The sequence below is a fragment of the Chenopodium album genome, chromosome 27, assembly GCF_948465745.1.
Source record: "Chenopodium album chromosome 27, dcCheAlbu1.1, whole genome shotgun sequence".
NCBI lineage: Eukaryota > Viridiplantae > Streptophyta > Magnoliopsida > Caryophyllales > Amaranthaceae > Chenopodium > Chenopodium album.
The window spans coordinates 31,537,848-31,816,534 of record NC_137860.1 but is presented as its reverse complement, the minus strand read 5'-3'; the positions used below and the strand labels follow the sequence as shown (position 1 = coordinate 31,816,534).

Sequence of the window (278,687 nt, the reverse complement as noted above, 5' to 3'; positions counted from 1 at the left end):
AAAATAAAATAAAAAACATAAGGGACACACCAGGAAATGACACGTGTCATTGCTGGTGTGTCTTTTAGTATATAGTATTGATCTTTTATCCTTAAAATAATTGATAAAAAGGTCAAAGGACAAAAAAATTTACTAATTCAATTATGATTAAATTGTCTACACATGTTTTATAAGAGTTAAGCATAAGGTTGGTGATTATGTTTTATAATTTTTCACCGTTTGGTGATTATGTTATTTTTTTTCACCGTTTGGTGATTGGAGGGGGTAATTCTGGAAAAAAAAATAAAAAGGAAGCAAAAACTTAATCACTTGTCAGATACATTGGGTTAAAAACTTAGTCACTTGTGGTTAACCAATAAGAAAAAAGCAAGTATTTAACTTTTTTTTATTCACACGAGGCACGTCAAATGTGAAAATGACGGCTCTCTCTTATGAACTTTTCCCAAAATTTCCCCTTTTGGTGCACTTCTTCCCCTTCCCCATAGGGGTGAGCATGGGACGGGTACCCGTACCGTTAGTACTAACGGTTCGGGTACCCGATAACCAAAATCACTAAAAGTGATACCCATAACCGGAACCGATAAGTTCGGGTACCCGGACTTCGGGTACCCGGAATTTCGGATCGGTTATCGGGTACCCAATAAGATATCCAATAATTATGATTAAACTTAATTATGTAGTTATTATGATATAATTTACAACTAATTAACAACAATACCATATGATCTTGACCAAATTATTAATAATATTACTAATCATTGATATTATAAAGTGATTATGAAGTAAAGTAAAAGTTTAGATTTATATTAATAGATTTAAGTAGGGAAAAAAAGCAAAAAAAATGTTTATCGGATCGGATCGGGTAACCGTTAATTTTATAATGATACCCATAACCATACCCGATAACAAATTATCGGAACGGGTACCCGAACCGTTATGGTTATCGTATCGGGTACCCTAATTTTCAAAACGGTTACGGATCGGTTTTTCGGGTTTTCGGTTTTTCGGGTTCTTTTGCTCAGCCCTACTTCCCCACGTTTCCCTTTTTTTTTTGTTTTTATTTTCTTTACTACTTCTTCAAACTTCACTCTTAATGAGTTAATGGTGATTTGCTCTTTTGGAAAGCTTGATTAAAGGCGTTCGACACTTCGAAAGGTAAATTTCTACTTCATGTCTTAGGTTTAGTTGTTCATAATTGCCTTAATTGTTGTGTACTAATTAGAGTCGAAAAAAGTAGGGTTTAAATTTTGTCAAAAATTGTGGAATTCTTCCTGAATTTAGGGTCGAATTTGGTGTTTGATGATAAAATTTCGTATTTTTACCTTTAGATTATTGTTGTAAGACTCTTGATTTGCTAATGCATGGTTATAATTGGGTGGGTATCTTGACTCTTAGTGTAATTGGAAGGAGTAGTGTGAAACAGAGTAATTATACTTGATTGAAAGAATTTAGTATTTAATGTCGAGTAAAGTGTATTTATGTGTTAATTTGTTTGTGAATTATATGGAAGTTTTTTTTTTTTCAATATGTGTTGATGTTAAACAATAGCTAGAGTAGTTTTTAATTGAATGACAATTATTATATGTTGTAGATGGAGATGATCCCAATGGCACTTGTTGTTCGATTGGTGGGGTGTGGAAACATACTCCTGATTTAGAGTATGTTGGTGGTGAAATGAAAATGTTTGATGAACTCCCTACTAATTTTAATGTGGATGGTATGAGGAAGATCATAGGTAGTTTAGGGTATAAAGACATTATTAAGATGCATTATATTATTGTGAACATAACTACAACACAAGGTACCTTGCTGAATCAAAATTACTAAAGTTAAAAAAAAAATATTAAAAACAGAATTACAACACTCTGAATATTTATTCCCGTTCTCTTTAATTTCTTCCTGCAATTCCACATTTTTTAATGAACATAACCATGTCAATTTAATTTGTTCTTTTTTTTTTTTTTTACAGGAAGTTTTGACCGCTTAAGCTCTTGTTGCAATGATGATAGCAATGGAGAAATTTTTTGGGTAGCCTTTTGGAATAGATATCTGTTGGAATTATTTTGTATTTATACTTTTGTAATTTATTCCAAAGGCTAGTATTATATATTCAGCTTTTAAACTCATTTCAAGATTTCATATTGATAAGTGATTATGTTTTTGGGAAGGTGATTAAGTTTATGTTGGGAGACTAAGTTTTTTATGCTGAATTCAAAACAGGTTAAAAGGTTTTCCGGTGAGTTAAGTGCTCGGTTTTTCTAACTCAATCACCAAAGGGTGAAAAAAAAAACTTGATCACCAAAGGTGAAAAAAACAAAAACTTGATCACCATTTGTATACTTAACTCTGTTTTATAATCTCTTCTTTAAAGTTTATGTCATATCGAAACATATATTAAATGCTTGTTTAGTTGACTGTAGAATTTTATGGACAATATATTTAGATATATAGTCAATACGGAGTACTCCCTCCGTTCCACAATGATCTTCCTGTTTTGAATCTTTGACTTTTTTAAGAAAGAGAGAATTTTCTAAATTTCTCTTAATCTATAAGAGCAAATATAGTCATGTGGGATCTAGTTTGATTCGTCTTGGTGAGTAGATTATTAATATCTAACTTTTATAATTTTTGGTAGTGTGAGATTAAAGATATTTGCGGTCAAAAATGGGTAAAATTTTGCATCGATTTGCGAAACAGGAACATCATTATGAAACGGAGGGAGTACTAGTTTGTTACTTGTAACACTAAAAGAAAGAAGGAAAATGCTATACATAGCCCTAAGGGCTACATATAAGCATTTAATTTACTCTTGAAAATTGTTTAAATTTAGAAAATCATGACAAAAACACACTAATTACACCGATTTGCGTGTGTTTTTGTCATGAATTCCTAACTTTATATATTTTCCAAGAGTAAATTCAATGCTTATATATAGCCCTAAGGGCTATGTATAGCATTACCCAAGAAAGAAATGGGTAAAGTAGAACTTTATGAGAAATATGACTTCTCACAATGCATTGGATCGATACTAATTTTAATACTCATATAATTATGTTAACCAAACAAACGCATTCCTTTCTTCTATTCTTTTCCCCTTTTGGTTTGAGAAAAAGACACTACATAAATCGTAATGCAATACTATATCACATGTTCTCATGTTAAAAAGTAATATAGCCCATGAATTTATTTTACCAGTTTTCACAAGAACGACCGGAACACTTTAGCCTACTAGTCCAAGTTGAAATTTTGGGCTCATTATCTCCCAAGTATATATTATTTCCTCTCTCTAAACCCATCAACTACCACATTTTTATTTCCTCTCTCTAAACCCATCAACACTTTCTATGTTGGTCTATAATCCTTTTAGACCATAATACTTTTTCATTTTTGTCAAGAAGCGATTTTGAGCCTTTACTTGTACTACCTCCATTACTTTTTAGCAATATCTCACACAAAATACCCCTTTATTACAACTAAAAAATAACTGACATAGTAGTAAATTACATTATAAAAATGAGAATGTAGTGGAATAATTTTTTAAAAAATGTTGGTTCAATTTTTTTCAGTAGATTTGGTAAAACCCAACCAAATGACTTCTTACCTAAATACAATCCCTATCAGTCTACCACGATACCATGTAAATTCACAAAAAGGCAACCCATTTGCCCAAAAACAACCCGTTAGTAAACAAATTCAAAATATCCACGGATCTTCATTATTATCAACCTTCACATCATTTGTTGCTTATGATTCCTTTTTTTTAAAAGCAAGTCATTATTATTTGATGTAAAATTATCCTAAATTTGATTAGTATTTAAAGTTGTATAACTTCCAAGGAAAGTTGCTTATATATACATGCAACTAATTTTGATTCTAAAGCTTCAACTACTCCTCAATAATTAACCTATAAAGTCACAAATAAGGGAATGATATACACTCAAGCTCAGTAATACACACTTCACCTAATTGTACCATCAACTTAATTAGTAAATTGAGTATATTTTAATTTAATTAAAGCTAATACTCATTTGTTAATTGATTGATGACAAAAATCACAAAACTATCCTAATAGAGCAAAATTCATCTCTTTTCTTTCTCTAACTAAAACAAAATAAAATTTTTGTTTTCACATTTTTGTACTTTAATAGTACCTACAATTCTACAAAAGTGGAAGATAACCCTAGAAAAAGTAAAAAAGGCTACCAACACTTTTTACCATGAAAATATTTATCAAATTTATTAATTCAGACTATTGTCGCATCTTTTTCAATCTCATATCCTTTTTATAAAAAATAAAATTTAAAAAATATTTATTATCCCAAGATAGAGTATATTTGAATCAAATTAGTTAATTCAAAGGACAAAATCGTACTTTCAGTAACTGATTTGAAACTGAATATGTACGGAACACTTGACTAAAAAAATCAAACAAAAACTGTATTGAAAATAAAAATTAAAAATGATAATTCTCATTAATTCTTTCTAAAATAGTCGAATAACAAGAAAATTCCAACTCGGGATGACTCGTTCTTGCCATCGCTCCCTGAGTCAAACTCACTAAAAAAAAACTCACCTAAAATAAAACTCAATAACTCGTTTAATCCTTCTGAATAAAACTAAAGGATTTAAACCCAGTTAGAAAAAACGCCCATTAATTCACATTTTTTCTGGCGTGTTAATATTCAGCTGCCTTAATAAAAAAAAATAAAAAAAGCTGAAAATTCCCAAATTAAAAATATAAAAAAAAAAAAACAAAAAGAAAACCTAAACTCGAACGAGTTGACTCAGCAGATCGATTTCTCGGGAATGCCGCGAAGCAAGGGTACATGCGAGTGAGACTCATTGACTCGGCAACGACTCAGGAGATTTTCAGACCGAGTTACGACTCGGATTGCATCTTCGAACGCGAGCTCGTCGCAAGGAATGTAGAGTGGGCCGTCGGTATTATCGAACCCGAACTCTTCTTCTGCTTTCCGAAGAAGGTTCTGGAAGATTGGGTGGTTGAGGTGGGCTGCTTTTACGATGAATCGACGACCGTTGATTCCGACGGAAACTGCCACGTGTCCGGGTGGTACATCGGACGGTACGGATGCAATCGATGCCTTTCTTCGCCACCGTTTCAACATTTGGGTTAGTCGTACAATGTGCCGTATACGGTTACTCCTCCACATAAAAAACCCAGAAAAATTGAAGTTGGGAGGAGAGAGAAAGAGGAGAGAGAAAATGGGGAATTTGGGAGTTTACTGTGTGTGGGAGTTGGAATATTTGTAGGGTTAACGGTTTTTAAGGGTTTATAAAGGAGTAAGTGGAGTGGAGTGGAAATGCCCTTGTTTTTTGAGATATTTACGGGATTAACATCAGTTTTCTTTTAACTGATTTCAAATTATCAACAGATTTTTGGATGATTTTGGGATTTTTATATGATTCTGATTTTAGCTTTGATTTTTTACTTTTAACGGTTGATTATGGTGGAGTGGACGAGTGGTGGATTCACTGGATTGTGCTTTTTTGTTTTTTTAAAGTGTCCGAGTTTGGCTTTAAGGCTAATTTATCCTCTCTCCTTGGTTTTTTAAGTGTTACCCTTCTTATTTTCGGCCGTGTTATTTTAAGTGTTATATTTCCTTTTTTTGACAAAAAGCTACAAAAAAAACAAAAGTAAGTATTATTATTTTGTTCCTATGCTTAAATTATGTAAAGCAGGTCGGGCCCTACGCGCGGGCATCCCCCGCAACGCCACGACCCGGTGACCAAATTCTTGGTGGAACACTGTGCTAACCATATAACTAACTGCTATGACATTAACGAAGTAACCGTTAGAATATGTGTTTTTTTGGTAATCAATGAAAAAATAAAATTAGGTATAATAAACATAAGTATCGTTTTGAAAATTTAAATTATTTATATACGAACTATATCAAGTTTTTTTATCAAATCAAGTTTGTTATTATGAATTTAAAAATGGAATGAAGATGTAATATTAATTTTAATTTTATTGATATCTAAAACAATAATATTTGAATCAATTTTTAAAATTAAATTCCTATATCCTAATAGTATTTGTGAATGCACGGACTTTATTCACTTAAATTCAAATAAATATATATGAAATATGTCATAAAATATACATTATAATCAATATTGCTGTTTTTATTTAATATAGTTTTATTTTAATAAAAATCTATGAATTAGCAATCACCCATGTTTAATAGAAATCTATGAATTAGCAATCACGCATGTTTGTGATAATTGAGAATAAACGATAAATTTTATATTAGAAGAGAGTACTGTGTAGGATACTAATGTATTAGTGTTGCTCAATCGATGGGATACTAATGTATTAGTGGAGCTTGTTTGCTATCTTTTCTCTAATCTCTAATAACTTTAGTGAAAATTAATTTATACTGACACATTTCTGTTTGCTTTTTATATGTTAGAAGTAACCATAATAGTACAATAAGAATCACTTTTTCACGTATAATATTGATGATCATAAATATTATTTCTATAAAGATAAGTGTATTATTGTATTAATAATGATTGGGGGTGCGTGGGTTGTTTAAACTTTGATTATGTATAATGATTAATAAAAAATTATCAATTAGTTTATTTTTTATTTATTTTTTCATGTTTGAGATAACCCATTAGTTTGTTATTAGATTTGTGATAATGTATATATTCAAATAAGTAATTTTCATAATTTTTTCATGAAAAAATTTAAAATATATACGTAGTATATTTTTTTTTTTTTGTAACAAAATTAAAATATATTTAACAATATAATATCACACACAAACTATGGTATGTTCAGAATATTGTTTTTTTTTTTCGTTTGAAATGCTATGTAATTAACAAGTTTAAAAAAGTAAGGTGAACTAACAAAATCTAAATAGAGAATAAATTTATGAAAATAGTTAACCCTAATCCGATGAAGATACTCATCATCTTGATTGTGTATATATAGATAAAGAATTGGTTGGAAAATTTACAATTGGCTCAATCGAAGACTTTAATCCTAAGAGTTTAGTTTTAACAATGAAGATATTTTGTGCTAAATAATTATACTGATAATGGATCGGATTATGTAATTATACAATTTATAAATTTTTTTGTGAATAATTTGCAAATTGAATTTTCTAGCTATTGGCCCAGCCCATGTAATATTCCAAATTTGCCATTGCCAATTAAATAATTGAATCATTCTTAAGAATTAAGATGCATAATCGGTTGTGAGTTGTGACATGTTAAGTACTTATTTAAGAGTTTTCGTATCATTTGTTACCTTTAATTGTGTTCATACCTTTAATGTATGGGCTACTCCCTATTAGTGAAGACTGTAGTGTGAAGTGGGAGAATTTTCAATAGTTCTAGATGAAGCATACATTCATGTAAACTATAAACAGTCAATAGAGTATTTAACGGGAAGGGAAGAATGTAGTATTTAATTTGATTTGATAGTGACAAAATTCGTGTTAAAAATATTTACTACCAAAGACCTATTTTAATGCCAAAGTTCATTAATTTAAAAGTTTCGTCCTATAGTAATCTGTAATGCACTCTTTGTAATTAATTTAAACACAAATCATGGAAAAAAATGGTTCTCTTGTCTAGAATCGTTGACCAGGGAAGTAGGGTTAATCTAAGAACTTATACTGTACAATATGACTTAAGTTGGGCTTGCTTTTAGACTTTTAGTGGATTTTAATCGCTATTCATCATTGAACCATGTGGGTTAGCTGACTGACTTGACTTGACTCACCTTCACTTGCCAATTGCCATATTAAGGGCCTGTTCTCTTGCGTTGAAATTTAGTTCAGTTCAGTTCAGTTCAACTAGTTCAGTTCAGTTTAGTTCAGTTCAGTTCAGCTCCTAATTTCCTTCTCTTATAAAATATTCATTTCAGTTCAGTTCAGTTCAGCTGAGTTCAGTTCAGTTCAGTTCACTTCAGCTGAGTTTAGTCAATGAGAACAGGCCCTAAGTTATTAACCCCTTTTAATTTTATTTTTTATTTTTATTTTTTTTAACACTAGTACATTAGCCTTGGACGATAACTTAGTTGAGTGGACTGGGACTGACGGACTATTAAGAGCAGATTGTATTGAAAAAAAGAGCCCAAAGCTAGTTAGGTTAGTGGGTCGATAGTAAATACTACCTTTGTTTCATATTATTTATCATAATTAGATATTTTCTATTCACAGTCTTATGTCCAATTGTTGCAAATATTTTGAAACGGATCTAATACTTCATAGTTCGATAAGCTAAAGAAGATAGAGAGAAAAGAGACAAAATTAAATACAATTGAATACAAGTATAAAAGATAAAGTTGTTGCTAGTATTCACTAGAGTATATGTATAATTGTATATCAGTTGCAACTCCTTTTCTACGAAGTACTATTGATCATCATAATATTTGTAGTAACAAAATATTAATTGTACATGAAGAAATATTAAAGCATAACAAACTATGAATAGGTACAAAGTCTATAAACAACTAAATTAGTAAATACATTGGGTATAATTATGAAAAAATAGTGGGAATATCAAATATAAGTTACAACAAATTATTTTGACCTTATCCATTCAGAGCTACGTTGTATTCCTATATAAATTTACTCCATTCATTTTTACATTAACTCTAATCCTATATTAATTGGATTATTTTGTTTAATAACAACTCTTACTAAGGGCCTGTTCACATTTATTGAATTGAACTGAACTGAACTGATTAGAGCTGAACTTAACTAAAGTGAACTGATTAGAGTTGAATTGAACTAAACTGAATAGAACTGAAATGAATATTTTAGGAGAGAAGGAAATCGGGAGCTGAACTAAACTGAACTGAAGTTCAGCTGAAGTGAACAGGCCCTAAATTACAACGAACATATAATATTTTCTCTAATTCTTATACTTCGAGCAATAAATCATTCTTTGAGGTAAAAAAAAAAAAAAATCATTCTTTGAGAAAAAAATCTTTGTGCAAAAAAAATATTTTCATCTCAATACAGATTGATAAGACCTTTGACCAATTAGCAAAACCTAAGTTTTTGGGCCCAAGTATTTTGTCTTACTTGGAAGTAAATACTAAATAGGTGCCAAAACTGAAATTACTTGGAAGTATTTTGTCTTAATTGTTGACTACTATGAGTCTATGACTAGTAGTTGTTAAAAATTCTAAAACTTATTGTATCATTGAAGGCATTTTCCTCCCTAAGATGACCTTCATGATGTGACTAAGAATTCACAATAACGTCAATAATAGACAATTCCAATTCCAATAAATTACTTGTCAAAAAAAAAAAAAAAAAAAAAAATCCAATAAACTAACTGAAAATAGAGGATGGAGAAAACTTTGGGCTTCCACTCTTTAGTGGGCCAAAACAAGTATGAAGTTACTAAAACATTCTTGATAGAAATAGAGTTTAGCGGTCCAGAGTAATTAGAGGCCATTAAAAGCAGCTTACAATCCGTGGTAAAGCTTTCAACAGTTTCAAGTATTGGTTCCACTCGACCAAATCGAAGTCCAATAATAACCGAAGTGATCCAAAATAAATTATACATTTGACCCGTGTGGATACACTTGCGCTACATAAACCATTATCCGGTATTTAGACTCGATCAGAAGCCGACCATAGACCCAATTCGACAACTCTTCTTTTATAATAAAAGTATAATAACCGAAATAAAGTTAGACTTGGGCAGTGCCTTGTGTGAAGTTTGGATCTTCACATTTGTATTTACCATCAGGTCCAATTCCGAATCCCTTTGGATCCGCAAACACATTCTCAAGAAGTTGGCTTCGAAGTGGAGCAGGGCTTTGATCTGCAAAGTCAACAGCTTCCTCAACTAGTTCATCTATCTTCTTCTCAATTGCCTTGAGGTCAGCTTCACAGGCTAACTTGCTCTCAATTAAGTACTTTTTCAAACAAGCTATTGGATCTCTAACACTGTATCGAGCCTTCTCAGCTGCCAACAAAAGTGAATCATGTATGTTGTCAATTGCAAAATTATTTGATAAAACATATATACAAAACTACTCCTTCCGTTTTTAAATAATTGCTCCATTTCTCCACACACGGAGTTTTAGGAGAAATTGGAGAAAGTATTAAAATATGGAGGTAGTGGGGTTGGTGGAAGAATAAAAAATTGTAAAAAGCAAAAGTAGTGGAAGAATTTAAAGGAGAGAGAATATGAAATTAATAAAATGTGATATTTTTTGGGTCCACTAGGTGAGAGAAATGAGTTAAATATTGTAAAAACTTTCCAAATAAGAAAATGGAGCAATTATTTAAAAACGGCCAAAAAAAAAAAAAAAAAAGGAAAGTGGAGCAACTATTTAAAAACGAAGGGACTATTAATGTAATCCTGCAAGTTAAAAAAAAAAAACAATGAAGAACTTACCAGGGTCACGAATGTCATCAGAGTCTGCCAAAGAGTGTCCTCTAAACCTGTAAGTTTCACATTCGACGAGGGTAGGACCTTCTCCTCTCCTAGCCCGGTTAACAGCCTCCTTTGCCACTTCCCTAACCTTCAAAACATCCATTCCATCAACATGGTATCCTGGCATCCCGAAAGCAGGTCCCTTCTTCCAAATCGCGGGATCAGAAGTTGCCCTTACATGGGACATTCCGATAGCCCACAAATTGTTCTCCACTACAAAAATAATGGGGAGTTTCCACAATGCAGCCATGTTCAAACACTCAAAGAATTGCCCATTGTTACAAGCCCCATCTCCAAAGAACGCAACTGTCACATCATCACACTTCTCCTTAAGCACTTCTCTCTTATACTTGCTCGTAAATGCAGCTCCCGTGGCAATAGGAATTCCTTCCCCAATGAAGGCAAAACCGCCTAGAAAGTTATGCTCCTTGGAGAACAGGTGCATAGACCCTCCTTGCCCGCGACAGCAACCAGTGGCTTTACCAAAAAGTTCACTCATGACAGCACGAGCAGGGACACCCTTGCTAAGGGCATGAACGTGATCACGGTAAGTACTAACTACAGAATCTTTTCGTGATAATAATTTGATAAAACCAGTTGAAATAGCCTCATGCCCATTGTATAAATGGACAAATCCAAACACTTTTCCCCTGTAATACATTTGGGCACACGTATCCTCAAACATTCTGCCCAAAGTCATGTCCTCATAAAGCACCAAACCTTCCTCTTTAGTTATCAACTACAAACAATAATCACCAACAAATACAAATTCAACCATCAAAACTCTTTCCTTTATAAATTGTAACAGTAACATGATCATATATCAAGTTAAACAAATTCTGATCACAGTTAACAAAAAATATAATATATACACAATGACATAACATAAATGCCGTTCATAATATCAAATCATGACATTAATCAAAACAAACACTCAAATTAGCTAACAACTGGTCATAGTCACAACTTTCACGAATCACATTATTTTGTTTTCGAAAAAAAATGAAAACTGAAAACAAAAAACGATAACGATAACGAACAGGCTGTAGATTACCTGATTTGAAGGAGAAGCAGCAGATTTGGACTTCCTTTCCTTAACAACCTCAGAAAAGGCAACAAAAGTACTGGAAACAAAAGAGGATGAAAAGGGCATTTTCGAAGAAATGCAAAGTTTTTTAACAGAAGCAAGAAAAGATGGTTGGAAAGATTTAACTGGATCAAAGAGGGGTTTGTCATTGGACCTATTGTAAGTATAATTATAATTAATGGAGTGTAAGATTTTGGGAACAGCCAAAGCTGAAGACATGATGATTGACATTTGATTGAATGTTAAAAGGAAATTGAAAATGTAGGATTTAATGGGTGAATGAACAAATCAGAAAGAAAATGGGGAAGGAACAAGAAAAGGGTGGAAATTTAAGGGAGAATTAAAAGGGTGGGAATGTTGTTCACCCGCAAAAATTTAAACAAGTAGGCGAGGTAGTACAAGTTTTGATTTGACTCAGGAAGAATTTATCACCATAACAAGTTATGGTCCAAGGATTTTAGTAGTACGAATAGTCGAATACTTGTGTTTGGGCCTTTTGGACTTTTCCGATTCAAGTTTGATTATCAGTTAGGAATTTATTTTCGCGTAAACACACTTTTGTTAACGCTACACCTTATTTAAAACTTTCAACTCCGTACTTTCTTATTTAGGGCTTGTTTATTATAATTTTTTATTTTCCATTTTTTTTATTGGAAATTCTCTTTGGTTTAATCTATGATAAATGGTAAAAAAAGGTTATATCCAAAATAACCGAAGTGAAATCCAACTCGATTGAAATCCGATAATAACCGAAGTGATCCAAAATAAATTATACTTTTGACCCGTGTGGATACACTTACACTACATAAACCATTATCCGGTATTTAGACCCGATCAGAAGCCTCCAACTCGAATGAAATCCGATAATAACCGAAGTGATCCAAAATAAATTATGCTTTTAACCCGTGTGGATACACTTACACTACATAAACCATTATCCGGTATTTAGACCCGATCAGAAGCCGGCCATAGACCCAGTTGGACAACTCTTCTTTTGTAACAGGTATAATCTATAGGAATAAGGTAGACAAGTGAAAGCCTAAATGAGTTTCAATTTTGTAACATGGGCTTGTCATAGAGAATCCTAACAAAATTTGGTCCATGAAAAAACAACATTCAATTAAAAACCCAAATCTTTAAAATTCTATCTCTTTACTTCAAACACCAAAAAAAAATGGCTAACAGATGAAACAACAGCAGAATCAGCAGCAAAGAAAAAAAAAACAACAACTGAAAAGAAGAAGAAGAGTAAGAGAGAGAAAATGACTCATCTTCTTCTCCTACACCATCTCCCTTACTTCCCACCATTATCATCATCATCAAAGTTGTTTTCAATGGGGAAATCAACGGTTGGATTGTGCAGCAACAGGAACAGTTTTCGTGTACCTGAGCAACAGAGAATGAAAACCATAAAATGTATGGCAAATCCAAGAAGAGTAGCAATGGTTGCTAAACAGATAAGAAGGGAACTTTCAGATATGTTGCTGACCGACACCAATTTGCAATACGCTGTTCTGCCCGAAGCTGCCCTTGGTGCTGACCGTTATCTCTCTTCTGTTACTACCATTAGTGATGTTGAAGTTTCCGCAGATTTGCAGGTCTTTTTCTGTTCTTTGCAATTTGTTTTTGCCTTTAATTTTGCCCCTTTTTGGTTGATTTTTGTTTTGAATTTCTGGGTTTATTTTTATTATGCCTGTGTTTTGTGGAATGTTTATGATTTGGTTAATAGTGTTTTGTGATTATTGGGTGTGGGTTTGAGGGAATTAGAGTTGATATTTAAGTTAAAAAGTATATGCATTTTGTTGATATATGCTTTGGATTGATGAAGAACAAGGGTTAGAGGAAAATAATGCTAGATACTTTCTTCAAGCATTGTACTAAATTTGTGATGTATTAGTGAAAATTGGAAAGTGACATATGGAGCTGAAACTTGGTTACTCTTATTGGGAGTGGGTGCTTGAGCAGACGTATTGCGCGCGGCCGTGTTGTGTGAATTTTGCAAGTTTGGGTCCGAAAAGGGGTATTAATGTCAATGCCTATGTTGGAATGATGATTATTGAAAAGGGGTAATTTGAGTAAATTGAAGTGTTGAGTAATGTGTTTTGATGATGATAACCTCTACGCTATGGGATCCTAGTTTCTGCAGCATGTTTGTGGTATTTGCGCGCGTTGGATGTAATAGTCCAATAATTATGAAAATTGATCATAGCAAGAAAGAAATGTTGGTAGAAATTAGCTCATATGGACACATGGTAAACATCTGCACAGCCGCACTGAGCCTTGGGACGTTATCTACTCTGCATGGGTTCCTAAGATCCTAACCTACATCAACTTCTGTATGCTAGAAACTTGATAGGAATTTTCTGTGTGAGCTTGATTTCCAAGGAACTCATAGTTCTTTTACCTTAACTTGGATAGACTTTTACCTTCTTGCTTCTGCATTGATAAACTTTAGAGCTGAAGCCATTGCAGTATTGGTTAATCCTTTTTAATTAATTGCGTCAAAGATGTATGAGATTTTGTACACTCTGTTGCTAGATTCTTAATTTGAATTGGTCACTGCAAATTTTGTATGCGAAAATCTTTGATCACCCATGAGCTTTACCTAAATTATTTGTGCTATCTGCCAAAAAGTTTCCAGTTAAAAGCTATTGATCTTCTGATGTTTGAGCTTTATCATAAAATCCATTGATTAGTTTGTCACTTGCATATCGGATTTTTCATCAGATTCAGTCGCTAATCTTCCTTGGCCTTGTTATATAGACTAAGGAACCTTCCTTTATTGTTTGTTCCGCTCCTTGTACAGTTTATTAGGTCAGGCTTTTGGTTTAAAGTAATCTCCTTGTTGTATTGACAACTTTCATGCTAATCATAAGCATGGAAACTTTGAGCTGTTACAATAATGTTTACTGTAATTTGATGTAGTTTCTTTACATTCTAGGTTGTCAAAGTTTATGTGTCGATTTTTGGTGATGAAAGAGGACGAGAAGTTGCCCTTGCTGGCCTAAAAGCTAAGGCAAAATATGTGCGAGGTAAACTTGGAAAGCGTATGAAGTTGAGGCTGACTCCTGAAATTCGCTTTCTAGAGGATGAATCTTTAGAACGAGGAAGTAGGGTAAGAGCTCAAATTTAGTTATGTTCTTACGTATTATCCGCCGAACTGATGAATAATTTTTTAGTGCCTTCAAACCTGGTCTTTCTTTACTCCTGTTTAACTTCATAATAGTGATAATACCCTTTCGATGGTGATATTCCTTGTAAGTCTAAATGTGAGCTGAGTATCTCTTTATATTATTTCTTCAGACTATTATGTATTTATGTATACAAAGATAAGGTTGATAAATGAAGCTCTTCTGAACTGAAATATACGAAGTAGATAAGTTGCTGTATCTTGATAGACTGTTTCATTCTCAGAGTTTAATTGGTGAGAATCTTGCAATTACATCTTATAGAGCCTAGAGAAAAATGTGAATAAGTTTTGTGGATGGATCTATGAGGTCATGCACATGGTATATTCACATAATCATGTCTCCCTACCTTTCTGGATGTTTATACCTTTTGTCTTTAATTAAGCATAGTTTTACCTCCACCCTTTGGTGTTGGTCATTTTGGCAGACAACACAAGCATATAAATGTTCTAATCTTGAATTTGACTTTTCAGGTTATTGCGATATTGGATAAGTTAAAGAATGAGAATGAGCAGAAGGATGCCACAAGTCCTGAAGAAGAGGAAGATCCGCCTTCTGATGATGATAACTGGGAGGACGACAATGATGAAGGCATCATCTATGTCAGATAGATATTTCTTGAGATGTGGTGTTGCTTCAACTTTGCTCCATTGCCCTCAGGTTAGGTCTCTCATTGCGTTTGTGTCCATTACTGCTTCAGTTGGACTGAACAAGGTTTCCGTTATTTTCAAAACAATCTTTAGTGGTTAGTGCTACAAAGATCTTCAAATTGATTGCATCTAGTATTACAAATTTACAATGTGATGATATTCTGACCAAAATTAAACTTTAACTGTAATCTAATTCTAAATACTACTCTCAGAGGAAAACAGGGTTGCCTTGATATCAAGGATTTAGAGGGTTGCATTTGGTTGGGACTTGGGAGAAAAATCATTTTCAACTTCAAGTTTTCTATTTTCCTTGGTTTAGTTTGTAAAGGGATACTTATTGGAGCTATTTTTATTTTCTTCAAGGGTGGCCAATATTTATCTTTTATAAAAAACTTTTCTCTTTATCTTTCACCTTTATCCTCTCCTCCCTTCTAAATTGTGTATGTGGACCCAAACAAAGAAAAATGACGTTGAATCTGATTTCTGTGGAAAATAATGAAAATTCAGTTTAAGATATATTCCTCTGTACTGAACACACCCCTTAATTGCAATTTTGTACCAATTATTGCCCCCCGACTCTTTTGGTTTATAGGGGCGAGAGAGGGGCAAAGAGAATTAGAGACCAAACAAACAAAAAGCTCATTCAATTAGAGCTTCATGATTAACTCTGAGGTTGCTTGAAAGTCCGGACAGCCCAGGTCAGGTCTCTTAGTGAGAGCTAACTTGAACTCCAACCAACCAGGTCAGGTTTCTTTGTGAGAGGTATATTGAACTCCAGACCAGTAGACAACCCATGTCAGGTTTCTTGTTTTAACAGTTATTGAGTAAATGATAAAGAGAGCACCAGAGGAGTTTTGTAATAAACCTACTTTTGTTGTGTTAAGTGGTAGCCTCAAGCTCTCAAGTGACTTGTATAGTTGTATTTGGGATAAGAAAATGAGGCAAATTAATGAGTTATCCGGAAAGCAACAGAGGAAGTTCTGCAAAATGTCTCTGTATTTTGTCATGGTTAGAAGTTAGTCTCATAATTTGAAATAGAAAATGAAACAGATTTAGCGTGGAAGGTTTTCATTTTTGTTTGAGCAAAACATGCTCTACCGAAGCACTTGATTTTTTTGGATAATACAGCATTGACAATTGTTTCCAAATATCCGTTTCATTATGTTTTCATTCCTTCATTACCTCTTCACTTTTCCATCACTACTTCCTGAATTTCTTGCTGTGCCATACATGTCGCAGGGCCACAGAGAAATAGTTCCTGCGATAGGGGCTTTCCAAAAAAGTCTTGTGGCTAAGAGGCTTCTTGCATAAAGTCGTGCTTGCACCAGTGAGCGAAGTTAGACAGAAGTTTGATTATAGCATAATCTCAGTATGTAATTCCTAGCAGAGTTGGTTCAAAGGTGTGGCACTGATTTTGCTAACAACTTCCAAAGGAAATGCCCCTGTAAATATATAGAGCCTATAATGAGTGTTAAATATGCTCTGTATGTATTATGCTTCTGCATCTCTGATTCTGATGAAATAATGATTAGTTTCTCTTGTTCAACTAGAAAGTTTTGTTCAATTTTGTTTTTTTTTTTGGTTTTTAAAAATTTGCATTTACAAGTCTCACAGATTTGCCACTGATCAGTCATATCTATGTTGTTTGAAGATGACAACTTTGTACAAAATTATAGGTTTTCAGTAAGCAATATGATACCACTCTTTTTCTCAGGGCAAAAGTAGAGTTATTAATTGATAAGATGGCACCATTGCACATTCGCACCAACCTTCGCATTACATTAGCCCTAAAAACCCCTAAAAAATATGCCGCACTTAAAAAATTAGTAGTCATTATGCTAGATGCCTATAATTACTCCATCATAACAGTAAGAAACGGGACAAGCAGATCTTGCAGACGCAAGAGTAATAAGCTCTGATTTTCTGAACAAAATTATTTATTCGACAAAACAATCAGACAGTAAAATATGCATCACTCTACTCTTCATTGTCAAAATAACAAGGGCAAGCAAAAAGCTCAGGCAAAGCAAGAGTCAACAGCCAAGTACATCTGAGAACAAAGCAAAACAATTTATTAATCAAAATTTAGTGAAAATAAAATCATCTCAAGATGATGTTTTCATTTGAGCAACTAAAATCAATTTGTTGTCATTATGTTGATGGTCATTGAGCCACAAAAATTTGTAAATAAGAACATGCACAACTACGAGTATCAAGGTCTACAAAAGCCTCTTGGTGAAGTGATAAATCGACGAACTTGTTTATGCATCCTTCCCCTCAGCATTTATCCCATACACTACCTATCAGTGATGGGCCTCTGCCTGGGCTCCAGCCTTAGCTTCAGCTTTCTTATGTGACTTGGCCTTCATCTGATGAACCAAAGACAATATGTTCAGTAATTTGGTAAATCCTATAACCACACAGACAAATAAAAGGAACATACTTTTGCAATGATCAGCGTCAAATACTAGTGTCATATACTATAATCCAAACTCCAAACCCAAAATACAGAGCCAACATAAAATTCTATAGAATGCAAGAGTGGAACGTAGGGAAGTATTAGCAAGCTATGTGGATAGAATGCAGCTCCTCATTTGAATGGCCATAATTATCAACGAGGCGGTCTGTCCATGCTTTGCTTGAAAACAGGGGAGAATTCTTCGGGACAATTTTTTCTTTCCCCCAGTTTGGTATAGGGACTGGAGCGAACACTTAATTCCCTAACTCAAAAGCAGGAATGCCACATATCCAACAACTGCCTTAATTCTTTTTACCCTTCCCTCCATTCCTTTTTGCCTTCTTCTTTCACTCTTTCCTCCTAAACATTTCTAGCAAGTAAAGTGAACATTAAAAGTTGATTTCTATTGAAATTTATTTCTATACAAGATAGCAATCCATTCAAAATAATACCCTTCAAGCCAACTACAGTCTAAAACCAAATACAAACTGCCCTCCACAACAAAATGAAATCCTAAAAGTAAAGTATTCCCTCTGATAAAATAGAAGCAAAGACTACACATGGCCATGTCATGCAAGTTATCATGCTCGTAAAAAATTCATTGACCATGAAGTTCATCAATTTAATACACAACAAAATACCACAGTAAAAGTGAAAAATTTAAAATACAATACAGAAATCAGATACTTATGTAAGAAACTAAGAACACTCTACAAATATGAAGGTCACTAGAAGGGCAGCAGTTTATCTTAATATTCGCAACAGATGGAGTGTGGGTCAAGGAAAAGAAAAAGAGGAGTCAATCAAGGGCAACATAGCTTCACAAATTGCCCCATTATCAGATACATAATCTTAAAAATAGCAAAGTGATATAGTTGTGAGTCTTGTGACCTCAAATGAAGCACATTACTTCCCAGGAAACTTTGAAATGGTTACTAAATTTGAGTCATATTATCAATTCAACAAAACAAACCCTCATAGTTTGCCATTCGAGATACGAGCAAAGTTCATACTCCGTATTATATCTTCCACAACAAGCAGGAAGAAAACAGAATAGCAAAACACAGATCACACAGGCATTCAACAGCTGATTAATACAAACATAATTCTTAAACCCCCTTTAACTGAGACAATCACACAATCACCAATTTCAGGGAAGAGTAATAGCATTAACACAATTCAATCACAATAATTATTTTTTTTTTTTTAAAAAAAGATCAATTTTGAAATTAAGTCATCAAACATACATAAACCTAAATCAGATCTCTCCACATTCTAGCAAATGAATAGTGTATATCATCACGCCAACAAATCAATTAAAATAACAATTAATTTACAGAAAAATGAAACAAAATGACCTTGAGAACTTTGAGCTTCATGTTTCCGTAGACCAATCCAGCGGTGAAAGCTGATGCACGAGCTACCTAAAAAACCCCAAAATTATACCAAAAAAACCCCATAAATTCCTCTTCAAAACCCTAAATTAAGATGAACAACAACAACAAAATGAGTGAGAAGAAATTGAGTAGATTTACCAATGCGAGAGTGCTGGTGCCACTGTAGAACTGAGGAAGTGAAGGTGCCATTGATCTTCCTTCGATCTGAAAGAGAAAGACTGAGAAAGAGGGAAGATCTTCGAGAAATTGAGGAGAGAGAATTTGCAGAAAAACCCTAAATTGTTTTGGGAGAGGAGAGAGAAAGAAGAAGGGTGTGACCGTGTGAGTGGGTGAAAGAGAGGTTTGTTGCGGTGAGTTGCTTACGTCAGAGTTGACTTTATTGGGCCTGACTACTATATTTTTGGAGCTTGGGTTTATAAAAATGGTTTGTTTCATCAAATCGGGTTTATGGGTTGACCCGAATTATATGACCCGAACAATATTCAAAATTTTAAAGTCCGAAGAATTCTGACACGACCTGAATATAATCCACAATTTATTTGAATGTTCGTGTTTTTGTTTTTGCGGAAAAAAACTAGCTGATTTAGAAAAAGTGCGGGTTTGAACAGGCAGAACATGCATTTTTAAAATTAAAAATGAACTAGACTAGTTGACCTAAAATGTTTATAATCAAAACTAGAAATGATGTTTGATCAATTTGAAGAAAAAACTTACTTTTGAATTATAATTTTCGTGACTTTGCCATTTGATCTTAGTTAGTAATTTGACTAGTAAAAGATTACTATGCCTAGGCTACTTGGAAATCTTAGGGAAGCCATTGAGGATTTGAGGAATTGAGGTTAAAGAAGTTACCTTCAACTAAAAAATATTCGTGAACTAAGTTTATTAAGAGTTAAGACCCAATTAGTAAAGACTTAAAGACATGTTTTCCTATACACAATTTAGTACAAAATACAAAAATACTTCAAATAAAGCTATATACTTCATAAGTTCATAGTGAATACGGAGTATAGTTATATAACCGATTCAAGTTTCAACACAATTGTGACAATTTGCCTTCCCTTGGCCAGTTGGCCCTAAATTAAGAACCTCAGTCCGAACTCCACTTCTACAACACAAGCTAACAAATACTAATAAAGAACAAAAGGGGCTTCAAGATTCAAAACCTAAATATCCACTGAAAGAATCTCCTGAATCCCGATTCACACAGTTTGTTCCAACATATGTAGCTTGAATGAATGAGTGAACAATATATACAAGGATTTGTAGAGAGTACCTCAGCACAAAACGCTGAACATTACCTGGAACCAGACTAAAAGAAACTCGAAGATAACAAAAGCTACAAGTACTTGTTTTAGCTTCATAACAGCACTTATGCAAAATAAGCAAAGAGCTAACCAAGGAGGGCAAAGGAACATGTAACTAGCAACATAAGCAAGGAACAGTTGCACAAGGTCTCGTAAACTGGTTTAAATTAAGCTCTATTATTCTGACTGTAATGGTAAAACAGAATAATAGTGTAGTATACATCAATAAAATAATGTAGCTGCAACATTTGTTGCTATTTTAATTATGTAAACAACATGATGAGCTATAAATCTTGATGTACAAGTAGTTGAGCATAACCTGCTAGAGTGCTATAATATCAGCCGTTTTCGGTACTGTCATAGGCATTAGATTTATGTTTTGGTGCAAACTTGAAGTCAGGAGGAACCTTGCCAAGCAACATTTCAGAGATTCGAATCTGCAACAAAATGACCATCAAAAAGAACACATCAAGATCCATACACTGTTTTATCAAATCAGCAAATAGCTAAAAACACTGACCCAATCAGCTGCAGATTCAGAGGCCATCAGTGTCTCCAGGTCATTCCGACCATAGTACGAAGGTGGACGCCAATTAATTTTTTGTGGAATGACATCAAGCAAACCAACAGGGATGTATCTAAAAGTATAGCTAAGCCATTGCAACAAGAAGAACCTTGTAGTCTCCACTCCTACACAAAATATCACAAGAATTTAGTAGACAGAATATAATAAAGGCAGAATGCCAAATTCCTTGTGATAGCCTACAGAGTTTCTAATCGTACCAAGCACAATATCTGTTATGAAGATTTACTTGAATATTGTCAAAAAGTAATAACATTTAAGGTTTCTCTTCGTACATTTTGCTTCCCCTCTTCGTAATGAAGCTAGCTTTTAATTACTTACATTTAGCGGTTGTTTTCAGAATCAATGGGAATCTCAAAGAGAAGAACAATCTGGCTCCATATAGTTTAAAAAGTAATGCTTGAGAGAGCACCAATTTAGCAGAGGGAAAGTGAAAGATAAACATGGATTGTCTAAACAGCCTACTCTTGTTGGAGCATGCTTTTATAGCATCTGCTGCCTTCTTAATATTAGTCATGCACATATGATCGGTACATATATGTATGAATATAATTCATACAAGACCCAGGCTATGATAACAGCTTATACCAACCTTTTGAATCAGAACCCCAGTGCTCAAGGCCAAAACGTACATAGTCTCTTAGTATATCTAATCGTTCACCAGAACTGATATCCCAATGTCTTTGTTCTTTAATCTCAGTGAATAACCAAGGCTGCAATGCACAGAGAAAGGTTTGAGGTTCATAGAGCCAAAAAAAAAAGTACCAACTTTCACGTATCAATTACATGGGAGGAGCAAAATGAATGTTTACACAAACCTTAACCAAAGCTCCTCGAGCGATCATGCATGAGGACAGCTCAGGGCAGTCAGAAAAATGTTTATTCCAGTCTGTATATGAAAAGACATCTCCATTTCCTAGCACTTGAAATGTGCTAGGAGCTTTACTGACACAGGTGTTTATGTAATCCCAATCAGCAGCTTTGCTATATCGCTGCTGTCTAGATCTCCCATGTATTGTTAGAGCAGAAGCCCCCCACTCATAAATTTGAGATATTAAAGAGTCAGCACGATTCCTTCCTTCAACGTATCCTGTTCTAACCTGAAGTGTTGATTTAAATAAGAACATAAGATAGATTTGGGGAACACTATAAAAGGCAAACACAAGGCAAATAGAAAAAGCAACCAAGAAGAATTAAGTCAAGAACCAAAATTACAATAAAAGAAGTGCCAACTGAACACACATAGCATTAAATACCAAAATAAAAAGGAGAATTAACAGAGACAAACTCCATCAGGAAACTGGAGCCAAACAAGATGTTTCAATAGTAAAGAGTTTCTCTTCTCTTTATCCAATAGACAACCATAACAGAAGCAACTTGAACATGTATACAGGGCTGAAGAAGAGATATCAAGAGAGTACCTTAACAGTTATAGGTCTCTCTGCAGAAGCACAAGCTGCTTGTATAACATTTTTCATCCGCAATGGTTTTGTTAGAAGAGCAGAACCGGCTCCCTTATTAACGACTAAATCAATTGGACATCCCATATTGATATCAATAAAATCCAGTGAGCATTCTTGGTCAATAAGCTCAACAGCACGTGCTACGGTATCTGGATAAGCCCCACAAATTTGTACACCAAACAAATCCTCGGATTTATGTCGCCTAAGCAACGCCCATTCAGAAGCTTGCCCCTTCATAAATTTATTAAAAAAATTTTTAAAAAAAATCAAGGGTTGCAGAGCAAAGCACCACTTTGTGTAAACAACTACCTTTATACTTGAAATTTATTGCATGGCAAAAAATAAAATTGAGCAGCATCAATGTTGTTTTTTGTATACGAAATAAAAAAATGTATCATGGAATACCAGCACTGACCTCAAGAAGATTTGTGCACATTGCCATTTCACCACATGTCACGTCTGCACCAAAATCCTTGCAAACTCTGCGAAATGGAAGATTCCCAACAGTGGTTAGGGGTGCTAAATATAGTTTCCCACGGAAATCTATAAGTTTCCTTTCACGTGGCAGTAACTTTAAGCTGACATCAGTTTCAGGAGGCAGGCAATTATTTGTACTTGGTGGTTTATCTTCAGTAGAGTCCTTCACTAACCCTTCACCTGAAATGCTTGAACCTGTAGTTACAAAAGCATAGTCAGCCATGCAAATTTAAACAAGATTTATAAAATATAAGAATCAACCAGTATCATTCTCCAGTTACAACCATTATTTAAGTCATTGGAAGAATCTCTCTCATCATCACCAGATTTTGATTTCTTTAAGGGCCTTTTATCATCACTGCCTAATATGCCATCGGCCAATGGCTCTTCAGGAAGCACAGCAGATGGATCTTGTGTATTAGCAGAATCATACTTCTCACAGCCTTTATCCTCTGAACAATGGGATCCATTGGAAACTTTGGGAGCAATACTTTCTTCCTCTTCAGAATCTTTTACTCTTGTGTGGCCCCTCCCCTGTAAAAGTAACAGCAGTGGGTTAAGTGGAGCAAAAGCACATGAAATAGCATGGTATCGCTATTTTCTAGCACCCTACTACTGTCTGTATATCATCAGCTTCTGCCTAAAAGAAAGTAGATTGTGTGCTTGCATAGCTGAAACATGTTTGTTTTCAGGTCTGAATAAAAATGTATGCTTGCATGTCTCTGAGCAAGAGGATATAGATACCCATCCAAACACTTACCCCGAAGGGGCTCCTGGCAAGTCACATGACACCAAGAGACAGTATCATATCAGCCAAACCTTGGGAGGAAATATGAGGTGTACATTCACAAAGAATGAAGATTCTACAATCATATTGAAGGCAATCACGCGCATGCTCAAAGATGTATTAATGTATCCAATAATAAAGCTGATGATCAAGCATAGCTTTAACAGCAAGATTCAAATGAGCATTTGGCCAGTGTCCCAAGGTTTAAATACGTGACAAAATTGACAGTTGATTCCCAAGAAGCCAAACCACAAATAAGAGCTCCAAATTTCTTTTTCTCTCTTCAAAGACCATAGAGTATATGAGATAGGGTAAAATTTGTGGTGGAAGCCGCTACTTAATCTCTAAATTACTAACAACTACAAAAGTAATACTGATTCAAGATTTAGCTCATACCTCTACCCCAAGCTGCTTGAGAGCAACATTGGACTTTGGGAACTTCATCTTATTTTTCCAAAGAAGCTTCTGGACATCTTTCTTCAACATATTCACTTCAGAGTCTTCCTTCAAAGCATCCAAATTATCATTAAGAACATCTTTATGGGTACCATAAAATCGGCAAGTCACCCCATAAGGACATGGCTTTTGAGCATAGATGAAGGGACATTCTCCCTCTAAGTCAGCTGGTCTCTGCGCCAAAGGGGAAAAGCCATAGTTAGCACTAAGCATCATTCCTTCATATAAACATCCATATGAATACCCATACAAGATTATCATGGAAAGATTGTAAAAAGATATCCCACTTTGCACTACCTGAGTTTTGTAAGCTTCCAAGTCATGGCTAAAACGACATTTATCTCCATAATTACATGAACTAATATCTCCGGTCCTCGCAATAGCTGGGCAAAGATTCAGAGCAGACTTGAGTTTCTGTCCATATATGAAAACATCAACATTGTTTAGTAAAGCATATTTACTTAATCAGCACATAACATATTTTCTGATTCATAACATTGTTCATTAAGATAAAAAGCAGCCTCAATCAGAGTCACATTTGCTAAACCACTTAACCAGTGCATAAAATATATTCCAATTCATAACATTATTCAGTAAGATAAAATGCAATCTCATTCAGAGTCACATTTGCTACTAAAACTCGAATAACCAATAACAAACCACTTAATCTGTACTTACTCCGATTAATGACACTGTCCATTAAGATAAAATGCAACCTCAATCAGAGTCACATTTGCTACCGAAACTCAAATAACCGATAACAAATCACATAATCAGTACATAATATATATTCCAATTCATGACATTGTTCATTAACATAAATTGCAACTTCAGTCAGTCACATTTGCTACCGAAACTCGAATAATCGATAACAAACCAGTTCAACAAGGCCACAACGTGGAGGTAATATACAATAATCAATAATTCAATACTTCCGGCATTATTGTTGATTACAAATTGTAATTTCATACAGAACGTCCACATTTGACTAACAAACATTAAAACCACAAAGATTATTCATTATTTCACCACTAAAATGCAAATATAATATGCATTCTCTAACAATTATTATCAAATGTAACACAATCAAACTTGCATAATCAAGAAAGAGAAAGAACCTCATGACGTTCACGCTTGAGCTGACGCTTGGACTTCTTTTCCACAACAACTCCACTACTTCTAGACTTATTATCAGATTTACCATTTTCATCTCTATCATCTGAAGCTACGCAACGGCTAGCAGGCGGTGGTCGGAGAAATTCCTTCTTCACCGGAGCAACACCTTTTGCCATCAACTCCTCCGACGACGGTTGCGAACCGTTTGCTACTTCCGGTTCAGATGTCGGTTCAGTGTTCTCAGTGGTTGTAACTTCGGGTTCAGACTCGTCCATGGCTGAGTGAGTTAACTCGGTAGTGGCAGGTTTGGTTAGTGAGTCGTCCATGGATGACGGAGATAGCTCGAGAGGCTGCGTGGTTTGACTGTTGGGAGGTTCAGTTTGTGAGTCATCCATGGCTGACTGAGTTAACTCGGGAGGCTCAGGCTCTCCTATTTCAGAGGTTTATTTTTTCCTATTTTCGAGTTAGGGTTTTGCGTAAACAATTTCAGAGTTTTTTTTTTCCCAAAATTGATGGAGGAGAGGCTTCGAAACGCGCCGTTTTGTAATATTTACATTACTGGTATTTCCTTTATTACTTCCTCCATCCCCGATTGATAGTCACTTTTGAAAAATTACGGGAATTAAGGAGAATTAAAGAAAGTAAATTGAAAAAAGTAAATTTACGGGCCTGTTCACATTTACTGAACTGATTAGAGCTGAACTGAACTGAATTGAGCTGAAATGAATATTTTATGTGAGAGGAAAATTAAGAGCTGAACTGAACTGAACTGAACAGAAATTAAGTAAATGTGATCAGGCCCTACATCGGATCTACAACCCTTACAAAAGCCAAAACATGTGTTACTATTTGAAAGTAATAGTGTAGTGACGGTTTTGCCCTTCTTTTTTTGGTAAATTACTTTTAAGGTTACCCTTGTATATAAAGAAAGGGAAAAAAAAACTTTTTAAAATGTGTGGTACCGTTTTTACCCCTCCCGTTTAATGAGGTTAATTTCTTTAATCTTTAATTTGTGAAAATAAAAAAGGAAAGTTCCCAACTTTGGTCTAAAAGTCTCCTTAATTTGTGAAAATGAGCCATCACGGAAATATTCATTAAATATTTACATTGTCCCTTTTTTGTGTTGATGACTCTTTAAAACATTTTTTTTGTTTGTTACGTTTTTCACGGGACATTGGAAAAATGGCAGAAATATTTAACGTTGAAGCGAATTGATTATTTAGGGTTAAAAAAATGGCAGAAATATTTAGCATTGAAACGAATTGATTATTTAAGGTTAATGAGGGTTCCATATGTGGACTTAATTGTAGGCATTCTGATTAGGGTTTGCTAATTTTATTTCTGTTGATTTCTGTTGATTCACATGTCAATGTATTTAGAGGTGATTAATTTGGTGTGTGGGATGTTGGTTTCTATTATTTTTTACATATAATTAGGACACCTAATTTTTAAAGTAAGTGTTGTTAGCTCTTTGATTTTTAAAAAATGTCCCGTAAAAAGTGTAACAAACAAAAAAAAAAAAAAAAAAAAAAAACGATTAGAGGAGGGGCTAATGGCAGTGGTAATTTTATTTCTCTTGATTCACATGTGAATGTATTTAGAGGTGATTAATTTGGTGTGTGAGATGTTAGTTTCTATTATTTTTAATTACATATAATTAGGACACCTTATTTTTAAGGTAAGTTTTGTTATTCATTTGATTTTTAAAAAATGTCCCGTGAAAAACGTAACAAACAAAAAAAAAAAAATTCGATTAGAGGGGGAGCTAATGGTAGTGGTGAGGGTCAGTGAGTTTGCTTAGTTGTGCTTGGGTGAGTTGGTGAGGTTGCTTGCTCTTGATGCTATATGGTCTTCCTTGTTTTGGGGAGTCAAGTTAAGTGTTACTATTTTGGTCATTTGACCATCCATACATATCTTTGAATATGTACTATAGTCTTTGCCATTGTTATTGTTATGAGTGTTACTTATTAGTATAGCTTAGTGTGTAGGAGTTTAGCTAGCTTTTTTTTCCCTTTTTTTCTTTATTTATTATTTTTGTTTTTGTGATGGTTATTTTTTTTATTATATATAAAAAAAAAACATTGTGATCAAGTTATTTTGGGTGCGTGTATATATATGTGTGTAGGACATCCTTTTTTCTGTTGCAGGAAAGAATGTGCTCTGCATTCTAATATTTAGTGGCTTGTGTTTTGCTTTTGCTCAGGACTGATAGAAAGGGTATACAGCAGATCTTTAGTTCTAGCCAAGAAATATTCAGGTAACTTACCTACTGCTCCATATTTACGAGCTATATGTTCTTCCTGGTGTAGTATTTGCCTAGCCACCAGCATTGTATGGACCCTGTCATACTAGAACTTCCAGTTATTTGCTATGCCAGAGAATTGAACAGCCATGACATTTGATGTTCCTATGCGTTGCAGGAGTATGACAAGGACATAGTAGAATTTATGGTCTTTTTGGTTATAAGTATATTGTGTTTGCTGTTGTTGCTTGCTTGTGCTTGGTGGTGTTTGGACGGTGTTGATATATGCTTTGTTTGGTGCTGTGTTAGTCTAATGGTGGCTTGTATTGATGGTGTCTTTTTTGGATGTGCTTTGTATGTCTGTCTGTGATGCTTTTATAGCTTCATCGAAATAGGCTTATGTGGTTTTTGGATGCATGCATTGTGATGTGTTTGCTTTTTCTGCTGTTTAGTTTGCTTTGGTGGCATGTTCTGTTGTATATCATGCTATGTAGGATAGATGGTTATTATATATAGCCTTTTTGTGTGCCTTTATGGCTGCTTTTTTTTGCTGTTTTTTGGTTGCTTTATTTGTCTATATAGTTGAAAGGATGTGTGTGCTGTGGTGTAGGACCATCTGTTAGGTGATGATTGATGTGAATAGTGTGGTGCTTTTTTGAGGGCTTTAGGGGGGGGGGGGAGGGAGGAAGGGGCATGAGATAGAGGAGTAGAAAATTGTATTGAGAGTGTAGGAATCATAGTGTAGTGGGCTTGGTATATTCCCTTGGCTATGGTCTAAGATTGTAGGTGTTTGTATGGTCATGTATGGTAAGTTTGGCTGGTATGCAATTTTCAACAAAAAGTCTATGTTAAAGTGTGTGGTTTAGGAGGTTATTGCTGCTGTTAGGACAATGATTATCCTTATTTGCACGTATGCTTCGTATTGTAATGTTTGTTGTTACACGCTTGAATTAAGAGTCTCCCCCTATTTACAGGTGATGGATTTACCACCCACACAAGTAGTGATGCCTTTCCGTCCTCTCTTGAAGCAGATTACCAGTTATTTGAATTTCCCTGATCCAGATTACCAATTTGTTGATGAACCTGGAAGCATTGCTTGTGTGGTTGTTAAGACAGACTGTGGTCCCATCGCTTCTGTTTACATTGGTGGGTATACTAAGAGTATAGAAGAGTCTTGTGAGGTGGCTGCTAGAAAGGCTGTGTATGATCTCATGAAGAGATATGAAATAGTTATTGAGGATGTGACTTACCTAAGGAAGCAAATGTATGAGCGCTGTGGTCAGTTATTTTGGTTTAAGAAAGAAGAGCTTGAGCGAATTGAGAGGGAAGAGCCCAAAATGAACATGTATGAAGACATTCCTACTGATCTTGGAAACAAACACAAGAAGATAGTTGTTGATTTTGTGGTCATCTTAAGGGCTATCTTTAGAGCAGTTGATATAAGGTGTACTCCGATTGAGACTATTGAGCATTCTGCTAAGCAATACACTTCATGGTTTACTATCATGCCTCATCGAGATGGCATAGGATTTCGATGCCTGTTTAGTGACTATGGTTCAACTGTGGCTGAAGCTAAGCAGAGCCTTGCTAGAAAGGCTGTTGATTACCTCACCGATGTCTTTAATCTTGTGATAGTGGATGCTAACTATAAAGTGACAACGGCTAGGTTTGATGCTGTTTTGTGTACCTTGGAAAGGGAAAGCTATCTGAGTGTGAAGGAGCGTGTATTGGGAATTAAAGAGCAGCTTGAACCCTCTACAGTGCTCATTGAGCAGGATTGTCTTACTCCTCTTGGACAGGAGTTTCAGGTGCCCGTGTCTATTCCACCTGTTCTGCCTCCTAAGAAGCGTCTCCTGCGCCACATTTATGCAGAGACAACTCCTGTTGCTGATGTTGGCTGTGAAATGCACTCAGTATTTCCGATGTCAGAGGATTTCAGTGGCTGTTTCAAGCGTGCAAGGGTGCTGAGGGACTAGATAGGCTAGGTCTAGGAATGAAAATAGAATGTGGTGCATGTATTTTGTTTTGCTTCTTTTGCTGGGGTATTAGGCTATGTTGCTTTGGCAGACTATGGTGTCGGGTATGTGTAAGAACTAATCATGTATCACTTTTTGTTCGGGATAATAGCTAGGACTTTAGCTTTAAGTATATAAACAGTTATGTAATGTAGTGACTTTGGTGATTCCTTCGCCTGTATGGATTATGCATCTGAATTTCTCTATATATTGAATTATATAATGCAGTTGAGATTATTTTTGTATGGATTTGGTAGCTGGTTTGCCTTTACATGTTATTGTAGTTTGCTGCTTTATAGCATCTGTTTTGATATAAATTTGGCAAATGATTTGCCTTTATAGATTATTATATCATGTTAGATTATAGTATGCTCAGAATATTTTGTTGGTTAGTATTGCTTTTCTATTCATTTCTTTAGTAAACTGATTGTCTTATTGCAGCAATCTGTTTCATGGGACTTCTTAGAAGTAGTTACTCTTAAAGGCCATGGTTTTGAGTAGATAGAATCGACGTATAAGCTCAGATATGAGTAAGTGCTCTTATATGTTTTCAGGTTGCTAGAATAGTGTTGTAGTGTTTTTTGTGGCCTTTATGTGACACCTGATTGTAGATCGGCTTTTAAGAGAACCATCATCTTCGGGTGGATACAACACCAAACGCCTAAGGAATTTACAGACAGAAGCTCAGAGTGAAATAGAAAGGTATATCATAGATGTACACTTGGAATAAACTTTTTTTTGTCTGCATTTTAGGGTTGTTGGCTGTTTAGGTAGCAATGCTTTTACCTTGGAGTTGAATCATTCTCTATAGGTTCTATATTCATCAGGAATCATGTGGACAGGATATGCAGCATCATAAGTAGCTTTATTTAGTTTATGAATTGTGTGGACTGGCTGATCGAGGCCATTGTTAAGGGAAAAAAAATGATTCTCATCATAGGAAGTACTTTTTGTAGGATTCAAACACAGCCTGCTGCTAAGAGTGCAAAGATACAGCATACAAGACATCCTGTCATGAGTAATTACACTTTATCTCAAATTTACAGTCTTTGTTCTGTATTGTCCTTTTGAATTCAAAATTGGTCTATATGTAAATGTTTTGAAATACGCTATGGTGAGCAGAGGTCCCTGATGCTGTGATTGGCCAGAAACTACCGGCAGAGGCCTGTAAACTTCCCCAGCCAACTCGATGCTGCAAATGTAGGGCGCTTAAATTTGCTTTTGAGACGCTCCATTTCTGCTGTTGTGATGGTGAAGTTAAGATTGCATCAAATGAACATCCTCCTGAACTGACGAGGCTGTTCACTTCTATGGAGGAGGATGCAAAACATTTCAGAAGATATATACGGTTGTATAACAACATGTTTGCTTTCACGTCATTGGGTGGCAAAACTGATGCCAAGAAAAAAAAGGGAATCTATGTGTTTAAGTTGCATGGACAAATCTATCATAACCTTTCTGGTTTGATTCCTGGAGATGAGGGACCAAAATACATGCAGCTTTATTTCTACGATGGTCAGGTTGAAGCTGAAAAGCGTCTGCGTTGTTTTCCAAACCTAAGGCAGGATGTCTTGGCTATTCTTATGAAAGTTATGGAACTAAATCCCTATGCTAGGTTTTTTCGATCACTAAAAGATATTTCAATTACTGAGTCTACAGAAATTATGCTTAATAAGACTACGGTGCTCGATCAGCGCGTTTACAATGCTCCATCCACTGATGAAGTTGTTGTCATCTGGCCAGAGAACACTTCTTCAAGTGAATCAGAGAGTCTTCACATTTTAGTTACAGGGAAAAAAGATTCATCTCATAGGATCATGCATTATTATGGATGCTACGATCCATTGCAGTATCCACTGCTTTTTCCCTATGGTGACTGTGGTTGGACTCAGGGTCTTAAAAAAATGTCTAAGGGTGGAGAACAACAGCTGCAGACTCAACCAGATCCTGTTTCTTCATGTATTGTGCATTCTACTGAAGATTTGTTGGAAGAGGAGGCTAGACGTAAGTATCTTTAGTTGTTGATGTATTGTATAGGAATGCTAGATATTTGCTTTTTTTAAGAAATTATAATATACTAGGAAAGAGATGAATAAGTTGAAAGACTGAAAATCTGTTGGAAAAAATGCAGCACCTGAATAGAGTATAGATGAAGCTGTGATACTTTGAGAGGTATATAATATAATCTATGTGTTGCTTAGCTTATCTGTTGTTGTTTTGTATGTAGGTGCCAATGGAGGTTCATCAAGATCTGATAGACAAATTTCAGCTAGGGAATATTATGCCTACAAACTTCAGTGTCGCCCCAATAATATGCTACTTAGAGCAGGGAGATGCTTCCAGCAATATATTGTCGATATGTATGTGAAGGTGGAGAATACACGCTTGGATTTTTTCCGTAGGAATCAGCAAACTATAAGAGCTGATCTTTATCAAGGAATCCTTGATACCATTGAAACTGGAGAAAACTGTGCAGCAAATGTTGGGCGCAGAGTGATCTTACCTCCAACTTTTATTGGTGGCCCTCGAGATTTAAAGAAGAGATATCTAAATGCTATGTCATTAGTTCAGAGATTTGGGAAGCCAGATTTATTTGTGACAATGACCTGTAATGCAAATTGGCCTGAAATCAAAGAACAGCTTGCTGTTGGAGAAGAGGCACAGAATAGACCAGATATAGTTGCAAGAGTGTTTAGAGCAAAAGTGCTTGCTTTGAAACACTTGATTAAAAAAAAAAACGTGTTTGGGGAGGTCGCAGCAATGATCTATGTTATTGAGTTTCAAAAAAGAGGCTTACCACATGCCCACTTTCTCATCATTTTAAAGTCAAGCTATAAGATTTAATGTCCTGCTGACTATGACAAATTTGTGTGTGCTGAGATACCTCCAGCTAGCAATGGCTATCTAAGGAAAACTGTACTTAAACATATGATGCACGGTCCATGTGGTCACCTTAATCCAGAGTGTCCTTGCATGAAGCACAAAGAGAGCCTAGGTCATTGCAAGTATGGTTATCCTAAGAAATATTCTGATGAGACAAGAAACAACTCAGATGGCTATCCACTGTATCGAAGACAGAATTCAGGGGAGATAGTCACTGTTCGAAAAACTCCCATGGATAATAGATGGGTGATTCCCTATAACCCCTATTTATTATCTTATTTTGATTGTCATTTAAATGTTGAGGTTTGTTCTACAATATCAGCAGTTAAGTATTTATATAAGTATGTTTATAAGGGGCATGATAAGATATCTTTTAATGTTGTGCAATCTGAAGGCGACATACCTGCTCATGATGAAATACAGCAATATCAGTCTGGTAGATGGGTTTCACCCTGTGAAGCTGCTTGGAGATTATTTGGCTTTGATCTTTATGAGATGCACCCTCCAGTTATGCCTCTTGCTGTGCATTTACCAAATTCACAGACTATTAATGTTAGGCCTTATGAACGACTAACATCAGTGGTGTCAGATGATAAACGTTCAAGAACTTGTCTAACAGAATTTTTTAGTATGAATGCTAGGTTAGGTTCTGGAGCAGCATGGTTGTATAATGAGTTCTGCGAGCACTATACATGGAATGCATCAACTAAGCGTTGGAACAAAAGGCAGAACAAAAAGATTAGCATTGGAAGATTGGCTTTTGTTGGACCATCCGAAGGTGAGAGGTATTTTCTGAGGTTGTTGCTGCACAATGTTAGAGGTCCTACGTCATTTGAAGCATTGAGAACAGTTAATGGTCATCTATGCAGTACATTTCAGCAGGCTGCATTGAAGCTTGGGCTATTGGAGGAAGACAATTCGGTAGATTTATGTTTACAGGAAGGTTGTGCTGTTCAAATGCCCCATGCAATTCGCAAGCTTTTTGCTACCATACTTATTTTTTGTCAGCCTAGCGACCCTCTTTCTCTGTGGATGAAATATTATGACTTCTTGTCTGAAGATTTTAGACATAAGCATGCTTCTAATCCAGCTAAAGTAAAACATCTTACTGTAAGATCACTTGAATGGTTAGTTGAGTCTATGGGGAGTTCTCTTGCTGTATTTGGACTAGACCATTTAGTAGACGCGGATGATGATGAGATACAAAGGACAAAGGATATTGAAGATGCACTAAATGCTCCAATACCGCAGCAATGCTTAGAATGCAGAGCAAAATTAAACCATGCTCAGTTAGAGGCATTTGATGTCATAATGGATTATGTTACCAAACAGAAGCATGGGGCATTCTTTATTGATGGACCTGGTGGAACGGGAAAAACTTTTTTATATAATGCATTGTATGCAGAAATAAGGCTTATGAATAAAATTGTCCTGCCAACAGCAACATCGGGTATAGCTGCTGCTAACATTCCCTCAGGCAGGACTGCACATTCTCGTTTTAAAATTCCCTTGGATACTAATGAATCTCTTGCATGTAATGTGCCTAAGCAAGGAAGTCTTGCCGCATTACTTAGAGAAACAACACTCATTATTTGGGATGAAGCCTCAATGGCAAAAAAAGAAAATGTTGAGTCTCTTGATGTCTTGCTTAGGGATATATGCAACCCAGAGCTGCTGTTTGGTGGAAAAATTGTTGTATTTGGAGGGGATTTCAGGCAAGTCTTACCTGTTGTGCCACGAAAAACCCAACGAGAAGCAGTCGCTGCAAGCTTAGTTTGTTCTGATTTGTGGCCAAAGCTAATAAAATTCAAGTTAACAGAGAACATCCGAGCTAGGCATGATCCAACATATGCTTCGTTTTTATTGGCTCTTGGAAATGGTCAGCTGCAGGAAAGTGAAAATGCATATATTGAATTGCCATCAAAAATTGTCAACCCCTGTGATGCTGCTGTGCCACAGAATGTGCATTTGACTTCAGCAGCATTTCCTGAAATGGATATGCCTCCATTTAGTGAGGATATCTTTACAACAAGAGCTATACTAACCCCAATGAACGAAGATGTAGATGTTATAAATGCAGTATTGATTGATAAATATCCTGGTGAGGCAATCACATATAGAAGTTATGATTCAGTGATAGATGACAACTGCTCTATTTATCCTGTTGAGTTCATAAATAAGCTCTGTCCTGGAGGCATGAGCCCTCATGAGCTTGTGCTGAAGATAAATAGCCCAGTGATTTTGCTGCGAAACCTTTTACCATCATCAGGCCTGTGCAATGGAACACGACTTCTATGCAAGCGCTTCTTTCCTAATCTTATTGAGTGTGTGATTGCTGTTGGACAGAATAAGGGAGAGCATGTGTTAATACCAAGGATAAACCTAAGACCTTCTGCGTCTTCAGAATATCCTTTTCAGTTTCAACGGAAGCAGTTCCCTTTGAAACTAAGTTTTGCAATGACAATCAATAAGGCACAAGGACAGACACTTAGTAGGGTTGCAATCTATCTCCCACGATCGTGCTTTTCACATGGACAGCTATATGTTGCACTTTCGCGGGCTCAAAAGGCAGCTAATGTCAGTGTGATTGCTGAATCTCAGGATGATCAGGAACATTCTGGTCAAGTCAGAAATGTCATATCTTATGACATTCTCAAAATGGCTGGAATTGTATAGCCACATAAGCAGGTAATACAAAATATAGCTTCCTGCTGTTTTTCAATTACAGTATTTATGCCTTCTATTATACTGTGTGGTGTGTAGATGTAGCAGTTTATGGTAGAATATTTGCTGATGTAACAGCACAGTCATGCAGGGCTGTTTATTTTTTGTTGTAATAAGACACTATTCTTTGCTATATAGAAAGTAACCTTCACATGTCACATGATTTTCACATGTGAATAGGTCATTTATATAAAGGATCCAACAGAATTTTTCTCACTTATTCTGTTTTGCACTTTCTGCTTCCATTATAATGACATTCTCAAGTTGCTTGCAATTAATCAGCTATATGATCAGAGCATAAGACACCAACTGCTTCTGTTTTACTGTGCTTCTGGTGTTTATTCCTTTTGTCAATAGTCTTTCTGTTATGAATCTTTTTTAAAGAAAAAAATTATAAAAATTCTAATTTTGTTCTGTATTGAGATTTACTCTTGCACTATCATGTTTCTAAGACTGGAATTGTATCCAATGTGCAGGCTTACATCAAGGAGGCAATGATTCTAAAGCTGCTCAAATTGGAATATCTATCTAATCTGCAATTGCATAGGATGCAATCTATAGTTCTGGAAGTGCAGAGCAGGATAATTTTTTGTTTCTATGTAATAGAGACTAATAGCCAGCTTAAGAAATTAATAAACAGTGCCTCTGTGAAATAAATGTATATGCATATGTATATGTTTTTAGGCTTTTCTTTAGGTGCATGGCTCTCCGTTTAATATAATTAAGGCAATGTTACTTTGCTCCAGGCATGTTGCATGTGTTACCTGATAGTTTTATGACAGCCTTTCTAAATGGTATGATCAAACAAGGGCACATGATTTTGAAAGAAGCTAAAAAAAAAAAAGAAAAAAAAATAAAAAAAAAGAAAGAGAAAAATGAAATGAAGCAGAAAAATAAATTAGATTAGGTTGGAGTTAACTGACAAATATCTATAAGATTTTGTTAAAAGACAGAATAAGTGAATGGGAGGAAATTAAGGAAAACCATTTGACCATGAACTTTTAAAGTTTCCTTGAAAAAATTATAGTACAATTTGATTTTGTTGCAATGAAATTTATAAAAATAAACTTATTACATTAACATAGCTAAAAATTTCCGGTCATGTTTCGGTCCTCCATTTAAGTGGCATCGTATCGTCCAATGAAATATTGCAAGAAATATGAATAAATGACTAGCATAAAATCTTAAAATTTAATCATAATCAATTCTATGTTAAGGGTCAGTTTTTGATGGCTTTTTTGAAAAGATTAGGATATAGTTTGATTTTGTTACAATGAAACTTAATACAAATGAGTTAATTAGGTTAGCATAATTTAGAATTCCCGGTTGCATAGTTGTTGTTGTGTGGTCCGATTAGATGGTCTTCTATTTTTCGATGAAATATAGCTAGAAATATAATTAGATGATAAGCACAAATTTGATAAACTTAATAATGATCAATTATATATTAAAAGGTAATTACAATAATAAACTGTGATTAGCTAATTAGCATATACTCTTGACGAGTCATCTATTTTAACGATAATTCGTAGACAACATGAATTAAATGTAACTTACTCTAAAATGCATAAGTGCAATTTTACACTCAACTAATCTACAGAAAGTATGCAACCACATGATAAAATAATTTAGCTAAAGTACAGCCTACACATCACAAGAAATCATTTTAGGCAGAGTAGGAGCATTGAATGCTGGTTTTAAGCAAAAAAAAACAACAGACCACTATTTACACAAACAGTAACTTTGAATAGAGTACTCTTTGCTAAACTTCCAGTGAATTGAGGTCCCTATAAATTCATTGCTACAATTGAGTTCAAATTAACATCATAAGCTAGACTATTAACCTACAGAAGCAAAAAGAAGGAGCTCAGTAAAAATAATTAATTCTTCAACACCAACGTTGCTGTCATATTCTTTGGCTCAGTCCACTGTCAGGTATGAAGAGACCATATACCTTTGAGTTTCTTTATTTGAAGTTTATAGTCAAATTTATACCCAATAATATGCTAGCTTATTGTCAATTTATGCATATACCAACATTATAGCATTTATTGTAAATCATTGGATATTATATATGTAGAAAAAAGGTTTTTTTTGTCGGAATGCTAGCTGTTCATGTGATATGGTAATTGTTACTGTGTGTGTTATTAATACAAATGTGTTAGCATGTATTTAGATAGTAATTAGATCATTGCAGGACCTTAACGTTCTAACATTTGCAATGTGAGATTTGTTTGTGTTAATACAGAAAACGATCCTTGTTATACTCCGCAACTATAAATTGGTCACTATGTTAGAATAAAAAACGATCCAATTCATTTACGAGCATTTTATATCTATGTTGTCCAGTTCTTTTATAATTCTGCTTAAATTAAATTGAATTTGAGGCTTTACAAAATAATTTTATCTAATTGTTGTGATAATCAGTCATATGCCTCCCATGATTTATTAGCTTAATTGTTATTTTTATGCTTACCAAATTCAGTTGAATTAGTAATTATTTAGGTACAAATGGTCATTGTGTTGAGAAAATGCTGCCTATGAAATATATTAATACAAATCTGTTCGCCATTTATATGTTACTTTTAGAATAAATAATGCTAGGTTCCTCTTTATTATTGTTAAAAAATAAAAATAAAATTCAATATTAAATTATTTTACTGAAGTAGGTGTTAGGCTTTTCAATTAGTCAGTTCGAATTATATTACTTATCAGCAATATCATAGCAAAGTAGCTTACTGTGTTATATAGAGCAAATGCAATAACTCAAAAAAAAAAAAAAAAAAAAAGAGGAATATTTACAAATAATTATTATAAACAAAACGCCTTCTGAGTCAAATATGTGTACCATTATCATGGTTAATAATCCTAATATAGTAACTTTTGAAATGAAATTTGCTTTTAATGATAAGTGCCAATTGTAAGGTGTAAAGTAGTTGTGATTTTGTAGCAGATTTTCTAACACAATATGTGTGTTTCAATAATAGGTAATTCTGTGATGGCACCTCAACGACGGTTTCTTAATGAGCTTAATGCATCAAGCAAATCATTTAGGGTGAAGGTCTTTATTGCTGAAAAAGGTCGGCCACAAAAATCTGAAAAGAAGATCATATACCAGTACATAATAGTGCAGGATGACAAGGTATATTGTAAATAGTCCATATGCAAATACACACTATCCTTTCTGTAGATCATTATGTGCAGATGTGTGATTACATGTTCTTGCTGTGTTTTGTATACTAGAAAAATCGCATGAAGCTCACACTCTTTGGTGATCAAGTAGAAGCGTATAAGCATGTGATTCTGTTTAGAGGCAATTATGACATTGCAAATGCCTTAGTTAGACCACTTGATCCCCAGTATAGACAGAAGGAATCAGATCTTCCATTTCAGATGGTATTAGGAAGTAGGACTGTCATTCAATCCTTGGATCCCGAAGGAGAAATAATCTTTCCAAAATACCAATCCCTTGCTTCTATTCCAAGAGTTGCTGATGATGATGCTAGACATGGTATATAATAAATCTGAGCTTCTTTTCCAATCCATTTATGCTTTTATATATATATGTGCATGTATATGTTTTGCTTATCATCTAGAGACTAGAGACTATTTACACTTTTCTCTATCTCTCTTTCTATATATATATATATATATATATATATATATATATATATATATATATATATATATATATATATATGTATGTATGTATGTATGTATGTATGTATGTATGTATATATTTTGCTTATCACTTAAAGACTATTTACACTTTTCTCTTTGATATAGATATACTTGTTGTTGTGCTGTATGTTGCAAAAGAAGCAAGAAAGATTGTGACAACTCTAAATAAGGAGTCTTTTGTGCGCGACTTAATGGTGATAGATCATAGGTAATCGCATCTACTACTTAAATAGATAAGCATAGATGTCACACAATCACTTATCCTAAAAATGAAATACTTATGTATCTATATCTATATATTTTCAGCACTGATCAACCAGTAAAGGTTTGCACTTGGAATGATTTGTCTGGACCAGAATGTGAGACTCTCGTATCGGACAGTGACCTGTTTAGAGTTATAGGAATAACAGCCCTACGTCCTATCACACGTAAAGGTAGCTCATGATACAGCATGAAACATATTTGCTTAGCCTCACAGCATTAATAACATGATATACACTTAATATTGTCCTAAAATTACAGGCTTCCAGATTGAATCAACCATGTCCACTGAGATAATCAGAGAACCTGAAGGTGAAAAGGCAGCAGCACTAGCTGAGTGGTATGCTAATGCAGACTTTCTTAGTTAGATTCATAACTACATTTAAACTCTTATAATAGTACTCCAAATAATAACCAGCACATGCTTTGATAACAGGGCAAGAAAACATCGGTGTGTGTTGATTGATCAACAAAACAGAGTTACTGCTGCCTGGAATCCACCTACTGAGAGGATTTTAACCAGCATAGAGCGCATCAGAACAAAAAAGGTATATATACTATCATTGTTCTACATTATCATGAAAATCATCAAATCAGACTGTCAGTCCAGTGAGAACTTTAACCACGCAATCATCAAAGGTATATATATGCTATGGCTAATCTTGAGGTAGATTGTCTAGATCACACACTAACAATTGAAACATAACAACCATGTATTGGAATAACAACCATGTATTAAAGGAATTCATTTTCACTCAATGATTAGCAAATCTTTGTATGCACCAATATTTCAATCATGTAGACATTTCCTGTATTTAGACAAATGCTTTCAGTTATATAATAACCTAACATCTACCCACACAATAATACTATCAATTAATTATAATATAGGCAACAACAACACTTCCACAAGAATTCTACTGGTTAAGGGTTGTGGCACCAGATCTTGCATTTGAAAAGCTAAGGGCATACATCGGATGTTCTCACTGTGGTAAGCGCACATACTTGAATGTTGGGGAAAGCTTTAACTGCATAGCTTGTGGAAGAAACGAAGTATCTGCTACATACAGGTAAAAAAAAAAAAAAAAAAAAAAAAGGGAAGAGCTTCATCGTAAACTGTTATATTCTTCAAAATTCTATATATATCTGCAACAAGCATACACTAACTTATAAGTCCTTGCAGAGCAACAATCACCTTCAATGTCTCGGATGGAACTGGAACATTACAGTTAACTGCATTTACTGAAAATTGCATTCCGTTACTTGGATTGTCAGCTGAAGATCTCTACCAAATGAAAATATTGGTAAATGTTTAACTGCTCTTAGATCATGCTAGCAACTGCACTTCTTTTTGTGACTGAGGCAATTTTACCTATAATTATAATATTGCAGGAACAAACTGATAGATTCAACGAAATTGCTCTCAAATTAGAAAGCACATACTTTCTTATCAAGATTGGCCCTACTACTGCCTTGGAACAAAATAAGGTTCTCCAATGGGGTCTAAAAGCTGTAGTAATGGAAGACCTCGACACAGGTGCTGGAGCAGGTAGTAGCACTGCAGCCAGTCGTTCTGTGCCTACAACCAATGCTGCTGCACCTACAACCAATGCTGCTGGTCCAACAAGTGATGCTGCACATGCATGCACTGGCACAAATGATGGCAAAAAACCAATTGATGCAGAAGTTTTGAGCAAGACAATCAAGAAGGAAACTGTTGAGGCTATCGATTCAGCAGTCTGGAGTCAGGAAGAGGAAGATGCATGCATCTTAGCGGAGACAATGGCTGCAGCAGATCAGGCTGCTCAATCTCAGACTGGAGATTCTGGACAAAAGAGGAAGCGATCTAATGAAGATGATGAGATTGCTGTTACTACGCCAGCAAAAGATGTCCTTGAAGCAGTAACACAGACAACTGAAAAGATTTCTGACCCCATCAAGGCAAAAGAAGCAGAACAAATTGCTCGTGCTGTTCTCAAAGGAAAAGCTGTTAGCATCGATGGAGAAGAAAGTACTGCAGGGAAAGCAGAAGGCATTAAGCAGGAAAAGCAGACCATGCGTCGAGCCCTCGTCTTTCAAGATGATGAGTCTGATGAAGACATATAAAAACAAATAAACCAGATAATGCAGATCAGTTGGGTAACAGCTTCATCTATAAATGTTTCCTAATATATCTACTTATTATAGCTAGACTACAAGCTTAAATTTTTTGCATCCTGTTAATTGCATCTTAGATCGGCTATGCTTTAGTGTATGTAGCTTTTGCATCCAATGGCTTACATAAGAGGTAGATATACTTAGACTACTTCTTATGAGATAATGCAGCCTCAACTAAATGAATATGCATTATCATTTTGCCTTTTGGAATATGTGGCTTTGAATAGGAACAAGTTCTACTGCAGTGCATGTTCCTATATAACACCACTTTTTAAAGTGCTAGACTAGAAAAGTTATTGTAATTAATTAGCTTTTGCAGCCTGATTAGTAGCAAAACTTTAGATCATCAGGCATCAGGCATTATGTACTCTTGAAAGAACAAGCTTATTATGTAAATATGATGTGAAATATTATTATCAGTATTATGGTTAATTGGGTGTTTTGGATGGTTTAATTCCTTCCCTATCAAATTCACTAGAGAAGTAAACACATAAATGCAATAAATTACCAGATGTAATCTACTATAACAAACAAAAAATTAAAAGCAGCTACATAGATACTATCAACACTTCAAAATGCACCATACTTCATTTTTCATTAGATAGTCAATATGTACACCCTACTAATATGTTTGCCTAAATAATTTACAAGGCATTCACCTTAGACAAACTAACTGTAATCTACCACTGAAAAAAGCCCTTGACAGACTTTAAATCTGCTAACATTTCTGAATCTAGCCAAAAAACACTACACCATCAGCAAACAAAAAACAACAATGGTGTCTAATTTTTTGCAACTAACTTTTAATCAGGAATTTTCATGGCAAACATCGAAGAGTCTTCGCTTGTCTCTTCATTTGCTCCCTGGTAATTCCCCGAATCAGACTTTGCACTACCATCATCATCATCATCATCATCGTCATCCTCATGACTCTCTGATTCAAATGATACATCAGACTCTGCAACAGCTTTTTCCTCGTTCTGAGTTTCGGACTCGGAATTCATATCACTTTCAACACTCTCATCGGTCTCATCATCTTCCTCGGAGTCCTCTTCTTCTTCAGTATCTTCCCCTTCTTCTGATTCACCTCCTTCTTTCTTCCCATCTTCCTCGACCGTATTTTTCCCTTTAGCTTCCTCCTCATTCCCTTCTGCCTTATCTCCTTCGTTAGGATCATTTAGAGCTTTATTGCTTTGTGACTCAATAATTATCACAGGCCAGTCTCCACAGCCATCTCTCTCAATTTCTCTTTTTCTCTTCTTACTGGATTCCCCTTTTTCCTTTTTGCCTTTCCCTGCCCTAGAAATTTCTTGTTCTAGAAATTCCAGGTGACTGTTCATCTTCTCTGTCATATCTGTCACATACGCGCGAAAGCTTGCAGCATTCTCTTCCTTTGATCTCGATTCATTTGGTCTCCAAATCGGTGGCGTAAACACCTTCCCAGAAGTAGCAGTACTGTCAGTACTGGCCATTGTTGCACGAAGAAAGCTTAGTTTTTTAGGACAAAAAGAAATAGAAAAGGAAGACTGAAGTGCAGACAGTAAAAGCAGAGAGAAATTTATGGACCACGCAATCCAAGTATATCAATTGACCAATCAAGTAGTAAATTCAACAATCATGACAACATCTAAGAGAATATAGACCTTAAGACTTCCAAAGTACTACTTTGATGTACTTGCTCTTAAAAGATCTAAAATAGAAAATAGCTTTTCATAGCTTTCCTTACATGCACAACATTTGTGCAAACGTGTCAATCGAGTCTTCAACTTTATAGATACGCCGAGCTATCACTCCAAAGACCTGTCTTACAAAAATGTTAAAAAAATTTAAAGGACAATGCCTAATCGGCACAATAAAAATTTATTCAGTATTTATATATATAACGCAAAAAAAATTTTAACAAACGGACATAATGTAGCCTGATATCCTTAATTCATTTCCTTTAAAACTGTCGGTTTATTTCAATCCAATGCGTGTGAATTGAGATGCAAAGGCATTAGAAAAATTTTAAAGAAAATATTTAATCGGCACAATAAAAAAATATTCAACATTAAATAACGTCAAAAGATAAAAACGAACATAATGTAGCTCGATATCCACTAGACCGATGATTGCATAGCATGTTGTTTCTAATCATTATCTTCTCAAAAGCATTCCCATAGTTTAAAACAACTATTTTAAGTAACAACAACCCAACAATTCATACCACCAAACACACCAGATTCTTAATTCGTTTCCTTTAAAACCTTCGATTTATTTCGATCCAATACGTGTGAATTGGGCTATCGCGCGCATCGCGCGCGATGGCACAACTAGTATGCAAAAAAAGTAGAGGGAGAAAGTAACTAAAGTACATGGAATTATGAGAAAGTAAAATTTATATGGAAAAGTTAAATTTGCACAATTATTTTTGCAAATGTTAGATGATTTTGGTAAAAAAAATAATATTAATGGTACTTGAAAAAAATAAATGTGACTAAGATTTTGAGTCACTAAAAATGATTAAAGGTACTATCATTCGGGGACGGAGGGAGTACTTTATAACTTAAAACAAGCTATTATAATTATTCAACAGTCAGGATGGCCGAGTGGTCTAAGGCGCCAGACTCAAGTTCTGGTCTTCGAAAGAGGGCGTGGGTTCAAATCCCACTTCTGACAATAAATCCTTTTTCTTTTTTTTTTTATTGGTATTTTACTGGTACCTTCCAGGCTTCCACTTTGCTGTTATCTCTAGTTTTAATGTCCTCCACTGCCTTGATCTCTTCTCTTATTTACTTCAAAGTTTACGATCAAATCCGATAAAAGAGTTTCCAGAACTGGTGCCACCACTGGCCAGTGTCCACGGGTGAGGTGTTGGCCTATATCTTACAATTTTACGTATTAATACGAACTTGCATTGGTACTTCTGTAATGCTACCTTATCAGTTGGTCCTAATATCAATTACCACGGAGCCTTGCACTTGAGTTTTGGGCAGAGCAAGGCTTGTAATCCAAAGAAATTTGTGTATGTTTTAAGAATGTTGCTCCTTAAGGAGCATTTGTACATCACCAGTATATATTGTTCATTTAGGTCCTATTATCATACTTCTTACTCAGCAAGTCAGCATCGCCATAATCCTCCAAAAGACGAAAACACATACAATCATTTCATGAATTATGACTTATGAGTAGTTAGTACTTCGATATTTTGAAGACAAATCATCATATTTTACATCATCACCGTTTAAGTAGGCTTAGTAGCAGTCTTAATACTTAGAAATAATCTCATGTTATACAAGGAGAGATTCCATATCTATTTTAGGACTTACCAAGTTGGTACCTAAAAAGTGTTCATCACTTTTGTTTTTCAAACATTAAGTAATGTCCAAAGATTTCTATTTCAAATGATTTTGGATAGATTAGTGCCCATAATTCATATATTAGAGATAGATTTGTTAGCATTTCATTTCACTTTCATTTTTGGGCATTTAGACAGTGTATGTGACTAATGTGAGTTTGGATGAAACATTTGGGCTTGATTATTCAAGCCCCAACCAAGTTAATGAAAAAGACAAGCCAATAAATAGGAATCAAGGCTTGTGAAACTGTAATACTTTTGACTCTTCCTATTCCAAACATGTCAACACCTCACAACCTCACTTGAGTCACGCACTTCATAATTTTTGCAATGTATTTGAAAGACGGTCTAACAATTTGTTGTAATAACCAAAAGGATGATTCATTTGATACTCAAATCTGACATGATATAGTCATCATAATAACTAAGATATCTAAGGGTAAAAGATTAGTGATCATAATACGGAGTAACTAAGATAGTAGGGCTAAAATGTAAGTCATGCTAATATAGCAAGATTAAGTATCGATTCCTTTGACCATCCACTAATTTCAAAGAAAAGACATCAAGCTTAATACCTGTAAATTAAAAAACTATTATAATACAAATTTTATTATTTTATTTTTTAGGTGTATAAAAAGTCGCAAAGACAAATAATTTAGGCAAAATTCAACACTTATTTTTAATTGCAACCCTTATGTTTTGCCAATTAAGTTAACTCACACAAAACGTGTTCACATACCTAAATATGTATTCCGTGTTACGCAAGTATTGTAGAAACATAAAAGCCATAAGAAACAAGCTAACAAAAGAAAAGGTAAAGAAGACAATTTCTTTAAGACTTTTAAGAGAAAGTAAACACTATCAAGATAACATCCAATTATATGTAAAAATGTTCACATATAATAGACCTCCCTTTAAGTAGATAAGATCTAAGACATACACATAACTAGCTTTATTTGTAGCTAATAATAAAGAAATAAGGGTGTTTTTCTTAGTCATGATCTCGTGACACAAATTAAAGAGACCATGTTATGCTATGTTATGTTACACGAAACAAACTAATAATTGAGGCCATTGCACCATAATATTTCACCACCTCAACATTTTGATGTAGACTTTTCTTGTTGCAGAGGTTGAAAAATATTGATGGAATATAATTATTTTTAAAGAAATATAAATAAAATATAAAATATCTTTTGTGGAGTATTTTCAAGAAATGTGGGCCCTTAATTTAGACAAAGACTTCATTGTGTTTCTTCTCGTCCAAAGTCTCATAATAATGTGTCATCACCTTCCACCCCTGCAAATTGGTCCTACTTACATAAATCTGCAATAATAATTATAATATCTTGCTCATCTATAATTTCTAATCAAACTAATATTCACATACAAGTTTGATAATTCATTACCTACTACCATTAAACATCCTAAAATCTTGCATATCTCTATCACATATATATTGCCACGTGGTTTTCGAGATAAAAGAATCAATATGATCTCCGTAGTAAAGATCAAGGTCGAGTGGAAACAACCTCTCTATTGTCGGGGAGATATACTGCCATGTTGGGGTAAAAGCGTAATGATTTATCAATTAAACCAAGAAAGTATAGCATATTAGTAGGCTAATTTAGCAAGATGAACATGTTTTCGATCCATTTCATACACAAAATAAATTTGAGTTTAACTGCAAAATAATAAGAACTGGAAAATCCCACATTATGGCACCCGATTGCAACCAAAGCACCCGTACATTCAAAAACTACTCTATTGTACAGATAGTTGTGTAGCTACTTATGTCTAAAAACAAATTCTTTGCTTTGACATGCATGTTCCTAAATACGGTAAATAGAATGTATGGTTTAGTAACTCTATGCAAAATGAATCTACAGCTAATTTACTTTGAAGTTTACGTTTCTATGTTGATGTGAAATAGATAAATAAACGCAGAAAGAGCAAACTACAGATCAATGATTGAGCCAATGTTGGCTAAAGGTAGCTAGCGAGGCACTGAACACAAACCTATCTCGAGGTTAACCATTATTGCTTTGATTCACTCTTTGAATTTCCACCATTGTTCGAGTCTTGTGCTTTTGGCTGCTCCTGTAGTGAATTGGGCTGTAACTTATTAGGGTTGTTTTGGTTGGATTGCTGTTGCTGCTGCTGGTACATTTGAGGATTGACAAAAAGCTGCTGCCCAAAGCTCTTGGATATAGACTCGGCGCTCAGCTCTCCTGTGGCTACCTTTAGGCGTTGGATTTCTGCTGTTAATGCTTCATTTAGAGCTGCCAAATATATCAAAACCACATTAGATTGATGCATACATACAAATAAGAGCAGATAAATCATTTAAATATCAACGAAAAATTGATTTAACTACTAATGATGCAAAGTTATCAAGAATATGAGCATATTTAAAAGTATTAACGCCGAGCTGTGATTCAGTCTCTTTCTTTTCAATTTCTTACCTTTTTGATCATTTAGTTATGAAAAAGGAAGGAGGGGGATTTGTTCATATTAACATAGATTAGAAGATTAGAAACAATTCCTAGACCAAAGACATTACAGGAATAGCTTAAAATCATATTGATGCAAATATAGACTAACAAATAACAATCCCAATAACTTATAGAGCACACTGCTTCAGAAACAGCCATTAACTCACTGCTAACATTTCAAAATTGGAAATCATACCCTCACGAAGCTGAGCTTGTTGCTCCATCGCTTGTAGACGAAACTTCAGCTCATTGTTTTGGCTGGAAAGTCCAGAAGAATCCCTCTGTTCACAAAACAAAATTTCAATTAAGGCCACACGAACCATATGCAAATGAGTGCACATTTCTAAACCAGTAATCTCAGTACCTGCAATAATGTAAGCTGTGCAGACAAAGTTGTGGCTTCATTTTGTAAAGTTTGAACTTTGTGTTCCAATTCTGATATATATCTCATCTTCCGCTCCTTTGAACGAGCAGCTGACTGACGATTCGCCAAAATCCTGAAACGGCACATAAACACAAATCTGAATAAGCAATGATCTCAAATCATCACGCCTTGAAACAAAACCATACATGATCACAGTAGAGGATACCTTTTGGCACGTTTAGGGTCCGTTAAAGCAATCTCAGCTAACTTCTCGTTTGCCATTATCTTCTTCAGTTCTGCCCCAGTAAACTCTCCGTTACCAAATTCCAAACTGAAGGCACCCGAATTTCCATTTTCAGGATCCTTAAGAGAAAGCTGGGCAACACCAGTACTCGGAGAAGGAGGTAGCTTTGGAGATTCATCACCGAAATTCATATTCCCAATGAAACTGTCCATCGAAATACTCCTGTAGTGTCTAGATGGTGCAGCCTCACCTACAGAACCCCTCTTTCGTTCACCAATCATTGGTCTTTGTCCACTGCTTCCACTCTCATTCACACTGCTTTCAGCTTCATTATCACTACTTTCACATCCATTCGTCTTGGAACCACTAGCACGACTATCCAAATCATCTCGATTTTCATTACAATACTTATCATCAGTCCCGGAAGAATTCATAGTATCAATGTTGTCCAGATCCATATACGCGGAAAGGATATCATCCACAACTTCCCCTTCTACATTACCATCTCGCGTCTTATCCCAACTACACTCCTTCTTAACTAACTGTGCCGGCTTGGTTGATCCCACAAACTCTCCACCAGACAAAGTCCTCTCCAATCCACCATGACCACCCCTTAGATTAGGAGAAACCATTGGTGATGGTGGCGGAGACGATTGAAATATACTATCAAAACCAAACGGAATATCACTTATAGACCGCCTATGCAATTTCCGGGGTGGCAGTCCCTCAGTGATATGAGCCGAATTACCCCTACCAGACGGTGGCAACAACGAATTGCCACCGCCATCTCGATTCTCCAACGAACCATTGGACAAATTAGTATTATCAGGAGCACTAGTAGGGGAAGAAGAGTTTTGGTATGGGGACGGACTCAAAGGGGGCAATGAATCATTCATAAAAAAGGCCGGTTGCGACAACGATCGCGAATGAGACGGTCCACGACTGAAATTCTGTGAGCCTGAGTGCTGAGACCCTGTTCTAGTCACTGGGATTTGTGAATAGGGTGACAGGGGTGGCATAGGAGGGTGAGATGGTGGTATCCCTGATCTTTTACCATTTTCGGACCCAAAATTTTGCAAATTCTGGGAATTTTGAGGTAAAGGAGGTCGGATTTGGGATATATTCAACTGAGCTACATCAAGATGATTACTTGTTCTTGATAAAGCCCCAAATGGATTTTGAAGTCTATGCATCATATCAATATTACCCCTTTCTGTATCACCCATTTTGGATTATTAAACCCTAATAACACAAATTAAAACCTTAAAAAATCAATCAATTTATCAGCTTTAAATTTCAACCCACAAAACCCCAAAACATCAGCTGAACCTCACTATCACACATAAACCTAAACCAAAAAAAATACCCAACAAAATTTATTCAATTTTCTACCAAATAATCAAATACCCAAATGAAAAGAACAATCAATCAAGTAACCCAGATGATAAAAATCCAATCTTTTTTCAGAAAACAAAGAAAAGAGAGTGAAAATGGTGGTAAGAGTAACAGTACCTAGCAGCAAAATGAGGCATAAAAGGGAGAGAGAAACAAAACTTAATGCTGCAAAACCAGCGTAAGTTAGCAAAGAAGCGTCACTCTAGACTAATTTGCGCCTGATCGGAAAAAAAACCTTAAAAGAAGGCGGAAGAAGGGGTTAACTTTCTCTCACTAAACTTTCTCTCTCTTAAACTCTTGTTGTCTTAATGAAGGAGAAGATATCACTAAAAAATTATACTGCAACACGGATTTTCTGGTGACTAACGCGTGAATTTAATTAAAATATGAAAAAGTTTTCAATTTTTTTTAATTTGATTTAGTTTCTCGCTCTAAATACAGTGTTTTTAGAAAGAAGGAGAGAAATTTGATTTGAATTTGGGTTTCATTCCGACCGCATTTGGACCTCATATACTCGTATTGATATCTATCAATCAATCAATCGAACTTATTCAATTCTCTAGTTTTCTATCCCCTCCATCTCCGCAGTACATAATGGGTTTTAAATGGTTACTGTAGTGTACATACAATCCTACAAAACTTGGCCATAACATATTACGTAGTATGAAATACGGAGTATAAAGAATTTTCTTTGGGAAAAATACAAATCTTGATAAATAAAAATGGTAAAATTGTAGATAAGTTATTACGGAATACAAAGTTGGAGGGATTGCTATATACATTATACACCCGAATGCACAATACACATACATCCTATGAGCATTTTGTTCTCATTTTGAAGATTGTTTTTCATTTAATCATCAAATGAAGAGTAAAAATTAACTTTATGTTATCCTATAAAATAAAAACTTTGAGTTAATTGGGTGCTACTCGGATATGTTTCAAATATTTCAACTAAATTGTTATGTTGATGATATAATTATTTGATTTATTTGCCATTAAGTTATAGAAAAAAAAAAAAAAAAAAAAAAAAATTGTTTGAGTGACTTTCTCTTTTTCTTAATTCCTCTGTGTTTTTTTTACTCGTGTTTATTAGATTTGTCTCAGTGTCACTTATTAAAATCTACGAAGTATTTGAAGTGCGGGGGAGGGGGGCATAAAAATTCTAATGATACCCAATTTAAAAGTTTAAGGATAGTAATACGGCTCAACAGTGTTACAATCTAATTCGATCCGTTTTTCATCTATTTTCTCCCCTTTTTCCCGCACAATTTTCCCATAGTCCCCTTAATAATATCCCCAATTAACCTTTTTCTTTCATCGTCAAAATAAATTAGGCATGGGGTATAAGATGGTTTCTTACAACTTTTTTTTTTTTAATTTATTTTTTACTCTTAATATGGTAGTTTTTGACCATTTACTCCCATATTTTGGATTTAGGAATAGTAATTAGTAGGGGTGAGCAAAAATTCAAGGTACCCTGATCTGGAACCGGAACCTGTTCGGAACCGCAGGTTCCAAACTCGGAACCTGTTGAACAGGTTCCAGTTCCGGGTAATAAAATTAGTAACCTGTCGCAACAGGTTCCGGTTCCGGGTAATAAAATTTTGGACCCAGAACCTGTAGGGTACCCTGTTAGTACATGTTCCCTATAGGATACATGAAACCGAAACCTATATGGTATTGAATATTCTAGACAATTAGTGTTGGTTTGTTATATTTGAAGCAGTTTACTAAAGTTGTAAGCTTTAATTGTGAACATCCATTTTTAAAAATATAGAATTGTCACAATTATCAAGTAACTATTAAGCTTACTTTGAAAAACAGGGTATCCTGTTTAGGAACCGGAACCTGCAGGTTCCGGTTCTGGTTCCCAATTCTTAGGAACCTGTTGCAACAGGTTCCGGTTCCTATTTTTAGGAACCTGTTGCAACAAGTTCCGGTTCCGGGTACCGATATTTTTACAGGGTACCCTACTACGCTCACCCCTAGTAATTAGCTCCAACGAGTCCAACCCCTTCAATATATGTGATCCTCAATATATATATACCAGTAAAAACCACATTACCACTACTTTTTCTTTTTTTTTTTTTTTTTTTTTTTGAGGAGAGTGGCAAGCCCCAAAGAACCGCATTACCAGTGTCATTATGTGATTTATGTCATACTACGTTACCTTGCCTCCGTACAATTGCGTCCATTCTTCTTAATTATTCTTAGTTTTCTACAAGTACTTTTCTTACCTACGGTACAAACTAACTCCAGTTTCCTCATAAACCTAACTTTTTGAATGGATAAATTATAAATTTTTGATAAGATTTTGCTATACACGTCACAAAACATAAATTTTCTCCAATTAATACAGTTACTTGATTTACAATAATAATGCTTTGTGTATTGAGAAGTTCATCAATTTTGTAAACTTTAATTTCACAGCTTAATACAAGAAAACTCTTTTCCTACCAAAATATACATGCTTTGTCTGTAGATAAGCTTTAATTCTGCCAGATGACATGATGTGATTCTTAGTATGATTTGATATGTATAACAATTATAATAATAAAAAGCCAAAATTTAAAAAAAAATTAAAAAAAAAAACATCTCACATTCTTAGAAAAACCAACATCTAATAAAATAGAATAAACTCACATAATTAGTAGGGTAATTAAATAACCCCACAAAGGAATAAATCAGCCTCTAATTAGTTGATTTGGAATTAATTAATTCAAAACTAATTATTGCTTAGCTATAAATATCCCCCCCCCCTTTTTTTTTTTAAAAAAAAAAAAAATATCCCTTTCTACTAAAAAAAAACACCATACTTAATCTCCCACACCAAATGTATTAAGTCATCCGCGTTTTAACTAAAAATCTACCAAAGTAACTCGAGTTCACTTATCATAGTTCTGAATGAGGTCTTGACTTACTAGTTATATTTGAGGGCATGTGTACGCTAGATTACAGGTTCAAATCCCTCATCTCATTTGTAATTTGTGATATAAATCCCGTATTGTACTGTTCTTATTGAAGATACCTCAATCATATTGCATGCATATCACTATATCAGTATATGTGTTACATATTAGGATGGAGTTTATAGGAGCAAGGAGATATTACTAAAGATCGGATACAAATTAATTAAAATGCATGAAATAACAATTCAATTCACATCAATGGAAAGCCTTAACATTTGATTCAAATGATATACATTGTATTTATTCTTTTAGTACCCTAGTAACATAGGTGACAAATGAAAACTTTAGGATAGATATAATTTGTGTATAGCATGATCCCGACCAAGCTAGCAATGGGAAACAATGTAACGGCCAGTGTTGCTAGTTCTTGGCCTAACAATAGTGGACCGACCTTTAATTGAATTTTATTTATCCTATTTATTTAATTTGTGAAGGGTATTAATACAATTTTATACGTACGACAAAGTGTTATGTTTTATGTTTGACTTGATATTGTAAAGATTAAGAAATCATTACTGTACTAATGAATGTAAACACATGTGCTTAAGTACTCCGTATAAAATAAAGGTTCCTTCAAAAAAAAAGGGTGGCTTGTGAGGCCTAGAGAGTGGGCCGAGTGGCCTATAACTTTGATATGCTCACCGTAATTAACGATAGATGCTAGCTCTACGCTACATGTAATTGTATATATATATATAATTGTAATCATGCTACGTGTCATCATTTTTGCCACATGTCGTCATGAATTGATAAATGATGTGAGGTTATGTGATTCATGTTATATTAAAACTAATCATCAATTTCCCCTCACAAAAAATTAATGCTCATAAATGCTAATTTTTTAATCCTCATTCTTTTGGTTGCTCATCTATACTTTGAAGAAATTTATAATGGTAGATAAAAATTCATTTAACAGATAAAACAAACTAATATGAAGTATAAAAGTTAGGTTACTACATATTTCATAATGAATTTTGTTAATGTTCAATAAATTTTATAAAAAAATGTATTTTTAAAAAAAAAATTTAATTATAAAACCATAAATAGATTTCCCTTTAATTTATTAAAGTTATTTTTAAAAACAATTTACTACTGTTTTTTATATATAAAAAAATCACCCGGGGCATTGCCCGGGCATCAAATTAGTTAGAGTATTAATCTAGTTTACTATAATTAATTTTCATAAGGACGAAGCTAGAATTTTTTTATTAGGGTTGTGAAAGTGAAATAATAAATTTAAACAGCTTGGTGAAAATTCAATCGATCAACACAATTATGGGTACCCTTAGAAATTAGAATTACATACGGAGTATTAGTGTTATAATACTTATAATTGCCCCCCCCCCCCCCCACCCCCAAAAAAAAAAAAAAAAAAATAAATCCCTCTTTATAGTGGACTATGTATATCATTTTTGCAAAATTATATATTGAATAGAATTGAATCCATATTAATCGACTTTCAATTTTTTTCTACTATCATGGAAAGTAATTAGATTATAACAGCTATTTTATTCTTGGGGGAAATTGGGAAAGTAATGAACTTACTTGGCCATCTACGTACAATAGGTTGGTATCTTCAATAAGAAATTATTCCTTAATCCCATATTATGATTTGATGTACTTAGATAATAGCTTAACGTACTATTAACAAGAGTACAAGACATAGACTAACATGTGCAACTAATAGGTGTATGGAAGTCATTGGCACACTAATATCGTTTACAATCAACTTCATTACGTTTACATTAATAATTAGAAAAAAAAGGTCCAAGTTACAACATCACAATTAATTTGTGGCATTAATTTTAAGAATATGTTCATTGTGATTGTAAATTCGTGAGTTTAGAGTCTTCAAATCAAAATCAACTTTCTAGAAATTTGTAGTTATGTGAAGTACAAAGCTTGATTTTTAAATCCAAAATGTAAAACCTAAGATATTAAAAATACCATAAAGATATCGAAAATCTATAATTTGATTCGGAATATTCGAGCTCATACAATGAACATATATGTGTTTCGCCTACCCAAAGTATTGGAATTGAATACCTAGATTAGGTAGTATGATAATACATCAAAGATTTATCTATTAATCTATTATTATTATGCCGTTTGTGTATATTACGGAGTAACAAACTCTCCCTAATTTTCCCCACGGGCCTACAATAGTCACATTACAGTCTTTAGGTCTTGCCAAGTAGTCTTAGTCCACTGCATAATCATGATTAATTTGATAATTAAAAAACAAATTAAGGTCGGACCCACAATCCCAAAAACAAAATTATCTAAACCTAACACAACTACATGCAGAACGTGCGATGTCGTTTTTGACTGAATTCGGCCAACACAATCGTGCGTTTGTCTCAATTAGGAAACCTTTGCAACATTGTAACTTTGTAAGTGTTATTTCTCCGGCCCAAAAAAAAAAAAAAAAAAAAAAAAAAAAAAAAAAATTAGATTAAGGGAAAAAAATAGAGAACAAATACATGTGTGATTACCATATTATTGGTGTTGTCAACGTGTGGTCTGATTAACTTCATTTGGGACCCACATTGTTTGTTGAGGCATGGGTTTGGTAGAACTTCTTGGACTCTAGGAATGTGATTAAATACAAAATGATTACCATCTAAGAAAAATTTAGGTTTTTTTTTTTAGCTTTATTAGGCTTTTAGGAATAATTTTGCACTAGTTACATTTTACTAGTGACTCACGGTACTAGAGGTTGAGAATCGTGAAAAAATTGTTAGGCTAAAATGTTTTTTTTGGGGGTTTAAACTCAAGGTTAGAAATATTTGATTTATACCATATCGTCCATATGACATAATAGTAATGCACTCCAACATGAGAACTTAAACATAGTTGTTTCATTTTTAATTTGTACACTTCATAACATAAATTATCTCCACTTGTTTGTTTATATTACTAGTATATGACAATTGACAAGGATAATTGTTTAACTTACAATTTTACACATGCTTGGCAATGTATTAAACTAACAATCAAGTGTTTTTTTATTTTTTTTTATTTTTATTAACAAGTAAAAAATGTATTTAAAGTTATTAAGAAATGTAAGTTGGAAAAAGGTCGTAATTAAGATCAATCAGTAGGCTCAGTTTTCTTCTTCTATCATGTAAAAGTGTAAAACCCAAAGTCAATCAGTATGGCTTGTTTGTCATCGTTTTTTATTTTTATTTTTTAGTTTTTTTTTAAAAAAGAGTAAATAAATAAATAAATAAAAATAAAATAAAAACATGAAATAAAAAAAGGAGTTTCACTTTTTGGTTGTTAGTTTTCAAAAAAGGCCTAATAATTCTGTTTTTTTTTTAAAAAAAAAGGGGCCAAATAATAGGTAAACAATGTTGGATCAGGTCATAACTCATAAGGCCAGATACTAACATGGTCTGAAAATTTGCTAATTGGGTTGAGAGAAAGCCACCCAACCCAAGCTTAAAATGGGTTGGGTCGGAATATCAGCCCAAGTGAATGAGTATTGTTCGGTTGGGATTTTGTGCGCACTTTTTGTGATCACTACTCACAACTCACAACTAGTTGGTGACTTGGTGAGCAGTGAGCTAATCAACAACTCTGAGTATGGAAAAATCCACATCCAAACAATTATATTGTCATGACTCACGAGTTATAGAGTATGGCCTATAAGCTCCCTTGTGACAAAATGATTTTTTATTACGAGATTGTTATAAGTAAAAGCTCATAATGTTGTTTGGCTAACCAAAAAATTGCAAAATGAAAAACATATACGGAAATAAAAAAATCATTGTTAGAAAAATTGATAAGACACATTAGGTTTTCTCAATTTGGTACCGTTGAAGAATAAACCTCTCAAGTGTCACCACATGTAAGTGTTCCACATTGGTTGAAGAAAAGAGAATTTAATACTTTATAAGGCTAAGGGGTTACTCCTCCTATTGCCATATGGTTTTGGGATGGAACCTCTTTGGACTTGTAAAGTGGACTCTCTCTCTTGATTTGCGGGTGTGGCCCAGGCCCACGTTTAACAGGTACTTATACTAGTTTGAAGATGGAAAGGGGTACAAAATACATGCAATGATGGAATTGAGCTGGTGTAGCTTAAGACACAACATTCACAACACGTAATTGGGCATGCCAAACCATGGACCTTGTGCAAACCAAATTTTTATATATAGTAAAAGCACGACAATGATATTATAACATATAATGAAAATGTTATGTAAACAGGTAAGCATGACATGATACGATTGAGATGTTGGCTTGGTTCTTCATTCTTGAAAGTTGAAATACCCATTTGAAAATTGTGGCAAGAAAATGCATGAAGATACGTCGCTATGTAGCTAGTGATCGAGCCAAGAGCCTAGTCAATCCCAAAACATATGGATTCAACACTAGCTACATGGCCAAGGCCATCAATCCTATTCAACTATCCATTTGAAGAGCCTATTCCAACTATCCATGCCCGAGCCGATAGTTGGATATTTATTTGGCTTCTCCCGATATTTGTAATTGTTTGCATGTACTATTTCTTCATTTTATTTGGAGTCATATAGTCCATATATCGTGCAAGTTAACTTTTGCTACAGATTATATGCATTTTCATAAAGGTCACACTCTAATGGTAACGATTTTCTTCTTAGAATTTTGTGCTTTGAAGGTTCTACCACAAATACGTGAAAAAATCGTGACTATAGTAAAACACTTAATTATGAGATTTGAACATGAAAAGTCTATCGTGTTGGACCTCAATAATGACAATTAGCCAAACAGTAGGAAAAGTCTATTGTATTCAACATGCTTGAATTGATATAGAATGCATATTTTGCATAAATTTGTCGGAAATCAGGACTTACACTGGCTACATATATAATATTATACTCCGTATAAGCATTCCATGAACATCCTAGACGACTTTCATAATTCATATTGCCAAATTTAAGCGTTTCACTTGAAAGAAACACATTCTATCTCATGGAAGCTAACTAATACTTCGTATAATGGAACAAAATGATGAATGGTATCATATGGTAATAGGAGGAGAATCTCCTTAGCTTTATAAAGTGTTTAACTCTCTCTTATTCAACTAATGTGGGACACCTACATGTAGTGATACTTAATTGGAAGGTTTATTATTCAACGGGTTTTAAAATTTTTTTATGAAATACAAAGTAAATACCTTGAGAAAAGTCAAATGATTATCAGACTAGTTGATGAATCTCATGCAATCCGTCCTTGATAAACGCAGGCCTGGGCCGCACCCGCAAACCAAGAGAGAGAGTCCACTTCACAAGTCCAAGGAGGTTCCATCCCAAAACCATATGGCTATAGGATGGAGGAGTAGCCCCTTAGCCTTATAAAGTGTTTAATTCTCTTTTCTTCAACCAATGTGGTGACACTTATATGTGGTGACACTTGAGAGGTTTATTCTTCAACAGTCCTTTTCAGGCTCTCACCTTCATCGTCGATTTTGAGGTGGGGCCCAAATTCAACACGATTATGTTTATCAGGAGTGAAATCAACGGCAGTGGTGAAACAGATGAACCATGAGAGCTTGTAGAGGGACTTTAATCACAAATCACAATAGATGCCTGCATAATATAGCACTATAGCAGTCTTTTGTTGACCGTCCAATCATATTAACCATAGTTTACTTGTGACTGTTGACCTACAAAAATAAAACATGCATACTGTACACTCAATATTAAATTATATGGAATTGAAAGTGCTAAGAAAAATGTGGAATTGTTATATAGAAATTCTTGTGGCTTTTTTTGTTGAAAATGCTTTGAATTTTCAAAATACAACTAGTAGTGTGACTTTATATTTTTAGATTAGTCTACTCAAGTCAAAATATATATATGGTAGATGATCATGCAAGTTGTTTGGTAGAAATATTTGTTTGAAAGGAGAGGTTATTAATTTAGATAGAATGATAGATATATATATAAATATGCTTTTAACTTAGTGATTTTAGTCAAAGTAATTTAACATGCATGTATCTCAGCTTAATTGATGTATATATTTGTCATACTAAATTTTTCCACATCTTATAAAGTGTCCCTCTTAAGATGTCAATCCATGTATAGACTAACTCCATTTCCTATGAAGACAAATTTCATATATGACATTGTAGATGTAACTTTCTCGGCGTGTAATCAATGATGTCGAATAAATAAACACTTAATTAAAATTGTAGACATGTATGTACTTGATTTCGACTTAACAGAAACACCATTAAAATTGTTAACGTGTACTTGATTGTGATTGTACAAACACTCACGTCGGTTTAGATTGTTGATGAGAATCATGCTTTTAGCTAGTACAATGCATGCACATAAATGTTAAACATCACACCAACACACTAAAACCGATCAGTGTTTGTGCTCTATTTTCTATTGTACTTATTATCAATAGACAATTTTCTTTTCCTGAAAATAAAACAGCAATTCACACCATGTTTTTTTTATATATAATTCAAAATTTCTTTCCACACATTTTATTAAATTACAAAAAGTGCACACTAGCAGAAATCAAACTACAGGAATGAGCCAAGACGTATTGTACATAATTTATAATCGTTATACCACTACATTTGAACCCACCTCTCACAAAGAAGAAGGAATAAAAGTGGATGATCCAGAACGAGCAATCGGATGCTCCGGATTATCACTCAACAACCCGTTTAACTCCTTAACAAAAATCTCCATAGCATTACTAGGCAAACAAAGTGGTACCACAATTCCTTTTTCTCCTTTCTTATTTTTAAATGGGATATAAAAACTAGCAACTCCAGGTATAGCCCCAACCCCACCTTTAGCGGGTCCACCATAAGCGGGTGGGCCCCACCCGTAGTCAAGTTCCGAAAACCCGGCCCGTGTAACATCTGAAACCACGAAAGTTCTGACCACGGTGAAGTGGGGCCTACCCTTGAGGACCATAAGGTCAGCAAGTGATTGCATGTACTCATGTGAGACTGCAGCCTTGGTCTTCTTAACAAGCTCTAAGGCGTACCCTATTGGGTTGTTGGATAGGTTGCTTGCGGAGGAGACGGCTACCGGGAACGCGAATGCATTCCCGTAGAAACCTGAGGGGAGAGGTGGGTTGAGTAAGGGACGGGAGTTGAAGATGCACATTATTCGGACTAATTCTTCCGGGTCGGGTTGTAGGGCTATGGTACGACATCTCCATAAACATGCAGTGAGAATTTCGAATGTTGATGATTTTAAATGTGGTGGCACGAAACGCTTTAGAGCGGCTATCTCCGTGGGCCCTGATTAATGAAATAATTTAGAAATGTTAATCACGTAAAGAAAAATAACATATAAGTAAGGCGAATTATGGTTGAAATTTAAAAGATCTAATATGACCTAGTTCGATGTTATGAGTTTGATATGAAAGTAGGCATTATTTGTACGATTGTTTATTAATCTACTTTTATAGACATTCATAAGTTATTGTTCTTTTTCCTACACATCCCTTTATGTGTAAAGCTAGTTAAGCACTTAGACCTATACAAATGATGTACGGAATAATTGATACAAAGTATACTACTCTAATCCCTATGTCCCTAATTTTTGGCCCCATTACAATTAGGTGGTAGGATGCTAATTGAGTAATTGGTAAACATGATAGTGATTAGGGGTACAATGAATGACAACTATACTTGTTGAGCTTTCAATTGAAAAAAATAAAATTTTGATATTAATTGTAATTATTATTGTGGTAGGAGCATCTTATTATATATGTTCAACTACTAGTCTACGACTATTGGACTAATAAAAGGAGGAAAGTATAAAACATACCAAAGAAAAAGGACTTGTGAACCATATCATCAAGTGGGATAATGGTACCCTTAGTGTCGGCTATCTCTTCATACTCGCGGTGCTCACAGGTTACTCGTGGTGGATCACGAGCGCAGAGACGGTGGCGTTCCCATGCAGGCTTAATCGACGGGGATTGGGCCCCACGGGCGAGCTCGGCCACTGCATTCATGAATTGAACTAGGCCCGGAGCATCAGCCATTGTGTGGTTCAATCGTAGTGCTAGTATGAACCCACCACATTTGAGTCTTGTCACCTATTTAAAAAGAAAGTGATGTCTCATATGGATATTGATTGCTGATATATAATTGCTAGTTTGCTACAACTATTTTCAATGATTCAAAAAAATTACTAAGACTTCCTTTTTTTGATACGGAGTTACGTAATTTACCAACATTTGGCCTATTATTGATCATCAGATCAGTTCATCACTTTTTTCATTTGTATAAATCACATGAGATACTTTGTCGTTATTCTTGTACAAAAAGTAATGTAACATGCAATTATAGAGTACTTAATTAAGTGTTGCAATTTTAGTAAATGAGAGGAAGTAAGGTGCATTAATATTGATTATTGACGCCTGCCTAATTCACAAACTTAATTAACACCAAATTCTTGTTAATAGTCTAAGCTTTGTACGATTATGTCTACTAAGTTCATGTATAGAGTAGCACTTTGTTTTGGTTCACACTGAATTTGCAGTTGGCCACATTAAAAGTATTGGTAAATAACGTTAATATCTACGAGTATATATGCAAGAGCCATAAATTCATTACTACTCCAATCCAAGCTATATGATTCGTACTAATCAGACAAGTAGATATGCAATTACTCCGTATATATTATTGTTACCTTCGATAAATGCACAAAATTTATTAATGTTGCAGTCAATCTATGCATGGTCAATAATTTATTACCTCTTTCAGGACCACTGCGTTGTTAATGTTGCAGTAACACTGTAACACTATGTGCAATTCAATTGATCCAATCAGATTTAAATTGAACCTTTTTTTTTTTTTTTTTTTATTTTAATTGACTAAAATCTGACCTTATTTGTACAATTGTACACTAATTTTTCTGATAAAAAATTATCAAATGAAAAGCTGATAGATTTATATTAATGGAGATAAAAATACTACTAGTATATTGTAATGAGTAAACACACAATTAAAGATCTGATTTGCTCTGTTCTGATTTGATCATTTTAAAAATACCTTTAATTAAGTACTCGATATTTGCATAAATAATAAGTCAAAGTGAACATTTAAGATAATGAGAATTAAGAAGCTCGCTGTAAATTGCAAAAAAAAAAAAAAAAAAAAAAAAAAAAAAAAAAAAAAAAAAAAAAAAATCACATGTGCAATCTTTAAGTAGAGATGAAGGGAGTATAATTAGACTTCTTGTTTACTCTGCATTTAATTAAAATATTTTAACAACATCACATACATCTTTTCAAGTAACCATTTTCTTAAAATACAAATTAAACAGGGAGTATATAATTATATATGCTAGGAAATTAAACACTCCATCTGTACGAATTACTTCAGACTTCTAGTAATAAGTTAATTGGACCTTATTAGATCAGATTAGTTTAATAATCTCATTACTTTTACTTAAATAACACAAGTTTTAATTATAAATTATTCAACTTTTACATTAAATATGTAAAAAGAAAAGTGCATCAACTAAAAAAAACAGTAATATATCAAGCTCATGATCATAATAATAAACCAACAAATTATATTAATACTTTGAAAAGTATACACCATACAAAAAACGATCGAAATGTTGAAGTAAATTACCTGGATGAGAAGCAAAGGAGTACCTAAGACATCAGTAGAACCAGGAACATCAAAAACTAACTCTTCCAAACGAGGAAAAGGCGGTTGAAGTGCATCACCAAAATCCTCAAGACTAACATCAGCATCAGCCTCAATAAACATGATCCCTTCTCCATTACATTCTACTACCAATTTCCTCCCGCCTTTCTCCCTAAGCCGCCCCGCAAACGGGTAATACCACACTAACGCCTTTGCCACGGCCTCCTTGATCACTCTGACCGGGTCCCGGCCAGAGTGTTTTTCCTCATTCCGGTAAAATTGAATTACCGGAATTTGGAACCGGAGGCCGTCTTGGTCATCGATATCCGAGAGTTCCTTGAACTCGTACGGGGTGGGCCTAGCCGGAGCTATTAGCTCCGGGGTCCGCCTCGTTACGTTAAACATTAAGGTTGTTTTTGTACCACCTATGGAATGAGCCATATTGTTATAATGTGGAGTGTTGCTAGAGAGTACTAGAGTAGTACAAGTAGGAGAGTGGAAAAGAGATGAATAATAATGTAGTTTGAGTTGGGTTTGTGAAATAATATGAGGATATTTATAGAAAATGTGGATGGAAAAAAGGTGAATGATTAAAATAATGAAGGGTTTTAAATTGGAAGGAGTGAAAAATACAAGCGAAATTGTCCATGTATTTGCAAGGAAATGGTACCAACACTCTTATGATGCAACTAACGTCACATAGTTACATATACATACCAACCCTACTTTTGTTTTTTACTTTAATTAATAATTTGATCGAAGACTTGGAATTAAAGTAGTACGTAACTATTGTTTGAAAAGGACGTAGTCTACTTAATTAGTCCTAATAAGTAATAATAATCTTAATATGTATCTAGTGAATGAAGCTTGAGACAATATTATTTTTCTTTATTTTTTGTCAAGTAAGGAAACTTTTAGTAATTGTTTATATATGAAACAAAAATTTCTTTAAGGTTTGAAAATGAGAAAAAAAAAAAATGAAAGAAAAAAAAACTCATTCGAAATTATTGATGAATTGAGGTACAATAAGAGAACATGTCTATAATACGGAACAATAAGAGAACATGTCTATAATACTTATTTGAGTTATTTGTAATTACTACGGAACATAAAATCAATGGAAACCTCACTTCATTGTATTGGAAACATAAAGTCACTAAATACTTGTATTATCTTTTGTTTTGAATCATTATACAATGATGTTGTATTAATAATAGCTAAGTTAGATTTAAAATTGAACTACTTCATTGTATTTATAGGTTTTCTGTCCTTTGTTTGATTATACTTAGAGATATTTTATTAAACGTTAAACTTTTACTCCGTATTAGAAAATGTGATAAAGAAATGTGTCAATTAAAAAAGAATGGGGTAAATATATTTTGTCGGAAATATCGGTTTTGTGATTTCGGTATAATATTTAATACGGAGTACGGAGTAGTGTAATTAATACGGAGCAGTGTATACTTCGTACAAAGTATCTAAGAGGCAAATAAAGACTTTTCAAATAATGAATTTTATTTTCCTTTTAGTAGGAAATTAAAAAAGAGTATTTAATCAAAAAAGAATGAAGAAGGGAAAACGAGTAGAATTTCCTTCAATTCGTTCCTTCCCCACAAGCTAGTAGCTAGAAGTGTCTTTTTTTTCTTGAAAAAGATTTGAAAAAAGATACAAGTATCATGGTTTCTATTGCTAAGATAATATGTCTTTAAAAAAAAAAAAGAAATTCCTAAGATAATAACTTCTTGTATCTTTCCTTATATTGAAAAAAAAATACTCCGTAGTGATTATTCTTTGTGACCACCTTTTCTCATGTTTATTTATGCAAAGGGTTTGGTGATTATATTCCTTAAAAGGTGTAATTAAAATTACTCCATCCGTCTCGTAATAATTGGGGCATTTGATTTTTTTGTTTTTTTTTAAAATCAACTTTGACCATCTTTTATTGCTACTCTGTATTATATAAAATAAAATTTTAATTAAAAGATTGATATTCCAATAATATTACATGAACATAAATCCAACAACTTATTTCTCTCAAAATTTTATTTTATATAATAATAAAAAAAAGATTGTCAGAAATGATTTTTTCAAAATAAAGGGTAAAAAAGTATCCTAAATTCCTAATTATTCTAAGATGAAGCCGGAAAGTGTAACATTTTTCATATATTGAATACATACTCTAAACGGAAGGAAGAGAGTATACAATGTAGTTGTTAGTTTTTTTTTTTTAAAATTTTATTTTGTCTTTATTGTGATTAAGTAAAGTATGAATGTGTTTTATTATTATTTTCTTGAAAAAAAAAAGTAAGTGTGAAAAAAGAAAGAAAAGAGACCAACAATTGCAAGGAAACATCCGCCACATTCACAATGATAACGACCGATACGCAAGTCTATAAGAGGAGGAACTTTGTTTGGCATATTTAGTTATAAATAGTTACTTCGTATTAGATTTATATATAAAATACTTGTAACAGTTATTGGAGTAGTTGTTAAGTGTTAACTACTTTTATTTAGTGTTATGCTACGTAACGAACTTGTATAATAAAATCAGTTGTTGGTTGACTAATGACTTTAACAAGACTTGAAAGTCTATTCTCTATAGTCTTACAAGTTTGCTTTCCAGCATGTTGAATTCTAACCTATAGCAAACCTTTCTAATAAAAAATCAAATTGAAAAATATTGTTTATAACTATCAACCTAAAAATTTAAGAAATCATAATTAAGTCACAGTCTCATAAAAATATGTTCCAAAATTTTCCTTTGTAATAATATTCATTGAGTATGGAGTAGTTGGTAATATTACTTACAAGAAAAATAATAATTGTAATTCTTTATGTTGTGCAAGGTTTTGAGTTCAAATAAATGCATTAGCACACCAAAGGTTTTGAGTACTTTGTAAGAAGTACTCCGTATAAAATATTATTCAAAGGCAAATGTTAACGAATATACTTCGTATAAAATAATTAAAAGTGAAAATATCAAATAAAAATGAACATTAATTACACCGATCGACGCGTGGTCTTGACAAGCATTTTCCAAATTAATACCCGTTAGGAAAGGTTAAATGCTTATCCAACACCTCGGGGCATTCATTAACAAGATCCTATTTCAAAAATAAGTTAATTATCACAAATTCACGATGAAGAATTACGTAAAATATGTGGCTTGATCTACCGTTGCCAAAAAATAAAAATAAAAAAAAAAAAAAAAAAAAAAAAAAAAAATCAAAACTATTAACCTAATTTATACAGCTACTTACTTCGTATTACAATATATAAATCTTAACTATATGCAAGTAACTAGTATACTGTATAGTGTATACTCGATTGCAAGTTGATAATGCATGAAATTTTATACTTCGTATGAATAAGGACATATTTTCTTTTAATGTGCACTACATCCTCTATTGTGGATTTGTGGAAATATATGGGTCTATGGGCTTAAATGAAGAGGAGATTGTTACAGTTGGGGCAACGCCAGGAAGTAATTGTGGGCCGTGATGGACCAGCCCACCAATAGCAATCATTCTTTAATTTGTCATTAATATTGAGATTGTGAACCTGGCCTAATGGTGCATATGTTTAGCTAGGTGAATTCAATTTGCCATACATGCTATTTTCTGTTGTCATGTTGTGTGAATTCAATTTCTTCACACCGGCTTGCGATACATCATGGTAGGGAAACACTTCAACCCCGTCGATATCCTACCTATTGTCACTTAATTAACTCGTTGATTAGGAAATTTTGTTGAGAACCAACATTATAGTGAAGTTAATCGTGCGACTATTTTTGGCTAGCTCAAATCACGTGAAATAGATTAAGTGCTTGTTCACATTAACTGAATTGAGCTGAATTGATTGGAACTAAACTGAACTGGGCTGAAATGAATATTTTATGAGAGAATTTTGAACTGAACTGAACTGAACTATATCAAGTTATAACAATTTTGACGATATTCACACAAAGGTCACTATATGTAGAAACAAGGTTACAATATCAATTTTGATAAACTTACATAGAGGTCAATATTTAAAGATAAAGTAATTTTGAGAAAGGTAATCCAAAAGTCACTATATATAAAAAAATAAGGTAACTATATTAATTTTGAGAACGTTTACACGAAGCCTATCAAAGCTATCACTCAAGTAGCTCCACCTCCAATCGCGCAACTAGCTGAATAATCACATAAAATAAAATTTAATCGAATTACTCACATGATAATAGATGTAGAGTTGAGAAATTGATGAAGAATCACAGTTATTGAAAGGAGTATGGATTTTGCAGAAGAATTGAGAAAGTAAGAGAGAGAAAATATGAGGAAAGAGAATAGAACGTGGAAATGAAGGAGGAGAGAGAGAGAGAGATAGAAAAAAATAGAGGAGAAAATCTCAACCGTTAGATTTGCTGAGTTGGGGTAGATTGTAATCTAATAGTCTTGATGACATCGGTATGATTAATTTTTTTTTGTTGGTGTTTAGAGAGCCATAAGGGCGGGGTGAGAATCGATCTCAGGATCTCCTTAAACTGGGAGTGAGCTCTAACCACTTAAGCTAGCCCTCACTCTCTCGATACGATAAGTTTGCTTAAGAGAGCATTAAATGTAGTTGTAAAATAGTGAAAAGTGGCGTATGTATGTGAAAGTAAGGGAGTGGTTTACAGTTAAAGATAGATAAACAAACTAAGCCAAAACTAAAAATCAAGCAAAATGTCATTAAGACTCATTATAATATAAATTAAAGTTGTAGTGTTGCAATTCCACTTCCATACTTAGATCCAAATCTGACCCTTTCAATTTCCATTTCTAGTTCCAGATAACAAATCACAACCTAACTCACCGACATTCCTTCTCATTTGTCCCTCTTCTATTTTTACTCTCTCTTCTTCCTTTTATTACCAATTTTTTTTTTTCATACTTCAAATTTGAATCATACTTTCAAATATTTGCAAAGAGAAGAAACCACCCAGTTGCATTTTCAGGTCAGTTTTTCCTTTTTATTTCTTTTTTTTACATTTAATATATAGATCTTTCCTTTTTCATGGGGTTTAATATAATGTTTCATATTTGATCGTTTCTTGGTATGTCTTATAATTTAGTTGTCAGTTCAAATGTTACTATATTCTAATAGAGTGAGAATAGTTTTTTTTTTTCTTAACATATTAAATTGAATTGGGAATATAGAGTGATTTTTCCAGATTAATATTGTTTATTATATTATTCAATTGTTGTCCAATTTAGGAGTTACAGTATTTTTATGTTTGTGTTCTTGCAATATTATGTTTCAGGTGCTGATCTCAAATCATATTGATTTCTCGATTTTTATCTTAATTAGTACCAAGTATATATATTTGTACAATTTGTTTGTTTTAGGGAGATTTTAATTTTTGGGTGGCAACATTTTTAAATTTTTAATTGAATGAAGATAAGGTTTTACAGTAATTGCTACTTGTATTAATTCCAATTTGTAATTGCTTTGAAGTTGGGTGATCGACATATAATTTATGTTTTTTTGCATCTGATTGTACCAACAGAAACATTTGGGTATTTGACAAGGTTTTGATACTTGAGAAGTATGTTTAAGTTGTCGCCTCGTAGTAGGGGTTCGAGGTCGAACAAGGGGATCAAGGTAAAGCATGCTGTGCAATTGATTTTGTTGTTGGGTGTTGGTATTTGGTTAGTGTATCAAATTCAACGTTCTTATGGTAAGGAGAAAACATTCGGAGAAGCGAATAAGGTTTCGGAAAAGGTGCAAGAGGGGATTGAGAGGTTAAAGTTGGGAAGGAGGGATCCACCTGAGTTGGAGGAAGATGAGAGGAATAGTGTGGAAGAGGGTGAGGAGAAGAAAGTTGGGAGTGAGGATGTAAAGCCGGAAGAGAATGAGGATGGAGGGGGCGGGCAAGTGAATGAAAAACCCGAAGAGGAAGTTAAGGATGAAAGCGTGGAGAAACAAAATGAGGAGGGACGAAGTGAAGAAAGAGGAGGAGAAAGTGAGGGGGAAAGTGAGAAGAGGGATAATGAAGAGTTGAAGGAGGAGGATAAGAGAAATGAAGAGGCGGAGCAAGAAGGAAACAAAAACAAGGAAAATGAGGTGAAGGATGATGGAGATAACAAAAGTGAGGAGGAGCAACAGGTTGAGAACAAAGAAAAGGAAAATGAAACGAAGGAAGAGAACAAAGCAGAGGAAAATGAAGTTAAGGAAGAGAACAAGGAGAATGAAAATGAAGCTAAGGAAGATAACAAAGTGGAGGAAAATGAAGCTAAGGAAGAGAACAAAGCTGAGGAGAAGGAGAAAGAAGCGAGCAAAGAAAATGAAAGTGGAGAGCAAAAATCTGATGAGAACAAGACTGATGAAATTAGCGAAGAGAGCAAAGAAAGTGGAAATGAAGAAGAGAAGAAAATGAACGAGAAAGAAGCTGAGAAAGAGAATGGAGAAGCCAAAGAGGAAAGCCAAGAGAGCAAAGAGAATGACACTTCACAGAATGAAGGTCAAGAAAAGGAAGAAGGCAACAACGATAGTAAGAATGAAGAAACAAGTACGGAACTAATGGAAGATAAGGACTCTAAGATAGAGAAATCAGGTTCATCAGATGCTCAGGTTCAAGATGGAATTAACAAGGATGACAAAGCTGTTACTGAGAAACAAAACAAGGAAAATGATTCTTCCACTTTAGAGCTGAATGCATCTGAACATAAAGAGAATAATGAAGAAGCCGTGGAAAATAAGACTGTTGAAAAGGAGTCTTCTGATGCAGTAACTGCTGGAGAAAAACATGATGTTACTACACAAGATATCGCTGATGGCTCTCACTCTCTCCCTTCTGAAACTGTAGAGTCTGGCGAAGACAAGCAAGCTAATGCCACTACATTCACTGATGAAACATTTGTCACGCTGAATCAAAATGATGCAACAGATAACACAAGCACTAAAGAGGATAATAATTCCGTTCTACGGGAAGTTGTATCAGAGAAACCTGAGAAAACTGAAGCAGGCGCAAGTGAAAACCAATCGGATGCAAATTCTGATTCTGGCTCAAAGACTGAGGACACCAACAATGTTGAAGGTGGAGGAGGCTCTTCAGCAGATGGCCATACATCTTATTCCGATACATCAGGTCACGAGGGTGCAAATGGGGAGAATCCAGAGCAAAAAACAAATGGAACAAATGAATTAATTAACCATGATTCAAACTCTAAGGTACATATAGAGGAGGAAGCATCAAAAGTGAATAAAAGCGAAGATGCAAAGAAACCAGTGGAGCAAAATGAGGATGCGTCAAAAGAAAGTGATGGCCAAGATACAGAGAAGCTTGTGGAGAAGAAAGAGGATTCATCAAAAGTAAATTATGGCCAAGAAGTAGAGAAGCCAGTGGAGAAAAGAGAGGAAGCAACAAAAGCAAATGATGACCAAGGTGCTGAGAAATATGAACAAGTCGATGATTCCAAACAGCAGCAGCATTTGGAGGAGGAGTCATTGAATTATAATAAGAAAATAAATTTGGAGGAGCATGAGCATGAGCATGAGCAAGCTGAGTCTACGAACAACTCAGAGTCAGAAGGCCAAAAAGAGGACTCAACAGATACTTCAGTCACTGAAGAAGTTAAAGATCGAACTGATTTAGATACTCTCCCAGACAACAGTAATGAAGATGGCAACAATAGAGATGCGGTTGCCAAGTGAGCTTTCCAGTTAGGTGCTTAAATTGCAGTTTATCTTTATTACCACTTGAAGGCAAGATTGAGTTTTAGTTTCCCCTTTCTTGCAAATGTAGGGGCTGAGTACAACCCTCTTGTAACATGGTCTTTCTCTGTCCTTATTACGATATTAGTGTATAAAAGATGTTTAATTGATGAGTTGATAGGCTGACTGTTAGTGTTGTTCTTATGTTGCTCCATAAGAGTTCAAGACGCCTTATAATTTTTTATTTTTGTTACGTAGTATGCATTTAAGCTGCTGCACTGAGGCATTCATCCTTGATTGCCTTGAAATTTGATTATTCTATTGATGTTATAGAATTAAATTCAGTATTCTAATTCATTATGCTACTGCACTCTGTTCTTATGTGGCTCCGCCGAATCGCCGCACTCCTTTGTGTACCATTTGGAAAGCGAGAATTCGTTAAGGATCCGTGGATCATCGCGATGAAATACTTCAAATATACTTATAATCGACTTTTTTGCCTCCTTACCTTTGCCGCAGGTAATTTTCTGATTTTCCATCAATTTCATTTGCGTATTCTTGAATTTTAATTTTTAGCTTTTAATTGTTCTGAATTGAAACCGTATTGTTGGGATTATAACTGCTGGGAATATTAAGATTTGAGGGGGGGAATAGAGGTCAGTAACCTAGTATGTATAATTGCATTGTATTGCTAGAAGTTTTGCTGCGCTCGGAGTGAAAGGCACAATTGTAATAGATGAAATGATTAATTTTTCTTTGATTTTCACTTATGAATCTATTGAATTATTTTTTTTTTTTTTGAAAGAAAAAAAAAAAAAAATTAATAATTCAATAGAATCAATAGATGCAATAAGGTAGTAATTCTTAAGTAATTTTAGTCTCTTTTCTTTTTCTTCAAATGAATCTGATTTTCGATATGAAATTCGCCTGTATTTGTTTGTTTTTTTAATTGCTTTTGCAAATTGCTAACTTCAATTGGGTATATTTTCGTTATTTACTACTAAACACTAATCTGGGGTGTTAGTGTTAGTTCATATACGCTGCATGTTTTTATGGTTTAATCTGTCGTGGTTTTAAATGATAGATATTATAAGATTATTATAATATTTGTCGCAGAGTAGGACAAATATTATAATAATCTTATAATATCTATCATTAAATTTTTTCAATAATGAAGGCATGGTAATCTTCTGGGTCTGTTTTTATTTTATTTTTTATTGTTTTATTTGAAATCTCTTCTAGGTCTGTTTGTTTAGGGGTTTTTTGACATCATTTTTGGTTTTCAGTTTCCTTTTTTTTTGAAAACTAAAAACCAAAAACAGGAAACAAGAAAAAGGTGTTCACTTTTTTGTTGTCAGTTTTCAAAATTATCATGATTTTTGATTTTAATAAGTCTAAATATTTTTTGATCCATTATGTAGCATATGTAATTTACTTTTAAAAAACAAAAAACCAAAAAACAGAAAACCACAGCGATGCCAAACGAACCCTTAGTGTTTCATTTGTCTCTTTGTTCTATAGTTATGAAATTGTGTAATCAATCTTAATGTTTTAAGTTGGTCAATTTTAGTGTGAAATTAAAGGGTTATATAAACTAGGAAAATTTGTCAGAAACAACCTTTTAAAGTGTCTACTTTATTTAAAACAACCTTTTAAATTTTTTTTTGCAATTTCAGACCACATTATAAAATTTTTTTATCAAAAACAACCAAATGTTACTTTCCGGCGTCGACTCTATTTTTCCCTATGTTGACCACGAGTGTGCGAGTCACGTGACCTGGCCTCCTATATTGCTTAATACACCCCTTTTCCCTCCAACTAACTCCTATCAAAACCCCTGCTTCTCTTTCATCCCTCTCTTTAGTACGAGTGAATTGGAGGAAAAATTGGTGTATTAAGCAATACATGAGGTCATGTGCGTTGCACACTAGTGGTCAACATCGGGGAAAATAGAATCAAGGCCGGAAAGTAGCATTTGGTTGTCTTTAATAAAAAAATTTTATAATGTGGTCTGAAGTTGCAAAAAAGATTTTAAAAGGTTGTTTTAAATAAAGTAGACACTTTAAAAGATTGTTTCTGACAAATTTTCCTATAAACTAAAGTCTGCAACACATCATCAAAGTTGAATTCTTTTGAGTATCCATGCTCAATAGTTCAAATAATCCACCTTGGAAGCTTAAATGTATTTGTCTTTGTAAGCGTGTTCACTCTGTATCTATCTAATTTGGATGCATCTTTAATTTCTTACCCTTAAATGTTTTTTTTTTTCCCCAAGATATGCTGCCATTATTATCTTGGACATTGAAAAGGTTCTTGGAACATTTGGGATATTTGAGAAAAATCAAGTTGGCCATGAGAGGTTCAATATTTTCAGTGGATGTCCTTACAGCCACCATTGTTCTTCGTGGTTTAGCTAATCATGTGAGTGGTGGACTGGCCTAGTATGCATGCTTTTTAATTTTGCTATGTTGCCTTATTTGTGTTGATATTAATTTCTTGCGTCATTTCAGTTCTATGCATGATATAATAACGATCATTGGATAATTTGATTTCAAGTGGTACAATTATATTACTTTAAAAGACAGCCGTGTTAGTTAATGTTAATGGAGCTCACTTATTTAGTAGGAGGGAGCGGTTCTATGATAAGAGATTTTGTAATTAATTATTTTTTGAACAAAATATATTAATTTTAGGAATGTTGAGTGATTGAAATTTCAGTTTGTGCATGTAAATTCTGCTGGACTTAGTTGTGTTAATTGCTTTATATACGTGTGTTTATTGCTATTTGGGTGTTGGTCTCATGAGTTCTGTAGTAATGAGTAATGACATTATATATATTAAGATCTGTGGCTTGAATAAATATGCAGGAAAATAGACGATGAAAGAAGTACTTCAACTTTTACAATGTAAGTATAATTGGTACAAGTAAGTATTGCAAAGTAAAATAAAAAATGAAAGTGTATGGGGTAGGTTTCGAACTTGGGGTGGAGATTGGAGGATAGATCTCACTACCAACTAAAACCAACTGAGCTGAGTAAAAGCAAAATAATACTATGCAACATTTAATAGATAATGTCAACCAAGGGGGAGGCCGTGGCCCACCCCAGCCCCCCCTTGGTTCCGCCACTGAACTGAACTTAATATTTTATAAGAGAAGCAAATTAAGAACTGAACTGAAAATATTATGAAGAGAACAGACCCTTAGATATATGAGATATGCAAAGAGACATGGCTGCAAATGTTTGTTTTTTTTTTTTTAAAAAAATGAAGGCGATTGCAACTCGATCGACTTCAACAAAGTGAAGAAATTCCAATCGCAACGTTCATGTTACTGCCATTACAATTGTGGGAGGGTGTTAGAGATATGCAATATTAGAATATATATGTGTGATATTTTCCGTATTGATCTTATTAGTAAAATAAGGAAAATGCTATACATAGCCCTAAGGGCTACATATAAGCATTTAATTTACTCTTGAAAATTGTTTAAATTTAAAAAATCATGACAAAAACACACTAATTACACCGATTTGCGCGTGTTTTTGTCATGAATTCCCAACTTTATACATTTTTCAAGAGTAAATTCAATACTTACATATAGCCCTAAGGGCTATGTATAGCATTACCCGTAAAATAATATATTTAAGTTTATTTGAGTTAAGATAATATTTGGTGATTATATCTTTAAGATATATGTTAGAGTAGTATATCTTTTGGAAATATTGTATCCTATCTAATGAGCATATATAAATACTCTCTACCTTTGATGAGAGATAAATTAATGTCGAATGCAATTGTTGCAGTGGTTGTTGTGGCCGTGTGGGCTATGTGATCGGAGGCGCAATGTGAGTTGTACGAATTAGTTGGTGCGGGTTGGTAGTATATGTTAATCTGATGCAGAAATGAATGTCGAGTGGTAGATAGATGATTAACCTCAGTTAAAGAATCTCTTTTCATTTTTCAATAAATGTATTTTTAAAATTGAAAGAGAAAAACTTACAAAACGTGTTGGCAAGTTGGGTTGAGTTTGGGTCGAGTTGACTAGCAAATTTATGGGTTAAAAGGGATCGATTTAAATTGTGTTTCAGGTAAAAATAAATGTTCAAAATCCACAAAAAAGGGGTTAGGATTGTAATACCTCATTAGTGTAAAAGAAGAGAGAAAATAATAGTTGTATACCAACATTTGTTGCAAATAATGTGTAGCATAGATATGTTTAAGATTTTTTAAAGGTATTTTTGCCAAAAACTACCTTATAAAAGACCAAAAATGGGGCATATATGTTTTTTTGTTTTTGCCAATTTTGAGCTTAATTTGAAATACTAAAAGGATATAAATGACCACCAAAACCTTATCCGATCAATTTTCATTGTTAAAGAAAATAATGACACGCTAATCGAGATATTTTTTACACACAAAACAGGGTATTTACGCAATGTTCGTCACTAAAATCGAAAAATTATTTTTTTTATAATTAAATTAAATAATTTACATGAATCAATAATATCATACACTTGTCATGATTTGATGATTTAATCCTAAATAGTTAACGGTTATTAGTTTTTTTTTTTTTTGAAAAAACGGTCGTTAGTTATTAATGACATTTGGTGAATTATTTAAAATTTCGATGACATTTAATTTGATGAACATGTGAAAAACTTCATAACATTTGGTGAATTTTAAAAAAACTTAGTGGCATTTTGTGGTTGTTTTTTTTTTATTAAATCTATAATTATTTATTTTTAAAAAAATTTAATTAACCATGGTTAAAGATTTTTTTTGAAAAAAAAATATGGTTAAAGATTTTAATTAAAAATTGCTTTTATATTTGGTAACAAAAAAAAATACATTGTTACCAATGATAGTAAGATTTTTGTCACTGACAAAAATTAACAGTGTTACCAATTACTTAAAAAAAATTAAAAATGAGTTCAAATCAACATGAAACAAATTACATTAAAATTATTTATAAATTAACAAATACCTGAAAATATATATAACTAGGTTAAATCCCGTGCAATTGCACGTTTCAAATTTATTTTCTTTATAAAAGCACAAGAAAAAATTGTTCTTAATAATCCAAACTTTACCCTTCCATATAACTTGTTATGAAAGTCTCATTAGTAAGATAAGACAACCAATTCTTATTTACCGTTCTTCATTCCAATAAATTTCTAAGGAGAATGAATGTAAAAAACACTTTCAAGAGCAGGTTCATTTATCTGTATATTGTTCGTGAGGTTGTGGTTATTCTTCTTCTTCTTCCACCCCGAAGAAGTCATGACCGACATCTCTGGTGCTGATTTAGGAGAGAGAAAATGAGAGAATGATGTTGTAATGATTCTTTTGTTTTCTTGTGACACAAGTTTGTAATGTTTTTATTTGTGGTGGCGATTTTGAAACGAAAAAATGAGACTGAATTGGAAAGATCTAGTTTAGGGTATTTTTCCGTATTAAAAGTTTGGCGCTAAAATAAACACTCTATATTACTCATATTGGCAGTACGTGTGGGTTTGTGTGAGAGAGCTAAGGGTAAGTTTATCCCCAAACTCGAACCTAGACTCCAGAGTCCAGATTAGGGATGCCAACAGGTTGGATTTGAATTAGGTACAGATGAACCCGAATTTAAATCTGCTTTTCTATCTTGGATTAGTAGGGTTTGGAAAATAAATACCTAGATTCGACAGGTTCGGGTCCAAAACAGACCCTACATATTTTTCGATTCCTAATTTTTTGCAATGAATTCATGTAATCTTCGAGTCAAAAAAATGCGCACTTCAAACTTCCATTAAGGAATTATTAAGTTCAATACCTTAATTAAAGTTATACAATTAATCAAAATAAAAATACAAAGCAAACAACTTATATAATTCTCATTTGAAAAAAAAAAAAAAACACTTTACAAACAATACAAATGAGTAATAAAATATAATGTTACAAATGAGCAAGCGAAAAAACAACGATGATGTATTCGATATGAGCATTTAAAATTCATCTTCCGAAAGGGATAATCTTCATCACTAGCTACATACTAACATCATCAACATTATTCGGAGTAGATAAACAACAAATTAACAATTTTAGTTTTTTTTAAGGAGATTATAAAACGGTTAAACGGATCGGGTCTGGAGATTTATATTTGTTTTTTTCAATAGGAACCGAATCCGATCAGATCCGTCGAGTCCAAAATTTGAAGACTCATATTTGTGCAACAATGGATCTGGATTTACGGATCCAGGTCGAGTCCAGATCCACTGTCATCCTTACTTCAGACTGCCACATCAGCTTTTCACTAACTTTTCAACACTTTTTTGTATTATTCTGATTCATACACGATTCTCCAAATTCACAATCATTCCAAGACTCACTCCAGACTCATTATCTTCTTCAAAATAGATTTATTTTTTTTTTGTAAAATATCTTTAATTATTTTCTAAAAAAATTATTGTAAACTTAATTGCCAATGACATTAAGTGATAGAATAACATACTTCTTTATATTTGCAACACACTTTTTAGACTTGCATTTTTAGGAGCTTATTAGTGAAGATAAATGAGGCATTATAATTTAACACAAAGATTAGAGAAGAATTAAACATTATGTGTAAAAGTTCTTTTGAATATATAATTTATCCATTTACATTATATAATTTAGATATATATTAAAATACGTGCTATAAGATTGTGTTACAACTTACAAGTCTTGCAACTTACAATGCAAGTAAATAGAAACGAAGGAAGTAAAAAACAAAAGTTCATGTTGTTTCCCTACCTTATCCCTACCTTATAAAAAGTAGAAAATTACTCTTATAAATAGTGTAATGCCAAGTATACCCTTTAAAATGTGTATTTACATATATACCCTCATTAATGTATACAAGTTTTTTTAATGAATAGTGTTTGGACAATTATACCCTCTAAAATATTTAATTATGTACTTATTATTTGCTCTCATGCTTTAATGTTAGTTGTCTTGGACATTTATATACTCATAAACATAGTTGTTTACATATTTTTTTTTTGTCATTAAATCTGTCAACAACTAAATTTATGATTTTAAGACCAAGCCGAAAGAGTCTCTAGATATGAGTCATATGACTAGCTATGTGCACGTATCGCGCGCGTTAGCTACCCTAGTACAAGTAAAAGTGATGAAAGTATTTTGTGACAAACTTTTTAAGGAAAGCTAGAAAACAGTGTGAGTATTTAAAAGATGGATCAACGCACGACTAAACCAATTAATAAGCATATGTATGTATAGAAGCCAATTAGGCGATTATTAGTACATACAAAGTATTAGTACATTGGTAGCCCGTTTGGCCATTTAATTAAGAATTTAAGATTAACATCAATGAAATAGGTAAATAATCTAATTTTTTTTCTTTTTTTAGCTGACTAATTCAAAATGCTAAGGATTACATGTCATTTTAAATTTTGTTTAATGTTTTGCTAAAAGAATATTACATATATGAATTGAATGAACTTTAGCTACTATTTACCGTTATCCCATGACCAATTTTGCAAGTGGTACTCTTCCATAAGAGGCAAACCTTGTAACATCTCATCAAGATCAACGTTAGAAACACCACCACCATAATTGTCAAAATTATAATCAACATTAGCATTGCCTCCAAGGCATACACCACCGCCCTCTCCGGCTCGTGAAGTAGCCGCCACACGTGGTTGTTGTTGTTGTTGTGGTTGAACTGGTGGTGGTGAACTACGCTTCCTCTCTTTTTGTAAAGAAGTATCGTAGGAAGTATTTCCTATCCATGCAACAGAAGAGTTAACACCCGTAAGACTTTGTACCATAGATTTGAAGTCCTTAGCTTCAACCTTGACACAACGGGTTTCGATAAGTGTTACCTTCGTAGGCCTAACACATTCACCATTTCCTTCCATAATAATCAAGCAAATACACAAGTATGTTTATAAACTTGTAATGCTTAGTATTTCTTTTTTCCTTTTCTTTTTCTTTTTTTGTTAAAGGTCAACAATATTTGCTACCAAATTTAAGAAAGTGAGGTATATATATATATGGAGTAACATTTTATCGTAACGCGCGTGCAAGTTTGATTTGTCACATTAAGCGTAGTTTGAAATAGAGAAGACTTTGAAGTTGATGATAAATTGACCAAATTTTGGAAGATGAGGAATAAAAGAGGAAGAAGGTGATGACATGAGAGGAGTCTTCTATTGGTACATAACTATTAAACTATAGCATGCATTCATGATCCAACAACCATGCAAGTTGAAATAAGGTTGAAAAGCCAGCTTTTTTTTTGGGTTTATTATCTAAAATACTTGGTCGGTATTTGTTGTTTCACACTAATCACTAGAACAGTAGTACGACTACCTATTTTGATGTTGCATGCAATGCTTAGATGAATGCCTGATTGGCCTTGGTTGTTTTGTACAATAAGAAGAAAATTCCCCCTCATAAAATGATTTAAGCCGCCCGAAATTATACGTAAATATAATTATTTTTTTTGACAACATAAATATATGCATACAACAAGGAGAAAATTCGCTATCATAAAATGAATCTTAAGCTGTCTGAAATTATAAATGGGTTGACTTGAAATTAATAAGTACAAGATGACTAGAGCAAGGTTTAGGTTGACTTGAGAAGCTTCGCAAACAACTTGATATTTTTTATTATATTTATTTAAAGATAAATTAATATTATTATTGTTAAGTACAGGTGTTAGTATTTTTTGTTCACATTGAAAAGAAACCGGGCTACTTTATCCTTTTATTGTCAATTGATTTTAGGATGAAACCTCGCTTTGGGATCTAGTAGTGAGTTTTTGGATTTCTCTTCCTTATCACTCACCCATTTGCTATAACAAATAGACACGAAACAATCTAACTATGACACTTCCATCATGAGAATATAGTTTTTGGGGCTCTACCACCTCAAGGATTGATAAATCAAACTTTGGAATGCCAAAATCAGTATTAGTTAAGAGAAGTGTTATCCTAAAACTAGTTATTACTTGTAATTGTATGTATGAAGTGCACAAATATTTCATGGTAAGAACCATACATCTGTTATAGCTCCTTAATTTGTAATTGTATGTATGAAGTGTTACCATTCCCAGCTTTTTTTTAAACATTCCAATTACATTCTTTCCTATTGACTTTGTGTTGTCGTAAATCATTAATACAATTAGAAATCTTTCATTTTAATTATTTTTTCAAATATCACAATGTCTTGTCACTATAAAGTCCGTCAAAAAAAAAAAAAAAAAAGCGGCCAAATAGCTTTGGGGGTATTAGGACGACTTGTTATTTTAGCAAGAGGCAGGTACCTTCTTGTATAGTTAAACCAAGCGATGACTAGTATATTTTAGCTTTGAGCAAGAACAATGGGGTTATATAGCTACTTTTAATCTTCGCCTTTCGACAAGAATCTCTTCATGTACCCGGCAGATCAAGGGAGGGGGGAGTGGAGATGCTCACTGCCGCATGCATCTAGGCATATGACCAAAGCTTAAGCTTGTTTCGCACAAAAACTTCAGTTTCGAAAAAAAGAAAACTTGCTTGCTAACGTTGCCCCATCCACACACTAAATTTCTATTTGCATGTGAAATTACCACATCAAAGCCAAAAGTAGTCAGTTATATATCATCATTCATCCAGTTTAAAGCAAAAAGGATCACTGCACTGATATGTACACTTCTTGCTGGTAATACCTCGAATGTACTTGGGATACAAGCATATATAAGAGCAAAATAAACCTCAATACGGATCTGGGAGGAATATGAGTCCTACTCGTTAAGATTACTACTATATTAGTACCTATGTCATCAGTCATCTCTATTTGATTGTTATGTAGCGATTGGTGCCATGTTTAGACCAGCGATCCTTTAAATCCACAGGATTAGAGAAATCAAAACCCTCTGATGCTAGCCCACTTAGCAACTTTGAGAAGGCACTTCCGCTCATTTTCCGACCACCCAAACGAGCAAATCTCTTGTTAGGGACAGGTGGGAGAGGATAAGCTGACATGGTGGTCGTACAGCAAGATGACTGCCAACCCCCGTTCCCCCACTTGTAACACTGCCGAAATACCCCAGTACATGAGCAACCCGGGGCTGGCATAATGCTGTCATCGTAGTCAACTCGATTCAAGCCCACATTTTGACCATCCCAGTCATTCTTCACCTTCAAGTGATCAGAAATCTTTTTCTCCCTCGGCTTCCTCGCACATCTCTTGCTCTCCTTCACCTTCTTTGTCTGAGGCAGCTTGTTACATTCAGATGGAACTGCAGTTCTACACAAAGCATCAAGTAACTGCATTTGTTGTGTGACGAAAGGGAGATCAGCCAACCTACTGGTTCCACATTGAACTCCAGGAGTCAAGGGTTGCCTCATAGAATTTTGAAGGGTATGGTAGGCATTGTTTCTTTCTGTAATAGCTTCATCACGTTCTTTGATTGCCAAGTTTCTCTGTGAGACCGCTAATTCTCGCTCTTCAAAGGCCCTTTTCCTTTCAAGCAAAGCTATATTCATTTCCTCAACAGCAGCATCTCTCTCAGCCATGATGTTCAAAAGGTTTCTGTTCATATTCAAAGCATTCTGCTCCTTAATCTGATGCTGGTATGCAATCATATTCCACTGTAATAAGAAAGAGATGAGTGTAACAACAGCATTACTTTTCAAAACTTGTATTCGTCCAAACTCCTATTTCAAGGAGGGGAGACTGGAAAAATTTAAGAGCAAGAGAGATCTAGTTATGGTTGCTTACCGGAGAATGATCCCTAAAATCATCACCCCTATGTCTTGCACCTCCTCGCTGCCCCCCAGCATCCATAGAATATCAATTAGCAAAGTTATCGCTAACCTGAAGTAGTTTGTTTCAAGGAAGAAACCAGATTTTGTTGCAGATTACTGATGCACACCACTACACCAGCAAATAACAAGAAAAACATAGTGGTTAGATTCAAAAATATTACTACAACAAAAGAACAAATCAGGAAGAAAGCTTTGTATTGCCAGATTTTCCACATTTCATTGGCTTAAAAAAAAAAAAAACACCCTTATGGTGAGGGAACAATGGATTTCCAAGCTAGGGGATGTGTTTAATTCAGAGGAAAATATTTTAAACAAAATTTAACTCCTATGGAAAGTATAGCCCTATGGAATTAGGTTACAAACTTCAACTTCTAATGTTTGCTTCTTAGCTTCCTTGCCACATAAGGTACATAGAAAAGGGAGAAGAGTAAACAGAGCCATGGACGGGAGGAGCTAGGGAGAAAATCAGAAAAATGTGGCAATTCTTTCTTGGAAAAGGAAAATCGTTTCCACCTGAGGGAAATAAAATACTCAACCAAATCTAATGGTTGTCAAACCCATAAACTAAATGGAAGAATACGGGGAAACCAATGTTCCTGTAAGAAATTTCTTCCCATCAACAATCTAGGTGTGCAAGTTTATTTTTTTTTTTTTTTCTTTCCTAGCCTACTAATTTATGCTTCAGTTGGGCATGCCATTTTTATTAAAATGATACGGTCGCTTCATCAAATTAACATCTCATGCTCATCTCATAAGAAACCTTAAAGCTATCTTAGACTGGGTTCCACTTGGTAAAGCAAACCAATGGCAATATTGTGGAGTAGTCATTACAAATTATCACTGGACAGAGAACTTCAACATGTTAGCCATTACATACACTTAAATGATGAACAATTTAACATATGATCTTGAGCACCTGCTGTCAACCTTGATTCCTAATCTGATGCCTAAGTTAGCATAAGCAAGAATCACTTTTGTTCTACCACTCGATGTTGTAGGCAACAGCAGCAACGACTTCATAAAAGTGTTAATGAATAAATGCCGGCCTTGCATATTTACTTAAATTCTTACATCTTACTGTATACAAGCAATGACCACACTTTCCGGAAAAGATATAACAAATTGACTTGACTTAGATGTCAAAAACAACAATTTTGTAACAACTAACTCATTTTTCTATTTTAAATATCAACCTCTTGAAACTAAATAAGACTGCCATAATATTAGCTTCACATGTTTCAGTAACACAGTACAGAATCCAGGGACCTAGTAATCAGTGGAGATCAGTATGAAACAACTCAAAGAAAGCATGACACTGATAAATTGACATTGAAAAATTCATGGGAGTACTTGTAATAAATCTCTAGGAAAAAAACTAGTCAAGGGTAAAACCAGATGAAAAACTCAGTACAAGATCACAGATATCAGGGAGACAGGGACTATTAGAACAGCAAATGATTTAAAAAAAGGGAGGGGGGGAGCATCTGTTTCGGACTCGATGAATCAATCAAATATCACTTAGAGACTACAAAAGCTATCGGAAGTGAGGTGAAATAGTGGATCTAGCAAATTTCATTGAAGAAACATTTCAGTCCAACTCAAACTTTGGAAAAAAATGATTTTGTGATCAATGACCAACAAAATTCCTTTTTTATCCTAAATCTAATATGCAGAAACCAGCCAAAATTCTACTTTTCTTAAAATTGCAATTTCCACTCTTGTTAAAAAGACCACATACACAAAGGCTGACTGATAGCAAAAGTTGTCAACTTTGTCATTCTCTAGAGTCTAGACCAGAGTTTACAACAACTAACAAGTTATTCATTTCTATAGTAATTACTTTCTCCATCCTATAATTACACTCGATCATTTATGATAATTATATAATCATGAAGAACAACAAACATCTTATTAAGATACTAAACAGTCAATTTACTCATAACATCTTATTAAAATGAGGATGGGTAAATCTATAACCTAATATCTTGCAACCTCTCAGCATAGAAATGTGCCCTATTAACATGGGACGGGTAACATTAATTTAGAACATTTTGTAGATGAAATAACTAGTCCAACAAAATTCATTGTCAATAACATCAAATAAACATGCAAAAAAGCTAAAAAATTCTCTATTACTAGCAAAATTTCTAGTAAAAATACATAGAAATCATCAAACAAATTCCCTCTTTATTTTTCTTTCAAACCCATGTTCTTTGATCATACCCAAACACCCACATTGCATTTCTACTCCAAAAATTAATGGAAGTACAAAAAAAAAAAAAAAAAAAAAAAAAATCAAAACCCTCAAAAAATTTAGTATTTTTGGCAACAAAATCTCAACATAAAACCACCCCATTACCCAGTTTGCGCGTTATTATTTTGGGTGGGAAAGATACAACATAATATTAGGTAATTTTAAAACATTAAAAGACATGCAAAAAGAGAAATTGAAAAGGACACAAATAAATTATTCAAGAAGAATGACAATAATCAAATAATTGTAAGTAAATTCAGAAGAAAGTGACATATAATTATGGAAGAGAAGAAGAAACTCACCAAAATTCTTAAAAAAAGAATGAATGATCTGCCAAAATTACCACATTTAAGAAGCGCAGCAGTAAAAACCCTTGCTGAGAAAGTTAGAGAAAGATGAGTAATTCTGAAAGCACAGCAATTTGTGTTTGGTAGGACCGTAGGATTTTCTTACTTGTATTTTTTTTTTTTTTGACTCCCAACTTTTTTTTTTTTGGTAAAAGGCAAATTTGGTTTTCGTTTTTTTTTTTTTTTTTTTTTTTTTTTTTTTTTTTGATGTGGTAAAAATGTTAGACGACCTTAAAGAAAACGGTTACAAACTCTTGCTTGATTATGTGATTCCCATTATTTCAATTGCATTAAATGGTGTTGTGGGAAGAGTGGAGATGTGACACAAATCAAAATCAATTCACTTTGATGACAATTATACTCAAATGAATTGAGTAAACATGGCAAGTTGACTTGGGTCATATTGGTATATCAAGGTCTTTGGGGTGGGTTGAGTTGTGTCTCGTGTTGGCTACTAGTTTCCTTAAGTGACGTGTTGGAACATGGGGTGGCCATCTAGGCCAATTGCAGTATAAAACTAGCAAATTAGACATAATATACGGAGTATCCATGTTTTGAACTCTTTCACACAGTTCACTCGTTAAGTCCTTAACAACTCATTTAAATGAACATTGATTGTGTACCACTAAACCCTTTCCAATTTAGGAGTAGCAAATTCATAATGTTTGTACCAAAATAAAGTTTGCATTCATCAATTTGGGATGTGTAAAAATTAATGTAAAAAATGACTAACTTTGTTGGTTAAAGTCATACGAGTAACAAACAAGACTTATGATAATAACTCGTTAACATAACCGTCATAATGCACACTCTTTCTCAATCAAAATGTATCCCTTACAACTTCACGAACATTCTAAGTTCTAACGCCCAAATTAGTCTTGATTATAAGTCAAGTCAACTAAAATTTTAGCCAAATGTAAATTCTCTGAGTGAAAGATTCTATTCAAGTCGGATCAATAGTTATCAAACTCCACTCTTCACACCTAATCAAGTCAGTCGTTGAACTTAAAGCCAAAAATGAGCTCTCTAGAGAAGGATTTTAATTCGAATCGGGTTGAAAAGGATCAAACTCTTTAGGCTTTACAACCCCCTCTCTTTCACAACAAAGTGTCTCTACCATCATTCATTAATACGCTTTCGTTTTCCTTTCCCCTCTCATTGTCTCAATTCCCTCAAAAACTGGAGTAAAGAGCACTCGAGCACATGTAGCTTTAACTAAGAACCCCTAAAAAATCCAAAACAAAAAATACCCCTTAATTTGCTCTTGCCCCAAGCTTAGTATCTTCTTAATCCCACCATTAAATCATCAAAAACTGAGTCTTTTGATAGCTTGCAGTGCAAATAATAATTGGGTTTTTTTTTGTAGAGAGATTGAAGGTGAAAATGGAGTTAGAAATTGAAAGTTTACTAAGAAAAATACTAAGAATGGCATGGTTAGCATGGATTTTGCCCATATTAATTGTTTCATTCCCATCTTCTCATCTTAATTCTCTGCATCATATTCTTCTTGTGTGTGCTGGTCGTGGCAAAATCTTCAACTCATCTTCTCGTCTCAATGTAATCTTTCCTTCTTCTCTTTAATTACTGTATATTTAATTTCAAATTCTGGATTTGATTGAATTTAGTTCGTTTGAAATTGCAGTTTATGTTCTGGGTTTTATCTTTGTATCATTAATGTTACAACTTTAGGTTTATGTTCTTTGGATATTTATCAAGTGGGGGTTTTTTTTTTTAGAAAATTTGATTTCAATTGTTTGAGTTTAATTTGATGCTGTCTTTTTCCTTTAATTTGGATTGAAAAGATGCCCGTTTGTTTGCCTTGATTTAAGGGTTTTGACATGATTTAAGGGTTGGGTACCCCAAATAGAGATTGATGGAACACTTGCTTATGTTATTAGATGAACTTTTGTTACTCGTGTGTGGAGAGTCGCAAAGGCAATGATGTTGATGGGATATGGGTACCGATATCACCCCACATGACTGTACTGACTAAGCTAGTTGACATCCACGTTAGTGGTTGAACTATGGTTGATGTAGGATCGGCAATAGATAGAAATGAGGAGCTGTTGAGTAATGCAAATCAAGTTGTTCATCTATGTCAAGGGAATAGTGAAGAAAACCTGGGTTTTATTGCGGTCAATCATCATCTTGGAGATGAAGCTACATTTCCTAGATGGGATTATTACCTTTGGAGCGGGAGTAGGTAACTCCTAAAGTGAATAGTGATCCCCTATCTCAGCTGAAGCTCATAATTTGAATGGAAAACAATACTTAATTTGAGTACTAATTTATATTAAATCATGATTTTTGCGTGAGCTTTCTGCTTGAGGAATGTGAGCTGAAGCTTCTAAACTTCTAATTAATAATTACTACTAGTATATGTCATCAAGCATAGCTAGAAATGGCAATGTGTTTTGTGTATATCAAGCATAGCTAGATATGGCAATGTGTTTTGTTGAATCCCTACTATCACATTTGTTGGCTTGACCATTTCAATTTATTGCATGTATGAAATATGTTTATTTGAAAGCATTTGACCTCTTTCCATATGTTATAGATTGGTCCTTTTATTTATGGAAAACCATTTTTCTAACACGAGGCATTCTGTTGACTTGTAGAAACTCACAGTGCCGCAGAAATTTTTCTCTCATTTCTATGTGTTTGCTGTAATATGGACATCATTTTTGCTTTTTGCAACTTGGGAATATGCACATAAAATTGGATCCTTGGTTTCAGAAGCGACATCTCACTCTACCGTTGCCAGTTACTTGACTGGAGGCTCACACATATTTTCCATTTATAAAACACAATCAACTTCACTGGAGCACAACTCCAGAATTTGGCGATCAGTCTTTCTTCTTATTTTGATGGAATTTCAAGTGTTGCGGCGCTTGTATGAGTCACTATATGTGTTCAACTACAGCAGTACAGCCCAAATGCATATCTGCGGATATCTAACTGGTTTCTTGTAAGATGCTCATCTTATTAATGATACTACTTATCTGCCTGCTCTAACTGAGATTTTGTTGGCTTTATAAATAAGCATGCATTTATGCTTGGTATGATACATAATAGAAATAACACACATGAATGCTTATCTGTGCTATCCCTGGTGAATGACAATTTTTCTGGATGTGTTACTGTTTTTGTCATTTCGTGTCAATTCTGTTTAACTGTCTTTGATATTAATATCTGCAGTTGCCTCTTTTCTGATCCCAGACTTCCATTGTAGTTTTGGTAAATTACTTTTTGGCTGTGCTCAAAGGTTTGTGCATAAGCTATATGATGGCTTAATAAACCATGCAGTGGTTTATGCCACCAATAATCAGAATATTAGGATATATAAAGACCTTTGACATGACATATCCTAATTCCTCACTTTTGTGACTATAAAAAGCTGGACTTGTTATTCAATAATAATTGAGGACCAGTTTTGCACTTGAGTTGTGTTTAAGACTTGAGTTTCACTTTAGAATGTAGATGTACAACTTTGCTAAGACAAGTTTTTCTGTTGGCCATTGTTAGCTTTTATGTTTGTTTAACAAATTGATGATTGATTCAATTAACTTGAGACGCACATTGTTTTTGCATTGGTTGTTTATAATTACAGTTCAACAGATTGACATGTGCTTTACAACTGTTAAATCTATTTCATATTAACTTTAAATCGACTGCTCTTTACCTTACACGATGTAATTTTGTGTTTAGCTTTTACACGGCCGCACCACTGTCCCTTTGCTGGAATTTTGCACCTGAAGTATTTACATTTGTAGCAAATAGAGTTGCCGAATTTATTGTGAAAGGAAAAGAACACATGCCACCTGTAGAATTTCAATGGTTGGAGTTTCTTAGTCCTCTACTGAAGCTTGGTTGGTTTCAATGGATTGGAGCAGTCATTTTTTTCTGTGGTTGGCTTCATCAGTGTCGTTGTCATGCCATTCTTGTGAGTATTGTTTTTTAAAATTTCCAGCTGGCCTGAAAAGAGATCTTGAGATTTGCAAACTTATTATTACAGTAATTTGCTTGATATATGCTATTTGTTCTAATGACAATTAGCAAGTCTTTCCCTAGCTAAATAAGTGGGAAAAAAAATAGTAACAACATTAGTCCTCTGCGTACTAGATCATAATCATTCAGAATTGTCTTAGCTTAGTTAATTTGTTGATTCATGTATGCTTCTCTCTTCCAATGTCACGGTGCTTATTCCATCGTAAATTTTTAGATACAGTTCTGTGAGTTTCGTCACAGGTCTCCATGTGTCTTCTGGCCTTCTGGGAGCCTTATGATAATTTCTATGGGGTCAATTCTGTAGGCTGTAGTATAGGAATTTCTGACATCTTGGCTCTCAGGCTTTAGTGATTAGAGGACAGTCTATTTATTGGATTATTTTCCATGCTATTAATAACCCATTTGGCCATTTACCCTTAACTCTGCTTATTAGACTATTAGTTGTCTTTTGTTTGGTTTACAAGCTTTGTTGAAGATGATTAGTGTTATACTAATGTGAAATTGCTAATAATATATCAGGGGAATCTTCGAGAAGTGAAGGAACAAGATAACGAATATCGAATCCCTCATGGTGACTGGTTTGAAGTTGCCTCGTCTCCTCATTATCTTGCTGAGATTGTAATGCTTATTCTCCTCCATCAACCCCCTCCACCCCACCCCCCCAAAAAAGCCACTAAAGTAAGATTTGCAATGTTTCATATGTTCTTCTTGGTAACTCTTGGTTGATTTATCATGTAGGTTATGTATGCCGGCCTTGTGGTTGCTAGCGGAGGCCTAGATCTGACAGTGTGGTTAATGTTTGCATTTGTGGTAATTATTCCCACCTTGAATGAAATGCATATAGAAAAGCAATGACATTTTACTTGGTTTCTATATTTGTAATAGCTGAGATGGTCTAATCCAATGGTTTGTGGCAGATGGCTAATCTTGTGTTTGCAGCAGCAGAGACACACCGGTGGTATAAACGCAAATTTGATAACTATCCAAGCAACCGCTATGCAATTATTCCCTTTGTTTATTGACAATCATCAGTGCTACATTTGTACATATAACATTATAACCTGAAAAATGTCTGATTCATTTGTTGTAACTCTCGTTTAGAGAAACAGCGTATAGAAATTTGTTCACTGATTCTGAAATTCATGTATAATTTTTGCCCTGCGGCTCACATTAAATGACAATTGAGATGGTTAAGATTCGAAATCTTATACTTTACTCTGCTTTGAGTGTTTTCTGCCTCTTGTAGATAAGTGACCCCTAAGTTTAGGGAGGGGGAGTGGCCGAGGGGGTCATATAGTACATTGAGATTTTGGGGGACAAAAGCCTTGTTTCTACAAACAAGAGAAATTTTGGCTTATGCAAAAATGATTAAAAATAAACTTTTCAATTTTTAGTCAATCACGGTTAGGGCCTGTTCCGATTGACTGAGCTAAGCTGAACTGAACTTATTGGAGCTAAACTGAACTGAATATTTTATGAAAGAGGGAAATTAAGATAAGAACTGAATTGGAGCTGAGCTGAACTGAAAGTAAGTTGAAGAGATCAGACCCTTAATTTTTTATTCCAAGAGGTTAGGATATAGAGACAATGGAAACAAAGGAACTTAATAAAGCACTTATAATATATGTTGGAAGTTAAGAGCATAAGAAGCTGAGAATTAAGGCTAAAATGAAGTATGGTAATGTGCATGCCAAAAGCATTAAGGCAGTGAGCTATATAAGTTCAGAGTTTCACAGATATGCAAAGTTTTTATTCATCTTGGCTACAAATGATACTTCCACGCCATGAAGCAACAAAGGGACTATGATTGGAATCAATCATTAAGCATAGACAAGTCCCTTTAATAGGTCCTAAAGTCTTGTTCCTGAGCACTTCAGCTTCAAGCATACAAATCTATTCCCCAGAACTTGGCTGGTTGATTGGTCCTGTAATTACGATCCATGCTTTTCATTTGTCCCATGTCCTCTTCAGTCAGCTCGAAATCTAGAACTTGAAAGTTCTCCTTCAATCTATCAAGCTTGGATGACTTTGGTATGACAATTGTATTGCGCTGGATCCCCCATCGGAGAGAAATCTGAGCTGCTGTCTTCTTGTGTTTCTCCGCAAGACCCTACCATAAAGGAACAAAATAATATGCTTATTAGCCAACCAGATTCAAAATGAATTATACTACGTATTTGTTCGATGTTTCTTAAATTCTTCATGAAGAAAGGACATGACACCTGATATCCTATGATTTCGTCATCTCACAGTTGTGGTCTACTGGTCTATGCAAATTTTGCAGACCCCGATTATTTCAGACATTTGTATAGTGGAAAAACTTTAAATCATTCAATCAAAGTCACTCTAGAAAGCCTCTTTGCAGGAGAATTAAAAATAAAAAAAGGTTAAAAGCTGTCCCAAACAATTCATTTGAGTGCCTAAGCCTAAGAGCTTTCTTTACGTCTGCTTTCCGCACAAAGGAAAATATTGACATGATTCCATTATGAAACTTACAGGCAAAAGAGTTTTTTTAATATTGCTTGATGCCTGCAGAAATAAGACAATATCTACATAAGAACAGATGGAAACTACCTTTAGAACTGGATCATCCAAGCAAGATACTGTCCCAAACCATTCAGTGTTAGCAGCTGCACCTCCTAGAGGAGTATGGGCAGTAACACAGATTCCATGCTTCTGACAGAATTTCACTAGAGAATCACGTTGGAAGTAAGGATGTGTTTCAATCTGGTTCACAGCAGGCTTGATTTTGGAATATGCTAAACAATCTCTTGTCAAGAAGATGTCATAATTGCTGCAAGCAGTTTAAATTGTTAGTGATCTAAACTAAAATCAGCTCAGGAAAATAATGTGTAGTTTGCCAAACTGTTTAGACTTCCAGCTTCCTATAAACAACAAAAGTACGAAACACCAAACATTGAGTTATTTGAACTGCATGGCCAAAAAAATCAGATTCTCTGTAGTTTCATGAGGGAATAGAAACATTACCCTAGTTATTACGCGAGTATCTAATAGGACGTCTTTAAGGGTTATGTAACTAATATGATGTCGATACAAAGAAGGGAAAATCACAACCTTATAGTAAGGCAGTAGGAAGAGCACACTTTTCGTGTCAGACACAATCAAATGAGGTTTCAAGTAGCTTCATCTGAGTTACCTGATACCAATGCTGCGAGCTAAACCCTTAGAAACGAGATCTTCCATAGCGTGCCATGTGGTTTCCAAGGATATGGTAGTGTCAATTTCGAGAACACCATCCTTATCCAATGCACTTGCAGTGGTACCAACTCCTGTAAGAACATTGTACAGGAAGAGCTTAGCTTTATATTGCCGGAAATATATCAGTTGATATGTTCCCTAAAATCCCTACATGACTCCTCTGAAAACCTACAAGAGAAGGATTCCACAACTAATGACTCAGGAGTGTTTATCAAACTACAATAATTAGGTCTTCAAATGTAGCTCTTGAAAATTAAAAATCAAGTATAGTGTGTAAGCCATCTTATAGTATGAGACTACGAATATTGACCACATCCATCTCATGACACTGCACAAAAAAATGCAATTTGAGTTTGATCCTCAACAATCTGGTGTCCCTAACATAACCATAGAAAAATCGCAATGCATCATAAAAGAAAGGAGAATATTAATTTTACCAGTATGCTTCGTGGCTACAGGAAAGTGAACTAGGTACAGATCCAAATAATCAAGTCGAAGTTTCTTCAAACTGTCTTTGCAGGCTTCGAGTACATGTCCATGGTCAGAGTTCCACAGCTGCAACAGTAACATACAAGATATATGAGTGTAATTGTTAGCTGGTGATCAAGATATCTTCCAAATTAGAAACTTCATCCCCTTTCAAAATAGATTAACCTTAGTAGTAATGAAAAGATCCTCCCTCTTAACAAGCCCAGTTTGAAATGCTTCAGCTAGTGCCTCCCCAACCTCAGCTTCATTCTGGTAATCAGCTGCAAGAAATCTTAAGCAGTTACACATCATAACCTTTCAACAAAAAGCTTAAGATAATGTGTAGTACATAGTAACAAACATGAATACATGAGTACTATTTTTCTAATTGTTCTAATGCTCTTGCATATAACTATATAAGTCAGTCTTGAAATATACTGACCCCAGAATTAGAAAATATAAAAGTCATTCTGAACCAAGAAACAACAGTATAGAAACATAAATCCAACAACTACAACCACCACCCTCCTCACATGTTGAGCCTATGAGGCTTCCATTCATGACTGGGTAAGAATCAAGGATGATAAGAAGCTGAACGAGCTCAAGTTTATAGCTCTAAATCATGCTCAAGCCTAGCTCAATCACTCAAGACTCAACTTTCAATAGTGAGTTCCAACCAATGAACCAAACTAACACTTACTCTAGAGTCTAGAGTTATAATATTCCTACATTCAACTTTTTGCCAATATTCTAAGACCTTTATCTTGGCTTAGCTCAATCACTCAAGTCTCAACTTAGCTTATCTTGGCTTAGCTCGAACCCACTAATTTCGGGTTTCGACCGAGCTGAGCCGGTAGCTAGGGAGCAGGACAAGCTCATTATCACCCTCGGATAAAACTATAAATTGTAACAGCCCTATAGTAACAACTTATACAATATACATAAACAACTATCTCCCAAAACTGCAGCAACAGAACAGATATACATATACACATGCACAATTGAATTTTTTTTTTTTTTTTTTGAAACAATTGAATAAGCATACTAACAATTGCAACAAAACATTATCACAGGTAAAATATACATAAATTAAATGGGTTTGCTTAAAATTAAATTAATCAAATACAACTCATTTTAATTAAATCATAAACACCACAAATCAAATAATAACAGATAAACCACAAAAACCCCATAAAAATATCTGAAACACCCACCAAAAAAAAAAAGGAAAAATTGAATCTGGGTATTTATATAAGAAGAAAGAAGAAAAATATGATACCAGCGCAATCAAAATGTCGGTAACCGATTTGAATGGCGTTGAGGATGAGATCTTTGACATCTTTCTTATCCATTCGCCAAACTCCAAGCCCAACAATGGGCATTTTGAATCCATTGTTGAGTGTTATCGCCATTTTTATCTGTTTTCTTTCTTCTTCAATCTCCAAAAAAACAGAGAAGGTTTGAAGATGAATAATGTAGAGTTGTAGCAGATGAAGCACACGTATTTATTTGTTGTACCTTTCACTCAGTGTGAATCGGGTATCATGTGGAGATTTTTTAATTAATGTGCTTATTTTTATGTGATATTTTTTTTTTACTCCCTATTATTGTTGTCATTGTTATTTTAAGACCATTTTTAACCACAAAAATATCTGTAACTAGCAAAGCAAAAAAATTACATGTACTCAAAATTCCGTATACCAGTAATCCAGTATGTTTTAATCTTTTGTTTTATAATAATCGCAACACTTTGACTAGCACACGTGTTAATATGCACCGTTGTAAATATTGGTAAAATTTATAGTTAAAAACTTAAAATAAACATGTAAATAGTGTAAAAGTCAAAGTGTTGCGATTATTACAATTATTAATATACAATCTTGACTATTAGTATATTTCGTATTTAATTACACGGATTATATTCATGAAGTGTGAATCATGTTTTGTCAGCATACAATAGTTTAACTTGACAAAACTGTCCATAATACAAGCAAGTATATTTCTTAAGACCTTTAAAACAAGTGTCTTTGAAAATTAACAAGCGACAAGGCTAATGGGATATATCCACAAGCAAGATGGTGGTGACTGGTGAGTATGGCATTTTGCATGACAAATGCAATACATTAAACTTGCTTAAGATGTGATGTGACAAGTTAATTTCTTATCTTAGCTGCAAATCATATAATAACAAATACTACCTCCGTTAATTTTTATGTGCAACTTTGGAATATTTTATATCTCACAAATAATACCCCAAAGTTGCACATAAAAATTAACAGAGGTAGTATATAAAGTTAATTCCATATGTAAAAAATAGATTATAACTTTTAAAAAAATCGTATACTTCATACTTTATATGTTATTACGATGATTTGAATATAAAAAAAAGTGTTAATATTTGACATTTGAGACAAAAACGTATTCAATAACCCGACAATTCCCCGGACATAAAACTAGTTATACATAAACTGATTAACTCCACGGACCATGGAGCAACACAGGGACATGTCCCTTTACTAGGTCCTAAAACCTTATTCTTAGTTCATCACTTGAGCTTCATCCATACACATCTAATCCCCAGAACTTTTCTGTTTGAATGGTCCGGTAATTGCGATCCATGCTTTTGATATGTTCCATGTCTTCTTCTGTCAGCTCAAAGTCTAAAGCTTGGAAGTTCTCCTTCAATCTGTCTAGGTTGGATGACTTTGGTATGACAACTGTATTGCGCTGGATCCCCCATCTGAGAGCAATCTGTGCTGCTGTCTTTTTATGTTTCTCCGCGACACCCTGATAAAAAGGAACAGGATTAGATGCAGTGACCAAACCAGATTCAATAAGGAAAACTAGATTGAACTCCTAATCTCAGAAATAATCATAATTAAAAGCTAGTTTCACTACTTTGTACACCTTCCCAAAAGATTCATTTAAAGGTGCCTAAGCCTTTGTGCAGCTTCCTGTAATTTACGTGTCCTATCAAACAACACAATATCGCGTAACAACATAAGGAAATAACAACCTTAAGAATTGGGTCATCCAAGCAGCACACTGTTCCAAACAATTCAGTGTTTGCAGTAGCACCTCCTAGAGGAGTATGGGCAGTAACACAGATTCCATGCTTCTGACAGAATTTCACCAAGGAATCGCGTTGAAAGTAAGGGTGTAGTTCAATCTGGTTCACAGCAGGCTTGACTTTAGAATAGGCTAAACAATCTCTTGTCTGAAAGATGTTATAGTTACTGCAAACAGTTTAAATATTTAGTGATCAAATTAAAGATCCTAAACTATTATGAGTAAAAATGTATCCAGGAAAGCAGCAGGAATAAGGCTTCAAGTAGCTTCATCAGAGATACCTGATGCCAATGCTGCGAGTTAGACCTGCATAAACGAGATCTTCCATAGCATGCCAAGTGGTTTCCAAGGAGATGGTTGTGTCAATGTCCACCAGACCATCCTCATCCAATACACTCGCAAAGGTAACAACTCCTGTAAGAACATTGTACAGAACAGCTAAGCGTGCATCATAAAAAAAAATATCAGTTGATACATTCCTACATAAGTCCTCTGAAAAGCTACAAGAGAGGAATTCTATCAGTATATACATGATGCATCTCTCTTTCAGTAAATATGAGGCGCCTAAACTCAAAATGCATAATACAGTATATGCACACTACAACTAATGTTCATAGACCAACTGCACAAAAAAAAAACAATCATTCAAGTAACATTCTTCATGCACAAAATACCACTCATACAACTGCACAATATACCAACTTCGTAGTAGTCTGATTTTATAGAAAACTCACAAATCACAATCCATCATTCACTACTCAAGAGTTTGAAGTTTACCAGTATGCTTTGTAGCTAAGGGTAAGTGAACAAGGTACAGATCCAAATAATCAAGTTGAAGTTTCTTCAAACTGTTTTTGCAGTTTTCAAGTACATGTCCATGCTCAGAGTTCCACAGCTGCAATAGGATAATACATTGATAAATGAGTGATATCAACATCTTGTAACCAAAATTCTTCCCAATATTATAAATTTTGTCCCCTTTTTTCGCTTTGCAAATAGACTGACTGACCTTAGTGGTAATGAAAAGATCCTCCCTCTTAACAAGGCCAGTTTGAAATGCTTCAGCAAGTGCTTCCCCAACCTCAGCTTCATTCTGGTAATAAGCTGCAAGAAAGCTTAATTACCCTGTTACACATTGTATCTTTTCAACAAAAAGAGCTTAAGACAATAGATGTACATTGTAATGAACATGATCTAAGGCTCTTGTTATCACGCATTTAAGGTCACAAACCTCTCTGCTGAGCTAAGAAGTGCTAATGGTTAGTTTGTTATGGTCTCAACACTAGTTTATCTTGGCTTATTAAATAATTAGTCTTCGACCAACCTTGAGCTTTACTCGAGCTAAATAAGTCGGGTTTTGACAGAGCTAAGCAGGTAAGCCAAGCTCATTATCACCTGAACGGGTTACAAAACCGGTATTTGATACTGTATCAATTATGAGTACAAGACACATCAACACACCTTACTGGTAACATACCTAATGGCATTATCTCAGACCGAAACCACATGAAAACTACATTCTCCCGACACACATGGAGGACCAAACTACTAGGAATTTACATTTTTGAGGTCTTTTAAATACTCAGCCCACCACACTTTAAAGGTACGAAACATTTATAATAAAAGACGTTCAATTTATCCTGTAAAATTAAATTAAATTAACCATCGGAGCGAATTTCCTCACACCACTCCCAAATTCCCAATGGTATTTGACTTGTATTGACTCTACAGGCGTCCAAGGTCGACAAGAGACTCATACGGGCTCTAAACAAGTTTCCCAGTCCACAAATAACCGGAGCATCACCCTTAGCTTCAATTGTAAAGTGTACACATACCTATACTAACAACTTACCCAAACAATTACATCAAAGTGTAAAATGGACATACATACCAACACACACATAACAAATCAAATCAAATCGAATCAAAAGCAAACTAATAAAACACTAAGCATAACTAAAATCTCAATTAACCCAATTAACACAGGTAAAAAAAGCATATTTTCATGGGTTTGCTCAAACTAAATTAGAAAAATACAACCAAATTAGTTAAATCAAACACGAATTTGTATGATTTAATACGGCCTACTAAAATCAAATAGCAGCAGATAAAACACAAAATCCCCAGAAAAAATTAGTATCTGGGTATTTGCTAAAATTGCAACTTTAACAATAAGAAAAGAGAAAGAGAATACCAGCACAATCAAAGTAACGATAACCCATTTTAATGGCGTTAAGAATAACATCTTTCACATCATTCTTTGCCATTCGCCAAACTCCAAGTCCAATTATGGGCATTTTGAATCCATTGTTTAATTTTATTGCCATTTTTCTCTGTTTTTCTCTCTTACTGTTGTTGAATTTGAAACTATGATCATTATTATCAGCATTAATATAATAATGTTGCTGCTAAAACATGACTTTATTATTTTGTATTTTATATTTTTCTCTGATGACATGATTCATGTGTGACGTGCTGTTATAGTTTTGCCTGCTAGCAATTATGTCAATTCATAAATGGGATCACAAATCACAATGAGTCTATTATAAAAACAAATATTTTATTCAAACGCTCGATTTTTACTGAATTTTATAATGAATCTATAATAAAAAATATACGATAACTAATATGGATGTGTTAGAAATTGCAAATTTGTAATATAGAAATAATGCTTAAGAGTTTCAAAGATGTGCCAAGTTTTTTTTTTTTTTTTTTTTATCTTAGCTACAAATGTTTATTTTTCCTTTACTAGGTTCTAAAATCTTATTCTTAGTTCAGCACTTCAGCTTTCAACCATACACATCTATTCCCCAAAACTTTGCTGTTTGATGGGTCCGGTATTTACGATCCATGATTGTAATCTGTTCCATGTCTTCTTCTGTCAGCTTGAAATCTAGAACTTGAAAGTTCTCCTTCAACCTATCTAGCTTGGATGACTTTGGTATGACTATTGTATGGCGCTGGATCCCCCATCGGAGAGATATTTGTGCTGCTGTCTTTTGGTGAATTTTCGCGATACCCTGATCATAAAGAAACATGATAAGATGCACATCGCCAACCAGATTCAAAATGGAGTATACTTGTTTGATGTCTCCCTAAAACTTCCTGAAGAAAGATATACGTAGTATTTCCTTATTATTTTGTATTCTTGTCATCTCACATAGTTATATATGGACTCGTAGTCTAAGCAAAATTTGCAAAGTATCAAATTATAATCATAAGGTACTCCTTTTGTGCAGCAGTTTTACGTCTGCTTTCCGTGCAACCAAAGGTATTGAGGCATAAGAATTCAGTATTGCTTGATGCGACTGAAATATGACAACATGTGCATAAGAACAAATGGAAACACTTGCCTTAAGAACTGGATCATCCAAGCAAGATACTGATCCAAACCATTCAGTGTTGGCAGCAGCACCTCCTAGAGGAGTATGGGCGGTAACACAGATTCCATGCTTCTGACAGAATTTCACCAGAGAATTGCGCTGGAAATACGGATGTGTTTCAATCTGGTTCACAGCAGGCTTAATTTTGGAATACGCTAAACAATCTCTTGTCAGAAAGAGGTCAAAGTTGCTGCAACCAATTTAAGTAATTAGTAATCTAATTATCTAAACAATTTGGAGTATATGTGAAGATTTTTGAGTTACCTGATACCAATGCTTCGAGCTAAACCCATAGAAACAAGATCTTCCATGGCATGCCAGATGGTCTCCAAGGATAGAGTAGTGTCAATATCCAGCACACCATCCTCATCCAATGCACTTGCAGTGGTACCAATTCCTGTAAGAGCATTGTACTTAAAAGCTTAGTTTGCATCACTAAATATTATTCCTACATGATCTTCTGAAATCCACAAGAGAAGAGAATTGTCGGTATCAGCTTTTTCAGTGAATTTGAAGCACCAAAACTCAAAACATATAATACAGTATGTCAGTATATGAGCAAAGCAACTACTGGCTTAAGGACATTAATCAAAAAAGTCTTCATGTAACATCCTAGACATGCATAGCTCTTGATTATTTACATACTTTATATACAAGTATGAGACTATGACTCTATGAATATTGCTTTTGTCCATCTCATAACACTTCCAAAAAAAATTGCAATTCATCATTCAAGAGGCAAGAATTTGAATTTTACCAGTATGCTTTGTGGGTACAGGTAAGTGAACTAGGTACAGATCCAAATAATCAAGTCGAAGTTGCTTCAAACTGTCTTTGCACGCTTCATGTACATGTCCATGGTCAGAGCTCCACAGCTGCAATAGGATTATACATGATAAGAATGTAAATGTCATCCGGTGATCAAAATTCCTCCCAAATTAAAAACTTTGTCCTCATTTGACCTTGGTGGTTATGAAAAGATCCTCCCTTTTAACAAGCCCGGTTTGAATTGCTTCAGCAAGTGCCTCCCCAACCTCAGCTTCATTCTGGTAAAAAGCTGCAAGAATCTTACCTGGTTACACATCGTGATTGACTTATCAACAAAGATTGTAAGATGATAATGCATTGTAATGAATATGAACCTGACAGAGTTTTCTAATTGTTGTTCTAAGGCTTGTGCATGTTTACGATGGCTCTGAATTAAAATGACCCTAGACTTTATAAGCTTAATAGTCATTCTGAAACAAGAAACAGATTTTTAATCACGCAACAGCATCGGCAACCACGCTATGTTGAGGAGGGCCACGACTCATATGAGGCTTCCATTCATGACCTGGTCAGAAGCTCAGAACGAGGAATGATAAGAATTGAAGCCAAGCAAGTTCAAGCTCATAACTCAACTCATGCTCGAGCCAAGCTCAATCACTAAGCCTTCCTTGGCCATTTCCAACCAAATGAACCTAGCAAATACTTTCTCTCAAGTTACAATATTCCTATTTCCAACTATTTGCTAGTATTATAAGACTATCATAACAAAGTTAGAAAAATCCATTTTTATCACAAGTCATAACTCATCTACTCTTTTCAATTCAAACAATTAATCACATATTCCTGCTCCATGAGCTTCACTGCGAAGCAAAGTGGTAGAGTGGTGCAAAGCTTAGTTCATTACGGTCTCAAACCAAGCTTGAGCTTCACAAGAGCTCACTAATTTCGGATTTTGACCGAGCTGATTTGGTAGATAGCAATCAGGCAAGGGTCATTATCAGTCCTATACTAACAACTTGCATAGAAACAAAAATTTCCCTAAGTGTAGCAATGGACATACACATGCACAATTGAATCATAAATAGACTAAAACATGAATTCTTTTAAAATTTCAACCCAATTTATACAGGTGATATAGCCATAATTCGAATGGGTTTGCTTCAAATTTATGTAGTCAAATTCAACTAATTTTGATTAATTCAAACACTAATTTATTTGATTAATTCAGGCATTCAGCATGCAAATTTTTTTGTTAAATCCCCATAAAAATAACCCCCAGAAAAAATTAAAACCATAGTTTATTAAATTATAACATTGATAATTACATGCACATCAAAAAAATGTGGTACTTGCTGCTTAATAATAGGAGATAAAGAGAATACCAGCGCAATCAAAGTGACGATAGCCGATTTTAATGGCGTTAAGGATGAGATTTTTGACATCCTTGTCATCCATTCGCCAAACTCCAAGTCCAATTATGGGCATTTTGAATCCATTGTTCAGTTTTATCGCCATTTCTGTTTCTTTTTCTTTCTCTAACTCCATTAACAACATACTTGTATACAATGTAATTTTAATTTTTGGTGTTTTTTGTATGCACGTTATTTCATGCATCAGAATTAATGCTTCAGACATGCAAATAACACCAAACCATGATAGTACAGGACATAGAGTTATCCAATACACGTATGATAATTGTCCATAAATGACATGAACTTCGTGCCAGATTATATTTAACGTTTTGCAATAAACTGATATACTTAAAATTTGTTAAAAGAGATAATACTCTATATGATTGTTAATACTCCACAATTCGAATTGAGCTAATTATTATTGTAAATACTCCACAATTCGGATTAAGCTGATCATGTAGGTGTAAATTTGTAATTAGATATGAGTAATAGTTTTATCGCCTTTTTTCTTTTGAAAGACTTAAAAAGCGACATTGTAATTTTATAAGTGATACATCCACAGTCGTTTCATCATATATACTCCGTGCATTTCTGAAAGTAGGCTCATTTGATACATACACAATTCACAATTTGCATCTTTGAACCTCAATAACTTTGACCAAGAACAAACAAAAATTATGAAAACAAAATTGAACTGTGAATACCTACATTGAGAAAAATCTTGCAAGATGTCAATAAATATGATCAGTCACTTGGCCATAATAATTAGAAATAAGTCGAATTTTCAAGAATGAAGTTACTTCGATAAAAATCAATCCTAAAATTGCACATATAGAGTCTTCAACCAATATTGGATATTTGGATTAGATTCCCAAACATCCAAAAAATATGAATGGAAAACACGTAATTGAGATTGCAGCTACGGACACTGTCACGAGGGAAGATCAGGGAAGCCAAATTTTACCAAACATGGGGAAAAAAATTACCGAAAATAAATTATAGAAGTAGAATTTTAAGATCTTACTATGGAAGATTAGTTGCTTTGTTTTACATTATAACATATTTTTAGTTTTATTTATTTTGATATAAAATATTTTATTCAATGTTTCTTAAACATTTCACCTGTTTATCACCTACTTCTATAGTTCTATGTCAAATAAAAAGAGGGGAAAAAAAACAGAGAAGAAAAGAAAAAAATGACACGTACCAAATTGAAGTAAAAGCAACTGATTATTTCCAATTGGCTTTGATCAAATCAGCTTCCAGCTATTCGAGCATGTAAAAAACATAGGAAGCAGATCTGCTCGCTTGTCGAAAACTTACAACCATGGTATATCATCCAAACTGAAAGTTGAGAGCAGCAGTTGCAAGTGCCAATATGCCTCTTTAACACAAAGTACTCTGTTTTTCCATTAATAGTTGCTTAAGCTAAGCACATGTCAAAATCCATTTACATAATCAAAGCCCCTCGAGGATTACAGTGACAAATATTTTTTTTTCAGAAGTATATCCTAAAAGAAATGAAGACTAGCTCTTTGAAAACTACTGTTTTGCCATGTAAGTGAAATTTCTAGCAGTATACTAGTCTAAAGTACAGATTAAGAGTGTAGATTGACAAACTCTTCATTTTTTTTCTGCTGCTGCCCTTTTACGTATCTCATGAGCAGTATTAAAGATTCCTAGAGTAGGCTGGTTGCAGACGAAACACTTCTTGTTCTTGGCATGATGCTGCATTTAAGAGGAAAGCTCAAATTAGTAAATGATGAGACATCCAAGAGGAAAGATCAAAAACACCATTGCACCAACGTAAAAAGGTTAACTGGCACAGCCCAGTAGATAAAGTGTTTCCACATGACCAACAAAAAAAGAATCATACCCAAAAGAACAATGGCAATTGCTATGAAACAGAAGTACTAGTAATAATTTAAACTATTCAAATATGGCACCAATAGCAGACAAGCCAATCTACGTTGACATTAAACCCCCACCCCCTCAGGATAAAATTTTTCATTGTGAAAAGAGAATTTACTGTTACTTAAATTTAAACTCTTATTTTCCCTATTGTACCTACATGGGCCACAGCTTCAATCCTGAAAATCCCTGGTCAGCAAACACTACCAATTTCAGAAGAAAGACCAGATGTTGATGCCATTTTTTTATTTTTGGGGGGGGGGGGGGGGGGGGTAAGTTGAGGAGCAAGATTTATGTCCGATGAGGCAACGAAACATAGGCACAGCCAGTGAACAGACATGTCCATCAGTGACAACCTTGCAGCCTTGCTTGTTGCTCTTTTGTTTTACCTTCTACCAGACTACCAAGTACCACCCACTATTTTCCTCGATATTGTGCTAATGCATAAACATTGCCTAGCTTTTGCTTTGTATAGCATTCATTGAAGCTTTTCAATACTAAAGGGACCCAAATGCAAGTTCACAGAGCAAAGAAAAGAGAAATTTTAAAATTGCAAACCATTTGGCTCCAGCTACATATAGCTCATAATATACAGCCCAATTTTCATCGGAAACTTCAAAATAAAAAGATTTTTCCACCAGCCCAAATATTCATTCATTTAAAAGATTGGTAAAAATAATGGGAAACCTGCTTATCAAACGGGGAATGATGAGGATATAATAGAGTCAACTACATGGCACAAAGCCCTTTTATAACAAAGTTCAAAAGTCATCAGCAGCAAATAAAAATCAGAACTTGTTACTAAAAACAGAACATGTTATGCATAAATAATAAGCACTCATGGCAAGCATAATATCAGAAAAACAGATGAAAATTTTCAATTACCTTTAACGCACAATGCTCACAGAAGTAGTGCTTGCATTTCGTCATTACTGGGTCGACAAAAGGTTCCCTACAAATGAAACAGGCAAATGGCAAGGCATCATCATCATCTTCCACATCATGATCAACATCATCCTCATCACTGTCATGACATCCCATAGCTAAATTTCTCTTTCTAGCCTTTTCTGCTTCATCCCATTCTTTTTCCATCTGCCATCCAGACTTATAATCACCCCGATCATGCATAAACTTACATGAGTCACCATAACCACAGTAGCCAGTTTCTTTGTAGTCCTTACAAATGTCTGGTTGGTAGTCAAATCTAGCAGATACTCTAATATGAGCTGAGGCCCTGAGAGGTCCGTGAGCCCCACCAGCTTTCTCAGCAGCAACAGTTTGCTCACGGCGGAAACCTGCTCTGTGATCAGTATAACTGTTCATACCCTTATATACCTTTTCATCACCAGATGTCTTGTTAGGTTTCCCCTTCATCGCCTCCGCAGCCTTCATGAGAGCTCGCTCTCGAATAGCCCTGGAGTCTCTTGAGAAGTCTGTCTCAGTTTCAAGAGTAGCAGTCGCTTTGCTATCATTCTGCACCTGAATCTCTTTGGAAGACTCATATTGAAACAACACATTTTTTTCATCCTTGGTTAATTCTTCAGACACTGTCCGCTTAGATGTCCCAGGAGCAGCCCTTTTAGGCGGGTTTGTCAAAAAACTCTCCCCTTCATCACCATCTCCAGCGTCAACTATCGGTCGTTTTCTCATGTTTTTGTTCCCCTTTGGTTTTTTAAAAAAGCTGCAGACTGCCCAAGGAAAAGAAATTCAGCAACAATCAAAATATAAAACAGGAATAGGAGCAAATACATTGATACGCAGGAGTAAAATCAAACCTTGTTCATTCTTCGGTTCGTTTGAATCACCTTGTTCGTTCTTCGGTTCGTTTGAATCAGACATACTAATTTGCCAACAGAACACACCGGAAACTGCAAATTTTGCAAAGGTGGGGAAATTAACAATTTGGCCAGCAACAACTACCAATCAACATTCTAAACACAAATTCAATAATTTTATTGAATTCATTATACTTCTACCAATCAAAATTAACAATTGCATTATACTTATATAATTTTATTGAATTGATTATCCAAAAACTCATAAAACCAAAGAATATCGATTAAAATTAAGCCTTATTCTATCAAGCTTCTAGAGTAAAATATGCCTTCCTTTTGACGACCGTATGCAATTATCATCATATACAACAAACCATAACAACACAAACAGCTAATCTCATATTCAATTATCACCAAAAATACATAATTTTAGGGATATTTGATTCAATAATCTCATAAATTTCTTTTCTTTTGGTTATAATGTTTCATAAGCTAAGAATTTAGAACCAATAGTTGAGATTTACGAACCCTAAACTTAAAGCACTGAAAATTAAATTAGATTAGATCAAATATAAACCCTAGATTGTGAGATTGATATGATGATAACAGCAACAAACAACTTACCAGCTGCTTCAATGGAGGATACAAGAATTGGATTCAGCGGAGAACACTTCAATGGAGAACGTCGAGTACGCGCTACAATGAGAGGAGAGAGGTAGGAGTGGCCACAGTTATAATATGGGTTAGATCCGTCTAATAAATAACGGCTATTTCACCAAATGCCGCTGACAAATTTAAAAATTCATCAAATGCCATGCACTTTTCAGAATTCACCAAATGCCACTCAGTTTTTTAAAAATTCACCGAGTGCCATTAATGACCAACGGCCATTAAGGGTTAATCATGACACATGTTATGATATAATTGGTCCATTTATCTTAATTTATAAAAAAAAAATTGAAACTATAATAAAAAAAATCAGAAAATTTAAAAAAAAAAAAAAAAAAAAAACCCCAAAATTATTTCAAAAACCCCGACTAGCCAAAACCCCCATCAGCCACAACCACCCTCCCCGCCGCCGTTCCCGCCGTCCCAGCTACTGGATTCTGTTGTCCCACAACACCGACGCCGCCCAAGAAGCTCTCTCGCAGCGCCGACCACCTAGAAACTCCCTCGCAGCGCCGACGCCGTTCCTCCCCCTCCCCCTCCCACGAAACTCCCTCCCCACCAACACGAAACTCCCTCCCCACCGCCACGAAACCCAGTCCTCAACCCTCAAAATCCTTTCTCTGTCCCGATCCTAGCCTCTTCCCTTCTCCAATCCCTTTTCCGGCTACCTCCCCTTCCCCACGCTCCGATTTTGACCCTTATCCCCTTCTAACTTGGCGATTTTGGCCCTCCTCCTCTTCACAACCTTGATTTCATTAATGGTTGTGGTGGGTAAAAGGGTAGGGGAGGGTTGGAAAGCAGATCCGAGTTGGAGAACGGCGCGGCAAATCTGGCTGCTCTGGGCCTCGTCTGGCTGGTGGTAGGGTTGGCGAGGTGGTTGAGGTCGCGGTGGGGCTAGGGTCTGGGGTTAGTTTTAGGTTTTACAGGGTCGGGGAAGTTTGTGTGGGTGGTTTTTGGGGTCGACGGTGGGTCAGGTGGGGTGCAAAAGGGTCGGCCGGTCGATTTTCGGTGGTTAAGGTGGTGGCCGGCCGTTTTCCAATGATATAAGGGGAGGGGCTAGGGTTTGGCGGTGGTAGGGGTGGCTGGGAAAATTTTGGGGGGTTTTTTTTATTTTAGTTTTCTGTTTTTTTATAATTATTTTCAGCTTTTTTTTTTAATTTTTATTAATAAAGATAAGTGGACCAATTATATCATGACATGTGTCATGATTAACCCCTAATGACTAACGGAGTTAACGGCCGTTGGTCATAATGGCACTCGGTGAATTTTTAAAAAACTGAGTGGCATTTGGTGAATTCTGAAAAGTGCGATGGCATTTGATGAATTTTTAAATTTGTCAGTGGCATTTGGTGAAATAGCCGAATAAATAGGACGGGTCTTTATATCACGTATAATCGTCTGATTATGAGGCAGAGCGGGTTTTTTTAAAAGTTTTAGGTATACCGGTTATAAAAGTACTCGTATTAGTTTTTCTTATTCCTCTAGGTCTCAGATATTTATATTCATACCTTGCCCTCAAAAAAAATATATCTATATCTCTACAAATGTTTTAAAATAAGAAACTTTAAAGAAAATTTAAAGAGCCACGTCACCTTTTTTTTTTCTCAAGGTTTATCCTTCTATATTTCACTAACAATGCTTCATTTAGATCTTGCTTTTAAAAAAAACGCTTTATTAAAATCTATACCAATTAGGGGGCGTTTGGTTCACGAAATATAGGTATAAGGTATGTGTTTAGAATGATTAAAGCCCATACCATATGTTTGGTTGTCAAACATATGAATTTCAAACCCATACCTGAAACCCATGAGGTATGGGGTTTAGAAACCTTGGGGGGGAGGTGGGTTTGGCTCATTCCATTCCCTTAGGTATCAAATAAAAGGAGAGAATAGTGAGATATTCCATTTCAGAATTAAACCAAACACATGGTATTAAGTATCAAGTTCCAAGTCTTCCAACCCGATACCACCTTAACCCCATTCCTGATTCCAACCCCATACCAGTCTGTGAACCAAACACCCCCTTACTACTCCGTAGTATTTTTCTTTTTAATTACTAGTTCTAAACTCTCTCTATCCCTCTTATCAATTGGATCCAAGTTTTTTTTTTTTATTCTCTATTTCTCTTATCTCCAAAAAATGTCCTAGAAGTAGAATTAATTTTTGGAAATTTCACAACCGAAAATATTACTTGTATTATATTAACTTTTGATGTGAATGAATGATGTGAAAATTTAATAAGGAACGCCTCTAAAACAGTACATCCAACCATGCTCAAACACTAAGGGCATGTGTCTCATTGACTGAACTCAGCTGAACTGAATTGAACTGAAATTAATATTTTATAAGAGAAGAAAATTATGAGCTGAACTGAGCTGAATTTCAACGCATGAGAACAGACCCTAAAGATTGTGAAAACACATGATGCACATCATATTTTAAGTTAGGGTCTTAGGGAGTCAATTTTGTCACATAATGAGGCTATGCTTCGAATTTAGTTAAACTTACATTATGTTTTGTTAGTGAACACCGTGTGGGATCAACTCAAGAAAAATAAGTTCAATTGAATTTTGATAAAGGTTAATGCTATCATATGAATTGAACTCATTTTTTTATTTTTGACACAATGAATTGAACACATTTTTTTTTAAAAAAAAATCTTTATTAGTCCCATAAATTATACAAATCTCACTTAGGCCCTGTTTGGTAATTGGCGGTTAGATGATTGGTAAGAGCTAGTTGCATTAGCTGGTTTGACTAGCTGATTATATTCATAAGAGCTTTTTATGTAGAGTTGTTTGGAAAAATTAGCTTATTATTTGTCGTTCTTTGTTAGCTGAACATATGAAATGACAATTTTGGACATTGATAATATTTTTTTACTTGACTGGATTAAGGTAAGAAATTGGGAGGGCAAAAGTGTGAATCAGAGTAACTTTTAGGATAAAATTGTCATTTAACATCCATTACTCAACAAGCTATTATAAAAAGCTCTATTTTTTTAGCTTTTTACAAATAAGTTTATTTGCCTCAATAAGCTAATTCAAAATGCTCTTTTACCAAACAAACAAATTAGATGATTTATATGTCAAACCTCTAACTTGGTCAAAAAGCTCATTTTTGGTCAAAACTCTATTTTTTTTTTATCAAATGAGGTTAAATTTAATTAAGTATTACTTTTTAATATCTAATTTATTTCTTTTATCTTTTGTTCCATAATATACACATTAATACGAATCTCACAAAATTACAAAAATCATCAAATAAGATAAAAATTTAATCAAATAGGATAAATTTACACACCAAACAGATCTCAGATCAAAGAATTCTGTAGCTAAACTGGGCTGAAATTCACAACTGGCCCAAACCTTTAACCCCTAAAAATGACAACCAACATATGATAACTGACAAGTCCACGAAGTTTCCCAGTTTTTTTCCAGAACAAAAACAAAACAAAAAAATAAAAAAACCAAAAAAAATCTCAAAATTATTTAATTTTATCACGAGAAAAAAAAAAAAAAAAGATAAGTAAGTACGGAGTAATTCTACAGAAATTTGTCTCCTCTATATCCTCATATTCCACCCCACCATCTTCTCTCCTCTCCTCTCGTTTTCAATTCTCAGATCGGATCAAGCATTTCATCAAACACCTTCCGATCATCTCATTAATCATGTCAACCGCTGTCTTTAACGGCGATGAAACGGCGCCGTTCTTCGGCTTTCTCGGTGCCGCTGCTGCCCTAGTTTTCTCCTGTAAGCAATCTCAGATTCAATTTTAATCAATTTTTCAATTTCTTTGATCTGGGTTTTTGGCATATCAATTATATTCATCTTTGATTACTCAAAGTTTAAATTTTTTTGATCTGGGTATTTGGTATTTCAATTTGATTCACCTTTGATTGTATAAAGTTTCAATTTTTTTGATCTGGGTAATTGAATTTGTTGAATTGAAGGTATGGGAGCAGCTTATGGGACAGCTAAGAGTGGGGTGGGAGTAGCATCAATGGGAGTAATGAGGCCAGAACTTGTGATGAAGTCAATTGTTCCAGTTGTTATGGCTGGAGTTTTGGGTATTTATGGGTTGATTATTGCTGTGATTATTAGTACTGGAATTAACCCTAAAGCTAAATCATACTACCTTTTTGATGGTTATGCTCATCTTTCATCTGGTCTTGCTTGTGGTCTTGCTGGTTTGTCTGCTGGTATGGCTATTGGTATTGTTGGTGATGCTGGTGTTAGGTAATTTATACTTCTCTCTCTTTTGATCGTTTTGTTTTGACTTTCTGTTTGTTGATTAGGATTTGTGATTTGGGTTTGATTTGATTTGACTTGGGTTTTTAGTTGTTTTGGTTGATGATGGTCTGTGTTTTTTGAAGAATGTTTTGATGATCCAATGTTTTTATGCTGTTGACTTATTTTGTGGAATTGTTGCTGCCTTTTATTGATGTAATTGGACTTGTTCAATGTGGATTAGACTGGACTGCCTAGAAATTTGTGATGATTGCTAGAACTTATGGTTCTTTGTATGTTTGCCTCATCATGTTGGTTTCAACTTTCGACCACTTTGTAGCATTGAAGATATTTTGATTTGGGCTCGTTTTTACTGTCTTCATGATCGATTTGGCATTGTTGTTAGTGCTCAGTCTATATGGAGTATCACTGTTTTCAATTTTTAGCTTCGTTGTCAATTTGTTTGTTTGAGTCATCATTTGGCAAGTGCCCAATTTAGAGGGCAAGGTTGCCTGCATCTTGACTTTTACATCTTTTCTAGTTACCTGTTCGGGAATCATTAGTAAATGTGGTTTATGGCTTTATGTTATTCAAAACATTGTCCGTGGGGCATGAGATGATCAGATGTTGATTCTCAGCTACGTGCTGCTACTGATATGTCTGTATTTGGATGATCTAATACATTTAGTGTGTACATCTTTTTCAGTGTGAAAATCCATATATGCTGCTTGTGAGTAGGTTCACTAAACTCTGCTCAAAATCTCTTGTATATTTGCAATGAATGGGGTACAAACACTGCTAACTGTCTAACACTAGGTACTAGGCGGCAGGGGTGTTTTTTCTGGAAGTGGGTTCTGACTTCGGAGGCCCTTTGTTTGAATTTTTTTTTTGTAGATTATTTGGTAATTTACTAATCTTGGTGAATATTTATAGAATTGGGGTTCAAAACTGGAAAAACTCATCCCCCGCCCCTGTCTGCCCTTGAAATAAAGTGTATTTATCACATTAAAATCTCAAACGGTCTTTTGGGCAATGTATAAAAAAGCTCAAAGCGTACTAAGGCGATAAGGGTTTTGCAGCGCCTAGAGGCGCATCTAGAGGCGCGTCTCAGTGCGCCTCTTTGAAGTGAGGCGCACTGTATAAACAGTTAAAAAAACTGGCAGAAAATTGCTTTAAAAGCGCCTCTTGTGCGCCTCGCGTGCTTTTGATGCACCTCGCGCGCTTTTGGTGCGCCTCGGGCACCTAATTGAAAACGCCTCGCCAGGCCCAAAAAGCTCTTACCCCCTATCACCGCGCTTTTTCAAACACTGCTTTTGGGCATGACAAAGCTTTTATAAGTCATAAGCAATATGCTTCTTTCTATGCTTTGAAATGTTTATCCACTAATATTAGCTTGTATCAAATTTGTTTAGATCACAATTATATCAGAGTTGGCTGTAATTGCGCCCTTCAAGCCAATTTCTGCAGTACATATCATTGGAAGTTTGATCATGAAGCACATTAAATCACATGGAAACAATCTGTAGCCAAAAATTACTACCTCTGTTTTTATTTATTTTGTTGTTATCTCTTAAATATATACACTGAAGCTTGCATGCTTGCAACACATAACTTTGACCACCAATATCCTTAATTAACAATTATCAATTAGTAAATATTATAAGAAAGTGATAGTTTGAAAGTATATAGTGTGATAAATATATCAAGATCCCACATGATTATTTTTCTCCTTTTATATAAATCACCAATGCTGGTCAAACATAGAGTTTGTTATATGATTGCTAAAGTAGAAAGTGTGTAGATATTAAATGATGAAAGGTGTATCAGAAATATGATTCAATTGAAGATTTTTCACGTAAAACATTTTCAGTTGTACTCAAACTTCTTTTTGATTATTTGATTAAGTTCCACATTACTTGGGAATGGGATGATTTGGAGAATTAAGAGAAGACCAAATAAATTCTAGCAAATTGGAGCAACAGTGAAGTAATGTGCATTATTCATTTATGCATTATTCATTAATGCAGGTTTTAGTATTCTAGGCAGCCTTCTCATTACCGTTTGGTAGAAGGGTCTGTAGCTATAGGGGCAATTGTCTTATCTAAGTGTATTTTATGCGATAAACACGTCTTCTGCTTACTCTCATATCTAAGTAGTTGGCATGTTTTTCCTGCACCGTGAACTATTTCATTCTTACGCCATATCCATAATACAACTGCAAGTTAGAGTATACGAATTACACTTATTTTCTTCCTGTACACCATATCTTCTTTTCCTCAAGCTAGAGAAGGGGTCTGTTTGGGTGTTAAGTCACATGAGTGACCGGCCTTGCTTTCTCTCTTTTCCGCTGTCCTTTACTTTGCTCATCTTGATTCATTTTTTTTTAACATTCTCTTACCCATGATTTCTCCTGCAGTAGTCTTTACACTGAGTGCCCATAATACTTTTGTTGGGTTTATAACTAAATTTTGCTTTGGGGAGATCATTATTTCTGTCAGTCTGGGAAAATCTTATGGTCCTTTATGAATGCCCCACTAGCTGCAATATTTTTAAAATGTTTTCTTTCCTGCGAGATACCGTGACTGACTTACATCTTGCTTTTATATCTTACTGGAAGATGTGGCACTGAATTGCTTATTGTAGTCACTAATACATCTTATTTATTTTATGTTGGACAGAGCCAATGCACAGCAACCCAAGCTTTTCGTCGGAATGATTCTTATCCTCATTTTTGCTGAAGCACTTGCTCTATACGGTCTCATTGTCGGCATCATCTTGTCATCTCGTGCAGGACAGTCAAGAGCAGATTAAGTACAGTACTGAACTTTTGATCAGTTATGTTGTAGTGTTGAACACGGATTGAAACAACATTTTTGCCCTTTCTCCTTGCTTTCCTCTTCCATTTTTCCCCTCTGGTAAAGGGCAGAGATATCCAGGTTTATAATTGTTATTACTTATTAGGTTACATGCGGTGAAACTCTGGTTTACATTATGGTGGAAGACATTGATCTACCGTATTCATTTTATACTCTGCTGCTATTTTGTATGCTCTTGCGGAATAAAATTGCTTGCAAAGTTATTTTTCTTTCAATCTTTTTCTGTATGTATTTCGCCTCATGTTTTATTGAATATTTATGATTTCCTTGGCTTTTGAATGTGGAATAAACGACTTGGTTGTAAAAGTGTTTTTTCATATATGTGTTGGTCCCTGTTATATATTTCTTGATTTTCTTCTGCTTCAAGATATACTGTTGTGTTCTTTCATGATTGTGAGACTGACCTGTGGCATTAAAAACTACAAATTACTCCTTTGTATAGTAAGAAAACTCCACCTATCTCCATTCGAAGACATTCTGGGGGACTGTCGAAGGAGACATCTGTGATGCAATTCAGGCTTTCTTCTCAAGTAGTCAAGTGTACCTGCTGAAGGAACTTATCAGCAAATCTATCAGCTTTCATCACTGTGATTCCAATGGAGGGTAGACTCTCATCTCTTTATTGCTAATAACGCCCTCTTCTACTTCAAAGCCCTTCCCTCGTTATGCCTTCTCGTATAATTTCAATCTTTATGCTCACATCTTTACTCTATCCTTCTTGCTCATAATTTGGTTGGCGTCTGCTTTAGACAAAACATTAATTTACAAGAAAATGATATGCTACATACTCGTAAGTCATAAAAATGATGGAGGGTTACACCCCAGAAATACGTCTCAGCTCAACAAAACTCTTAATCAACCAAGCAGGGAGACTAACTCTAGACCATGTTAACTTTCAAGTCGAATTCACAGAGATAAATACTCAAAAGACCAACTCTCATTACTTCATTAGGAACTTTCTTCTCACACCATCCAAATGCATCACGGATAACTCGGAGCATCGTGAAATCATTCTATCAACAATTTAAGCTTGGTCCTAACTCCTTACCCTTTTTCTTTTTCCACTTGATAACGTAGAATACTAGAATTGGTAAATTCTCAAGAGTAACTAGTTTTGAATTTGTACACGGTGTTGGACCTAGGTCACCCATCTTGTTAAACCGCAGGCATACTCCATTTCACATTAGTATGATATTGTCCGTTTTTGATCTAGTCCACATGGATTTGTTTTTGAATACCTTCTCAAAAAGTCTCATACTAATTAGAGTGTGCACTCACTTATAAAGAAGTTATCTTCTTTCCATGTGGGTCTTGGGATGAACAACTTCAACACACGGGACAAAATTATAGTTTTTTTTTTTCTTTTTTGAAACGGGACACAATTATAGCCTAAAACAGCCCAAGTGGCCTACGTTATGCATGATTTACATCACCAATAATTCAGAACAATTTAGTCAGAGAAACATGATTCATGCTAAGCTAAAGAAACAAACCGTCAAACCGATGTAACTACACATCAAAACGTGATACATGTACTCGTACTAGAGTGATTGATCTCACCCGGAATTGATTACGATTCAATTTACGTGTCAATGTGACTTCTTTTCTTATTAGACAAGTATTCAAGAGGGAGCTTAAACATATCCTAAGGTTCCTAAACACGTTAGAATACCATCCAATACCATGTGTTTGATACAAATAATAAAGGACTTGTCCCAAATTAATGAACAGCAACAGCATGATGCAAGAGCAAGATACCAGAAAAAATTAGGCCATTAAGACCAAACCAATCTGTTACTCGTACGATATATGATATATTATTATGTATAAAATCATCGATGGACGAATTTAATATTGTGCAGATTTTCATTGTCATTTATGCACTTTTTTTTTTTTTTTTTTTTTGACGGGTATAACTCTTATTATTTGCTATTTTAAACTATGAGTATATTAAATTTACGGGAATTCGGAAAGCCAGATGGTAGGAAACTAACATTAAGCTAAACTTAGAAGACATGGACTGTTTTTTTTTTTTTTTTTTAAAAAAAAAAAAAAAAAAAAAAAAAAAAACTCTGTATTTGGATTTGTATGTTGTATTCACATATTGTTTTTGATTCATTTTTGTGGTTTGTTTTAAATAAAAAATTGTGAGTCACATGTAGAGAATATAGTCAAATAAGATATCATCAAATCCATTCCCATATATTTTTGTAAAAGAAATCTATAAGAGTATTACTTTGATTATTTTACTTGTTTGCATTTGAAATTCTCTTTCGTTAAAATACTGATCTCTTTTTTAAAAGCTTGTTTAAATATTACAGAGTAATCGAGTATGTTACGATTAATATGAATTGGAATAAATACTGTATGAGAATTCGGTCAACCAATGAAGAGCAAAGGCAAAATGAGGTCAATGATAAAAAGAAAAAGAAAGACATTAAAAAAACAAAATCTCCTAATTAAAAGGAAGGATTGATCTAATCAGAATCCCATGATTGGCCGTGACTTAATCAGGAATCTTCAGAATCGAAATTTTTAAATTAAAAAAGAAATAAGAAAATTAAAAGATGAGAAAAAAGAGAAAAAGTCGTATCGCCCCCTACAAGTAGACTAGAATCTTGCATAGGAAAGGACCAAAAAGTCCACCCAAAGTGAGGGTGAGTCATTCCATTATTAGTGATATGTTTGGTTTTGTACAGATCCCAACTCCCCTAGTAGGACATCTAAATTCCTTGAATATAAGCACAAATTCAAAGGCGACCTAATTTCCTCCATTTTTCACTAGATTTGTATCTTCCTATTGGATTCTGCCACGACGGCAGTATTACCTATGTTCGTGCCAAGTAAACAACTAATTAAGGGTCTGTTTATATTTACTTAATTTCAGTTCACCTCCTAATTTCTCTCTCTCATAAAATATTCATTTTAGTTTAGTTCAGTTCCAATCAGTTCAGTTCAGTTCAGCTTCAATTAGTTCAGTTCAGCTTAGTTCAGTAAATGTGAACAGATCCTAAGGCCCTGTTCTTTACTGCTCTACTCATTAGCTCAAAAAATAGGGCCTAACTTACTATGAGGATTCCGTAATTACCTAAATTTCCATTTATTTTTACTCTATTTTATTAATTTTGCTATAAAAATTTCTAATGCGACAACACAAATTCTACAATGATCACTTTGACAGTTTTACAGAGATAAACTAGTAGGTGTTTTATAGGTCACTTAGTCAGTATTACAATGATCACTTGGTTGTATCATATAGATTATTTGGCCAATTACATACGGTCACATGATGTAGCCAGCAGCACACAAAACACACTACAATAATCTTATGTAGTACTCCACACACAAAATACACTACAACAATCTTATGTACTGCAATAATCTTATGAGACAGAGAAAGAGCGATAGCTTAAGTTGTTAAAGCTACTTCCCGATTCCAAGAGTTTTTGGAATCGATTCTCGTCTCATGTCCTTGTGGCTCTTTGAACACCAACAAAACAATGAGGCAAAAAATAGAAACAAGAGTGTACGTGTTTGTTTTATTGCAATTGCAAGTGGACATGCATTAAATTAAAATCCCGTTAGAGAGAAGTTATACTCCGCACAAATAATGACGGAGTAAATTAGGTGAATTTATTATAAAGTACTTGTAATCGAAGGTAGAGATTCGTTAGCGAAGTTAGGGTCAAACAGCGCCGTCGAGTTGCCGCGTGGCTGTCACTACAACCGCAAAGGTCCTGTCTAGCCCGGCTAACCAATCATTATCAGTTTGTTGAAAAATTCAAACATTTTTGTTCCGAAGAGAAACTCAAAGCCTCTAACACTTTGAACATCTTTATAATCAAGTACCAAAAATTAGTATGTAACCAATTCTACTGTTTAATAATTCCTAGGAGTAACATGTACTCCTACGAAGTATCACTACTGAGTACTCGTATTCATTTTTCTATGGTTATGTTTAATTTTTTAATTAAAAATTATTAAAAAAGACATTGAGAGTATGTAAAATGAAAAAACTCCCTCCGTCGTATTCTGGGACGTTGGACTTTTTTCACTATTTATATATTAACTTTATAAGGTGGAGAAATTACTCTTACTATTGCCAATTGATTTTAATATAAAATGTCCTTAATCTTGTTTGTGGATTAAACTCCTCTCCTCCTTGTTTGGATTACCCAGACACATTTTATATTATCACCTAAATTTAACACGGACTTGTAATATACTTCCTCCGTTTCTTTTTACTTGCAACACAGCTTTGTGGCACGTGTTTTGAAGTAGGGTTTATGTAATGTGAACGAATAAATTATTCATTGTAATTTTAACAAATGATACTTAACCCTATTCCAATCTTCGTGTAAAAATTATACTGATAAAATCGCTCGTTTACCTTCACTAATCATCTCCTAAAACTACGTGCCCAAAAGGTGTTTTGCAAGTAAAAGAAAACGGAGAAAGTATTTGCTTATTGTTAAAAACTACAAATGCACTAGATTGTTTTAAAAAGAAGAGGGGGGGACAGAATGACAGATATGCGGAAGGAAATGCAAGGGAAGTTTCACATATCGTGAGTTGTTGAAACTTGTAAGTTTGGATTTAGTTGCTGCGTTTTATAGTTGCGTCACTGTTACTTCTCCAAGTGTGTGTAATGCACTGTATTATGGAGATTATTGCTTTTCTTTTCTTATTCAATGGTCTCAACACAATTCTTTATATGCTTAAATCATCCCAAAATTTAAGGAAAATAAATACTATATTTCTTAAAACATTACGTCTTTGTTTTAAGTGGTTCAAAATTTGTATTACGGTGTAACGGTGTTACATAGTACTCATACATATGTCATGACTCCATATATTATTAAAATGCACTTTTGTCATTCATAAATTTCTTTGTAGGTTCCTCTATGTTTTTTTATAAGACCCTATAGGAGTCTTTTTAACATTCTTTATTTGAGCTTTAATGTAAGGAACAAAAGTTCAATAATAAAAACAATGTGTTGCGTTATATCTTATATGGTGGATTGTATTTATGCTTGGGTTGCATTTGCTTCATACTACCCATGTTTTAAGATGTTGCACTTTGAATTTTAATTCTAGATACAAGTTCAACTTTAATTATTTTTGTGATTTAAACGCAAAAAAAAAAAAAAAAAAAAAAAAAAAAAAAAAAAAAAAAGTGTAAATTTGGTACAAATGTTAAAAATAATTTACAATCATATAAATAGAGCTATTAATATTTAAGGTTTTATAGTAACAACTGTAGTAATTAAAGTGTAACGATCATATATAAATGAAGGAATAGAATAACAATTAACGCAAATTTTTCATAGACATACGAAACTCTTATAAATGTCTTGCATAGGGGAGTAGTGAGGGTGAGTGATATGATAGATTATCTTCTGTTTATTCTTGTTTCTTGTTTGCTTATAAAAATGCAATATAATTTCTCTAAAAGCACAAAAATGATCAATAGTGAACATGTTCTCGATCTATCTATTTATACTCTTTAAGCTAGAAGACATACTTCGTAGATTGTCCTGAGTGTGTGTGTCTAATTATATTTCCAAAATTTAACTAATTAAACAACATATCTCTATTAATGAAAACGAGCATCAACTATATATTACACCATAACTATTATAGAAATATTCTCTTAGCTTAAATCTTATATACAAATGGAGATAAAAGCTAGATAGAGAGAATTTGTAGGAGTGAAAGGAAAGAATATGAGAGATGTGATATTGTAGTGTCGAGAATATCTTTGAGCTAAGTAAGGGAGGGATAAAGAGTAGTGGGATGTCTTGGGTTTTGGCAGTTAGTAATAACCAGCCTTTTATCTCAATTAACCCTAGTAACGTAGGAGATAGGGAGAATCTTCATCGATATAATCTCACAATAGTTTTAAAAATGGTTCCCATGATCCTAATCTTCATATACAAGATACACTAGGAATTCCAACGAGTAATTAAGTGTAATACGGTTGATAAATCTTGCATGCATATATCTTATCTTTACAAAACGGTTTAAATTTGATCATCTATCTCATTGATGGTACAACGATGAATTCAGGTAGAGTATATAAATTATAATAATCAATAGTCAATACTCCGTAGTACGCCCTTGTCCGCCCTTATAATGTTCTTTTATTTTTAAAAGTTACAAAACTATTTTATGATTAACATTCAACAAAGCTTTTTTGGAGTACAAATTTTTTATTGTTAATATGTAGTTTTCAAATGCTTACATTTTAGACTTATCAGCTAATGCTTACATTTTAGACTTATCGGCTATAATAAAATTGTTTGCATAAGATTCCATATTCAATACAAAACGCATATTACGAAACAATAATTGTATCTAAGAGTACAAATTAAGTGTCATTATGCTTAAAAAAAAATAGTGGTCAATGACCAAAAATTAGAAGTAGAACTCACCCCACCATAAAATTAGCATATGCTCATACGTAATACGGTGTACTAGTTGTGGATTGCATCACATCAAGTCAATGTTAAGTATCCCATTCCAAAACCATTGACGCGGAAGTAACACGGTATGAATAATGTTGGCATTGGAATAATCACCGCAAACCAAATCACAAGCTAAGGGAGGTACAACTAGTAAAATCTAGTAGTGTATATTCAATTCAATTCAATTCAAAAAACCAAAAAAAACGAAAGTTCTTCAAAAGGATAAATGTAGCTATAATTTTATGTCGAAAATATGGAGTAGTTAGTATATAGTGGACCATTCCATGATTCACGAGAGTAGAAGATGAGAGAGTGAAAGAGGCTCCATGATTGTTGTATATAGTTTAAAGGTCATAACTAGTTCAGGCTTCATTTTTGGAACAAATCCCAATCTATTCCATTCCCTTGTAGTCTTCTTTATTATTTATTTATTTATGTCTATGTTTATGTTTATTTTAGAATTTTTTGTATTGATTGCTAACAATTATTGTTACTTTGTTTGTAGGTAAGACCGTAAGAGGGCATATTCTTTTTTTATTCAGAGATAAATTTGTGTAAAATGGACTTGATTTGAAACAATCCATCTAATCCAATTAAATTTGATCTGTATGAAAATACGGGTAATGATTTATTGCGATTCAATTTTGAAATTATCTAATCTAACTAGACTCAATCAATTGTTTATTATGTCTGTATTGACACTGACCTCTGATTTTTAAACAACCTATCTAGGTCAACCTTGCCCAGGTTAAATTAATTAACAAGATACCATGTATGAAACCTCAAAGTTTTTATTTTATTTATTTATTTATTTATTTTGATGCAAAAGTGGACCTAGGTCTAACAAAAAACAAGCAAAACCAATGACTTAATCAACCGAGATTCAGCTACCCTTAGCTATAAGGTCCTCCCAAAGACGGTTTTTTTATTATGACCCAAAGACAACCAATTAATCAACCGAGATCCAGCTACACCCTATGAACTCTCGAAGTGTCCATAGTGAGGTATGAAGTACAACATTATAAAGTACTTGGAAAAACACGTTTAAAACTCTTTGCATTATTATTGAAGAAGTTATAAAAATTACTTTCTCTATAAACGTTATTAAAAACCGTTTTCATTTATTATTGAAAGAGTTACGTACAAGAAGTTATCATATACATTAATGAAAACTTCGCTCTAATAACCCTTTTCTTCTAATATATAAATAATATTAATGTAATTACAGATACGGTTACAAATATTTTAATACAAAGTACTTTTCACAAATGCTTGAAATATCGTTATATTCATAGGTGAAAATTGTATTATTGTATCTTCAATGTATATATGTATATTTTTATCCTTTTTAATTTGATTTGATGAATAAAATTTGAAGATGAACTATAAATAGTGGAACTCCCTTATGGTCTTATGGATAACCGGTTTTCACATCAAGTTTTTAAGTTATGATACATGCATAAAACTTGCAAGACTAAATTATCAATTATATACATAGATGGAATCCTAAAATTCCCTATTATCTACCTTTATCACCCCCAACAATTATGCCATCCACTAAGATGTGTGGATGAGAGAGATAAATGGACCATCCAAGTTACTCTAAAGGGGTTCGAATTCCTGTTAGACGAATGGGTATAATTTGTAGGTACTAGTAGGGGTGAGCAAACCGGGTACCCGGTCAAAATTTTAGGACCCGGACTTGGAATTGGTTGGAACCGGGTCCTAAAATTCGGAACCGGAATTGGAATTGGTTTAACCGGGTCCTAAAATTTAGGAATTGGAATTGGTACCACTGGGTACCGGTTTCGGGTACCCACTTATGTATGTAATTTTTAAAATATAATACAAAATTATCATTCTTATTTTAGCTAGTATCATTATTAGTGTTTAATACTTATATTTATATATTCATTAGGCTATTTGTATTCATGTTAGGTATTAATAATACTTTTTATTTTACAAATTAGATACATTTAACATATTTTTATCATCTAAAATTTATTTAGTTTAGGACATATTGGGTAACCGGGTACCCAACCGGTTCCGGTTCCAAAAAGTTGAGAATTGGAATTAGAATTGGTTATAACCGGGTCCTTAATCTATTACCCGGGATTGGAACCACCGGGTCCAATCTTGGTTCCGTACCCGCCGGTTCCTAACCAGTTCTGGTTCCAATTCCGGGTACCCGGAATTTTTGCTCACCCCTAGGTACTAGCAATGGTTGTTTGGTAAAAGTCATACATACAAGAAATTGATTAAATCATTAGGACAAATACAAATTTGATTAAGGCTCTTTGTTTTGCTATTCTTACACCTCTTTATATAAACCAATTTTTAATTTTTCATTTACATTTGAATCAAATCAAATCAAAGTCATAAATTTAAAAATAAAAATAATTGTTCTAATCCTAGATCAAATTGCAATACGAAGTACATAAAGCATAATCTGCTCTAATGTTTAACACTCTCAATTATACGAGTGTAAGCTATTTAAATTTCCTAAATTTGTACAATTAATCAATTATATGAGACACAAATAACAATTAGGTCAAATGTAAGCTATCTAAATTTCCTAAATTTGTATAATTTTCGTTAATCTCCAACATAAGCAGAATGATTAAACAAAGCATAGGTCACATCTCACATTCTCTCATCATACAAAGAATAGATTATAAAAGTATATGAATTTATAGGAATTACCCGAATTAATGGGAAAATTAACATAAAGCAAAACATTATCGCTCTCCACGTAACAAACAAATTAATCAATTTTTTCATTTATTAAAAAAAAAAAAGAGAAATTGATCCCCAACCTCACAGCTCCTATAAAAGCAACCTCGAACCCTTCATGCAATTCTCGCCCACTCTCTCCTTTCATTTGCCTCATTCAACATAATACCGATTCTCTCTCCTCTTTTTCCTCATCTTCTTCTCCAAATTATTAAATCTCCGCATTCATTCAAACCCTAGCCTTTCCCGTTATACCCAGATCTATAATCATCAATTATAAACAATACTTCCTCCTGCATGGTCAGTTTGATCTAGATCTGTAGCAATTTACATAAAACCATTTACGAATTCGTATTTGTGGTGGTCGTTGTGATATACCTTCTCCTGAAGTCGTTGTGGGTAGAACACGGCCGTGTGATATCCGTGTTCGGGGTTGGTTCAGTTTGGGTTGTTCTTTCTCCTGCTCCGTTTGAAGGGGGTAGCCGGGGCCTCGGCCTCGGCGGGTTTTAAAGCCCCCATTGATACACCTTTGGGTTGTACAAAACAATTCAAAATTCCCCTCTTATTTATATTCTCTCCTCCCCGGAATAAACCACCGCCCAAATAACTTTTATTTTACATTTTTTTTTAGATTAGTTTTTGTAGGAGAGAGAAAACAGATCGGAAGGGGAAGATAAAGATGCCGGCGTGTATTATCGACGCTTCTGCTGCTGCCACCCCTACCGGAACCGTTGTTTCCGGTGGTGGTTGTCCTCCGGGCTTCGCCTTTTCCCACAATCACGACATCGTCGACCATCTCTCTCTTCCCCTGCCGGATTTCTTTTCCGGCGAACTTTTTCCGGCGAACACCACCGCCACCGCTATGTCAACCGAGTGGTCTCCCTCTCATTCGTCCGCGCTTTACCGGATTGACAAATGGGGTCCGCCTTACTTCTCTGTTAACGGTTCCGGGAATATTACCGTCAACCCTTTTGGTGATGCCACGTTGCCTCACCAGGAAATTGATCTCTTGAAGGTTGTGAAGAAGGTTTCTGATGAGAAATCGAATGGTGGGTTGGGTCTTCAATTCCCTCTCATTGTTCGGTTTCCTGATGTGCTGAAACACCGGCTCGAATCGCTTCAATGCGCTTTCGATTTCGCCGTGAAATCGAATGGGTATGGGTCTCATTACCAGGGGGTTTACCCTGTTAAGTGTAACCAGGATCGGTTTGTGGTGGAGGATATTGTGAAATTCGGGTCTGGGTTTCGGTTTGGGCTCGAAGCCGGGTCGAAACCGGAGCTTTTGCTTGCTATGAGTTGCTTGTGTAAGGGACACCCTGATGCTTTCTTGGTTTGTAATGGGTTTAAGGATGCTGAGTATATTTCTCTTGCGATTATTGCAAGGAAACTTGCGATTAATACTGTGATTGTGCTTGAGCAAGAAGAGGAGGTTGATTTGGTCATTGAATTGAGCCGTGTGCTTGGGATTCGACCCGTAATTGGGGTCCGTGCTAAGCTCAGGACCAAGCATTCGGGTCATTTCGGGTCGACTTCCGGTGAGAAGGGGAAATTCGGGTTAACTACTGTTCAGATTCTCCGGGTTGTCAGGAAGCTTGATGCAGTTGGGATGTTAGATTGTCTTCAACTCCTGCATTTTCACATTGGGTCTCAAATCCCATCAACCACTTTGTTATCTGATGGTGTAGCTGAGGGTGCTCAGGTTTACTGTGAATTGGCCCGTCTTGGTGCTTGTATGAGGGTCATCGACATCGGTGGCGGCCTCGGGATCGATTACGACGGTTCCAAATCAACTGAATCAGACATATCAGTGGGTTACACATTAGAAGAGTATGCCTCCTCTGTTGTTAGAGCTGTTCAGGTTGTTTGTGACAGGAAAGGGATGAAGCACCCTGTTATTTGCAGTGAAAGTGGCAGGGCAATTGTGTCCCACCACTCAATTCTGGTGTTTGAGGCCGTGTCTTCCACTGCTGCGGCCGCCCCACCGGCAATGTCGCCTTCCGAATTGAACTATCTAGTCGAGGGACTACCCGAGGAGGCTCGTGGAGATGTCAGGAGTATTTCTGCTTCTGTTACAAATGGGGATTATGATGCTTGCTTGCTATATGCTGATCAGTTGAAGCAGCGTTGCATTGAGCAGTTCAAAGACGGGAGCTTGGGGATGGAGCAGCTTGCTGCAGTCGACGGGCTATGTGAGATGGTTTCGAGCGCGCTCGGTGTGAGTGACTTGGTGAGCACTTTCCATGTTAATCTGTCAGTTTTTACTTCAATTCCTGATTTCTGGGGGATAGGGCAGTTGTTTCCTGTTACACCAATTCATAAGCTTGATCAAAGACCTGGGGTTAGAGGGATTTTATCTGATTTAACCTGTGATAGTGATGGTAAGATTGATAAGTTTATCGGAGGCGAATCGAGTTTGCCTCTTCATGAATTGAGAGAGAGTGGCAATTGTGGTGGTGGTGATGGGTATTATCTAGGGATGTTTTTGGGTGGGGCTTATGAGGAGGCACTTGGAGGAGTCCACAACTTGTTTGGAGGCCCGAGCGTTGTTCGGGTTATGCAGAGCGATGGTCCTCACAGCTTCGCAGTGACGCGAGCTGTTCCAGGACCGTCTTGTAGTGATGTCCTCCGGGTGATGCAGCACGAGCCCGAGCTCATGTTCCAGACTCTCAAGCATAGGGCTGAGGAGTGCCTCCACAACAATGAGGATGACACTGCTACCCTTGCTAACGGGCTTGCCCGTTCATTCAACAATATGCCGTATCTTGTGGCAGGGCCTATTGCTTCGTCTTGTGGCTTTATCAATGGCAATAACAACAATGTCAATGGGTATCATCATCCTTATTTCTGTGGTGCTGAGGATAGCTGCAACGGCAATGCTGTTGAGGTTGCTAACGGCGAGGATGAGCAGTGGCCTTATGTCTGTGCTTGAGAGCTGTATGCTGTTCTTAGAAAATAACCAACATCCCCAATAATGCTGACCATGGATGGTCGTTTAGTTCGTCATCAGAAGTCGCCGTAGTCTGTTTTTTCATTTAGAGTTTCTTTTTTCATTTTAATCTAGTAATTTCCATTTTCATGACATAGGCAAAGTGTAAGGATCAGGACTATAGAGTTTACATTTTGTGGGAGGCAAGGGAAATGTGAATTCCCCCGGATTCATGTTTGTTAAAATCCGGTGTTCTTCGCGTTCTTTCTCCTGTCATGTCATTGTTATTAGACCTTTTTTATTCACCATTTCAAGGCGAAAACTAGTCTCATTTTACATACTTTATTTTGTCTATGATTGGTTTTAGTTCAAATTGAATGATTGCTCTTTTACCTCTTTTGTTCACCAATTTTAGGTGAACTTTTCCTAATTTACATTCTATCTTGTGTTTAATACTGGTTGTAGTTCAAATTCGTGTTTAATTCTTTGCTACAATTGAATGGTTGTTCTTTTGACAGACTATGAAATCTTGTAAGATTCATTGTTGATCTTGTGTAGGGCCTTGGTTCGGTCTTTGCACTTGCACTTTACGACACTTTTGAGTAATGGATTGTTGGCGTATAATGGTATATAGATTTTGTGATAATGTGATCTATAGGTTCTTGTGGCTGGTGGGGTAAGTAAAACAAATTTAGCAATAGCTGTTTGAAGTTTTGAAAGGTCATATAGTTTGCTTGCCGTAATTGACTGGTATGGTACTAATTATATGCCCGTTAATTGTGCTAGAGATTGAATGTGGTGAAAGCTAATGTGTGATTCCTGTAACCTAGTTAGCTGTCTTTTTTGATTATCGTAACATATTTTATGCATAAGCTGTGTACATCAAGACTTTGTCTAAAAACTGTCATGGTCATACGAAGTGTTTTTTAGGCTCATAATGGCGTTCTGTGCTCGTGTTTTCTTGACCACGAAGTTGTCGGCTTGAGGCTATTGGGTTTGGAATACAATTTACACGATAACAAAATGCACGGTGCTTGTAGGAAGCCAAGTGCTGGTGTGGTACCTCTTACAGGCCTACTAGTATATCGTAGAAGATGCTAGAATGTTGTGAATTTTTGGTGAACATTGAAGAAAAATGTCAAGTTGGACTATGACATTTGCAAGCATATATTATAGTGTGGGGTTACGAATAAGATGATTTAATGGATACTCTTAATTTGTGGTATAATTTAGCTCCTATCATTCTGCCTAGAGAAGATGGCAAGATGCCCACTAGTTGCTGCGCTTGTTTATTCTTGTTGAAGGAAATGCAAGTTGATATTTCTGCTGCATATGCCATTCTTGGTAGGCGCATAGGCCGATAGGCGGATTTTGATCTCATTTCCTTGGTAGCAGACATAGTTGCTTCCTATTGTGCCCACATTCTACAAGTTGTGCTCGATCTTTAGCAAGGGATGCCCTCTTTTGCTGTGACTTGTGACGTGAGAAACCGTCGAATATTTTTGGGATGGCAAATTCTGAGATTTTCAGGTCTTGCTATTGCTCCTTTTGGAATGCAGAATTGATCCTGGACAGCCAGATATGGCAGAGACTGAAAAGACTAAATGCATTGAAGCTGCTTGATTTAGCTATGTTCGTCTTACAATAGCATAAGATTGTCGATTCTTAATCACATGCAATTGCATATGATGCCCTGCAGCTTCTATTTAATCTAGCTACTTATGTTTCAATCACGGTACAAGGCTAAACACAACACAAATGTCTAAAGACCTAGTAATAGTTGTGACTCGGGTGCATAATCCAAGCATTGGTTAACCGCGCTTACTAAAATACATTAATTTTTGCTTTCAGGTTACTAAGAAAATACACTGTACAATAAAATTATCATTTTCATATATGTATATCATGTTTCCCATCTATGCGGGTATAGTATAAGATTGATTTAGGGAAGAACGATAGACCAAGTAGAACACTAGCACATGTTTGTAGCCACGTTGAGAGTTTGGTTTCCCTTGTCATGTGCAATTAATTTCATCCATGCATCTAGCATTTGTGACATATAAAGTAGGTAATGGTATTCATTTTATATTCAAGGTCAAGGATATATGTACATAAAAAAAAAAAAAAAGTAAACATTTGAAAATATAAAGAAAAAGGAAAAGAAATAAATAGAGATTCTGAAAAAGATTTAAATATTTAAAATTTATTGTCTAGATAAATAAATCTTGAAAAGCCATAAAATCGAATAACTAGCATATAAGAATACAAAGTATGAAGTATTCAAATTTACTTGAGAGGGGAGATTATAAAGGAAATCTCTCAAATTAGTCTGAATGTTGATTCATAGACCTCAAAAATATGAGGTGAGAGCGATGTAACTAATGTACCATTTCAACCTCACTTTAATGGTTTTAATTGATAATGTTTGCAAAACTTATACAAAAGTATTATACGAGTATAAGATTAGTAGTGAGTGACATATTCGCTATTCTGTCGACATTTTCTAATATAACTACTCCGTATACACTTCCTTCTTTTCACTTAAAATTTTGTCGTATTGTGTTATCCATTTGAGTTTTTCTCGTATCATTTGGTATTTTCCACTTGTATCATCTCTATACCCAATTAATTCATTTGGGGCAACATTTAAAAAACGAAGGGAATATTACGTAAATATATAGATGTTGGTAGTTTTGACCAGAAGCATTGGTTCTGTTTACTTATGGACTACTGCATCTAGACATCATTTTGCTATCACATAGATGGACTATGATAAAGTTTGAGTAATCTTGTGAGTTTGTGACTCATAGATGCCTTTCTAAATTCTAATGGCCCAAAGATAAGATTGGCCCAAGTATGTTCTAACCCCATGGTCCATGTAGTAAAGTAGCCCAAAAGAATCGGATGCTAGCTATTTCGTGTCGACATTTATACAAGTAAAGTTGCAAGAATTTTTTTTTTGGAATAAAATTGGAAAAAAAAAAGGTTATAATTAATACACACATATTCAAAATATCAAAAATATCAACATTTAGATTTTCAGTTGTACTTTCAAGTGGAGTACTTTATCCCCTTCAAAAAAAAAAAAAAAAAAAACAAAGTGGAGTACTTTATAATCCGAATCATCTATTTTGTTCCAAAATGTTCTTAACTACTATTAATGCATATTTCAAAACAAGGAGAGAAATAGTGTACAACTTTTGTGCCTTTAAGGTGTTAAGAACTCAAGATCGAGTCTCACCATCAACATATGACTGAGAATTCTCCTCCCACCTTCTTAACCTCAATAATTTGACTAGTGTAATTGGACTTATTGACTTGTTAAATTTTATTGGAATCTATTTTAGTTTTATTGAACTAAAATTTTTATCAACTTTATCATCTTCACCTTATTTTTATTGACTTTGAGGATAATAAGAAAAGACTAATAATTTTGAGTAAGTTCAATTAAATAAGAAAAGGCAAATTATTTCAAGTAAAAGTTCAAATAAAATAAATTTTAGGACAGATAAGATAACATACTTGTTATTCAAGAAAAGTAAACAATACCTTAATCCTTATTGACATCCATATGAAATTAAATTTCCTTAAATAAGTGAAAAAAAGATTTACCATCCAAAAAATATAAAATTCCCATAATATTTGCATTCAACAAGCTAAGGCCTAAACTTAACATAAGTACTCCGTATAATACAACTCGGACAACACACGAGCTTAACAAAACCCGAAAAAAATAGAGAAGCGTGAAAATTAAGAAGTCCAATTGGAGAGGTGATCGTCGATTCATCTTTCCAAATCCAACTGCAATTCAGCCAATTTCACAACTCTCTATATTCCTCCACCTCTCCTCTCTCTCTCTTTCTCTCTCATCTTTGCGTTTTTTCTAAATTTGGGAATCTCTAGCGTTACACTTCCACTCTATTTTCTCTCTCCTTACTCAGGTAGCCTTTTACTTCTTGCTTTAATTTTCAATTCTAATTTTATTTGTTTTGATTGAATTTATTTTCTTTTAAATTGCAATGTATTTATACTTAATTTTCCTCGATCGGTAAGAATAATTTGTAATTGTTTGGGTTTTTGGTTTATGATCGGTTGATTGAATTCTGTACTAGACCTAATTTTAATTAAGTTTGAATTTCGATAGCTTCTTACATTGTTAGAATTATTCCGGTGATTTAATTTTGTTGATTTATGTAAAGTTTTAATCTTTTTTGGTTTGAATTGCAGGATATTTGAGGTGTGCGGTTTCGTAATTTACAGCTTAGCAGAAAAAAATGGTTAGTAGGTTTTACTATGTAATTAGGTTTGAAGTTACTAGTTTTGCGGTTTGATTTCGATGTATTAATTGTTTTCTAGGTTAATTTTGATTGTATTCGTTTTGGATTGATGCAATTTTGGTTGAATTTGATTAAAGTTTGAGGAAGAAAGCCTTGAGAACGAGGATTGGAAAAAAAAAAAAAAAAAGAAGCTTTATAGAGTAGACAATTCAAAGAAGAAAAGATGAACTAATCTTTTTTAGGTACAAAGAAATTTGGAATGTAGGCTCACCTATAAATTCAATCCTATGAATTCAAAGACAACTTTCCTTATAATGATCGATTAGAAAGACTCAATTTTAATGTCTTTGGAAGCCTTTGGAACTAGAATGACAATAACTATATCGCTACATACAATCTCTTACTCCTATATCTAGCAAACGCGTAAAACTTTTGATTGAATAACGCAATAATCCTGAATTACTTGCTACTTTGCTAGTACATAATTTTACTTAAACCAGTTTGATACACATTATTGATCAAACAATGTCTACGTCTATAGATTGATTTGTATAGGCTTCTACATTGAATTTTTGACAGTGCATACTGAAAACGTGTGTGTATTCTGAAAAGAAAAACACAAGCAGAAAATAATGGGGGTTGCTCAATGTGTGGAATTCAAATTAGGAGGGTTGGGTAGGGCGGTTCGCAGCATTTATGTTTTTCATTTCAATGACGAAGAATAGGATTCAAAGGTAAACACCTAGGGACACTTTTGAGTCGTAGTGCATTATTGAAGACTCTAGCCCCATTGATAGATTTGTATGTGTATATCAAATTGTATGTTCTGCACTGTGTTCAATTCTCTCCTATGTTATTAGTTGAATTTTGATGTAGTCAGTCGTTAGTTTGGAAAGTTATGTATGCTTTAGCCTTAGCCTCTCTTGCTTAATTGAATCTTAGTTTATTGGGGGTAGTTGGAATATTTGAGGAGTATTTTGAACTAGGACAAATCGTACTAGCTCTTTCCGTGTTTACACGCTGTCCCATATCATCATTGTCAAGGTACAAGCATCTTGCATGAGTTACTGATACTTGTTGTTGCTGGTTGGTTGGATCAAATATAAGTCTTTTAATGAACTGATCAGATAGCTTCATGGCTCCTCTTGTTACACCCTGTCAAATTTGAGGGGTTCGAATTGCTGTATGGCTGCTTGTAAATTGAGTCCTTATAAAAAATGTTGAAGTTGATTTGTCTGACTTTGGCTTATTTTCCTGTGGTTTCAGTTTTTCAATGGCTATCCATACCATGGAGGATCATTTGAGCAATCCTATCGATGTTACCCAGCGTCCTTTATTGAAAAGGTTCTGATACTTTATCCATAGATTTTTTGTTGTTGTACAACTAATGGATGTTGCGGAGAGTAATTAGTAAATAGCTTATCTTCTATACTAATATGGTTTTGGAATAATTGATGAACTGTTATTGGCTTATTGCTTTTTTTTTTTTTTTTTTTTTTTTGCAAAGTGAATAAAGTTTTTGTTTTTGTTTTTTTTTTTTTTTTTTTTTTTTTTTTTTTTTTTTTCCAATTTTTTTATTTTATTTTATGTATTATTATTATTTTTTTTTAAAAATGTAAATAGCATCTGCACCTGTATCTTTTTGGGTGTTTCTTAGTTTTGTCTGTATGGTCTTAGTCACTTGGCTACTCTGTGATGTCTCTTTGTGTTATGTTGCATTACTTAACTTTGTAAATAGCTGTTTTCCTCATCTACAAAAATTCCTGGTTCTGCATGCCATCATTCTTCTTGTGGATGTACCTCTAATGTTCTTTTCTCTTCTGTTTCAGCCACAAATTGAAAGTGGTGATAAAAGTAAGTCAGTTCATTTGTTATAACGTCATTTTTATTTATTTTTTCTGTGGAAATTCGTATTGATTCTGTTTATGCTGTTGCAGTTATTATGCCTCCATCAGCCCTTGACCGTTTAGGTTAGTTACTGATATTAGTCTTTCTTGGCCTTCTGAACTATGTTGTGGTCTTTCATGTGATACTGATATTACTCTATTGTGCAGCTTCTCTTCATATTGACTACCCAATGCTTTTTGAGTTGCGAAATGATGGTGCAAATCGAGTGTCTCACTGTGGTGTTCTGGAGTTCATTGCTGAGGAAGGCATGATTTATATGCCATATTGGGTATGCAGTCATGTATCTGGTTTAGCTATATGCTTGCTAATACTGTTTTTATGACCGATGTAGTTTCTTATTGTTTGTTGAATAATAATTTGTCTTAGATGATGGAAAACATGCTTTTGCAAGAGGGAGACATTGTCAGGGTTAAGAGTGTGTCTCTGCCTAAGGGGACATATGTTAAACTGCAACCTCACACACAAGACTTCTTGGATATCTCCAATCCAAAGGCAATGTAGGTTTTTTCTTCCCTTTGTTAGATATATTTTCAGGAGCTGAAGTGAATTGTTATCTAGTTGTTTAGATTATATCATGCTTCCCTTAACAGTTGTTATGGCTCTTGATCAGTTTCCTATAGGTACTTAGATCATTTCATACTGTGTCAGATACATTTGAATGAGCAAGTGGTGGGATCTTTAGTTTTGATGTTGAAAAATGGTTGCTGAAAAAATACCGGGAATGATGTTGCTGATGTTTTTGATTCTTATGTATAAAAGTTCCTCAAATAAAATTCCTTTGCAAGTGAATGTTGTATGAAATTAATGGTCACTTCCAGGGGTAAAAAGAACTCCATGTAATTGGCAGAGTGAGGATGTAATTGGCAGATTGAGGTTGAGCATGTCAGTAGAATGCATATTGATTATTTTTTGTTTCATACATCCATATGCTTCTTGAGTCGTATCATTGCTTGCTTGAATTCATGATCAATGTGTTGCATTTGCTATTTCTTTCACATCACAAGTTGATCATCTATACGATTTTGAAGTCTAGTCATCCATTATCTGCATCTTTTATAATGGTGTGTGGCTAAGTAAATATACTTAAGTTTTTCTTACCATTGTGTACTTATCCCCTTGTGCAGTTTGGAGACTACTTTGAGAAATTATTCATGCTTGACCTCTGGAGACAGCATCATGGTGGCATATAATAACAAGAAGTATTACATTGACATTATTGAAACAAAGCCCTCTCATGCAATTAGTATAATCGAGACAGACTGTGAGGTGGACTTTGCCCCTCCTCTTGATTATAAAGAGCCTGAAAGACCTGCAATATCTGCTCCTGGCAAGGCACCAGCTCAAGGTTTGCACAATCTCTTTACTCTCTTTGCATTTGATGGGACACGGGGCTTATTTGGTTACATGCTTGTTTAAATGTTTTTCTTTCTTCCAACAATACATATGTTTAACTTTTATATAGTCGCCATTAACTAATCTGCCAAGAGTAATCCCTCATTCTGGAGATTATATGGAGCCACTCTTAAATATTTGATTTTGTAAGTATTCCGTATGTCCTTAAATTTTGTTGAGTGTCGGACTTAATTCCTAGTTGAAGTTTGATTATACTGAGAAATTTATTGTGTCTCTATTATTGTTAGTGAGAATAATAGCTTTATCACTATTCACTACTGCATGAAGTAATTAAAATCTAATACATATGGCTTTTTCTTTTGTACTCAATCTAAGGAAAAAAAAAAAGAAAAACATTCTGGAGATCTTTGTAGCTAGAATCCTTCTCTTTTCCTTAAATAGGTATCAAATAGTTCTTGATGTTTTGTCCACTAATTTGAAATGCGTAAATAAATGAAACTATTAGCCAATGGTAGGAGCTACTTGATGAGAATCATGAAACTGCAGTAATGCCATTGAAGCAAATATTTTGTATCAATTGGTTAACATATTGTGAATGAGCTTGGTCCCTTTATAATTTTCCTAATAACAGTGATTTTGTTGTTAATCTATACAAGTAGCTTAAAACAATATCAAATCTCTTTGGTGTTGTCTTCTTGATTTTCTTTGAGTAACTTATAGCTTGTGTGAATTTGGTAGGAACCAGTATGGCCAAAATGTTAGGATTTATCTGGGTTACTAAAGCCTTAATAATTTAGTAGGATGGAAAAAACTTGTCAAGAATTATTTACTCAATGTACTGTACTTCTCAACTTGATGATGCTTAATAAATAAAGGAGGTTTTCTCTATAGGAGAAAATCATCAGAAATGACAACTTGAATATGCTGAACCTTGTTACAGTGGCATTAATTGCTTTACGTAACAGCAAGTTTTGTTCCTGGAAGGAAATTAATGTTTATGGCTTGCGAGGTGAAAATGATACTGTGGAATTTCAGTAGAATTACTTGGGAATGGGATCATGTCAACTTGGTAGACTTGTGCAACAGATGTTTAGATAAGTAAATGCTAAATATTGGCATTGGTGCAGATGAAGAACCTCCAGCTGAAGAGCCAAAATTCAACCCCTTTACTGGTGTTGGAAGGCGCTTGGATGGTAAGCCTGCACAACCGACACCTCCTCCTGCTTCTACCTCGGTATCCAAAGATAAGCAGCCTGCCCTTGCCTCTAGGGCTGGGAAGTCTGCTGCAGGGTCTAGCTCCCAGAGCACCAATCGCCAATCACAAGGAAAGCTTGTTTTTGGTTCCAACGCCAATCGACCTACTAAGGAGGCACCAAAGGTACTATTTCATATCACCTTTTTTCTTCCCATTAATTCTTGAAGCTTTTGATCAAATGTTTTTTTTTCTTTTTTTTTTTTTTGCTTAACCTGTTCTGTGAAGCTTTTGATCAAATGATTCACATCAATTATTTACCAATGTTGCATAATTTATACAGGAACCTGCTAAAGAAAAGAAACCAGAGGAGCCTCAAAAAGAAGAGCCAAAGTTCCAGCCTTTTCAAGGAAAGAAATATTCACTGAGGGGTTGATCTACTGGTATATTTATGTCACTTAACAGTTCACTGTCGCAGTGTTGATTCGGTTGAAAACACAAAAATTGAACACTTTGGTTGTACCATCAAAACGTTAGAATAGGTTCTTGATTTTGAGTTGGACCAAAAAACTAGTTACCTGTTATATAAGTTATAGACTTTTGGTCCATTTGCTCAAATTTTCATCAGTCTACACGAATCGAAATTGCTCGAAATGTTTCCCTTTAAAATTTTAAAGATCCGATTCTGTGATTTCTGTCTATTGCTTTTGTACCAAGGTTTTTATCTTCCACTCATATAGTTTCATTTATGTGTTTCATTTCTTGCTCCCATGTCAGTTATATTTTCCTCGGATTTTTTTTGGGAGTTAATTAGACATTGAGAGTTATATATACGTAAAGCCTTTAATTATTGGAATGCATAGAATTTCTATGTATTATACTTAGTATATGAAAATACCCCGAATTTCCAGACAGTAATCTAACACACAAAGCATGACAAAGCTTAAAACTATTACTCGTAAGAGCCCATCAAGGCGGGACTCAGACTGTGAATAGTAAGAGCATTAGGTATAAATAGTCTAAATGTCACCTAAGTTGATATTGCCGGATACCTGATGGCCACCTTGATTGCCATGACAACCACCAATGATGGTGGCCTTATGATGTTCTTGCCTGACAGTTTGATTGCTGAGCTCGGATCCATTTCCTAGTATAAGGCTTCCGTTTCTCTGTGTTCCAGTTCCACTATGCTGGTTGCCACCAACGTTGAACCAACTTCCAGGAAAAGGGTTGTAATAATAGCTTGAAGGTGAAGGGTAATAACCATGGTACACATGACCATAGTAATTACAATGAGGCGGAGTTGGAGGAGGAGGAGGAGAGTAGTAATTACCGGGAGGAGGATAGTAATAATTTTGAGGAAACGAGGGCTGCATTTTTGAATGAGGTTTTCTTAGCTAAGAAGTTTGTATGATTTGCCTCTTTATATAGAGTAAGGGAGAATGCAGCAGTACTGATTCTGTTGTAAGTAAAGTGCTGTAATTTATGTTTTGAGTTTGCACAAGTGTTAAGTCTAGCCATTTAGGGGTGATATTCCGTGAGATAGATTTAAGCATGTGTTATCTCCAAATCTGGAAACGTTGTGAAGGAGATGAGTGTAAAGCCGCCTTTGTGACAAAGCAAAGCTTGTATGAACGGTTTCTGATGCCATTCGGCTTCTATAATGCTCTTGAGGTATATTTGGCGTCCAAACTTGGGATTTCTGTTCTTAGTATAGCATTTAGTTCAATTATGGAAAATTTGTACTCAAAGTGTTGGGAGGACTCCATTTTTGTCCAATGGCTACTAATTCCAAAATTGAACTCCAAGGTAACAAAGAAACTTTAATATGGGCTAAGAATCATAACATAGTTGCCTCCACAATTACACAAAATATTAGGCTTTCTCCGCAAAGGAAGGGACCCTATAGGCCAACAGATTTGTATCCCTCTGTTTCAAAATAAACTTTAAACTCGGGATTTGGAACTATGAGCACAAATAGTGCTAAATGTAGAGTAATTTAAGAAAACGATCATCACTCAGTAGCTTATACTCAATATCAACTTGGAAAAAATCCTGAAACAATTAATAGCTTCAAAAAAATCACACAATACACACTACATACTCAAATCAAATAGACCTTTGGCGTTTATTACATCAGTCACACAAATTGCAAATATGAAAAAAAATGATCATTAACTGCGCGTTGTATTGACGTGCAGTTACATACTTACATGTTACCTAAGATAACATTCCCAGACACCTGATGACCGCCTTGATTACCATGACATCCACCAACAAACCTGGGATTACGACGTTTGTACCCAGCAGTTTGACTGCCATGATTTGATCCAGCTTCAAGTATAACATCTCCATTTCTCTGCATACCGTGTCCTGTATAACAATTGCCACCCGTATTAAATGAATTCCCGGTATAAGGATCGTTGTAATAGTAGTTTGGAGATTCAGAAGGGTAGTAATCTATAGGAATATCATGGTTAAGAGGAGGGTAGTAATCAGTGGGAGGAGAAGGTGGAGGATAGTAAGGATATCCTTGACAACCTTGTGAAAAACCGTACTCCATTGGCTTAATTCGAAGGCTTAGAATCGAGTTATGCTTAGTACGGTTTGCTGTGTGTTGTGTTAATTTGATGAGTAACATATTTATGTAGAAAGATAATATGCAGCAATATGTTTGGTACCTGATTCTGTTTATTAATGTTGTATTTTCTATGTACTAGCTCAAGATTAGTGGTATAAAAACGCATGTGAATTACTAATGTTTAATACAAGTATATGAAATAATCATTAAAAACTTGAAATTTCTGCTCCATTATCATGTACACTTTATTCTTAGACATGTATTAAATTTGAGAAAATCATGATCAAATCATAATCATCATATAAAACGTTTGATTTTGGTAAAGTGGTCACTAGTGTTAGTGTCCTTTTTTTTCATTCAAATCATAATTTGTCAAAACTAAAGCAAGATTCATAAGATTGAAGTTTCTTGACATGTGATCAATTTCTTTTCATATTGGTCTGATAAATAGTGGTGCAGGCTGCTGTAGCTTATAGGAGTATAAGACTAGTCTTTATCGGGAAATAATATAGTTGTAAGCTACTCCGTTTTTAATTACAACTACTTGTGTCGAATACTCAACACGTAGACTATTGTATAGATTATAAAACCTTTTTGTTGACTAAATATACAAAGCAAATTTTTAACATGGCCGAATCTGAATCTTAACTTTGGACCATAGACCTGCAATACGAGTGATCAAGCTTGTCAGAGTAACATAGGCTGTAAGCATCAATAAATTACACTAAATTAGTTGAAGTGTGACACTAAATTAGTTGATAATCTCTTTGACTAATTAAGAGAGATCACTAACCACATGTTTTCCTGAGGTTGAATATGTGATTATGTTGATCTACCAATTGTTCTCCTGAGGTTGCGCGATTCACTATTCTATCAGCAGTAATTTTGGAGTCTGAACTATTCTGTTTTACTCTTTTTTCCAGCAAGTCTTATATTATTTTAACTACTTATCCTAAACAATACTTTTTGGTTGACTGTTCAGATTTAGTTGTCACTTTCGTTGTCCAGAATTCACTAGGGTAGTGTCTAGTATATCCGGATGAAGGATATACAATCAACGATAGATAACAGCCTTTTCGGAAACTAGCTAGAAGAATATATGTGTTCTTCCTGTCGCTTCAATAAGAGATGTCTAATTGACAATATAAGAAACCAATCATACATTTTTTGATGTGATTTGGAACCAAGATGATTATTTCAGCTCAATGAACAACTATCAGGTATATTGTCAGAGACCGTTTACTTAAACCAGTAGTTTATGAATAAATAATCATGACTAATTATCTGATAATTCAATACAAATAATACCTATAATATGATGTACTGTATAACATTAGGCAGAAGCCTGATGTGGTAGCAATACAGATGAAAACAAATACAATACATAGTACAGTCGTCGTACAGACTGAAATCAATACTCTGATACATCAGTAGAGTCGAACTAACAGTAGCAATACAGCAGCACTCCAATAAGTAGACCATTTTTTTTTTTATTACATTAGGCACACAAACCTTTCAAATAGCTTAAGTATAAACTTAATGACGCGTAGTAATAGCAGCAAACTAGTAAAAGTCACCCAAGATTACATCCCCTGAAACCTGATGACCGCCTTGATTGTTATGACACCCTCCAACAATTGTAGTCTTGCGATTTTTGCGCTTCTTAGCACTTCCATTATTTCCAATCTTAACATTTCCATTTCTCTGTATTCCATGTCCATCATAGCGGTTTCCACCAGCATTGTACACATGTCCTGCAAAAGGATTGCTACTAATATAATTCGTCGATCCTGAAGAGTAGTAAGCTGCAGGATAACCATGATTCGGGGGAGGGTAGTAGTTAGTACTAGGAGGAGGATGAGGACGGTGATGGTAGAAGTAACGAGGTTCTTCAGGACCGCGAAAATGAGGATATGTATATCCTTGATGACCTTGAGCATAAGCATACTGCATTGCCATAAAATCTGATTTTTCGAAAGCTTAACTAAGACTAATATATGTTAGTATGTTATAGATTGTATTTTCTTGATGATTATGAACTAATAGTAAGTGTTCCTTATTTTATAGAGGTAGTTGATACGTCGGTATGTTGGGAACCTGATTCCGTTCAATTAGTGAAGTACGATCTGAGTAGTAATTTTCAATAGTTTTCATTGAATTTGTTCAAGTTTTTGGTGATACAAGTATAGCAACATGAAATTTTTAATTGTTTTATGAGTTGATTTTGTTATTCTTGTTCCACTAAAATGAGCTCTTTATTCTTTACAACGTGTAAATGGTTGGAATAAGTTTTGTGTTCTGATTATATACAAGTATAGCCGTTATTTTCTATCATGAGGGTGCTTTATGAACTTTCTTTGAGATTGCATGAAGTTCTTTCCATAATCCCTTGGTTTTATTGAAGAGTCAAAGTGGTATAGACTAATGTAGTTGCTCTAGTCTTACAAGGTGACATACACAAACATATAGTTGTAACGGGTACGTGGTGCTATACTAGCTACTTGGAGTTTTGGGCTCTTGGGCCTGTTCACATTTACTAAACTAAGCTGAAATGAACTGAGCTGAATTGATTGGAGCTGAATTGAATTGAACTGAACCGAACTGAGCTGAAATGAATATTTTATGAGAGAGGGAAATTAGGAGCTGAGCTGAACTGAATTGATTGGAGCCGAACTGAACTGAAAATAAATTAAATGTGAACAGACCCTTAGTTTCACCTCAAGTACCCTTTGTCATATTCTTGTATTGTCAATCAATAATCTAATATGGGTATGGATATTGGAAACTAATTGCTTAAGTGTCAATATGGCCTCATGTATATAATTGGATTCTCAAGCCCAATAAGCCAAACAAGTGTGTTTGGAGCCACAAGTTAGTGCAAGCAAAGCCCAAAAGACAAAGGAAAGCCTCTAAACCAGCTCATGTGCTGAGAGCTTTCCATGTGTCCTAACTCCTAAGAGTCCCACATTATTTACTATTCCATGGGTATAATAGACCCGTCATTAGCCTGAAGCACTAAACATCTTAGGCAAACCCCCGAGGCCAATTAACGTGCTTTGCTGTGTAGGAAATCCTCAGCCCAAAGATCTTCGGACCGAACTCGTCTTCAAACATCTAAGGGCTTTCTTTAGTCCATCTTGTTTTTACCCGAAACACTAATGATCGATCAATGAAACTATAAACATTGCTCTAGCCTCTAGGAGGCAGAACAACTACCGAGACTACAAAAACATTCAATTCATAGTTCAAGCCCTAGAGTATGTTGTTATAATCTTATACTACCTCCGTTAATTATTATGTGTAACTTTGGAATATTTTATATCTCACAAATAATACCCTAAAGTTGCACATAATAATTAATGGAGGTAGTATATACATAGACACACACTATTACACATCCTCAACTACGAAATAAGTTCAGTGTAAATAAGTTCAGTAAGATGATCACTCAACATGACTATAGATCGGTGTGGTTGAATATTTGAATGATTTCGGGTTCATACCAATACGCAGTCTATAATGGATCGGAGCGGCAATTAGGTGGTGCCATATCTAATCCTCATCATAATTTCATGGGTTAATAATGATAGGTAGTTCATTCTATTTATAATCTATTTATGATTGATATAATATGACGGTGGATTTAATTTGCACAAACACAATTGTTTCAAGCTAGGGTAAAATTGTACCTAAGCTAAGTTTAGCAATTCATTAACCATATATGCATGGCTTATGTTAGTTATGTCTGTCATTAAATATGTTGTTGATAAAAGTTAATTAAAACAAGCAATTAGCCCTTGTTAATCGGATGATCAATTGCTTGTTGCTCATACTAAGCTTCTACTCCAAGTAATTACATGGAAAATACAAATTATGATAGCTTGATATGTATCACAAAAGAAATAATATACCTCAAGCCATTAATTCATACCATACATTATATATATTGCACATATTTTTAATGGTACGTACATAAAATAAGTATACTAATTGGAGTAGCACATCTTAACACACAAGCTGGTAAGTAGCAAATTAAGTTGATATAAGCTTTATTTGATCGAACAACACGAAATCGTGGCCTTTAACTATGTGATTGAATGATTAACACCCAATGTTGCCAGCAGTAATATTTCCGGAAGATTGTTGCCCGCCTTGATTGCCATGATTTCCACCAATCGAACCAATATCAACACCCCCGGATTTCTCTTTACTATTACCAACATTGACATCTCCATTCTTCTGTATCCCGGATCCATTTGTGTTGCCACCCGCGTTGAACGTGCTGCCAGCAGGGAAAGGAGAGGGGTTATAGTAGTGAGGAGGAGCCGCAGGGTAAAAATACGGCGAAGGATAGCCGTAGTGATGGTGGGGAGGGGGATGAGGGTAGTAGCTAGTTGGAGGAGGATGATGATGATATGGTTGAGGACCTTGAGGATAACTATGTTGAGTTTGAGGAGGAGGTTGAATAACTTGTTGTTGCATGGTTTCTATATTTGAGGAAGCTTAATTAATTAGCTTAGCTTGTTTAATTTATACTAAGTTTTTGTATGTAATGTATGGTTTTGTGTAAGTTTTGCTAGATGAATTTTACCAATTTATAGAGGGGTAAAGGAAGCACTTAGTACCTGATTCTAAGTAAAATTACTACTTTACTTTGTATGAGCTAATACTATTGTTCATGAAATATATTCCTAGCTATCATGGGCTAGGAATATGCATATGTTGTCCTAGTCGTGCACAAGTAACATATGATGAAGACTGTAGATTATTCTCATGCAATGCATACCAAGCAAGGCCTGATCTAGTAGAAAGATTTTTATCTCACAACCATGAGGTTGCATGGTTCGTTGTGATATCAAATCTTCCCACTATGAGACTCGATCTTTTGGGGTGGGGGTCCTTTTCCCTAGCTTACCATGACTCCTTCACTACCCGTGACAAGTTAACTTATGCGAGGTTCTAACTCAATAGGGCATTTTCCTGACCTTTAAATTATATTATATTATTATTCCCATGCATGATTTATGTCATTTGATAAGGGTTCTTCTCTTTTCATTATTCTTTCATAGTCTTATTATCTTTGTGTGCGTGGTTGTCCATTTGTGAATTCAATTGGCCTTTGATGTGACCAATTCCACTCATTTATGAGTGAGATTCACAGGAATTGAGACTCAGAATCAAATAGTCACCCCTCAATAGTATGATAAGTCACTCTAGATTAGTTAGATGAACCATAAAAGAAGGGTGATCTTTTGCAAATAAATTTGTTGCGTCCAAGAACTTTAATAGGTGAAAACGAGCACCTCATCATTGAATGGTCACCTTCTTCAAAAATATACATATGAATGTATAAGAATACAACATTTTGTTTTATTGAAAGATTACAAATTTACAAGTTATGATCTAGAACATAAGTACATATTAGTATATGCTGGTAGGTAATTAATTAGTTGTATCGTGTTAATTATGCAACTCTCACATAACCTCGATCTAATTGTATCGATTATGTTACATAGTGTGTGGTTACACACTTGATATTATTCTAGATTTTGAAGCAACATGGAATAATATTTGTTGAGCAACATTTATGACCGAAAGAATGCCTTAGGAGAGAATATGTCGTTATAAACCCACCTTTGAACTTATCTTCGCATAAAACTTTAATTTGAATTTGGAGAAATACCGAACCCATATGTATGATGTTGATCTTTTGATGCAAAAATAGGAATTTGCTTTTGTTCAACATATATTACAGGCCGTAAACGTTAATTGGAGCATTGATGCTCTTCTTCTTATCTACCTCACTTTCTTTTTTTATGCTTGACATAGGAAAAACATTTTATATCTCTATTACGACGAGCTAATTTGCTATAGCACGGAGTATCTCATTTAGAATAATGTCATTGATGGTGTCGACTAATTAATAATATGTTAAATCCTCATATAACATCTTAAAATCTTCTTTGTAAAGTAATCGATTTATATTTTAGTATATATCGTCATTTAGAATTACTTCTATTTGAACATTGCTAACAACTTCAATTATCCTTGTCAAATTAGAAGATTATGCCTTCAATAATTCAAATAAACATATTAAATGGGGACTTTGTAACACTATATACTATGTGTGATTATATTATACTTCGTAGTATACGAGCGCAAATGGCTTGGCGCATGCATGAAAGCATGAAGGAAATAAACAAAAAGTAATAAATCTTCATTTGGACTTGGTTCTTAGATTGAGATATATCTTGTCAAAAAAAAAAAAAAAAAGATTGAGATATATCATATACATTGGTGATTTGGTGCTAATTATTATGGATCGGATCATCTGATTATTTGTTAATGATTTCAATATTAACCCCAAGATTCATACTTATTAATCAACTTCATCATCATGCCATTTTTTCATCAAAGAATTTGTACTTCAAGAATGATAGCATACATGAACTAAACAATTATGTATGATATTTTTTTAAAGCTAAAAAAGTTTAGCACAAAAACTTCATAATAGAAGGAAGAATAAGGAAAAATATATACTTATAGTAATTAGTTTTTATATAATATGAACATGGACTCTCATGCAAGGTGAGTCGTTTTACTCCAATTCACAGTTCATGTTACTCGTATACAAGATAATATGATACGTAGTTTATATTATGACACATAAATATGTATTGAGTACAAAATAGGCGCAAATTGTATTACATAATTAAAGCAGAAATTTCACAGCTTGCAAATCCCCAAGTCCCCCAACAACAAGTCTTATTTGAAAAGTACGTATTTGATAGTCTAGTATATATTAGGCCATGAAATTGATACGTAATTAACAACCAATATTGCCTAAGGAAATATTGCCTGTGGTTTGTTGTCCACATTGATTGTTATGGTTACCACCAATTGTATCAATATCGACACCCCCGGATTTCACCTTGTTATTTCCGACTTTGATGTCTCCATTCTTTTGGATGCCGGAATGGTTCACGTCACCCCCGGAATAGAAGCCGCCTCCATACCCGTGGTTAGGGATAAATTGTGGAGGACAAACTTGCTGCTGAGGACAGCCTTGAGTTGGAGGGGCAGGATAGCATTGCATGTTTGCAAATTAATAAATTGGAAACTTTTGGTTCTATTTGTGTGTTTTTGTTTGTGAGTTTGTTTATTTGTATTAGGTTGATCTACTCTTTTATAGAGAAGTCAAGGAGCCACTAGGTATGCACCCGATTCTCAAGGAATTTTCTTTGAAAAAAACCAAAACACTTCGTATCTTTAGTGGGTCCTTATATTAGAGCACAAGAAGGGGAGATTGAGAGAGTTTACGTTAAATTATTAGAGCCCTATTGTACGAGTTAGCAAAAAGGAAAACAATTTTAGGTCAAGCTAGTTGGAGAAGTTAGGATAATATGGTTGATGTGGACCTAAGCTTGACTTATCTTTACCATTGAGTTTGAGATTCAAGTATGTTAGGTTGAGTGGATCGGTTGGTCCTCTAACAAGGCATCGTACAAATGATTTGTGCTCATCATGTGACATATGTAACAACACTATCAAGCATTCATGCATAAGGTTGATTGAACAATCCTTTAGACCTTTTGAATTTAAAGCTAGAGGTGTCAGAAAAGTTACCGTCGGGATAACTAGCTTGTGGCAGCCAAGCGTTCATAGCGACGTTACTTTTTGATCCTTCGATGTCGGCTCTTCCCATCATTGTGAAGCAGAATTCACCAAGTGTTGGATTGTTCACTCACCAATAGGGAACGTGAACTGGGTTTAGAGACAAGTTAGTTTTATCCTAACGATGACAATGTCGCAATGGTAATTCAACCAGGTACGAGAGCAACCGTTGATTCACACAATTGTTCATCGCGCTTGGATGAAAAGCCAGTGGCGCGAAGCTACCGTGTGCTAGATTATGATTGAACGCCTCTAAGTCGGAATCCGGGCTAGAAACGACGCAAGCGCCCGCCGCCCGATTACAGTCCCACAGCAGGGGTTTAAGAGGTGTCAGGACCCGCTGTCGGAATTTCACGGAACATTACGGGATGCATCCTGGGGTCAGATAATATTGTTTCTAACCCATATATGATAATTATCTGGCTATATACAGGCCACGTGAGAGCTTATAGCCAATACAATAGGCGTGTACGAAAACGAGTAAATTGACCGTTTTAAGGCAAATTGGAAGGTTCCACCCACCCAATTGGATTCTCGGAGGGTATTAGGGATTATGGTAAACATCTCGGCAATTTTTATTTCCGAGCCAAAAAAGGTCAAAAAATTCCAAAATTGAAGGCTATAATCCACGTTTTTTAAGGAATTTTTTGATGTTACGGGGCCTAGTGGTGAAAAGTCTTGAGACCATAGGGGATACATCTTAGGGTCATATAATGACGTTTGGAACCATATATGAGCATCATATGTTGTCAAAATTGTCCCTGATAGGCTTATTTTCACGAAATCGGTGAAAGTTTCGAACGGGTAAATTGACCGTTTTAAGGCAAATTGGATTGTTCCACCCACCCAATTGGAGTCCTGGAGGGTATTAGGGGCTATGGTAAATATCTCGGCAATTTTTATTTCCAGGCGAAAGGAGGTCAAAAAGTTCCAAAATTGAAGGTTATCCACGCTTTTTGAGGAATTTTTGAAGTTACGGGGCCTAGTGGCGAAAAGTCTTGAGACCCTAGGGGATACATCTTAGGGTCATATAATAACATTTGGAACCATATATGAGCATTATATATGTTGATAAAATTGTCCGTGGTAGGCTTTTTTTCACGAAATCGGTGCAAATTTCGAACGGGTAAATTGACTGTTTAAAGGCAAATTGGATGGTTCCACTCACCCATTTCGACTCCCGGAGGGTATTAGGGACCATGGTAAACATCTCGACAATTTTTATTTCCGGTCGAAAAAGCTCAAAATTTTCCAAAATTGAAGGCTATAATCCACGCTTTTTGAGAAATTTTTTATGTTACGGGGCCCTGTGGCGAAAAGTCTTGAGACCCTAAGGGATACATTTTAGGGTTATATAATGACATTTGGAACCATATATGAGCATTATATGTTGTTAAAATTGTTCGTGGTAGACTTCTTTTCATGAAATCGGTGTAACTTTCGAACGGATAAATTGACCGTTTTAAAACAAATTGGATGGTTCCACCCACCCAATTGGACTCTCGGAAGGTATTAGTGACCTTGGTAATAAACATCTCGGCAATTTTTATTTCTGGGAGAAAAGAGGTCAAAAAAAAAATTCCAAAATTGAAGGTTATAATCCACGCTTTTTGAGGAAATTTTTTTTTGTTACGGGGCTCTCTGGCGAAAAGTCTTTGGACCCTAGGGGATACAGCTTAGGGTCATATAATGACGTTTGGAACCATATATGAGCATTATATGTTGTCAAAATTGTCCGTGGTAGGCTTCTTTTCACGAAATCGATGCAAGTTTCAAACGTGTAAATTGACCGTTTTAAGGAAAATTAGATGGTTCCACCCACCCAATTGGACTCCCGGAGGGTAATAGGGACTATGGTAAACATCTCGACAATTTTTATTTCCGGTCGAAAAAAAGTCAAAAAATTCCAAAATTGAAGGCTATAATTCACACTTTTTGAGAAATTTTTTATGTTATGGGGCCCCGTGTCGAAAAGTCTAGAGACCCTTGGGGATAAATCTTAGGGATATATAATGACGTTTGGAACCATACATGAGCATTATATGTTGTCAAAATTGTCCGTGGTAGACTTCTTTTCACGAAATCGGTGCAATGTTTGAACGGGTAAATTGACCGTTTTAAGGGAAATTAGATGGTTCAACCCACCCAATTGGACTTCCGGAGGGTATTAGGGACCACTATAAACATCTCGCCAATTTTTATTTCTGGGCGAAAAAAGGTAAAAAAATTCCAAAATTGAAGGTTACGTACGGACCTAGTGGCGAAAAGTCTTGAGACCTTAGGGGATACATCTTAGGGTCATATAATGACGTTTGGAACTATATATGAGCATTATATGTCGTCAAAGCGGATACCCCTTTCAGTCAGTTGGATTGTCAAAAGGCGAAAGTAAACTTTCCTTGTGGTAGGCTTTTTTTCACAAAATCGTTGCAAGTTTCAAACGGGTAAATTGACCGTTTTAAGGTAAATTGGATGGTTCCACCCACCCAATTGGACTCCCGGAGTGTATTAGGGACCATGGTAAACATCTCGGCAATTTTTATTTCTAGGAGAAAAAAGGTCCAAAAAATTCCAGAATTGAATGCTATAATCCACGTTTTTTGAGGAATTTTTGATGTTACGGGGGCCCTGTGGGGAAAAGTCTTGAGACCTTAAGGGATACATCTAAGAGTCATATAATGACATTTGGAACCATATATATATGAGCATTATATGTTGTCAAAATTGTCCGTGGTAGGGTTCTTTTCACAAAATCGGTACAAGTTCGAACGGGTAAATTGACTGTTTAAAGGCAAATTAGATGGTTCCACCCACCCAATTGGAGTCCCGAAGGGTATTAGGGACTATGCTAAAAATCTCGGCAATTTTTATTTCCGGGCGATAAAAGGTCAAAAAATTCCAAAATTGAAGGCTATAATTCACGCTTTTTGAGGAATTTTTGATGTTACGGGGCCTAGTGGCTACAAGTCTTGAGACTCTAGGGAATAAATCTTAGGGTCATATAATGACGTTTGGAACCATATATGAGCATTCTATGTTGTAAAAATTGTCCATGGTAGGCTTCTTTTCACGAAATCGGTGCAAGTTTCGAACGGGTAAATTGACCGTTTTAAGGCAAATTAGATGGTTCCACCCACCCAATTCGACTCCCGGAGGGTATTAGAGACCATGGTAAACATCTCCCCAATATTTATTTCAGGGCGAAAAAAGGTCAAAAAATTCAAAAATTGAAGGCTATAATCCACGTTTTTTGAGAAATTTTTGATGTTACAGGGCCTAGTGGTGAAAAGTCTTGAGACCTTAGGGGTACATCTTATGGTCATATAATGACGTTTGGAACCATATATGAGCATTATATGTTGCCAAAATTTTCCGTGGTAGGCTTCTTTTCACGAAATTGGTGCAAGTTTAATTTCAATCGGGCAAATTGACCGTTTTAAGGTAAATTGGATGTTTCCACCCACCCAATTGGACTCCTGGATGATATTAGGGACCATGGTAATAATTACATCTCGGCTATTTTTTTCCGGGAGAAAAAAGGTCCAAAAAATTCCAAAATTGAAGGCTATAATCCACGTTTTTTTGAGGAATTTCTGATGTTACGGGCCCTGTGGCAAACAGTTTTGAGACCCTAGGGGATACATCTTAGGGTCATATAATGACGTTTGGAACCACATATGAGCATTATATGTTGTCAAAATTGTCCGTGGTAGGCTTCTTTTCACGAAATCGAAACAAGTTTCGAACATGTAAATTAACCGTTTTAAGGCAAATTAGATGGTTCCACCCACCCAATTGGAGTCCCAGAGGATATTAGGGACTATGGAAAACATCTCGGCAATTTTTATTTTCAGGCGAAAAAAGGTTAAAAAATTCCTAAATTGAAGGCTATAATCCACGCTTTTTAAAGAATTTTTTATGTTATGGAGCCCAGTGGCGAAAAGTCTTTAGACCCTAAGGGATAAATCTAAGGGTCATATAATGACGTTTGGAACCATATATGAGCATTATATGTTGTAGAAATTGTCCGTGGTAGGCTTCTTTTCACGAAATCGGTGCAAGTTTCGAACGGGTAAATTGACCGTTTTAAGGCAAATTAGATGGTTCCACCCACCCATTTCGACTCCTTGAGGATGTTAGGGACCATGGTAAACATCTCGGCAGTTTTTAATTTCGGTCGAAAAAAGGTCAAAAAATTCCAAAATTGAAGGCTATAATCCACGCTTTTTGAGGAATTTTTGATGTTACGGGGCCTAGTGGCGAAAAGTATTGATACCCTAGGGAATACATCTTAGGGGCATAGAATGACGTTTGGAATCATATATGAGCGTTATATGTTGTAAAAATTGTTCGTGGTAAGCTTTTTTCACAAAATCGATGCAAGTTTCGAACGGGTAAATTGATCGTTTTAAGGCAAATTGGATGGTTCCACCCAACCAATTGGACCCCCGGAGGGTATTAGGGACCATGGTAAACATCTCGGTAATTTTTATTTCAGGTCGAAAAAAGGTCAAAAAATTCAAAAATTGAAGGCTATAATCCACGCTTTTTGAGAAATTTTTGATGTTACGGGGTCCAATGGTGAAAAGTCTTGAGACCCTAGGGGATATATCTTAGGGTCATATAATGACGTTTGAAACCATATATGAGCATTATATGTTGTCGAAATTGTCTGTGGTAGGCTTTTTTTCACGAAATCGGTGCTAGCGTTGAACGGGTAAATTTACCATTTTAAGCCATATTGGATGGTTCCACCCACCTAATTGAACTCACGGAGTGTATTAGGGACCATAACAAACAACTCGACAATTAAAGTTAACGATCCTCATCTCTATTTATTTATTGGACAAGTATTTCTATAACAAATTCCTAATATTCCTATAAACGTGGCGTGAAACAATTGCAAGTATTTAGAAATTGAGGGATAGTTTATGAAACGAATTTTGTCAACTATATAAACATTAAAGTAAGCATACATTTTCTTCGGTTCAAAAAAAAAAGTAAGCATCTTCTTTGAGGGAATACTAAGGTGGGTATCTTAAAAGTAAATATCCTTTGAATCACTAGCACAGCCTAAACGTTGTGCAAATCGTGGAGGTACTTAATTTTTGTTTATGTATTAGTTTGGATCAATTTAGGCGTGTTCAATATTGATACGATTCAACCTTTATTAGAGGTGTTAATTGAGCACGTGGCACCGAATTTTTCTTAATATTGCAAATTTCAAGTTTAGGTTCAAAAGTAGCTGCTCATGATTCATGAACATAACAAATTAGCATGAATTATTCTTGTGAATATGTTGCAATCTTCAGCAGTGTAAAAATAATTTTGAATTTGACATAATATGAGTTCATTTAACTTTCTTGTTGCCTGTCTAATTGTGCTCGTAATAAAAGTACAGTATTTCTACAAAGCACTTCCTCCGTTTTCTTTTGTTCTTCCTATTAACCCGGCCAGAGTTATCGAATCAGGACACAGTTCAGGTCTCAGGACTAAGCACAGTCCAAATCAGGGTAGCTACTTGGCTACTAGCTAGTATGTTAGTTTTTTGGGTCCTAGCTGATAACAGTAATGCATACACATAACCTCACTTTAAGCAGTAAGAAGTGTGAAACATTTGTAATTGTACTATATAATAAGAAATGTGAATATAATGCAGAAATTGGTAAAATTCCTTTACTGAGTACATTTTGCTTTCTTCTCAGTCTACTCACAAAAGAAGTTAGCCTCAAAAGCACATTTCTCACTAAATCTGCTCGGACACGCCACTTAGCCATCGTATAAGTATTCATTAATCTATAACAAGGCGAGCAACAAAACAGAAACCCAGTTCTCTGTCTACTACACAATTGAAACAGAGATCTTCATGGTTCTTGCATGTTCGCCCAAAAAAAATTTTAAAGAATGATGAACAGTTTCTCAAGCAATTTTTTGCAATTTATGATGATAAGACAGCTTTTAGAGCATCCTTTATGTAGGCATACTTGAAAGAGAAACCTAATTCCTTGGCTCTTGTAGGAAGCACCTTCTGCCCTTCCAAAACCTACGAGGGGCCAAGAGCAAATGATGAGTCTTTTGTTTCCTTTTGTATTCCATTACGAACCAGCACAAATAGCAACTTGAAGAGGAAGCGAAAACTAGCTGTAGTAATAAACAGGCACAGGATCCAGAAGGAAGCAAATACTTACTACGATAGCTCCTTCTCCAAGAACTGCCTTGAGTGCGAAGTCTGGTACTGGCAGCCATGAGGGCCGGCCTAAGGCATTTCCAAGATGTTGGCACATTTCTCCTAGTGTAACAGGGTTTGGAGCAGTTCCATTGATAACACCTGAAGTTTAAATGAACATCCACTATTTATTTAACCAAAATTCTAAACTAAGCCGCATGAGATAAGTTACATGACCTAGCTCTTAAGCCCTAAATATCAATAGCACAACATCAAGAACAGAACAAAAACTACATATATAAAGGCTGACTATCTTATTTCTGGCTATAATAAGGGACTAATGAGTAATGATGAGACAGTATTTTACTTGACATGCTCCATGCCTCCATTGTCAGAATTGATCAGTTATGAAGAACAAAAGGAATCAGCAATTTCAGCATGCAAAAACTTTAGATTCAAGTACGTCAAAAATCAGATTGAGGTCATTGAACCAACCACCAATAACACTCCCGAAAAAAAAAAAAAAAAAAAAAAAAAAAAAAAAAAAAAAAAAAAACTGTCAAGATATAATTATGATAGATTTAAAGCCCAAGTAATAAAGAATATAACCTTCATAACTCGGGTTTACTAGAGCTTCGTAAATCAGATTTACAATGTCATCCAAATGGATCCAGGAAAACCTAAAACAACATAGAAAATTCACTTTTTTGAGAGCATTACCATCTATATATAAAAAGGATAAAGGGAGTGAAGATAGGAGTAAACTTTATAGAAGTACCATTGTTTTCCAGTCCCTATAGGTCCACCAGCAAACATCATGAACAGGGGGATCATCTTGGCTGCATATAATTGAAGAAAAGTCGAAGATCAGTTGGCTATCGCATAAACCTTTTACCCAGGAATGATGTAAGGAAAAACAATTCATTAGTATGTATAATGCTCCTCTTGAGAGAAGCTCAGCGAAAAGATAACTCCAGTTTCTAATGACTAATTACTGTCCAGGTCTCAAGAGTTGGGCATGAAATGAGGTTTTAAGGGTTTATGATGAATGAGTACCTAGAGCACCTCCATCCTTTCCTAGAACCACGCCAATGCGAATACGTACTAGCCTTACATCCTTGTTCACTTTTAGTGCCGAGGCCTCCCATTCTCTACAAACCTGAAGAACAGTTTATCGTATTAGGTAAGGATGACTATTCAAAAAAAAAAAAAAAAAAGTAATTAATTAAACAATATACTTGAGGCTGCAGGAGAAGGAAGACATAATTGCTTATCAAGATTAGGTACATGCATGTCAGTAAGGATGATCTACCACATCCTAGGAGATACAGTGGGGACTGGGGAGGGAGGCAGAATAAGGGATTCTAAAAGCATTAAAGCACTCTTATAAGGAGCCAATATTATAGAAACTTATGAGATGGCTAGAATAAAAGCACGTGCTTCGTATGCATTGTCATTAAACAAATTGCTGCATTTCAAGAAAAATCAAAAGGCAACCAGAAATTTACCCTGGAACATGCTAGATTTCAAGTAACAACCACAATACTCTTTATTAGAGTCTTAATCCCCAAAACATGGTTTGGTTACAACTTGATGCATCTATCCTTAAGCGCAAGAAATAGCACATAATCAATGTTCTGATATTCACCTGAGCCAAGTAATCATTTCCTGATGGGCTTTTCTCATCAAATACCTGCGTCTCACTTGTGCCTGGATATTTAAAATATTAAGACACAAGAAAATATAATAAGCACAATATCAAGCGGAAAAAAGATGCAATATACATGATAATAAGCACTATATTAAGCACAGTGGATATGCAATATACATAATATGCCAAGACAATGTTTGTCAAACTGACCATAATAACCAACTGCTGTTGCACTGACTAGAACAGAAGGCCTGCTATCAGGTTGCAAGTCATTTATTAGCTCTACAACCTGCAGAAAGGAAAAATATGTCACAATTAAGAAAGATGAAAATGGTATAGCCGTATAGCTACCTCTTAGATCTTATAAACAGAAAAGGCTAGATGCAATATTCTTTTTCCAAGAAAAAACAAGAGGAAAGCAATTTGCAGATGAAAATACACTGAAGGGGCTAACCTTAGAAGTGACCCTAATTCTGCTTTCCTTGATATCATTCTTGATCTGCCCATAGAATGGAAAAGAAATTGCAATCAGCTATATTAAGTTCTGGAGACAACAATAGCAAAACTATTAGTATCAAAAAGTTTGGTTTATTGCATGGATATGATGCTTGATAAGCCCAGTGGCAGTATTGCAATTTGCTGAACTCTAGTAATCGGTCTTTCACTTGACCAAACAGCATCAATGAATTCAAGAGACCAACATTTGTAGCCACCAAGTGTTACTGTAAGCTAATTGAACTTGCATATCCCTATATGAAGCCATCAATTATGCTACTTATCTGCGTACTTTCTCCAGTAGCATTCCCTTAAAGTTATTGCAGCAATTTTTTATTGCTTCCTCTATACTAACCAGATTAAAGTATTCCAGTACGTTTATAGACTCAATGGCCACTATCTGGATGTATTTCAGAAAGAGATTGTGTGTTGCACTTCTTTAGATATGAATTATGATAATAACAAAATCAGGTTTGAGACTCACATAAAGCCAATCATACACTGATGAGCTAAATAAAGGTCCTTTTTACTTTAATGGTAGAGGACCTTTATATATATATCGATGGTGAATGGGAATTATATCATACTCGCAAGCCCGATAATGCGAAATTCAGAAATCTGATACATATAACCATATAGGTGAACTGAGACTACTAATTCATACCTCTGATGACCACCTTGTACTGATAGGTGTACCAGCCAGATTTACAACAGCATTTGAATCTCGAATACTGTCTTTCCACTCTGGTTCCTCTGCAACCACAATGCCTGGGAACTTGTTGACTGCAAATGAAAAAAAAAAAAAAAAGGTCAAGAAAAGTATAGTCTTTTGGAATTAAGCAGCTTTATAGAAATTTAGAAGAATAAAATCAGTTATTTGTCATTGAAGGTCAATGCAAAGTTATATTCAAAAGCTGTCCACACACATTCAGAATACATTATAGGTATTATCATTACCTTCTTACCGGGAAATATTTGCTGAGCTTTCGATTTGGATCGCGTTAAGACACGAACTTGATGTTTATCTGAATTTAAAAAATAAGAAGGAATTTAGCCTCAGCAACTCATAACCATTTCTCCACATGCAGGACAGTGAAATTGTGATATCTTTGAGAACAGAAACATTATGTGAGTTCAGCAAAGAGTCATAATAACAAAAAATTGCTTATGCATAACATTGTTACACGCAGTACAAAGATAAATTTGTTTAAGCCTTTAAGGTAGAAAATCTAGAAATACTCTTAGCAGATAGTAGTTTCTAAGTCTTAGTCATAAGAATCATCACTTTTGCAATAAGTGCCAAACCTCAACTTGTTTCTCATTCATGTTCATCCATAGTACTAAGACCCATTGCCAACTGAATAACAAATCACTTAATCTATGCGAGGATGATCGCTTAGCTATTCGAGCAAGGACTATATTGTAAGCAACCTAGACAGATCATAAAGGCTCCTAATTTCAACATAATCAAACAGTGAAATGTCCAAATATAGCCCCAAAAACTGTAAAATTTAATTCAACATGTTAAAAATCAAAAGAAACAAACATTATCAAGATAACAAACCAAGACAATACATTTTCATTTGTTTACCTTCTTGTAATCTTTGAACCAATCGCCTGCCAATAAACCCAGTAGCCCCGGTTATTGATACAACCATCTGATTACCCTATGATTATAAACAAATAAAATACAAGTATATCAAATGAATTTAAGAAATATAAGCTTTATAGGCTACCCAATGTAATACTAATTCAAAATATATAAGTGAAATAACACTATCACTTTGAATTCATTTGGCCACTCCAGCTATTAATCATCCCTAACTCCACAATGTAAAGTCTAATTTAGTTGGTTATATCAGAAACCTAAGATCAAATTCAGTCAACATCACTTAAGTTGCAACTCCCAATCCACCAAAAATAAGACTAAAAATATCTTACAAGAAAGAAAATTATGATAATCATAATTAGAATACAGTGTACATGCCAATTACACAACAATTATCAAAATATCATGAACCAACAATAACCAATACCAAAGAAATAAATACATTCAAAATTGAAGAATTATGAAAAATGCAGTACCTTGGAAGATGGAACAGACCCATTTTCTTTGCTGAGACACCATAAACTTAACTTTCTGGTCTCGAAACCCTGAAAAATTAGGCAAAACTAAAACAATTAATAAGCTTGAAATTGCAATTGAATTAATTTACAAAGAAAGAGAAAATTTTGGAACCTGGGTATTAGAGGAAATGTGAAAAGAAGGGGGCTTAGAGATTGATGTAGTCCAAGACAAAGGATTAGTGGCTCTGAAAACCTCCATTGATGCTCTGCAATACCAAATCAAGCTCCAATTTTTATTTTACTTTTAGTATTTTTGGGTGTCTATAAATTTGTGGAAACATGAAGACGATGATGCGTGTTGTTTATTCCTCGTGTAAGAATTTGAGCCACAACGATTTTTGTTCAATATCTTTTGGTTTATCTACTTGTTAATTGGACCTTGGATCCACTTCTTTAATCGTGCTATGAGCTTGTTTCATTAAAGTTCTGATAGGTAATGTCACATTTTTATTTTTTTACAATTATTAACCGTGTCACATACTCCGTATGACACTATATTATAATTAAGACGCAACATTATACTAACCATGTTCTTTATACTTTATAGTGTTAATAATAAAACCCCAAAAGACAGAGATTTTTATTGCATGTTTTAAGTATCTAATCAAACTCCTTTAAAAGTGTCAAACACAAACTCATGCTCAAGTGTAAGACACAATCATTAATGTTCAAAATTTAGCATGCAACTTAGTGTCATATGGAGTACCCATGTTCAAGTTCAAGTGTCAAAATATAAGTGAGAATTATGTAATTAGAACGTGTCCGACCTTAACTTCTATCAATATAGGTTATTTACTATGATGACCATTTGCCATTGTTAACTATATATATAAGCAAATAATCATACAAGTACATCAAACTTTCCGAATAATTAAAATAACTATGTATGCCATCCATTACTTGGCAATATGATCATTGATGACCATTTTTAGATGTATGAATATGTAAGCAAATAATCATATAATCGATATAGGTATACTCCTATTAAGTTTCCCGATTTAAGTATTACTCATTAATTATGTAAGACAATTTTTATAATTGTTACGTTAATAATAAACAGATTTATATCATCTCAAATGTATCTAATACGACCCAAATTTACATGGTACCATGTATTCCAAAATCATTCATAAACTCGTATAGTCGGATTTTAACCAACACTAGTGTTTTCCACCCTTGTGGAATGGCGATTTGATCATCATGTGTAGTACACTAGTACTATTACAATTTTATTTTATTTTATTTTATTTTATTTTTTTTTAAAAAAAAAGAAAAGTGTAGCATAAAATAGAGTTGTTATTTGGGGGGTTAGTTGTAATGTTCCAAATGTTGAGATCCCTAGGGCAAGGGACAAAGCTCATGATATATTGATGATGATGCATATTACTGTATTATTTCTCTCTCCTATTTGTATATTGTACTACATACCAGATAAAATTGAAAGGCAAGTAGAAGTACTGCCTTCTAGGAACCACAGCACCAGCCTGGGCTACAAAAGGCATGCCATTAAAGATCCTGCTCTTTTTCCATATCACTTCCTCCTTTTTTAAGTACTATTATGACCTCTATTTTATTTTATTTTATCATACAAAAATGTCTGAGTTAATTGTATGGACAATATATATGTACTGTATCATGTATGGTATGGTGTGACAAAGACGAATAATAATTCTCTTAATTATATTCTAGATTTCTAGGCCTTTAATTTGTGTAACGAGCATGCTTAAGCTAGCCTTATGTGTAGAACCTAGAAAAGTAAATTATTAGGGTGAAATAAGTTCGAATTAGTCCTATTCAAAAAAAAAAAAAAAAGTTCGAATTAGTCAAACAAGTTAAAAAGATTACAAATTCTTACTAAAGATGGTTTGATTGTCAAACTATCAATTAGTTATATATGTAATAAAAAATTATGAAGGTAAGTTATAATATTGTATGGAAAGTACATATGGACAAGATTTCTTAAAAGTTATATAGTTATGTAAAATACCTAAACATTAAAGAGAACAAGATCAATTGATTAGAAGGTAACTCTTCTAACCAAACCGTTGACACATAACCTATCACTAACTTTTTGAATACTTGTATATCGGTATCACTGCTAGCCTTGCTATCTTGAAATTTCATATAGATAAAGAAATTTATACAAAGTGCAAATTTAAATGTAATTCTCTTTGCATATAAATAATACACATTATTGATCCTTGCTAATCGGTTGTTGTTTTGTTCCTTTTAGTTTTGCAATTTCACAAAACCAAAAACCTAATAAAAATTTTAGTGCCAATTAAAATATTCACCATGTTTATACAAGCACAATTTAAATACTTATTGAATTGCAACATAATCCTGAAAAAGCTTTCACAAGTTTTTATATGTGACTGGTCGCACCGTGTAGCCAAGAATATATGAGTTACTGGTTAGGGGTTCTTTGAGGAGTTCGGTCAGGGATCACTCGGTCGGGGTTACTTGGTCAAGGGTTGCTTGAGAGTTTACTCTGTCAGGGGTTATTCAAGGAGTTACTCCTGATCGAGTAGCTCGAGTAACCCCGGCCACACGGTGTGCCCTCCCACATGGAAAATTCTCCCAAATGCATGCTTTTTAATTTTGCCCTTAATTGGTTAAAAAAAACCCTACATTAATTAGGATAAGGTAAGCTTTACATCCAGACATGTAATTTAGTAATTTACCTCTCTACCCTTGACATTTGAATTTGATAACAAATAATTTTTTTTTTTTTAAAAAAAATCAAATAAAACATCCACAAATAAACTATAGTACAACTCTCAGCTCCTCTATAAAAAGATCATCATTGTCTCCCTCTCTCAAAACATTCTCTTCCAAAATATTTCTCCCAAAACATCTCAATACTACATCACTAAGAGAGAAAATGGCAATGGTGAAAGAGCTCAAAATGTCTCAAGAAATTGGCAACAACAACAAAACCAACAACAACAACAACAACAACGGCATGATGGTTATGATGTTCGACAAAGTTAAGGCCGTGGTAGGCGAAAGCGCGGTGGTAGTGTTTAGTTCTAGTGATTGTTGTATGTGCCATGTAGCGAAGCGCCTTCTCTTTAGCCTTGGTGTTGGCCCTACCGTTATTGAGCTCGATTCCGACAAGGGTAGTGCTGAGATTCAAGCTGTGTTGTACCAACTCTCCGGTGAGCATCAGGCGCTTCCGGCGATATTTGTTGGTGGGAAGTTTTTAGGTGGGATTGAGTCTCTTATGGCTTCTCATATTAATGGTTCTCTTGTTCCTCTTCTTAAAGAGGCTGGTGCACTTTGGCTCTAATTAATCTATTAGCTATATATTAGAATTAGTTTTAAATTACTTGTATTAGGATGACTAATTACAGTAATTAGTAATTAGTAATTATTACACATATTATGGCAATATAGTACTAACGTTTAACTTTAATATATATAGAAGATTAAGAGTAGCGATAATGCATAATACTTGTATTAGTCGTTTTTAGTAGTAAGAGGGTTTTTATTTATTTTGTGTAAATATGAACTCATATTATATATGGTACTAAGCATGTTATTATGATCTTTTTAGTAGACTTTATTATGCATGGTTGTGGTAGCATACTAGCATGTAACGATTTTAACTATGTTATTTCATGGTGTCATAATATGCAAATGGTGATTATTGACTCATTTTCGTTTTTAATTAAATTGCTTTAGCTTTGATATTAATTAGCAAATTATTTATAAGGTCATTGGAAGCAATCAGCATGAAAATCATCTAAAAAAAAAAGAGAATTAATCAATTCCTATAGTATATTTTTTGAATTTATTTGTGACCTTAGTTTGCAAAAAAATTAATTTGTGACCTTCATGTTTATTGAGATTGATTAGAATAATGTTGTCATTAATATTTCTACAAAGATTTTGAATGTTATGAGTAGATGATCGGTAATAAGATGATTATTAGTGCAAAGATTTGAGTAAATGATTATTACTACGTAAATCTATCAATGTTGTGAAAATAAGTTATAATTCCAAATTTCCAATCATATTTATTGAGTAAAACGGTAATTTTATTTATTTATTTACTAGTAAAACAGTAATTTTCACTCAATGAACATGAAAATAAAGAAGGAGGTGGACGTCATTGGATCGTACTATAATCAATATGGCATGCCAATACTATGAGGCCAGAAATTCAGAAATCTGAAAAGGGGAAAATGTTGAGTAAAAAAAGAAAAATTAAAAAGATACTGCAACATTTTTTGCATAAAATTAGCTGAAATAAAATTTTAGCTAAAATTGGAGAACCAAAAAAGGTGGCAAATGGCAGGCAAACAAGTTCTGAGGAATTTTCTGGTGAATTCTGATAATGTTGCTGATCAAAAACTATGTATTAGCTCATTATAAAATTGTCAGAAATTAATTATTTCAGATATCATTTTCATATTATATGAATTTTAATAATGTAACAAAAAGATAATGTTTTATGCTAACGTAAGAAAAAGATTTATTTGACCGTTAAAAAACAAAAATTAAATAAAAATGTTACCAAAATTAAATAGACAGTAAAACATGTGATCTGTTATAGCAGGGGTTTTCCTTGTGTATGTAATATGAAGTTGTAAAATTGTGGAAAATTTGTATAATTGAGATTTGGTGGGATGATCTTGTTTGACCTCATTGGTGTAAAGGAGGATTTTTTTGACTGGACATTGGAACTTCATGATGCTTTGATTAATTGAACCAAGTTTTTATTTCATCTTGCTTTTGATTCATATATGTATGCCATCTGGAGATTTGGGTAATAACAAAAGAATGAGGTGATGAGTGTTGTTTATCTTATGGGATTGCATCTAGTTTGGACAATTGGATGTCATGAACAACTTGTTGGAATTCATGGTTGATGTAGGAGAGTACGATTTTGGGTTCTATTTGATTATGTTGTTTCGATTACTCTATATTTCGAGTTTAGTTGAGGAGTGCTCCAAATGTAAAGAGTGTAATTCCTACCATAACAAATATGAGTCGAATAGACATCTACGATAAACTGAAGACATAGTGCCATAGTGGTATTACAACGTACAAAAACGAGGTAGATTCAGTCGTCATTAGGGATGTAAAAGACAAGACTTAACAATTTCAATTAGCTTGTGAGTAAGTAGAACTTCACAAATTGGACATGATAATTTGTGACTTTCTATGAGTGGGTAAAATTATTAACTAGTACGGAATACTTTGTACTTTGTATCATTAATGTCCAATGATTATAGATATCTTAGAAAGCTTATACTCTTATTATTGACAAAGGTTTTAAAAATGTTTTTCAAAATGCCTTTTTGCAAATGAGCTAAACATAGGTGTGGTGTGCTAACTGGTAACTTGGTAAGTACCAAGCCAAACTCTTTGTGGTGCTTTGATGGACAGTTAAAATAATATACGTAAACTAATTAAAACTTGTACTCGTATGTTCTTTTCATCTAACTATAATAGGCCATATTTATTTAAATACAATATATAAGAAATTTGTGCTCTGAATAACATAACTACTCATATCATTGATGATACATGTGAGCACAATTGTTGACAATTGAACAAGTATTTTTATCATTTTGACACTAACAATATACCTTATAGAAAAATTAAAAATTTTGGAATAATATGATAAAATTGACAATATAAGAAACTCAATACAATAAATGGTCGATTTGAGATATCCTAAAATAGAAATACGCTCTATAAACATAGAATGAATGAAGTAAATTTCAACAAAGATTGAGTTAGGTCAGACTTTGGTTGAAAGTCATACCCAAACCCGTTATATTATATAATGATTTTCGAGCCAGGTTCAAACTTTAGACTACAAAACATTTTTAGATGATCTAAACCCAAACTTAATCAAGCTATAGCATTGATTACCATTTTATGATGTAGAGTAATAATATTTGCAAATTTCTTTCAATGAAAACAAAAAAACATTGGGTCCATTGGGTGAGTGGTAACATGGGCTCGGTTTCAAAACCTTAGGGCAAAATTGAACCCAAATCAAGTTCAAAGCCTCAAATCCAACACAACCAATTTTAATCTTCAATCTTAACTAAAAAATTAATATTCAATCAAAATTCCTAAAACCCCAAAATCCGATTGAAAACCCCATTTGTAAATCCCATCAAAAATCGGGCAAAAATGGCGATGAAGCAGATATGCAGCTCGATTGCAAGAAGAATAATGTCAACCCATCAAATTCCAGCTTCCCCAATTTCTTCATATTCATCAATGGCGTCTTCTTCATCAATACCAGAGGCAATAGTGTGCGGAAGAGGTGACAAGAAGACCAAGAGAGGAAAGAGATTCAAGGGTTCTTATGGCAATTCCAGACCCAAGAAGAAAGATATGATTCAGAGGTTTAAAGACAAACTTGAAGTTCCCAGTAACACTCCTTGGCCTCTTCCTTTCAAAGTTATCTAATTTTGTTATTTTGCATTATAGTTCAGCTGATATTTGCTGATTTTGGATGTTGATTTAATAATATGTTACTATGTTTGAATTGGGGTTGTCAATTTTTGATTTTGGATCAATGGTAATATGAATTTTTGTGCTTGGTATTTATAATATAAGTATTTATGTTATGATATGGTGGTTGTTTATGTGAGTTTGTTTGGTTTTATTATTGGGTTTTTGTTTGATTTTAATGGGTAATGTGTGAAGCCTGGATTGTTTAGAAGATTTTTTAGGGATTCTGGTAGTGTATTGAGCTGAAAACAATCTTCCAATTAGTGAAGGGTGCAACAATAGTATGTGGAACTTTGAGAATGAAAGCATAGAGTTATACATAGATTAGGAAGTCTATTGTTTGGCATTGGCTATGAAATTAGAGGGACTCTATGTTCGTTCTCAAGAAACACGATTGTGTCTGGTGATTCCGATTCTAGGATTATATACTACGTAGATTGATTATGTGGGAGTGGGAGGTGGTATGTATGGTGGACAAGTGGTTCTTGATGAGAGGAGGTGGCAGCGGGTATTGGGGATTTGGGGTGGTTTATGCCTCATAATAGCACTTCCTTTGAACAACTGAGGGAGGTACCTATCACTAATCAACGAATTGAAGATTACATGGGAGCCTTAGTTTGTGAGGTGTGCTTTCTGTAAAATCTTGTTCAATGCAGTGTGTTAGGTTTCTTATTATGTGTTTATATGTTTACCTGATGGTTTTGTGTAAGCTTCACATTTAGGATCTAGTTTTAAGTGTTGTTGGGGAATGTTGGCTGTTTAATTTCTATTGAGTTGGCGAGTCAGTTGCACACAGAAGATGTGATCAGATATTGAGAGACAATTTTGTAATTATGCACTGCCTAGAAACTTAGAATTTGGTTAGAGGAATTGTATCAGTTTATCTTTAGGAGTATAGCTAAATTATATATGGAGAAACATACTTGAATACAAAAATATTTAGCATACAATACCATGATCTGGAGAAAGTGAGAAACTTACAATATAAGAACATTAAATGTATGTAATTTAATGGCTTAATTTCATACTTCTACCCTATATTATTTTCATATTAAATTACTGTATTATCAGTCTAGAGTCAGGACTTGATCAGTTAGTTGTGATCTTGTAGTCAAATGGAACATGCCCAGGACAATCACTCTTCTCAGATGCATTCCTTTTGTTCGTGTCTTGAAATTTTGCTCAAAAAAGGGTGCATCACACTTGCATGTTCTGTTTCTTCTTCCTCTCCCACCAGTCGAGCCTATTACAAGAGTAGTTGCTTAATCCTGCTTCAGGATCGTAAAGTCTGGTCCTTGGCTATTCATATATGGTGAACTTAATCGCACCATATAGGGTGTCAGCTTGTTAGCAGCCGGAACAAAAAAAATGTAGTCAGTGGTGTTTTTCTGGTAGTTGCCCGTTTACACCAGAAGACTTGCTTCCATGTCTTTGTCTAAGGATAGATCACTTTCAGAGACATCTTGTTGTAATCTTCCTGAGAGATGTAGTGCAGAATCCGCTACTAGAGCGATCCCAATTATAAAGTATATGAAGCCAAAAGCCATGGTAATAACTCCTATCAAGAATGCCAAGTGACTGTACATGACAACCCTTTGCGCTTCTGCTGCTAGCCTATACCCATAGTATATTGTCCAAGTGAGCATGAACATTGAAATCATGGTGGCTAAAACTTGTATAACGATCTGACAAATGGTCTTCTGCTCCTTTTCTGTTCACGTGTTACATATCGTTAGACTATTATACTGTGTCATGCATTCAAGAAAACAGAGCTAATGTGCTTATAACAGTTATAAGTATATTGTATGAGATGTAGAGAATAGGAAATTTCGCTTAGGCTGTTAGGCCCTCTATCTTTACTCTGATATGTTTGGGTCTTGATTAGCTGTTTCGTATAGCAAAAGAAGTCTGTTGCTTTAAACTTAGGCAACAAACGCTTGACAATTCTACCAAAATGCCTTTACGGACCATACTAGACTCACTAGAGTTTATTATAGGTCAATGAAAGAGAGACAGAGTAAGACATAATAGAGCTTTTGCCCCGATATATGCCAAACTGTTAGCCAATTAGCGTGACTCTTTTTAACATGCCTCATGGCATTGTGTATTACCTTGGTTTTAGATTAAGCAATGTTGGATTAAGATTATAAAATGAAATTGTGATTACCTTGGTCTCTGATTATTCCTCCATCTTCTTCCTTGTCCGCCCAAGCTACCAAATCCTGAGCTAACTCTGCAACAATGGTCAACCCGACAATGAAATAGATCAAACCAAAAACTACCGTGACAATCCCGAACAAAAGAGCTATGTAGCTTCCCTCAAAACTACCACTCTCAACATCTCTCGTTTCAGTTGTCAGTCTATATCCCATATGAACCATCCATACAAGCATGACCAACGGAAGCACAAACCCAATAACCCGAACAGTATCCGTACAACCTCTTCTATCTCTCTTAGCCTCATCATCCTCCATTGCCATTATCTTCTGTTGTAACGACATGTAAGAACCTCAAATGAAACACAAGAAAGAAAGATCAGAGGAAGGTTACTGCAACGTTTGTCGCTCGGATTTTCGTCGCTTAAATAGGTTAAACAATCAACAGCCTATAGCTAATGATGATCAAAGACATAAACTCTGAACTTTGGATGTCATAATCAGCTTTATTCTCCCACTTACTTGGTTGATCGTGTGAAGAAGATTAATAATTAACACTTAGTAGGAGACATTATAGGCTTGTTAAGAGGAGTAATATGACTTGTTCTCTTTCATATATTAAAAAAATAAAATAAAATGGGTTGACAAATTCTGTTATATTACAATAAGATAGCATGATCTGGTAGTTAGAGAACCACATAAATTGCATAAAAATAGGAGAGAGAAAATGGGTTCGTGCCATCCAAACCCAGAAAATGGAAGTTGCATCTAATTTGACTAATTCCACTTTTAAAATTTAGGGGGAATTTCCATTAGAAGGTTGGTGGAAGTTGAGTTGAGTATGGAGTAGCACTAAGCCACTAATTACGTTGTCCAATCTTGTATTAACGGGTTACATCACGTTTGATTAAATATAGTAACTCATTTTTCTTGCTAATTGTGTTCATTATTGCAAAATTAATGTGATGCCATATTGCCATTATATAACAGCATCATAGCTATTAACCTAAAGTGAGCACTTGTCAATTATTTACGGTGGTGCGAACCTTGACAAAATCCAGTTTCAAGGATTTTGCCCCGTTATATGCCAAACTGTTAGACAATCGAGCAAGTTTGATACTCGTACTATTGAGACGAATATAGAAGGGAAATGCGTTCTTATTAAAGATAATTGTTTTGGATGTGGTAATTACTAATCCATACCTTGGACAAGTCTTTGCATTTTGCAATTGTTAAATTTGATTTATTTGAATCTCAATTTTATCCTTTTAAGAACAGTGTAATTGTGTATATACCAACTCTTTTCTTCTAGGAACAAGTTCAAACGTTAAACAAACCTAATCAAAGGGTAGACTTTCACTTTATTACTGCAAAAGTGCAAAACCATATACAAGTATAAGAGCATCTCCAATGGTGTACAAAAAGGAGTTGCTTGCAAATTAAATTAAATTGTAAGCATGTAGCTTATCATTGGAGTGACAATAATGATGTAGCTAGAACAAGCAACGTTGCTTAAACAAGCTACACTGCTTGATTTTCTATAGAAAACTTCATCCTCTTAAATTATGACATGTGTATGATAGAAATTATTTTTTTTTTATTTTTTTATTTTTCCAAGCTATAATATTCTATTGCTAACCATTGGAGCACTTTGTAGCTTAAAAAAAATTAGCTTGAAATTTTGATGTATCAAGGCAAGCTACAAGCCTTTGTAGCTTACCATTGGAGATGCTCTTATACTTCTACACATTGCAACTTTAAATATTGCTTTTATCATATCATCGGTCATTGCTCCAAAAAATATATTTGAAAATTGAAATTAGTAAAGAATTAATGTAAATTTGTTAAATTAAAATAAAAACATATAAATAAAAAAAGTTAGTGCAAGGCAGTCTTCCCAATATTCTTTCAATTTGCCTTAAAACGTTCAATTTACCCGTTTTCGTACTTGCACCTATTTCGTGAACACAAGCCTACCACAAACATTTTTTACAACATATAATGGTCATATATGGTTCCAAAGGTCATTATATGACCCTTAGATGTATCCCTAAGATCTCAACACTTTTCACCACAGAGCCCCGTGATATAAAAAAAATCCTAAAAATGCGTGGAAAATAGCCTTCAATTTTGGAACTTTTTGAACTTTTGTCGTCCGGGAATAAAAATTGCTGAGATGTTAACCATGGTCCCTAATTCCCTCCGGAAGTCCAATTAGGTGGGTGGAACCATCCAATTTGCCTTAAAACGGTCAATTTACCCGTTTTCGTACTTGCACCAATTTCGTGAACTCAAGCCTACCGCGGACATTTTTGACAACATATAATGGTCATATATGGTTCCTAACGTCATTATATGACCCTAAAATGTATCCCCTAGGATCTCAAGACTGATCTCAAGACTTTTCGCCACCGAGCCCCATAACATCAAAAATTTCTCAAAAAGCGTGGATAATAGCCTTCAATTTTGGAATTTTTTTGACCGTTTTTCGCTTAGAATTAAAAATTGCCGAGATGTTAACCATGGTCTCTAATACCCTCCGTGAGTCCAATTGGGTGGGTGGAACCATCCAATTTGCCTTAAAACGTTCAATTTATCCGTTTGCGTACTTGCACCGATTTCGTGAACTCAAGCCTACCACGGACATTTTTGACAGCATATAATGGTCATATATGGTTCCAAACGTCATTATATGACCCTAAGATGTATCCTCTAGGATCTCAAGAATTTTCGCCACCGAGCCCCATAACATCAAAAATTCCTAAAAAAGTGTGGATAATAGCCTTCAATTTTGCAATTTTTTTTACCGTTTTTTGCCCGGAAATAAAAATTGTCGAGATGTTAACCATGGTCCCTAATACCCTTCGCGAGTCTAATTGGGTGGGTGGAACCATGCAATTTGCCTTAAAACGATCAATTTACCCGTTTTCGTACTTGCACCGATTTCGTGAACTCAAGCCTACCACAAACATTTTTTACAACATATAATGGTGATATATGGTTCCAAAGGTCATTATATGACCCTAAGATGTATCCCCTAAGATTTCAAGACTTTTCGCCACCGAGCCCCGTAACATCAAAAAATCCTAAAAAAACGTTGATAATAGCCTTCAATTTTGGAATTTACTTACCTTTTTTCGCCCGAAAATAAAAATTTCTGAGATGTTAACCATGGTCCCTAATACCCTCCGGAAGTCCAATTGGGTGGGTGGAACCATCCAATTTGCCTTAAACTGGTCATTTACCCCTTTTCTTACATGTACCGATTTCGTGAATTCAGGCCTACCACGGACATTTTTTGACAACATATAATGGTCATAAATGGTTCCAAACATCATTTTATGACCCTAATATGTATCCCATAGGATCTCAACACTTTTCGCCACCGAGCCCCGTAACATAATAAATTCCTATAAAACCGTGGATAATAATAGCCTTTAATTTTGGAATTTTTTTTACCGTTTTTCGCCTGGAAATAAAAATTACCGAGTTGTTAACTATGGACCCTAATACTCTTCGTGAGTCCAATTGGATGGGTGGAACCATCCAACTTGCCTTAAAACGATAATTTTACCCGTTTTCGTATTTGCACCGATTTCATGAACTCAAGCCTACCACGTACATTTTTGACAACATATAATGGTCAGATATGGTTCCAAAGGTCATTATATGACCTTAAGATGTATCCCCTAAGATCTCAAGACTTTTCGCCACTGAGCCCCGTAACATCAAAAAATCCTAAAAAAGCATGGATAATTGTCTTCAATTTTAGATTTTTTTACCTTTTTTCGCCTGGAAATAAAAATTTCCGAGATGTTAACTATGGTCCCTAATATCCTCCGGGAGTTTAATTGGGTGGGTGGAACCATCTAATTTGCCTTAAAACGGTCAATTTACCTGTTTTCATACTTTCACCGATTTTGTGAACTCAAGTCTACCACGGACATTTTTGACAACATATAATGGTCATATATGGTTCCAAACATCATTATATGACCCTAAGATGTATCCCTTAGGATCTCAAGGCTTTTCGCCACCGAGCCCCGTAACATCAAAAATTCCTCAAAAAGCGTGGATAATAGCCTTCTATTTTGGAATTTTTTTTAACCGTTTTTCGCCTGGAAATAAAAATTGCCGAAATGTTAGCCATGGTCCCTAATATCCTCCGTGAGTCCAATTGGGTGGGTGGAACCATCCAATTTGCCTTAAAACGGTCAATTTACCCATTTTTGTATTTGCACTGATGCAACATATAATGGTCATACATGGTTCCAAAGGTTATTATATGACCCTAAGATGTATCCCCTAGCTAGGATCTCAAGACTTTTCGCCACCGAACCTCGTAACATCAAAAATTCCTAAAAAAGCATGGATAATAGCCTTCAATTTTGGAATTTTTTGACCGTTTTTTGCCCGGAAATAAAAATTGCCGAGATGTTAACCATGGTCCCTAATACCCTCCGTGAGTCCAATTGGGTGGGTGGAACCACCCAATTTGCCTTAAAATGGTCAATTTACCCGTTTTCGTACTTGCACCGATTTCGTGAACTCAAACCTACCACAGACATTTTTGACAATATATAATGGTCATATAGCTCCAAAGGTCATTATTTGACCCTAAGATGGCATAGTGATAAGTTGTCCCATATGACTATATTTACAGTTGATGTATATTTCCTTCGTGTTTATTTACTTACAACATACCTCTTTGGCCCGCATTTTAAGGGAGATATTAGACTAGGTAAACGGATAAATTTAATTTCAAATTTTTATCACCGATAAGAAGACATGGATAAGTTGCTACGGTTAAAATTTCATAGCTTAATTAATTTGTGTACCTAGTTTAATCACCTCCTCGTAAGGCGTGATAAAGATGTGTTGCAACTATTAAAAAATAGAGGAAGCATCTTCCAGTAGACAATGTTAGTCGTGCAACGATGAAAGAATTTGTTGGGAGATTAACTAAAGACATTGACAATATGATTAAAATTCACCACATTTTAAACAATGGATTTGTAATAGTCTCTTGGATATAAATAATACTTGTATAACATATGAACATTTATTATATTATCATCATCATAATAATTATTATCATAACCTCGCCTATGTGCGACAACAGGCTTTCGCTTAAGTGGCTTCTTAAGCCCCAAGTCGATATTGAGTTCTGGTGGCAATTGCAGCCGCACGTATGTAAGATGGTTCTCACCAGCTATATGCTGAGATTTACACGGTCTTTCCCATTTGCTTATCAACGACAAGTTATTGGCTCTATGCTCAAGTCCAACACAGTAACGGCTTCCTAGCAGTCAATCAAAAACAGATCTAATGTGCAAACATGATGTTCTAAGGGCGATTAAGAGACTGTTCCCTGTCTGATCTTTCTTAAGCATAAAGAGTGATACAATCCTTTTCTTCAAACAAAAAGAGTTATACAACCCTGAATCACAATAACAGAAGCCTTTGAATCAGGCCTTAACAAAAGAAGAAAATTTATTCATGATAGTAAATTATTAACATCTTTAGAAGATTAATAATTCATGTGCACAAATCTTTCAAACAGTTTACATGAAGTGCAAGAACCTAAGTAAATTTCAAAACGGGAAACTGAACATCTCAAAATGTTTGAAGCGTAATTAAATGCAAACAGGAGATGACTCTTCATCATTATCTTCCCACCACAGGTAGAATAATCTCATCTGCATCAACCAGTCAGGAAACACATAAGACTAACAATCACTGAAAGAGCACAATCCAAAGTCAGGTTAAAATGCTTATAAACTACTACTTAATCACTTCTTTACTTTCCTCAATAAGTTTAGCCAACCAGCTCAGAAGCAATTTATCCACTAAAAAGGAGTTAAAATAAAAAATAATAATAAAAGAAAGAAAGAAATGGGGCACTGCTAACCTTACTGCATCAAGGATATGAAGCTACTTTAGCTCGGCCTCTTCTTGGCCATAGTTGTAAATAATCTCAATCTGCAATAGACAGAGTTTAAGAAACAGGCAAGGTAGAGGGAAATCAGAAATCAAATGGACCAATTAAATCAACTTAATAAATTCAAGATGTTTACAAACAAGAGAGCAGAAAGAAAGAAATTGAGAAATCCAAATAATCTCAAGCAACTAACAAATATCAGAACTAAGATTAGAAAAGTGGACAATATCATTTGAGTTGCCAACGCTGACAGCAGTCATCAAAATATATTCATTTCAACACATATTACTCATGAGTCATGGTGCAATGCACCCACCACCCATCGTTCTCACCTACTGCAGACAACAAAAGGAACAGCAGCAGACCAACAACAAAAACAAGCCATGGCCAATGCAAGACCAGGGAGGGGACCGTTAAAGCTGCAGACAAGCTGTCTTGGTGTTTGTTTGCTACTGTAGTAAAGTAGAAAGAAGACGAGTAGTACTTGTAGTAATTAAGGCCTTGTTTGCCAACTTATGCAATGTAGTAGTAGTATAAATAAAAGTAGTCTAGAGAAGAGAAGTTTAGGCAGAAAATTGTATGAAGAAAATTGAGAGTAATGGCCTAAAGCCATTGACGATTGCACGCAAGCTTTGAGCTTAATCTATCCAAAACAACCTTACGTCCATTTTATTTATCCGCATCACGCTAGTCCGTTGCACATGGCAACTATTCAACGAACTAGATGCTATTGAATAAAATAGAAACAAAGACCAGCACCACAAAGCCCAAAACAACTCTTAAGTGATTTTCTCTCCCAAAGGGGGACAAAAGAAACCAAGAAAAACAATCGCCCCTCTCTTGCTAAGGAGGAGTTGTGTTATCAAATCAATAAACTGAAGAGGAATACACCCTAACACTTGAACACACGTGCACAACTGACAGCATGCAAAAATAAAAGGGGGGCATTATACCAATGTGAAATTGGCACCTAAATCATGCCACAGATATAAATCAAAAATAGAATTATGTCCATGGCTAGTGATTGCAAATGCAAGAGTCTTCTAAGGGGTTTTTCTTCCTAGGATGCATAAAAAGAGAAGTTTATATTCCACACAAGATAACACTACATTTTATTGAAAATTAACCAAAGGAGCTTGATATGTTGATGCTTGATGGTAGTAAATACTTCGTATTAATAAAAATATGAAGACAACAAAGCTTAAGACTAGCAAACATTGGAGCTTACAAAAAGTCATGTTTACACAAGCCGTCAATCCGTCATAGATACAAAAATAAAATGTTAGTAATGCAAAAGATGGAGCATTTATCTCATTCCGTTTCATTTGGGTAAAAAAATAGCAATGTGATGTCAAGAATCAGAAAAGAGTATTCTGGGATAAAGCAGAATAGTTGTGCCAAAGAAAGAACAAAACATTTTCAACCAGCGAAAGAACAGCACATACCCCTTTAGGTGGTTCTGGGTTTCTGCAGAACTTTGAACCGCCAGGAGCCCATGGAACTGCAGAGGGGTTTGAAAAGGCATGAGTAACAGTATCCACTATCAACAAGTTACAACACTATAAGATACAAAGAGCAATAAGACTTCATTAACTTATTCAGAAAGTAGGGTGTTGGCATATTTGTAAATTGCATTTAGAAAATTCTCGGCATTGACCCATTTTGTTTAGCACATTGCAGATTACAGAAAAGTTCTATCTTAGACTCCACACCAGGCATTAGAGTGAAACAGGTGAAATTGGAGAGTAATAGAAAAAGACGGGAAGAAACTCTGTTGATAACTTGACACATTTGGTTCAATTGGATAAGGATCATAATACATATAACTAATGTAAGCATTAAGGTTCAGATGTAACCTACATTGTCGAATGCTACAAGCTACAAGAATTTTCTCCCATCAACAATGTAGAAAGATTATCCAACGAGTCACTAATCTAACCAGCCATGCTTTCAAATATAGTTGCAGACTTGCAGTTAGGGCAGTCTGTTAAACGTTTTACAGATGTCTTATAGAATAACCAACCCGCTCAGCCAATCTAAAAAAACAAAGCAAAATGAAGATCAAAGGTGTTTCTTTTATCCTCTTCTTCTAACTTCCTAACCAAAACATACATTAAGCTAAACCAACATACCGTCTTCCAACAATACATTGCATTACGAAGTTTCCAAAGTTAAAAGCTGGTTTCTTTAACACTTCAATGAAGCATCACACTATACATAGAACTTACACAGTTACATGTCAACCAATCAATCAATGAAAAACACTAACAGTTACTTGTATCAAAACAGTAACAAACCATGGGTCAAGTCATTGCTTACCGATATAAGGATCAGGGTGTCGCCACTTATTGTACTCAGATTCACCAACTGCAATCATTCTGTCAATTGTATCAAGGTCTTCCTATAACACCGTGAAAAACACTCAGTAAGAATTACACAATGTTGAATCAATCAACAAATGCATAACCTGTTAGCTATCAACATTAAACCTCAATCACACTTCCCTATATAGATACACTAAATCTAAATTCAAAAGCGTCATCTTCAAATGCAAAAGCACCCAAATTCACTGATTAATGAATACACAAAAGCACTCCAATTTCGATCGATAGACTGCCCATTCCCAATGTCATCCTTTATACACTCTAATTCAGCTACCAATCCAGTAAATATGAAAAAACATTAAATCCTAATTTCTACATAGAAAAAAAAAAAAATACCAGATTTTTGTTAGCCTCGAACTTTTTCCGAAGCTCATCAGCCTGCAAAATAAGAAGATCAAAAGAAAGCAAGATTAAAAACAAGGGATCAGATCAAAAACCCTAGAAATGAATTGGGGAAATGGAGATGAAAATTAGGGTTTGAGATTGAGGGAAAATGAGAATACATCTTCATAGAAAAGATGACGATGAACAGCCCAATTGAGGGTATCTCGAAGAGCACGGCGGTAGAGAAGGCGGACCTTCTGCTTCTGAGCGGCTCTTCTGGCGAAAAACGACGCCGTCGACAAGCTCATTTTCTCTCTCCTCTGTTTTTTTTTGTTTCAATTTTCCTCTCTTTCTTCTTTACTTGTTTCTAGAGAGAAGTTGCATTTGCTACAACAATGGGTGAGTTTACACTCCCTACGACGTCGTTTTGAGGGTTTTTTTTTTTTTTTTTTTTTGGCATAAAAATGGTTGGTAACAAAAGGAAAATGATGTAGACAAGTAAGGTATAGCAAGTACAGATGTACGAAGTGGTAAACACATATGTAAATATGTAATGAATTATGAATACTAATGATATGTGGATTAATGTGAATGTCAACTAGCTTAGTTGGTTAAAGTATTGAGTCTCGCGGAATAAAACATCTTATTTACAACACCGTCCTTGATATATTGACAGGCTCTTTATACCAATTCACATTCCAGAGGAAGGACCAATTACTTATAAGGCTTCGGTTCGGCCAATTTAAAGACTTCCCCATCATTGTTACACGTGATCTACCTAAAAGGTGATGGATCGTGGAAAAAGGAAATTGTGTGCAAGAATAGGATTGACGGACTCAAAAATCTTGATCCGGTGACTTGTAGGTATACAACCCTCGGATACCTTTATCTTTTGGACCTTGGCCGCTATACGAATTGACTAGAGCCTATTCAAAATGCATGATTATCAAGGTGGATCTACAACACATTTAGTGTCAAAAATAAACCAATACATGTTGATCAATATTCAATAGAGATATCAAGTGGCATACTCTTGCGCTCAGAATTATATTAGGTTAGGATAACATGAGATATTCAAACAACCCTTGTATATAGTGAACTACAATTGTATTATAATTTGTACTTGTAAAAGACGTCACACCAACTTCGAAGCAAAATAATAACTAAAACAACTTTCCCATTCAACTCTCAGTTAGATACAATCACCAGCAGGAAGCAGCACAAAACCAAAAACCAACATACACCTCCTAACCTGAGCTTACAAGAATCACATAAACAATCTTCTGTTCACCTACAAACGTGGAAAGAATGGGCAACACTGTAATCAAATCGAACGATATCTGTGGCTAACTTCGACTATATATAGATAGATCCTATTACCTACACACTAACACAAGTCATACACTAAATACTCATACAAGGGATGTCTTGCTGTTCATCCAACCATATGATCTCCTCCTTAAGATTGGAGGTGAGAAGCTAAGCCCAAACATCCCTTTGAACGCCCGTCCTTGTTCTGAGAACTTCACTAGTTTGGCAATGATAGCTGCACTCTCCACAATATGGTCCATGTCCTCTGTCTCTGTCCATAACCGAGATACAAGCTGTGCTCGTCTACGCTTTGAATCTGGCTTGATACCCCACTTCGTGTAAAGCCTCTTCCTTTCCTCACTTGAGAACCTTCTGTTGATCAGCTTGCTCAGCGTCTCCCTTTCTTTTCGAAGTGCCTTCTCACTGTTTCACCACCAAACACATATTACTTAGTTGTGTGCTTGGTTCAACCTTAAATTATTACTGGTTATGTTGTTCAGCTAAAGCACTATATAGATTATTGAAGAATGTAATAGCGAAATTTGTGAAAATACGCCATAACATCCTACCAAAAACTTAAATTAAAAAAAACAAACTGTATAGGCAATCTTTCATAAGAAATTGGAAGAAGGAAGAAGAGTGAACCTTGAAATCAATTTCAGTGCATGTCCGTCATCTACCGAACGATTAACATGGGATAATGTATCCTTGAGGAACGTGAGCCTCCTTAACTCGACCTCCAGATAAATGGAATCTGTAGGGTCGCCCTTAAAAAGAAGGAAGAAGTAGGTCCTGTGAACCAAAGAAACATTGCATATTTGCCAAAGTTCAACAATAGCTTTCTGAAGCTTTTCAAATTGCAAATTCCAATCCAATGCAGTGTCTTCTGAATCTTCTCCATCAACCATGGGATCCAATCCCACGTCTCTCAACGACTTTCTCAATTCAGGAGGTCCCTAATCATATCAACAAAATAACACATAATTATAAATCTCAACAAAATTTGCCAGGAATAATCACATTAAGGACAAATTTATCTAACTTGACAGTAGTTTTAATGTAATCATCCAGCACCATCCAAATTTAGCTAATTCTAACAAAATAATGTATATACCAGAGAATTTGCCAAGTAAATGACTAAATGCTGATATATTTCTAGTGCTACTATATACTACAACTGAGAATAGCAGTATACTAACCTGTGCGTCTCCAAGTTGCTTCTCGTATTGAAGCTTAGCATCCTTGAGGCCAGCAACAAAAGTCTGGACACTTGTAATCTCCTCATCAGCGCCATTGTTCCCACTCTGTGATCTTACATCGTCAACAACTTCAGTTCCAACAGATGACTGAGAGCCATTACGTGACAGCTTTTCAGAGTTAGCACCATAATCTAGTACAGCAAACTTTTTAAATTCTCCAGGTCTGCCGCTGTAGTCCATCTCCACATCACTAGGAGGGGTTCTCTCCGAATATTCTTCCTTACTAGAGGGATAAGATTGGCCGCCGTTTGTATAACTTCCCTTAGAGCCCCGAACCTTGTTGAAATTCATACTCCTAGAACTTGATGCATCGGCAGAATCATCCCACAGAGATGGATTTTCAGGTTGAGGACTAACAAGGGAATCAATTGACCTTTGCACTTCCTGGATCCTTTGTTCCAATGAACCATACAAATAACCATTTTGATGGGAGCCCCTGCCATTGCTGCTATGCCCATTACCAAACGTAGTTGAAGCTTCAGATCCTTCCGTTTCAATACATCGGACTTCTCTACACTGGTCGTCACCCATCTCAGATGTATAGTCTTCATGCTCTAACGCCCGTGAAGATGGATCCTCAATATAACTTTCACCGTCTTCATCTTGGACACCATCAACACGATGATGACCGTTCACACTTGAGTCTGAAATAGAACCTTCGTCTTCCCATTTGTTCGGTACTTTCCACTTTGCATGGGGTTTATGCCGTTGCTGATGGAAGTAAACAGAGACAGTCAGTAATTAAAGCAGCAAATTTCAGGGTGCAGTTTGTTTAATTTTATTGACAGGAGAAATGTTACTAATCCACAAAAAGAAGCATGATCAGCTTGCAACAAGTTTATTGAACATAAATACTATTTCTGTTTAATTTTAGTTGCAAATGATTTAACTTTTGCACAATTAACATACTCCGCTTTGACACTCTTAAATGAATTACTCACTTACTCTATATATTTGACGAAAAATATAGTTAAGGTCTTGTTAGGTTCATCTCAAACAATTTGTAATTTAACTAAAAAGTTTAAGATTGTTACTTATTAATAACTATAGATTTAACATACTGAATTACTGATTGTGTCAAAAAAAAAAAAAAAAAAAAAAAAAAAAAAAAAACATACTGATAAGTGGTAGAAATTATGCATTGGCACACGTGAAAAGATAAGTGTTGCAACTAAAAATAACGGAGGAAGTATTGTCTAATTACCTGTTTATTAGATGATTGATCATTTCCAATTATTTGCAATAGATCCTCAACTCGAGATTGAGCAAGATCTCTTTGCTTTGTCAGCTCCCTAATCTCCTTCTCCATCTATACAAAATTCATTTTTTTTTTAAAAAAAAAAAAAAGATAAACAATTAACAGCATATAACCAAAAGTGATGAATCGACTAATATGTTCAAGGTAACTGAATAAGAATGTTCAAGCTTATTAAGACTAAGATCAGATTGCTAGCTAATCTGGTCTAGATTGCAGTACCAAAAAGAGGAACATTTTCAAAGGATATTCATCCATCTTATGACATTATCTTACTTTAAGAACCTTTGTAGTTGGACTTTCCACACTCTCTATTTCTCAATCTATACAGGGGTCTTAGAAATCCAATTATAAACTATACCAATTAAAGAAGGTGACAACTTTATCCAAATATCTCAAAATAGTTGTAACAATCAATTCAGACGGATGGAGAAATATTTAGCAAAACATGTGTAAATACTCACTACTTTGGGTAACATAATCTTCCTAGAAGTCTCGAGGTGAATAAAAAGCCAGGTAATTGCCCATACAGATGGCCAACCAATCAACTGAACCAAGGTCATACCCAACTACCCAAGTCTACCATATACAATTAGCATGCTCAATCACATTCTTGGAAGAGCTCAGAAAGAAAATAATACCTTTTCAAGTTGAAGATCTTTCTTTCTGATTGTCACTGAACAATTACAAGATGATGATGTGGGGGCTGGACTCCTTAGCTCACTTTCCAGTCTGGCCAGTTCTTTCTGCAAGTGTTTGACCAAGGCTTTGTCTGACATGACAACATTCACCTGCGCATTTGTTGTCACCTGTTTAGCACAACTAGCAAACAACAAAGTGTTCCTTGACTGCTCCACATGGCTACGTGCAGGGCTAAGAGTGCAGATGATGGTAGTTCTAGCATTGCCTCCCAAGCAGGGTTGCAAGATGCGAGTCAGTTTAGAGTCCCTAAAATTGATGTGTCCTTGTCTTCCCTTGCTGCAGCAAGACAGAGTAAAGAGTGATAAGCCATTAATGGAGTTGCTACCTAACGATCACTAGTGCTTCAACATTTGATCATCAAGTAACACAAGGAAATAAGTTTATTTTGTAAGAACAACAATATGAGAGATTGGATTAAGTATCAAAAAGTATAAATCTACAATTTAGTAAGAATTTCTAAGCTTTTGCTGAATATTTTTTAGTTTTACTTTTTTTATTGGAAGGGTGCTGTGAACTTGACTATTGGCAATAAAAGAACTAGCATTATCCCATTACCACAAATTAGTCATTTATTAATTATTATTGAATCCGTTAAAGATACTACTAACTTACTAAGTAATCTACGGAGGAGTCATTATGACAAGCAGGCAAGCAGAAATCCATACAAGTTAAACACTAAACATCACACTATAGAAGCGCCTCTAATACATAGTTCATCTCAGTAGCAATATGTCAGAAGGCATTTCCAGAAAAAGAAAATTAGAGAACTAGAATTCAGGAAGAGACCTTAGCTTGCGGATAACATTCCCTAGTGTTAGCAGACTCCGGTTTATGTGGCAACCTTCTTTTAATCGTGTCCCGGCTGACATAGCCTGAGATGCACGTTCACTTCCAGCCAGATCAATAAAAAACTGCAGATGAACACCAATATGTTGGTTTGACAACCTCAAAGAGAACATTTAAACAAATTGAAGAAAAAATGCAGCAAGTTAAACGTTTAATCAAAATGGAGCAAGAGATACTTAAGTCCTTAGTTGCTTACCACACTAGCTGAAAGGGTACTTGAGTTTCCCTTGCCTATGAACTCACGAGCAGAACTCTCAATTGTCTGCATGTATCAACAAACACATAAAGAGATGGATACTCAAATCATATGAAATAAAGTTCTAAAAAATCAAAGGAAGAATTATACCAGTTTGAGAATTTGATGTGACCTTGAGCTTTGTTCATTCAAGGAGGTCTCTCCTACTTTCCTTTGAGCTGCAATGTCATGATAAAACTGAATAAACAAGAACAGAAAATCAGAGAAAATATATCCATATTACTAGTCGTTGTGTTTTACCTTCACAAATTGACAGAAGCTTCCTTAAATGGCTCCAATCATTCAATTTTTCCTCAGTCAGCTTTTCCACAATGGTTCCTTTCTGAAAACATGCAAATATATCATATCAGTAAATTTGCAATCCCACGATACACTAGTTCAAGCTTCAAGAGATGTATATATTTACCTCAGGATCATCCATAAGCCTCAAAGGAGTATTGTCCGAACTGAGAAGATCCCTCACATTTTCATTGTAGATCTCCATGGCAGAGAACTTGAGAGCAAATGCTCGTTCTTCATGCTAAATAACCACAGAAGCTTATCTTAGTAACATTACATTCGACTTAGTTATCCAAAGTTCTAAAATATAAAGAAAGTACTCCATGTTTCTATTACCCTTTGCATATAGTCATATATATCAGCAACAGTAAACTCGGTAATTGCATTCATGGTGTATGTTTTCCCACTGCTTGTTTGACCATAAGCAAAAATGCTGGCTGATGAGCAAAAAGGTTTTCAAATACGTCACACATTGTATCTTCTGAATATATACCTAGTGTAGGTAGATATATAAACACGATTTTTACTTACAGTTAATCCCACTAACAACAGAAAGAGCAATTTCCTTTGTTCCTTCCTCGTACACCTGCTTGGATGGGCAATCGCCTGAATAAACCCTGTCTACCAAACAAGATAAAGATAAACCAAAATTAATAATAAACATACAAGAATTTACATTCCCTTTGAGCACAAGCACATACTTACAAGTTACAAACATATAAAATCACCCATTCACCCACCGAAATCATTAAAAAAATTCACTTAATCACGGCCTCACAGGTTCTTCACTAAACAGCCATTATAATTACAATGCAGTCACTTGTCCGAGAACATTGCACCTTATAAGTAAGTTATAATGTCAAAGTTCGAGAAATGCATGAGCAAAAAATTATAATCATACATTAGAAATGTTATAATTCTCACTAATCTACATATTATATCCATCACAAATTCACAATATCCTAGCAATCCTATACCTCACAAAGGACATAAACACGAACATCATGCATCAACATAAGATCATGATGTTTAAATGATCTACTAGTTTAAAATTTGCCTTACCAAATGAATAAACCGTGGGAAGTCCAGAGCGTTCTTGAAGACTATTTCTATACAAAATGGTACTTTCATTAATACATTCCCAATCAGCTACTTCATTCTTGGAAATCTCCTTGTCATTCAAGGGCCTTAACCTCACCAACACCAAGATCTTCTCCTCTCGGCCCGCCCCTCCGGTCATCTTGTCCGAATTCTTCGACTCCTCGGCCACAATAGCCCCCATTCAACACCCAAAGCTGAATAATGTAGCCATTATACAACAATCAATAACACTCATAACAACATAACTTATGCAAAAAACACCCTAAAATAGGAAATAAACACAACATTTACAACAAAATCAACAACTCACTTTAGTATCCTAAGATTCCCCAAAAATCAACAAAATCAGTTAATTGCTCACAAGAAAAGCATTGTCATCATTAAAATTTGGTGCCTCAACAGCTCATAAAAGCAAATGAAGTGCCTTTTTCACCTTATTCTCTGCAAAAATAACACCCAAAAAACAAAAGAAAAAAAGAAAAAAGAAAGGAAACTAATTATAGCAATTTTCTCACTTTTCTTAACTGGGTTTAATTAAATTAACTGGAAAAAAACAGCAAAATCAAACAATTAAGATTTAGGAGACAGAAAAACACGGGGGTTTAGAGGTTATAATCATGGGATTAGGTTGATAATCATAAATCAAAAACTAATCAAACTTTGCTTGATCTTTCCTTTTAAGTTTCCAAAAAAGAAAAAATAAATAAAAATCCCAGCAATCTTAATAATAAAGCTTCTCCCTTTACTCTAAAGCAACCCACCCAAGCTTTCTCTCACTACTTTCTCTCTCTTAACTATTTTTCTGTAACTTCTTCTACATTGAACAATCTTAAATTTTTCTAAGATTTTTTTTTTATTTACCGTTTTAAAAAATTGAAAAGTCAATGAAACAGCCCTTAAAATTCTTAAAATTAACGAAATTTTAAGATTAATTTCAAGATTACACAGAATATGAAATAAAGATCGAAACTTTATGCATTAAATCAGCAATTAAGAAGAAATTAAATTCAAAATTAAAACAACAATGCCGTTGTTATTTTGACAGTTGAAGAATTATAGAAGAGTTAAGTCTAAGATAGTGTACCTCATTAAAGGGGAAAAAATTCCGAAAAATCCCAACAAAAAATATCGGATCCTCCGAAAAACTTGATTTTTGTGTTTTTATTTTTATTTTTAGATAATTTTTTGTCACCTCATTTTGATTTCTCTCACCTCTCCTTTCCTCACTCTCTCTCTCTCTCTCTCTCTCTCTCTCTAAAACGCTCAGTTTCAAAATCCAAAAACGCGAAATTTCTTAATAAAAACTCTAAAATTGCCGGCCTAAAAAGCAGAAATAAACAGAAAAGGGTATTTTCGGAAACATGGTGTGAAAACTAACCACCAAAACACATCATTGACTGTTTAAGTTTTACTTTTACCTTCTCGCTTCCTTTTAGAAATTACAATTTAAAATGGAAAATTACTTTATATTTTGTTTTAGGAATGCGCAATAAAATTATGCCTGGTGTTGTTATAATCCATTCAAAAGTTTGCAACATAATCTTAAAACATACACTTTAGGAGGTACATTAAAAACGTAGATGAACGATTATATCAGATAGTGCGTAATACAATTATGTTGTGAGTATAGGATAATAAAAGAAATCTTAATCAAAAAACGAATGGTAAAATTACATGTCAAACAATAGAAGATCTACTTTATATTTTATCACTTCTCTTAAGAAAAAAATGAGCAAAAGAAGTACACTAATGGTTAAGAAATTTTCTATACTCCGTAATTGTGTCATTGTCTAAAAGCCGAGAAGACGGGAGTTTATTAATAAAATAATACTATTAGGAAATTGGAATCAATATCAAAATTTATGATAATGTTTTACCAAAAATTTAAAAACAAAGAACAAAAGTGTCAACGTTGTTGCCGTTATAGTGAAATACCCAATTTGCCCCTACTTTGTGGTACCAAGAAAGTGAGAAAACCATCACGTGGCGGGATAAAGGTGGGGTATATAAGGTGTAACGCTGTTTAAAGTGGTCTATTTACACTTTAGTTAGTTTTTACTGTTTTAACCGTCTGATTAAATTTTTAACCCATATGATTGGTGTAGTGGGTCCAGGTTCACTGAGTTTAACATGGGTGCGTTTGCAGAGAAAAATATCTTGAAAACTTCCATGAATATAGTGATGTGGTGGAGTATGGAAGAAGGAGGACTCGTGTATGGAAGAATGTGAGAGGTGTGAGTTAATAAATGTTGTTTCTTGCATGTTATATTTGTTACCGTTACACAGTGGTTGAGGGGTAATTTCGACTTTTCACTTCTTAGAAGGTTTACTAAGGGCCTGTTCACATTTACTTAATTTCAGTTCAGTTCAGTTCAGCTCCAATCAGTTCAATTCAGTTCCAATCAGTTCAGTTCAGCTCTTAATTTTCCTCTCACATAAAATATTCATTTCAGCTCAATTCAGTTCAGTTCAATTCCAATCAGTTCAGTTCAGCTCCAATCAGTTCAGTTCAGTTCAGTTCAGCTCAATTCAGTAAATATGAACAGGCCCTAATTTAGAAGGTTTTTTAAGTTTTGGTGTTGCCAAAATCAAAAGCATTCTTCTCATAGGAAGGATAGAACTATACAAAATCAATGGAGTATGAAACAAGAAAAACAATATTGACAAAACTAAAAATGTTAGATTAATGTTTATCTTTCCAATAATTTTGTATATTAGATTGTAGGCGATAAGGATATTTGCTGATACATGGAGTTAATTAAACTTGTTAACAATATTGGAATAGGTTTATAGTCTTAAACATGTCATCAACAAGCTAAATATTTAGACAATATTTCAAGTTAGCGACTTTACGATGAAATGATTTTAGTTTAACCGAACGATTAATATATGTAATAAGGTTGTATATATATGGTTGGTGTATATAAACATACATTTAGATGTAGCCAAACAACAATGGTGTTATAGATTGAACTATTGACATATGCAATAAGGTTGTCATGGTTCTTAGGTTGGTGTATGGTATGTAAACATTCATGCACCAACTCAATAATGGTGTTATGGATATAGATTAGGTGCATCTTCTTTTTCAAACCAAAAATCATTTTATGCTAACAAATTTTAATTATTGATAGGCTAATCACTTTTCTTCTAAAAATAATGCATTTGTACTATAGTCCACAATATTTGAAGGCTAATTTGGACGAGGAGTTGCACATGCACTATTACTCTAATTGCTTATATAACTAATATAAAAAGTACTTCAACAAGGTAATGAATAAGAAAGTTGTGACATTATTCCTCGACATTTTAATTAGATTTAACTAAGTGAAAAGCAAATTAATTTTAAATTTCAATCAAGTGAAAAGCATACCAAATCATTAAGGTTCATGTGTGTAGGTTGTAACTACTATCGATTCAAGTAAAAAGGCCTAGATCAAAGAAAAAAGGCACCTTTACTAGGAACAAATTATTATTAACTTAGAAAAAAGATGAAGAGAAGCCGTGATCTCAGCATTGATGGATGGGTTACTTCAATTTGAACATTCATAATTTTGATGTTGAGATTTTTATTGTATCGGTAGTTCGGTAGTACTATGCCCAAAGCTTTCAACACATCCACACATTTATCCATGTATTAATGAAGTAGCAATATATAGGACCGAGTAATCAAGTAACGATATTGAGGACAGACTAATACAATTGGTACGTGTAGCTAATGATAAGGATTGAACCGATTGATGTATGACTAATCTGACCATAATGTCTTAATTAAGATCAATAATAAGTCCAAACTTTGGGTGGTATTTCTCAATCTTATATCTCCCCTTGTTTTAAAAGGATCTGACTTCTAAGGGATGTAATTTAAAATTTATGTGATCACATCCAATTGAGTCATTTATCTTTCTCTCTCACTTTCAAAGTTCCAATTGAATTGAGTTGCAAGGAAAAGCTAGAATGTAAGAACTATGTAGAGTCAAGTGACTCAAGTCTAATTAAATTATTATGTTATATATATCCTATATAAAGCAGCTCCCAAAAACTTTAAACCAAAACAAAAAATCTTAACAAAATCTAATCAAAGTACCAAAGAAATAAAAAATAAAATAAAAATAGAAAAATAAAAAATATTAATAAAAAAAATAATAATTAAAAAATAAAAAAAAACAAAAAAATAAAAATAAAACTGACGTTTGTACTCTTGATAAAGATGAGATCCAACAAAATGATATAAAAAAAAAGCAAGTCTTCCTAATCTTGCCCCAATTCTTAAGGGGAAATAATCAAATTTTCCTATTTTATAAAACCTTAAAGTGAGAATTAAGATGAAAGTGAGAGATCAACAAGTCAACAACTCCACCGGCTTAACTATGAGTGCTTACCGTTTAATCTTTGTATTAAACTTGACCATCATATAGTATTTTATAATTAATTTATTGTTTTTTTAAGCAAAGGTCAAAGTTTGTAGCAATTAAAAATATTACGGAAATTAATTGATGCATAAACATTTTTCAATTAATGGATAGAGTAGTGGAGATGGACTAAAATTATGTAATCAACTTTTGAGATGTCTAACTTGTTGATTATGATAGGGGTTTGTTTTATGAGTTATAGTTACCAAGCAAGAGTTTGTTCACTTAAATAGGTTTCTTATCTTGCATATATTAGATCACCAAAAAAATCGTAACTTTTAACGAGGAAAATATTCAATCATTCCATACTCAAACTTCTTATCCATGCCTAAGAAAGCTTAATTCACATGTTTAATGAGGTCAATTGGTCATTGTATATATCTTCAACAATGCAAAAAGCGGCTTCAGATTTGTGTTGTTAGGTTTAATGAAAATACATTATTATTTTGAAAATTTATTATTTTTCTTATAAAAATGATAATTTCATAAAATCAATTCTAATTCTTAAATTTGAGATCGAGATTAGAACAATGAAATGATACTTAGTAAGAGACAGATGTTAGATCATGATAAGTAAAAAGACTATACCTTTGCTTATAAATCAAGTAGATTAACCACTAATTACTTTCCATAATCCTTTTGCTACACACAAAAGTGTACTTTGTGGTCACTTGCATCCTTATTAGTGGTAACTTACCAACTATTTCTGATAGTTATTGGAGAAAGATAATATAGTTGTAAACTTGTAATAATTAGGTTTACCCACCACACTTAATTAGATGTTAATAATTTAATTTCTAAATATTAAGTGATTTATCCTCATAATTAAAAGCTTAGCTTGCATCTTAGTATTAGTCCAATTTACTAATTACTACGGAGTACTTACTAGTGCTCGTTGTCTTTTAGCTCCATTGTATACAGACATTTGGTATGTATAGTAACAACAATCGTCCGACCAAAGGAGAAACATTAGCTCTGATCATATATAATAATAATCTAATTTGGCTAACATCATATTCTAATCTGTCAATATAAGTGGTCAATTACACTGATTTCAAAGTTAACTATAAACTACTATGAAGTATGTAGGAAGGGTCGTTATTACTCGTTTAATTTAAATCAATAAATCCATTCTAGTAGTGCGTGTTCTTCTGAATTGGTTCTATCATCTATGACTTATTTATATCATTTTGTGGTTTGTCTCATAATGTTTGATTATATATGCATGAATATTGGGAAAAAAAAATTAACAAAAATACACAAATTAACGTAGTTGACTAATGAACATAATGATGTGTAAGTAAAATATTACAAAGTTGCAATGGGCCTGGGCCACACCCGTCACAACTTTAATTATAAGTGACTTGGGTGAGATACTTCGACAACTTCGTACATACTATATACTTGTAATAAAATATGAGGAGTTTATACACTCCCAAGGATACAGACTCAGCCCCAGGCTGTTCATAAGGGGCAAATAATTAAGACGTGTTCTAACAAATGTCTGCTTTCATTCGTGTTTAAATTGTTTGCTTGTTGTAAATTAGCTTCGGTGCTTTTTTTTTGTGTGAAAGGAAGCTTTGGTGCTTTACTGAAGGAGTTATATATGTAGTAACTTTCATTGGAGACAATTGTACAAACTGTTTATAGATGTTTAAGTAGAACTTTTTGTGATCCGTATGTACAAAGAGAGCCTTAGGGCCTGTTCATATTTACTAAACTGAGCTGAACTGAACTGAACTGATTGGAGCTGAACTGAACTGAACTCAACTGATTGGAACTGAACTGAATTGAATTGAGCTGAAATGAATATTTTATGTGAGAGGGAAATTAAGAGCTGAACTGAACTGATTGGAACTGAACTGAACTGAACTGATTGGAGCTGAACTAAACTGAACTGAACTGAAATTAAGCAAATACGAACAGACCCTTAGTATGTAATTGTTTCTAAACCATTGCTCTTCTTTTGAATGTTTTGTAACCTAATCCGAAAAGCAACATGCTCCAAAAGGCGCAAAATAATTAGCTTAGAAGAGGTTTTTTTTAGTACGGCAAGGGTTACTTGTAAGGTGTTACTTGTATTCAGGGGTTACTTGTATTCAGGGGTTACTTGTAGGGTGTTACCTGTATTATGGGGTTACTTGTAGGTGCTATTTGTATTCTGAGTAACCCCTACAAGCAACCTCATACCAAACCAGTAACACCTATACAAGTAACCCCAAAATACAAGTAACACTTAAAAGTAACCCCTGACAAAACCAATAATACCCTACAAGTAACCCCAGCCGCACCATGTGGCCAGCCGGGTATAAAAATTTGTGTTAACCTAATTAAGTTTTTGAATGTTATATCCAAAAAACTAAAATCAAGCATCAAATACAATCCATATACTACGTATTATCCACCCCCTTTTTTTAATCTCAATTTTCACACAAGATTACGAGGATATTTCTGTGTATGTCTAATAACTTTCCGATAATTTCAGAAAGATTCAAATCACATATTAGTATAATAAAAAGAAAGGTGGTTTCAAAAAAAACTAAAAATAAAAAAGGTGAAAGAGCCTCAATCATGTTCACGAGTTCACGAATCACGACTTCATGAGGCTTCTTCGACGACCAGAGGTCATCACTCAATGGGCCATTCAGTACAAAACAAATTAGTTTTTAAAGTAGACTTTGACCCATGGTGCTCGGCCCATTTTGGCAACATCTAATCATTACTCTGCACTTGTTTAATTGTTTTTGTTTTTAATGTGAAATTTTATAGAAATGTTAGGGTTTGTTTGGCATCGTTGTGTTATTTTGTTTTTTGGTTTTTTGTTTTTTAAAAGTATATTACATATGTCACATAGTGGATCAAAAAATATTTAGACTTACTAAAATCATGATAATTTTGAAAACTGATAACAAAAAAGTGAAAACATCTTTTTCTTGTTTCCTATTTTTGGTTCCTATTTTTGGTTTTAAGTTTTAAAAAAAACAGGAAACTGAAAACCAAAAATGATGCCAAACAAGCCCTTACTTATTGGATTTGTTGTTAATATAATACTTCATCCATTCTTATTTAAATACATATTTTAATTTTTTTTATAAATATTTCATTGATTAACATTTATGATTTATAGATAAATACTTCTTCTGTTTTATTATACTTGCAATACACCTTTTTATCACGTTTATCGATGAGGTGATTTAAAATTAGGTAAACGAATGAATTAATCTATGAAACTTAAACCTAGCAACTTATCCCTTTCTTCTTATAAGTGTTGTAATTTTGTAAATTAATTTATCTATTTACCTAGTTAATGTCTTCCTTAGCATGCGTGCGAATTGGGTGTGTTGCAACTAAATAAAAATAGAGGAAGTGTATATATATATAAAAAATTATGAGGGATCTTGTTATATTTGTTTCAATGTGTACTTCTTACTAGTTTATAGGTAATGGGTTAGTTCATATGCAATGATTTAGGTAGTGATTGGTAAAGAAAATAATTTCTGGCTAAAAGTTCAAGTTCCTAGCTTTTGAAGGATTTAAGTAGATATCGATATATATTCTACATAATTAGGGAAAGTTAAATCTATTTTCATAGTACCTAAAAGGCACTTTAATTTACCAAACAATCATACTTTAATTATCTATCTACATAGCTAACATTTAGTTCATCATCAATAGCTACTCCAATATCATTCCATTAGTGACCAATGACCACAACTACATTTTGATGAACAAAACTAAACTTCTTATTAGTTTATGGCCACAAATTAAAATATTCAAAAAAGCATAACATATCTAAGAATGGATATTAAGCATTTTTTAAAACATCTAATAATGTAAAGCTAAAAGCATCTAATAATGGCTAATAGGAGTAGATTAAAATAAAGATAAACCCCTAATATTTTCTTTAAGTAGAATGATTGACTTTGTTGGCACGAAATGGACAAAAAACAGAGAAGTGAATATGGCCAAATGGGTGGTTCATAAAGAAATTTGTGGGCCATAACAAGTTCATGGAATTAGTGGATGAAATTCAAGAAAAGAGCTTTTACCCAATTTTTATGACTTCTTCGTTTCATAATTTCTTTTTCTTAAACTAGTTTGTGGACATTATTTTTAGTTGCATTAATGGCATATAGTGTTTAATCACTCTATTTTCAAGAGACTACTCCATCATTTTCATCTCAAGCTGTAAACCATCATTTTATAACCATGATTGAAATTTACTATTTTATGTGGATGTCAACTGCTTTTGCGAGCTATAAGATTGATTATCGTCTACATCATTATATTAACCACGACAATATTCTTTATGAAACGCAAAAAAAAATTTGAACTATAATCAAACAAGAATTTGTATAGTAATTAGATTAGTTAAAATCCAATAATACACAATTCATTACATCATGCCAAAACAAATCTCATACCGCACACACACTCAAAAGCAGCCAAACACATGTGCATTACTATATCAATATACAGTATACCATTAGAAAATAGAACCAAACTCTTGCTTCGTTTATCATATTATGGAAATTGACAAACAAGTCTAATCAAGTTCGATAAGGTGTTGACATAAGTTGAAAAATCAGGATTAATAAGTTAAGTTTAGAATAATTCAATTGATCTTGTCCAAAAAACAAAAAAAAGTATAATTCAATTGAAGATTTTTTTATTTTTTATTTTTTAAATGATAAATAATTCCGGTGATGGTAACACAAGTATAGTCTAAAAATACTTTAGTATAAAGCATTTGCGATCTTAAAATGTTGATATATGTGATGTCTCACCTTATCTCATAAATTAAATGTAATTAGAGTAATACATTTTTTTTTTCTCTTTTTTGTTTCGACATTGTAATTTGAGTAAGAATTATGTTACATAGGATTACAAAAAAAAAAAAAAAAAGAGAATTATGTTAGATAATCTAATTGCATTTTTTTTTTAGATCAATTGATTTTTACCTCCTTTTGCACTTTTTTTTAACACAAAAGGGAGCTTATCATATTATATCACAAGTCTTCTGATGGACGAATCCAACAGGGCAAAAGCAGACCTGGCAGAACCATGGTCAATTGGCTCCAAAGTAGGATAGTTTATGTTACAACCATCTAAGCACAAAAGCAAATAAACGAAGCAAACAACTAAGCATAAAAGATAGCAGAAACTGGAGGCTGGAATGCGAGTAGAAGCAGGAAAGTCAGGCAGCCATATCAGGTATTTCAGTAGCATAGACATCAAAGCAGTCAGCAGGAGGGTAGGTAAAGGGAACAATTTCCCCAGGCTTGAACTTGTTCCTCCCCATATTAGCTAACCTGTCAGCAACTTCGTTGACAGTTCTCCTAGCATGAAAAATCTGGACTGTCCACTGTCTATCCAAAAGGGAAGCAACATCCCTTATAATATTACCCAAGTCACTATCCTCAAAAGCTTTAGGATCTTTGAGCATCTTGGTTAGAGCTTCAGCATCTGTTTCAAGCTCCAAGAATTTAATTCCTTTACCCCAAGCCTGCAAAAGACCTTCACGAATTGCCATTAATTCAGCAGCAGCAGAAGAAAGGGCATTGAAACGCATTGCATAACCAGAAACCCAAAGCCCTTTCTCACATCTTATCACTCCACCACCACCTGCATTGTCGATACTCATCCAAGATCCATCAGTATTTAGTTTGTGGTACCCCTTATGAGGAGGAGCCCACCTCCTAGTAGCAGCTTGAGCCGAGGAAGAACCAGACTTATCCTGGGATAGTTGCAAACAATAATGGTAATCCACAAAAAATTTGTTAAAAGTGGATTGAATTAGCAACATTTTCTGATCAAAAACAGCCATATTCCTAGCTGACCAAATATGCCAAATTGCTATAGAAAAAATAGTTTTCCAGTTACCAACACACCCAAAGTTAAAAGCCAACCAATCAATGAAATTGGTATTGTAAAATTTTTGAAGGTCAATATTTATGTGAGTAAAGTGTTGGAAAACAAGAGACCAAAAGGCACCAGAATTTGGACAATCCCTGAAAACATGCAAGGCATCTTCCAAATGATGCTCACATCTCATACACATGGGATCAAAAAAACTTATTTTTCTTTGGAGAATGGAACCTACAGGGAGAATATCTCTAACCAAGTTCCAAAGTAACATTTTATACTTGTAGGGGCAATTGATTTTCCACAAATTTTTCCAGGAAAAATTGCAAAGAAAAGTGGAGTTTAGAGTAGAAGGAGGAAGAGTAGATTGATAAGCAGATTTAATGGTAAAGGAACCCGATTTATCAAGAGTCCATTGAAGTCTATCCTTAACAGGAACAAGCTTAGGAAGGGGATAGGCTAGAATCAGAGAACAGATAGATGAAGGAATTATATGTAAGACATCATTCAAGTACCACTCGTTATTCCTTATAATGTTAGAAACACGCCAGTGACCTTTGGAATTAGGAATAGAAATATTAGGAAGGAGATACAAGGGGCAATCACCAATCCAATGGTGGTACCAAAGAGAAGTATCCTCACCATTACCTATATTAATAATTATCCCCTTTTTCAAAATATCCCTCCCTGCCAGAATATCTTTCCAGATTACAGAATTTGAAGGCTTAGACTCATAATCCATAAAATTAGAATATTTTAAATATTTTTTCTTTAGAATTTGCACCCATAACTTATTATCTTGGGTCATAATTTTCCAACCTAATTTAGCCATAAAAGTAAGGTTCCATCGAGTTAAATCCCGAATACCCAAACCCCCTTTAGCCATAGGGTCGCAAACAACCTTCCAATTCGTTCTAGGAATAAATCTAGACCTATTAACTCTGTTCCAAAGGAATTGTTTACATTTCCTTTGAAGGTCACAAGTGACAGATTTAGGCAAAATGTTGGTTTGCATAGCATAAACCGGATAAGAATTAAGAACAGACTTTATCATAGTGGATCTCCCGGCCATGTTTAAAAGTTTAGCTTGCCACCCTTTAATTTTAGAAAAAGTTTTATCTAAAAGAGGAAAAAAGTCATTTAAATTTAATCTTTTATGGGAAATTAAAATCCCCAAATACTTTCCAAAATTAGTGGTATTAGAAATTTGACAAAAATCACAAATAGAACGTCTCACATTATGATTCATCTTTTTAGGAAAAATGGCTGAAGACTTTTGAACATTAATGGAAAGACCAGAGATAGATTTAAATTGATCAAGGACTTCCATCATAACTTTGATATTTTGAGTAGTAGCTTTCCCAAATAAGAAAACATCGTCAGCATAAAAAAGATGAGAGATAGTAATATCTTTGGCAATTTTCAAAGGTTTCCAATCACCCTTATTGACCCTATCTTGAATCATGCAAGAAAGACGATCAAGACAAAGGACAAAAATATAAGGGGATAGAGGATCACCTTGCCGAATACCACGGGAGGGGGTGAAAGACTCGGTAATCTCCCCATTCCAAAGAAGGGAGATACTAGGAGAACAAATGCAACTAGAACAAGATTAACAATATTGCTAGGGAGATTAATGCTTAAAAGGGTATCCTTAATAAAAGTCCATTCAAGGCTATCAAAGGCTTTAGAGAGGTCAATTTCTAAAGCCTTTGATAGCCCAATTGCCACAATCATTTGTTTAGTGTTTAGCTTGACAAATATTAACCCAATTGCCACAATCATTTGTTTAGCCATTAATGAAATTTAATTTGCCATGTATAATAAATTAATAATTAAATACTGTAAAAATTAGATTAAAAAAAAAGGGATATTCTTATTTCATATTTATAGATGTACCCATCAATTGCATCATTCCTTTTCTATTTCCGATCCTCCGAAAAAGAAGCCAAAGGAAAATACAACAAAGAGACAAGACACAGAAACAAATTGAAACTAGAGAGAGAAATTAGAGAGAGATTTTGAATTTTTCTGGAGTAGTCTTTTATTACTACTCCTACCAGTGAGTGGGTTATGAAACATCCAACAATCTGGTACTTTCACCACCTATTTCTTCCAACTCAATTATCTGTTTCTTCTTTTAGATAAGTAATTTCATCATTAATCTATTAATTTTGTTATAACCCTTCTTCTTCAATCTGCAATTTCCATAATATACAACCCAAAGTTTCAATCTTTATTGATTTTTTGAATTGCCCATTATCAAATCCATGGAAATTCCATCCAAAAATACGATTTTGTAATACTTGAAGCTTAGAATTTGGAGTAAGAAAAGAGGGAAAAATGAGGACTTTGTGTGATGTTTGTGAAGGTGCTGCTGCAATCTTCTTTTGTGCTGCTGATGAGGCTGCTCTTTGCCGTGCTTGTGATGAGAAGGTACTTTCTTTTTTCTGGGTTCTTTTGTTTTTTGGTATTTTTTTATTAGTATGTAATAATTTGATTGTTGTTGATTTAATGATTTTTGATGGGGTTTTGATTAATTGCGAATTTTATTGCTTTCCAATTTCAATGTATTCATTAGATTTAGTGATTTAGCTTAATTGGTAATTTTTTTGGGTTTGTGTTCAAAATCTAGTATTCAAATTAGGTAAGTGGAAGAATCAAAATTATCCAAAGTGAAGTTCTTTTTTTTTTTTTTTTTTTTTTTTTTTGAGTGGATGTAGAGAGAGCAACTAACACGCTAATGATGTAGACGAGATTAGATCTTAGGCCACGGAACCACGTAAGCTAAACTAGTTGACATCCATATTTATACAAGTTAATGGGTGCTTTATTTGTGGTTGGAAATTCTAGTGGTTCTAGAAAGTTTTTGATATGATTACCTAATGGGTTGTTTGGGGAGAATTTGTGATGAGCATAAGTATAACTAGGACTTAGTAGTAATGTGAAATTTTCAGAAAATACTGAAAACGGGCTTGTGCTACCCGGGAGGAAGAAAGTTCGGGCTACATACAATGCTATATTTGGCATTTGAAAACAGTGAGGTTGGTCTGGCTAATCAGTGGCTGTGGTGTTTATAGGAAGTTTGAATTGAATGTGACATGTTGTTGCACATGTTGGGTTTCGAGTCAGCTCGAAGTTGTGTGTCAGGAAAATCTCGAATGTGACTTGTTACAAGATATAGAGGATTCCATTAAACTGTCTCTTTTATGGTAAAAGATGTGGGGTGGAGGCAGGGTGTTTGGTGGGGAATGGGGATAACTTGGTTAAGGTGTTTGGCTATCATTTGTTGTGTTTGCCGTATTTTCTTGTTAAGGACCAGCTGATGGGATCAAATGTCTTCCATCAACTTTGCTTGATGCTCCTGAAAAAAGCTACATTCTCATGCAGAAGCGTATGTTTTGTTATTCAATCTCGTCAGCCTGGAAACATTGTTGCTACCAGGTGTATATTAGGAGCTTGAACCAGTTTAAGCTACACTTTTCCTTCTATTGGCATCTGGAGTTCCATTTGTGTGCATTACCTTTGCTCACCGGATAAGAATATACGATGTTATTTTCAGATTCTATCCTATGGACTTGGGGCCCTATTTCTTTTCTGAAACTTGTCACAAGGATGTTTATTCTGGCTGACTGCTTTAGGTAGTTATCAGTAAATATAAAGTAGGATTGATTTGAAAAGATAAGTCATAAGCGGTGATCTTCCTCGCATCTTTTAACTCAGCCTTATCTTGTCTTTGGTTCCATCTTTTCCTCCAGCTTTTTTTTACTCCCTCCCCCTGTTCTCTTCTCCTTTTCTTTTCTTTCCCTATTGTAGATTTGTATTTTATGGAAGCATTCTGCTTATAGTTTGATTTTTGATTTAACAAACATATGTAGTAACCAGGCGTTGACAAAGATAAAGGAAGAGAATATAGAACTGTTTTTTCCAATTTTGTGTTAGGAGGGGATGCTGAGGTCTCTTGCCGTATAAGAAGTGGGATGGCATTGTCATGCATTCTGATTACCTTTAGTATGAAACCTGCAAATATTTGTAGCTCAAATCATCAACAGATTCCTTGTTATTTAATTCAGATGACTTTGATATGTGAAAGTAAATCTACTGATGACTGATCTCAGTGGATATAGCATAAAATCTAGTGTTATCACAACTACACTATAACAAATAAATAAATACACAGAGTAATATCTACTACTTCCTCCGTTTCTTTATAGTTGCAACACACATTTTATCACGATATTTAAGAAAATGGGGTTAAAACTTAAAAGGTTATTAGGAGTATAATCAAGTGGGCCATGTGCTTTAATTAAAGGTAATAGTACAATTTTCACTATAAAAACCTTCCTTATATGGTGTGTTGCAACTATTGTGACATTTCCATTTTAGGAAAGTGTTGCAACTATAAAGAAACGGAGGAAGTATAATTTAGCAAAACAATATTGATCTAGGTGCCTTTTTTCTTAATTCTGAGTAATTATAGTCTTAGTTTATTCTTCTAGGACTCTAGTATTTGAATTATGCTTTGGGATTGGAATTGGCCTTTTTAATCCTTCTAATAATCCGTGATTTCTCTAAAAATTTCTTTTGTAATCAGAGGTCATAGGTAGTACTATTACTGATCTTATCGATTTCTATATATCTATATGGACTGATTTAAGCGTGCTCATAGGGTGCTTGATAAATAAATTGGTTACTAGTGGAAGATAATAATAAGGATGAATAAACAGCAGTTCAGGGGAGAAAGGAGGAAAAAGCACAGTGTGCATGATACACACAAAAGAAAATTTGAGAAAGTTGAAGTAAATGGCAAGAACCTTGACTATTTGGCCAGTGTCTTTTTAAATAGAATAGGTCTAAATCAGGTGTTTTTTTCCCAGTTTTTTTTCCTTTTTAAGTTGTTGTCTCACAAAATTCATGTTTTAATGGTATTTTCTTACAATCTACTTTTTACCAATCACCTAATACAGCGAAATTCTGTTGAGAAGACTAATTTTAGTTTTACTTAAAGTACTTAGCCGAAAAACCTTTATTATAGCTTGTTGTTTTGAATACAGAGTATCTCTCTTTAGAGTCTAGACTAGAGTGTGTTGAAATGTACAGTTGAGACTTGAGAGCTTTGAGCTTTTTATTATAAATTTTATTGGACCAATACTTGATGTATAAAAGATTTCCATTTTTATGAATATAATGTTAATGAATTGGAGTGACAGGTCCATATGTGTAACAAGCTTGCTAGTCGACATATACGTGTTGGACTTGCTGCCCCGAATGCTGTACCGAAATGTGACATTTGTGAAAATGCACCTGGTGGGTAGCTTTCTGCATCTGAGTGGTGTTTTTGTTCTCCTAGTGTAGAGTTGATTAATTAGCCCATGTATGCAGCTTTCTTTTATTGCGAGATTGATGGGAGTTCGCTTTGCCTGCAATGCGACATGGTTGTTCATGTTGGCGGTAAAAGAACTCACAGACGTTATCTTTTATTGAGGCAGAGAGCAGAGGTCTGTGTCTCAGTGCTGATTACTGATTAGTATTGGTCTGCTTGTTGCATTTTCTCTTTTCTAAGGGATTTTGTTCATTTCTTTTCTGAGGGATGTTGTTAATTTACTTCAATTCCATCACTGATGGGTATTTGCATGTAGTTTCCAGGGGATAAATATGTGAATGTTGAAGACATGAGCTCACAAGGTGATCAAATGGAAGTTAGGAGGGAACCTAATCAATCATCGGACGCAATTGTGACGGAGAAGGAGCAAAACCATGTAGTTCATGTAGATGGTAATGGTGTTCCTGATGCACAAATGGATAACAAAATGATTGATCTAAATGCCAGACCCCAAAGAACTTCTGGGCAGTCTCCTAACAGTAACCAGGTGCATGTCACGACTTGTTTATAATATTTTTGCCATTCTTAAATAATATAATATGTTCCTGATAACTGGTATTTCTCTGTCTGATTAAGGCCCAGGGAATGGACTATGTTCCTGGAACTACTAATGGTGATTCTGCAAGTGTTGTTCCTGTTAGATCTTTTAAAAGTGAGCCGGAAAAATGAACCAGGTTATTACTACTTATAACTGTAATTTGCTAACTAAACATTATGGTGTTTCTTTAATGTCGTGTTTTCAGTGGTGATCTTGGAAAATGTCACTTTTTGAAATAATGGTTTGTGAGCTCCAGTTGTGGCAAATTGTTGGAATTTAGAACCTTGGCTGCTCTCTCTCTCTTTTTTTTTGGATATATATATATATATATATATATATATATATATATATATATATATATATATATTTCTTTTTTTTTTTTTTTTTTTTGGGGGGGGGGGGGGGGGGCGGGGTGGGTGGGGGTGGGGGCAGGAGTGGAATTTGAACTTGCGACCTATTGTATACTGGCCCTCAAGGCCTCAACCTTAACCACTAGGCTAAGACCTGATTGTCTTAGCAGCTGTTAGGTTGAACATTTCTTAGGAAGATGAATGAAGTTCCATTTACTAGGAAGTGCTATAAGTTGCTTGGTTGGTCATGCAAAGTTCCACCTACTTGGGGGGCCCTAGGTCACTTCCTAAGTTTTTGCCAGCCAAACAAACTTTTCATTCTTCCACTTCTTAGGAGCTTCTACTTCCCATGTCAACCAAGCAAGCACCTTTCCATTTTCATGTATGAACCTTTTGCCTGATTCTTTCCTTCCCCCAAAGCAGATAAATAGAACGTATAGTATGTTTCAATATTTTTATAATTAATATGGGTGGCGGGAGTTTTATTTTGATTTATCTGCTATAGTTTGGAGTCTTACAACTGGTAGCTTACTTTTCAGTATGCCGCATTTTTCCTGTAATTTATCTAAGCAATGCCTGATAGTTTATCTTCCTTTTGAGATTGCATGCCGAGGCTAAGAATAATCTGATTGCTTATCTTCAATTTCAGATTGCAAAGTCCAGATATGCATACTGAAGGCCCCATAATCCTGATCATACCTTGGGACTTGAAGTTTATTCTTGCATGTAAAAAGCCAAAGTCATAGGCTTTAAAAAACATTCATATGAAGTCCCTTATCTTGGCATGCCCCTAAGGACAAACTCCATTACTTAATTGGGTGTCCTTGTAAGTAGAATGGATTCACTGTGGCCATTGTTACCATCGCGGAAGTAAGTATTTACGGATAAATGATGTTGCACAGGCTGAAACTCCATATATGTGTACAGGTGTGAATTATTCCACGCCGGTGAAGATGAGAGAAAGTAACCACTTTATAAGCTGTTAGACTTGTTCCCTTCATTGATTTCTGGGATAAAACCTTGATTAGGCTTATAAGTGGTTTTATTTTCCTCTTTCTTCATAGACATGGCTCAGCCCCGATTCAAATTTTCTCATAATTTAACATTGTACCAGTGTCTAGGTTCAAGAAAGAAAATTTTCAGCACTGAGTTTTTCATCTACGAGTAGTATACAGTGTTCGAAGCATCTGCTATAAAATGATAAAGTATTCAAGTCTTTGTAGCAAAATTTGCTTAGCAATCATTACTCATTAGTATGATAAGGGTTGGCCATGGCACTCACAGTTTTCACCAGCTCCTCCTTTCCATTTCATTTAGTTTTTTCTCGAGTTATGGTATGAACTATGAAGTATGAACCCATGATTCTTGAAACCTATGAACACTTGGAGGATGTTTTAGCCTTTGAACACTTGAAGATGTTTTAGCCTTTGAACACGTATTTGGAACGTTAACTGCTAGTCTGGTACATGATCTCTTGAAGCAGACCAATTAAGTTAGAGAGAAAAAATTTGCTGGAAGAGATGTACAAGAAACTACTCACAAAATCAACTGTGTTACAGAACTTACAGTGTTAGAACGTGTACGATGTACCCTCTTAAGTCCAAGCGTATGATCTACAATAAAAACATGGCTACCTTAAATATACATGGCCTCGCATTAGGCCTGCAGTTGGACCACACAAGTTAGCCACCACAACTCATAGCTAGATCTGGCCTGCTTGCTCTCATAGTGCTGCCGCAGAAGATTCCTATCTCAATTGACAAGAGGAGATCAGGAGACTAGCTTGTGCGCTTGTCTTTAGCATAGTATCTCTGATATCGTATCTTTATCCCATTTTCTTATCCCCATACTCTCATTCCTACATAACACGTCCTGTGTATGTCATAGTTATGCCACATTCCATATGCGATCTCATGCATGCTGAATCCAATCAATGTGGCAAAATTACGATGTACAAATAAAAATTGTGACACAAAATCAATGTTAAAATTTTTATAATTTCTCCTAATCTTAACATTTTTGTAAAGCAAGGATAATATATTCCAACTTTTCTTCAAAAAAAAAAAAAATAAAAAATAAAAAATAAAAAATTAAAAAATTAAAATTTTCACTCTGTTATGAAACCTTCACTTTCAGACTACTGACCTGTATGACCACATTTGAATCTGAACCTTTAGTTGATAAAATTCTGTGTTGGAATTTAGCATCTAAGAAAAATCTTAGATCCTTGCTAATTCAAATTAGCATATGATCGAATAAGACAGATTGTACCCTTTTAAAGCTTTTCATTATTTGATCATACTTATACATAGAATTGAAGGATAACATTTATATAGCCGCATTGATCGATCGAGCAGAGAGGCATGTCTGCCGGATAGGTAGAGCGATGGGTTGTTTTGCAGGGTTTATGGAGGTGATAAGGCTTAGGACACCCAAAGGTCGTTACCTAAGAGCTGATGAAGACCGTGTATCGGTTGCCCTTAGTAAGCATTTTGGACGGAAAATGCTGTCTCAAGAGCATGTATGAAAAGGTGCTGGCTGTTGGAAATTGTTTGTTCATTATTCAAGAGTCATGTCCTGAGTCAGATGGTGCCGGTGATTGGTTACTCCAAAATATGAATATTGATGATAAAGAGTTTCAGGCGAATCTCAAACATGTCAATGACAGTAGGTATCTAGAGACTACTGATAATGGAGTCTGCTTAGGCTCTACTGATAGGGGTTATGTTCGTTCTAAATTATGGACTGTAGAGGTTGTTAAGAGTAACAACAATAGCGAGCAGAAGACGAACCACCAGCAGCACTTGCTGCAGCGTACAATCCCTGAAGGGGATTTGCTTGTGGAGCAGTGGCTGCAGGAGCAGAAGCAGAAGCAGCAGCAGCAGCTGCAGCAAAAGTGGAAGCAGGATCAGCAGCGGCAGCAGCAGCAGCAATACTTCGTTGCAGGTCCTCCGATGTGTGGCTATGACAAACTTGCAACTCCTCGATTGATGCCTTACACTTCAGCTTGTATATCGCAGTCTAATTGGCCTGTACAACAGCTTGATCATGCAGAGCAGCTAATGAAATGTGAACAAGAATTGCAGAAATCGAATTGCAACTCCTCGAATTCTGCCAATTCTTCCAATAATAGTAACAGTATAATTTATCGTTATGAACGTGCTGCTGTGGCAGCAATGAATGGTGATGAAGAATCAGAGGAGGAGTAGTCTACTGGGTGCTGTTTCTAGTATCTTGGTTTGCTTTGCTTTGTTAAAAAACTTGTTTTTCTTGCTTTTCGAAGGGGCTTAATCTGTGTTGTTAGGGCCATTAATTTTCATCCTAGCAAATGGTCTTGTATTACTGCTTTAAGCTATTTGCCTGCCTCTCATTTTGTTATACGGAATGAGGTGGGCTGTTTTCTTTGTAAAACTTTAATTAATTAATATATGTTTCTAGTTATGTGTTAAAAAAAAAGTTATGACTAATGAGGGTTAAGAATCTGAACCTAATTGATAAAGTTCTGTGTTGGAATTTAATTAGCATCTAAGAAAAATCCTAGATGCTTTCGAATCCAAATTACTATAGATCGAATGAGACAGGTTATACCCTTTTTAAGCTTTCATTATTTGAGCTCAAGAAAATGAATTTTTGATTTAGCATAATAGCATCCATACAGCCATACATAGTACAAGTATGGACTGTCAATGTCATCTTGTTGAGTCCATTGAGGTGATAAGGGTTAGGACATCCGAAGGTCGTTACATAACAGCTGATGAAGACCGTGTATCGGTTGCGCTTAGTAAGCCAGGTTCAGATGTGTCTGTTCCTAATAATAATGAGTGGAAAACGGTGTGGTTAGAGGACGGAAAATGCCGTCTGGAGAGCATCTATAAAAAGATGCTGGCTGTTGGAGATTGTTTGTTGATTATTCAAGAGTCATGTCCTGTGTACCGTTTAAAAAAAAATAAAAAATGTAGTGTTTCAAATGGTGCTGGTGATTGGTGCCTTCGAATTAAGAGTCTGAGCAGCATCATTACTAAAGAGTTTCAGGCTGCGCTCCAATATGTCAGTGAAAGTAGGTATCTAAAGACTACTGATAATGGAGTCTGCTTAGACTCTACTGGTAATTGGCCGCCTTATATATGGACTGTAGAGGTTGTTAAGAGTAACAACTATAGCGAGCAGAAGACGATTTACGAGCAGCACTGTCGGCAGTGTGCAATCCGTAAAGGTGATCAGTTGATTTTAGAGCAGTGTGAGCGGCAGCGGGAGTGGGAGCAGGAGAGGGAGCGGTATCGGGAGCAGGAGCGGGAGCGGGAGCCGGAGTGGGAGCGGGAACATCAGGAGTGGATGTGGAAGTGGGTTCAGCAGGGGCGGCAGCAATTCGTTGCAGAACCTAAGTCTACGATGCCTGGCTATAACGCTTTAGGTTGTTTAATGCAGTCTAATTGGCCTGTACAACAGCTTGATCATGCAGAGAAGCTACTGAACCGTGAACAAGAATTGAAGAAATCAAATTCTACTAAGAATATTAGTAACACTCCTCCTCCAACAACTAGTAATATTAGTAACAATGGCGGTCATCATCAATTGATCCAACTTACTGGATGGCAGGTTGGGCAGGTGATTGTGAACTACTTCCCCCCTGGGGTTGGTAGTGGTTACTCTAATTATAACTCCGGCCACAACGTTAATGGGTTCGGTACACAGACTAACGGCGATGTGAACGTGCATACTGAAGTCGGTAACACCAGACATGTTTCTGTCAGCTTTTATAGCAGCAGATCTTGATCATTCTCAATAAGTTGCATTGGATGATCTTAGTATGTAACTTATGTTGATACTGTATCTAAAGCTACTATTATGTATCTCAATTTTTGCTATTATGTATCTCTATTAGTTATCAGGCCACAAGATATGCAGATGTCCTGTTTATATGTCACTCAAATTGGCTTATGTTTTCGCTCTAATTTATAAATTTTCCCTAGACTGATAAAATTTTATTTGGACTATTTTGAAGTCCTAGATAGCAAAATGCCTTCTATGTTTCGTTAATAAGCTAAGAAGAAGACGAAAATTCTATGTAATAAACAAAGCTTAATCAGGAAGCTGCAACATGCTATATTCATATTCAGTAGCAATAGTAATTTTTTCAGAAAAACAGACATTTTATCAACTCATAAAATTTATTCATTATATTGCCAATGGTGCTCTGGCTCTAACATTATATTAATGTTCAAATAATCGTGTTTTATGAACTAAAGATAATTTTGTATTTCTATATGAACTATCTTGTTGTATAGTAAGGATGAAATATGTCTCAAGGAGAGTTGTTTCACATACCTTAGATCAGATTCTGCGAGCAAAGAATACTCGAATAATATAAGGTATGCAAGTTTGAGACCACATAAAGGAGTTCAAATTTAAATCTTGTACAAGAAAAAATAAAAAAAAAATCAAAGATGGGAGTGGATGTCTATATCAAAAGAATCTTGCTAGGAGTGTTGTATGGTTATGAGGTCTTGAGGAGGCTGAACAGATAAATTCCGTTGTCCAACCGTCTATTTATGTAGGGAGAATGCTAATGATGTGCTCCTCATTCATAGCACTTCATTGAAGATACCATTCGCCTTTGTACTTTAAAGTTCGGGATATATTCATCACTCAACATTGTCTCCTGGTGTACTATGCACAAACTATATCCAATTGTTAAGCACCACTTAACACATCGTTATGAACAGACTCATTAGTAATTTATCATTGTGATAAATATATAATTTGTAGAGTGTAAGCTACAATAATTCGCGCACTTGTAGACCATGTGTGCAGGTCTTTGCTTACTCCCTGTCAAATCCTTAACAACTTGTTATGCTTTCACCATCGCGTGCTTACACACAATAGGCTTAGTAGAATGTCTATTATACTCTATATAAACGTTGTGTGTGTATGTGTATGAGAGATATATGTATCATGGACAAGTTCTTAAAGTCCATCAAAGTGGTAAGTCTCTTTGAACAAAACTGTAATTGCTATCTAACAGCCTGTGAAGACAAGAAAACGATTACTCTTATTCGTAAACACGAGTGGAGTGACTCTGGAGCACTCCCAAACGGAGCAGAGTGGAGAGTTAAGTGGATAAAAGGGCCAACTGGTGCTTTCACAGGTAAATGCCGCCTTCATAGCATCTACAAAAAAGTCCTGATGGTTCGGCGTGAAGGTGAAGGTCAGCAGGGCTACATAAGGGTATACCAAGACCGCTGGCCTTCCCTAGATCAGGGGACTGAGGTTGAATGGAACCTCAGCTTGAAGCAAGTCAGTTTCGGAGAAGGTCTTGGGATCGAAGCTCAGCTCACAATCGATTACCAGCAAGTTAGATACTTCCTTGCAGGTCCTAACTCTATGATGTGTAGCTATGACAGATTTGCAACTCCTCGATTAGAGCCTCATACTTCAGCCTGTAAATCGCGCTTGCATAACTGGATTTTACATCAGCTTGTTGATGCAGAGCAGCTGCTGAAACATAAGAAAGATCAGAAGAAACCGAATTCTACTAATAATAGTAACAGTCCTGCTCCTCTTCCTCCTACAACTAGTAATACTACTACTAGTACTACTACAGTTGCAGCTAGTAAAGAGGTTGCTGCTGTAAAAACGCCTGTTAGTAACAACGGCGGTCATCATCAGTTGAGCCAACTTACTACATGGCAGGTTGGGCAGATGGTTCTGAACTACTTCACCCCTGGGGTTGGTGGTGGTTACTCTCATTATAACTCCGGCCACAACGTTAATGGGTCCGGTACACAGACTAACGGCGATGTGAACGTGCATACTGCAGTTGGTAACACCAGAGATGTTTCTGTCAGCTTTTATAGCAGCAGATCTTGATCATTCTCAATAAGTTGCATTGGATGATATTAGTATGTAATATAGGTTGATTTTGTATCTAAAGCTACTATTATATGTATGACAATTTTTGCTAGCTTTTCCCTTATTTAAATTGATTAGTTATCAGGCCACAAGATATTCAGATGCTCCTAGACTGATAAAATTTTAAAATTCAGATATAATTGGAACAAACTTGAATATGTATCGTATGTAACAAAGCGAAATTATTAACTCAAGTCACAATTGCAATTGCAAACATGAGAATTGGGATTTCCTGAGAAATGAAATAAGATGAGGAATTCACAGGGAAAAACCCAAAACACAAAACACTTACACCACCAAAGAAGGTTTTTTTACAGCATCGTTATAGGTTAATTAACCTTATAATAGGTAGTAACTCCAGTAAGTAACAGTCGTCTTACACTGATTTAAATTAAAAATATCTACCACTGAACTTTTTTTGGGCTTGTAAGTAATCCGTGTTTTGTGGGGAATTCATATTCAAAGGAAGTAAAATTAAACGTGCTAAGTTTGACAAGCCAACTTTTGATGGGGTTGCAACCGACATTCAAGATTATTACGGAGTAGTGATAAAGTTAAGCTTTTAATTAATTTTGTGAGGATGTAATCAACAAATTTTAAATAGGGTTGTCATTGGGTAACTCATTGGAGCATTTTAAGTACGAGATAATTTTGTTTGCTTATCTTGGTTTGAAAAGCTCACATGAGATTTGAAACATTATATATTTTGTCTCAATTGGCTTTCTAATAATCAAATCATGCATATAGTGACCCATGTATGAAATAACTAACACATGCTAAATTTATGTAAGAAAGTCTTGAGAGATGATTGCCCATGTAGTCCTATCAAATACTGATTGAATGATTTTTTTTTGTTTCTCTGGGGTAAAATTATTGAAAACATGGTCGGATATGATTAGATCGAGTTCATATATCGTTACAAACAATCGCAATTGCTATGATAATTACTTTCAATGAGATTATTTTTTTATTTTGAAACCACTTTTTATTAGTGAATAGTGGGTTGAAACTTGTAAAGGAAGGTTAAAAATTAATTAGAAAAAAGTGAATCTATGTAGTTTATGAAAAGGAGAAATATGTCAGCTAAAATTAAATTGTAAACCCTAGTAAATACATAAGCATAGGAAAGATATCTTTATTTTAATTTACTAACGTGTAAAATCTGCAATAAATGTCAAATTTCAAGTTAGTTCGTACATTATACTATTAAAAAAAATATAGTAACTATTTTGAAATAATTACAAAATTCAAACACAAAAGTTTGCTCAAACAATCTATTTGACAAACCAACTTTCCTGATTGGTGATAATGAAGCTACATACATAGCTAGATGCCTAGATTCTTCAATTCTTGAAGTTTTGTAAGGAAGAAAACAAAATTAGTTAATTGTTTGGGGCCTTTGGGTAGGTCTAGTGAACTTTTTTTTATTTTTTATTTTGAGGATGAAATTTATTAGAGTATTTTTAATTTTTTTATTGCATTGAAAAGCTTGAATATGGGTCTCTCTCTTTCACCTTAAAAATTAATATTAAGTAAAAATAAGTTCAGTTCAGTAAAAATAAGTTCAGTTTAGTAAAAATAATCTCAGTTTAGTAAAAATATGTTCATTTCAGTAAAATTCAATTTTCTTAAAGATTAATTATAATAGAAAATCACTAAAAATAATTTCAATTCAGCAAAAATAATTTCAGTTCAGTAAAATTAGTTTAAGTTCAGTAAAAATAATTTAAGTTCCGCAAATATAATTTTGTTTCACTAAAAATAATTTCAGTTCAGCAAAAATACGGTGAAGAGAATGGGGCCTAATTATTGTTTGTAGATTAAGATAATTGCCTAATTGGAGATCAGAATGAAAGAGTGTTAATAATATGGTGTATTGGTGTAAGAATTAAATTATAATAAGATAGAGTGAGTTTAAATGTATAAATATCGTGGGATGAGAAGAGTAAATTAATTAATGGATATGTGAAATACAAAACAAATTGAAAATATTTTTAAATCTTGAGAAACAGACAAAAATGAAAAATGTTAAAATCATTTTAGAAAATGAGATAACAATTGGCAAATCAAATCATGCATGATTGCATATAGGCATATTAGCATATATAGTGGCCCATGTAAAAATTCTGAGCTAAACAAGACATTCATATATATGCTAAACTTGTGAATCAAAATTTAGCTTATAGTGAGTCCATATATAACAAAGATCTAGAATAATTTGACTTGTTAAGTTCATTAACAGAATAATTCCGATTCCTATTCCATTTGCAAATACTAGCCGGTGAATTGCGACTTGTCAAATTGCGAACATTAATGTTTTCACTCTTCACTCTTATTTCTATATGTGACTTTATATTACATTATTTAATTTCACTTATTATACCGATTTAATTATCAACATTTATCTTATCTGAACCACCTTATTACGAGTAGGACTAATCTTTATCTTATCTAAATTTTTATATTACGGAGTATCTTATTTGTACTTATTAACTCTATGTTATGCTATACATTATCTTGTCTGAATTTATTGATATCTTATCTGAATTTATTGATTGTATTAGACCTGAAAAAGGTAATTCTTATGAATGTATATATTTGGCGATACTACAAGTATAAATATTACGTAGTATTTATGATCAAAGTCAACACGAAGACTAGCAATAATAATATGTGACGCAACCTTAATATTCACATTAATCACGATATATTCTATGGATGAGATTGAGAGATCACAACTTCATACAAGTCATTATCCAAGTCCAATCATGAGTAAAATTCCATCCTATCTCTTATCACAATTCTAGGAACAAAGTGATTGATCATGATAATTTTAAGAATATAATTTTAGGACCAATTTATAATTCACAAGCAAGTTGCAAACCATTAAATTATTGTACTCGTTTAATTATAGTAGTACATACTTTGAATCAGGTACTCTATTATATTTTCCTACCTCTATAAAAGGAGATGATATATGTCCCAAAATATAACACTTCAAAATACAATTAAACAAGATATTTTCACAAACACGTCAAAAAATTACATAGAAAAGTCCTACAAATTTGTTAGCCATGCAATTTCCGGCTTCAGCTCCAACTCAAGGGTATCCACCTTATGGTTATGCCCCGGCACCGTGTTATCCACCGCCATCGAATTGTGGTTACCCTCCTTACTACTCGTGGGGGTATCCGGCCCCTTATAACGCGTTCCCCGGAAGTGTTTTTAACGCCGGGGGTAACACGAATGGGTCCGGTACGCAAGAGAACGGGGACGTGAACGTTGGGAATAGTAAGGAGAAATCCGGAGGTGTTGATATAGGCAAAATTGGTGGAAATCATGGTAATACTAATGGACAACAAGTAGCCGGTGATGTTACTCTTGGCAACATTGGTGGTCGTGCTTAATCTTTAATTTTGTAAATTTGATCGAATAATTTATCTATGTACGAGTATTAGTTTTTCTTTTAAAAAACAAAAAAAAAAAAGCACTATTTTTATTTGTTATGCTTTTAATTGTATCGTTAGTTGCGATAATTTGTAACTCTGAAGATTTGCTACCATTTGTATGATTATGATGTCTTTCACAATTTGTAGTCTTTTGAATGTCAAGTTTAAAATATGTGATGTTCAAGAAATTTGTGTTATTTTGGGGCCTTTTGTCAATTATAATCAGAATTTAGAATGAAGTAGATTGATTAAACAACCAAACTTGAAATATGATATACTTTTACTTTGATCTAATCACGTTCTTAATCATTGCCAAATAGACAATTAGTAGGGTTGAACCAAACATGCATAACGATTTCTTTGAGATTATATGCACAACATCCCCTAGCAAATCACGTGATCGCTTCATGCAATCACGTGCAGTACGTATGTAATAGCTAGCTAGATTCAGAACACCATTCTGGGTAGTCCTAGCGGTGCATGCACCATATAATTTGTGGCCAAAAGACCGTGATCATTCCGGTACACAATCGAATGGAGATGTCAAAGTTGGCAATCGTAACAACTAAACTTAACAATGCACTACAATTAACGTAAAGCTAAGCAAGCCTATGAATCTTATGTACGTCGATCATTTAATTAAACAGGTCGGGTTTAATATTAACATATGTTAACCACTATGTAATGGCTCCAAGGTTAGCAAAACTGTACTTTATGTCTATCCTTTTATGTTTTAAGGTAATCTTTAAACATGTGAACTTTGGATGTTCATATTGTTATTGAATAAAGTGAGCTATATGAAAGTTGATCAATTGATCGAACTTGTGTGTTACATACGGAACAAATGACTCCATTTTACGCGATAAACTTGTTACAAAGAGAAGTATTACCTTAAGAATATGTGCTTTTCTAACATGGTGAGGCCACAAAGAATAACGAATATGGGCAATGGCTAATGTCATTGCAAAATTTTCTATCAAAGTCATGATAACTATTGTTTTCGCGGTCTATTTCTGTTGAATTGAAGAGAGCTAGCTACTCTAAGGAAGTTAGGATATATGCTTTTCAAACATGGTGGGTACAGAATCACTGATTTGGCCACCTTCCATGTTCTACAAAAATACATACTTCTAACATTAACAAAAAGTTACATTCCTTTGCTTTTTACATACAAGAGCTAGATTTTCTGTATACATGCCTTATAATCATGGGATATGTTCAAAGGTTATGTTGATAATGACCCTATACCCATAGGTTATCATCCACTAGCTTAGAGCATCTATCCGGTTTCTTTTCTCGGCCAATCAAAGTTAATCTCCCATCAATATAAACGCGTCTTTAGTTGTGATTGGATATAACACTGCTGATCATGTGGTCTTACTGTAACAGTAAAAACTTGTTTGAAATCATAAAAACTTTAAATTATCCCCGTATCAACCACTTTATTGCGAATCTTATCACCAAATAATTTGCTTAGCTTGAATTTTAAGCAGATGCTTTATGCTTGGACAATTGAACTTGCCTTCTTATATAGAGAAGATTTGTATCTCTTGCTAATATTTTCATATCAGAAAAACAACTTATTACCTCAACATTAGCTTATAATTTCAATTGTAAAAAATGGGCCTCGTTGATGCTATTGATAATGTTGTTCCAATTTCTCCAAACTCTAATGCTAATTGTGCTCCTCCTTCACCAACACAAACTCATCCAAATAATGGTAGTTATCATCAATCCAACAATTATCAATCAAACTCAAACCCGCCTTGTTATTCCAACCCGAGTTATGGATACCCTCCCGCGTATGCCTCTAATGGTACGTATGGATCGTACTACAACACGGGTAACAATGTGAATGGATCAGGCATTCAAAAGAATGGAGATATCAAAATTGGGAACCGAAGCCAAAGAACTGGAGGTGTTAAGATAGGAAGTATTGGTAGCAACATTGGCAACCAAGGTGGACAACAACTTGTTGGTGATGTTAAATTAGCGAACATTGGCTAATTGTTGGACCACAGTAGCTTAATAAGTATTATCTTTGTTGCACTACTAAAAGCTATGCACTTCTCTTATGTTGAATACTTGCACCAGTGGCAGTCTGGCATAGCCACGCCACTAAGGTGCATGGGGTGTCGAGTAACAACTCATATAAAAAAAAATATCTATATTTTTAATCATTTTTGTTTCTCATAAAATTGTTTCTGTTTTAAGTACTTCGTAATTCAAGTCGCTTATTCCAATGACAATAATATAGACACCTACGGAGTACTTGTTTAGCAACTATATAAGCTTGACAGCCATAAAAATAAAATGCGTTTGCCGGGAGTCGAACCCGGGTCTATTGCTTGGAAGGCAATTATCCTAACCGTTGGACTACAAACGCTTGATGTTTAGAAATACGTGTACTTAGTTTATGTTCAGAATTTATTTTACCTTTGTTATTTGGTACTCAAGATTTTAGTGCAATTATATTTTCTTTGTTTATTCTTCCTAATCAACGGGGGTGAAAGTTCGGTTTGCATCTTGGATTATTGCCAAAACTGAATCAATTCAAATTAATTTGATTTTTGGTTTCTCAAACCAAATTTAAATCGAATTAAGATTCAGTCCAGTCTAAACCAATCCAAATTAATTGATTTTTCTAATAAGAATTCAATCCAAACTAAAATTTGTTCTCTTCTTTCGTAACATTTAAACCCGAAAACCAAATTTTACCTAGAAAAATCTAACAATCATTCAACATCTTCTTATTGATATACTTCGTATATCTTTGTGAGTGAGTGAGATATTGAGAAAGGATGATTGAGAATTAGGGGATTTTTTTTTTTTTTTGGGTTTATATATGAAAGGGGAAAGGGGTTGGGATACTTTGTAAAAGAAAAAAGGCTTAATGTAATGGGTTAAAATTTCAATTTGTAATTCGATTGTTAGTTTTTCTTAACCCCAAACTGAATCTAAATCGTAATCCATTTTTTTTTTTTAATTGTTTTTCCAAATCAATCCAATCCAAAATATATACCAAAAAAAAAAAAAAAAAAACAAACAAACCTAATTATTCGGTTTGGTTTTGTTTTAATCCGAATTGCTTTGAGTCTTTGACCCCTACTAATTATTTTAAGTATCACCAATTGCTCTAATAATAATGGTATGTAAACATCAATGTATGAATACAAATTCCATTCGAGAAGCATATAAGGGACCAAAACAAATTATACAAACTCCATGTAAGAAGGAACATAACGAGGCTAATTAGTTTTTAAATATTGTATTAAACTATTAATTAAGACGAATCAAAATGGGACGTATCTAAATTAAAAAGCCAATCAGTAATAAAGAGAATTGTATCTAGTTCAGTATCAAAGAAGAATAATCTTATCAAAAGTTAAGATAATTAATTATTCAGAATCTCCTAATAAACATGTGATGAAATGTTGTTTATTTTATCTTTCAAATAATTATGTGAAATTTCTTTTAAATTTGATTTGCCTTATGAGCTAGCTAACGTTTCGTTAAAAATGTGTCTTGTCAAAAAAAAAAAAAAAAAAAAAAACTTCAAAATTCTTAAAAAAAACTTTAAAAATGTGTGAATCACCATCTTAATTTTATTCTCCCAAATTGTTGTGGTTCCATAGTTATTTAATGCACAATTAGATTTAATTAGCTAATTAAGTCACCCATATATATTATTAACAATGATCTGAAATTCCTAACCAAGCATGCTTAAATTATTGTGGAGTTTTTGAACAGGTAAGTTCTAGCATAAAGATATTAATGCACTTTGTAAGTACAAGAAGTACCATTCAATAACACAATTGGGGAATTTATAGGTGAAGGAAGGCATTGCACTTATGCAAGAAGTCTATTAGCTACTTAGCTAGGTGGGATACTCGTAATTGTGTTCAAATCGCATGTACATTGGCATTTTTCTCTCAAGTCCTGTAACATTGGCAAAACTAGCTCGAACTGAATTAATGAAATCCACTAATCTATCTTTCCATAATAAAAGAACAAATAAAAACTACGAGTGATTTAATTGAAACGAAAATATCCAAGATTGATATCTAAAGAGAAGACCTTTAGCTAGCCACCATCCAAGAAAAATCATGCATGCATGCATATTTATTAATTTAGTAGTGTTTGGGTCCAATTTAGTCCAATTGGGCCAAGTCATTAAATGATCCAATTAAAAGCCCAAGGTCAAGGTTCAACTCTCCAAATAGTGCTAAAGTCAAGATCAGTCCACAAGGCAAGTCAATTGGGCCCAAGCCCATTCCTCCTATATATGCCAAGGTATAAAAGCCATCAATATTACATTTTGTAGGATATACAACAAAGCCTCAAGCAATTAATTCTCTTGCATAACCTTTCTCTCTACACACTGTACTGACTTTAGCATCGGAGGGGCCTTCCTCGGCAACACCCCCGAGGCCAGTTTACGTGTGTTTGTTGTGCAGGAAACCCTCGGTCCATCATCACTTGGATTGAGTCCAGTCTTCACCACCTTATTGGACCTTCGGCAAGGTCCCATTGTTTTTACCCGAAACAATTTGGCGCCGTCTGTGGGGAAGACTTCTAAAAAAAAAATATTTAAGCCAATTCCAATCGTTCTACCTTAACCTTAGTTCTAATGGCTAAGAATCGCAAGAACAAAAATGACGGGGCTTCTCCTCTGAGAAAGCGCCGAAAGTCACTGGGAGGGGGTCCTCCAGAACGCCCCACTCCTAGCCAAACTCCTCCTCGGGATAGGAGCCCCTCTGCGGGACCCGACTCTCATGAGGAGCTAAGGGAGAGATCCGAATCTCCCATCATTCAGTCCAGTCATCCGCCGAGTCCGCCTCGGTTAAATGAGGACAATTGGTCCAGTCAAAGGACTCAATCTCATGCCCGGAGCCAATCCCGGAGCATTCAAACCAATTCTCGCTCTCAGCCGAGGACACCCTTGACGGGACCCAACTCGGAAGAGGTAGCGAGAGCCCTTGCGGTCCTCATGGAAGCCATGAAGGCCCAAAGCATGCCGCCTCCACGCGGCCGAACACCTCCGCAAACTAGAAACCGACGGAGATGCCTCGGCCAGGAGGGGGGGAAACTCTCCTCTTTTAAGGAGTTGGGCGAATGGGAAGAGGATACCTGGAGGACCGAGAGGGAGAAAAACAGGAACCCTCATTTCTTCAGGGATTCCTCCTTCCAGCTCACCACGAGCCGGACCCATAAAAGCAGCAGTTCTGCCTCTCGGCCGGAAACTGTTCGCCGAAGCGTCCACGACCGGCTCGGCGATAGGGAGCGGAGTGTGCATAGTCGCCTCTCCTATCCTGCAGCCGAGGCCCAAACCTCCCAGCCGGGGACGAAAACCACTTCTACCTCTCTGAGAGGGCGGAGCGCGGTCCCTTCGGCTGGGAACAAGGGCAAGGCCGTGATGCTGCCTTCCAGTTCTCCATTCGAGCAATGGATATTGGAATCCCATGTGCCGACGGTCAAAATCCCGTCGCACATTACCTATGATGGAACTTCGGATCCGAAGGACCATATTGCCTCGTACGAGGCTCACATGCATCTTTGCCCCAGGTCCGAAGCGACTTGGTGCAAATATTTCCCAACTACTCTCAAGGGGGTCGCGCAAGCGTGGATCTCCAAGGGAGTTAAAGAAGGCTCAATTACTGGGTGGGACGATCTGTCCTCCAAGTTCAAGAGCAAGTTTTCCACGGCAAACCGCCGGGAGAAGACTACTGCTGAGCTCATGGGCCTACAGCAAGGTGAGGCCGAAAGCCTCCGAGACTACCTGACCCGCTTCAGCAATGAATCATCCAGCATTCCTCAGCTGGACCAAGGGCTTGCAGTCTTTGCTCTTCAGCATGGTCTCAAAACTGGGCCATTCTCAGACTTCATGGTCATGAATTCACCCCAGACCTTGGAGGAGGCGTTGAGTGCCTCGGACAAGTTCATCCGCGCTGAAGAGTGGAACAAAGCAAAAACCCAACCCCAATCCGGGGGAGGGAAACAAAAACAAACACCCTCGTCTGAAGGCCAAGGCCAAAAGGCAAAGGGAAAGGCGAAAGCCTCGGAACAATCTTCGGCCAACGAGTCGAAGAAGGAGAAATCTGCTTCTTTCCAGGGCAGATACGAATCTTACACTCCGCTCTCCCTTCCGCGCGCTAAGATTTACAGCGTGACGAAGGAGGAGCAGAGTTACAGAAAGCCGAGACCGCTCCCAGAGTGGTATCAGCGTAAGAATAAAAATCAGTGGTGTGAGTTCCATGAGTCACCGGGACACAACACTGAAGAATGTATCCAGCTGAAGGACCAGATCGAGGATATGGTCCGGAAGGGATACCTGAAAAAATATATCGCGGATCACCGCGAGAAAAAAGAAGCCGAGAAGCTTGAGAAAGACTCTCGGCAAGAAATTGACTTCCCCCGAAAGAACAGCAAAACTGCGGAAGGAAAGTTCCCTCCAATCCATGTTATCTCGGGAGGAATATGCTCTCGGAGGGAGCACAAACGTCACCTCAGGGCACTGACCCATCAGGTGAATCATGCTGACATACAGCCACCCCAGTCACCGGTGCCGAACATGACGTTCACAGCCGCTGACTGCCGGGGGGTGACGTACCCTCACGAGGACCCGTTGGTGATAATCGCCACGGTGGCCAACCACGACGTCAGCAAAGTCTTAATTGACGGTGGTAGCGGGGCAAATATTTTGTTCCGGAAGGCCTACAATCAAATCAAGCTGAAGCCCAAGCACCTCACGCCGGTATCCTACCCGGTATCCGGATTCAATGGGGCTTCAACTTACCCTGATGGGAAGGTGTTACTTCCTGTCACCATCGGCTGCGACGAAGCAGCTAGGAATGTCATGACCGAATTTTTGGTCATCGATGCTCCTTCAGTATACAACGTGATTTTGGGGAGACCCATAATTCACGAGATCCAAGGGGTCGTCTCAACTTATCATCAGCTGATGATATACGTTTCAGACGCCGGCTTCCCCGAACGGATCCAGGGCAGCCAAAAGGAGGCCCGAAGATGCAACTACCTCAAGCCATCCACCAGTCGCCCAGAGGACGACGATGAGGATGAGGAGGAGAAAGAAAAGGAAAAAGAGCCAAGCATGAAGAAGCCGAAAGGCCTAAGTGCTTCGGCGCAAGGTTCTGTACCCAAAGAAAAAGGGTCAGAAAAAGAGACGGCGAGCTCTCCATCTGAGCCGAAAGACTCGGGGAGCCAGCCGAAGCAAAAAAAGTCCGGGACACCTGCTGATATCGACAGCAGGCCGGATTGTGAGGAATCCAGTCCATTAGCAATGGACACGGATCCCCAGACTGAAACGGTCGAATTGACCGAAGGAGACGCTGAGAAATGTGTAACAATTGGGATGGACCTTGATCCGAACATCCGTTGTGAACTCATTCAACTCCTTCGGGACAACAAAGATGTGTTTGCTTTCTCGGCAGCTGATATGCCCGGGATAAGTCCAGACCTCATCTCCCATAAGCTTAACGTCGACCCAACGTGTCGACCAGTTAAGCAAAAGAAGCGGAATTACTCCGCAAATAAGAACCGAGACATCGCAGCCGAGGTCAAAAAATTGCTGGACGCAGGTTTCATCGAACCTTGTCAGTATCCAGAATGGCTGGCCAATGTGGTGATGGTTCAGAAGTCCAATGGTACCTGGAGAATGTGCGTTGACTTCACGGACCTAAATAAGGCCTGTCCGAAGGATTTCTATCCCCTGCCGAGAATCGATCAGCTAGTCGACTCGACGAGCGGGCACGCCTTGCTTAGTTTCATGGACGCATTTTCGGGGTACCATCAGATCTTCATGCACCCCGACGACAGAGCAAAGACGGCATTCGTCACGAACGCTGGGGTGTACAATTACAAAATGATGCCCTTCGGATTGAAAAATGCGGGGGCAACATATCAAAGGCTGGTGGATCAGGTTTTTGCCGATCAAAAAGGCCGAAACATGGAAGTCTACGTTGACGATTCAATTGTCAAAAGTAAGAAATCTGAGGATCATGTTTCGGACCTGGCTGAAACCTTCGCCACCTTAAGAAGACACCAAATGAAGCTGAATCCGAAGAAGTGTGTCTTCGGGGTGAAGTCAGGGAAATTCCTTGGATTCATGGTCAGCAAGAGGGGGATTGATGCCAATCCCTCCAAAGTCAAAGCAGCTCTAGATCTTCCCGAGCCGAAAACAAAAAGGGACGTTCAGCGGCTCACCGGAAGAATGGCAGCCCTCTCGAGGTTCATTTCCAGAGCTTCGGACAAAGGGTTACCCTTCTTCAAAGCCCTGAAACTTCCAAAAACGAAGGAGCTCATTTGGGAAGAAGAGCAAAAAGAGGCCTTCAAGCAGCTTCGGGAACACCTGGCTCAGCTCCCGACTCTGGCTAGTCCAGTGGAGGGAGAAACTTTATATCTGTACGTGGCTGTTAGCCCAGCCACCATCAGTGCAGTGCTGCTGAGGGAGGAAAATAAAATCCAGCAACCGATCTACTTCGTCAGTCACACTCTGACAGATGCCGAGACTCGTTACCCTCTACTCGAAAAAATTGCCTTTGCAGTAGTGGTAGCCGCTCGGAAGTTGAGACCCTATTTTGATTGCCATCAGATAGTGGTTCTCACTGATCAGCCGCTGGAAAAAGTTCTCGGCAAAGTGGAAAAATCAGGTAGGCTGGCCAAGTGGGCCTTTGAGCTCACTGAATTCAGCATCAGCTACCAGCCGAGGGCAGCCATCAAGGCTCAAGCTCTAGCGGACTTCCTGGCCGAATGCTCGTACCAGGAGACGTTGGACGATAAAAAGAAAATCTGGACCGTATTTACGGATGGATCCTCCACCGTAAATGGTTCGGGGGCAGGGGTAGTGATAACCTCTCCAGAAGGCAAATCCTTCGAGTATGCACTAAAATTTTCTTTCAAGGCTTCGAACAACGAAGCTGAATACGAGGCGGCAATCGCAGGCCTAGAGTTGTGCATCTCTTTGGAAGCCGAACATGTCTGTCTGAAAACAGACTCTCAGCTGGTTGCGTATCAGATTGGTGGCAGTTATGAGGCCAAAGAGCCCTCCATGATAAATTATCTTGCCAAGATCAAATCAGTTATTGCAAAGCTGAGAACCTTTGAAGTGCAGCTGATCCCAAGGGGTCAGAATGCTCAAGCCGATGCACTCTCCAAACTTGCCAGTTCAACTCTAACTGAGCTGAACAGATCTGTGTACGTGGAGGTGCGCCGAGAAAGAAGCGTCGACGAAGCACCCGAAGTGTGCTGCGCCGACCCGGAACCCAGCTGGATGGACTCCATCTTAGCTTTCAAGCTTCGGGGAGAAATTCCCGAAGACAAAATTATGGCCTCCAAGCTGAAGAGAATTAGCTCAAGGTTCATTGTCTTCAGAGGAGAGCTTCTGAAAAAGTCCTTCTCAGCCCCATTACTGAAATGCGTGGGACCAACAGATGCAGATTACATCCTTAGGGAAATTCACCTCGGCATCTGTGGAAACCACATTGGGGGAAGGACCCTAGCCCACAAGGCATTGAGGGCTGGATATTACTGGCCCACCATGGTCTCAGACGCCAAAGAGCTGGTTAAGAAATGCGAGAAATGTCAAAAATTTGCACCAGTCATCCATCAGCCAGCCAGGAACCTCCAGCCAATCCTAAATCCGCTTCCATTCGCCCAATGGGGGCTGGACATTCTAGGGCCCTTTCCAGATGCACCCTACCAAAAGAGATGGTTAATAGTCGGCATCGACTATTTCAGCAAATGGATTGAGGCTGAAGCAGCCTCGAATATCACAGAGCAAACTGTCAGGAAATTCATCTGGCAGAATATCATTACTCGCTTTGGTATTCCGAGGGTTTTTGTCTTTGATCATGGAAGGCAATTTGACAATCTTCCGTTGAGACGATACACAGACCAGTTCGGCATCAAATTGGCATATTCAGCAGTGTGCCATCCACAAAGTAATGGCCAAGCCGAAGCTGCAAATAAACAAATCCTCAACGCCCTGAAGAAAAGGGTTGAAGATCAAAAGTCCAAGTGGATAGAAGAGCTTCCAGGAACTCTCTGGTCACTTCGGACAACAGAAAAAGAGGCGACGGGCTATTCACCTTTTGAGCTAGTGTATGGTTCCGAAGCCGTCCTTCCGGTGGAAATAGGTTCTGAAAGTCTGAGAGTGCACCATTTCTCGGCCGAGAACGAGCAACTCATGAAGGAGTCCCTTGACTTCCTTGACGAAGTGAGAGACTCAGCCCGAGACAGGATGGCTGCTTATAAGCAGAGAATCAGCAAATTTTACAACCGAAGGGTCCATGCAAGACCCCTCAAAATTGGGGACCTTGTCCTTCGGAATGCTGCTGCTGTTCAAAAAAGCCGAATCCATGGCAAGCTCTCGGCTGCATGGGAGGGACCTTATGAAATTTATGATGAACTTCAGCCAGGGACATATAGACTTCGTCAATTAGATGGAACTGAGCTGAAGAATCACTGGAACGCCGATGTACTAAAAAAGTATCATGTGTAAGCCCTTCGGGGCAGAACAATCTTTGTAAGTACATTTTTAATTATTAATGAAAGGCCTCAGAGCCACCATTTCTATAAAATTCTACAATTTTACATTCTTTCATGTTTTCTTTATTCTATCTACTCTTTAAGGGTTTTTATTCAGCCTTGTTTGAAACCTTCGCCTTCGGGTAACTGGATTTCAAATTGCTGACAAACCCGTCTTTTTAAAGAACCCTGGTCTTTCAGCTGAAACTAAGCTTCAGCGAGACTTGTTCTCCAAAGACGTGAGTCCATGGACAAATCTGGGATATTGCCTTAGCTGAGCCTCGTATCCCAGAGAGCCATTATTTGAAACATTGCCTTTAGTTGGCCCTGTGTTTCAGATATCCATTTCTAAAAGATAGAAAGAAAATCAAGGAAAAAGGCAACCGTTAGAAAATTTTTATTTTCTATTCAGCCACGTCCGAAACTTTGCCTTCATTTGGCCCTGTGTTTCAGACGCCCGTTTTCAAAGTCTGTCAGGAGCCCAATTCAGTAATCCAAAGACATAAGTCTTCAGATTACTGAGGGGGGCAAGAAGCACTGTCAGCGCAAGTTTATCTTCAGCGGAAATTCTTCAAGCTGAAAGCTTTGTACTTAGCAAGTTTTGAAGAAAAAGTAAAGCATTCAAAATAAGACGAAGCAATTGAAGGAAAATACGTCAGATAAAATTCAAAGGCTCAAGTAAGAGCTACGGAATTCAAGTTCAGAAATTAAAGAGTTACAGAATTTTAAGACATAATGAAATATCGGCAGCCGCCCACAAGCGGAAAAATACAGCTGCCGAAGTACAATACAAAAACAGATAAAGCAGTTTGTACATCAAGGCAAGCTGAAGCAAAAATTAAGGCAAAAGTACTTTTCAGAAGCGGCAAGTTTAAAGTTGAGCGCACGATGAACCGCAAGATTCTGAAGACGACTGCCCGAGTTCCTATGCTTCAGCCCGAGGATCAGACTGATCAGCAACGCTGGCCTCAGCTCCAGCAGCAGATGAAGCAGGCTGTGCACCCTGCTGAGCTTCCCTCTCTAGCCGTTCAGCTTCGAGTTCCCTCCTCTCTTCTTCTTCCTCAGCTTCTTCAGCTGCAAGAATCTCAGCTTCGGCCTGAGTAGGGAACTTCATATGGGGATCTTCTGGATCCAGGCTCCATCCAGCACACTTGGACCAATCCAGATTTGGCTCAGCATGGAGACAAAGTCTTCGGCATACTCTGAACCCGTTCTTAAATCCCATCTCGTACTCTTCTCGAGTATAAATGCGGGTTCTGAGCAGGGCTTCAGCATCTGCTAGCTTTTTCTGCACCTCCTCCAAGTTTTTCTTGGATTGATTTAGCTCCTCAGCGAGCTTGGAAGAGGCACCCTTCTGCTTGTTCAGCTCTTGCTGAACCTCCGAAGCCTCAGCCTTTAGCTGTGTCAGCTCATCGTCTTTGGCCCTTAGCTGATCCTCAGCCTCTCTTAGCTTCGCTCTTTCAGCCTCGGCAGCAGCAGTAGCCTCTGAGAGTTGGACGTTTCGGGCTTGGAGCTGTTCTTCAGCAGCCATCCTACTGGCCTCTGAAGCTTCCAATCTTTGTTGCACCTCAGCCTGTGCAGTAGCTCCGTCCTTGATTCGGCTCTCGATGACAGCCTTGAACTTGGACATGTCCACTCCCAGATGATCTCGGAGGAAGTTCTCCCCTTCTATCAACGAGGGGAAAACCTCCTCCTCCATTGCAGCGCAAAAGGTCCGGAGGGCTTCAGCAGCTCTCTTTTCATATTCTTCTCCCTCCTTTTGCCTTTCCTCGGCTGCTGCCAGCTTCATTTGCGTAAGCTTCAGCTCTTCAGTAGCCTCCTTCTGGGCGAGCTCAGCATCGTCCACCCTATCTTGTAGGGTGTCTATCAGCTCTACAGTAAGAGTCTGATTGTGCACAAACTGAAAGCAGAGGCACGTCTCAGTAAAAAAAAAAAAAAGAGAAAACATAATAACTGGGAATTGAAGAGCTGAGCAGAAAAAGATTTACCTGCATCATCAGCAGTTGATTCGTCCTTGCAGGGTCTGGGACAGTTCTGCTAGATTCACCCATCCCAGCCGTGGCCTTCAGCGACCAGACCCTCGCCCTGTCTACTTCGGACATTCCAGCAAAATTGCCGAAGTAGGCTTCTGCACCTTCTCGGTTCTGGCCCCAGATGATGTCCCAGATATGATCTGGAATTGGAATTCGGCCAGCTGAGAACCCCATCTCCCTGGAGTGCAGCGTCTGGAAAGAGGGGAAGGAAGACTCAGGAGCTTCCTGAACCTTCAGCGGTTCAGTTCCTTCTTCTTCAGTGATCTTCTCTTCTTCCTTCTCAGCAGAGTCAATGATAATGATCTCTGCTCCCTCTTCGGGGTTGAGGACGAAAGCCTCAACCTCCCTAGCAATATCATCTGAGAAACCCTCAGCAACGGGCTTCTCAGCATTCTCAACATTGTGCCCTTCGGCACCCTCAGCCATTCCCTCGGCTGGGACCCCTCCCTTTGGATCAGGAGTCTTTTGGTCCACCTCCATCTCAGGAGGTGGGGAAGGGGTCTTCGGTGGAGATTGTGGTGGTGGTGGGGGAACCCTCGGCAATTCGCCGCCTTCTCCGGGCTCCCTGATGCTAATACCGGTTGGCCTCGGCCCCGTTGAGAAGTCACGGGGGCCGATGATGGCCATTCGTCTCCTCCTTTTCTGAAGGGGCTGTTCGTCCATATCTGACTCTTCAGAATCTTCCTGGATTTGACCTTCAGCAGGAGCAGGAGCTTTTCCTTCTCTGTGTTTTTTGCTCCCTTCAGACTGCAAAAAACAAGGGGGGCAGGAAGAGTATGAGTTTTCAAAAAAAAAAAAAAAAAAAAAGAAAGAAAAAGAGAAGAAGCAAAACAAATTTCAAAGTCAAGTTAGGTATAACTTACCGAGGTTTCCAGCAAAGCCTCGTCTTCTTGTTCAGCTGCCCTTATTGCTGCTCTTTCTTCAGCAGCCCTGGAGGATCCTTCTCCTCCTTCGTAAGCCTCAATAACCCGTGCAACTTCTTCGGCTGTACGGGCGGCGTCAAGTTCCTCGGGTAGCAACTGAAACCAAGGATCTCTCTTTTTCCACCAAGGCTTCTGCTTCGTATAAAGGGCTTCAGCCTCGATCTGGAGATGATGCAGATCTAGATGGACCTCCCTGTGCTTTGACTCAGTGATAGCAGGGGCCCGATCGATGATAACTCTCTCTTGGCTGACGCCGAGACGATTGTAGTCAATGCCGACGTTTGTCTCGTTTCGCTCTGAGCATAAAGAAAAAGCAAAGGTTAGTTCAGCAAAGAAAAAATCAACATCGGCTCAGCATAACAAAATTCTTGCTAAGAATAAGCAATTAAAGCCTCGGCCCCAGCCGAAGAAACTTACCATCTCTGAACTTTCGGCTGAGGCCGACAGCTGCCAGCATATGCTCTTGGAAAATGTAGTGGTTATCCGGGAGCCAAGTCTCCGGGATATACTTCAGTCGGCCTCCAGCACCACTGGGGTTCAGCATTCGGCCGAAGATATTTTGCTGGTTAAGGTGCGGATCTGGGCCTCTATCTTCGGGAGGACCCAGGCTGCCCATTTCAGGGTCAGGCTCAGATAGATATCTGGGAGCGCTGAAGACATAAGGATGGGCAGGGTCAGAGGGTGCCCTAACCCAGATCCATTGGCCCCTCCATTCCTTATCTGAGGAATCATTCGGCCACATGGTTAAATACCGGGGCCGAGACTCAATTCGGAACCACCCAGGACCGTGATGGCCGTACCCGCTTTGAGTGTTCGGCATCAGCCGATGAAGCTTTTTGAAGCAATGGAGATTCGGCACATATCTGAAGAACTTGCAGACCCACAAGTATGTCATCACCCTTCGGATGCTGACAGGAGTTAGCTGACACAGGGAGACCCTGTAATGGATCAGCAAGTCTCGGACGAACGTGTCCAAAGGAAACCTCAGCCCATACTGAAGCTGTCTTGTGTACACCCCCACATACCCAGGGGGTGGACGGTGAATTCTATCAGATGCGATGGGCATTCTGCACCAATACCCATCAGCCTCCATTATACCATAGTGCAGTTCTATCTGTTCAGCAAACCGATACACCTCGGCGTGCTGTACCCACCAATGATAGGGATAGTTGTCTATCATGGCTGAAGCAACTTCGGCGTCCTGCCATTCTTGAAATCCCGGAAGGACGTCCCAAAGTTGAGCGGGAACTATTTCGTCCTGCCCAGAGACGCTTGGTGCCTCCGATCCTTCAGGAGGCACCGATGAAATTGGGGTCGCCCTAATTCCTTCAGCAGGGTCAGCCACCACTTCCTGTCCATTCCAGGTCCCAATCCTGTTCCTTGGATCGGGGAATTGTCTTGCCCTTCTTGGAGCACGGGCTCTACCTCTAGCTCCTCTCACCATTGTTGATTTTCGAGGAAAAATCGAAAGAAAGGGGAAGGAGTTCAAATTCGAAGAAAACTAAAGAAAGAGTAGGGGAAATTACCTTTATCTGAAGCGGAATTTGCCGATCTACAAGTTCGGAATGACGAATTTCGGTTTTTGAGACTATTTCTCGGGGATTCAGTGAAGTTTGGATGCGGATTCGAGGATTCTTTTGCGGAGTTCAAGTTTGTTTTGGTGAAGAAATGAGGAAGGAGTGCGTTCCTTTTGCTTTTATTTCCAGAAATGGGAATTTTGGGGGATTCACGCTTAAATTTGCTCTTAAATACCTCATTAAGTAACCGTTAAACACGTCTCCCCATAATTCATGATTAACTGCCCATTATCCGTTCAACTTCCACAAATTAACCACCCAACAGCCATTATCTCACTAATGGCGGTTAAAAATTTAAATCTTTTTTGGATTACTTAATTAAATCATTTACTTCCCTCCTTTTTTTCTGGTTAATCAAACCCGACCCGTCATTCTTCCAAATCGGGTCTGGGGGGCAAGTTGTTTGGGTCCAATTTAGTCCAATTGGGCCAAGTCATTAAATGATCCAATTAAAAGCCCAAGGTCAAGGTTCAACTCTCCAAATAGTGCTAAAGTCAAGATCAGTCCACAAGGCAAGTCAATTGGGCCCAAGCCCATTCCTCCTATATATGCCAAGGTATAAAAGCCATCAATATTACATTTTGTAGGATATACAACAAAGCCTCAAGCAATTAATTCTCTTGCATAACCTTTCTCTCTACACACTGTACTGACTTTAGCATCGGAGGGGCCTTCCTCGGCAACACCCCCGAGGCCAGTTTACGTGTGTTTGTTGTGCAGGAAACCCTCGGTCCATCATCACTTGGATTGAGTCCAGTCTTCACCACCTTATTGGACCTTCGGCAAGGTCCCATTGTTTTTACCCGAAACAAGTAGTGTTCTTTAAAGCATATGCTCTTTAGTCTATAACTCTTTATATATGATGATAAACAAACAAATAAAAACAATATAATACTTAATACCACCATTAGTACGTCTCATTGATGTATCTATAAAAGGTGAAAACTAGTCTTCTTATGTTACATAACCAAAATAAAAAGAAACTACTATATCAAATATGCAAAATCCAGCTCCTACTAATCAAAGAGAAGTTCCTCCTAATGCTAGTCATGGTTTACCACCACCATTATACAATCATCCTCCTTTTGGTACTCCTTATTACCCAAACTATGGTTATCCTCCTCTATTTTACCCTTACAATTATAATCATTTTCCTTTCTTCCATGCCCCGTCGCCAGGGAGCTACGGATTCAATTCCGGAAGTAATACCAATGGCTCCGGTAAACAAACCAACGGAGACGTGAAAGTTGGCAACAATAGCACTAGTTCGAGTCATGTCAAAATCGGAAGTATTGGTGGAAATCATGACAATAAAGACAGCCAAAACAAATCCGGGGATGTTACCCTAGGGGATATTGGCCGGATTAAGTGAATCTTGTTTACATAAACGCACTTTACTATTCATATCTAGTTTTACTGACACGTACGTATTACGTACTAATAATAATATATAGGGCTTGTAATAATTTTGTAACGAGGTATATAGGTATGCTTTTAAGTTCTTGCTAGCCTTTAAGGTTTCATGTATACTACATAAGAAATTATATATATGTTCTAATAGTTGTCGTTATTTAGAAAAATGATCACAAGCATTGGTTTGTCATAGATAATTTTCTTCTCTTTCAGAATCTCAAGCAATAAATCATGAATAGTATGAATCTTCTTATTAATATGATCCAATGAACTTTTGTAATTCTCTCGTTTATTTACTATACTAAAATATATGAGAAAATAATTAAGGGGCCAAATTTTATAAAAAAAAAAAAAAAAAATCGAGTGCAAAGTTTATGTAAAGGAGCATAATGTAATTACTAATTAGGTTAAAATTACTACATGCATACACCATGGGACGAATCTCTGTGCCAATGAAATAGCCAATTAATAACAAATAAGAATAATAGTATCTAGCTCATCTTTGTCCTACAATTATAGTAGTCTATAGAATCGTAACTATTTGGAGACATTAATTAGTGACGAATCATATATTAAAAGTTATTATATATGATGAAATAATTTAAATGAAGCTTATAATTGTACATATACTTCTAATTCGACCTTACATATATGCATATTAAATTATTAATTTCTCTCTTCACATGGTATCAGAGTCATCTATTTTTTTAACTCGACCCTCTTCTTCTATGATCAAAACCCTTTCGTTCTCTTGCATCTCATCACACGACATGGTTTCCCCCCCAACTGAGAAGTGTATCATCAATATATTCACTTCAAAAGTGCAAGAAACAAACCAAAATAATTATGCTCCTAAAACTCAAAGAGGAGCTCCTCCTAATACTGTTCATGCATATGTTCCACCATCATCACTATATAATCATCATCCTCCTTTTCATGCTCTTCACAACAACCCGAACTACGGCTATAATCCTTTACCTTATTCCGTTCATGCTCAGTCTCACGGGGGTTGTGTAATCAATTTTGTAAACAATTCCAACGGCTCCGGTAAACAAACCAATGGCGATATGAAAGTAGGCAACCGCATCAGCAAGTGGACGCGTATCATAATTACTAGTAGAAGTGTTGGTGCAAACCATGACAATGAAGACAACAATAAAACAGAGGATGATGAGGAAAAAAATTGCGTTTGCCGGGAGTCGAACCCGGGTCTATTGCTTGGAAGGCAATTATCCTAACCGTTGGACTACAAACGCTACTTGATAATTAAATAAATACGAAGTGCATTATAGTAGTGTACAAGAGTATATGTTTTTTTTTTTTTTTTTTTTGGGGGGGGGGGGGGGGGGGGTAAGAAAAAGCTCTTCAATTTCAATAGTTCTGGTGTTCTACCACCTACACAAAGCGTAAATCCGAAAAAAACTAGAGAGAGAAGATTTCAAATTTTACATAAAATTGAAAAATGTTGGATTAGTGATATTTTTGTTAATGTACAATCGGTTGTACCTTGTGCATGGTACAACTAACGTTATTTCTTTGCTCATGTGCTTGTAATCTTGTATACCGTTTTACCTGTAACACTTTCAACACTAATACACCATTATCCAATCCCATCAACCACAACACTACGTATCTCACACCTTTGTTTGGTGGTCCACTGCCTACTTCCTCCTTAGGAATATAGGATGCTACAATCATAACTTTGATGGCTCATGTAAAACCAACTCCTCATCACCTTCATCCACGACAATCACAGCAACCACGTCTCAGCCCACATAAACAACCTCAACACGGCTTTACAATATAATGTTGGTCAGAAGCAATGACGCTAGCTACACAAAGGTTTACATGTTGCCAACAAGCACACTAAGGTTTACAGGTTGCCATCAGGCTGAAGGGATTAGGAAGTACCACGGGAAGATCCACAAAATCAATCCGACATCAAATGCTTGCTCAATTATTTCGTTACTGCGCATTAATAGGGAGAAAAACCGAGCTGCCAACATTTTTTCTGAAGAAAGCATGACTAACTAAGTAAAATAACATTGATCATCTTGTTATTTACCCAGTCTGCATCTTCTCTCGATTCTACATCATGATAAATAAGACGCTCCCCTCAAGAGAGGGCCGGGGCTCCTGATCATTACTTATTTCCCTATCGTATACACATATTTATTGTAACGAAAACGCAAATTAACATGAAGCAACCAAGGAAACAAATCTGTAAACAATGGTGGCAGAACTGCAGAACAGCAGCAACGATTGGTAATTTAACATCCAGGTCTCGTTGTTTGAACAATATTGAACCCAAACAGACCAATATAGTTTAATGTGATGATTTTATATACTATTTAGTACAAAGAAGAATACTTAAAATCAGAGTTTAGATGAAAATCATTTCAATTTATTCAAACCATTGTAAAAAGCAATAACAATTTTCCAAGAGCCAAGGTAAATCTCATTAGTAGCTGAACATCTTATTAAAACTTGAGTATAAGGTACATACAATTTAAGTGATTACCAAAAAAGTCTGTTTCATGGCCGTTAATCACATCATTAGGGCCTTCAAACTTAAATACACAAATTTTAGGTCCATGATCAACCTCCATTAAAATAAACAAACTTAATCTAATAAAAACCCCCACTCAGTAATAATCTTCTTAGTAAGTGTAGCCCTTGACGAACATGCCCTTCTTGGCCTCCTCGGACTCACCCTCACCAGTGTACTTACCGAGCTGAGCCAAAGAGTTGGACTTAGCACGTTGCAACAGGGCATCCTGAGCAGCCTTCACGTTCTCGGGCCTTCCACCCCAGGTCTTCAAGCAGGTGTTTTGAAGAGCTCTTGCGTAGGAGAAAGATACGTGCCATGGGTTGGGGCTCTGGTTCATGGCATTCAAGTTCAAGGTTGCCTCCACCTCAGATTGTCCACCAGACAAGAACTGCCCACACCAAAGCAAAAAAAAAATCACAACAATATTCTCAGGAAATGATCAAAGGGGTGAAAACAATAAAATCTTCCTAGACTGATCGAGGTAATATACATGACATTTCTCTAAAATGTATGATATCAAGTGATCAACCTTATCTTCAACATTTAAGGGGTAATGAATGGACAGGATAGAAACCATGAACGATAAAGAGATAAACCTTATTCAACAGAACTTATCGGTACCATGTGGCCTACAATTTAGGGTCGAAGGCAGTATATGATCTTTTGCTAAAATGTATGATAACAGTACACATATAATAACTGAATGATTTTAAGTCAAATAAAATCAGCATTTTAGTATTAAGTGTGATGAAGGCATAGGAACTTGCCATGATTCCAGGGACGGATGGGGGGATTCTCCTGTGGAGGAGCTTGAGGGTGTAGTCAGCAACTTGATCAGGGGTGGCCCTTTCCTTGCACTCGGCACCTGGGGTAACCATGCTGGGCTTAAGGAGGATACCCTCAAAAAGCACATTGTTCTCTGCCATGTAGTAGAACACTTCGGCCCAAACCTTCTGAGCAACCTCGAATGTCCTGTCGATTCCATGCTCACCATCAAGCAGGATCTCTGGCTCAACAATTGGGACCAATCCATTGTCCTAAATACAACATATATTTTATAAGAACCAATAAAGGATGAAATACTTTGTAATAAAAAGTTAAGGTTCTGGTTTTTAAATGCTTACTTGGGTGATAGCAGCGTAGCGAGCAAGACCCCAAGCAGCTTCCTTCACTGCCAAGGCAGATGGGCCATTGGGAATGCTCACAACAGTACGCCTGTAGAAAATCAGCAATCCAATTTTCGGTGAATTTTGACATAATCTAACAAGCAAATATATAGTCATACTTTGAGTAAGATCATGTTATGTACCATTTGGCAAAACGGGCACCCTGCTGGTAGTAAGCAGCTGAGCGGGAAGCAAGACCATCAAGACCTTGGCACCATGACTCATCGTTTGAACCAGCAAGTGGCACCAAACCCTGTAAAATAGTACATTATCAATGTTCACATATCAATATTACACTAGTATACTTACTTTCCTGCTCTAATCTAATCTACATGTAAGAGAGTGGCAAGATATCGAACCTTGTCAACTTTGATACCGGGAACAATCCCCTGCTCAATGAGGACATCAACCATTTTCTTGCCATCAGTGGTTGATTGGTAAAGAGTCTCTTCAAAGAGGATAGCACCAGAGATGTACTGACCAAGGCCTGGGGCACTGATCAGAAGGGTACGGTAGGCTTGGCGGTTAGCCTCAGTGTTCTCCAGACCGATTGAGGCCAGACGTTTCCCACAGGTGGCATTCGACTCATCCATGGCCAAGATTCCACGGCCAGGTGATGCCACAGTTTTCTGCAAACAACCCCCACAAATAAACAACTTTGCTTCTGAATTCTTTTTAAATAATCTTACAGTAGACAAGTATAACTACTAGAGCTAGTATCAGTTTAGTAAACCATTCACTACAGTTCTTCAACATGGATAAGCTTTTAAGGTAGTCAAAATCATTAACATAAGTGTCAGAGAATCATAGAATCCCCACTTAGATATTTCTCCCAGTCATCATATATGTCTACAAAAACTCCTTTTTTATTTTCTTCTTTATTACTTCTATTCTCTATTATATTCTATTTTTATACTACCTAAGTTTTTTATTACTTAGTTGCTATGTTTCTTTTATACATTATCCATATAATCTACTTAGACTATACTTTGTGTTAAATAAATACAGTCACGTGAACTCTTGTTAGATTAGATTAATCTCCATGTGTAATCTATTGATATCAATTTTTACATGATTCCTTATTGATATTTAAAAGTATAAATGGTTGAGATTTGAGAATATGCATTGGCAAACATAGCTTAAGTAACGTAGCGACTAATTAAAAACAGAGGAAGTACTATTCAGAATCATAGGCATAAATTTCTGTAAACAACCATAATTATATACTGTAGCTAACAGAAGTACATGAGCAAACATCATAACATTTTATCAGTGAAGAGATAGAAAAGGCTAACTTAACGTACCGCGGTCTTAACAAGCTCATCGGCATAGGAGCTGGCGCGGACAGTCAGAGACGATGGAGCCGAGGGAGCAAACCTGACACTAGCAACGGAAGGAAGGCGGAGGGTCTGGCCCTTGACAAAGTCAGACTTGTCAAGGACTGGTGAGGTCTTGAGAAGAGAAGCTGAGGCCATTTTTCTTCAATGAACTGTGTTTGCTAAAGAGAATAGAACAGACAAGCCAAAAGATATGCAAAGTCTTATCCCTCCTCTTAGCAAACTCTACCACACAGGCTAATCAATGCTTCAGTACTACAAATTTATATAACTCTAGTTATGCATGTTATCATAATATGTCTTGCTTGAGAGGCTGTCATGCTTCGGCCAGTGGTGTACCGCCATGTGGATGATAAATCCTGCCTAGTTGGCACGACTCGAGCTTGATAAATGAGAAAATCCAAATCAAAATTAAAAATAGGAAAAGGTTGATAAATTATGCAGAGTTAGTGATGTATTCCTATCAGTGAAAGGTGAATATGAGGCTATTATCCTTCTAAAATAATGTCTTTTAGTATATTAGAGATAAATGGTTATTAGTTAATCACTGGATTTTGAGGGTAAGGTTTGATGAACTGCATTTGACGGTTAATAATTAGCCATTTCAAATCAAAGATTGTGGTTCAAACCATGTGGATGAACCATCTTCGTTGATCAAGTGTGAGGGCCCACTTCCCACTTTTGTTATGTCCCATTATCTTGGCTTTATCTTTCAACTTGAAGTAATGGGATTTTACACATCAGTATGGATATCACATATCAGTAGCAATACTATCACAACCAAAAACATTTTTGACATATTCTCATCCACATCAAAAAAAAAAAAAAAAAAAAAAAAAAAAAAAAAAAAACCACTAGACATTTAAGATGTACAAACTAGACAGCATTAGAGTATAGAATACTTACAATAGTACCAATGTACCATGTTAAATCATCAAATTATCACATGATTCCTCGTGCTAATTTTGATGTCCATATATGTCATTCAATTCCCATTTTAGAAAGGAGTTACGATATCATTAACAGTATGTGAGTATATCAAAATCATGAAATTTGGTTCTCATTCCTTCAAAAAGAAGTTGCAGTGTGTTTGGACTGAGGAATTTGGAAAGAAAGAGAACAGGATCCTTATTGCTACTCCTTTCTCACCTCCTTCCTTCCCCTTTCTGTCTCTTTCCTTCCCCTCCCCGTTACCGTAACGGCGTAACCACATAAACATGTTGTTAATGATCATGTTATACTTTAATACTCAATGATTTTAGTCCCTGTAAATCAATTTTAACTGACATGGATACTGAACTTATGAGCTTCCAATATTGATGAAGAAATCCAAACGGAGTGTACAATAACTAACTAAGAACAATTGCACTTCAACTTCCATTGAAATTAAATACTTTGAAGATAAACAATTTACCAGCAAAGCAGAGCATTTCAACAGCACATTTCTGATTTCTAGGAAAAGCAGAAGGCCAAAAACAAGTTTACAGAAACTCGCCTTTCATCGTGTAGAAGTAGAAGGCAGAAACGTAAAACTAACAGATGAATATATGACCAGGAACTAAACAAGAAAAGTTAGAAGCAAACGAACAACTCATTCTGTATATTGCTTGAGAGACAGATCACCAATGCCAGCAATGACATCATCTATAGACACCTGCATCGGATCATTCAATACTGCTGAATCACTGGAACTTGACTGAATCTGTGAAGGAACATCAGCAAGGGCCTTGTTCAATTGTTTTCCAAACTCATCTTGCTCGTCTGAAATCCCAAGATCCCAGACTTTGAAGATGTCTTCCAACGAAGTATTCACCTCAAATGTTGTCAAACTCGAGTTCAAATCAGAATCAAAGTTCTCTACTTTTACGTCTTCAGAATAATTTGGGCGGAAAACATTAATAACTTTTCCTCTCACCCTGCCTCTCTTATTTCTGGCTACAAAATCATCTTCATCATCTTCAGATAAATCAATGCTTTCAATCTCTTCAAAATCACCATCGATGAGATCCTCATCTTCATCAGATCCACCACCGAAATCCATACTAGTCAGATTTTCTCTGAATTGAGGAATTTCATCAGCAGACAGTTGCATACTGCTCTGCACCACTGAAGTGGCTGGAGGTTCTGGTTGAGAGCTGATAATCTCCAATAATGCATCTTTAATAGAACTCCAGTCTGTATCAGAATCATCCACATCTTTATTCAGGCATGAATCAGCCCAGGCTACATCTTCAAGAGAGAGACTCTCTTCATCGACGTTGGGTATTAGAGAGTTCAAAAAGACAGACCGAAGTGAGTCTTCCTTCATGTCATCATCTACTATAGCCATAGGCTACAAGATTAGCCTTCTATTAATCAAAATAATGATAAGTAGAAAGTATTCAGAATAAAATAACCACACCTGCAAGCAAACAAGTAAAAGGAAAGATGAGTACTTTAGCATTCCACATTTCCGACCAACAATTTCCAAAATTCACCATTATAATCAAACTCAAGTCAAACAAAATCCAGGAAGCAGGCAAGTACGACTCTTTAGACATACACAGAATACGAAAGAAGAACATCCAGCAATCAGCAATGTAATGACAAAGATGGATACCCCATGATAAATTAATCAAAAGATAAAATTCAAACTTAAAGAGGTAAAATAAGACTGAACATCCCAGGCATAATTATCAAGAGCAGGTCATCAAAATTTCAGTACAACAGTCTTGCCACTGATTCAAATTACAAAAACTTAAAGCTCAAACTTCAGAGCCTGCTATTAATGTTTAGTTAACAGTTCCAGATATGGCTCTTTTCCATGAAGAGGAATGATAAAAGCACCATTTACCTAAACATGTTTACTCTAGTTATGCAAAATTACTAAAGTGACAATATCTTTTAAGTGATTCCTGATTCTAATCAACTCGAAGCTAAAACGTGTGCTGTATCATACACCACATTGCTAGCAAATCAACATGCATCATTTCATAACAAGATAACCCTTATTAATAAAAGGTCAATGAACCCTCATTCATAATTTATTTATGTACACTAAAGTTTTCAACATCTAAACACTATAGGAAAAAAAAAGCCACAGAAATCATAAATTCCATATATGTCTGAACTATCAAAGTATACCTAACCTCATCCTAGACGGGTTCGAACGCATCTCAGTATGTACCTAAGAAACGACAATCGATGATGCGCCAACAATATTTATTTGATTCTCAATTTGCTATATACAGTTGGGGTACTGATCCTTAAAACTCAAAATCAGTACACACATATTGTAGACCATTCTTACACCAATTTTGTGATTTAAACTACTAAGGGATGCACAAATCATGATTTTGTGGATGCCAACACTACCTATTTACCTAAGACCTCGGATCAAATCCCGTCTACATCATTGCTGCTCTAAATAAATTCTAGTATCACACAATCTTTGAAAAAAACATGAACTTTTACATGAGGAGTCTTAATTTCATTTAACAAAAAAATTCCACAAAGAATCAGATTAGAATCATCAAGGTGGTTAATTAAACACAAAAGTAAACCCTAACTACGAATGTACAGCTCGAATTAATAGAAAACCAATCATACAATTTTAATTGAACAATCAGTCAAAGCCTTAATCCCATAACAATGATTTTAATTGAACAAATAGAATTTAAATTGCATACAAGTTATCAAATAATGAACTAATAGCTTGAATTTTAGAAAAAATTACAATTTAAAAAAAAAAATCAGAAATTTACCTTTAGATATCTGGAAACAAAGGAACGAAAAATTGAATATGAATCAAATTTGAAACTGGGGAGAAATTGAGGGAATTAGAAAGAAATCAAAGGAGAGAGAGAAAAAAGGGATTTGCAAAAGGGGTTTTAGGCTTAAGAAAGATATTTGGAGAAGACGATAAATTTCGAAGCGGCAAAAATAAAATAAAAATATTCCGTTGCCGGGACTTGAACCCGGGTCTCTCGGGTGAGAGCCGAGTATCCTGACCAACTAGACTACAACGGATTTGTTGTTCATTATCTTCAAACAATTATTATAACTAGTTTTAACTATTTTTTATTCAAAAAATAATTATAATCTAGATACAAACTTTGATCATTAATTTATCTAAATGTTATTATTATTTTATTTTTCCTTATACATAAACCAGAAGAGTATAAGTGAATTCAACCAGTGTAAAAAGTACAACATGACTTAGCTTGAAATAATAAAAATAAATCTAGCAATTGCATTGTTGTATAAAGAAACATACATGAATGAAGTTGCTTCAACATTGAAAATGATCGCCTTCTGGGGCCTAGCCCCTCGTTTGCATCAAAAAAAAAAAAAAAAAAAAAGGAAAGAAAAAATTGATCGGCTTCTTTCCAATTGATCGATAAACATTAAATAATGATAATGACCATTTTATCATATTTTCTTCCATAAAGATATCTACTTTAATATATACTTGTATGCATGCATACACCTCAAAACAAATACGTATATCTAAACAAAAATTAGAACTCGTGGTATAATTTGATCTCGGATTTTGTGTAACACCATTCTATATATACTTGATACATTGATATGATGTTTAACTATCATAACTAATTTTTTTTAAAAAAAATATATCAATGGCCTTCCTTTCTCTAGCGCTCAATAAACTCAAAAAAGTGGATTGACAAAAAGACGTCAACTTTTAGAGTTATAGCATGAATGAATTCATGAAGTACGTAAAAAAAAAAATTAAGCCTCCTCCACTCAAATATACCAATCTAGGCTAAATATCTCTACTCTCATTAAATTCTGACAATAATAATCAATTTAAATTAAAACTGAACTATTGCTACAGTAATTCAATTAAGCAATAATAATCAATCACTAAATAAAAGCCATATATATGTCGTACTATGTTAAACAAAAGAAAAATTAAGCGTAATTTATGTACAATATAACGTAGAGGTTAATACATATATTTCGTTCCACTAAAATTCAGAACATGTAATATACCCATACATATATAATTTGATACATTTGGTTGTTGTATAGTATATGAACGATTATAAACAGCAATAATTGTCTTTCTAATGCATAGTCATTTGGGTGAAAATTAAATGTCGATCGATCATCACTACTTGAGCAAATTCCGTTAGTCACGTACGTCTTCAAGGTTTAGTTGGTACCGTCCTCTTATCGTTGGAGCACAATGTTTCATCCATGGTATGGTAGTTGACATAATGACTAGGGGCCGAGTTACGCCGAAAGTGCTTTGGTAAGCAATCATCCAATTCCTTACCGGTATACCCATCTGGCACGGCCGGAGTCCCAATTGGTTGTGGCACCAATGACACGTACTCGTCCCTGAAACTCGAGCCAAGTGGCCTCGTGCCCTCGACAAGGTTCGAGGAAGGCGAGAGGAAGAGGAAAAGGATGAGGAATGTTATTATTGCCATTTTGTGGGGAGTAAGGTAGTTGGTTTTTCTTAGGAGTGGAATATGTTGGAAGGTGAGGTTTTTTTTTTTTTTTTTTGGGTGAATTGTAAGGTAACCTTTATATGAGGGTGGAAAGGAGAAAAAAGGGTCATAAATAAACTTGTGAGTTACAACAAAACAACAGCTCATAGTTTAGACTAGTTGACTGATTAAAAACATGCATAGTGATTTATATGGAGAGAAGTACGTAGTATTACAATTGGGATAGTTGGTTAGTGAAAGATAGATTAATTTTTAGCTTTTTGACAACGTTGACATGATCTTACCCGTGTTTTTCATTACTATGTCACAGTAACACTGTATGCCTATAATATCCCTCACACACAAAAAAGGAAATTGTAAGAAAGAAGAAAAAAAATCTGAAGATTTTATTTGGTCAACGTTTTTGAATTGAGGCTTATTGAGTCATGCACCTATCAATATGATCCAACCCATTTGGTTTTCATTTTCAAGCCCAATACTATTGGACTTTGACATGGGACAAGGGTCATTTATGCCTATCACGAAATTAGTTTGATACTCGTATGACATATTGGCATGAGAGGTATGGTGATGGGTCATACTGGTCATACACTATGCATAGATATTGTTTTTGGAACTTAACACGAGTTGGCATGGCACAAGACTAATGTCTTTTTTTTAGAGGTACATGTCGAGCCAGTTCTAAATATTTACAAAAAAAAATAAATAAATAAATAAAATGAAGATGTTCGATTTAAAAATCATTATTTTTTGACACCATATCAATTTCATTATAAAGGCATTTTAGTTGTCTTTGCATGAGTACTTTACTAGGGATTGATATTAGCTTACACATAGTCCTTCGTAGTTGTCTTGGCATGAAAATTTTAAGGTATTGGCTTGGCATGAAAAGTTTAAGGTGCAGTTGCATGTACCTTGCTTGGTATAGAAAAAAACGAGTGAATAACATATAGCTGTTTTTTAAAGAGCGTTCAATTTTATGTATTTTTTTTAAAAAAAATCTAAAGAACATTTGTAATATTAATGAAGAACATGATAATATTATGTAATTAACATTATTTAAACAAAACCATAAGCGGATCCACGAGGGGCCTAATGCCTAGATTTTTAATATTAAATAAATAAATAAAATATTGTACAAATATTCAAGTTTTATAGTAGGCGGTTGGTTACTTGTTGCATAGATTTGGTTCAATTCCTCTTGTTGGCACAAATTATTTTTTTCATGTGGGCTTCTTAAACTCATATCCCTTAATGACTTTATTATTTATAATGCTTTATAACTTCGGTCCGATCCATAAAAAATTTTGAATCTGCCCTTGGACAAAACTCAAAGAACATTTTACAATAAGCAATGATCGAACATTATACTACAAATAAAAGTATATTACATTGACAATCAAAGAACATGGACATATGTTATGTTCTTACAGCTGTATGTTCTTTACATTTGTGTTTTTTTTTCGCGAAACGTCTGTACGATGCATGGTACAGACGCCTGTAAAACCACACACTAGTCTTGGCATGAGCTTTATTTATTTATTTATTTATTTTCCTGTAAGAAAATTTTTTTACTATCTACTTGATAAATGAGCTGTTGCATATTGAAAAAGTAGAGAGAGTAATCCCTTTATAATATTGTAGAGTTTCTCTAACAATTGGTTTGGTCTTTTATTAGATTGATTGATATTTGTAGGTAGAATAGTAGATTGAACTCTCATAATTGTTGTTGGCTGCCCAAATTCTAAGACATAGCCGGTTTAATTAAAATTTCACAGAATTAACATACAAATTTAGGGCATGTTCTGATTGACTGAATTGAGCTGAGCTGAACTTAACTTAACTTATTGAAGCTTAAGTGCATTAAATATTTTATGAGAGAAGGAAATTAAGATAAAAACTGAACTGAATTGAACTGAAATGAAGAGAACAAACCCTTAGTCAATTTAATTTTTCAATTTATAAACTTTTGCAATTTATTTAACATTCCATGTTAATTAATATAAACAATCAACATCTCAAAAAGTTTTTAGTAGTAAAAGATTCACTAATCTAACATATCTCAAAAATACAGATGGCAACAAACTAGCAAAAGATGTGCTAAGAAAAATATAACACATCTCACGTTTTTAGGGTTAATTAATTTTGGGAATCTCTTTAATTGGTGAGAATAAGATTTTTCTTTTTATGAGATGTTATTTCTAATTAAATTTGATGGTTTTCCCGATGAAATTGGGCAAATTTTAATTGGGCCACGTCGGATAATTGGTAGCTTACCTGTAACATAGGCTGAGTCATGTAAACAGGTGAGCTCACTTGAGTGTTCTTATTGTGACACGTGTTGACAGTCAAAGGATCTTTGAATTGAAATGAAATCACAGGCAAAATCTTGGGCTGGCTAACTACATGTATATATCTTTAGACGCGTCTTTTAATTTTGGGCTGCCAGTTTAATTAAGCACTATCATCAATTTTTCAAAGTATCATGCATGTATTCATGTGACTCAATTTTTGTATTCACATTTATATTTTTTATTTTATAAAAAAAAAATTATTGGCTGTTTAGCACTCTATTTTCAAGCAATGTGTATATTTTTCACTCTCATGTTGGCATGTTACTCTTTTGTTAACTCATTAATACATCCCTTTTAGTTTGGGCTATTATTACGGAGTATGAAAAGTTTTCACAGATTAAAATAGCTGAGTCTGACACTTGAACACATATCCAAATCATACATTAGTATTAGAATTTGAGTATCAGAAACCAAAAGTGAGGTTTCAGCCTTAATCCAAATGCAGATTTGCATAACTTGTAGGAACAACTCACTTAGCTTGGGGTTATTAATTGAAGACATTTGACTTCATCTTTTAATGGAAGAGCTGAAGATGCAATATACTCTTACTTAGCTTGTACGTAATAGTCTTTCTAAGTATTAATTTTGAGACTGTACGATAACTTTTTCTAGGAGGATTTTGCCGTGGTGGTGCCAAGTAAACACAAATGGTCTTAAGCAAATGGTGACCTTGTTTCAACTCCGATTACATTTGTTAAGAATGAAAATAGACGATATTTGGGGTGTGTCCAATTCACCTGATTTTCACTGAGCTGAACTTATTAGATCTTATTAAAAACTCATCTTAGTTGTAATTTGTATTTGGGTAAACCTTATCAAGACTTATTAAACCTGATTCGAACTTATTACATCTGAAATAAGTGAAAGTAAGGTGAATAGAACAGACCCTTGATCTCAACATCTCAATATTTACCGTACACTCTCAAATGCTTGCTGCTAATCACATCAAGCTTGATTAATTAGTTACTCGACCCAACCGTACGGTATACCCTACTAATAACTACAATTAATATGGTCGTACGGTACAATACGTCAATGGTACGTAAGTAGTCAATTAATGCATGTAGTTCTGTTGATCGACATAAAATGCCAACTTCCCTATTCTTTTTTTTATGAAAAATTTATATTTAAATGCCAATTTTATTAATTACTCGCATTCTTTAGAATTTTTAATTATATTTCAAGGTTTACACACTATTTATGACGTCATTGTCAAATTAAATGTCTTAACATTTTGTCTTTCTAATTATACGAGTAATTGAATAAAAAAAGCTGGAGTAATTATTTTTATTTTTTGATCCATACATATATCTCCACGAATTTAATCGACCACGGATTCAATTGACTTATTTGTCCAATTTTCAGTCATTCGATCAAAATTAATTCCCCACTCATTTAATGTGTATGGTCTCCAAAATTTTGAACATAATTGTCTTACTTATGGAAACTAACTATATTTCATTAATTTAATTGAAATTCTTGTTAAATTATCAATTCTTCAAGAACAACACAGGGCGTTGATTCATTTGATGCAATTATGTTTGTCGAGTACTAAATTACACATCTTAGGACGTGACACGGGACCTAAATATAATTTGTGGATGAGTATTAAAATAGATCACACACCGTATCTTAACATTGGTTAAATAATAAAAACTCCTTCAATCAAGAGCTCAAATTACACATACATAAATACATTAATCAAAGAAACCATTCTTCAAGAGTTCAAGGTAAAAACCATTCTTCTTTTTGACAAGAAAAACCATTCTTCAAGTACAAAATAGTTTGCAATATTGTTAATTAAATTTAAGCATATGTATGTCAAAAATAAGAAGTACGGAATAGTACTATCTTTATATTCTTTTAACTGACTTTGGAAATACCAAGTGTCGGCTTCACCATTTCATTACATCAAACTCAAGTCTATATGCGATAACACAATTAAAGCAAAATCACAATGACTTATTGTGACTTGTAGGAGGATTTCCATTCCTCAATCTCACTCAAAGAAGATCGAAAGTTAATTTCTCTCTTCAAAAAAAAGTACAAAAAAAAGATGTATAAGCCTCTTCCTTCTCGGCTTCACACAAGATGAGAGACATTTCCCATGTACATTAAAAAAAACTATGGGTTGATCTTAAGAACTATTGAGGATCTCATAGCACATGCTATGGCTCACCTTACCCTGCTCGAGTTTTCAACTAGAGTATGGACGGATGATTGTCCAAGTGTGGTTGAAGATGTAATGGCTACAATTTTTTTATATACAAAATGTGATTAGCGGCCCATAATCGCTAATTTGGGCCTGGATTAGCTGTAAAATAAGCAAGGGCCCCAACTAATGGGGCATTAATGTAGGTGGTGGGCTCGGACTTTCTAAAATCAGCCCGATTGTCGTCGTACAAGTCATCCTCCCCAGGCCCGCCCACAACAGCACCGATGTGGACATTTGGGTTGGGCTGGGTCGAGTTAAAATAAATGGACCCTTCTTTACAAGCAATGGGCTGAGGGTGGTATTTAATAGAAGGTAATGATGAACCTCTATGATGAATCCTTTGAGGGTACTTGAGACTATATCCTACCATGTAGGACATTCCCAAGGGGTTCTCACCCAAGATGTAGTTAACCTGCCTTTGAGCTATTCGCCGGAGCTTGTCGGCCCCAACGCTAACGGCACCACAATTCACGGTTTGAGAGGTTTTGTCGAGGTACTTTGCGTATACGAGTAAGAGGAAAGAAATGGTTGTGGCATGTTGGAGATTGCTGCCCCCCGGGCGGTAGATGAGGCCACCGGGGGTGTACTCAATGTGGAAAGACGAGGTTTCGGGGATTAATGTGCACATGAAACTATCTGCTGATGATTTGTAGAGTTGTAGAGAGTATGTGCTTCCTTCTAGCACTTCCTGCAACATAAATATTTATGTATGTTAATTCAATCAAGCACAATAAGGACCTAATAACGTATTTTGTTTCGCAAATGGTTTAGAACGATTTTGATATACGCAACCTTATTCCTAACCGGTTAAACTAACTAGCAAAAAAGTTATTTGCAAAAATTTATCATAAAGATTATAAGGGAGACATGTAAATTCAATTGCCTTGAGCATTACAAAAAAATCATAGCAACTTAGAAATAAATGTACAAGAAGAAAGAAATTGAATCTACCAAACATGTTCCTAGGAATACGCTATCATATTTTGTGTAGGCCCAACAAAAAACAGATTATCAAGAATTCAAGATGCATGCATTATGATAAATTGCATGGTCCAACTCCAACACTTGGAAAGAAGATTGACCTTATTTCTTACCCCATGCATGTAAAACACATTGAATCTTCTATCGTCAATGAAATTGATCAACAAACAATTAACAACGATAACACGGGATTTAATTGAATTAAATCAAGATCCGTCAAAGTAAGAATACATCTGAGTATCAATACCGAACACATAACAATGTCCTATATATGATTTCAACACTATTTAGAAGTTAGAAAAAAGAGGGTTAGAAAATGTTACCAACCTTGGAGACTAGTACATTAAGGCCAGCATGTTTATTGTCCCAACCAAATTCATTGATATTGTCATCAGCCCCAAGAGTGTGGGCATTACTTGCTACGTAATTAAGGTATGTGTCATCTTCAGTTGCTCTTCTCAACCATGCTGCTCCCCAAAGTAGTTCATCCTGCCATAAAATTAAAGTTAGTTAATTGACTAACATACATAAATTGATTAGACAATTTCTAATAACTATATTTATAGATAATGAATTGATTTATTCAGCTGTAATGTCACCTAATTTATTTATTGTTCTAGTCTTATCAATAATCATTACATAAATTTTAAAATCTCTTTAGTAAGTCTCAAGTCTCAACTATGTGACACGTTTGTTTGGCCACACCATATGCTCGTTACACCCAACAGTTTATATATGTTCGTTTATATAACAATCTAATTATAATCTTATACAAAGTAATTAATTAACGAGTATTATGAAATTACTTGCCTGATATCCATCGAAGTCGCAATAGAAAGGGCAAGCACCACCTCTAACATCTGAATTGTCACTATAAGCTCCTCTAAAGCTATCAGCAAATTGAAATGCATTTTGTGCATTCCTTAATAAGGTTTCCGAGTAGCCACGATCAGCTGACCGGAAGGCCATTGAAGCGGCTGCCAGGGCTGCCGCGGTCTCACCAGCAACATCGGAAGCTGGATTTGGTGCATCAACCATGTAGACTGTCCTTTTAGTGTCCATATCCTCTGGCCTCTCCCAACAATTATGGTCACTAATTGGATCACCTACCTGCATGTATGTACACAAGTAACACAACGTAACATCGTAAGTTAGTAACGACTAACAAGAATGTCGGTATCATAAATATTTGGCTTTTACAATCCTTAATAGAATAAGAAGACAAGTGTTCGCTACAAATTTTAAAATCAACTAAACTAGTTGACATCCACGTGACGTGACTTTATGGTATAGTGATAAATTAAATTGCAATAAAGGAGATGTTTTGTTAAACTAAGCCTTAAGAATATCCGTACAATTAGGTTTTAAAATAGTACTCGTACTAATTAATAATCTCCACGCGTGCTTTGTTATAAATGGCTAAGCAAACATAGCCCCAACACGATATGGGGTGACCCTCTCTTGTGAGAATGGCGGATCCTTTAGCAAAGGGAACCAAAGATATATGCATGACTTATGTCCCATATTGCATTGACGATGATGGTGAGAGATTCATGCATCTCAAATAGACTAAAATAATGTACGGCTTATCAAACATTATACGACAATTTGATAAGCGCAATAGAGTGATAGTAAATAGTAATATAATGGTGACGAATTTATATGTAATTTAATAAGGGGGGGAAAAAAAAAAGTGTAATATCAATAACCATGAAAAATGGGGGCAGAAATATGCATTTTCTGCCAAACTCATTTGTCTATGTACGAGATTCCTAGAATTTGTATCTGGACAGCATTTATGCAAACATCTCAAACTATGTGCATTTTGTCTATTTCATAGTTGAGCTTCAAGTATTAACCATATACTTTTTCATAAGAAAAAAAAAACAAATAAATAAAAAAAATTAACATATACTACTTCCGTTTTACTTAGGATTGACCATTTGACCAAAAAAAAAAGACTCTTACGAGTATAAAAATTGTTACATAAGATAATTCCAATGAGACGAAAGGAGTAGTAATACTTTGTATGCAAAATGGCTAATTTGGCTTATTGCATGGCTTATGGCTACTTGATAATAAGCAAACAAAATGATATTTAGGTGAATTAATTTATTTATGCCTTAATTATCAAATTGGTCTAAATCTCCTCCCTAATGTTAAGATAATTTCCATATACTTCAAACTGGCCCACCAATTCAACCTTTTTGGTGAATAAACAAGAAAGTTGTGGGTCCAAGATAGGATAATATTTTCACAAACACACAAGAACCACAACACACTCCTTAACTACTACTAGTGACTTATTAGGCTAATCCCACTTAATTATGACTTCTAAATCCAATTAATCACCTACACAAACAAAAAACTTCACACATTACCATCAACCCAAATGCAAAATTACAAGACCTCCATGCATACACAATAATAACCCAATATTAATCCATAATTTCACTTAACAAAATGCACATAATTAAATCAGATATACGCAATTTTATCCCTATTAATCACATTCGTACGAACGATTAGAGATGATGTTTCCAAAAGCGGCCATGCATACGAACCAATAAAAATAAATTAAAATAAGATTAACAAATCAATTATATTACCTGTACATAAATCCTATTGGGCTGAGAAACCGTCTTGAGGAGGTAATCAGTAGCCCATTTAATAGCAACCAAAGAATTCCTCAACTCACTAGGAGGCATAAACTCCCCAAACTCCACCACACTCCATGCCAACATTGTGGTGGTGAAGGCCATAGGAAAATTAAACTTAACATTATCCCCGGCGTCGTAGTACCCGCCCGTAAGGTCCAAACCGTGCTCAAACCCATCCCCGAGACCCGAGTGAGCACGCCACTCGACCCGTTGGTCTCGGGGCAAGTTACCCGATCTTTGGCCCTCAAAGAAAAGAATAGACTTAACAAGTGCCTCATTGTAATCATGATATGAGTACACCAAATATGGCATGCTAGTTAGTAACAACATTAGAAGTGTAACAAAAAAATGAGGTTTCATTTTCATCATTTTGTTAGTAAAGGTTGTTAATAAGTTAGTTTATTTTTTTGGAGGGAGAGGTTTTAGTTTGTGTTTGTTAGTTGAGAAGAAAGTTGGCTTTTATTGCCAAATTAAGGAGGGTGGTAGTTGCGTGTAAAATTGTGATTGGATATAAATTAAGTATTTTTTTTTTAATTTTTTTTAAATATTAATGGGATTATTCACGAGAAAAAGAGAAGAGAAGAGGTGGGGGTGGGAAGGTTGTAATAACCGACAAGATGGGTAATTTAATTTGGGAAGGTCACATGCATAGCAAAAATATGAGTCACAAAATTATTTTGATAAAAAGGATATTCAAGACTATAGTTTATTATATGTAGGTCCAATTAATATAAGCATAAAGTTGAAGTTAGTAGTACTTGTGTTGGCTTTACTCCATTGTATTTTTTTCAACTTATTTATGAAGTTTTACTACTGTATTTATGTAGTACTCGATTTATCCTATTGGTAAAATATAAAGTTGATAATTAAAATTTCGCATTCAAATAGATTCAACAAACTACCTTAGGTTTTACACTATAAAGTATTTAAAATAACAATAATTATGCCCGTCAAAAAAAAAAAAAAAAAACAATAATTATGATCAACATTTTTAAAGTTTTGCGTGACTGTAAATAATATGGCCTTCTTTAAACGAATGAAGAACTTTACTTAGTGCAGTTTTTACCACGGAGTACTATTGATCAACTTAAAATGAAAGAAGGACTATGAAGATTGCAATCCAAGTTCAATTTTCTTGAAGTATCTTTTTATTTGTACTTAAAATTTAGAATCGAGTTTAAATTTTTGAACCAAATGGAATGTTTGTCTTTGTTGGAGCAAATAGACTTATTGTTTTTTGTTATTTTAGGTTACAATAATGGATAAAATTTATGGTCATTCAATTATATTCACTATATCAAACTACCAATCTTTCTTTTATCTATATTAATTTTATGTCTTCAAAATTCATGTGTAAATTTTATTTTTTTTAAAACACAATAGAAGACATAAGATTAATGTCGATATTCATGAATTTCGAATATAATGAGTTGCCACCAAACTTTGCCTACCAAATAAGGCCAACGATGAATAATTACATAAAATGATTAAAAGTATATAAAACATGTTGCAATAGCAACAAACTATTTAACTAAAACTAGTAGTATTTAGCACTTGTCAAAAAATAAAATAACCTAATAGTATACAAGATGGTCACTTTCTTTCCAACTTGAGATTAAGATAATAAACCATTAAACAAAACAATTGTCCACAAACTCAATCATTCCAAATAATAAGACGAGAATAATAATGTGATGAAATATGATGTGTCCTTCACGCTTTTGGAAACAATGTTATGGCTGCTATTACATACGAATTATTATATACGGAGCATTACTTCCCCATTCGCCCAATATTATTACAATAATCGGACTTTTATACTATTCATTTACTCTTCACTAACCATCGGTTATAATATAAACACAAGGAAATATGCAGTTTTCTAAGATCATACATGCTAGCATCGTTCATTTTATACTTTCATTGTCTCAATATTTAATAATTTTTCTTATCAAACATTAAAGATACTCAATGTTTAATTTTTGTGTTCGGAAGCAACTCGATCAATATGTTGCAATATTAGGAAAACAGAGGAACTATTGTTTTTACTTGATTACATAATAAAGATGTACTTTGATATTGATTGGTTAGCAGATTCTCAAGTAATACAATTGTGGGACATATAATAATGTACTGTATTTAATATGGCGTATTACTTACTACTATAAAAAGTGATTAATTATTCTTGTTTATTTCTTTTAATGAAAAAAAAAAAAAAAACAATTTTTTATTTTTAAATTTTTAATATTTACATTGGTAGTTCTTGTGAGTAAATAGCGGCTGCACGTGAAACCCGGTTTGCATCAGACCTTTGTATTTGCTTCAGACTTGGAGATTCCTAATCTATGAGATAATTGCTTTACCACTAACAACCAAAAATACAGAGAAAAAGACTAAAGCACATAAATACATATTCTAATCAATTATATGTGGATTTATGTGTTGTTATTGCTATAATTGTCATGTCTTATTGACTCTTGATGGCTACAATCAATAATTAGATCAAAGTCTACTCATAGCTACAACCGATCGATAGAATTCATGAGAAGGTATATACTGTACCAAACAGCGATAGAAAAAATGGTATGCAGAATACGCAACATGATAATATGTACTCGTATTTGTTAGTTTTCCGCCAAGCTTCAATCTGAATACTATATGTCTATATATGTTTGAGCTTGTGACAAGTTAGCAACACAAAGACTGAAACAACCAGCACTTCAAATCATGGCTTAGATATCAAACAGAGAAGTATTACAGATTTATAGATCAGAATGTGCAAATTAAACCATGTTTGTCAATTCATACAAGTTGTTCATCCCAAGCACCCTTGACAATTCAGTGATAGCTAGCACTTTATTTGAGTTAGTATCTCATATTCTATAAGGATTAACAATTTCCATTCTCCTATCCTATCCAACTCATGTACAGAAACAATTCAGACACCAGGCAACATCATCTGGCAGAAGTTTTTACGACCAGAATTGCACAATCGAAAACATAACAATTATTAAAACAATAGCCTCTAATGACCATCGTATTAGTATGTTACATAGGGGTGTAAATGAGATAATCTGTTCACAAACTACTCGGCTCTAGACATTGTATTATTCATGTTACCTAACAAAAACTTTACAACATAAAATAAGCTATTCTCCTCAACTAACTGTACTGTATAATGTGACTGTGAGTGTGGAGTGCAAAAGTATAAGTGGAAGCAAACGAAGCATAAAAAAAAGTTGTGGCCATACAATCAGCTGTTTGTCAGTATTTCACTGAATCAGAAGAATCAACTGAGAAAACTTGGATCACACTTTTGTCATCCTACCAACAACATTCTTCCATATCTTGTTTATATTATAACTTGTAAGCCTTACTTTTTGCTTTTTTAGGTAATCAAACTGCATGTGAGTGGCCTCTACATGTTTTTGTAGATTCATCTTTTCACTTTCTTGTTAATAATTACTTATTTAATTAAAACAGAAACAGAAGCAGAAGCAGAGTTGTACAGCAGAAATCTTCAGTCTGCAGTAAGCAAAATGACTCTTTATTGGCCTTTTAAGGGTTGTTAAGTCTGCAAGCTTCTTGATAAGAAACCTTTGCGGATGTTTCAAGTAAGAGAATACAGAGGGACCTATGAGTTAACTTCTGAAACCTTAGTTAAGCTTCTTTTGCTTTTGATTTTACTTTTCAGGTTTTTCCCTGTGTTTAGTGAAAGATGATTAGATGAGTGAGATATTGTTTTACTCTTCTCAGTGTTTAAAGCTTTTCTGACATCTATTTGTCGATTAGTTAGGCAACTGATAGGAGACAAATGTCCTTAAAAACCCAAGAAAATTGTAGTTAGATTGTTAACGTGCCAAATTGCCTATTGACAATCAGATACAATCTATAAGAAGTTTGGGGGTAACGCTCTAGCAGGCCATTTTTCCTACGACAATATTGCACTCACTCTCATCACCAAATCGCAAGAACTTATGTTTTAGCTACCTATGACTAATGCATACAAATTACATAACTTACTGAGATACCATAATATAATTGCATAGGAGTAAGAATTATACACACATAAGTTTTGAAATGTGACAGTTTCCAAGGGTTAGTAGTAGTACCTTGACAAGGTAGGTAGCACAGATCCAGGTATGTGTAAGCTGCTCCAAACAGGCACATTAAAATCACCAGCTAATGTATTTATCAAGCGTATTCAAGCCATAGTTTACATCCAAGCATGATCTTCAAGTAAAGGCTGGTCCATAAGGAAGAGCTCAAGATTGAACCTTGAAGTTTATTGAGTATTTCTTAAAATATAATTTCATCTTCAAAGCCAATAAGACTCACCCGCATCCTACTACCAAAAGGGGTCAAATCTGTGATGAAGCTAACAAATGAACAACAAACTTTTAAAAGAAATCACAACTGAGATCAAAGCAATAAGATAACTTTTAGGAAACTTTTATTAATCTTGATAAATTTTGTGCAATAAATAAAATGAAAATAGATTGAAATATCCAAATTCTTCAAACCTCAACTTCAACAAACTTCAAATAATGCTAAAAGTTCCATTCCATTCAATAGTACAGCACTCAAAGAACAATTTGAAACTTGTCAACTTAAAACTCCAGCTGAAACTATATAAAGTCTACTTCAAGATTCTAGTAACATACTGGCAAAAAATATGCCGATACACCTAATTCTCATGGATAGCCATCACACGGTAAGCTTCAACAATTAGTACCTCCTGGGGTAGCGATCCAAGTACCTCCCTGAAGGACATTCGTATGCCAGATGACCACGCCCTCCACACATATTGCAGATCACTGGTGTAACACAGTCCCTACTCATGTGCCCTAGCTGCTGGCAGTTCCTGCATACAACATCCCTGTAACCACCACCACCACCACTGTAACCACCACCACCACCTCGAACCACACTTCCTCTCCCAGCAAGATCATCTGCCTTAGGGCAACCTCTTGCTACGTGTCCTGACAAGTTGCACAGGTTGCAGACAGGTTCATTAGTACAGTCTCGAGCAAGGTGACCTGTCCTCCTACAGTTGTTGCAGGCCTTCTCGTTGGTACAATCTGGTGCAAGGTGGCCTTGTTTGTAACAGTTGTTGCACAACCTCACATCACCGGGTGGTGGTGGTGGGACGTGACAGTCCCTGGCCTGGTGACCACCCTTGCCACACCTGTGGCAAATGCCCTCATTAGGGCAGCTGCTGGCTGTGTGGCCAGGTTCTCGACAGTTCCAACAAAGAGACTTTGTGGTACATTCCAGGGCAATGTGCCTGGTAGAAAACAACCAGACAAGATATGACAAAATTATACTTGTTATAAACAAAAATAAAAAAATAAAAAAAATAACAGCATTTTGAAAACAGTTTTTATGACTAGCCCAATTGCTCAAAGGTGGCAGATCGGCGGCAACGGGGGAGGGGGGGGGGGGGGAGATCGAAATACGAATCTAAAAAACAGGATAGAAAAATAATAATGAACTCTCTCAACCAATCCCACTACATACAACATTACAACCAGTGGTAACAAGGCACTAACCCTCTAAGTCAGAAATTATTAGGGCAATTAGAAGCTTAAAGCCCCCTAAAGCAGCAGGAACAAGAGAATACGGCACTATGCAAATCGCCCTACAACTTCTTAAAACATGAATTTAATCTTGGTCAAGCACATAAACTATTACCTTGAGCTTTATAGTTCAACTCAAGGTACGGTTGCTCTGAAAAGCAGCATAATTTGGAAAGGAGATTTTTATACCAAGTTTCTTGATTAACTTTCAAAAAACGAAGTCTACCAAGCTCCCCACCACCCCCCCCCCCCAACACACACACACACACACACAAACTAAATATGAGTGTACACACACACACACACACACAAATTAAAAAATGCAAAAGAAGTATAAGGTAAACAAAGAAACAGAGATGGAGCTGGCAATTCAAAGCAAATGATAACTATGCAGCATACTTACCCAGGAAGACCACAATTATGACAAATGCCTACATTAGGACATTCTCTAGCAAAGTGGCCAGGGCGCTTGCAATTCTTGCACAGATTGTTCTGGCTGAAAGAAAATACACAATCAAGAAAAGTCATAATTCTCAGTTAAGAAGGAGGGGGGGGGGGGGGGTGGGAGCATAAATATTTGGCAAAAAGCTTCCTATATCCATGCATATTTACTTCAGCTAAATAGAAAATAGTGTTTCAAGAATCATAAAAAAGCACTTAATTATTAATAACAACAATGCCAACATGACAGGAAAACATTGTTAAAGGGTCTTTTACACGTCAGATGCAGCCTCCATTGAACATAGCATCATCTTGATATTATTTACATACTAAGCAGTTCTACAATTTATTTCATATTCGCTTTGCCTCTTCATTATTATCAGTTTTATCAAGAATTCTCTTAAGCGTAATACATTTCTTCTTTCATGGTGCTTCCACACTAACTATTTGTCTTCCCTATTGCCTTCTTGAAGTCCACTTGACTTTTAAATTAAAGGGCTGACTCAATAAACTATGGAGAAACTATATTAGTTTTTTCTTGAAAAAATTCAACATCTTTAGCCATAATATATGGATGGAAAAATACCAGAAGGGGGAGGTTTACTCTTGTATTCAAGAAAACTATACCCTAATGTAATCCAATTTAAATTTACTCAGTATTTAAGAAAACCACATATTATAAAGTCCACTGAGAAGGGAAAGAGTTCACAGCAGCAAAGAGGCACTGAAGCTAAAGAGAATTGTCCCACATAAGTACTTCTCCATTGCATCTCTTTTCTCTTTAAAATCATTTAGCCAAAAGGGTTAGTCATAAAAATTGACTGATTATTAAAAACATCTGACTTCCCTAGAACATTACATCCCAGGATTCATATATATTGGCTGTTATGCAACTTACCAACGTAGGAGTTGAGGCAAGCCAATTGTAAGTTAAAATGTAAAATGTGCAGGTAAAGAGTTTGTTGCATGAAAATAATCATGTCAGAAACCACCGACACACTAACACAGATATTGCAAGTAACCTCACTTCAAACTGGTTTCAAAAGAATTATTATCAAGACACAATAATTAATTAATAATTTCAACATCTGTAGAGATTATCCCAAATATGATCTGTGACTAGTTTTTCACATAAAGTCCCTATATAAAATTAACTTACAAGGAAATCCATTCATAGTTTACAAAATATATTGAAGAGGAAAAACAACTAAAAAAAAAAGCCAACAGCCTTAGTACTAGCGCCAAACTTTTAGGACTCCTAAAGAAGAAGAACATCGTGCAATAGCTACTAGCACACCATGACAGACCTTTCAGTCCATAAGACATTGAGGTACAAAGAAATGATGTTAGATAGGTCACACACAAACAACAGGATAATCTCACATCAGTTTTACCAATATATTTTGTGTTGATAGAATAAGTTACCACCTCTCCACAGCTATTCATAGAAAGACTAGGCAAATAGGTAAATAAACAACCCAACAAGCAAAACAAAAAACCTGAAACCCCGACGTTGGTCTCTCCCATAAGGTGCACTACGAAATGACTGGCGTTCACTACGAATCTTTCGATCTACCGGACTCCTGCTTCTACTTCTGCTTCTACTTCTGCTTCTACTTTTGCTCATACTTTTGCTCCTGCTCCTGCTCCTTTCCCCGTCTGAACTCATTCTCACAACCTTCCTTCTGTACGCAAACTACCCGCCTCCGGTGTATACAAATGCCAAAACAAAAACACCCCCAAGAGCTGCAACTTTCTCCCTGTCCATATCATACAGCACACCCAATGCCACATCTATAAGATGCAATCAAACTCCTCTACTTTCTCCATTACAAAAAAATCATATATACATACATAAAACAAGCCATCTACCAACTGCGTGTCACATTATTTAGCATTAAAGCAATCCTTGCACCACCAGTTCTTTACTTCTTTACCATGGGTCCACCTTCTTGACTGAGATTTTATCAACTATAAAGGCGGACTATGATAAAGGGTAAACAAAAACAGCATTACGCAAACACAATCACACAAGCAGACACACAGAAAATTCAGGTACCCCCAGTTGAAGAAGTTTTTACTTATGTCTAGTGTGGTCAGACTGGTCAATTGAGTATGCAAAGCTCCAAATAAATCCCACCATCATACACAAGCATCATGCCCAAAATAGAACAAAACATTACAGCTTTAAAAGTAGGATAACTTTAGATTATATACCACAAAGCCCACATAACAATGCAAATTCATCTTCTTATCTCAGCTGCAATACCATTAGATCTATGGAATTATAATCCACAATTATCAAAATCATCTATGAGACAATGAAGAGTTGATAACAAGACAAACAGCAATAATTCATACTTGAAGAAAGTTTAAGCATGTGATTATGCTAAAAGCATCACCATGCATGTTAAACAAGTAATGTTGAAAGGTATATGAAACACTTATGAGTGCTAGAAACAAGATACAATTAATTGACAATTCGACCGCACCATCAACCCTTCAACGCATAAAGTTCGAAGAACAACAACTTAAGATGGAAAGTTACAAACAAATTCTTGAAACCATAATGCAAAGATAATTATAATAGTGCCTTAATCATGTTAAAGTTCATATCTAAGCCATTGTTATATAGTGGTTTTCGGGGATAAAATGGGTCACCCGGAACCCAGCAATAACCCATTCCATTACTCAAACCTTCAATTTCACAAGCTGCAAAACAACAACTCAACAAGTAACTCAAATCTACTCAATTTCATTTTCCCAAAAAATCCAACATAACACAATTGACAATCTAATCTGTCAAATTCGACCAAAAACAAAGAAAAATTAGCATTAATTAGCATTACCGGAAGATTTATCACCACATAAATCACAGCATGACAATAATTACAAAGCTCTGTATCCATCGTATTGATTGTTGTTTTTAATCAAATCAATCAATTGAACACCAAATCAACCAATTGAACATCAAATTACGAATATAAAGAACAAGGATTTGACTGAATTTATACAGGCAAGGGCAGAGTATAGCACAAATTTAACGAATTAAAATAGTGATTAAGTTCTGAATTACAATTAAAGAAGATAAACTGCATTGAAATGAATCACATTTTATTTAATAAAATTGAAAATTAAGAAGGTGAGTAAAGACTAAAGAGAATACCTGGGTTCAAAATTAACGTTTACGTATGCTTCAACTGGAGAGTTGTCGTTGCTGATGTAGGGTTTCAGAGAGTTAAAAAAACAACTATTTACTCCGTGTACTCGTATGAGTCGTACATCCAACTCGTATACAGTAGTACCGTATTTGTTTGAGATAATAGATACGATCATACAAAGTACTATTTTAAGTGGTCAGAGTTTATCTCCCGGTCCCAAAAGATATTGGGTTGATTCTCATCGAAACACAGAAAAAAAAATTACTTATGTTCAATTGACATTATTCACTTGATTCTAATTTTCTAAGTGGTTTTAAGTGGGGCTTCGGGTTTGGGAGGGCAAGCGTCAAGGTGGGGAAATGAGAGGGGTACCTCGTCACGGTGGGAGAAAGAAAGGACGAGGCCCGACGAGGGTGGGGGAGGTTGCACGCCGACCGCCCTGGCAAGCAACCAGAACAGGTGAGGGTGGGGTTCAGGCTATCAGACCGAGAATGGGGGTGGGCATGGTGGCTAGCTAGGGTTGTGGTTTTTTTTTTTTTTAATTAAGGTTTTTTTTTTTTTAGTAATTATTAAATAATTAAGGGTATGTTCTATTCACCTAATTTTCACTTATTTCAAGTGTTATAAGTTCAAGGTTTAACAAGTTTTGATAAGGGTTACCCAAGTACTAATTACAACTAAAATACATTATAATAAGGTCTAATAAGTTCAGATAAATTAAGATAAGTTCAGATCAGTAAAAATCAGATGAGTAGAACACACCCTAAAAAGAGAACCAGGTAGAAGTTGTCACATGACATATTTAGGGTTCGTTAGTTATTAAGGGCATTTGATGACGTTATTATGAACTCATGTATACTATAATGAATTTATTTTATGGGTACATGATGATAAATTACTCAAGGGTTGTACTTAAATACCAATAAATTAATAAATAAATTGATCAAGTTAAAAATGATAAAGGTAAGGTTAAAAATACACCGAGTATAAACTATAATAAAGGAAGCTTGAGTTTATTTGGGTTACAAATAGTTCTAGGTTGGTCAAAACAATTTAAGTAAGGTGAGTCATGTAATAACAAGTTCAAGTATAAATAAGGTAATTTTTGAGCCGAAATTACTTTAAGCAAAACTTGGTAGTTCGTTGTAGATTGAGTTAAGTTATTATCAAGCTAATTCTAGATTGGATTTTGTTGTACATTAATTATCTAACGGTCTACCCGTTTTCAACTAAACTTTTAATCCGTTATACTTCACAAACGGATTTAGATTTAAGATTTCTAAAATCAAACAATTAATACTACTCGTACTTATTTGATTTACTTTAAGGTGAAATTTTCGGATCGAGTTAATTTTTAACCCATTGCAGTTAATATTTGTATAGTCGTGTCATCGTAATTCCTCGTATATCTTTTTTTATTGTTTTTTTTTTTCTCTTTTAGCTCCATTTCACGTTTTCGCTGCCTCGCTGCACTCTCTCTTCTCCATTGAACCGTACTCTGAATTTCTCCATTGAAGCGGTTTGTGAGCTTATTCTCCGCCATTGAAGAAGCTTTCGAGGTAAGATATTATCTAATTTTTTTCTGTTCTTTCATTGTTAATCATCACATCAATTTCGAATTCTAGGGTTTAATTTCACACTATCGTTAATTTGATTATCAGTATAGTTAATTTAGGGTTCTTAGGCGAGAAGAATTTATCTTTAGTTTTGGAGCCTAATTTGATAATTGTGTCTACTTTGGTTGATAATGTGTTGCAGGCTTTGGTTTTTATAACTATTTAATGTCAGGGCGAAGCCATGAAAATGGACCTTTTCTCCCTGGGCCTGCCCTTGATCAGGGACGGGTTGGTGTGGGAGGCGAAGTAGGGGGCGAGGAGGGTGAGGAGGAAGAAGAGGTGGGGGGCGAGGAAGCTAAGAAGGAATTCCAGGTGGAGGGAAGTGAAGGAGGCGGGGAAGCCGAGAAGGCAGAGGAGGTCATGGGGGAACAAGAGGGAGGTAAAGCTGAGAAGGCGGAAGAGATCATGGGTGAACAAGTGGGAGGTGAGGAAGTTGAGAAAGCGGACGTGGTCATGGGGGAACAAGAGGGAGGTCAGGAAGTTGAGAATGTGGAAGTGGTCATGGCGGAACAAGAGGGAGGTGAGGAAGTTGAGAATGCGGAAGTGGTCATGGGTGAACAAGAGGGAGGTGAGGAATCTAAAAAGGCGGAAGAGGTTGTGGGGGAACAACAAGGAGGTGTGGAAGCTGAGAAGGCGGAAGGGGTTGTGGGGGAACAAGAGGGAGGTGTGGAAGCTGAGAATGCGGAAGGGGTCATGGGTGAACAAGATGGAGGTGAGGAGGCTGAGAAAGCGGAAGAGGTCATGGGTGAACAAGATGGAGGTGAGGAAGCTGAGAAGGCGGAAGAGTTTATGGGGGAACAAAAGGGAGGTGAGGAAGCTGAGAACGCAGACGAGGTCTTAGGGGAGGGAGGTGAGGAAGCTGAGAAGTCGGAAGAGGTTGTAGGAGATAAAGGATGTATGGAAGTTGATAGGGTGGAAGTGTCTGTGGGAGTAAAAGGAGGTGAGGTAGCTGACAGGCTGGAAGAGTTTGGGGGAGAAAAAGGAGTTGAGAAAGCTGACAAGGTGGAAGAGGTTGGGGGTGAAAAAGGAGCTGTGGAAGCTGATAATGTGGATGAGGTTAGGGGAGAAAAAAGAGGTGAAGAAACTGACAAGGTGGATGAGTTTGTTGGAGAAGTAGTGGGTAAGGAAGCTACAAAGGTGAAAGAGGATGTGAGAAAAGAAGGGGGCGAGGAAGATAACAAGATGGAAGAAGATGTGAAAGAAGAAGAGGGTGAGGAAGCTAACAAGGTGGGAGAAGATGTGAGAGGAGGTGAGGAGGCATCGGCGGTTGTTGGACAAGGAGGTGAGGAAGCTAATAAGGTGGAAGAAGATGTGAGAGGAGGTGAGGAAGCTAACAAGGTGGAAGAAAATGTGAGAGGAGGTGAGGAAGCTAACAAGTTGGAAGAAGATGTGAGAGGAGGTGAGGAGGCATTGGCAATTCTGGGAGGAGATTTGGAAGCTAACAAGGTGGAAGAGGATGTGAGAGAAGAAAGTGAGGAAACTAACAAGGTGGAAGAGGATGTGAAAGAAAATGAGGAAGCAAACAAGGTGGAAGAGGATGTGAGAAAAGGGGGTGAGGAGGTATTGGCGGTTATGGGAAAAGAAGGTGAGGAAGCTGACAAGGTGGAAGTAGGTGTGAGAGGAGGAGGTGAGGAGGCATCACAGGTAGTGGGAGAAGGAGGAGGTGAGGAAACTGACAAAACGGAAGAAGATGTTAGAGAAGGAGGCGGGGAAATGGAGAATTCACCGGTTATGGCTAAAGGAGTGGAGGAAGCTGACAAAATGGAAGAGGATGTGAGAGAAGGTGGAGAAATGGAGGATTCATCAGTTGTGGCAGAAGATGAGGAACTAATGAAAGGAGAAGAGACGCCAATTGCTGATGCAGAAATGGAAGTGGAGAAGCCTGGTAGTGGCAGTGGTAGTGGTGGGAAGCGGAGACGTGGACGGAATTCTAAGGCAACCACTCCAACGAAGGCTCCAGTGAGGAAGACTGTGGGTGAAGATGTTTGCTTTGTATGCCTTGATGGAGGGGATCTTGTGCTATGTGACCGGAGGTTTGTACCTTTACTTGTGAATAGGAAGTTAAAACTTTTTTAGATTTTGCAATTTTGAATGCTTGTTATTTTATACTCCATTTATTTCCTTTCGGTCCTTTCCAATATATTAAAGAAAAATGTTAAGCATTTAACTCGTTAGTTATTGCATTTGTAATTTGTATAATTACTACCTTTAGTTCCAGTTTCATTTTTGTTTGAAGTAATACAGAACTTTTAAACGGGCGTTAGTTCATTGGTATTTAAACCTGCAACTAAGATTGTATTTGTAACTTAAGTGGTCAAGGAATATTGCATTTATATTTTAAGAGGCAAATGATTTAGATGAAAAAAATTAGCTAAGTGGTCTAGCATTTTGGATTGGAGTTGGGGCTGATAACAGTTTGCTAATGACATGCCCTCTCATAGTTGGCGTGGCCCGACGTTAGTGTTAGTGAGGGGAGGGGGCATCATGTAGCATGGTAGCATGCATTGGCTTTACTATATAATTTTGGAAGGACTGCTGCATGGGTACTTTTATATGAATAAATAAGAGAACTTGTATAACGGGCAGATGTCTCAAATTTTTTGGAAAAAGGATGGATTACTAAAAGATGCTAATATATTTAGTCTATATTCTTGGTGGTTCAGGGGCTGCCCCAAGGCATATCATCCTTCATGCGTGGATCACGATGAGGAGTTTTTCCAATCAAAGGGTAAATGGAATTGTGGTAAGTTTGATTAATTTTGTGCTGTTTTGGATTTGTTGTTTAGGCCAAATTCTCATATGTATCTTTTGCTTGTTTATTTGAAATCATCTCCTAACTGTCATTGTTTTACCCTAAAATCCTAAATGCTTTGTTGTGGGGGACATCCATAATAGTTGCTACTCCTATCTTCCTCATATGATTGCCCTCTTAAGTTAGGCTTACCAATTTAGAGTATAAATAGGGGACTATATTGTGATACTAAATGGTTCCACCTTTTAAGTACTCCTTTCTTCTCAATTTAATTCTCTTTATGAGTAATTGGCTAGTCAAAATAATAAAGGAAGAGAAAGAGACAGATGTATGTTACTTCCAGGTAATAAACCTTGGCCTGAATATTGTGATACTATAGAAGAGAAATGTACATATAGAATCCCGAATGAAAATTATAATTTGTTCGATAGGGGAGTGTAAAGGCTGTAATAAAATAATTGGTGCAGCTATGTGGAAGAACTGCATGTTGGTGATGTACTTTCATATCGTGGCCAGTTAAGAATCCTTGATTCTTAATCCTAAAAACTATCTGAAATCTATGCATGTTACATCTGCAGTACCCAATTACACTTCCTAGGTTGTGTTTTGCAATAATACCCCTTAGGCCGTTACAGTCTTTCATGATTTGGGATTTATGGTCTCTATATTTAAAGTGCTATCACAATGTTTACGGTGGTATGTGCTGCTGTCTACACATTCTTGTGTCTTGGTGCTGTTTCAGCGTGGCAATTCTGGTTTGCTGCTAATGTGAGTGCATACATATTCATGATTTTAGATGAGTAGCAAAGCTACAGTGTCTGAACCTGAAGTACTGATATTAAATGATAAGTGTGAGTTTTATAATCAGGCAAAATGCAGATTCCTTGCTTCTATGCTGCTTGGCATCACAAATATGAAACCTTCTAAGAGTTTTTGGTTTGTACTTTTATCTAGTTGGTGATGTTTTAATTGCTACTTGCTTCATATTCTTGCATTACTCTCAAGTATGTCAAATTCATCTCATATTATGTTCCCCTTACCACTTTGTTTTCCTTTTCTAATATCACAATGGCTGAATTTTTTATTTTATTTTTCACCTTATGAACAGGCTGGCATCTCTGCAATCAATGCGGGAAGAACGCCTACTTTTTGTGTTATACCTGTACATTTTCATTGTGCAAAGGATGCAGTAAAGATGCTGCTGTATTTTGTGTTAGAGGAACCAAAGGCTTTTGTGAATCCTGCATGAAAGCTGTAATGATGATTGAAAATAGTGAACAAAACGCGATGGTATATATTCGCTTCTCTTTTTATGGTTAAGTTTTTTTTTTTTTTCTTCTTTCTATTCTGTTGAAACGTGTTCTCTGGCTGTGGCATGGATATCATCACAAATGCATGTCGTATATGGTTGGTGAGACCTTGTCAGTATACCTCCGTGCCAACTTAGTGCTTCTTCTTCTACACTTGATTCGCAATGCAACGTCCACATGATATATCTCTATCAATAGGAAGGATATGACAGTTTCAGTGAACCATTTCAAAAATAGTCTATATTTTAGCAGTGCCAAGTGTTTGTGATCATCTTGGTTCGGTCAGAGAAAGGACTTTGAGTAGGTCTCAACACACTATTCGCTAGAAAGAGTTGCAAATGTTGCTTAGTGATATTCGTATATGCAATGTCAACATAAGATATTCCTAAATTGTTGATTTTTTGAAAACCTTTTTACCCCCTCTATTTCCAAAAAAATTGATTAGAGTACTTTAAGCTCTGAAATTTCTGAGGTTTAACATGCCAACTCGAATTATTGCACTCTTATAATATCTCTGGAAAACTATCTTTACATAGTTACCTGAAAGTACAAAGGATTTGGAAGACTTATTGAGATGCTTGATTGTATGCAATCAACAATCTATGCTATAATTGCTATAAAGAGAAATCTTTTGGAAAATTTATGATATTTGGACCACAAGCGAGATAAAGAACTAAGTCCCACAAAAACAAAAACTTCCACATACAGAGAGACTATCTTTGTTAATAGTGTAAACTGAAACTAAACAATGTAAAAACAACTAGAAAATGGGTTACTGTCGTACCACCAATGATATAGCTGATATCCCTACAATGATATTAGATGAGATGGAAACAAAGATGAAGCAAGTGGAATATCACTAGGGATGTCAATGGGGCGGGTCGGGGCGGATGTTAGCCTTCCCATCCCCATCCCCACCTAAAATTTTCATCCCCATCCCCGTCCCCATCCCCGCGGCGGGTCCAAAATTCATCCTCCATCCCCACCCCGGCGGGTACAATTCCAAAACCATCCCCGCCCCACCCCCACTTGGATATCCATCCCCACTTAATCCCCACCTAAGACCCGCCTAATCCCCACCTAAGACCCACCTCCCCATACACAATCCAACATATTTAATACTACGTATAAATTACAACAAATAAAATTATTATTAATATTACACTCTTTTTTTAGTTATAAAATTAGTGTATTACAAATTATTATATCTACTATTTTATTTTACATATTTTTTTTTAATATATAAAATAGTATAAAGTATATAATTTTGTTTTATAAAATATATAGATGTGGGTGTGAGGTGGGGATAAGACGGGTACGAAGTGGGGCGGGTGAAGCGGGGCGGGGATGGGGCGGGTACAATGTAAAATCCACACCCGCCCCATCACCCATGGCGGGTATGATTTTATCCCCATCCCCGCCCCACCACCCACCAAACCAAGACCCATCTCCGCCCCACTGGGGCGGGGATGGGGCGGGTCTCCTACTTGACCCGCCCCACTGACATCCCTAAATATCACCATGGAATAAACAATATGGCAGTGCCTGTCAAACTATTTAGAATTGTATCTGTTTGTTCCATCAATTCAAACATTTGAAATTAAACCCTTAACTTTCATGTTTAAGGATGGGGAACTGGCTGAGAGAGGGGCAAAGACCCGTGGATGATCCTGGCTGTCTCATGTTGCTTGGGGTGGGGAAAGAAAGAATTTGTCAAGTGTTGCAGGGGGAGATATAAATGAGGGATTGAGGATTGGAGGAGAGGAGTGACCAGTTGAGGTTTTGATAATGACTTGTAAATCCTGCCTGGTTGTTGGCTAGCAACAACAGAGACAGATTCATTAAGAGTCGCCATAAGCATGGGGAGGAAGTTTGAGAAAGAGACAGAGGGGTTGGAGTTGGTCACATCTGCTTTTATGATTTCATGTTTTTGTACTCTAGGGGACTCTTGGGAAAATGAAGATGGAAGTATTTGTATTTTTTTTCTCCTGTTGTAGGCTATTTGATTTGTTCTTCAATGGCTGAACCTAACATATCCCAAACATAAATTAATTCAAGGGCCATTAGGATGATCAGCTGATTACTTATGTAGTGATGTGAAGCTAGGAACTCGCTTAAGGAAGTGAAAGCTACATGTCTTTGTGCTAAGAGGAGTTTTACCCAACTGTTTCAAAGTATATCGTGAATGTCTACAGTAAAAAGTCTAGATTCAGTTTGCACACATCAAACACCTACTGTTGCCCTATTTAAATCAAAGGAAGCTAGTTCTGCTAACAAAGGAAAGCAAGCTTCTATTAATGAGATGTGCTCTTGCTTGAAAAAACAAAGTATCTAAAAGGAGCACGACACTGAAGTATAATGTTCCCGCATTATTTTTATTGGGTAGATTGGACCTTCATAATTCATCCCTTCCTTTTAAGGCTATACACTGATGGATTGAAGTATTTTCACAAATATCTTTTGGGGTCCTAATTTGTAGTGGGAAAATGAGGGAGTCATCTATTTTGTTTACATGATGTTGAGCTATACAGGGCCATCTTGCTAGTCCTACTACTGCTTGTGAGCTTGAGTCGTCAATTCTGCCCTATTTCTTCTTCATCGTGAAATTGATGTCTGGAATTAATCCTTACTTGTGACATGGCTTTTTAGACATAATGGTGCTAAATAGAAACTTTTTGTAGAGGGGATGGATTTAATTTCATGATTTGTTTGATGTGATTAGAGGGGATATAAATTTGTCAAAATTACCGTAGTTTGTCTGTGTGCTTGGTGGGGTGGGTGGTTTGATTTTTTTTTAATTTTTATTTTTTATGAGTATTTGCCATATGGGATTTTTTTGTACTCCTTCCTTGCACCATGCCTTGCATTATTATTGGAGTTTGGCTGCATTTGCTGGCCAAAGAAGATGCAACATAGCACTTATGGATGACTTTGTGTCAAATATGTATTTCATATTGCCTCTGGTTGACTGAATGAAGATCATTTAAATTTGTTACAAAGTATTTTCCTCTGCATTATCTGAATTCATCTTTCATTCTTTCTCTTTTCAGAGTCATGCTGCTTTCGATGACAAGAGTAGCTGGGAATATCTCTTCAAAGATTACTGGATTGAACAAAAAGGGAAACTGGGTATTACATCTGATGAGCTAGCAAAAGCAAAAAATCCATGGAAGAATTCTGATGCAACTAGTAGACGACGAACACCAGCTGAACTACTTGAGGGTAGTAATGATGTGGGAACTGATTCTGACGGTTCTCCTCCAAACGTGGAAATGACTGATTTAAGAAGGAAGAGGGCCAAGAGAAAGTCAAAGCCAGTAGATTCTGGTACAGACAGCTCTTCTGGGAAGGAAACAGGCACGGTGAAAAGAAAATCTAAAAGGAGGTTAAAATCCCAGGTTAAGGAGACATATTCAGATTCTGAACATTCTTCAGGAAACCAGGGTTCAAAGAGGGGGAGCAGAGCCAGAAGGCTGGCTAAGTCCCGTTCAAAGGGTGGTGGATCTGCTACTGCAGAAGGCAATATTGAGTGGGCATCAAAGGAGCTATTGGAGTTTGTGATGCACATGAAAAATGGTGATAGCTCTGTTCTTACTCAGTTTGATGTGCAGGGACTCTTGCTAGAATATATAAAAATAAATAAACTTCGTGATCCGCGTCGACAAAGCCAAATACTTTGTGATTCAATGCTTCAAAAGCTGTTTGGAAAAGCACGAGTTGGTCACTTTGAAATGTTGAAGCTGCTTGAATCACACTTTTTTCTGAAGGAGGATGCTCGTGCAGATGATAATCACGAAAGTGTTATTGATACTGAAGTCAGTCAATATGATGTTGATGATCATACTGATCCTTTATGGGATTCAGGCAAAAGTAAGGGGAAAAAATCTCGTAAAAGAGGTGAAGAGAGGGGTCAGTCCAACCTTGATGATTATGCTGCCATAGATATGCATAATATTAACTTAATTTACTTGCGCCGGAGCTTAATGGAGCCTCTCATGGATGATCCTGTAACCTTCCATGACAAGATTGTCGGTTCGTTTGTCAGAATAAGAATATCTGGCAGCAGCCAAAAGCAGGACATTTATAGGCTTGTGCAAATCATTGGTAACCAAAATTTGTATGATGTTTTATTTTTTGTAATGCAGTCTTTTATAAAATGAAGACTCATTTTTTTTTTTTTTTGGGTCTAAATCAGGTACAAGCAAGGCACCTGAATCATACAAAGTCGGTAAAAGGACAACTGATCTTATGCTTGAGATCTTGAATTTGGACAAGACAGAGATCGTACCAATAGATACTATATCCAATCAGGAATTTACAGAGGTGATTATGCACATTGTAATTTTTTATTTGTTTATTGGTCTTTTTTGTGTGTGAAAGTATAGATGTTTTTATGGCTGCTCTACACTAGTGACTTGAGCATGGCCGCATGGGTCCAAAGCGGAATAATAATGATGTGGATGTATGCTCTGTTGTATTCAAGATCTTCTCCTGAATGGAGTGGGTTGGGGGTGGATTAACTTCACTTGAAAACAACCAATGCATTCTTACCAATGGGTTGTTACCCTTCTATAATATTATATACGTAGTAAATGTTTTTCTACTTAAATGTATTCAAAATGCTTTTTCGATTTCTACAATGCATTTTAGGGTCAATATATATAGCCAAACATTTTGAAATTCCCTCATTAGTGGAGGTTTCTTTAAATGGTTAAAGAAAGTAATGTATAATGTATAACATTGACCTTGAAAAATTTATTTTGAAACGAGATTGAGGGGATGGTTGTCAGTCATGGTTTTGTGTAATCATTTGCAACAACTTGGGAGTTATTTGTGATCTACTTCCCATCTCTTTTAAATAATTTCTTCCGGGTTTCCAATAGAAGCATAACTTAACTTTATACACTATTCATATACTAGTTTTGACCACATTTTATTACTAATATGTTAAATCACATGTCATTATTTTAACTGTAGGGTTAATTTCAATGTGTTTTTCAAAAGATATTTTATGATTTTATGCTAACACAATTAAAATTATTAATGGTCAAAATTGTATGTCTGGCATATGTGAAAGGCTAAGTGATACATGAATTGAGAAACTAAGGAAGTAGTAGGATACTCTGATTTTTGTTTAGGCATACAGCTGTAGGTGGGACTGTACTATATGTCATGTGGACGCCTTACCATGGCAGCAGTTCCATGCACTTCTTGTTGCCTTAGTTAGTGGCCAATGTTGTGCTTTTTTACATGCAGTAATATCTGTAAGTTTGTAACATTCCCTTTTCCTTCTAAGAGAGGGCGTAAACTTTATCTTGTTTTGATTTTAGGATGAATGCAAGAGATTGCGCCAGAGTATAAAATGTGGACTTATCAGCAGGATGACAGTGGTAAGGCTATTTAGCCCAACATGAGGACTAAATTGCTTGGACTTCGTATGCCTACTGAGATGATTTTTTATCTTTCAGGGTGATATTCTGGAGAAGGCGAGGGAACTGCAGGAAGTCAGAGTGACTGATGTGAGTAACTAAGCACCTTCCTCTTACCTTGCTTTAAGTGGGTTATTTTGTGTTTCCTGAAGCTTAGTTGCTTGCTTCTTCGCTGCCTTAGGTCCTATTTTGCCAATAGTGCCTGTTATAGTAGCTTCAAACTGTCATAGTATCTTTTAGGTGTTGTACTATTGTTCAGGTTAGTTGTTACTCTATTATAGGTCATTTTTCATTGTTGTTTATTTTGTATTCAGTAAAACATATAGATGGATTAGTAAAAAAAACAATAATCTTTCTAAATGTTTTTTTTTTCCATCTTAAAAAGCAACCCTAAGGCTAAACAATATTGTTGACTTCCATGGAGCTTTATTCACTTTATTGTTGTTTGGTATAATATATGGTTTATTTACTTTACTGTTGTTGGCAAGGTAAGGATTTGTAAAGATGGAGTGGCTATTGTTTGAACCTGTGTGGTGGTCCTTGTTATTTAGTTTGTTTACCAACACCTGCTCAGTGAGGGGTTGTTTAACTCTCGTGGAGTTCAAAATTTAAAGATTATTATTTGCTTATCTGTATGATATATTCACAAGGCTCAATAAGTGTATTACTTTTTCCATAACTTCACAGTGGCTGGAAGCTGAGATAGTGAGGCTTAGTCATCTTCGTGATCGAGCTAGTGAAACTGGACGTAAGAAAGAATATCCTTTTTGTAGTACTATAACATCTATTATGCACTTGCAATGTTTGTAAAGTACCTTGCATTTCAATTCATTATATAGTTTGTATCTTTTGGTAATATCTTTTTAATGTTTAAATGGCATATATGGTATACATGTTACAGACTCTTGACTAGATTGCCATTATCCTTCTAATGTTTCTGCAATCCTGTATTTGACCCTTATTTTCAACACAAATTATGTTACAAACAGGCTGAATCGATCAACTTCAGAGTGTGGAACTTGATTCTTAATGCCATGCCTTTTGGACTTGAAATTTAATATCATGTGCTCGGTTCAATTCTGTATGATTTTTTTTTCTTTTTTCTTCTTTTTTTTTTTTTTTTTTCCTTTTCCTTTTGCTTTTTATTTGATACCTGAAAGTATTGGTATGAGTTAAACCCACCTCCCCCCTAGGTTTCCAAACCCCATACCTTGTGGGTTTGAGTTATGGGTTTAAACGTCTTAAAATCATCTACCAAACACATGATATGGGTTCAAACTATTCGAAACCCATATTTCATACCTTGATTTTGTGAACTAAACACCCCATCTGTCTTGCTATTACTGCTTGAATTCTTCTTAACATTTGACTGGTATCTCCCTAACATCGTAAAATCAGTGTATGTTTGAGACAGTTTCTTTGGAGGTTTGTGTTATGGATATCATTTAATTTTGGCAGATACTTTGGAGATTAAGTCCTGTTTCTATAGAAGGTTCGATATCATCGTTTAGGAGCAGAGTGTGCGATTGAGTTCAAGTCTTGCTTTGCTAATGTAGTATGCTATTAAAGCTTTTGTTTGGTATGAGGCACCATTATTTTCTGGTTGTCCTTAACTGACCTTTACGCTCAGAGAATGTGTGGAGAAATTGCAGCTTCTGAAGACTCCAGAAGAACGCCAACGAAGGTTGAATGAAATTCCAGAAGTTCATGCAGATCCAAAAATGGATCCTAGCTGTGAGTCTGATGATGAGATTGAACATGATAAAAGACAAGGTATGTCTATGACCTGCTAAGTCAACTTGATTGTAGTGATTGTTATTTTGAAATTTATATTTTATATTTTTGCATGCAGCAAGTAACATGAGACCAAGAGAAAGTGGTTTTTCCAGAAGGGGTAGAGATCATTATTCATCACGGAGTACAAATGCAAGACCTCCGAACAAGAGTTGGGAACCAGGCAGAATTTTGTCCAGTAAGGGTTTCTCAAACAGAAGGGACGATTCTACTCTTTCACCACAGAGAGGTGAGCATACTTGGAATAATGGGGTAGACAAGGGTACACCTAAGTCAAATAGTTGGGAGAAACCAAGGAGTACTCCGGATTCGTTGATGAGCAATCGAGCTGAACATTCTGGGATGCGATCAGATTCATCTGTGGCAGCTGCATCAGAACCTACACTCCCTTCATCTTCCGTAGCAGTACAAACTGATGGGCAAATTGACGAGAAAGAAAAAATGTGGCATTATAGAGATCCAACTGGAAAGGTCCAGGGACCATTCTCTATGACACAGCTTCGTAAATGGAGTAGCACAGGATACTTTCCTGCCGATCTTAGAATTTGGAGAGCCTCACTAACTGAAGATGATTCTATTCTTCTAACTGAAGCATTAGCTGGAAATTTTCAGAAGGATCCCCGCTCCGTAGGATCAAATTTAGATGTTAGCTCAAATGTTAGGAATACACTGCCTGTAACAGATACTTCCAAACTCTCTGGTAGCAGATATGATTCCTCTAACCTCCCATCTCCAACTCCTGGACGAAGCCCAGCTGCCTGGAGTGGAATGCAAACTTCTAGTTCTTTTCAGTCGACTAATCAATTTCGAGGGAATGAACGATTACCTTCTCCTACCCCCACATCACCTGCTTCAAATCCAAGCGGGTTGGATAAGGCCAAATTTTCTCAGCAATCTAAGGGCGAAGTAGCTGGGAACAAGCCAGAAAATGTGGCAGCACCTCTAGGAACAGTTCAACATGCTCCTGTTCAGTTTGCCTCCAATACAGGTATGGTAAATGCCCAACAAATATCATCACAAACAGGTTTACATACAGCAGCAAATCAGCCTTTTGTCCCTTCTGATACCACAATGAACCAAACGAATGTGGGACCCAATGCTTTGGGTGCTGGTCAGGGCTTCTCCAACATGGTCCAACCAGGCACGGGACAAAATCCTCCTGTCTATACTCACAATTGGGGAACTGGTTATGTTGCAAGACCAGAAATGGTGAATGCAAATGTGACAACATCCAATAATCAAAATGTTTTGCCCGCACAAGTCTCTTATAGTCAGTGGACTGGTGCTGCTGTAAATAACCAGCCTCCACCTTATGCTGCTGGATATCCTCCAGGCCAAGGAAATGTTGCCACAAACTTTCCTGCTATGCCTGCGAACAATGCTTGGAGACCTACTCAGGTCAACATGCCATGGGGCGCGCAACAGCAACAGCCAGTTAACCAAAATGTAGGGTGGGCTGGGCAACCAGCTGTTGCGATGGGCCAACAATTGACAAGCCCTTCACCAGGAGCACCAGCTATGGTAGCTGCGCAGCCAACTGTGGGTTGGACGGGTACAGGACCCAATCCCTCTGCTGGAAATAGTAACATGGTTTGGGTTGCTGCACCTGGTAACACAGGTGCATGGGGAGGTGATCAGAACCGCAATGATGGAGGGGCTCAATGGAACAGGCAGTCATCATTTGGTAGTGGAGGACAAAGAGGAGTCTGTAGATTCCATGAAAACGGGCATTGCAGGAAGGGTTCGTCATGTGATTTTATGCACTCTTGAATTTTTCACAACAGTAGTAGATACTAGATAGTATCTTCTCATGTACAGTAATTTTCATCCTTGGAGGAGGGGTAGCAGCTCATTAATCTTATAGATACTTGTATGTCACATGCTTAAATAATCGTTATTAGCAGCACCCCTAATTTACCTCCCTTTTGGTATTGTCAGTTCTCTGACCAGTGTAATAGTGGATTTTGTAGGGGGACTTGCAGTTAGCAGTAGTGAAAAAAATAATTAGTTGGTGGGTATTAGATTTTGTTCATATTTGGCTATTACAAGCTATTGGGTAGATGTTAAAAGCTTAAAATACCAGTCAAAATCGTAAAAGTGTTGTCACTGAACGACGCTTTATAATTTCCCTTTTTTTTTTTTTTCATCTATTTCCTTGGTGCTTCTGATTGCCCTATTTTTTTTTTTAAGTTTTCTCTTTTGGTTTACTTGGTACCGTAATCAATTATGATATATCTGATCGAACTTTCACTCATTAAATTTACCCAACCAAAAATTCAACAACAATACTTCAATAAGGCAATCTTAATCTTAAGAGGAGCAGAGGAAGTTGTTCACTGGTCATTAAATTACTGAAGTACCTTTTGTGCTAAATATAAGGGACATACATCTTGTTGGACTGTTGGAGCGAGAGATGGTAATATAGTAAAATAATGAACCCCATTATTGATGAGAGTAAAATAAAATGGTACATTACCATAAGTGGAATAGAACATTAAGGGCCTTAGGTGCACTCAAATGGAAAAAAAAAAATGGTATACTTAAGAAACTATTACCTGTTCGACTCTCCATTTTACTCAAACCTTACTTCACTATTTACATACGAGTAAAACATAATAAGAAAATGTACCAATTAAAAAGAAACGAAGGAAATATATTTATCCGAATATATGAAAATTCACGGCATGCACAAAAGAAACTTTTTACTAATTCACGTAGTTGTGACGGTGTTAGATAACTAGCATGACAGTTGGTCACTCAAAATCATAATCCGGTAGGGCAAAAACCTGCACATGATTCCCAGTACTAATTTCAAGTTACTCCATATGCCCCCTGTTTATTTTTAGGCCAGGCAGACATCTTTATATAAATCCAATATGTAATATCTTGTCTTGATAAATGCCAAAATTATGAATCCGTTTCTGGACACTCAGTAGAGATATCCAAGGAAGTATTTCAGAAGTAAAAAGGTCTAAGGTATTACTAATTCCGTCGTCCAGATAGCAACTTCGTACCGAACTTTCTTCGTAGTCCATAACATAAAATTATGGCAGCAGTGAGACATAAGATTTCACAATGAAAAAATTCACATGCTCATATCAAGAGTGTTGCACCTTTCAACACTCAGAGGCTGCATGAACAGATTTTTGGGATCATCAAACCTAAACCGATGTACAACATTTAAAAGATAAACTATCAAAATACAGAAGTTACAGTTTAATTGCAATCTAAACACTCTTGAGCTTCAATCATCAACAATGCTTTCAGCTATTACCTAGTCTGCCTAAGTACGACGCTTTCGATCTTCATCTTCATCTTCATCAGAGTCCCCACTTTCACGGAAACGTGGATTTTTCTCCTGCATGATTTGCAAATAAATTAGCAGCAGCCCTCCTCAAAAAAGCCAAACATAGCTGGTGGTTCACACCTGCCAGGCTTCTACCTCTTAAGAGGTAAAGCCATCGACGGAAAAACTGAATAACAACCAAGGTTTAAAAGAGATAAAACCCACCGGTCTAGATTCATGGTCAACGTTCCTACGGGGTTCATGCTCACTTCTCTTTGGCACGTCAACAGGATGACGATCGTCCTCACGGTGTCGCTTCCGATGGAAATCTTTTAGTCCAAAAAACAAATCATTTCAGATTTCAGAGAAAGCAAGAGTTGACTCACTAACCAATAGGACGCTGTGAAAGAAAATTATGAAGTGACATAGGGGTTACCTCTGCCGTGCCGGTAGTTGCCTCCATGACCATGGCTTCTTTCATTTCTACCATCTGCATTAATATTTGTCATCACTTTCACCGTTAACAATCTGAAGTAATTAGTTGAAAAGATAACTATTGTAAAAAGTAAGTCGGTACACTATACTGTTTCAATTTATACTTGCCAAGTAGTAAGCATTAGTGAGTTTTAAGAGGCAAACACAAATTTGAAATACTAACTATCAGTACTATTTAATAATTATAGCCTACATTCGGGTTTCTTGGTTTGCCATGATGTGCCAAAAATTATCAAGATATAATATAAGAGCTTACAGTTATTAGATGGCATAACAGGCTGAAAAGCTCCCAGAGCTCCAGCACCATAATCCACAAGCGTCCTCTGCACCTCAAGCTCTCTCTGGACCAATTTTCCATAACCACCCCTACGTATGATGAGTTAAGGTAACTGATTGAATGATGAGCAATTACAAGAATGGTACATCAGTTAGCAAGGTTAGTAAAAACATATAAATTAACCAGCACTTAAAACCCTCAGTCCCAAGAACCCCAACAGTAATGGCAGACGAGAAAAAGGCAATGGGTTCGGTATGATGTTGTATGTATAACCACTGTACAAGCTGATCTTCTAATTAAAAATCATATCTACTAGCTTAAAAGCAATAAAAAATGAACAAAAGGTGAGCATATAATCAAGAGGCCTGACTTTGGTCCTGCTAAGATACAGCAGAACCCTAATCCTATTGAAAATAAAGCATATCTGAGATATGACATGACAGCACACTCTCATAGGAATAACATAAAGCAAACGACCTTCAGATAGAGCAATAACCACAATACCAATAAAATTAACTGAGATTTTTTACTTAAATAGAAAAAGGATATCAGGATCATAGTCAGTGCGATATTCGTCCCGCACCTGGAAAAATGGGCAGTGAAAGAATAAGCAGAAAGGTAAGAGCTAAACAATGAGATATCTAACTTCAAAAAAAAACTAGCAAAAAAAGAGAGAAAATGAGACACAACATGACAAACAGACCTGACCACCACTTCGACCACGTCCCCATTGCCTGCCCTCTTGAAAACCCCAGTCAAAGTCCACACGGATAGGGCGATCGTCAAGAATTGTACCACTTATATACTTCACAGCATCTTCAGTATCTTCACGGGAATAGTATCTGTCAAATATAATTTGATGTTGTAATAAGATGTACGGAAAATTTAATCACATATTTTGCACCAAGTCAAAACAATTGTCAAGTTCGTTGATGCACAGTTAGCAAATAACCAAAAAAAATTTTTATACAAAAAAAGATAAATTATTATACACAATAAGTTTGTTCTAGTTGAGAACAGTCTGCAAAAAAAATAAGGGTGAAAATTTGAAACTAGAAAAGCTAGGGTGGAACAAAATAATAATTATTATAAAAGCTCAATAATTTTCAAAATATATTCTTCGTTCATAATGTAAGATGAGGGCAGAGAAGAGGTTTAAACTGAAATGCAAAAGGTAAGTGAGAAGAAAATATTTATCAAATAAGGTATCACCAAATCGTGTCTCATAAAATCATTTATCAATTTCCAGAAATACACATTAAGTTTTTAAAGTATGCCATGTTTATCTAATCAACTGTTTCCATGGCATACTTTAAAAAATCATGTACTCTGTATGATTTAGTGCAAATTCCATACACCTCAGACTAGTATATATGAAGAGAAGTGGTCCTTACAATACAAAACAAAAACCACAAGGAGTTTTTGAATTCTTATCCAAACCCATAATCATCTTTTTAATCTCTCCAACCCGAGAAAATAGCTCATAAACTTGCTCTTCTGTTGTATAGAAAGACATGTTTCCAATATAGACAGTCGTTGAGTTCTTGAGTGCTTCCTCAAATTCTTCTTGGGATCCAGGAAATCTTCTATCTCGGTACGCAGAGAGCTTATTTAAATCCTGATTACGATACAGTAATGAAGATATGTCAAGGAAACATTACACACTAACCAATACATGTACTGCTCTGGCAGGATGTTCATTATGGGAATCTAAAACAAAAGTGGGCACCATTTCAATTAGAGCCGAGGGATGGCTCAATCATCTGATAGAACTGAGCTTTGACCCGTGATAACAGGATCAAGTCAAAATTTCGGGTTTCACAAAGAAAACCAATTCTTTCAAATACAAGCCAAAGATCAAAAGCTCAATATTACATGAATGCCTAAGATTTTACAATAAGCTTAAGATAAAAAAAAAATATTTTAAAAAAAATTAAAATAAAAAAACTAATTACAAACAAGTAGATGCTAAGCATGCAATGTAGTCCATATGTCATGAAATCAACTGCAACTTACCCTATGGCTAGCAGTTGCATAGTTGTAGATAATAATAAAATCTTCATTCATACAAACTCAAAACTTAAAACTTAAATCTAGGGAAATTGCAACTCAAAAAAACAACAAAAATCTTAACTGACAGTCTGTGTCAAAAAAATCTTTTTCTGATAAATGATAGGAAATCATTAGTTTACAACCATTCACGTTATTCCAGGATCTACCTATGTTGGAGTATAGAATGTTGACAAAATATATCAAAAGCCATAAATACTTTACAGCAAATGTTCTGTAATAGTCAAGGATGAGTACTGGTGTACAGCCTATCTGGCAAGATGGCCATTGCAATTCTAACCCATATTCAAAACTCCATATGTACTAATTTGTAAAATGCTTATAGTCAAGCAAATTACTGTTATAATATTTATGCATCTAATATAAATTTTCTACACCTCTTTACCTAAGATTTTGGTATTTAACAAACACCTTAACTTTGTCCAAACTTGTTGATATCAAGAATAGCTTTCTAATGTCCCACATGTCATTCAATTTCTTAAGCATTTACATGTGATAGGCAGCTACAACAAACAGTACAATAAAGGGGGTTTTTTGGAGGGAGAAGGGGGGGGGTGTTCGTCTTACCTTGAATAAAGAAGCCATTTATACTCCAAAAAAAGGGGAGAATTTCAAAGAGTCCACTCTCAATAATTGGTGTCCTGCAAAGATAGGACAAATAATAACTTTCCGTCAAAATGTAGAAGGATTCGGTCATTTTGATGATTAACTGAGTATTAATTTGAGCCATTTACTCCTTCAAACTACCCCTAAATTATCATGGTGACCTTAAACATTCAGCTAACAAGCCCTTGGTTCCCAGTATATACCAGTAATAAACTAATAAATATTTTGAAAAAAAATTACAATTATTGTAAGTGTACCATGAAACTGAAGGCACTACCCAAGTATTTTGACATCAAATAAATCCCTTTACCCATCTCCCTCAGTCTCCCATGCCAAGAATTCATTATCGCACTGTTTCCCTAAATAGGCCTTCACATATATGATTCCAGCATAAGCGAAACTATTCAGAAAATTCACTATGTTTCACAATGAACCAACAATTGATTTTGCCCCATTTCGGTAATTTTTAACCTTGGTTTGAACAGAACGAGAAACTGATATCAACAACTACTACCATCATAGTAAAGTGATTAATGTTTCAGGAAAGAAGGAATATTTGGGACAGCTTAACCATGTCCCGAGTTTGAGCCCGGCTCGTATCCAGATTAGCCAGAGCCTATGAGTAGGTCCAACACAAAGAGATTCCATAATAATTGCTAAACCTTCAAGCCGAGCCTGCATAGGAGTAGGCTCGACTTGGCTTTAGACATGCTCGGCTAGAGATCAAAGCTCGACGAGCCTCAAAAACCAAGCTCATCTGATTAGGTTTAAATAATGCAACACATTAACAACCAAATTTGACTCAATTCTCAAATTAGTCTCAAAAAACCACATAAAATCTTTCTGGCTTATGAATATCAACGTAAATTGCACATATCAATAATCTAGCAACAAAATCATTCGTTATAACCCTTCAAAACTACAGTAATTGTAAACAAAAGTTCAGTAATTCAAGAAAGAATCGACGTTATAAGAACCCTAAATTAACAATACTGACAACTAGAACGATAATGCGAAATTAAACCCTAGAATTTGAAATTGATAAGATGATTAAAAAGATAGTTGAAAACACCTTACCTCAGAAACTTCTTCAGTGAAGCAAAGAAAACCAAGAAGCCGCTTCAATGAAGAACTCGGAGTGCGCTTCAATGGAGGAGAGAGAAAGTGGGGTGCAGCGTACAAGTGAGAAGCTCCCAAGGGGGAAAACAAAGAAAAGAAAGATTAATGAAATAAGTAATATCAACCGTCAGATCTTAATAATATCGACGATCAGAATTATATTTATTTAATTTTTTTTCATTATACGGTTATACTTTGCTCAAGTGAAATGAACAAAACTAAACTGATTAGAACTGAGCTGAACTGAACTGAATAGAGCTGAAATGAATTGTTTATGAGTGGTTATTGAGAGCTGGAAATTAGGAGCTGAACTTAATTGAATTAAACTGAAATTAAGCTGAAAAGAACAGGCCCTTAGGCTTTTTTTAACTTTATGATTGGATACTTGGTTGAGGCTTGCTTCACGAAATATTTTGAGTATCATTTTTCAAATTTCAATTTAAATTTATGCTATGTACCATGAACAAGTGTTGGTTAGTATTGTAATAAAGAAAGAACCTTTTCAGTTAATATTGTTTTAAGTATTTATATATGATACTAAACATGTGACATTAACTTAAGCACTGATCCAATATAATTATTCTTAGAATTGTTCTTGTAAATAGTTGTAGGCTTGTACCCACATTGGAGCAGTGTTTGGCATCCTCACTAGTTTACTCAGCCGATATGTACAGTATGTATAGATACACTTAATTAATATCATTATATCAAACAAGTAAATCATGGTTTTAAAAGAGATCAAATGAAAGTTAAAGAGATGAAATTCACAAATTTAAACATTTATGATTTGCATATGTACCACCAACATTATATTCAATGTTTTGTTTATTAAGTCATCATAATTACGTACCACTTAAAAATTCATATGATAAGGATAGTTTAACTGGCTAGAGCTTCTTTCCCGATTTCTGGGGATCATGAGATCAATTTCCATCTTCCGCTCTTTACCTGGATTGAGATTATGATGAAAATTAGGCTACGGTCTTAAGAGAAGACGTAATTACATTATAGTTGTACAATTTTGTCTATGTTGGGTGTGATTTATCAGTTTGACTACATGAACACGGAAGCAAAGCATCCCGGGGTCGGGAGTACTATACACGCCAATACGACTCGCTGAATATCTTCCCTGAAACTTCCCATTTTATAGGCCGCCCCTTTTCCTCCTCCATTTCTTTCTCTCTCCTCTTTTTCTCTCCCTTTGTCTCCCGCCACTTTCTTCTTCGCTTTTCCGATTCAATTTTCCAGAAAAAATGGTGGAATTCTTCGCTTAAAATTCTTCCAATTTCTTGTTGCTAAAGCTCGTTTAATTCGTCGAAATTCGTAGATAAAATTTTACCAAATTTAATCTGATTCTTCAATGGCTGCTGCTAAGCGCGCGATTCAATTCGGTGTAAATTCGAGTGGGTTCTTCGCTAATTCGAGAGGTTTTGCAGCTGTGGATCCGCAGATTAGCCGATTCAATCGTAATTTCCGGCAATTCTCTCAGCTTCAAGCTCCCAATAATAATCGGCGTGGATTACTTGTTGATACTTTAGCTCTGGTACTACATTTCTCTTCTCATTTTATCCGATTTCGTGATGATTTCTTTGATTTTGTTAAAATTTTGTGCATATTTTATCTGCGTTCAGTTGTTAAATTAAAATATTTGCGTTGAAATTATAGTATTATACTTCATTTTGTAGTTTCAGATTCAATATTTCTTATACTCTGAATTGTGGTTCTTTTAATGGCTGATTTTGTAGTAAAAATAAGTACATTGCAATATCATGCTGTTTTTGCCTGTTTGCGATTTAATTGCTAGAACTTGTACTATTAATTTGGCTGATTTGCGGAACATGACAAATCTATTGAGATTTTAGGTTTGAGTATGCAAATTAATTGTTGATGAATAATATAGGTGAGGAATTTGGAGGCACAAGGTGTTCCGCAGAAGCAGGCTGAGGCAATAACAAATGCAATTATTCAAGTTGTTGGTGACAGCATGGAGAATATGTCACAATCCTTTGTTTCTAAGTCGGAAATGCAAAAGGTATAATTATGGTTTGTTTTGTTTTTCAATATCTCCGGATTTGTTATATACGACTAATACGAGTAGTAGAGTATTATTAAGGTTTCCGTATGCTTCCATCGAACTTATTGATCTATTGTTGTCTGAATGTGGTGTAGACGGAAATGCTTCAGGATTCAAACATTTCCAGATTCAAAGGTGAAGTAAAAACCTCTCAGGTATAAAAACAAGCTATTAGTACTCTATACTTGCTTGCCTTGCAAAATTTATTGAAGATTAAGCATGAAATGTTATTCAAAGTGATGGTGTACTATAAAAATAAGAAGCTCTATGTTCATTTCCCATCTATGTGAAGTGCTTTGTAATGGAGAAATTCCATGATAGATACTTTGTATTTACTGCATGAATATGGATTGATTTCTATTTGGTTGGATGACTTGATTCACTTGAATATGTGTCAAATTGATCCAAAATTATGTTAGTGTAGCAATTCCAGAACTACAGTCTGAAAGATTCTCATGTTTGAGCAATTGAATGTACTCTCCTGGAGAGCAATTTGGTTTGTTAACAGTATACACCGTAGGCTTGTCTTGTTCCACCTGAAGTCTTTTTATCAACTAGTCATTGCCTTTCTATTCTGTCCCATTTGTGAAAAAAAAAAAAAAAAAAAAAAAAAAAACGCCTTATTTCTGTGAGATTGTCAATTAGGATAGGATTTTTAAAATTTTATTTGTTCAAGCAGACAATTCACTTAACGTACAAAGGGTCTTTTTAATACAAGTTTTTTTGACTGAAAATATGGAGAATATACTCCGTAGTTTTTAAATACAGTGCAACAAACTTTGCAATATCATATATATTGAAAGGATGAACATTGATTGACCTGCAGCTTGCACTTGCTTATTCGGACTCATCACTTATCTTGGGTGTTACCTTCCCATTGGTGATAACTCACTGATGAATTCGCCCTTTCTGTCTGAAAAGTTGGAATGCCTGGATAAGGCTTATAGTTTCACATAACAGGAACTGCAAGCCCTTTTTTTTCATTTTTCATTTTTTTTTTTTTTCCTTTTCATTCCAGCTCCTCTTATATTGTCTTCTTCCTTATGCTGTCCTGATAAACCTCACCTCCCCCTTGTAATTCTACTTCTCAATTACTTGAATAAAGCATATGGACCAGACTACAATATGACTCCTACCCTGTATAATACCTGGAGCTTTTCATGGTTATTTTAAAAGCAAATTAAATCTGGTAGAGATCTTCATAAAGAGCGAGAGTCACTTGTCTTACACCTTTTTACCTCCTGAATACTCTGTATGTAACTGAGGAAAAGTAAGTTATTCTATTGACAAGAAAGCTAAGCTGAATTTACAGCATTAAAAATCGTGTCATGTGAGCTAGGAAAAAGGAACAGTGCAGGGAAAAGATGTTCCTCGCTTGGAGATTGTGGACCTTCTTATGGCAAGTGATACTTGTGCTGTATTGATATGTTCATTAGAAATATCCCTTAACCACGGTTGGATAAATGCCAGATTAAAAATAGCTTGTTATTCTTGTTCATTGTAAAAATCATGTTGTCAATAGGATTTTTGTACTTTTAATACCCCTTTCTGCCTAAGAAACCCCTTAACGTAAATGTATCGAGGTTAATGTTGATATTATTTTGGAAAATTTGGGAGTGTAAGGCAAAATGGTGAATTTGAGCTGAATTATTAACTAGCAGTCTTACCATTGTTGAAAGTTTAAATAGTTTTTTGTTTGATTTTAGTTATCTCAAGGCTTATAGAGTAATAAGTGAGACTATCATTGTATTGTTAGTCACACCCTCAAGCTTTAAACATTCATCCCAACTTCCAAACAGTGCCAATTGAGAACTCTCCTCCTCACATCTCAGTTTTATTGCACTTCTTTGTCTACTTGCTGGGTGAAGATGTTTCTTTGTTGCACTATGTTTCTGATAAGGTGAAAATTGTGGCATCATTGAAGACCGAAGGGTTATTGATTTTGGAGTGTAAATATTGAAGATATAAAATCAATCTATTCTGCATTGAGAGTGACAAGTCTGACAACATATATGATTAATTATACTGCAAGAGCTTTTAATATGAGATTTAAAGCCTCTCTATTAGTTATCAGAAAAATGTGGCCAAAGTACATGATAAATGTTGATTACAATAATTGTATCTGTTGAGAGCAAAAAGACTTTTTGCGATTTAGTTGATGTGATGAACTGATCATTGTCATCATCTCCCTCCTTCCGACTGTGTTTGTCCATTTTTTTTATTCTGGGATGTTTAATGAAATTTCTAATTAGTTAATGACTGTGTAAGTGTGTATGTATATAACTAATTGTCTGTATTCCTATTTGGTTTTTTTTCCCCTTATTTAACATTCTATTGGTGAGTTGTGAAAAGTCAACATCTAAAAAATCTAATGTGTTGTACACTATATTTGTGAATTTTTTATTATTTTTTATTTATTTTGTAAACCGCTTCTTGATATAGTTGTTAACCAATAAACTTTAGGTAGGCTAGGTATAAATTCAGCTGCATACACTTATCATAGGCTAGGATAATTGTATGCAGCTGAATAAACAGCGACAACTATCCCTGTATGCCATAGATTCAAATGGATGTAACTATGTAAGTGACTGATTTATAACTTATAGTACTACTTCAAAATATTACTTCAGATTTACTTGTGACTTGAATGATGATGGGTTAAATTTACTAACCTCATCATTAACTTGTCCAAAATTGTATATTGTTTGTCTGTTAGCATAGATAGATTTGTTTTAGAATTTGGGCTGTCAAAATTATTGAATTAACTATCAAGATTTTGTCAAACATTTGGCCACAAAATTTAATTGTGGCTTTGTGCGATTAAGAAATGAAGGGAATATACTTTTGAAACATGATTGACTAAGGCACTGCAGGGGGGTGGGGGGGTAGATATAATTCCAAGTGCATATCTTCATAACATAAGGCAATTTTCTATCAACGACTACGGTTCGATTGTTGTTAGCAGGGACATTAATTTCCTTGTTTAGAGAGACCAAAAATGCAACTCTCATATTTCTTACTTTGAACTACTTTTTATCGTTTGCAGGATCATCATTTTTCCTTGTTACAAAGAGAGAATGAAAAGCTTCAGAATGATATTGAAAAGCTGCGTAGTGAGCTGAAGTGAGTTCTATCACTACGTATATTTCTTGTTTACTTAAACTGGATATCTGGATTTAATCCTTGGTCTAGAATTTAATTGATATTTGGAATAGGTATGAAGTTGACAAGGTAACAGCTGGACAGCGTTTGGATTTAAATCTTGAAAAAGGGTGAGCACTGAAAATACTTTATTTACTTGATTTAGCAGTTTTTTCTGGTGATATTTTGTCTCATTCGACGTCCTTGTTTACTCTGCCTGAGCTTATAGTTAATATGCATGCAGGCGCATACGTGATGAACTTGCTAATCAGAAGGCAGAAAACAACAACCTTACCAATAAACTCGATCGAGTGAGTAATTATGCCCTCATTTAATTTTAGAGCTTCAGTTGAGGATTGCATTTGCATGGCTGATTGCATATTGACATTTCAATTCAATATTTGCTTGACAAGAGAATTAATTGGTGTAAAGTAACATCGCATCTTGAGTTGAGTTGAGCTGAGTTGTGGCTTCAATTTTGAGGCTAAAGTATTTTGAGGTTAACTTTGGATTAAATGATTGATTCATAAACCTTGGCCTCCAGGAAATTAATGCGCTGAAAGCTCAACTGGAAGCTGGAAAGGTAGAGTTGATCAGATTCTGCATCGGTACGCTTGCCTCCACTGTTGCTGTTGGTCTTGCTTTCTTTCGAGTATTCAAGTAGGTGCACTTTGGTATTAATGGAATGGCTACAAGCATACATGATTCTTTTCAAGACCACTAGGAGCCTATGACCATAGCCGTACGTAAAAGGTTCAAATTCATTCTTATCTGGCAGTATTTTTTCTATGCCGGAATTTGATAACATCCTAGCTATCATTTTCAGTTGTCAACACTAAGTTCCTGGTGCAAGAGTGATTATATGTACAGATTTTGTAGTCTTAAATCTGTGTAGTCTTTTTTGTATGACAGTAACTGTATTTGAAAAAAAAAAAAAAAAAATACTACAGAAATGGGGAAGAAGTAAAAGTAAAAGCCGCCTGTTGCTTTGTGATTATGCTGCAATGCAGTATCATAGTTTACTTCGTGTATGTGTATCTTACAGTGGAAGTTTTTTAGTTTGATGTAAAACAATGATTTAGCAGGTGTTGAACCGTGCACTTTTCATTCAAAAAAAGCTTCATTGTGAACAATTGGTCACAAACAGCCAAAATCAACAATGAGTTTTTTTTTTTTTTGTTTTTTTTTTTTTTTTTTTTTTTTGTGGGGGAGAATAATGAGGATTGTTGATTGTTAAGTATGGAGTAACAAATACCAAAATAGTACTTCCTCCACTTTTCAAATACTTGGGGTTCCCAAAAAGCCCTAAGGGGTCTATCTAAATTCATTCTATTCATGAGTTCATGGTTTGGCCCACCTATCAATTTCATATTGTAAAATGTCTTCACTTTGCAAGTGTTGGTTATGTCCATACTATCAGTACCTGCACACTTACCGCGGTTATATGTCCCTGTCATCCCACTCCGATTTGAAAACCGCCCATTCATTGACTGAAATGTGAAGAGGAAAGAGAAGAGAAGAACGCCAAAGATGGTAACCTTGGAGATCTCGTCAGGGACTGACATTGTAGGCGGAGACTGGATCCTCAGTGTTCCCATTAGCAATGATCTGCTGAGACTGTCCCTTTGGTACCATATTGGGCTGTTGGCAAGGCCCATTACAACTTCTTACCTCTTTTGGGCCTATCAAATCTCTAATGGGCTGAACAGTTCTTCCATTGCCTTAATTGCAGATGCAATTGTCAAAGGATCTAATTAAGAACAGAATGACTCAGCAATTTTTATTTATTTTTTTTTTTTGGGGAAATGACTATCAGCAATTGTGTGATTAGTATGTCACCTTCATTGAATAATTTTTATGCCTTACAAATTTTATTTTATTTATTCTACAACGACTGTTTTTAGAAAATTCGTAATAAGGTGTCATGTTTACCACAACTTTGAAATGGTAAAATCTCTCATACTTTCGCGACATAAGATGCTCATTAGCGAGTTGAACGATACAAAAAGTATGTAAATTGTCGAATAATTAATACTAAAAAGTCTCTTAATTAATAATGATTTATCGTTAATTATGGGGGTCAGGCAAGTCACTAGCATGTAGGTAGCTAGTAGCTCGTTCATGGCTTAGTTGATTACCATGTTGTCGACATGTATATGGCGTTTTCTCTCTCCTGTTCATGGCCTCATTACCTTCAATAATCCTCTTCACGTCTTAATTATAAATTTGACATTCTAACTAGATTAATATTTGCATGCCAACTATATTATGTACTGTACATTGAAGTAAATTACGAAGTATTATTAGGCAGTATGTACAAACTTTAGGTCTTTGACTTTTATTTACCTTCTACTCTGTTATTTTGAACAGTCAAATTCAAAATCTACGGCTTTTACTTATGAATAAAGGTATACAACTTTAAGATTATCTAACCATAGAGGTTAGAATAACATCTTTCTTTCTTATTTTGTAAGAAAAAAAGGTCAATGCTCTCTCCGTCTAATTTTGATATGCCCGTTTCTCATATTTTACGGGAGTTGAGTTTTTATCTTAGGTAACACTTTAATGCAATACTCCGTAATTCTGTAAATGATGATATAAACATGCTTATGTCTCATAACTTGAATATAACCGATTCACATTCAATACTTTAACCAATTAATACAGTTTATATGTAGTTCGTATATTATTATATAAAATTATATATTATCCTTAAATTATGTCACATTGTCACACGTAAATAGCATACCATGATACCAGTTGTATAATACGCGGGTTTGAATAATATTATTGCTTAATAATTAAGGTATACACTTCCAAAAGATGAAGCCGGCTGTTAAGATTTTCATAGAATAAAATTAAATTGATATACGTAAATCTTGTCACATGCAGCACCGACAAACGTAGATTCTACACCACAGTTGTGTAGAGAAAAGGAAATAAAGTTTGATTTTTTAAATTAAATTAATTAATGAAAATATTGTCTGCTAAATTATGAGAATGTTAGTTGTTATAAAATTCAAGATGTTAAGTTGCAGAATCTATCTCAGTATGCTTGTATTGTTGTATGAGTTGTGCTAGGGCCGCCAAGTTGGTTCCTTTATGTTGATTAGATTCAATCATGTTTTACACGGAAGCTAACTGAGCTGTGGAGCTGTATACTACCTCGGTTCTTTTTTGTTCAACTCGTTTATTATTTATTGGGTCAAGAATATTTTGATCATCTATTGATATTAATGAACATATCTATAATTATCACTTGTGATCTTGTTTAGAATTATTTCAATGTATAATTTTCAAGTATCAAACTTTTACTTGTACAATTTACTTTAGTACGCAATTAAAGATATAATTGGTCAAACATGCACGTTGAAAACCGCATAAAATACAAGCTAGTGAGTAGAACAAAATAAAATAAAGAGAGTATATTCATTTACATTTTTATTTTTTGTTTTCTTTTTATTTATTTATTTATTTATTTATTTATTTTTTTGAAGGGTATTTATTTATTTATTATTTATATATATATATATATTTATATTTTGTCTTAAAAAAAAGATTGAAGCAATTAAAGATATTGAAATGAGGATCGGATATTCCTGTTTTGTACAACTTGCTAATAGAAAAAAATGTAAAGGAATATCTTCAATAAAGACATTAGCTATTCCTTGAAACAAGTCAATGAGAATCAAATGATTGTTTCAAATTTTGAGCTTTAAACATATTGTGATTTTATTTGACAATCCATCTGAATGTTAGGATTTGAAGAGAAAAGAAGGGAAGGAAAAGTGTGCATTTATATATTTTCCTTCATTTAGAAATTAATTCGAGCAAGAAAACATTAGGAAAGTGACGAATTCTTTTTTCTTCTAATAAACCAAATCGATCTTTCTAGAGCCAAAAAGGTTCTAATAGATGGAAACACGGGTTCACTTCTCTATCCAATTTTCTTTGACTATGTCCTCTTCACATCCTTCTTTTAACTTATTTTAGTAAAATTAAATTTAAATAAATTCAATGTACATCAATAACGACTATTTAATTTCTATTCGTTAATTTCAATAAAGATTTTCGCGCACCCTTTCTACTCACATCACCACATTGCTATTCCCTAGATAACATTTGTATTTTAAACAAGGGTAACTAAATATCCCAAAGCCCAAATATTTGGTCATATCAAGTGTATGGAACTACATTATAGGCAGGTCCCAAGTTTCACAATTACACTATCCACCAATCTATGCAATTTATCCAAACATAATGAGTATGTATAGTATGAGTATTGAGTACGTAGTATCTTGACTAAATAATGTATTGTATGTTATCTTCATTTACTCTATCTACCAGGGGCCCCTCTGTTGCCACTACCACTGTTTTTGTGTTCCTCCCAACACTCCTTATATCCTTTCCATCACACTTCCCCAAAACAGTTATAATTCTATCAGTGGTCATGCATGGTAGTTAAACATTATTCATGCATGCTATTGGTAGCTGGTACGAAGGGCCTGTTCTGATTTACTAAATTAAACTGATTAGAGCTGAAATGAATTGTTTAAGAGAGAATGAAATCAAGATCTGAATTGATTAGAGCTGAATTGAACTAAGATTAAGCTGAAGAAAACAGGCCCGAAGTATTAGTATTATGAATATAATTCATTGCTCGGATATTTAATTTGGATCCTACCTTCTAGTTCTCAATTGTTTATCCCACAGTCATATTTTATTTCAACAAAGTATGGTTGAATGAAATTGACGAATATATAAATAATAAAACGTAATTAACATAGAATATAACTTAAAACTTAAAGAAAACATAGCAAACTTTAAAAGACGAAGGGAGTATGCATTTGCATTAAAAAGGCACAAAGAGAACTTCAATTTTGAATTCTTGTTTGTTTTGGCATTATA

The 278,687-nt window shown here is 35.3% G+C and overlaps 28 protein-coding genes and 4 non-coding genes across 36 annotated transcripts; 11 read left to right on the top strand and 21 right to left on the bottom strand.

Moving 5' to 3' along the window:
* Positions 1–9,338: 9,338 nt before the first annotated feature.
* Positions 9,339–11,900, bottom strand: LOC145620638 (pyruvate dehydrogenase E1 component subunit alpha-3, chloroplastic-like). Its single transcript, XM_081675339.1, has 3 exons — positions 11,489–11,900; positions 10,396–11,173; positions 9,339–9,960 (listed from the first exon to the last, which is right to left on the bottom strand). The coding sequence occupies exons 1-3, from the start codon at positions 11,750–11,752 to the stop codon at positions 9,683–9,685; spliced, it is 1,320 nt and encodes a 439-aa protein (XP_081531465.1). The 5' UTR covers positions 11,753–11,900; the 3' UTR covers positions 9,339–9,682.
* An 826-nt stretch (positions 11,901–12,726) lies between these two features.
* Positions 12,727–16,923, top strand: LOC145620781 (putative ribosome-binding factor A, chloroplastic). Its single transcript, XM_081675490.1, has 4 exons — positions 12,727–13,119; positions 14,463–14,636; positions 15,183–15,369; positions 16,599–16,923. The coding sequence occupies exons 1-3, from the start codon at positions 12,784–12,786 to the stop codon at positions 15,318–15,320; spliced, it is 648 nt and encodes a 215-aa protein (XP_081531616.1). The 5' UTR covers positions 12,727–12,783; the 3' UTR covers positions 15,321–15,369; positions 16,599–16,923.
* Positions 16,924–20,679: 3,756 nt separating this feature from the next.
* LOC145620597 (tRNA-dihydrouridine(47) synthase [NAD(P)(+)]-like) lies at positions 20,680–25,897 on the bottom strand. Its single transcript, XM_081675295.1, has 10 exons — positions 25,406–25,897; positions 24,585–24,701; positions 24,228–24,461; positions 23,329–23,578; positions 22,983–23,239; positions 22,526–22,798; positions 21,923–22,204; positions 21,697–21,817; positions 21,042–21,211; positions 20,680–20,958 (listed from the first exon to the last, which is right to left on the bottom strand). The coding sequence occupies exons 1-10, from the start codon at positions 25,796–25,798 to the stop codon at positions 20,860–20,862; spliced, it is 2,196 nt and encodes a 731-aa protein (XP_081531421.1). The 5' UTR covers positions 25,799–25,897; the 3' UTR covers positions 20,680–20,859.
* An 18,043-nt stretch (positions 25,898–43,940) lies between these two features.
* On the top strand, positions 43,941–44,024 carry TRNAL-CAA (transfer RNA leucine (anticodon CAA)). The gene has a single exon. It is a non-coding gene; the product is annotated as a tRNA-Leu (tRNA).
* Positions 44,025–46,339: 2,315 nt separating this feature from the next.
* On the bottom strand, positions 46,340–49,447 carry LOC145620607 (bZIP transcription factor 29-like). Of its 2 annotated transcripts, none has more exons than XM_081675308.1 (5): positions 49,319–49,447; positions 47,789–49,048; positions 47,563–47,695; positions 47,395–47,479; positions 46,340–46,985 (listed from the first exon to the last, which is right to left on the bottom strand). In XM_081675308.1, exons 2-5 carry the CDS (start codon positions 49,030–49,032, stop codon positions 46,741–46,743), a joined length of 1,707 nt encoding a protein of 568 aa, XP_081531434.1. In that variant the 5' UTR covers positions 49,033–49,048; positions 49,319–49,447; the 3' UTR covers positions 46,340–46,740. The 2 variants fall into 2 exon arrangements, with proteins under 2 accessions (XP_081531434.1, XP_081531433.1); XM_081675307.1 differs by having other exon boundaries at positions 47,789–49,154; positions 49,319–49,444.
* A 9,149-nt stretch (positions 49,448–58,596) lies between these two features.
* Positions 58,597–62,339, bottom strand: LOC145620600 (benzyl alcohol O-benzoyltransferase-like). The gene is made up of 3 exons (XM_081675299.1): positions 61,784–62,339; positions 59,964–60,237; positions 58,597–59,431 (listed from the first exon to the last, which is right to left on the bottom strand). The coding sequence occupies exons 1-3, from the start codon at positions 62,240–62,242 to the stop codon at positions 58,767–58,769; spliced, it is 1,398 nt and encodes a 465-aa protein (XP_081531425.1). The 5' UTR covers positions 62,243–62,339; the 3' UTR covers positions 58,597–58,766.
* A 4,212-nt stretch (positions 62,340–66,551) lies between these two features.
* Positions 66,552–69,680, top strand: LOC145620426 (uncharacterized). Its single transcript, XM_081675103.1, has 2 exons — positions 66,552–66,779; positions 67,332–69,680. Exon 2 carries the CDS (start codon positions 67,373–67,375, stop codon positions 69,476–69,478), a length of 2,106 nt encoding a protein of 701 aa, XP_081531229.1. The 5' UTR covers positions 66,552–66,779; positions 67,332–67,372; the 3' UTR covers positions 69,479–69,680.
* Positions 69,681–79,256: 9,576 nt separating this feature from the next.
* Positions 79,257–80,238, bottom strand: LOC145621393 (protein BASIC PENTACYSTEINE4-like). Its single transcript, XM_081676131.1, has one exon. It carries the CDS (start codon positions 80,092–80,094, stop codon positions 79,300–79,302), a length of 795 nt encoding a protein of 264 aa, XP_081532257.1. The 5' UTR covers positions 80,095–80,238; the 3' UTR covers positions 79,257–79,299.
* A 3,734-nt stretch (positions 80,239–83,972) lies between these two features.
* Positions 83,973–88,083, top strand: LOC145620752 (polyprenal reductase 2-like). The gene is made up of 6 exons (XM_081675460.1): positions 83,973–84,435; positions 85,497–85,846; positions 86,587–86,821; positions 87,406–87,504; positions 87,625–87,696; positions 87,804–88,083. Exons 1-6 carry the CDS (start codon positions 84,262–84,264, stop codon positions 87,906–87,908), a joined length of 1,035 nt encoding a protein of 344 aa, XP_081531586.1. The 5' UTR covers positions 83,973–84,261; the 3' UTR covers positions 87,909–88,083.
* Positions 88,084–88,489: 406 nt separating this feature from the next.
* LOC145619139 (NADP-dependent D-sorbitol-6-phosphate dehydrogenase-like) lies at positions 88,490–92,089 on the bottom strand. The gene is made up of 6 exons (XM_081673747.1): positions 91,853–92,089; positions 90,760–90,854; positions 90,543–90,660; positions 90,044–90,176; positions 89,461–89,680; positions 88,490–88,996 (listed from the first exon to the last, which is right to left on the bottom strand). Exons 1-6 carry the CDS (start codon positions 91,983–91,985, stop codon positions 88,766–88,768), a joined length of 930 nt encoding a protein of 309 aa, XP_081529873.1. The 5' UTR covers positions 91,986–92,089; the 3' UTR covers positions 88,490–88,765.
* Positions 92,090–92,871: 782 nt separating this feature from the next.
* Positions 92,872–96,418, bottom strand: LOC145621633 (NADP-dependent D-sorbitol-6-phosphate dehydrogenase-like). Its single transcript, XM_081676351.1, has 6 exons — positions 95,837–96,418; positions 94,652–94,746; positions 94,420–94,537; positions 93,924–94,056; positions 93,590–93,809; positions 92,872–93,360 (listed from the first exon to the last, which is right to left on the bottom strand). Exons 1-6 carry the CDS (start codon positions 95,967–95,969, stop codon positions 93,130–93,132), a joined length of 930 nt encoding a protein of 309 aa, XP_081532477.1. The 5' UTR covers positions 95,970–96,418; the 3' UTR covers positions 92,872–93,129.
* Positions 96,419–96,431: 13 nt separating this feature from the next.
* LOC145621634 (NADP-dependent D-sorbitol-6-phosphate dehydrogenase-like) lies at positions 96,432–99,308 on the bottom strand. Its single transcript, XM_081676353.1, has 6 exons — positions 99,176–99,308; positions 97,988–98,082; positions 97,783–97,900; positions 97,290–97,422; positions 96,996–97,215; positions 96,432–96,662 (listed from the first exon to the last, which is right to left on the bottom strand). Exons 1-6 carry the CDS (start codon positions 99,306–99,308, stop codon positions 96,432–96,434), a joined length of 930 nt encoding a protein of 309 aa, XP_081532479.1.
* A 1,282-nt stretch (positions 99,309–100,590) lies between these two features.
* On the bottom strand, positions 100,591–103,611 carry LOC145620650 (zinc finger CCCH domain-containing protein 1-like). Its single transcript, XM_081675355.1, has 4 exons — positions 103,516–103,611; positions 102,892–102,984; positions 102,002–102,804; positions 100,591–100,933 (listed from the first exon to the last, which is right to left on the bottom strand). Exons 2-4 carry the CDS (start codon positions 102,953–102,955, stop codon positions 100,829–100,831), a joined length of 972 nt encoding a protein of 323 aa, XP_081531481.1. The 5' UTR covers positions 102,956–102,984; positions 103,516–103,611; the 3' UTR covers positions 100,591–100,828.
* Positions 103,612–107,109: 3,498 nt separating this feature from the next.
* Positions 107,110–110,880, top strand: LOC145619257 (V-type proton ATPase 16 kDa proteolipid subunit). The gene is made up of 3 exons (XM_081673912.1): positions 107,110–107,312; positions 107,513–107,798; positions 110,468–110,880. The coding sequence occupies exons 1-3, from the start codon at positions 107,231–107,233 to the stop codon at positions 110,598–110,600; spliced, it is 501 nt and encodes a 166-aa protein (XP_081530038.1). The 5' UTR covers positions 107,110–107,230; the 3' UTR covers positions 110,601–110,880.
* Positions 110,881–120,137: 9,257 nt separating this feature from the next.
* Positions 120,138–123,131, top strand: LOC145621412 (arginine decarboxylase-like). Its single transcript, XM_081676146.1, has one exon. The coding sequence runs from the start codon at positions 120,545–120,547 to the stop codon at positions 122,792–122,794; it is 2,250 nt and encodes a 749-aa protein (XP_081532272.1). The 5' UTR covers positions 120,138–120,544; the 3' UTR covers positions 122,795–123,131.
* Positions 123,132–126,578: 3,447 nt separating this feature from the next.
* Positions 126,579–132,245, top strand: LOC145619297 (ubiquitin fusion degradation protein 1 B-like). The gene is made up of 10 exons (XM_081673963.1): positions 126,579–126,732; positions 127,019–127,068; positions 128,335–128,412; positions 128,898–128,922; positions 129,006–129,038; positions 129,123–129,244; positions 129,343–129,473; positions 130,101–130,321; positions 131,457–131,707; positions 131,865–132,245. Exons 2-10 carry the CDS (start codon positions 127,066–127,068, stop codon positions 131,955–131,957), a joined length of 957 nt encoding a protein of 318 aa, XP_081530089.1. The 5' UTR covers positions 126,579–126,732; positions 127,019–127,065; the 3' UTR covers positions 131,958–132,245.
* Positions 132,246–147,392: 15,147 nt separating this feature from the next.
* On the bottom strand, positions 147,393–152,561 carry LOC145620246 (epimerase family protein SDR39U1 homolog, chloroplastic-like). Its single transcript, XM_081674883.1, has 13 exons — positions 152,328–152,561; positions 152,174–152,242; positions 151,680–151,755; positions 151,054–151,113; positions 150,753–150,871; positions 150,048–150,092; positions 149,804–149,882; positions 149,591–149,652; positions 148,999–149,101; positions 148,721–148,781; positions 148,552–148,622; positions 147,965–148,104; positions 147,393–147,819 (listed from the first exon to the last, which is right to left on the bottom strand). Exons 1-13 carry the CDS (start codon positions 152,412–152,414, stop codon positions 147,715–147,717), a joined length of 1,077 nt encoding a protein of 358 aa, XP_081531009.1. The 5' UTR covers positions 152,415–152,561; the 3' UTR covers positions 147,393–147,714.
* A 2,538-nt stretch (positions 152,562–155,099) lies between these two features.
* Positions 155,100–155,507, top strand: LOC145620052 (glutaredoxin-C1-like). Its single transcript, XM_081674707.1, has one exon. The coding sequence runs from the start codon at positions 155,100–155,102 to the stop codon at positions 155,505–155,507; it is 408 nt and encodes a 135-aa protein (XP_081530833.1).
* A 4,594-nt stretch (positions 155,508–160,101) lies between these two features.
* On the bottom strand, positions 160,102–161,372 carry LOC145620051 (uncharacterized). The gene is made up of 2 exons (XM_081674706.1): positions 160,866–161,372; positions 160,102–160,409 (listed from the first exon to the last, which is right to left on the bottom strand). The coding sequence occupies exons 1-2, from the start codon at positions 161,197–161,199 to the stop codon at positions 160,102–160,104; spliced, it is 642 nt and encodes a 213-aa protein (XP_081530832.1). The 5' UTR covers positions 161,200–161,372.
* A 4,954-nt stretch (positions 161,373–166,326) lies between these two features.
* Positions 166,327–169,849, bottom strand: LOC145620304 (NADH dehydrogenase [ubiquinone] 1 beta subcomplex subunit 9-like). Its single transcript, XM_081674948.1, has 6 exons — positions 169,683–169,849; positions 169,516–169,557; positions 169,115–169,196; positions 168,241–168,296; positions 166,766–166,836; positions 166,327–166,553 (listed from the first exon to the last, which is right to left on the bottom strand). Exons 1-5 carry the CDS (start codon positions 169,809–169,811, stop codon positions 166,789–166,791), a joined length of 357 nt encoding a protein of 118 aa, XP_081531074.1. The 5' UTR covers positions 169,812–169,849; the 3' UTR covers positions 166,327–166,553; positions 166,766–166,788.
* Positions 169,850–170,660: 811 nt separating this feature from the next.
* Positions 170,661–177,759, bottom strand: LOC145619234 (kinesin-like protein KIN-7F). 3 transcript variants are annotated; one of them, XM_081673881.1, is made up of 15 exons: positions 177,597–177,759; positions 176,823–176,953; positions 176,474–176,706; positions 175,943–176,032; positions 175,748–175,848; positions 175,539–175,652; positions 175,373–175,454; positions 175,223–175,290; positions 175,073–175,138; positions 174,817–174,941; positions 173,970–174,306; positions 173,278–173,382; positions 172,014–172,784; positions 171,460–171,770; positions 170,661–171,237 (listed from the first exon to the last, which is right to left on the bottom strand). In XM_081673881.1, exons 3-15 carry the CDS (start codon positions 176,691–176,693, stop codon positions 170,916–170,918), a joined length of 2,712 nt encoding a protein of 903 aa, XP_081530007.1. In that variant the 5' UTR covers positions 176,694–176,706; positions 176,823–176,953; positions 177,597–177,759; the 3' UTR covers positions 170,661–170,915. The 3 variants fall into 3 exon arrangements, with proteins under 3 accessions (XP_081530007.1, XP_081530008.1, XP_081530009.1); XM_081673882.1 differs by lacking the exon at positions 176,823–176,953; XM_081673883.1 differs by lacking the exons at positions 176,823–176,953; positions 177,597–177,759 and having other exon boundaries at positions 175,943–176,028; positions 176,474–176,611.
* Positions 177,760–188,733: 10,974 nt separating this feature from the next.
* On the top strand, positions 188,734–194,221 carry LOC145619365 (B-box zinc finger protein 19-like). The gene is made up of 6 exons (XM_081674043.1): positions 188,734–189,225; positions 192,000–192,096; positions 192,172–192,287; positions 192,429–192,659; positions 192,749–192,846; positions 193,710–194,221. Exons 1-5 carry the CDS (start codon positions 189,133–189,135, stop codon positions 192,839–192,841), a joined length of 630 nt encoding a protein of 209 aa, XP_081530169.1. The 5' UTR covers positions 188,734–189,132; the 3' UTR covers positions 192,842–192,846; positions 193,710–194,221.
* Positions 194,222–205,732: 11,511 nt separating this feature from the next.
* TRNAG-UCC (transfer RNA glycine (anticodon UCC)) lies at positions 205,733–205,804 on the bottom strand. The gene has a single exon. It is a non-coding gene; the product is annotated as a tRNA-Gly (tRNA).
* Positions 205,805–221,093: 15,289 nt separating this feature from the next.
* TRNAG-UCC (transfer RNA glycine (anticodon UCC)) lies at positions 221,094–221,165 on the bottom strand. Its single transcript has one exon. It is a non-coding gene; the product is annotated as a tRNA-Gly (tRNA).
* A 1,196-nt stretch (positions 221,166–222,361) lies between these two features.
* LOC145619250 (fructose-bisphosphate aldolase 1, chloroplastic) lies at positions 222,362–225,212 on the bottom strand. Its single transcript, XM_081673904.1, has 6 exons — positions 224,931–225,212; positions 223,986–224,255; positions 223,770–223,879; positions 223,585–223,675; positions 223,228–223,497; positions 222,362–222,848 (listed from the first exon to the last, which is right to left on the bottom strand). The coding sequence occupies exons 1-6, from the start codon at positions 225,099–225,101 to the stop codon at positions 222,570–222,572; spliced, it is 1,191 nt and encodes a 396-aa protein (XP_081530030.1). The 5' UTR covers positions 225,102–225,212; the 3' UTR covers positions 222,362–222,569.
* Positions 225,213–226,387: 1,175 nt separating this feature from the next.
* On the bottom strand, positions 226,388–227,364 carry LOC145620877 (uncharacterized). The gene has a single exon (XM_081675599.1). It carries the CDS (start codon positions 227,290–227,292, stop codon positions 226,555–226,557), a length of 738 nt encoding a protein of 245 aa, XP_081531725.1. The 5' UTR covers positions 227,293–227,364; the 3' UTR covers positions 226,388–226,554.
* Positions 227,365–228,898: 1,534 nt separating this feature from the next.
* Positions 228,899–228,971, bottom strand: TRNAE-CUC (transfer RNA glutamic acid (anticodon CUC)). Its single transcript has one exon. It is a non-coding gene; the product is annotated as a tRNA-Glu (tRNA).
* Positions 228,972–234,640: 5,669 nt separating this feature from the next.
* Positions 234,641–239,077, bottom strand: LOC145619157 (endoglucanase 24-like). Its single transcript, XM_081673775.1, has 4 exons — positions 238,579–239,077; positions 236,780–237,079; positions 236,297–236,458; positions 234,641–235,676 (listed from the first exon to the last, which is right to left on the bottom strand). The coding sequence occupies exons 1-4, from the start codon at positions 238,996–238,998 to the stop codon at positions 235,068–235,070; spliced, it is 1,491 nt and encodes a 496-aa protein (XP_081529901.1). The 5' UTR covers positions 238,999–239,077; the 3' UTR covers positions 234,641–235,067.
* A 4,024-nt stretch (positions 239,078–243,101) lies between these two features.
* On the bottom strand, positions 243,102–247,893 carry LOC145619431 (uncharacterized). The gene is made up of 4 exons (XM_081674116.1): positions 247,816–247,893; positions 246,149–246,409; positions 244,612–244,704; positions 243,102–243,916 (listed from the first exon to the last, which is right to left on the bottom strand). Exons 2-4 carry the CDS (start codon positions 246,316–246,318, stop codon positions 243,358–243,360), a joined length of 822 nt encoding a protein of 273 aa, XP_081530242.1. The 5' UTR covers positions 246,319–246,409; positions 247,816–247,893; the 3' UTR covers positions 243,102–243,357.
* Positions 247,894–249,085: 1,192 nt separating this feature from the next.
* On the top strand, positions 249,086–262,857 carry LOC145621141 (zinc finger CCCH domain-containing protein 19-like). The gene is made up of 11 exons (XM_081675871.1): positions 249,086–249,369; positions 249,569–251,459; positions 252,090–252,169; positions 253,287–253,468; positions 256,539–257,592; positions 257,684–257,811; positions 258,819–258,878; positions 258,957–259,007; positions 259,605–259,675; positions 260,542–260,690; positions 260,770–262,857. Exons 2-11 carry the CDS (start codon positions 249,592–249,594, stop codon positions 262,479–262,481), a joined length of 5,355 nt encoding a protein of 1,784 aa, XP_081531997.1. The 5' UTR covers positions 249,086–249,369; positions 249,569–249,591; the 3' UTR covers positions 262,482–262,857.
* Positions 262,858–263,745: 888 nt separating this feature from the next.
* Positions 263,746–268,656, bottom strand: LOC145620428 (nuclear cap-binding protein subunit 2-like). Of its 2 annotated transcripts, XM_081675106.1 has the most exons (10): positions 268,523–268,656; positions 267,407–267,480; positions 266,164–266,387; positions 265,473–265,611; positions 265,319–265,352; positions 264,749–264,862; positions 264,434–264,487; positions 264,223–264,326; positions 263,986–264,069; positions 263,746–263,872 (listed from the first exon to the last, which is right to left on the bottom strand). In XM_081675106.1, exons 2-9 carry the CDS (start codon positions 267,422–267,424, stop codon positions 263,995–263,997), a joined length of 762 nt encoding a protein of 253 aa, XP_081531232.1. In that variant the 5' UTR covers positions 267,425–267,480; positions 268,523–268,656; the 3' UTR covers positions 263,746–263,872; positions 263,986–263,994. The 2 variants fall into 2 exon arrangements, with proteins under 2 accessions (XP_081531232.1, XP_081531231.1); XM_081675105.1 differs by having other exon boundaries at positions 263,746–264,069.
* A 984-nt stretch (positions 268,657–269,640) lies between these two features.
* Positions 269,641–274,801, top strand: LOC145620637 (protein FMP32, mitochondrial-like). The gene is made up of 7 exons (XM_081675338.1): positions 269,641–270,107; positions 270,465–270,596; positions 270,734–270,793; positions 273,685–273,761; positions 273,854–273,910; positions 274,024–274,090; positions 274,324–274,801. The coding sequence occupies exons 1-7, from the start codon at positions 269,925–269,927 to the stop codon at positions 274,441–274,443; spliced, it is 696 nt and encodes a 231-aa protein (XP_081531464.1). The 5' UTR covers positions 269,641–269,924; the 3' UTR covers positions 274,444–274,801.
* Positions 274,802–278,687: the final 3,886 nt, after the last annotated feature.

What these genes read in the sequence shown, in the direction of transcription:
- LOC145619157 (XM_081673775.1), bottom strand. Translation starts at nt 238,998, where the DNA reads ATGATGAAAATGAAACCTCATTTTTTTGTTACACTTCTAATGTTGTTA. An exon ending in CCAATAGGATTTATGTACAG is followed by an intron (nt 237,080 to 238,578) that starts GTAATATAATTG and finishes ACATACATGCAG; the next exon opens with GTAGGTGATCCAATTAGTGA. An exon ending in GCGACTTCGATGGATATCAG is followed by an intron (nt 236,459 to 236,779) that starts GCAAGTAATTTC and finishes ATTTTATGGCAG; the next exon opens with GATGAACTACTTTGGGGAGC.
- LOC145620752 (XM_081675460.1), top strand. Translation starts at nt 84,262, where the DNA reads ATGGAGTTAGAAATTGAAAGTTTACTAAGAAAAATACTAAGAATGGCA. An exon ending in CTCATTATCTTGCTGAGATT is followed by an intron (nt 87,505 to 87,624) that starts GTAATGCTTATT and finishes TTTATCATGTAG; the next exon opens with GTTATGTATGCCGGCCTTGT. An exon ending in GGTTAATGTTTGCATTTGTG is followed by an intron (nt 87,697 to 87,803) that starts GTAATTATTCCC and finishes GGTTTGTGGCAG; the next exon opens with ATGGCTAATCTTGTGTTTGC.
- LOC145620650 (XM_081675355.1), bottom strand. Translation starts at nt 102,955, where the DNA reads ATGTCTGATTCAAACGAACCGAAGAACGAACAAGGTGATTCAAACGAA. An exon ending in CGAACCGAAGAATGAACAAG is followed by an intron (nt 102,805 to 102,891) that starts GTTTGATTTTAC and finishes TTCCTTGGGCAG; the next exon opens with TCTGCAGCTTTTTTAAAAAA. An exon ending in GTGAGCATTGTGCGTTAAAG is followed by an intron (nt 100,934 to 102,001) that starts GTAATTGAAAAT and finishes TCTTAAATGCAG; the next exon opens with CATCATGCCAAGAACAAGAA.
- LOC145619431 (XM_081674116.1), bottom strand. Translation starts at nt 246,318, where the DNA reads ATGAGTTCAGACGGGGAAAGGAGCAGGAGCAGGAGCAAAAGTATGAGC. An exon ending in GACCAACGTCGGGGTTTCAG is followed by an intron (nt 244,705 to 246,148) that starts GTTTTTTGTTTT and finishes ATTTTCTTTCAG; the next exon opens with CCAGAACAATCTGTGCAAGA. An exon ending in CATAATTGTGGTCTTCCTGG is followed by an intron (nt 243,917 to 244,611) that starts GTAAGTATGCTG and finishes GTTTTCTACCAG; the next exon opens with GCACATTGCCCTGGAATGTA.
- LOC145621393 (XM_081676131.1), bottom strand. Translation starts at nt 80,094, where the DNA reads ATGATTGCATACCAGCATCAGATTAAGGAGCAGAATGCTTTGAATATG.
- LOC145620637 (XM_081675338.1), top strand. Translation starts at nt 269,925, where the DNA reads ATGGCTGCTGCTAAGCGCGCGATTCAATTCGGTGTAAATTCGAGTGGG. An exon ending in CTAAGTCGGAAATGCAAAAG is followed by an intron (nt 270,597 to 270,733) that starts GTATAATTATGG and finishes AATGTGGTGTAG; the next exon opens with ACGGAAATGCTTCAGGATTC. An exon ending in GTGAAGTAAAAACCTCTCAG is followed by an intron (nt 270,794 to 273,684) that starts GTATAAAAACAA and finishes TATCGTTTGCAG; the next exon opens with GATCATCATTTTTCCTTGTT.
- LOC145620246 (XM_081674883.1), bottom strand. Translation starts at nt 152,414, where the DNA reads ATGGAGGTTTTCAGAGCCACTAATCCTTTGTCTTGGACTACATCAATC. An exon ending in AGCTCAGCAAATATTTCCCG is followed by an intron (nt 150,872 to 151,053) that starts GTAAGAAGGTAA and finishes TTTCATTTGCAG; the next exon opens with TCAACAAGTTCCCAGGCATT. An exon ending in AACAGCAGTTGGTTATTATG is followed by an intron (nt 149,653 to 149,803) that starts GTCAGTTTGACA and finishes TTAAATATCCAG; the next exon opens with GCACAAGTGAGACGCAGGTA.
- LOC145619365 (XM_081674043.1), top strand. Translation starts at nt 189,133, where the DNA reads ATGAGGACTTTGTGTGATGTTTGTGAAGGTGCTGCTGCAATCTTCTTT. An exon ending in TATTGAGGCAGAGAGCAGAG is followed by an intron (nt 192,288 to 192,428) that starts GTCTGTGTCTCA and finishes ATTTGCATGTAG; the next exon opens with TTTCCAGGGGATAAATATGT. An exon ending in AGTCTCCTAACAGTAACCAG is followed by an intron (nt 192,660 to 192,748) that starts GTGCATGTCACG and finishes TGTCTGATTAAG; the next exon opens with GCCCAGGGAATGGACTATGT.
- LOC145620877 (XM_081675599.1), bottom strand. Translation starts at nt 227,292, where the DNA reads ATGGCTATAGTAGATGATGACATGAAGGAAGACTCACTTCGGTCTGTC.
- LOC145619250 (XM_081673904.1), bottom strand. Translation starts at nt 225,101, where the DNA reads ATGGCCTCAGCTTCTCTTCTCAAGACCTCACCAGTCCTTGACAAGTCT. An exon ending in CCGGTATCAAAGTTGACAAG is followed by an intron (nt 223,880 to 223,985) that starts GTTCGATATCTT and finishes ACTATTTTACAG; the next exon opens with GGTTTGGTGCCACTTGCTGG. An exon ending in GCTACGCTGCTATCACCCAA is followed by an intron (nt 223,498 to 223,584) that starts GTAAGCATTTAA and finishes TGTTGTATTTAG; the next exon opens with GACAATGGATTGGTCCCAAT.
- LOC145621141 (XM_081675871.1), top strand. Translation starts at nt 249,592, where the DNA reads ATGTCAGGGCGAAGCCATGAAAATGGACCTTTTCTCCCTGGGCCTGCC. An exon ending in CCAATCAGGAATTTACAGAG is followed by an intron (nt 257,812 to 258,818) that starts GTGATTATGCAC and finishes TTTTGATTTTAG; the next exon opens with GATGAATGCAAGAGATTGCG. An exon ending in GAAACTGGACGTAAGAAAGA is followed by an intron (nt 259,676 to 260,541) that starts ATATCCTTTTTG and finishes ACTGACCTTTAC; the next exon opens with GCTCAGAGAATGTGTGGAGA.
- LOC145620304 (XM_081674948.1), bottom strand. Translation starts at nt 169,811, where the DNA reads ATGAGCTTGTCGACGGCGTCGTTTTTCGCCAGAAGAGCCGCTCAGAAG. An exon ending in GTCATCTTTTCTATGAAGAT is followed by an intron (nt 169,558 to 169,682) that starts GTATTCTCATTT and finishes CTTATTTTGCAG; the next exon opens with GCTGATGAGCTTCGGAAAAA. An exon ending in ACCCAGAACCACCTAAAGGG is followed by an intron (nt 166,837 to 168,240) that starts GTATGTGCTGTT and finishes TGTCTATTGCAG; the next exon opens with ATTGAGATTATTTACAACTA.
- LOC145619297 (XM_081673963.1), top strand. An exon ending in TGGCAAGGCACCAGCTCAAG is followed by an intron (nt 130,322 to 131,456) that starts GTTTGCACAATC and finishes GCATTGGTGCAG; the next exon opens with ATGAAGAACCTCCAGCTGAA. An exon ending in CTACTAAGGAGGCACCAAAG is followed by an intron (nt 131,708 to 131,864) that starts GTACTATTTCAT and finishes TAATTTATACAG; the next exon opens with GAACCTGCTAAAGAAAAGAA.
- LOC145620052 (XM_081674707.1), top strand. Translation starts at nt 155,100, where the DNA reads ATGGCAATGGTGAAAGAGCTCAAAATGTCTCAAGAAATTGGCAACAAC.
- LOC145619234 (XM_081673881.1), bottom strand. Translation starts at nt 176,693, where the DNA reads ATGGGGGCTATTGTGGCCGAGGAGTCGAAGAATTCGGACAAGATGACC. An exon ending in GTACCCTTTCAGCTAGTGTG is followed by an intron (nt 174,942 to 175,072) that starts GTAAGCAACTAA and finishes GTTCATCTGCAG; the next exon opens with TTTTTTATTGATCTGGCTGG. An exon ending in GCACTGAAATTGATTTCAAG is followed by an intron (nt 171,238 to 171,459) that starts GTTCACTCTTCT and finishes GTGGTGAAACAG; the next exon opens with TGAGAAGGCACTTCGAAAAG.
- LOC145620607 (XM_081675308.1), bottom strand. Translation starts at nt 49,032, where the DNA reads ATGGGTGATACAGAAAGGGGTAATATTGATATGATGCATAGACTTCAA. An exon ending in GACCCTAAACGTGCCAAAAG is followed by an intron (nt 47,696 to 47,788) that starts GTATCCTCTACT and finishes GTGCCGTTTCAG; the next exon opens with GATTTTGGCGAATCGTCAGT. An exon ending in ACAAGCTCAGCTTCGTGAGG is followed by an intron (nt 46,986 to 47,394) that starts GTATGATTTCCA and finishes TATATTTGGCAG; the next exon opens with CTCTAAATGAAGCATTAACA.
- LOC145621633 (XM_081676351.1), bottom strand. Translation starts at nt 95,969, where the DNA reads ATGGCAATAAAATTAAACAATGGATTCAAAATGCCCATAATTGGACTT. An exon ending in ACTCGCAGCATTGGCATCAG is followed by an intron (nt 93,810 to 93,923) that starts GTATCTCTGATG and finishes AACTGTTTGCAG; the next exon opens with TAACTATAACATCTTTCAGA. An exon ending in TGGATGACCCAATTCTTAAG is followed by an intron (nt 93,361 to 93,589) that starts GTTGTTATTTCC and finishes CCTTTTTATCAG; the next exon opens with GGTGTCGCGGAGAAACATAA.
- LOC145620426 (XM_081675103.1), top strand. Translation starts at nt 67,373, where the DNA reads ATGTTTAAGTTGTCGCCTCGTAGTAGGGGTTCGAGGTCGAACAAGGGG.
- LOC145620428 (XM_081675105.1), bottom strand. An exon ending in TGTGGTTTTTGTTTTGTATT is followed by an intron (nt 265,612 to 266,163) that starts GTAAGGACCACT and finishes TATATTTGACAG; the next exon opens with ATACTATTCCCGTGAAGATA. An exon ending in TGTTATGCCATCTAATAACT is followed by an intron (nt 264,488 to 264,748) that starts GTAAGCTCTTAT and finishes ATATTAATGCAG; the next exon opens with ATGGTAGAAATGAAAGAAGC.
- LOC145620600 (XM_081675299.1), bottom strand. Translation starts at nt 62,242, where the DNA reads ATGGCTCATTCCATAGGTGGTACAAAAACAACCTTAATGTTTAACGTA. An exon ending in CTCCTTTGCTTCTCATCCAG is followed by an intron (nt 60,238 to 61,783) that starts GTAATTTACTTC and finishes CTTTTTAAATAG; the next exon opens with GTGACAAGACTCAAATGTGG. An exon ending in TCACAAGTCCTTTTTCTTTG is followed by an intron (nt 59,432 to 59,963) that starts GTATGTTTTATA and finishes TTCATTAATCAG; the next exon opens with GGCCCACGGAGATAGCCGCT.
- LOC145621412 (XM_081676146.1), top strand. Translation starts at nt 120,545, where the DNA reads ATGCCGGCGTGTATTATCGACGCTTCTGCTGCTGCCACCCCTACCGGA.
- LOC145620781 (XM_081675490.1), top strand. Translation starts at nt 12,784, where the DNA reads ATGACTCATCTTCTTCTCCTACACCATCTCCCTTACTTCCCACCATTA. An exon ending in AAGTTTCCGCAGATTTGCAG is followed by an intron (nt 13,120 to 14,462) that starts GTCTTTTTCTGT and finishes TTTACATTCTAG; the next exon opens with GTTGTCAAAGTTTATGTGTC. An exon ending in CTTTAGAACGAGGAAGTAGG is followed by an intron (nt 14,637 to 15,182) that starts GTAAGAGCTCAA and finishes TTGACTTTTCAG; the next exon opens with GTTATTGCGATATTGGATAA.
- LOC145620597 (XM_081675295.1), bottom strand. Translation starts at nt 25,798, where the DNA reads ATGGATGACTCACAAACTGAACCTCCCAACAGTCAAACCACGCAGCCT. An exon ending in CTCGAGGAGCTTTGGTTAAG is followed by an intron (nt 21,818 to 21,922) that starts GTTTGTGTAAAC and finishes TGTGCATTGCAG; the next exon opens with CCTTGGTTATTCACTGAGAT. An exon ending in CTGAATCTGCAGCTGATTGG is followed by an intron (nt 20,959 to 21,041) that starts GTCAGTGTTTTT and finishes ATTTTGTTGCAG; the next exon opens with ATTCGAATCTCTGAAATGTT.
- LOC145619139 (XM_081673747.1), bottom strand. Translation starts at nt 91,985, where the DNA reads ATGGCGATAACACTCAACAATGGATTCAAAATGCCCATTGTTGGGCTT. An exon ending in TGTAGCCACGAAGCATACTG is followed by an intron (nt 90,177 to 90,542) that starts GTAAAATTAATA and finishes ATGTTCTTACAG; the next exon opens with GAGTTGGTACCACTGCAAGT. An exon ending in GCTCGCAGCATTGGTATCAG is followed by an intron (nt 89,681 to 90,043) that starts GTAACTCAGATG and finishes AACTGCTTGCAG; the next exon opens with CAATTATGACATCTTCTTGA.
- LOC145620638 (XM_081675339.1), bottom strand. Translation starts at nt 11,752, where the DNA reads ATGTCAATCATCATGTCTTCAGCTTTGGCTGTTCCCAAAATCTTACAC. An exon ending in CTGCTTCTCCTTCAAATCAG is followed by an intron (nt 11,174 to 11,488) that starts GTAATCTACAGC and finishes TATTGTTTGTAG; the next exon opens with TTGATAACTAAAGAGGAAGG. An exon ending in TGATGACATTCGTGACCCTG is followed by an intron (nt 9,961 to 10,395) that starts GTAAGTTCTTCA and finishes TTTTGTTGGCAG; the next exon opens with CTGAGAAGGCTCGATACAGT.
- LOC145620051 (XM_081674706.1), bottom strand. Translation starts at nt 161,199, where the DNA reads ATGTCGTTACAACAGAAGATAATGGCAATGGAGGATGATGAGGCTAAG. An exon ending in AGGAATAATCAGAGACCAAG is followed by an intron (nt 160,410 to 160,865) that starts GTAATCACAATT and finishes ACACGTGAACAG; the next exon opens with AAAAGGAGCAGAAGACCATT.
- LOC145621634 (XM_081676353.1), bottom strand. Translation starts at nt 99,308, where the DNA reads ATGGCGATAAAACTGAACAATGGATTCAAAATGCCCATAATTGGACTT. An exon ending in TGTACCCACAAAGCATACTG is followed by an intron (nt 97,423 to 97,782) that starts GTAAAATTCAAA and finishes ATGCTCTTACAG; the next exon opens with GAATTGGTACCACTGCAAGT. An exon ending in TGGATGATCCAGTTCTTAAG is followed by an intron (nt 96,663 to 96,995) that starts GCAAGTGTTTCC and finishes CTTTATGATCAG; the next exon opens with GGTATCGCGAAAATTCACCA.
- LOC145619257 (XM_081673912.1), top strand. Translation starts at nt 107,231, where the DNA reads ATGTCAACCGCTGTCTTTAACGGCGATGAAACGGCGCCGTTCTTCGGC. An exon ending in TGCTGCCCTAGTTTTCTCCT is followed by an intron (nt 107,313 to 107,512) that starts GTAAGCAATCTC and finishes GTTGAATTGAAG; the next exon opens with GTATGGGAGCAGCTTATGGG. An exon ending in GTTGGTGATGCTGGTGTTAG is followed by an intron (nt 107,799 to 110,467) that starts GTAATTTATACT and finishes TATGTTGGACAG; the next exon opens with AGCCAATGCACAGCAACCCA.